Source organism: Martes martes, assembly GCF_963455335.1.
Source record: "Martes martes genome assembly, chromosome: 9".
Lineage (NCBI taxonomy): Eukaryota > Metazoa > Chordata > Mammalia > Carnivora > Mustelidae > Martes > Martes martes.
The window spans coordinates 58,098,843-58,358,150 of record NC_137896.1 but is presented as its reverse complement, the minus strand read 5'-3'; the positions used below and the strand labels follow the sequence as shown (position 1 = coordinate 58,358,150).

The window sequence follows — 259,308 nt, the reverse complement described above, 5'->3', positions numbered from 1 at the left end:
TGGAACATAAACTTTCTTAATCTTTGAATTCCTAAAAATGTCTTTATTTTGACTTCCACTTGAACATTAGTTTGGTTGGTATGAATTTAAAATTTGAAGTAATTTTCATTCAGAGTTTTGAAATTAGTTTTTAGTTTTTTGCCCCACTTTCCCCACTCCCCCCAACTCAGGTTGGCATTGTTTGTAATGCCAACCTGAGTTTCATTCCTTTTTAGATAACCAGCTTTAATTTCTAGAAATTTTAGGCATTTCTCTTTATTCTTGAAGCTTTATAATTTTAAGATGACATTTCTGGATTATTTTGCTTTTTTCCTTGCTCAATAAAAAGTAGACTCTTAAATCTATAAATTCATATTTTTCTATTAGTTCTGGGAAACTTTCTTCAGTAACTTATTTGGAATATTTCTTCCTTTCTTTTGTCTGTGTTACCTTTAGAACTCCCGTAGGAAAATGTGCAATTCTCTTCCATGTCTTGTGCTGTCTCATGATTGATAATTATCATTACCTTATCCTTTAGAACTATATTAAAGGAAAATTTCTTGGTTGATCTTACACTTTCAGCTGAACTCATTCTTCTACTTAGCCCAATTATTTAAGTTTTCCTTTCATAAGTTATTACTAGGTGTTAAAGTCAGGATCCAGAGCCTGTGCTGTTAAGTACTATATTACAAGTAAATGATATTTTTTCTTTAACCTAATTGGAGTCTTTGCTCCAATGTAGCTGTAAAACTACATTTACTATTGGGATAATTGATATGTACAAATGTACTCTTATCATCTCGACTTAAGGACAGGAAAATCTTTAAAATTTCTCTGAGGATATATTTATAAAGTATTTTTCTCCTTTTCTATGTTAAGGCTATTTACTCAGGGCTTCCCCCCCCCACCATGTGATTTTAATACCTTTCTCAGTGTTGTTTTTCCACAAATAACTAGGTTAATCTTGGCTATTTGCATTCATATTTAAGATTCTTCCTTCATGTGTCATTGAATATTTTGCTCTTTTTAAAAAAAGATTTTATTTATTTATTTGAGAGAGAGAGAGATACAGAGACAGAGCATGAGCAGGGGGGAGGAGGCAGAGGGAGAGAGGGAAACAGACTCCCCACTGAAGAGGGAGTTGGACTCAGGGCTTAATCCCAGGACCCTGAGATCATGACCTGAACTGAAGGCAGATGCTTAACTGACTGAGCCATCCAGGCACTCCTGTCATTGAATGTTTTGATTAGAATAGTTTGCCTCCTTCTGATTGTGAAGAAGGATCAGCATTTGGAATTAGATTGGCATGAAAAGTTTGTCTTCTGATCTCTCCCCCTCCTTGTATGAGTTCATTTGTTTCCTGGAGTCCTAGCCCCATTACCTAGTCTGTGGTTCTCCCATGCCAAATTTCCCACTCAGGGGAAACATTCTTGCACTTTGGAAGCAAATATGGAGTCAGCTCTTTCCACCTCTTTCTTCCGTCCTCCAATGTTCATATGAAGGTCTGGGGCCCTTCAGAGTCCACCTGTATCCTTCTTTAACCCCAACATAATATTTCTCTTTTGAAAGCAGTTCTATTAACCTTCGGACATATGCTGTTGTTACCATTGGATGTGCACAGTGAAAGAAAGGGAAGGGAAAAGACTGCTCCAAATATAGTTATTTAACTTATGGCCCTCACAATTATTTGAAATCTTTTATGCTGTTCTTTGTAATCTTTTATGCTGAGTGTTGAGAAATTTTAAAATTGCTCTTGCTGCCCTGAATTTTAAACAGGATTTTCCTTTTCTTGTTTTGCCACCAATGCAGTCCTATTCACCCTTTGTCTTCTAGGAATTCCTACAATTTCTGGAGTATGAAAATTTCTTTCTTGTGTTTTTTTGTGTTGCTAGTGTTCTGTTAAAGTTATTTCTTTAATGGAGGAAGGGATAAATCATATCTTCAGTTCTTCAGTTAATCAATGTGATTCAGCATTTTACTTGAAAAATACATATTTTGGTCTCTTAAACAAAGTAAGTAAGGAAAGTGAAAGAGGATATATTTGTGGGTAAATTGCTTCCTCACAGCCACTTCCAATAGGCTTAAGTGAGGGACCTTTATCATCAGTCTCATAGTCCACAGTGACTGGAAACTATGATGCCTGGTCAAACCAGTTAACTACTTTCTGAATTTCTTGGTATACTCTCCCTTTTAGTTTGATGTTTTTACTTGCTCTTCTCCCTCAACCCACCTATCATCTAATTTGAATATTCAGAGTTGTTAAGTAGTCTATTTTCCCCTATATAGGAAATCGTCTAAGGCATTAGTTTGCATTAAAATGTGAGGAATTTAATATAGTTTCCCTACCAGTAACATGTATATTTTGAAAATGATGAACAAAAGAAAGCAATGCTAGCAGTGCTCACCCTAAGGGGTTGGTATGGGCTGAAAGTCCCCTCTAACATTCACATGTTAAAATCCTAATGCCCAATGTGATGTTATTAGGAGGTGGGGCCTTTGGAAGGCAATTAAGTCATGAGAGTGAAGCTCTCATGAATAGGATTAGTGCCTTTACAAAAAGACATGAGAGAGTTTGCTTCTGCTCTTTGTGCTTTCTGCCTTGAGAATACCATGAGAAATCAGCTCTCTGCAACCAAGTTGAGGTCTTCATCAGAACCTGACCATGCTGGTGCCCTGATCTGACTTCCAGACTCCAGAACTGTGAGAAAAAAGTTTCTGTGGTTTAAAAGCTATGCAGTCTACGATATATAGCCCTGCCGTCTACAAATGGGATCCTTCAGCAGCTCTGTTCAAGTATGCAATGTGAACTGTTGACAGTCATTTATTTTATTTTCTCAGTCCTTCATAGTAAAGATAGTAATAATGCTTATTATTACTATTTTGAACAAAAGTCATTCAAATCCCCTGGATAATTGTTGGGGGTAGCTGTTTGGGTAGTTATAAATGGGCACCTCTGGAAAAATGGAGGGTATGATGGATGAGTGTGCAAGGGAGGGATCTCATTTTTACTTCAATGTCTTCTGACTTTTCTATTGACATGGTATAAAGGCAACAAGAATTTCTGAAAGCCCTCCTCCCTGCTTTATGATCTCTCTTTTAAGGAAGTCTCCCAGAAGGAGATAACTCCATTGTGCACACCTGTGGCTGGCAGGATGAATCCACACTTGAAGTGGCCAGTCTGTAGAGCAGCATCAAGTCACTGGGGTATGCACATGAAACGGGATATTTCTCACAACTGTCCCCCCAAATTGGATCCCCCTGACATTGGGTGGCAAGGACCTTAATGTCTTGTCCAGATTACATGTCTTTCCTGCCATTTTGGGGTTTTTAACAACTCCCTTGATTTTTCATTTAATTGCTTTGGTTTGGTAAGCTTGGACTAGAGTACTCTGATCTATCCTTCCTAATTTGAGGTTCTTTCTACTTCACCATTTTGATTCCTGTCAAACATTGCAGTGTTTGTTCTAAATAGAGGTATAACACACCCTAATCTTAAAGTGTATACTACGATGATTTTTTAAAAAGATTTTACTTATTTATTTGACAGAGAGAGATACAGTAAGAGAAGGAACACAAGCAGTGGAAGTGGGAGAAGGAGAAGCAGGCTTCCTGCTGAGCCTGGAGCCTGATGCAGGGCTCGATCCCAGGACCCCAGGATCATGACCTGAACTGAAGGCAGGTGCTTAATGACTGAGCCATCCAGGCACCCCACTGTGATGAATTTTTACATTTGTATACAACTGAAGAGCCAGATCAAATTATGGAATGCTAGCCATTACCAGCCAACCTAATGATACATGTAATGATACATGTCTGGTTACACATTCTTGACAACTATTTAGAGCTATTTAAACTATTTAAACTTACTATGATTAAGTTCAGAATGAGTGAACATACCACTATAGTGTGCATGATATGAAATGAAAGAAAGTTGTACGGGATGCCTGGGTGTCTCAGTTGGTTAAGCCGCTGCCTTTGGCTCAGGTCATGATCCCAGCGTCCTGGGATGGAGTCTCACATCGGGCTCCTTGCTCAGCGGGGGAGCCTGCTTCTCCCTCTGCCTCTGCCTGCCACTCTGTCTGCCTGTGCTTACTCTGACAAATAAATAAATAAAATCTTAAAAAAAAAAAAAGAAAGAAAGAAAGTTGCACAATTCCATCACAGTTTAGAATTAGAAAAGTCAGGATGACAGATTTGCTATAAAATTGCTATCTTTGCATTCTCTTTCTAGAGCCATCTATGTAGAAACACCATGAAAAAAGTATTTTTAATGTTAAACATGTTTTAATATGCAAATTAAAACAAAATATTAAAGCCTCTGTGTTAGCCACACTTTATCATTCATCTCCCCCCATCAGTCAGTTTCAGTGTTCAACATGCTATTCTCTAAATTCTCCTGGGTGTCCACCACAGTTATTTTATTGTATTGTATTTTATTTTAAGATTTTATTTATTTATTTGACAGGCAGAGATCACAAGTAGACAGAGAGGCAGGCAGAGAGAGAGGAAGGGAAGCAGGCTCCCCACTGAGCAGAGAGCCTGATGCGGGGCTTGATCTCAGGACCCCGGGATCATGACCTGGGCTGAAGGCAGAGGCTTTAACCCACTGAGCCACCCAGGCACCCCAACCATGGTTATTTTAGATCCACAGAGTCACCTAAACCCACATAGTAGCCAAGTCCTTGAAGAGCTACAGCTACAACTTATTTCTTTTACAAATTGTCTCATGCTTCCTATTCCTGCCCCAGTTTATACTGTTAAAGAGAGGTATTTGGTAAAGTTTATATCGTTGTGTGTGTGTAGCATTAAAAACATCCTAAATTATAGGCAAACCTGGGACTACTCTCTAGGTTTTGTTTTTCTTCATTTTTAGGGAATTTAAGTATACATCACACATGATGATCCCTGGCTTTCTGGTTTTGACATTCTAAATGGAGCACAGGCTCACATTTGGGGTTGAGGCTCTTCTTCGTCTTTGTTCAAACCAACAAACTGGGCTTTGTCTTTGCACAGTTATTCAGAGCTCTAAATATTGTCAAGAATGTGTAACCAGACATATAATTGCCCAAAGTGCCCTTTTTCAGACCCCATGTTAACTAAGAGCATTCCCCTCATTTCTCACATTTGCCAGGCTTATTAGTTTCTCGAGCTTGCTAGCCCAAAAGCTCAGTACTATCTGTATTTAGGATAGCATCTATGCAGCTGGAATTCAGCAAATGTAGAAAAATAAAGATAATTACTTGTAGAGCAAGTTCAAGAGTTTCTTAATATAATATCAAATATTTCCACTTGTCAAGTGACAGAATCTTTTACATAGAGGCTTTTCTCTTGAGGAGAGGCAGCCTAACACAGGAGAGTAGAACAAGATAGACATCATCTAGGCTTCTCTGCATAAAGTGGTGTGACCTTGAGTAAGTCAGTACCTTCACCTAAATCTGACATTCTCTGCAAAATGCCAATGGTTGTAAAGCTATATCATTCCAAGGCTGTGATGAGGATCAGAGGAAAGAGTGAGCAGGAACACACTTCGTTAACTAGTAAATGTCCTGCAATCTTTGCAACTGCTTTACTTACTGAGAAGCAATAGTTTCATGCTTCTCAGGGACCAGTGAACTCACAGCCTTGAACAGGCACTGTACGTCCTCTGTTCCAGCCCTTCTCTGGTAGTCTGAGGGTCCTTCTTGGACCCTACTGGGAGACATCAGGAGGTTACCCATAAGGTAAGTCTTGAGCAAATGATAGCAAATGATGTCTTGAGAAGTGATAGATGATCTACATTTCTCCATGATGTCTCCTGTACTAGAGCCTGTTACTGGAACTTGAAATACCCACCTTCAAACCTTCCCATCTCATAATTTGGCAAAGCCTTTTGGGAGAGAGTTTGATAAAATATACCAAGAACTTTACAAATGTTCAGTCTTTGATTTTGCAATTCTACTCCTAGGAATTTATCTTAAGGAAATATTAGCATGTGTGATATTTAAAACAGTGGCTGATTAGAAATAATTTAACTACCCACCACCACAAGATTAAATAAATTATATTTCAGTCAATACAGCTACTAAGAATTAGATTGTAAGAGAATATTTAATGATGTTGAAATGTGCATAACATATGAAGTGAAAAGAAGCAGGTCACCAAAATGCACTATTCTGATTATATTAAACACACCTGCCCACACACCTGCACATCTGGTTTTTAATCCTGGATTTGTTACTTTCTAAAGGTGCAGTCATGACCAAATTACTTAATGTTTTTGCATTTTAGTTTTCTCATCGATGACATGGGGACAACAAAAGTACTTGCTACACAGGGTCACATGAGGCTGAAATAATACAGATAAAGTGCTGCATACAGTGCCTGGCACATGGCGAACACCTAATGAGTAGTGGCCAGTAGCAGTAGCAGCGGGAGAGCCCTGCATTCTGCCGCACTCTCCCCCTGTGACATCAGCACAGGCAGTGGGTCAGTCTGATTTGTGGCTGTCTTCTTGCAGAGTACAGAAGGGAAGTTGGGAGAGGGAAGTTGAGGACCCAGGGGCCAGAGCTGGAGGGTACCCTCTTCCCATCTGGCTGGATCAGCCCTGCCAAGAGTCCTGTGCCCTGAGTGGGGAGAAGCAATATTCTTTTGTATCCTGATAAAATCGTCATGAGAAAAAAAGGTCCCCTCCTTTAAGTTTTCTGACATATGATGTTCAGGGTAGCCCCATGCCAGCTGCTGGAGGAACAACATATTCTAATTTCCTGACTTGTACATAGTAAAGTTGCATTGTATTGACAGAGCCTTGCATTTAATTTCCTTAGCTTTTTAGACACAAACAAAGCATTCCTAACCAGAAATTAGAAATAAAAGGGAATAACTGCACAATGGAATACAAATGCTGATTTGAATATGTCATTGCATCTCATAAATACTCATTAAAATAAATGCATGTAACAAGGGAAATATATTTGCTTCCAAAGACATGCAGCAGCAATATAATCATATTTAGAAAATATAAAGAAAGTCATCCTTTTTTTAATCCATGCCACACTATATTCCCTTATTTATATTATGTCAAGGAATTCTGTCAAACTTAGCAAAAGACAGCATCCTTTCAAAAAATTAAATAAACATGCTTAAATTTCAATTTCAAAAAAAAAGAAGCTATTTCTAGCAACACAGTGGGGGAAAGTCACAAAGAATAGTTCAAAGCCAATAAGACAATACTTAAAAACATTTAGCTTAATTACAAATATCCCAACCAAACTGGGGATTACTCTATCCTGAAAAATATTCCTTCTGGCTTTCCAACACACAAAATTAATTTCTAGTTTCTAATTTCTAATTAGTTTCTAATTAGTTTCCTCTTTAGTTTTTTCCTGTCTTTTTTCACCTATCGTCTGTTATATATTTGTAAAGAGGTCTAAGAAATTTGCTTACAGTCTAACTTAAGGATAATTCTTTTTTTTTTTTTAGGCAGAGAGTCAGGCAGAGAGAAGGGGGGGAAGCAGGCTCTCTGCTCAGCAGGGATGCTGAGGCAGATGCGGGGCTTGATCCCAGGACCCTGAGATCATGACCTGAGCTGAAGGCAGCAGCTTAATCCACTGAGCCACCCAGGTGCCAAGGGTAATTTTTTATGGTGATTTGCAAACTGAAGTCATTCATTATAGAGTCAGTCTATCTGAAAATTACAGTGCAAATAAAAGCAACTTGTAGCTAATGGTTAGAAGAAAGTTTTGTGTGATTTTTAAATTTTATGGGTTTTACACAGTGCTACAAAATCAGCGTGTCCCTAATAAATACATGTTAGATAAGGAATGGGATGGCAAGAGAGAAGGTGAAGAAGTCATAGCAAAAACTATCAAACCACCAATTTTCTAAGCTATCCATGTGCTAAAATGGAAACCACTACATTAGGGTCAGAAAGAATAATGGTCTTTAACTTCTATAAGAAGCATTGAATGGTTAAATTACTGTTACAGGTTGAATTGTGCCCTCCCAAAGATACGCTGAATCCCTAAACCCCAGTACCTCAGAATGTGTCCTTATTTGGAAGCAGGGTTGTTGAAAATATAATTAGTTAAGATATAGTTATATTGGAGTAGGATGGACTCTTAATCCAGTATGACTGGAGTCCTTACAAGAAAATGGTCATGTAAAGACACAGACAAAGAAAATGCTATCTGATTGGAGCCATGCAGCTGTGAGCCAAGGAACACAAAAATTGCCAGCAGACTATCAGAAGTCAGGAAGAGGCAAGGAAGGACTGACTTTCCTACAGGTTTCAGAAGGAACATTGCCTATCAACACCCTGACTTAAGACTTCTGGTCCCCAGATTGTGAGAAAATACATTTCTGTTGTTTTAAGCCACCCAGTTTGCGGTACTCTGTTAGGGCAGCCCTAGGAAACTAATCCAATCACTTTATTTCATTTTCTTTTACAAGGTCAGTTTATATTTTTTAATTCATAAAATCAGGCATGTTTGTAGAGGGAATTTGTAGAGCCACATGTCTTCGAAGAAGGAAAAAATATAATTCAGTTTTGCTGGCCAAAAAGTATCAAAATCTGATGCATTTCTCCCCAATTTTATCTCTGAAAGTTTTTAGCTTTTGTGCAGCTATAACTATAATCTCATACCAACTTATAGTGATATTTTCAATTAGCCCAATAACATACATTTCTATATTTTTACAAACTTTTGGTAAACATTTTTGAAGTTTGTCAATATAAACAGTGTTGCCCAGATTATTTTTGGGCAACTTTATTTTATTATTCTACTATTTTCATTTTTTTTCAGTCATTCTTTTCGATTTGACTCTAAAAATAAAAAATGACCATCTCATCAATTCTCTCTATATTCTGCTGTAAGAGAAATAGGAGGTAGATTATTTGGGATTATTTAGTAAAAAAACCAGGCCATCAAACAGACCCTATTAGGGTATTAAGTATGACCATGGTCATACTTAAGACAGGAATTCTCAGATCTATGTATAAGAGGTAGTATGAGAATGAAGCATTTGATAATTAGTGAACCGGTTAGTGACTACTTAGTCTTATGACACCAGGCTGTGACAGTATAGACTCTGGTAGAACCAGAATCTTATTTCCTGATTCCCACTCTTGCATTATTTCACTCAGTTCATGGCCATGATGTAAAAACGCCCTAAGAGCTGCTTCGTTTCGAGCTCAGAAAAATCTAACAGATATCTGTATCATGTGATCATAGAACTCTTGGTTCTAAGTATACTTTAGCTTATGATTTGCAAACTTTTTGGAAATCTTATCTTCATAAACTGTTACTCATATCCCCCATTCATAAAACAAAGAAAAGCAGAACCTGTGTGATGGCAGGGAGGGCCAGGAAACAAGCTCAGCAAGTCCTATTACCAACTCCCTAGTCCTCCCTTAGGATCCAAGCAGCCCCCTGAACTGCCTCCAGGGAACCCTAGAGCTCACGGGATTACCTTTTCTAAAAGAGAACACATCATCTAGTTTTTCATCCACTCTGTGTGTAAAATGGCTAGGGAGAAAGGGAGTTTCTTAAGGTCTGTTGTGTGTAAAGAATTAAGTTATGGGAAACAGCTTTTCAATTTTTCCTAGGCCTAGTTCTCTCTTCTGAATGACTGTTTTGTTTCAGGTTCCTGGAAATTTCAAAATGGCTGTTGACATTTACAAATTGGCTTATGATTGGGCCGTATCCAGAGCATTCTCTCTTTAATTCATCTTGCCATCTTTGGCTCTCCACTTCCTCTGTATTTTCTCCTCTCTGTATAACTGAAAAGCTAAATTGTGAATTCTAAAGATCATTTTTATGTAGCACTTCTCCACAAGTACTATTATAAATCTGAATACATGAAGGCAGCTAATAATGGTAAGTTCAAATGCAATAAAAGATGTATTCCTGTGAGAATAAGTGGTCTTTCATTTTTGTGACTCTGAGTTGCATTTCTAGGAGTGATAAAGACTTTTTGCTGATCCAGACACATTTACGCTTTCTTGATCAGCTCTTTGTCTTCCCAACACCAGGGTCCCCATTCCCAACTAACCTCATGGAGCTGCCCATAGGCAAGAATTAGGACAATTCCAGGTGATCCATGTTAGTCATGGCTGGCCTCTTGATCTGGTTCTGATGATACTTTCTACATTAGCTCGCCACTAAATATAGAATATACATAGACAAGAAGATAAAGATGACAATTACATTTAGTCAAAAGAATAGAAAAGCCCTCAAATTATGTAATTCATAAATATGACATTTATAGTTCACAGTTTATCATTGGTAGGTCACCACTTAATCTTTTATTATAGAGCATATTTTAGAAGATTTTGAGAGTGGAATCATTATAATCAACTGAGAACTGCAAATCAATAGGACTGGCCAACTTGCATATCACCAATGGAGACTTGTGGTTCATTCATTTTTAAAAGGGATAAACTTGATTATGATTGAACTCCTCTTCGGTGGAGGTTCTGATGCATATTGGCCAGTATCTGATATATCATATTCAAACTCATGATACTATTTCAGTTGTAAGATACTAAATGGCTGAGCATAAGAGAGGTCCATTAGTCTAGTCACTTCCTGAGATTTTGCTGTACAGGCTTATGTAATCAAATATAAATAAAAGTTTGTTATCTCTTCAGCTAGCAGGCCTACCTTGGCCTTCCATTGGTAGAGCCTGATTTTGCTCACCCAACCATCTTTCAAAACCAGACATGTTTGACAACTATTTAACGTCCCTGTCTGGCTTCTCCCAACCACTTCCTATGGCTCACATCTTGATTTCTAAAGCTAGGGCTATCTCTGACCTCATTTTGAGGCCCCTTGAGGATTTTGTAGGTAAAGGACTTTTCACAGTGGAGCTTGATTGAAGCAATTCTTAAATGCAAAATACAAACTTACAAAAAGGGTAAGAGAACAGTAATCCCCTTCATAAAACATTTCAAATACGTTTCTATAAAGAGCAAGTTTCTCTGCGTTTAAAATACTGTTCTGTTTTTCAAAAATACGTTTACTGAAAACTTTTCCATGAACACATAAAGAGGAATCTACATTTTCTTTTTCTAGCTAGCTAGGTACATCTAGCCCAGTTACCCAGAGAGAAAACCTGCTCATAAACAAACTTCTCATTGGCTCATCTCCATGTTTCACTTTTCCTTCTCTTTCACTTGGGCTTCCTGCAATCATCTCTTAAATAAATTACCTGCACCAAATCTTTGTGTCAGGATCTCCTTTTGGGAGGTTTGAGCTAAGATAACTTCCTCATCACAGAAGTGACAACAGCGACAGCCATGATAGCTAGAGTAGGATATCTGTCTTGCCTCTCTGGTCTGCTTCTTCTTTTGTTTCCCGTTTGATCTTCTGCAACCCATGCCTTCCAGCCTGTTTTGCACTAGAGTACTTGCTTCCTTTTAATTCAACTGATCAAAAGAGATTCTTATTCTCTGTACCAGGGCTCAAAGATGGCTTTTAAAGGGCTAAGCCTTGCTGACAAATCTACAGCATCCACATGTTCATGAACTTCCATTGCTCACAACAACCCCTTTCCACTCTGGCTAAGAGGTATGAGCAGTTGTAGGAATGAGGCCTGGGTTATATAAATGAGAGACTCTAAGGTCCTAAGAGGATCTTTCAATCATTTCCATCCAACTCTCTAACTTCACATGTTAGAAAACTGAGAAGCAGAGGGGGTAACTGTTCGCTTAACGCCTTGTCCATCAGAGAAGAGGAACTCAGATCTCTGACTCCTAAACCAGACTTCTCCCTTTCTGAGATTTTCCTAAACACATTCCACCATTGCTTCCTTTGCTTGACTCAATTCCTACTGTTTACCACTACTTCCATCATTTATTTCCAGGTTCTCACTGACCCTGAGCCCTTAAGTTATATTCATGTAGTCCAGTTTCACAGATCTGCTACCCTCCTTGCCCTGCCTCATACTGAGGTTAAAAAATCCTCACCAGTATTTTTGCAACAAAGAAAAGACTAGGAAATAAGTAAAGTGATGTACAGGGGGTTGTCATTGATGACTTCTTGCATAATTGAGCTCCCCTTGGGATTTCTGTCACTGGGTGAGATAACTGGTGACTGGCACACTGTACCCTGGGAAGATGCACACATATCCCACAGCCTGCTGAACACATAAACATCTAAGCTGCCATTGGAGCTCTTGAAAGCCAAGGCTAGGCTGTTCCTTCCTTGATCTGACAGACAATCTGGCTTCTGTTTTTAACTCCACATTACCCATGCCTCAGCTTAGTCTCCGGTCCCACCTACCCTGTCTAGATTTATCTCTCAGGGTTCTCTGAATGAGTTATCTGACCCAGTGGGACAGTTTCCTCATTTCCAACTTCACCGTTGTCTAAGCAAGCTATCTTTTCCTCCAGGCTAAAATGCCAAATTAGCATTTATTTTCCAGATTATTATCTTGATTACCTTTTGGAGTGGGTGTGTTCTCAAATAGATTCTTAAGCTCAAGAGCCAAGACTTAAGTCTACTTCCTGATACGTACTGCACATGACTTGTTATGGACTGAATGTTTGTGTTCCCCATGTGTTGAAACCCTAAGCCTCAGTGTGGCTGAATTTGGAGATGGGGCCTCTAAGGAAATAATTAAGGCTAAAATTGATAAGGTCATAAAGGTGGGGCCCTGATAGAATAGGGTAGGTGTCCTTAGAAGATGAGATACCAGATGGCTTTTTTTCCTTCTCTCTCTATACTAGCACTGAGGAAAACCCATGTGAGGAAAATAGTGAGAAGGTGGCCACCTGCAAGCCAGGGAGACAGCTTTCACCAGAAACCAAATCAGCTGGAACATTGATCTTGGATTTCTAGCCTCCAGAACTGCAAGAAAATAAATCTCTGTTATTTAAGCCACATAGTCTATGGGATTTTATTATGGTAGTCTGAGCTAACATACAGCTGTTGATTGAGAAAATGGTCCTCACCCTTGGATCTCAAGCAGAGTTACAAGCTGGACAGGTGTCACTGGTTCTGCGTGAAAAGTTAACTAACTTCCCAGAGAGTCCAAAACAAAACCCTCCTTTGTCACCACCACTCAACAACTCGTATCCTTTCCTCTGTGCCTGACAGTATCCTCCCAAGTGTGAACAAAGCTCTGGGCCACAAGCAAATCTTTTACCCCCTTGTCTACACTGACTCTGGCATACCATCGGATGCTGAGTCTTAAAAAGAGAGCCTACTGCCCAAAGACCTTGTATCTCCTTTCTCCAGGCCTCCAGGCCTGATTCCTCTGGCCTGTGCTCTTGAGATGGCCTCTTCGTGGCTCTTCTAACCTCTAATCTTCATCTCATAAACAGAAGAGGAAACAGAGGCTCAAAATTTAAACATGTTCAAGGGTGCACAACTGATAGTAGAACTAGGTTCAAACCTAGTTCAGTTTTGCCCCAAATCTAGCCTACTTTCCACTAGGTCTATTTAATGTTCTATACAGCCAGAATTTAAAATGTTCTGCCTTTAACTATAGGTACTTTTGAGACTGTCTTAAACCCATTATCAGATTGTAAATTCTTTGAGAGTAGCTGGCTTCATCTTCCTTATATCTAGGGCAATGCCTAACTCAGTGCCTTGTGCTGGGTAAGGCACTTCAAGAAAATGTCCTAAATTGAAAATGAGAACTGTCACAATGGTGACATGGGCAATAGCAGTTTAGGAGAGATTCAGAGAAATCTTGTAGGAGAAAGAAGAGTTGGTTTCTGAGTTGAGCTTGAGGTAATAGAGAATCTGGCCAGGCAGAGAAGAAGGGAGTGGTGTGAGTTGGGCCTCAATATCATGAGTGAACCTGTGGTGGGAGAATGGCTTGGTGGGGGGAGTGGGGACTGCATTTCTGCATTGGATTCAGTTGTGCACACCAAGCAAATCAATTAACTTCTTTAAACACTGGTTTCTTAATGTGTAAAGTGTGAAAAATAAGAGTACCTATCATTTGGGGTTAATGTGAAGAAAAATGAGATAGGGGCGCCTGGGCAGCTCAGTGGGTTAAGCCTCTGCCTTTGGCTCAGGTCCTTATCCTGGGGTCCTGGAATAAAAGCCCCACCTCGGACTCTCTGCTCAGCAGGGAAACTGCTTCCCACTCTCTCTCTACCTGCCTATCTGCCTACTTGTGATCTCTCTTGAACAAATAAATAAAATCTTAAAAAAAAATAATGAGATAATGTACATAAAGAACTTAGCACATTGTTTGGACCTAGTATGTGTTATCTATTATTAATAATAAATACTACTAAAATACTATTAGTAGTAATATGGTCTGAAATTTCAAATGCTCAACAATCTAGCTCTTTGAGTAAATAATTTACACCACAGAAAATGCCATTGCTGTAACTACATTAAAAAACAAAATTGTTTAAAAGTACTATTAAATTCATAGCAACATGTTGGTTACTATGATTTTCCTAATCAAAGGATTCCAGGATTCCCTTACGAGGGATTCTCATAGTTGAAAATCTTGAAAACCAAACTGTTGAGAGGCAGGAGATTGCTAAACATATTCTGGGTAAAAGACTAACTTGGCTGAATCAGAGTCTTGGATTTTCGGAGTAGGCTGACCTAGTGAGAATCCCTGTTCTACTTCCAGGCTGTGCTTTTAAGGCATTTAGGCACATTCCTTATCTTCCAGTACTTTGGTTTCCTTATCCTTAAAATGTGGGAACTAACACACAAAGGCTACAAGACAGGTTAAACTGGGTACTGTACATAAAGAACTGGTAGATGATAATGACGGTGATGTTTGTGAAGCCTAATTGTGAAGAGCCTTAGATTTTCATCTAAGAGCCTGTAAGGCTCTTGCTCTCCAAGTGTGATCCTTTTAACAGCAACCTTAGCCATCATCTGACAACTTGTTAGAAATGCATATTCTCAGGCCTATCCCAGACCTGATGAACTCTGGAGGTGGGGTCAGCAATTAGTGCTTTTACGATTCCTCCTGGTGATTCTGATGCACTTCGATTTGAGAACCTGCTATGAGGTAATAGGGAGCCATTGAAAGTTTTTTTTACAGTGGAGCCATGTGATAAAAATGACTATTGTGCACAGGCCATATATTCCCATTTAACAGGATCAAATCACCTAACTACCGACAAGCTTCCAAAGTTGCTGGCAGAAGCCTGTTCGTTGATCCTTAATGATCTCTAGGCACAAAACGGAGGGGTTAGTGCTTAGGGCTCCAAACACAGTGCTCACCTACTGAGTGAGGTAAGGAAGGCAGCGCAAGGCAATTAGAGGTGCTGGTTTGGGTACTGTTTCCAAGAAAGCCTTGGGACCTGGCGGCCAGGTGATGCTCAACAAATTCCGCACCTACAAGCCTGTCACAAACGCAATCTGCAAGATAGAAAAACAAAACCGTGTAGGGAAACCGGAAATGAGGGTCTTAGGGGTACAGAATCTGGTAGTGGAGGAAGGGGATGGGATACGCGGGGGTGAGGAGAAAGGGAGGCCCTTCGTCGCTGGGGGTGGCTACACCCCACCCGCGTCCCTTTAGAGCCCGGGCGCGGTCGGCCGGCGGGGCGGGACGCAGCCCCTCCCGGAGACAAGGGTCCCTCCGCCTCCGTGCGTTTGCGGCCAGGGTCCAGGTCACTTCTCCCTTTATTGTTAGTGAGAGATGGGGCGTTTCCTCACCCTCAGCACCTCACCGGGGACGCCCCGGTCCGTCTCATCCCTGCTCTGGTCCTCCCGCGAGCGCCCCGTCGGCCGGCCGCCGCGTCCCGGCCGCGGTTTGCGGTGCCCGCCGGCCGGCCATTGTTCGGGCCCCACCCCTGCTGAATATTCACGCCGCACGGGCTGCTCGCCCCGCGCCCTCCCCAGCTGGGCTCGGTCTGGGAGTGCGTTTCCGCTCGTTTTTCCTGCCGGGGAAGGAGAGGGGGAGCTGTTTTCTCCTCAGAATATATTTTCGGTGTCCCGTTTCTCCTCCTCCCTTGCCGCCGCCGCCGCCGCCCCCTCCCTCCCCGCCTCCCTCTCCGCCTCCGCCCCCGCCTCCCGGGTTATCTTTGTCTCGCTGCCTCGCGCTCACTCGCTCAACTCTCGGCGGCGCCGCGGCCCCACGCTCCGGGCCCGTCCTCCAGGCGCGCGGCGCGGGGCGCGGGCGCCGGGGCCTGAGGCGGCGGGCGACGCCCGGGGGCCTGACGGCCGCCCCGCGCCATGGTGTGAGCGCCGCCGCCGCCGCTCCGCGCACGCTCCGTCCGCTCTCCGCGCGCGGCCCGGGCCGGCCGAGAGCAGCTACCAGCCCGCCGCCGCCGCCCCCGGCCTCGCGAGGCGGAGCCCCGGCCGCCCGCTCCCTTGTGAGGAGACGCCGTCGGCGCCCTGGCCTGTGAAGGAAATAAATAGAGAAACAGATATATTTATTGGTACTATTTTGTTTGGTGGAAAAAGGGAAAATGGCGAACGACTCCCCTGCAAAAAGTCTGGTGGACATCGACCTCTCCTCTCTGCGGGTGAGTGGCCACGACGGGCCCCGCCGCGGGCGCGCCGGGAGCGTGGAGCCGGGGCCGCGCCCTGGCCCGCCGGGCGCTCGGGCGCCGCCGCGGGCAGAGCCTCGGGCGCGGCGGCCTCTTTGTCTGCCTGCGTCGGCATGTGCGGGGCGGCGGGGCGCGACCCTCCGCCGACGCCCCCGCCCCGCCGCGCCCCGCGCCCCCCGAGTCCGGGGCGCGGCCTTTGGGCGCTGGGGGACCGCGCGAGGCGAAGCCCGCCCGGTTTGCGGTCGCCTTTTCTCTCCCAACTGCCCCGCTGTATTTATTCATTGTTGTGCTGCTTTTAAATTCTAACCCCTCCCCTCCTCTTCTCTAGGATCCTGCTGGGATTTTTGAGCTGGTGGAAGTGGTTGGAAATGGCACCTATGGACAAGTCTATAAGGTCGGTGTGAGCCACCGTCTTTGTTTCCCGTGGCACATTGAAACTTCTTGTTGGGGGACGAGGAGAAGGGTGATAAACACGCTGCTGACTGGAGGCCACGCCGCTTGGCCAAAGTTGGGAAAGGGGTTTCGCCTTGTAGTCCCTCTGTTTTTAAACAGGAGTTTATATGCAGGCTGGCCTTAGAAGACCTCACTCATTTCCTGGCCTTGAGATAAGGAAATAAGCTACATTCTTAGGCGTGCACTTTCCTTAAGTAAAATGGGAAAACATTTTTTCATAAGGCAACCTTAATTCTTTCGTTTTCCCCAATTCCGGCCTTCTGAGTTTGTGTGTGTTAATTAAAATTCAGTATAGACAGGCCTGGCCTGTGATTATGCCAAACCACTGCCTTGGTCTTCTTGAAAATGGTCGTCGTGTTGCTTCGTTTTAATGTTTGCCAGGTGCTCAAGGTGAGGAGTTCGGTGTTACCTGGGACTGCTTCCTAACTATCATACATGCTGCTGATGGATACGTACATATTTTGGGGAAGCAGGGAGGGGTGTGTGTTTGGGCACCAGGAGCAGGAAGAATTACAGCATGAGGATTATAAAATCTGAATTCCAGGAATAACCTGTTTGACAGGTGTGTAATTGAAACAGAGATGAGGGAGAGCGAGGAGTCAAGAGGATGCCCAGATTTCACACCCACCCCAGGCCTCTTTTTTAACACCCGCCCCCCAACGGTAAATGAAACTAACAAATCTGGAGACTATGAGTCTGCTCTGAGTAGCTGACACCTGATGTGACTAACAGTGCTTTTCATTCTATTCAGAGCACATTCTAGAGTTTCTGAAAGAGCTGTAGGTCATGGAGGCACAGGCCTTGAAGATTTGAAACAGAATGTTAAATTTCCCCTGTCCTGATTTATTTCTTATTGCTGAACGCTTTCTAAAAGTAATCTGCACTGGGGGTGTTTTCTGGCTGTTCGAATGGGTACAAGGAGCTAGAAAAAAAAATGTTATGAAGCAGGGCTTTGTGGTTCACCATGAAGAATTGTCATTGTCTCGTTAAAAATGGAGGGAGGGGGTTGGAAGCTGACTGTAGACATTTTCTTAGGCCAAATTAAGTGTGGATCCTATTGTCTCTTTTATGCTTAATGAATAGGGTTTATCTATCCCTTGAACGCCTCTCTCCAGCCCCAACTTCCCCTGGCCTGGGCTGTGTACTGGGCTGTGTACCGGCCTGCGGTCGGAACTTGAGTCAGTATTCTTAGGTGATCTCAAGTGAATTAGCATGTGTTTTGTTGGTTAACTGTTGGGGCCGTGGCCAGATTTTTGAATTTGAAAGGAAGCCCTGTTAACTCAGCCTGCTGGGCTCGACAGAATTTGGAAGTCTGGAAAATTTTGGAAAAGATTGTGTTGCAACTCACTGAGTGGCCTGGTAACTGGCTCTAAGGTATTCTCCCCAGCCCCAATGTTTGTTTAAGCCCCAGTCTGTTTTTTTCTAACCCAGTTTTTCTGGCCAGATCTAAGTGGTGAGTGTACTCTTCCAAGTGAGTTAGCCAAAGCTTGTTTTTGACCTGGTTACACAGTAGTTGGATTGTTTTTATCTTCCTCCGTCAGCATGGATGGATGGGAAGGGGAGTGAAGTGAACTAGAATCCAACAGTCCATTTTTAAACTGTAAGAAGAAAGAAAGAATGAAACCTGAATGAGCTTTAAGTGGCTTTAAGAGGTGGGAGTTCTTTATGGTAACAGTTTAGGCAGGATCATTGTTAAATTTTTCCCCCTCTTCATTTCCTTTGGTTCCATCCTCTCCTTCCCCCAAGCTTTTGAAATAGATTTGCTGAGTGGTGCAGTTGGGAATGGGAAGCATTTGGGATACTGGCAGTGACACAGCTCTCTGACTACAAAGTCTGTACAGTTGAGAAGAAATTCTCAAATTATGCAAACCTAACAAATTAAGAAATCTGTGCAAATGTGGCATACACACACAAAATAGTGCCTGAGATTTTGCTCACCAGCAGTTCTATTTTATTCAGAAAGATCGAGCATATACAAGGAGAGAGGGTAGATCACCCAATTTAACAGTTAAAAAGAACATGACTGATCTGGTTTCATCTATAGTCTTTCTCCATTAGTATTTTAAGGTTAAAGTCTAGATACCATTTTACCCATAAATACTTCAGTTTGTATCGTTTTTGTTTTTTAGATAATCACAGTGCCATTCTGACCCCTAAAAAGTTAATTCCATAGCATCAAATATTAAGTCTTAAGGTTTTCCTAATTTTTCATAGATGCGTTCTTACTATCACAGTATTTATGAACTGATACTGGGAAGTTCAGTCTTGGTAGATGGTAGAACTAGGAGAAGCAGTTAATATCTGCATTTGCATCTTCCTTTCAATATCTAATTTCTAAAATGATTTATATTATGCAGAGGAGTTTATTTGGGATTTGTTGGTGTGATTTGCATGTGGTGGTTTTGGGATTAGATTATTAATACTAGTATGTGTTTATTACTAAACATCCGCTAGTGTGAATAGCATCTGAGATGGGAAAATATTTGTGATAACTTGTTTATAAAGAAGCTTTTTTTCTTAATGTAAATTCAGGTAAAATACTTTTAAGCTGAATAACCTGTAGCCCTAATTTGATTCATGCTGTATCTTTTATTTTCTGTTTTTTTCCTATAAACTTTTTATTTTTTAGTGATTGTGGTGGCTTATTTTGAGAATGCTGTATTTCGAGAATGCTGTATTTCTGTGAGGCGAATGAGTAAAAAGAGGGAGTTTTCTGGGTTTTGTTATGTTTTATGAAAGTAGCTTTTTTGGGGGTGGTTTATAATTTTCTCTGTGACGAAATTGGTAAATCATCTGGGTATAGTTGAACAGTATATAACTATCTGAAAAAATAGTTGAAGCACAGAGTATGTCCTGTTTAGAGAAATTTATTTTTGCACTAGGTTTCTGAGCGATCACTGGGAAGGATTCTCATAAATCAAAACTTAAGAAAAATATTGTGAATTTCAGTTTACAGGGTTTCATGCAGAATACCATCTATTTATAAAAAAGTGTTTATAAGATGATCTTGTGCATGTTAAGTACATTTTAATTATTTTCATCAAAGGCGTACAGTGACTATTTAAAAAACAAAACCACAGGGGCGCCTGGGTGGCTCATTGGGTTTAAAGCCTCTGCCTCCGGCTCAGGTTGTGATCTCAGGGTCCTGGGATCAAGCCCCAGAGTTGGGCTCTCTGCTCAGCGGGGAGCCTGCTTCCTCCTCTCTTCCTGCCTGCCTCTCTGCCTACTTGTGATCTCTGTCTGTCAAATGAATAAACAAAATCTTAAAAAAAAAGAAAAAAAACAAACCCACAAAAAACCCCCACAAAAAGTAAGGTTTGTTTTTGTGTTATATTGAGTTTTATTATTTTTGATATTTACTTGACTGTTTTTGTTTTTTCCTTGGAGTTACAGTTACCATGTTATTTTGTATTTTGTGAGCATACAGTGACTGGTGTTCTAAATGTCTTGACTAGGAGAAGGAAAATCCTACATCTGGAAAGGTACTGCAGGTAGTGAGAGGGAAAGTTAGGGAGTTTAGAATCCAGCAGGTACAATGTCTGGGATCAGGGCTTGCTCAGAGGAATGATGGCAGCCTTTTTGGAGGGTTGAGCATCTTGACCTTGTCTGATCTTGCCTTTGGAGGAAAGGTAGGCTGTAAACCTTGGAAGTTGAGGAGGAGATTATTCTGGGCCCAAAGATGGTAAGCAGAAGAAACACTGAGAGTTTGCTGCTGTTTAGCTATTTAGGGCATGGTACTAAGGCTGTCCCCCTCATTTACTGAAGAAAGAGGGGGGTGTGTGTGACAGAAAGGCTGAGGGTGACTTTTTTGGGAATGACAGGAGGTGTAAGGAGTAGGGGGCATCTGGGGAGAGATTATTTGCTCATGAGTTAAGGAGGGCTGTCATTCTATGAGCATTGAGAGGTCATCGAAAATTTTGTTGGGTTTGGAGACCCCTGGGAGTAAGAAACCTGATTAGATGATATTAGGGAAAGGAGCAGGTAAGATGGTTGGCCTAGGACAATGGTCCAGAAGAGAAGATGTAAAGGCTGGGACAGGGTAGTAGCAGTGGCAGTAGAGAGGAAGAGTGTTGGGCTGGATTCTTGGGCGTTCTGCCTTGGCCTAGGTCAACCTGCTGAAATCAGTCATTCTCTGCAGGCTTTGCTGTGGCCCTTTAAATGGGTACGCTGTTTGCCCATTAGATTAGGAGGAGCCTTGGGATCTGTGAAAGTGCTAAAATTACTTTCGATTGCTCAGCAGTAAAGTGCTGTATAAATTATGTGGCTTTTAAATATCATTTGTCTAACATTTTGAATCAAACACTTAAAACTTTTGTGAGGGTCTTCTCTAAATGTTATCCCTTAAGTGTAGGATCTCTTTTTAACTGGAGGTAAAGACATCCAGTGGGGCAAAATGCATTTTAAGGAACTAAATGTTTTCATTAGAAGGAGGATTGAATTGCCACTGAGTGGCATGTACAGACTTGTTCTGAAACATAGGGCTTCTTCTTGCTAGAAGAATTCTGGACTTGGGTAAGGTGGGAGGAAGCCAACCCCCTTGAACACATATTGATGTGTAGCTCTCCTAAAAGTTATCAGCCCCAAATTTCCAAAACTTTTCTATTAAATAAAATCACAAGATAAAAGCTTAACAGAAAATTCAGCCATCAGGTAAAATCCTGCTCATGGTGGTTTTAGAATTTCTTATTGCTTGAAACTTTTTAATAAATGTTCATTTGCATATCTACAAACTTGTAGTTTTGCCTTTTTTTCTTAACCAGTTTTGGACATATGTTTATTTCTACATATTGAGATAATCCAAAAGTATTATCTGTGGGCACTTTTGGTGCAGTGTGTGTGTTTATAGATTTTGTGGGCTGAGACTAGCAGGGCAAAGACTTTGAAATAATGCATCCCTGAACAGGTGTTCTAATAAGTCAAGGAATAATCATCTAAGGAGTTTTATTCCCAGGGAACTAAAAATATTATAAATTGGAGATGGATGCTTTAACATTAATTTCATCCATGGTCTTTTATTTTGTTTCTTTTCTTTATTAGTAAATACTTGGTCATCTGGTTTTGGTCATCTGGTTGTGAACAGCTGCTTAAGCCAAGAGATTACTTACTCTTTAGGGCATCAGATGTTTTCCATCTCTTGAGTTGTTTTTAAGTTTATGATGCCTGTGTTTCTCATCATTAGTATTAGTGCTTTCATTTTTCTGTATTTAATCATTTTTAAAAATTGTTAGACAGCAATAGGATATTTATATTTTACTTTATTTTTCCCCCACCCCTAACAATAGGATATTTAAATAACTGCACAAGTGTACTGCTTTCAGCCCCACTTTGTCCAGACACTGAAGCACAGCTGTTGACCAGAGGGCAGCCTAATGTGTGATAACCTGCAAGGCTCACTCTCCGTTGTATATATGGCTCTATTACAGACATTGTACACAAGTGCAGACCCCATGACTATTCACTGTATTCGAGGCAAGGGCTTATTCCACAGTAAGTTTTTAAAAATCAAACAGTTCTTATTAGAATTTCTGATAATTTGGGGGCACCAGGGTGGCTCAGTGGGTTAAAACCTCTGCCTTCGGCTCAGGTCTTGATCCCAGGGTCCTGGGATCCAGCTCCGCATAGGGCTCTCTGCTCAGCAGGGAGCCTGCTTCCCTTCCTCTCTCTTCTGCCTGCCTCTCTGCCTACTTGTGATCTCTGTCTGTCAGATAAATAAACAAATAATTAAAAAAAAAAACTTTCACAGGTAGTGATTGCAGATCATCTGATTAACTACTTGCAAGTAATTTCTTTGAGTAGTTACTACAGATTTTACATGAATTCAAGTTGGTTTCTTATAATACTAACCTGAATTTCCAGTGTTAAAGTATTAAAATATATTTAATACATAATTTGGGACGAATTTATGATCAGGGGTAGAGATTTCCAAGTGTCTATTTAGCTTTTGGAAGATTTCGTCGGCAGTTACTTGGCTTTCATAACATGATCACACCGGAGTTGAATCAAGATAAATATTTTGGACATACGGAGGGATGGCTAGGAGGAGAACAGAGAAGCCCAGGTGATGTATTGCCAGTGACCAGTGTGGCATCCATATGCTCGCTCTTAGGTTTTATAGTGCTATGTGACTGTTCACTGGACAGAATATGATACTCTGTTAGGAGGCTGGTTCAGTAATAAAAGTCCTCTGGCATTATTCAGAAGAGAAGTGATGTGGGAGGCACTGAGTTGGGAGGCAGTTTTTTCTATAAGAATTTCAAAAGAAAGGACAGATTGATAAGTTTTAGGATTTTTGGAAACCCTGACATCTGTGTGGCATTATGAGGAACTTAGAACTAGGTTGGGGAGACAAGAATGCAAAATGACTAACCATGCAGGGCTGGTTTCATGCCACTTCCAGTTCTCACTGTGCTCTTGTGTAAGCTGGGTCCTGGACAGTGTTCAGCTTGTTGGATATATGTACAGTGGTGAACGAAACAGGCAGTTTGCTTACCCTCAAGGAACTCAGGAAGGGCAGGGGGATGGACACAAAATGCTAAGCATGTAATATCCACTGTAAATCCAGTAGTCTCCGTCTCCCCAGTTCCTCCGCCCAGCATACTTGAATTCAGACGCAATACATGCACTTGCCCGTGAGCTGGCTCAGACTTCAAGTGCCCTATTTCAGCCTCAGAGGGCTTCTTTGTCCTGTAAAATACAGCACAAACAAATGACTAGAAAAGTGAAAGAAAGGAGACACATAGAATACCAGCTTCAGTCTTTTTATTATTAGATTGAAAAGCCTTAATATTACATTGTTAAATTGCTATAAAAGTTTTTACAGTTTTTCTCAGTTTCTGAAATTACCTCCTTGTGTACCGGTAGTCAGCAGACCACACTTTGAGGAGCACTGAACTGGCAGGATTGATTCTGCACTTGGGCTCTTCGTGAGCTATTGGGCTGATCTGTTGCATCAGTAAGCTGGAGAATTGGGGCCATTGTCCAAGCCTAGCAGGTGTTCTCCCACCCTGGAGAAGGAGGGAGCCCAGAGCACAGTGCTGCCCACAGCTTGGTGCTTAATTTGCCTTTCAGCCCTGGGGCGTTGTAACTATCTCAGATAGGGCCTGATGCTGTCAAATAATCTTATTAAATTTAAATAATGGAGAAAAACCCCACACTTTTACATTATGACTTAAAAAATTTACTTTCATTTTATGATAAATAGGGCTTTAAGAACCTATCAAAGTTATGAATGTATGTGGTTGCAGCCGAATGATACTGAAGTTCTATCAGACCTTGGAGTTTTCCTGTTCCCAAGAGGACATCTATTTTCAGTTTTTAGTTGCCATCACTGAAATTTACTTCTGTATTTTTAAATTATTTGCTCATGTGGCTCTTTTTTGATTTATCAGTTTTATGTGTTTCTTGACTTCTTGTAATAGTAGTTTAAGTTGTTGAACTATGGGTTTTGAACTTCTGAGTAGTTGAAGATAAGCTCTTAAACTCACCTCTTCCCTTAAATAAGTATGTATATCATAATTTTGGGTTAAGATGATAATTGTTTATATTATTGTGACTATGTAAATACCATTTATTTCTGAGCCACACAGTCTAATATGATTATATTTTCTTTTTAAAACATCCCTTCCCCTTTACATTGACATACTTTTTCATTTGTTTAGTTTTTTGTATAACTGTGATTACTTTCTTCCCCAAATGCCCTAAGAGATACATCAAATGCCCAGCAAAGTTAAGCCTTTCCAACACTTAAATATGTCAGATGACTTTTTGTTTCAGATAACCTATTGATTCCACTTTTTTTTTTTTCCTCCCAGGAGGTACACCAGAGCTGGCGAGGTATGGTTGCCCCTTAGACCTGGTGCATAACTGTTCCCTTGGATCATTTCTGTTTCCTGGATATGAGAGTCTTCTTTTTGGATTTGCTACCTTATTTTCTTGAAGCACATCCTCTAGTAGCTTAATAAGAAAGGGTGCATGGCATGTAAAAGTTTGAAGGATGGCTGAAAATGTCTTTATTTTTCTTTTGCATTGTATTTTTATGTAATCTGGTAGAAAATATTCTAGGTTAAACACTCATTTTTCCTTGGAATTTTAAGACTTTCCTCTTTTGTTTGAGTGTGATCTGTTTTAAACTTCTTTAGAGAAGCTTTTAGGATTTTCCATTTATTCTTGGTGCTGTTAGATTTATGAGTATCCTTCATTGTCATTCAGTATCCTGAGTACTTAATGAATTCTTTATATTTGAAAATGTCCTTTTTTTCCCTTGGAAATATTTTTGTTCTCTCCTCCAACTTCTCTGTTTTCTCCTTCTGGAAGTTCTCTTAGTTACCTCTTCAATTTATTTTCTTATCTTCTCTACTTTTTTTTTGGAGCGTTGGTTCTTTTTGCTCTATTATTGTGAGATGTCTTTGACTTACACATTTCAATATTTCTCTTGGGCTTTTAACTTTATCATATTTTTAATTTATATGAGCAGCCCTCTTTCATACCTTTTTTTGGTTTTTAACTGCATGTAATCTCTTGTGGATATATGTCATCTATCAGAGGGTATTGAGTATAGGTTTTTTTGTTAGGTTGGTTTTGTTGTTTTCTTGTGCTTCTCAATTTTTTTTCCAGATTTTATTTTTCCTGTTTATTTTGGTCTCTGCTTAATGCTAAAGATTTTCCTTAAGTGCCCGGAGATTCGTGACTCTGTTTATATTTAAGAGTAAGGCACTAGAAGTGAATTGGATACTCAGTGTGTATGGGCAGGTGGCTGTTGATTGGTGGTACTTCAGTGTAGGGAGGGCAGGTGGGGATCAGTATGCTCTCATGGATGGGGAACCCCACTTCTTAATACCAGTAGATCTTTTCTTTGGGGTCAGTTTCTTTAAGAAGAACATTCAGAGGCCTGGCCTTGCCTAGGGTGGCCTATCCATTTGTTTATTGGAGTTCTGGGATTCAGGGTGTAGGAATGAGACTGGAGCTTCTGCAGTCTAATATCTTAACTTTTCAAGCCTGTGTCCAGCACTATGTCTCACATCCTCTCATCTGGAGCATTTGTCCTTCAGTTTCTTCAGAGACTAAACCTCAGGTTTCTTTTTTTTTTTTTTTTTTAAAGATTTTATTTATTTATTTGACAGACAGAGATCACAAGTAGGCAGAGAGGCAGGCAGAGAGAGGAGGGGAAGCAGGCTTCCTGCTGAGCAGAGAGCCCGATGCGGGGCTCGATCCCAGGACCCTGAGATCATGACCTGAGCCGAAGGCAGAGGCTTAACCCACTGAGCCACCCAGGCGCCCTAAACCTCAGGTTTCTTACAGATATGGTGTGACGTGAAATAGTCACCAGACTGTGAGATTGAGAAAGAGGTTCTGGGGCATTCAGTTACTAAATACTAGTGCTGTGGATTTTAGCCATATACTTTATACTTCGTGGTATCATTTGCTTCCAAATGATGATCTTCTCAGGGCTCAGTGGGGGCATATTGTCTCACTTGGTGTCCCGAAGCAGGCACTTAAGTTGTAATGTTTTCCTCTTTGCGAAGTGAATTACCTCTCCTTCCATTTTTAGCTGTCAAAACCTGATAGAAATGATTTCTGCTGTCATCTCTTCCCCTTTATCTCTTTATTCTTCTGTTTACTTTATTGTCATTTTCATGGGAATTAACCCTTATGACTCATGTGGTCAGTCCACCAGGTTAGAAGTTAACTAGTCATTGTGTCTTTGATTTTAAACTTATCTTTGATTTTATTTATTTATTTATTTATGTATTTATTTGATAGAGAGAGACCCAGCAAGAGAGGGAACACAAGCAGGGGGAGTGGGAGAGGGAGGAGCAGGCTTCCCGTGGAGCAGGGAGCCTGATGCGGGTTTTGTTCTTTTTTTTCCCCCATTTATTTATTTATTTTTTTAATTTTTTATTTCTTTTCAGCGTAACAGTATTCATTGTTTTTTCACCACACCCAGTGCTCCATGCAATCTGTGCCCTCCCTAATACCCACCACCTGGTTCCCCCAACCTCTCACCCCCCGCCCCTTTGAAACCCTCAGGTGGTTTTTCAGAGTCCATAGGCTCTCATGGTTCACCTCCCCTTCCAATTTCCCTCAACTCCCTTCTCCTCTCCATCTACCCTTGTCCGGTTCTATCCCAGTACCCTGGGATCATGACGTGAGCCGAAGGTAGATGCCCAACGACTGAGCCACCCAGGTGCCCCACTTACTTTTGATTTTAAACCTACATTTTACTGAGGTATTTGCTACTTTTCCTCCAGAACAACAACAGCAGCAACAATATTGAAAACAGTGTCTTAGTGCATGACCTCTGGACTGATATCTTGATTTGGGAGATGCCAGCCCAGGGAGATGATGATGAGGGAAAGCGAGCAAGGTACAGAGCAGTATACTGTTACATGTATCATGAGGCTTGCTGCTTGCTGCTGCTTGAATAAGCTTTGAAGAGAAATGAAAGTCTGTTCAGTGGGTTTGTTTGGGGTTTTTTTTTTTTTTTTGACAGCTTTTTTGAAGTACATTTTAATGTGTCATGAAATTCACCCATTTCAAGCTTACATTTCAATGGTTTTTAGTAAATTTGTCTGGTGGTGCAACTATCACCATAGGTCAGTATTAGGATGTTTTCATATCCCAGCAGGATTCCTCATACACATTTACAGTTAATCCCTATTCTAGCCCAGAGCCCCAGACAACCACTTACCTATTTTCTGCCTCTATAAATTTGCCTTTTTTGAACATTTCATATAAATGGAATCATACATTGTATGGTCTCTGAAGTCTTTTTACTTTTACTTTGCATAATGCTCTTGAGGTTCATCCATGCTGCTACATATGGTAATTTGTTCCTTTTTATTGCTGAATAGTTTTCCAGTGTGTGGACAATGCTGTGTTTTGTCTATCTGTTCACCAGTTGATGGGTCTTGTTGGGGTTTCTAGTTTCTGGCTGTTGTGAGTATTGCATTCAGCTGGTGTTTTGGCCTGGCACTCTGGACTTGTTCAGAAGAGCTATGCAATGGGATTGCACCTTGGAGCTTTATGTAGAATGGGGTAGGGATATACCTGCCTGGGTCTTCCCATTTCTCAGCAATATAGCCAAACACCTCCTATGACCCTGTGTGTCTGTCTGCTTCCCTGAAGCCTGTACCTTCCCCACTCTCATTATTAGTCATCCTTGGGTTTAAGTCATTTCTTTAAACATGAGTACAGTTTCTTATCTCTGTAAAGACAAGCTGTTCACTATCAGTGAGGTCATTGGTAACAAGAACCAGGCTAAACCAGTTTTTCCTTCTCACTATTTTTTGGGGGGATTCCAATGTGCAATAGCCACCCTGTTTGCCATGTGATACTAAAGACAGAAGTGTTCTTTTATCCTGGGCAGAAGCTATTGACTCACCATGATTTAAAAAACAAAACAAAACAGAATCTATTATCTTTGGCCAGAGGATGTATACCAAGTTAAATATAAGTGATTTGTTATGGGGGAATATGAGTAATCATGTGATTTGTTTCAAGTGTACCTTTTAGAGTAGTTTTCTCATTTTTATTCTGAATACTTTTATGATATCTTCTATTAAAATTAAATTTAATAATGTATACTTTTGGGAAATTTTTGTGCTTAGACCTTTCATTCTTATCTGATTATGATAGTAACAGAATTCTGTTGACTACCAGACCCTTCCCCCCTCTTTCCATCAGGTGTTCTGAGACTCTCTGTACGTAATGGCTGTGTAGTTTTATGATTATTCTGTTTTGAGATCTCAGGTTAAAGACTGAATATTACCTGAGTCAGGGCTGTACATCCCAGGGACATACAGTTTATTATTAGGGATCCTAGGTTAGGCACTGAGTATTATCTCAGGTTGAGGATATGCATTCAAGTGATGCACAGTTCATTCATCTGCTAGGGCATGCCTTAATTCCAGGTTCTTTCCTCTTTGAACTTCGCATATTGGAGCATTTCACTTCTCTCTATATACATACAGTCTTTCATCCATTCTTGTTGCTCCTTCCCTTAATTCGCAGGGAATTAGGAATCCATTCTTGTTGCTCCTTCCCTTAATTACTTTTTACCCTTCAGTGATTTGAGGGCTCAGTATCTGTTTGTGTTTCATTGCCTATAGATAATTTTGAGCCTGCTCTGCTAGTCATGATTCCTTTCAGTCATTCATTACTGAAGTACTTAACGCATAGAAGGTATGTGCCAGGCACCATGTGGGGCTTGCTCACTGGTGACAGTGAGCAAGGAGAGCAGTTAGTCAGCTTATGTTCTTGTAGAGCACATAGCAGGCAAGCAGTTTTAAGAGGATGATATTGCAGATGGGGGAAGAGCAGGGCCTAAGGGAGTATATAGCTAAGCTGGATCTGATAAACTAGATATGGTTATATATACAATGAAACTTTTGATTTAAATTCAGATTCTCTGGGTGAGGCATAGATGGGTGAGGAGCAAAGAACAGTGGGCTTGTTTTGCGATGGAGCTTATGATTCATCATCTTGGTTAATAGAACTTTGAATCAAGATAGGAAGGGGTGTGTTTCATTGATCATGGTAATTGCTGGCCCCTTTTAGTTTGCCTTGAGCCACCTGTCTCTTGGGAGGCCTTGTATCCTATATCTGCTGCTGTTTTTGGTTTTCGTTATTGTTTTGCATCTCCTGTATCAGTTAGGGGTTATTAGCATATCCGTTTAACACCCTCAACATCCCTGTAAGAGAGGTAGGATGGAGAAGGAGCTCTCATTAGACCTCAGGGTGTCCTGTGAGCAGCATCTGGAATAATATCCAGAATATTTGGTGAATGGATGGCCCAGAGTAGGCCACATTGTGCCCTACACCATACACGTAGGAGAGACTACTTTATTCAGCTCCTGGTCCTCCCCTTGATCTTAGGGCTGGAAGCAACCTCTGTAAAATAGGAATGATGGTGTGCAGCTTTGTGATAATTCAAATAGTTTTAAGCAACTTTCTGGAGTTCGGGTTATACAAGGAAACTATTTAAAGGATGAAATTTTGCATTTCTTTTCAAGTGTTACATATTTGCTTTTTGATAATGTAAACAAAAGATAATTTTCTTTTTCAGAGCCTCCTGAGTGAAATGGTTTTGTGGGCTTTTTTGAAAATAATTTAGTATCAAGTGAAATATTTCTAACCTTTCTCTAATGATACTGGAAAAAAGGACTTTTTAATTACTGATGCTAACTGCCAAGGTGTGAAATTCTTTATATTTTATTTAAGCAAGGCCTCGGTCAGTCATCAAACCCAAGATTGAATTAGACATTTTAGTAGTTCCCTATTCAATTAGCTGAAAATATATATTCCTTTTTTATTTATTATATGAAAAAGGTGATTTAAAATCCTAAATTTTATATGTAATTTTTTTTCTTGACCTTTAATTTTAGTCTCTTTCATTTTTTTCTGGCTCTCAGTACTGAGGACTTGGTCTCATTGGTAGCTTGTCTTTTTCCCTTTTTCCTGCTTTCTTTTGGAATAATTGAGTGTTTTTATGATTCCATTTTCTGGTTTATTAGCTGTAACTTCTATTTGTATTGTTTTATAGGTTACTTTAAGGTTTGTAGTACACACTTCTCACCTATCACAGTTTACCTTCAAGTGATAGGTACTTTATGTATAATGTAGGAACATTATAGTAGTATCACTTTCATTCTCCTTTCTGGCCGTGTAGTACTTTTATATATGTTACAAGTCTTAAAATATGTTTGTGTTATTTTTGTTTAAATAGTCAGCTGTCTTTTAAAAATACATAAATAGTAAGAATAAAACCCTTATACTTATACCCAGGTGGTTAGCATTTCTGGTACTCTTTATTCCTTGTGTAGATCCATATTTCTCTCTGGTAACATTTTTCTTCTGAAGGATGATTTGTCTTTTGTAGTACAGGTTTGTTGGTGATGAATTCTTTCAGGTTTGTTTGTCTGAAAACTTTTGGAAGATATTTTTGCTCTATATAGAATTCTAGGTTGCTCTTTTTTTCCCCCTCTTTCAGTATTTGAGAGATGTTACTCCATTGTCTTCTCACTTTCATTGTTTCCGTTGAAAAATCTGCTGTCCCTATTGTGTTCCTTTGTGTATATATTATACTTATCATTTTTTCCTGATTTTTAAGATTTTTCCCTTTACCCCTGGTTTTGAGCGGTTTGATTGTGATGTGTCTTGGTGTACTTCACATTTCTCATGGTTGTGGTTTGTGAATTTCTTAGATCAGTGGGTTTGGAGGTTTCATCAAATTTGGAAAATCTTTGGCTAGTATTTCTTCAGTTTTGTTTTGTTTTGTTTTCCACCTCCCTTCTCTCTTCTTAGGTTTGGGAACTCCCATTACATGTTTACAAGTCCACTTGAAATTGTGTCACAGCTCACTGATGCATTTTCTTTTTTCCTTTTTGGGCTTCATTTTGGCTAGTTTCTTCTGCAGTGCTGTTAAGTTTTCTTCTTCAATGTTGATTGTGCCATTAATTCCATCCAGTGTATTTTTCATCTCAGACTTGATATTTTTCACTTGAGAAGATTGGGTCTTTAAAAAATATTTTCTAGGTCGCTACTTAACTTTTCAAATATATGGAATACAGTTATAATACCTTTTTAAATGTCCTTCTCTGTAATTCTATGTCTATGTAATATCTATGTCAGTATTGAATTAGTTTCAATAGGTTTTTTCTCATTTTCGTTATGTGTTTCTGTCTGATAACCTTTGAGTGGATGCCAGACATTATAAATTTTACCCTGTTGGGTGCTGGTATTTTTGTATTCCTATAAGGTATACTTGAGCTCTTCCCTGGGAGTCCATTTAAATTACATGGAAATAATTTGGTACTTTTGTGTCTTGCTTTTAGGATTTTTGTTAAGGAGTTCTGGAACAGTGGTTGGTCTAGTGCTAATTATGCCCCACTGCTTAGGCAAGACCTTTCTGATACTCTGCTTAATTCCCCATGATATATGAGTTTTTCAATTTATTAGTGGAACAGGTACTTTTCCCATCACTGTGTGAGCACCTGCATTGTTCCTTCTGATCCTTTTGAATAGTTTTTTTTCCTCCCAGCCTTGGGTAGTTTTCTTAAGATCAGATTCAGTTGATCATAACTTGGCTGAATATGTAGGGATCCCTCTGTAGAGCTTGGGAGTTCTCTTTTGTGCAGCTCTTTTCTCTGGTACCCTCACCTGGAACTCTAGGTGCCTTAGTCTACCTAGACTCCATGCTCCTTCTCCTCAACTAAGGCAGCCTGCTGGGCTCTGCTTGGGTTTCCTCTTCTTGTGCCATGCCCTAAACTTTGTAAAGGGAGTAAATCCAGGCAGTCCTGTGGCTCACCTCATTTGTTTTCTGTCTCTCAGGGATCACTGTCCTTCATTGCTTCATGTCTGGTTTCTTGAAAACCAAAATTTTCATGAATTTTGTATGGTGTTTGTTTGTTTTCATAGAAAGGTAATTCTATCCTCTGTTAACTCCATCTTGGCCAGAAGTGGAAGTCCAGTGATAGATCTAGTTTGTCTCGGTATTCACTATTCATTCCTTACGAGACATCAGCAATATGGCCAACTGTGGAAACAACTCTTCTCCCTTTTCTGATAGTTGTAGTGGTGTATAGGAGGGGAACAACATTGAACATTGGAATTTATTTATTTATTTATTTATTTACTTACTTAATTTTAAAGATTTTATTTGTTTATTTGACACAGAGAGAGAGACAACAAAAGAGGGAACACAATCAGGGGGAGTGGGAGAGGGAAAAACAGGCTTCCCGCTGAGCAGGGAGCCTGATGCAGCTTGATCCCAGGATCCTGTGATCATGACCTGAGCGGAAGGCAGACGCTCAATCTACTGAGCCACCCAGGTGTCCCTGAACATTGGATTTTAAAAACATAATTTTTTAAAAAAAAGTTTATTGAGATACAGTTCATATACCATTTAATTCACCCATTTAAAGTGTACAGTTTAGTAGCTTTTAGCATATACACAGGGTTGTGTGATCATAGCCACATTTTAGAATATGTTCATCACTTTAAAAAGAAACCACAGTCCACTTCCCTCACATGCCATAGGTTACCACTACTTATTTTCTGTCTTTATGGATTTAGTTATTTTAGACATTTCATATAAACAGAAAGAAAACAGTGTGTGTTTTGTGATTGGCTTAATTCACTTGGCATGTTTTCAAGGTTCATCCGTGTTATATGCATTGGTACTTCATTTCTTTTTATTGCAGAATAATATTCCATTGTATAAATATACTACATTTTATCTCTTAATCAGTTGATGGGCATGTGGATTATTTTTACTTTTGGACTTTTAGGAATAATGCTGCTATGAACGTTTTTGTACAGATTTTTGTGTAGACTTTTATTTCTCTTGGGTATATATCTGGGAGTGGAATTACTTGGTCCTATGAACTGTTTAAACTTTAGAGGACCTGCTACACTATTTTCCAAAGCAACTGTAATATTTTATATTCCCACCAGCAGTGTTTAAAGGTTTCAGTTTCTTCACTTCCTTTCCAATACTTGTAATTATCTGTGTTTTTGTTTGTAGCCATCGTAGTGATACCTCATTTTGGTGGTTTTATTTTTTTTTATTTTTAATTTATTTTTATTTATTTCTTTTCAGCTTAACAGAATTCATTGTTTATGCACCACACCCAGTGCTCCATGCAATACGTGCCCTCCATAATACCCACCGCCTGGCTCCCCCAACCTCCCGGCTCCCCCAACCTCCCAGCCCCCGCCCCTTCAAAACCCTCAGGTTGTTTTTCAGAGTCCATGTCTCTCATGGGTCATCTCCCCTTCCAATTTCCCTCAACTCCCTTCTCCTCTCCATCTCCCTATGTCCTCCATGTTATTTGTTATGCTCCACAAATAAGTGAAACCATATGATAATTGACTCTCTCTGCTTGACTTATTTGACTCAGCAAAATCTCTTCCAGTCCCGTCCATGTTGATACAAAAGTTGGGTATTCATCCCTTCTGTTGGAGGCAGAATACTCCATGGTGTATATGGACCACATCTTCCTTATCCATTCGTTATTTTGGTGGTTTTAATGTGCATTTCTCTGACGAGTAAGTTTATACAGTATCTTTTCATGTGCTTGTTCACCATGTGAATTTCTTCTTTGGAGAAATGGTTATTCAGATCCTTTGCACATTTTAAAATTGTGTTATTATTATTATTTTAATATTTAAGTTTTAAGAGTTTTTTAAATGTATTCTGGGTAAAAGTCCTTCGACAGATATATGGCTTGCAGAATTTTCCTCCCATTTTTTGGGTTGACTTTTTCCTTTCTTGATGTTCTCCTTTGAAGCACAATAGTTTTTAATTTTTAGTAAGTCCGATTTGTCTATTTTTTTGCTTGTGCTTTTGGTGTCATATCTTAAGAAACCACTGCTTAAGCCAAGGTTATGAAGATTTACTTTTGTGTTTTCTTTTAAGCTTTATAGTTTTAGCTCTTACATTTTAGTTCTTTGATCTGTTTTGAATTGATTTTTGTACATGGTGAGAAGCAGGGATATAATTTCATTCATTTGCATGAATGTCCGGTTATGCCAGCACCATTTGTTGAAAGGACTATTCTTTTCCCATTCGTTTTTTTGGTTGACTTTAATTGGAGTTTCTGAACTCTTTGAAATTTCTGGACTCTATATTTCTATTCTGTTGATCTCTTTGTTTATCCTATACTAGTACTACACTGTCTTGATTACTGTAGCTTTGTAGTAAGTTTTGAAATTGGGAAGTGAATCCTCCAGCTTTGCTCTTCAAACATACCTATTGATTTTGCTAACTTTTTACTAATCACTGACCCGTAGCACATACTTGGAAGGAGGAACCTTTTTTCATGATTGCCAAACATTTTGTGAATTGGAACTTACTCCTGTCATGATTAAAAACTTTAATGTTTTGCAGACTAAGATCTGTTCATACATATGTCTATTATCATACAGATAGTAGGATTCCATACTCCAAAACATATTTGTGAGAGAGCATATAGAGATGCTTCTGAATCGTCTTACTTCTGCAAATGCATTGAGGAATAATTCTTCCAGAATCTTAATAACCCTATAAATTAAATACTATATAGCACAAAAGAGGAAAAAATAAAAAATCTAAGGAACCAAGCCAAGATATCTAGATGTAAAATCTACCTAGATTATCTTATCATTTCTTACAAAAATTTCACTGTAAAAAGTTTATTCCAGAATATATGCACATTATATACCTAAGTAACATACCTATCATTTGTCGGGAAAGTATAGGGAAATACTGTTTCTTAAGGAAGACTCTGGTCCTGAACCACTAAGAAATAGTAGTTTGCCTTGAACTTCAGTGATTGATTAATCAGAAATTTCTGTGAAACCAAAATCTTTATTATGCTTAAAATATTTCACCTAAGAAGAAAAATATATGTTGCTAACCAGATATTCCAGTATGACAATGATAAATGGAAAAGTTCCTTATCTCCCATCACCCTGTCCCACCAAAAGTAACAAGTACTCAAGGAGCTTTCCATTTCAGTTGTAGTCCTGAAACTCAGCTGACCTTGTAGTAAGAGCAAGTTGTTTAATATCTTTAAGAACCTCCCTCATACAGTACAGATAAGTGTCAGGTCCGACCCAGAGCATTCCTTCACGCAACAGTGGTGACTTTAAGGCACTTTGGATATCTGATAGTGCTTATGTATAAATGCTAAATTGTCAGGTCTTGTCAGGTGTAACATTAATTATTATTATACTCTCAAAACATGGTTTCCATTTAACTTTTTCAACTGCTTATTTATAAATATTAGCAAAAGAGGAACTACCCAGAACACAGATTTCATCCGGGCAACCTGTTCAGACTAAATAACAGGGAAGGAAGATTTTGCTAAAATACACTTCCTCTGCTTGTGTAGAAACCTTTGTTGAGAAATGATCTTTAACTCTGAGAAAATTATGCCATCTCTGTGCAACATATTTATAGGTGAGAAAGCAGCAAGAAAACCCCACTCCCCTGAAAAGTATAGGAAATGTGTTCTATAGCTATCTTAAAACGAATCATAAGGGCTCATCTTTGCTTTCATCAGCAAACTATGGGAAAACTATCCTTCTGTGAAGTTCAACACTGGTATCAACCAAGCCCTAATAAAAATGGGAATTAAAACTCCTTTTTAGAACATTTGCAGAATTCATTTGAACATTCTGATAATTATTTCCATGTGTGCTCATTGACTGTGAGGGCTGGAGGGAGGCTTGAAGTTATTTAGTCCAAACTTTGGTAAAAAAAATGGATCTAAGAGGTACCTGGGGGTCTTAGTTTTTAAGTGTCTGCCGTCAGCTCAGGTCACGATCCTGGAGTCCTGGGATCTAGACTTGCTTCGGACTCCTTGCTCTGTGGAAAGCCTGTCCTCCCTCTTCCACTCCTGCTGCTTGTATTCCCTCTCTTGCTGTGTCTTTCTCTGTCAAAAATAATAAATAAATAAATGAAATCCTTTAAAAAAAAAAAAAGAATGGATTTAAGATTTATTCTAAAGAGGCTGTAGAGGTCACAGATCCATTAATCACAGAAATGGGATGGAAACCTAACTTCTTCTTGTTAAAAATAAATTCAGAAAATTGCTTGCCACCTAACATTTCTTCCATGAATTCCTCAATAATTTTTAATTTTTCAGGGAATGTGGTAAAAATATGAGGCCATAAGAACTACAAGAACAGATGTATGTGAACACCATACCTGTATTTGCTTGAGCTGCCATAGCAAAATACCACAGATTGGGTGGCCTAAACAATAGAAATTTATTCTTTCACAGTTTTAGTGTCTAGAAGTCTATGATCAAGGTGTCCATAGGTTTGGTTTCGCCTGAGGCCTCTTGCCTAGGTTTGCAGATGGCTGCCATATTGCTGTGTTCTCATATGGTCTCTCCTCTGCGTGTGTGCATTCCTGGTGTCACTTTGTGTCCAAATTTCCTCGTCTTGTAAGGCTACCAGTTGACTCTTAGTAGCCCCATTTTAACCTCATCACCTCTTGAAAGGTTTGGTCTCTAAATACAGCCACATTCTGAGGTGTGATGGTGTTGAGGGGAAGGGATTAGGGTTTCAACATACAAATTTTGGGGGTGGGGTGGGGGGATGACACAATTCAATTCATAACAATACTATATAATGTTTTTTTTTCACAGTAAAGACAAAAAATAAATGTGATGTGAGGTAGTAATGTTTTATTAACTAGTAAATTAAGACTTTGATTTTTATAAGCTAAAATTCCATGTGGTCTTCTCAGATATACATATAGCATATTTATTAAACACAGAAATACTACAGAGACTCTATTCTAGATGATGGAGGTACAGATTAGCAAAAAAGATAGTCTGTGTTTTCATGGGTTTAAGAAGACAAAAAATATATCAGGTGGTGATAAGTGAATGCCTTTTTCAGTTGGCCTTTGCTGGGTAACAAACCGTCCCCAAAACGTGGTGGCTTAAAACAACCATCATTTTATTTGCTTGTGATTCTGTGGGTCAGCGGTTTGGACTGGGGCCAGGCTCTGCATGGTATTCTTTGGCTGGTCTCCCCTAGGGCCCCTCAGGCACCTGCAGTCACCTGTCAGCTCACCGGGAGCTGCACAGTGAAGATGGGCTGGCAAACATTTTAAGCACCCCGTTTTCTTTGATCACTGTTTTTTCTGTCATGTCTCACTTATGTCTCTTCTTCCATTCTTCAATAGGGAATATTAAAAAGGTTTTGGATATTGTGGAAAATTCCATTTTGGGGACTTGAGATGGAGATATAATGCTGACCTTTTAAAATATAATCAGTTTTATTATTTTTTAAAGATTTTAAGTAATCTCTACACCCATCATGGAGCTCAAACTTACAACCTGAGATCCAGAATTGCATGCTCTACCTACTGAGCGAGCGAAGCACCCCTAAAATATCTTTAGTTTACAAAAAATGCCTCATTGCCTTTAATTGCAGTGTTACCACATGTCCTGTTTTACAGTAGGAGTTAGGATTTTTCATCCATTTACTTGGATAGGCTGACAATAGCAAAATGATAAGTCAAAGTTTGCTTTGGGTTTAGGTGTTCAAATGCCTCAGTTCCTGTATGGCAATGCTAGACCTGCTTTTCTTAGCTCAACAGGAAGTAGAGGAGGGCTTGGACCAGAGGAAGTCATGCATACCCAGCTTGCAGTTTGTGGGCTTCTCATTGTTGGTTAGGAGAGTAAGTTTATTTCCTTCCCAAAAGTAAGTTTATTTCCTTCCCAAAAATGTTGATTATGAAGAGGAAATGAGATCTGTCTACAGGTAAACTGACCAGATTGTCTCTGCTGCTTATGTGTTAGAAGATAGCATTTGAAGATGAGTTCCAGTTCTTAGGACAAATAAAAGAAACAGTGGGATTGAGGTTGAAGTGTCTGAATTATGTTAACTCTTAATTTTTTTGTGTGTGTGTAGAGAAAAGAACAAACTCCTGGTATGAATTACTGGTTACTTCTAAAATTCATAGCTTTCTCTCACTAGAGGAAAAGTTGGCATAGGCTCCATAATGGGGCCATTTTTTAATTTCAGTCAGTTGGACGTATGGGGAACAAATGTCTGGGGTATGCCATAGGCAGTGCACAGGCCTTTTGTTTGAGAGCTGGGGGTGTTTCCACAGTGATTTTGGTGGGTTGAGAAAAGAACCAAGATATGCTAAGCTCAGTGAGGACTCATTTAGCCTTTGGTAATGTTGTTATATAAATTCATGAAAACGGAGAGGTGAAGACTCAGAAAAAATGCTGACATGGGAGGTTGGACTGACCTGTGAGAGATTTGGAACCCACATGCTGTAATTGAGTAAGTGAAGAGAGGGGGACACCTTGACAATGTGTTAAAAAAAAATAGTTATCTTAAGTTCTGACTCAGATCTTTTAAATACATTTCCTCATTTTTATCTTTATTTTATGTCTACATAGGGAGGTTAAGTAATTTGCCTATACTCACATAGCTAGTAAGCAGTGGAGAAACCAGATTTTAAGGCCTTTCAAGTCTTGACTTGAAAGTTTAGCACTGACCCATTTGCCAGACTGTTTCCCAGGATATTGACAAGTTGAGTTGATGGGCAGGATGTTTCCAGGCAGAGAGAAAGTAGGAGGGTTTGGAGCCATGGGTGACTGTGGGCAGAGGGAGGGAGAGTAAGTTAGGGTGGGGTTAAGCAGCAAAGGAGGGCAGATGTTGCCAGCCCTGAACTTTTCCTTTTCTCCCCTTGTTTTTCTGTCCCTGGTTCAGTGCTTCTCAAACTTGAATGCTCACTTGAGTCTGCTGAGGAGTTTGTTAAAGTGCAGGTTGCGATTCACCAGGTCTGGGGTAGAGCCTGAGATTATACATTTCTAATTTACTACCAGATGGTGCTAAAGTAATTTTACACTTTGAATGCTAAGGACTAAGGCAAAAAAAAAAAAAAAAAAAAAAAAAAGGAAAATTAAGAGCAGGAAGTGTTGGTAGTTAGTAGCTGATTTAAGACATTTCATTGGAACACAGCTGTAAGAGTGACTTATTTGGGCTAGGATTATGTCTTATCTGTGTGTTTTATTTGTCTTGTGTAGCTGTATGTTTAAAACTGGTGATTTTGTGAATAGGCCGTAACTTGAAGTTGGGATTGTCGGCTCTCTGGGAATCATGGGATGTTTATGTCGGGGAGGCATAGCGGTTTTGTAGCCTGACCCCTTAGGTTACAGATGAATAATGAGGGACTTTTGGCCTGGTCAGGACTTAGGTTCACAGAGGTCGGGGGGCTCCTCTGCCTTCACGCTCAAGTGCTTTCTTTCTGGGTGGCAGACAGTGCAGTTAAGTGCTACCTCTCCCACTCTGGTGATTTAGTGATATGACAAAAGTCAAAATAAGAAACTGGTTATGATGCTCATATTCCATTTCAGTTTTTAGAGCATTTTCTGGCACAAAATGAGTGTCTCAGAGAGTAAATGAGTGAGTGAATAAAGGAATGAGCCAGGGTTTCTGGGTGAGGTGGTCGCAGAGTAGGTCAGAGGCGGTGGGTGGTATCTGAGCTGTGGCAGTAAGTTTCTAGTGATCTGACACCTCTGTGGTATTGTGGGGAATATTGCAGACCCAAACAGAGGCAGGCCTTTCAGACAACAGCTGTGTTTTGAGTCAAGAGAAGAAAAATGGGCAGGTGTAAATATAATCAGGTGGATAATTTGGGAAGACTTCTAGGCATGCTGTTTGGTTTGTGATTATATGCTCTCTCTTGTGTCTGAGAAAACAGGCAGTAGAAAGTGTCATTGTCACTTTCTCTGTCACATTGTCACTGTCATTCAGAAGACCGATAATGAAAATAAGGAAGTTTTAAAAGGGGGACTGGTGGATGGAAGGGAGGAAGAACTTGAAGATTTAAAGTACTGCTGAACAGCAAGAAAAAAATCTGAGCAGAGATGTGTGTATGTCACAGTGGTGCTTCTGTGTGTGTCTTGGATTGGGTGGGGAATAGTGGGTAAGGTCCCTGATTCTCCTGGGGAAGACTTGGAATCAGACTGAGTTCTGAAAAGAACTTCAGAGAGCCTCAAATTCAACCTCAAGGACCCAGAGAGGTGGAGGGAGCAAATGGCTCAAGATATTTATCAGCTGTATCGTAAATTGCCAAAGGGGCTTTGCATTTTTCCCTGAAATGATTTGATACTGTGCCTTTCTCTCATCTTACTTATTTTTTAAAAATACACTTTTATTGCGTGCCTGTTATGTGTGGGCACTGTAATAAACATTTTTCTTTTTATCATTTTCCTTTGATTTTTAGCTTGTGCTTTCTGAAAATTCAGATATATTCAGGCTGATTAATTTAGTAATTTTTGCTGAATACTTAATACATTTGTTCTGTCCTAGGCTTCAGTTTGGAAAGCAGACAAAGTTTTTTCTGAAACTGGTTTTGGCAGAATTGGTATTTTGCAGTTTGTTGTGTTAGTTGCATCAGGCTGTTTTTTGAAGAATATTTTTAATACTTGATTTTTCTATGTGTCACATTAATAAAAACCACATTTTATAATTTGTCCTTTAAAAGAAGTATACTCGAGCTGAGTTGCCATTAGCACTACTCATAGGAACTTTACCAGCATGAATTCAGATCTCAGTCATTTAAAAAGTACAGAAGTAACATTCCCATTTTACAAATACACCTTTAAAACTTAAAGGTGTAAAATTAAAATTTAAAGGAAAAAAAATTTTCCGCTGTAGAACATGTCAGTAGGCTCTGAGGTTAAAAAAAGAGAGTAAAACCTAGAAATTGTCAATATTTCATGGGAGACATTGACAGAAAGGTAATCCCCTAAAATAGCCTGGAGAATCTGAAATCTACTTCTGAATGGCTTCAAAGAGGTGTATTGTTTTCCTCTAGACCAGGGTAAAAAGGCCATTTTGAGAGAGGAGGTGTCCCAGACTTTGTGAACTTAGGGGGGTAGCTGATGGGTGGGGAAGGAAGGCCCCAAGAGATAATATCTGTGGGAAATGCATTTGAGTAGTGTGTTAAGGATAGGAGTGGTGTATTGCTTTTTGTTTTGTGGTAATTCCTACAGAATATGAGTTTTCCTAAAGCTGTAGTAATGCTTTCCTTCAGTTCCCTAGCAAATGCCTGACAGGCAGAGTTCCTCTCTCATCTTCTCTTCTTCCCTTAACCAGTAAAAGTCAGCAAGACAGTAGGCTCACTTTTGGCCAATTGCAACTTCTCTGGCTAGTTTTATTTCCTAACTCCCACTGTACTGCCTCAACAGAGGTCCTTCTGAGCACCTTCTTGTGGCTTTGAAATCCTGACTCAGGTTTATAGCACAGAAATAGTAATAGTGGGAAATCTGAAGCCATAGGCAGGAGGTTCTCCACCCTTAATGTACCTTGGAATCACTGGGCAGCTTGTAAGCCTCAACTAAATCAGTGAGTCCTAGCCTTGCCTGCATATCTCAGTCATTTAGGAAGCTGAAAAAAATAACTGTGCTGAAACACCAGAGTCTCAGAACTGATTGTATTGAGGGTGTCACCTGCATGGTGGGATTTTAAAAAGCTCTATACCTTGTTCTAATGTGCATTCATACTTATAAACAGCTTGGTCAATACTTGTCTAGAATTGTAAGCTTCTGCCCTGCTCTGGCTCTGCTAGGTGTTGAATTTGAAAGTCCTTTGCCTGTTTTCTTCTTACTTTTGCTCCCTCTACCCTTTTTTTTTTTTTTAAAGATTTATTTATTTGAGAGAGAGAGAGTGAGCATGTGAGCCGGCGGAAGGGCAGTGGGAGAGGGTCTTAAAGCACATTCCCCACTGAGTGTAGAGGCCATTAGATCATGACCTGAGCTGCAACCACGAGTTGGCTGCCCAGCTGATTGAGCCACCCAGAGGCGCCCCCCCCCGACCTTCATTTATTGTTTTGGAAGACACAGATTCAGTTGATGGTGGAAATTTGCTCCTTAGCTTGTTTTGTATTTGAGAGAGATGTAAATAAGCATCTGCTTGCTATGTTTTTTTTTGTTTTTTTTTCCCTTTTCATCTCCATCCCTGAATGAAAAGGTCATGAATTACTGTTGATTTTCTGACTGACTTAAAGTTTTCAACTAGGTATTATGTTAGAAGTTCTTCCTTTGGGAATTTGTTGTTAATTTTCATGGTTTGTAAGGATTTCTTTTCACAGATAAGGACTTCATATGTAACTTCATTAGAGGACATTTTCTAGGGGATTCCTATATTGTTTTTGGAGGAAGAGGCTATTGAGGCTAAGGACTAAAAAGGGTCTGAGAATCATGTTTCTTACCCTTGTTTTCTGTTATGCAAAATGATGCATAAATGAGTTGATTTTGCATATATCAAACATTGATACTAGTAGAAGTATAGTATCTTATCTGAGCATCTTATCTGAGGATATCTCCCCTAACTTTTTTTTGCATATAATACAGACATCTTGTGTAAACTAGTACATTGGTAACATTTTTCTTGTAATTACTTGTAGTAAATATAGGATAGAGTTGCCGAAAATGTTTAGTTTTGTATAGTAAAGGTAAGAAATATAGGCTTTGGATAAGCACTGAACTTGGATGAAGGAGATTATAATTTGCTTTTAGCACAAGCTCTGGAAAACTCATTTTTTTTTTAAGATTTTATTTATTTATTTGATAGAGATGACAAATAGGCAGGGAGGCAGGCAGAGTGAGAGGGAGAAGCAGGCTCCCTGCCGAGCAGAGAGCCTGATGTGGGGCTTAATCCCAGGACCCTGAGATCATGACCCGAGCTGAAGGCAGAGTCTTAACCCATCCAGGTGCTCCTGGAAAACTCTTATCTCAACATTTTTGTGCAGTTAGACTGAAAGTCTCTGCCTTGTGTAGCCAAGACCCTGGGCCAGAAACCTGGTGAATAGAGGCTGTAGGTTTCACATTAAGAAACTTAGATATGATCTTTTGAAGGTTCAAAAAAAACATTAACTACTTATTTTTAAATTCTTTGTTGCCAGCCTTGTTTTGTTCTCTCAACAGAGGGATGGAGAAGAAACCATAAACTGACCTAGCGAAATGAGCTCTTGATTAGGGAAATGGACAAGGAACTTCTAGGTTAACTAGTTTGTGCTTCCTTCTGCCCACATTCAAGAAGCCCCCCTACAACACAGTGTCTCTGTTCAATTCTTTGTCCTGTCCGTTGTGAACTCATAGGGACAGGAGCTCTTTGCCACCATTATTTGCATTGCAGTTAACAAATGTCGGCTGAACTTTTCTTCCCTGTAACTTTTCCCTAGACAGATAATGGAGACCTCGCTCATGTCTCCTGAAGGCTTCTTAGCTTTAGACTGAGCACTTTGGTTCTCTCTGTGTTTTTACGTTTGATGATCTCTTCGTGTTTGGCATAATAACTGTGGATGTGTTCCGGTTTGATAATGACCTGTTTAGAGATGGTGGTGCTTACGAGTGGACCCAGTGTCTGTGGTATCCAGCCAGTGTGCAGGGTAGTGTTACACTTGCTTGCCAGGCTGTGGACCCTGGAATAGTCCTTTGGGACCAGGATAACCGCAAAGCCACGAGGTCAGTGAGCAACAGAGCCTCAAGAGACCAGGAGGGAATCCTTGCGTGAATCAGTTATCTTGAGCTGGTCATTTCATTTCTTTGGGCCTTAGAGTTCTTATCTACAAAAGGAAGGGGTGGGCTAATGTGGGCCCATTTATCGCTAAAATTCTGAGTACTTTCAAAAGGCAGCTCTTTTTGAAACCTCTAATAAAGGGATTCATTAGAAGGAGATTGATTATATAGGGTACCTGGTTCCATTCACAGGCTATATCCCCAGTGTTTTAGGTCTAAATTGGTTTCTTGGCTTGATATTTTTGCTACATTTTCCACATTCAGAAGATTCTCTTTTTTGGGGGAGTGAAACAAAAATCAGACTTGGGTCTAGAACTTAAGGAATAGTTCTTCTATTCCAGTTGTGCGAGATTTATCCTGAAGGATTACAAAACTGATTCTAGTACCTTACCCACACCTACTGCTGAGGCCCAGAAGTTGACTTTTTTTTTTTTTTTTTTTTAAGGCTCTGCAAGTGACTGTACAGCCAGTTTGGGAAATACTAGTTTCCAAAGCATTTGCTTCTTATAAATAGTGAAGTGTTTGCAGATGAAATACATGCCTGGAATTTTACTTCGAAATAGCCCTGCACGAAGAGGAGATGGTTAGGAGTAAAGATGAAACAAAATTGATCATGCACTGATAATTATTAAAGTTGGTGATGGATGGATGGGGGATTGTTTTTATTTCTGTGGTATGTTTCAAGTTTTGCAGACTAAAAAGGTAAACAAAAAAAAGTTTTGCATTTTGGAACCATTTACTCTTGCGGGTTGCATTCATTCTGTAGTCACAAAAGGTAAATGGTGAGATGAGCATGACGCATACCTTATCTGAGACTTACTTGAATTGGATCTCTTGGATAATCAAACCTTTTCCCCAACCTCTGTGTGAGCACACTAGAGCTGCTGGGTGTGTTAACTGATGAAACGATGGATAAAAAAACCCTGCTCAAAACCCTGCTCGTCACCATTTTGGCTTCAAGTCTACAAGATAACATGAAAAGAGACATTCTCTCATCATGTACTGTGCCAAAATCAGCATCTCAACACTGTTGGGTGTGAAAGGAAGACTCTGGTTGGGTGGCATTTGTGGCCGATGATTGGCAAGGAGCCAGGACACCTGTTGTCATGTGGTATTCACATACGGCTTTCAGAAATCTGTAGGACTTAGCAGGGTAGTTTGTATCCTGGATTTCCTCTCTGTCTTCTTGTTCTTACAAGTTGTTTTTCTGTGGCCACCTCATTTCTATTGGTGGAAGTTGGGTCAAAGCTAAGTGTCAGACCCGTCAAGGGAATTCTTGAGCTATAGTTTTTTAGTTTCACAGCTTCCTCAGGTTTGGGTGTGGCTGCTGGAAGGAACTTGGACTCTGGCTGGGGATAATGCATTCAGCCATGCCATCTCTTACATTGTGACTGAGGACAGACCAGATTGATTTATATGCTAGAGAGTTGCAAATTTAAGACTTTTGAAACTGGCTTTCTCACCTTTGAGTAAGGATTCAGAATTACAAAGGGTCTTTGGGTCTTGCTTTTTTTTCTTTTGGTGGTGATTCAAGAACTTTGGAGGAATTGTGAAAACTACTTTTGAACTAGTGTAGCATTTACTGTCCCAGGTTATGTGGCCTCCTTTGGGTATGTAGATAGGTGTGGATGCAATGCCACAGAGAACCAGTAGTTAGCTAATTTATGAGCCTTGCCTCTTTTGTATTTTAGTTTTGATTTTATTGTTGCCTAAACTTCATCATTTGTTGCTGAATACCAGCTAATGTTAGCTAATCATCTTGGAGTTAATCATGGGCTTTTAATGGTTGTTACTAAAAAGTATTTTTTTCAGTTTTCACTTTGCAGTTGGCCTGGCTATTACTGTCACAGGCCATCATGAAGGCTTCATTTTTTTTTTAAAGATTTTATTTATTTATTTGACAGATCACAAGCAGGCAGAGCGGCAGGCAGAGAGAGAGAGAAAAAGGGAAGCAGGCTCCCCCCTGAGCAGAGAGCCAGATGTGGGGCTCGATCCCAGGACCCTGAGACCATGACCTGAGCCGAAGGCAGAGGCCTTAACCCACTGAGCCATCCAGGCACCCCAAAGGCTTCATATTTTACTTAGAACATAAAAAACTTTATTTTGGAATGAAAGGGTCTTAGTGGACAGGATTATAGAACATGTTCCTTAAACTACACAGGAAAGAGCAAATGTGATTTGTTTTGCCTGATTGTTTTACAAATGAGCTAGGACTTCAGTTCTACTCTTTTTTTTTTTTAAGATTTTATTTATTTATTTGTCAGAGAGAGAAAGAGTGAGTGAGCACAAGCAGGGGGAGCAGCAGGCAGAGGGAGAGGCAGGCTCCATGCTGAGCTGGGAACCTGATGCAGGACTTGATCCCAGCACCCTGGAATCATGATCTGAGCTGAAGGCAGACACTTAACCCGACTGAGCCACCCAGGCATCCCCAGTTCTACTCTTTTGTAACTTTGTAATGCTTTATGTTTGAATAGTCTGCAGGTGATCAATAGAACATTTAGGATTTTCTCATGCAGCTACCATTTTAAAAAAGAAAAGGATTTATTTCTTATAAGTCAGCAGAGTGTATTTCCAAGGTCTTGAGAGAGTTTACAAAATACTATTATTTCAAAAAACCCAGAGGTATCAAAGAACCTTGTATAGTCAGTGAGGTGGTCTTTTGACCATATTTGAGGAACTCCTTAAAAACAACATTACTTATTCATTTTATCTGAAATGAAAACTATTTTTCTTAGACGTAGCTTACCAAATAAATGGCCTGTGTTTTAAACTCTCTCCATGTATTTTTGCATGTACAGGGTAGTATAAAATGAAAGAGAAATAGGCACTTAACTGTTGACCTGGCAGTTAGCTCTTCTTTTAAAAGGTGTAAAACAGAAAGACTTTGTGATGAGCACATTTAGGACTCAATGTAGGAAACATGGAACAAGAAAGGTAGAGCATCATCAAGTTCAGCGTTCTCTGATGAAGTAATGAGGTAACACCCAGAATTGGTTAACTTTAAGATTAAAGCCCAAGTAGTCTCCTGATTTCCCAGCCCTGGAGCATTGTTGGGATTTTGATTCAGACGTACAGACAGTCATGGCATATTTCTCTCCTGCACATTAGCAAGGTTATGATCAGTGCTTTTCCTTCCCTGGGGCGCTTGCTGAGCCCCACTTTCACAGTGTAAAGGCCAGTAGACCTAGAGTGGTGCTGAGAATCTGTATTTCTAATAAGTTAGTGGGCACTGTGGAAGTTGCTGGGCTGGGACCACATTTCAAGGTAATGTTTGTACATTATAATTGCCTGAGGAGCTTTCCTCTCAACATTTTATTATGAAAAATTTTAAACCTACAGAAAAGGTAAAAGAACTGTAAAATGAAAAATTATATATATATCTAGATATTATAATTAATATTAGATTTGCTTTCTTACATAATTACTAGTCCGTTCCTATTTTTTTATACTTTAAATTTTTAAATGTTTTTAAAAAGATTTTATTTATTTATTTGACAGAGAGAGAGATCACAACTAGACAGAGAGGCAGGCAGAGAGAGAGGGAGAAGCAGGCTCCCTGCCGAGCAGAGAGCCCGATGTGGGGCTCGATCCCAGGACCCTGAGATCATGACCTGAGCTGAAGGCAGAGGCTTAATCCACTGAGCTACCCAGGCGCCCAATACTTTATTTTCTTAAGGTAGTTTTAGGTTTGCAACAACATATAAAGAAGATACAGAGAATTCCTATGTACCTCTTACCCCTACACATGCACAGTGTCTCATGTTATCAATATCCCCTACCACAGTGGTACACTTGTTACAATTGGCGAAACTACATTGATACTTTGTCATCACCCAGTCATAATTCATATTAGTTCACTCTTGGTGTTGTACATCTATGGATTTGGACATATTTCTGTCATTATAGTATCACACAGAGTATTTTCACTGCCCTGAAAATCCTCTTTTACAAATGAAATGATGTATGGAGGCTAGGAGGAAAGGAAAGGATTTGAGCTTGAACCTGACGCACCCTGTTCCTGTGTTTTTGAAATTCCTTTTAAATGAAATAAGTTTTATTCCTTTTAGTGGATTTCGCCGTTCTTCTCTTTCTCCAGAAATGACTGGGAAAATTATTAAGACTCCCATAATCTTCTGTGGACTTACTGATATAGTGAATCCTCCCCTTAATTTTAAATTATTCTTCAGAATTGGAAAGGGAAGCTGGTTCTGCAAGTTTCTGTGTAACATGTGTAGTAAAAGCAGCATCAAAGGAGTAGGTGTAGGTTTTAATATAATTTATTATTAATTTAAAACTCAGTGGGAGATGAAATGGGCTCAGAAAGCCGGCAGGAGTAGCTGGTGTGTAATTTACTGTGGCCCTGGGGCTGAAGTGACCCACACACCCTTCCTTCATAAACACTCCAGAACTTACTTATTTTATGTTGATTTTATTCCTTTGAGAACTGATTACTCCTCAGGAGTGTAATCAAGATGGGCTTTTGTGGAGTGGAGCTGAAGGGAAAATGGCAGGCACCCATCTCAGAATGAGTGGTTTTACCATCTTGAGATGAGTAATGCTTAAGAGTTTCACTATTCAGGGTGCCTGGGTGGCTCAGCGGGTTAAGCCTCTGCCTTCAGCTCAGGTCATGATCTCAGGGTCCTGGGATGGAGTCCTGTATTGGGCTCTCTGCTCAGCCTGCTTCTCCCCCATCTCTCTCTTTGCCTGCCTCTCTGCCTACTTGTGATCTCTGTCAAATAAATAAATAAAATCTTAAAAAAAAAAGTTTCACTATTCAGAAAATGGGATATTATAAAATCCAGAGGATATTATAAAATCCAGATATTATAATTATAAATTATAATATCCAGAGGATATTATAAAATCCTTTACCTGGCCTCCTGTCCCTTTTCTACCCTGTACAACTACATTTCCCCTCTTCTCTAGCTATTTTTACAGAATGGAAAGCAATCTCTCCTTCGCAGGTCTTGTAGAATGGTTTCAGTTAGTTACTCCTTCCCTTCCCAACCGTGAAGGGTAGGTGGGCTTGGAAAGACAAAAGCATAGTCTCTTAGAGCCTTTCTCCTTTGTGTATTTAGAATCTTGGAGCTGTCATTCCTCCTGGTCTGGAACCCCATGTCAGTTGACCTCTTAGCCAGTATTCCAGCACCCCAGAGAGGCATTTCGGGTGACTTCCAGGATTATGGATTGGAACTGATGGGATACTGGTGTTGTGGGCTCTCCCACTCAGTGAGCCGCAGTGATCTAAAACAAGCCTGCTATTCTTAGGCTTTCGAATGCCCCTGACCCTGGCCTGGAATCTCTATGTCTGCAGGAGGACAAAAGCAGCTAAGCCCAGACCTGGAGCTTATACCTGACCCTATGTGATTGAGGAAGGAAGTGACTGTTGTTGGTGATGGTCAGGAGAGGCCTGACTCTTCAGGGGAAGGATGAAGGGATGTCTGAAACCACTGAATATAAGGCCTGTAGATGACCTTTGTGGTCATCTGGTCTGTTAACCTCTTGGGGCCCAGAGAGGCTAAACTTCTTTCATGAGCAAGTTGGTATCAGGTCAGGTTCTAGAATTAGAACTTGGATCTCTCTGAAAGTTGGCACTAGAGAGATGAACACTGAGTGTTAGGTAGTGCAGTTGATGTAGGAGAAGACATTCCCATGTTGAGGGAAAAGAGTGGAGTCAGGAAGGTGTAGGTGGTTGATGTCCCAGCCTCCTGTGGGTGGCTCTCAGCTTGTCAGGCCAAAAGGCAAAATATACAGTGTTTGGGGAAGTTGAGAACAGAGATTTAGAGCCAGACAGACCAAGATTTAAATATCTTTTCTACCATTTAGTAGCTTGGAAACCTCAGACAAATTACATAATCTTTTAACTTTAATTTTTCTGACCTGAAAGAAAGAAATAATCACCTCCCCCCTCCTCCACCCCCCTCCCCTGTGCTGAGCTTCACCTTGAAGAGGTGTGTGCAGGTGGCCTTGTACAGTGCCAGTTGGGGTAGGTGATGAGCACATAGTTGTCTTCTAAGGGGCAGCTCCGGGAAAGCCATTTTCCTAGACGAATGACACTCTGCCATAGAAAGAGCAAAGCTTTGGAATGATGTTTCTGAGCCAGTGTCACTTCTATTACAAACTGGCTCTGTGACCTTAAAAAAGTCACCTAACTTACCTTCCTGGAGCCTTTGTTCCTGCACTGCAGCTTGGAAATAGTAACACTGGCCTCAGAGGGGTAGAGGACTAAGGGTGAGTCTAGCAGTGTGTGGCGCGTAGTGGCACTTCATAAATTTAACAGAGCTTGCCCCCGAGAGTGTCTGGTAAGAATTTCTTAATCTTTTTTCTTCTGTTATTATTGAGACTGTTGATAGAAAAAAGATCCTATGAGTGAGTTGATTCATTACCCATTATTCAGGGAATCATATTATAGTTTCTTTAATAATAGAGAAGATTGAAGTTTGAAATCTGTATAGAATCAGATATTGTAGAAAATATAAAGAAAGCAATCACCTGGTAAAATCCCTTAGCACCTTATTTTTTCTTTTACATTGTAACACTTGATTGTTACATATACATAGTTTACTGTCGTATTAAGATAAACCCCAAAACTCACAAGATAAATCTGAAGCACCTGATTTATGTGAATGGTAATTTACCACCAATATGAGGTAGTTTACTTAAAAGATTGAAATTGCCCTTATTACGTAGCAAGCCAGCATTTTGTATCTGTAACCATGCACCCATTTGCCAGATGAACAGCTTTTGGTTGTTACCCATTGACTCACGCACACATTGGCAAGCTCAGGGCGCTGCTTATTACTCTCTGAGAACTGGCCTACTTTCCCTGTGCTCCCATGGCCTCACATGCAGAGGGTTGGCTGCTTTGACTATGCAGGCAACCCTTCTTCCCTACCTGCTTTCTGGTCCTGCTTTGTAGGGAGAGAGGTTCTGGGTCTGTGTGCTGGTCCTGTTGTCCACGGAGCAGCATGGTCGTCATGCTGTGGTGTGGCTGGAATTGAAACCGGGGGTGACTGGGGAGAGAAAGAAAGCTCCTGAGAAAATGGGCTCAGAGTTCCTCAGCATTGGTGGACCTGGAGGAAAGGGGATGGGAGTCAGAAGGCGCCAGGCCCAGTAAGCTTATGTTCCCACTTGTGTCTGTGGGCAAGGTGCTGTTCAGAGAGATAGGAGGCATCAGACGAAGATTATACTACCTCCCTTCTCACTGGCCAGAACTTCAAATTCCTCTGTGCAGCACTAATGCCTTTTGTTTTCCCTTTGTGTACAGTAAAGGCTTAACATGCAAATGTACAGTGTAGTGACTGAATTTCAGTTGCTGTATAATTGAGTTACCTGTTAGATGGCAAGGAGATGTTGGGCTGGAAAACAGGAGAGTTCTAAGGTGTAAAGGGAGAGTGGAAGGGATGAGGGGGCAGTCTTGCAGTGACAAATGGGGTTCTCCTTGGCAAACTTCCAGCATTTTTGCTAAGGCTAGCCCTGTTTATCTTCACCTATGTACTAGACAGGTGGAAGTTGTTAGAGGGCAAAGGTCTCTGTTTCTTGGACAGTGTCTGAATTGAAGGCTTCTTGAATAGCCTGGCCAGGGCACCAGCGAGGCACCATCTGTTTTATTTTTGTAGTAGGGTTTCCTGTGGAGATCAAATGAAAAATCTGTAGATTTTGGGCTAAATGCTTCCCATAATACCCTTAAGTCACTCTTCTCAGTCATTGTTGGGGGTGAGGCAGGGCCAAGGCAAAAAGGCAGGCAGGGGCCAGCTGGCCCATAGGAGGCCCTTTGTAGCTAGCCAAAGGAACTCAGGTTTCATCCTGAAGCTGTTGGTTGAAGGCTTTGAAGCAGCAGGGGTAGAGAGAAGGAGAGAGAGTCAGGTTTGGACTTGGAACAAGCTCTTCACCAGTAGTGGAGAAGGTAGCATGGGGCAGAATGTGGCCGAAGACAAGGAGACCCGTTTGGATGCTGTTGGAATAGGAACTAGAAATGGAGGTAGAAAGAAGGATGTAAATTCGAGAGTGGCATGAATAGGATGGCTGACTGGCTAAAGTGTGATTGTGACACTGAAGTCTCAGAACTTGGAATGGTTGCTGACAGATGCTCTTGGGACAAATGGTGCTTTTTCTGAGAGGAAACCCACTTCTCCCACCTTCTATTTTCTAATGCTTTTCCCCTGTTAAATATTTTACAGAAGTCCACTATTTATAGTTGTTTTATTCCACCAAAAGCAAATGAATATTAGATACTTCAGAAGTTTAAAAATTCTAGAGATAGTCCTGCCTCTAAGGCCTGAATTCCTTCCCATTTGTTTTCACACCATCCCTGGCAGTAGCCTTCATCTTAACCTGCCTGGCCTCTCTACATCTGATCTGTTCTCTACAGCTGAGCTGTAAGGATCTGTTCAGAACAAGAGCCATATTAGGTCTCCCTCCTTCGGCGATTACCCATTGCTCATAGGATGAAGGCCAAACTCTTTAATATGACTCTGTGCCCAGCTTGGTCCAGCCTCTTACTCGGTCCAGGCCCCAGCTGGGTGCCATGGTCCCCTTTCTTCCTTGTGCTGCCATCACACTGGCCTTCTGTTAGCCCCTGCTTCTTGTTTGGATCCTGCCTGCCCGGCACCTAAGACTCTGCAGGTGCCTCTGGATGTCCTAAGCTGGGTCCTGGTTACAAATATAGGCACTTTTAGCACTGTCTCTTGCTGGCATAGCTCATGGCACAGTTGTGTTTTTATATTTGTTTGTGTAATATTTGATTAGTGTTAGAGAGGGATCACTATTCTGTGCCCCTTTGTGTATCAGAGTGGCCTGGCACATAACTGCTCCTTATGTGTTTCGAATTCAGCTCTAATGCATTACAATAACTCATTCTGTTGCAGATTCTCCATCATTCAGGGAAGTTGCATCAGTGTTTTTTCTGATTGTCCAGCATAAGATAAACTCCATTGCAGCTTGTCCCTCAGTACTTTAAGTTTTAACATTCCTCATTTGTTACTTCAGTGAAATGGTGCTCCCTCCTGCTGGATGTAAGCTTTATGAGGACCACAGAATTGCTGTTTGTGACACTTAAAATACTTGGCACCTGGTGGGTACTTAATAAAGGTCTGTTGACTGAAAGTACACTTCAGAAAGGTATCCATTAAAATAAAAGTAATGAAAGCTCCAGCATCAAAAAGATGAATCAGTCTTTCCCTCCTTCCTCTTTCTTCCTTTCTCCCTCCTTCCTCATTTCTTTCCTTTCTCTCTTGACAGATTGGTTATACTATCTCAGTATTACTACTTGCTGTGCTATCATGAGCTGTCCACACACGGGAAATTGGGGATATTGGGTAATTTGGAGTTTTGATTATGAGAAGTTAGTCATTATGACAAATCTGTGAAACATGGATGATAAAGCTGCTAATAAAGTTTAATCTTGCGCAATTATTTGTCACCTAGAAAAGCTGCCATTCTGACATTTGGTGCTTTTTCTCTCAGTGGGGTGTGTGGGTTTCTGTTGGTCAGACATTTTGAATGATGGGTGGTTTCTGGGAGACATGAAAATGGGGAGACATGAAATCAGGATAGTAGTTCTGTTTTAAAAATATCACTGAGGGATTCAGATTTCTATGTGGCACCAAATCCTGCTATGCGTGACCTCAGTGGTCCAGCGCCTAGGCTCTTTCCTTGTGGTTCTCAGTACACAAGTGGGAGGTTATTGGTTGGTTGGTTGGTTGGTTCTAGTGGGAGGTTATTTCTTTTGCCTTCAGTTTACAGCATGGATGACCCATAAAGTAGTAAAGAGCTATTGGTTGACTGTAGCAGTAGTAAGCTGCCACCCTGATTTGGGGAATAAGAGGTGTGCCCCCTTTTAATTCTTGGATTAAATTAAGTTGGTTGCATGATTCGGAAGAATTTATGAGTGTACATCATTGCTCTGAATTACTTAGGTTAATTAGGAATTATCTGATGTGAGCTGTTTTTTTGTTTTGTTTTGTTTGGGGTTTTTTCCCCCTATTACTAATTGTTGTCTCTGATAGCTCTGAGATTGGGAAATATCCAGTAGTATTATCTGGAAAAGAAACAGGCCTGGAGTAGTCTGGAGGTAGGGCTGCTTAGTGTTTTATTAAACGTGCTGATGAGTGCACACATTAAAGATGATGGGCGTTCCTTTTCTTTTCTCTGCCACTCCTTTTGAATTGCTCAAGGCCGGGAGTCTATGTCTGGAACAGGTGACTCAGATGAAAGAAAGTTTGAAAAGGAAAAAAGCTGTCATTTTCTGGTTACTCACTATCATTCAGGCCCAAATTATGCTTTTCTTTCTACTATGCCCTCCCTTCTTGCTTCTTCATTTAGATTCCTGCCTCTTCTGGCTTTTTCAAAAGTTTGCCAGGAGTAAATCAAAGTAGAAAGGAAGGCTGTGAATTAATATTTGTTGATCCTCTGCTCTATAGCAGGCTCTGGAAACATGATGAAATTCAGAGAGGTTACCTAACATGTAGATGTACTGTATCTTGTAGGTGGTAGTGAGAGCTGGGCCTGGACCAGGGTTTGACTCAGAGCTCGCTTCTGGACCATGGTGCCGCCCCTGCCTTGTCACCACCACCGAATAGGTCCTTCAAAGTCAGCAGGGACAACTGCCTGCCCTGTCCCTGAAAAAAATTTTTTAAAAATGGAGACTATTCCTTCTTACTTCTCTGAAGTCACTAAAATACATTCCTAAAGACTGGGATACTTCAAACAGCAAAGAGTATCTACATAAACCTTGGATCCCCCCTGCCCCCCAATCCATTGAACAAAAGAAATTAGAAAAACAGCTCCTGACTGGAAACTGACTTGGACTCTTAATGAATGTAGGGGCTAACCTGAGGGATTAAAGCTTTTTAGGCACAATATACTGAGAAAGAAATGCTTGCAGTTAGTACTAAAAGTAATTTATATGCAGACTTTCTCTGTTTTTAAAAGCAGTAGGATGTCTTTTTTTTTATACTGGACAATTAAAGACAGTTTCGGTGGAACAAAATTGATAGTAGTTGCCTCTGGGAGGCGATTTAGTGTTTTGAGACTTTTTTAAAAACATTTTTCATTTTTTAAAAATTAATTAATTAATTAATTTGACAGATCACAAGTAGGCAGAGAGGAAGGCAGAGAGAGAGGAAGGGAAGCAAGCTCCCTGCTGAGCAGAGAGCCAGATGCTGGGCTCCATCCCAGGACACTGGGATCATGACCTGAGCCTAAGGCAGAGGCTTTAACCCACTGAGCCACCCAGGTACCCCAATGCTTTGAGATTTGTAAAGCGAAAGAAATAGGATAATGATCTGCAAAAGATTTTCTTGGTTCAGTGATTTTTTTTTTTTTCCCCCCCTAGACCTCTTGAATCTGTTTTATTTCCCCACCATTCTCTTGTACTTTCAGAATACTCTAGGGACTTAGTCTCTGGTGCTTTTTGCAACATCTAATGACCTCTCTTTCTTTTTCTGGCCTCTGTGGCTTGCCTTGCTTTCTGGGTTCTCTTGTCCTTGTGCCAGTGTAGTTTACAGGAAGTACCAGTGGTGGACAGTTTACTGTCTGCCTGGTGGCCACCAAATAGGAGGGGACCTTGGGAAAGTGACTGAACCTAAAAACCTACTTTTTCATCTGTAAATTATGATGAATCATGATAGTGCCTGTTTCAAAAGGCGGTGGTAAGGATTGTCAAGATGAACAGAGTCAGACACTAAAGTAGTAAAGACAGATTTTAATCTGTGGAAACTGTTCCAATAGGGAAAAAAGAGTCCAGCATGAACTGAACTCAACCTCAATCTATACAGAGATGACTGGCCCTTTTAAAGGGAGAATGAGGGAATAGAGAGGGGGGTGAACAGGACCTCGTAGAGTCAGAGAAGTAAAAGATTCGTCGCTGCGACACCCCTCTGGGTTTGCTAGCTAGCTCTCACTAAAGTTAGGCTCCTCCCCTCCCACAGACACTGGGAGATAGGGGCTGTATCGTCAGGTTAGGGCTGAAACATTTCCTTTTGGCAGCTTGAGTTTTCTCAGGGAAGTATTTTAAGGGAAGGGGGCCTAGTCATCCTAGGGATGTGCCTTGAGCTGTTGGAAACTGAGCTTGTTCCAGTCCTTAGGTTAAAGGCCTAGTTGAGAAGAGAGTTTCAGAGGAGTCTGGCTAGAATTTATTCAAGGAGATAATCTCCCAATTAAATGAAATTGTGTTCATAAAGTGATACATGTAAGCGTGGTTGCTGGCCGTCATATTCCTTAGTACTTCTGGCAGGCCACTTGCCTTGTTTTTTTAGTCATGGTTGTGTCCTGTTATATGGTGGTTCCTGGAAGGCAGAATTCGTGGCTTAGAGATGGTACTGCGTGGTAGACAGAGTAGGCGGTGAAGCCACTCTGACAGTCCCATGATAGCTGACTGCTCAAATAAAGGTGGCATTCAACGCAGTGCTTTCCTTCCCTGCACACAATTGAGGGTCAGTGAATAGACACATTAAATCAGGATAGTAGTTCTGTTTTAAAAATATCACTGAGGGATACAGATTTCTGTGTGGTACCAAATCCTGCTATGCGTGACCTCAGTGGTCCAGCCCCTAGGTTCTTCCCCTGTGGTTCTCAGTACTGTTGGTTTTAGTGGGAGGGTGTTATTTCTTTTGCCTTCAGTTTACAGCATGGATGAGCCAAAAGGAAAAACATTTATGAAAACATATTAATATAGGATATAAATAACATTTGTCTTTTATGTTTTTTTCAGGAATCCTCAAGTGGTTTTTTTTCCCCCTGAAATATTTAGTTTTAAAGATTTTGTTTTTGTTTGTCATGTTTTTTGCTATTTGTATAACTTAAGAAATACAAAGCAGAGGACACTTCTGTAATAGTTGGTGCACTGCTGTGGATTGTTCTTAGTAGTTGTAATTTAAGCTCCCTGGGGGTTGCCAGCTGCTTTTTCAGTGCCTTGTTGGATTAAGGTCTAAGGCTTATTATATAGATTTACTTTGCATAAACCTGTGGACTAAATAAAGGTTTAAAAAAGCATGTAAATAAACCTGACTCTAAAAACTTGTTTTTTCCACAGCATGGCAGATGAGGAAATTTTTAGGGAATCTCTAAATTAAAATCCAGAAATGAATTCAGAATTCACTCTGATAGACTGGGGTTGTTAATCAGTTCTTTGTTTGGCCAGCTTTGAGAAGTCAGCTGTATTTGAGGTATTGAGGGAACCAGCCTTGGGACTGTCAGAATGGCTTCTGCCTCTTACCTATAAATGAAGAGGGGGCCCTGTCAATCTTTTGTTAACAGGGTCCTTATGTCTGAGACTCTGGTCCTTCCTGTACTCTCTATGTGTTATGGGCCCCAGGCAGCAGACGTTGAATATCCTGGGAGGATGGAAAATAACTATTGGACCTTCAGTGGAACATCTGCCTGTGTCTTTGGCTTCAGAGATGATTTATATCGCCTTGATTTATTTTCCTCTATCAGAATCTGAAGTCTGCTTTATGGTCTTGTGCTTCTAACTTATTATATAATTTGGAGTTCCACACAATTAAGGTCATTTACTATCTCTAGCAGAATCAAGATTTGAAATAGTGCTTTTTGACCTTAATACAAGGTCAAAAGCAGTAGCTGTTCTTTTCAAGCTTGCTGTGAAGACAGAAAGGAATGTTGACATTCAGATAGGAAAATAAATATTTGAAGATAGGTTTTAGTCTTCTCAGTTTGTCCTGTCAGCATAAGCAAGCCCCTTCCCTTATTTGCTTATTTTTAGAGTAAGGGAAGGAAACATGTCTGTTCAGAAAACCTTGCTAAGTTTTGTGGAAGTGGAAAATTCTCTCCTTGGTCCTTTTCTTCTTTTCTATAGCTAATAATAATCGTAATGATTATAGTCAGCATTTGAGTGTTTATGAGTTGGACGCTGTACTGCATTTTCTACCCTGAAAGTTCCCCCTTAGTTGTTATACAAATAGCTACAGATGATGAGACCAGGGCCTGTTTTTCTCTCACCTAAGACCAGGAAGATTTTTTTTAAAAAAAGGGACCTGATAATTAAATCCAACTTTGTGATGCTTGAGGACTCTTAAAGACTCTTGAAGACTCAGTATTTTATTATAAACTTTGTAGTTTTGGCTGTCCATCTTATACAGGGTAGTGTAGAAGGTGATAGATCCTTTTCTCCCTTGAACATATCATAGATTCCATGCTAATGAGGGATTCCTTGCCCATTTGCTAAGTTAGATCAGAGGAGTTTTACTCTTTTTCTCTCCCTCCTCCCCTCCTTTAATTACCCAGTTTTAACTTCTAACGTGGTAAGTATGGATATAACCCTCCTAAACAAAAGCTCTTTGGGGTTTTTAATTTTTATGAATGTGAAGAGATCCTGAGACCAAACCATTTGAGAACCACTGGCCTGGTGGTTAAAAATGTAGGCTCTGGGTTCAGCCATCCCTCTTCTAGCATTATTAACTGTGGGGCCATCGTAAAAGTTATTTTTCTGAACCTCAGTGTCTTCAGTTGAAAAAAGGGGCCAATATAATGGTAACTAAGAGGGTTGCAAGGCTTAAATAATGAATGCCAAGTGTTACAGGGTCAGGTGCTCAGTAAGTATTGTTGTTAACTGCTGTACTGGTGGTGGGGATGCAGAAATCAATGCCTGCCAGTCTTGAAGGAGTTCACAGTTGTTTTGAGGGAGATAGATGTGAGAACAGATGAATAAATGTGTGTTTGTAGGTGGTGCGTGAACCTCTAAGAGCATGCTCTTTGTATTGATCTTTGGCTTGAAAGACATTGTTATCAGATACATAGGGGTGTTACATGAAAGGTTTCACATGCTTCAATGGTTCTTGCCACCTGGGCAGTAGGAACATTGTAAAGGACCTTCAAAGTAGTGCACTCCTGGAATGGGCTCATCCTAACTGTGGAGGGCCTGTGCTGCCCAGCTGCAAATCTGAGCCCTTACTTCCGGGCTCCTGGAATTTTGCTTGGAGGCCTCCCAGGCAGGTACCAACAGGTACTGACCTTGATTAGTTTGGGCAGACCGTGGAGGCCACAGCCCAAGGCAGCAGAGCAATGGACCCAAAGCTGATAAGTAATTTAGGGAGTGCCTGTTCTCTTCAGTGACCTCTTTGGAACTGTTTTCCTTAAAGCTTTAAAATAAGTTTCTATCCTAATTTTTGGGTCCTTTGCCAGCCTTCCATCTCCCCACCTTCTCTCCCTTCCCTTCCTTTTTCTCTCACCCCTCCCTCCCCCACTGACCCTGTCTTTTCGTTCCCTCTAGGATGTTGATGATAAATAAATGTGCCAAAGAGATTGAAGCCCCCTTTAATTTAGTGTTAGCTTTGGCCTGAATAAAATGAAAAGTAGAGCTGTTTATTTAGTACTCCTTTCTCAGCCTAACCTTCTTTATATGGAAAAAGTCCCACCCCTGGTTGTTTTTTAGCAGCTGGCAACAGGGAGAGCTCAGAGGCCTTGCTCACTAGCTTTCTTCCTGCAGTGACAGTGAGACATTCAGGGTTCTCCAGGTAAAAGAGAGGGAACACTTACCAAGTACTTAGGACACACAGACATATCACTTGTAACTGTATTTTATGAAATGGGTGAAGGAAGACTTACGAATTACTATCTCGGGATGCGATAGTGCAAACTAGCTTCCACCCTTACCCCCACCGATGTAAGTTATAATTTAGAAGCCTGAAAGAACAAACCCCCTTTTCTCCAGTTTTTAAATCTAAAATGAAATGAGAGGCTTTAATCCAGCCCAACATACCACCCCCCCGCCTTTAAAAGAGGTTTTACTTAAATAGATTCTTAAATATAGAAATCTGTTTACATCCAGTTCTAACTTGGCCTCAGGTTTTGTGCTTGAAGGGACTGTTGGGACTAAAGCAAGGTAAACTCAGGCTTTTCCGAATTTAGAGGAGCCTGAGGGATGTGTGAGAGGGATCTCTGGTAACCTGATGTTAACATATCTTGGGGACAGTTGAAAAGGGGAGGTTGCCTTAATTTTTAGGACTGGAAGGTTAGATGATTCTAAAATGTATATACTGATCTGAGAGGCTGTTTCAGGGTTTTCATTTGGTCAGCAATATTCCTAACGTGGTGAAAGTAGCAAAACAAAGAGTTCTTCATAGGAGAACTGTGGACCTTGTCTCAGTAAATGACTTGTAACAAGGAATAGCGTTGATTGGGTCATTTTTGAATCAAGTGTTATTAAGGCCCCAACTCTCAACAACAGTGATCCTTTTCAGTAAATGTGATGTCTGTTCCCTATCCATGTGACAGGACTGCTCACTGAGCTCTTCGTGGGGACTTGAAATTCCCTGGCAAGATGCTATTACCCTTTATTTCTACTATACCACCCCCACCCTGACATGATAACTGTTTTTACTGGGGATAAAAACACCCCACATTTTACACCAGTCTCAGAAACAAATAATACTTGAAAGAAGAAAACTGAGGTAAGGGAAAGGGATGGTCTGTTTTTCTCAAGGTGTTTCTAGTACCTTTTTTGTTGCCACGCTGCTAATAACTGCGAAGAATCTGGCTGTTAAAGCCAGTGTTAAATTTGTCAGTGGAATTTCTCTTAGCATATTAAAACAAAAGAACGTGGATGTCTAGAGGTGACTCCCGAAATTGGACAGAGAAGATTTAGCAAATTTGGTCTTCTTATCACTTACTGAAACTTGGTTTAGTTTTCTTTTTTTTTCTACTTACTCAGCTGTAGCTTTGGATTTGCTGAGCTTGCTTTTTGACTAGCACCAAAGGGTTCAGATGCCAGAGCTTTCTGTGAGGAGGTAAGGATGCTTGAGCGGGTCTGTGGCCTTTTCCATGGCCTGGGAGTGCAGGAGCAGCAGAGCTAGTGCCCTTGACCAGGTGGCTTCCACCTCCTCTCACAGAGGCTTGCGGCCTCTCGCCTCACTTGGAGACACAGTGGAGCAGACAGCATTTTCTGGCCATCTGCTCTTTGCTGATCCTTCCCAAGAACAGAGTTGGGTGGCTGCTACAGTTAGCATATGGTTCTGAACCTCTGAGACCTGTTATTTGAACGAGGCAGGAAATGAGTTCTTCTGAGTAGTCAGTTTCCCAGAGAGCAGCTCTTGCAGCACCAGAAGTTAATTTAGTAACTTCTTGGTGGGAAGAGTTCTAGTACTTCTGTCATCTCTAATGGGGTAGAAAGTTTTAATTTCATTTTATTGATGGTACAATACTACTGTTTTTAATACTCCGTCTCACCGTATGAATAGCTTGTATGGCAGATGTGAGTAGTGTGAAACTAAGTGTTGGACATAGTTGAAATACAGCATGCACTGCCTGTAAAGATAGCAGTTCTGGATGATGTATCGCAACATTTCTCCTATAATTACATTCCATATTATAAAATCGGTTGAATCAGAGAGATACTAAAAGACAGAAAAAAGTGAAAATATGCCCCCTCCAAACTACTCCCCGCTTTTCTAACAAATAGTACCACTTCAGTTAGTGTGGGCGTTCTGTGGTAGTTTCTCTCACACAGTGGTGAGCAGAGTATCGTTTGCACCCCAGGTGAAAAATGGAAGTAATAGAACCTGCATCTTCTGACTTTGACTCCTGAATCTCTCCCATGTTACATAGCTCCCTTTGGGCCATCAGTTCTGAGCTTTTCCTCACTGTGTGTCTAACTCTCTGATGTGCCTCCTGCTCCCACTTCTTCTCCCACTCACAGGAGCCTTTTAGAGCTTTGGGTCTTAAGTGCGTTCCAGTTATGAACATTGAATGTGTGCACACACGTAGCCACCCATAGCCATTAAGTGCCCAGCTGAACACTTTGTGAAAGTGTGGTTAAAACGACCTTTCTGGTTGTGAGCTGCCAAATTGATATTTGGAGCCATTTGCTTGGGAAACAGAGCTCGCCCTAGACGCTCAAGTTACTTTTGTTTCAATACCTGTTTTTTCCCTTCTAGGAAAAAGAGCTTTCTCAGGCTCTTTCATTGGCCCCTAGTTGGTTTCTCTGCTGTTGTTGCTGTCAGTCATCTACATATACCAAGTTTTTTGAGATCCTGTATTCACCTGCCCTTCTGATTTTTTTTTTTTTAGAGATTTTATTTATTTATTTGACAGACAGAGATCACAAGTAGGCAGAGTAGGCAGAGAGGCAGGCAGAAAGAGAGGAGGAAGCAGGCTCCCTGCTGAGCAGAGAGCCCGGATGTGGGCCTTGATCCTAGGACCCTGGATCATGACCTAAGCCGAAGGCAGAGGCTTTAACCCACTGAGCCACCCAGGCGCCCCTGATTTTTTTTTTTTTTTTAAATAAACATGTGTGCTGGTATCTTTACTGTTGGTATAATAAATGAATACAGTTTTCACCGTTGTAAAGAACTTTTGAGAAATATTTTCTGAGTTTCAGAAGTGACTGAATTTGTGGCTTAATTTGTTGATATACCACAGTAATGTATATTACGTTCAGGAGAATCGACTGAATCACAGGCAGGCACCTGATTTCTACATCCTGTCTTCTGGAATTTTAATTTTGTGGGATTACTTTTCTCATTGCAAGATGAGTGCTTACTATAAAAGTGCTATTTTGTGGATCTTGTGCCTTTTGGACTGTGCTTTTAACTATAAACAGTTATTTAAAGAGATTAAAACTCCTATTAAAACTAAATTACATTTCACTTTTGAGAACATTATAGACCTTTGTGAAAAATTGTTTTACACCAAATGTGGCCCTGTTTCCTGAAGTTCCCCCGTCACTGTACACCCCCCCCCCCCAGCCTTAGGTAGTTCTGAATTTTAGATCCATCCCATTTTGTATGTTTGTTTTTCCTTTCCCCAGTTCTTTATAGAATCCTGAAATTTGTAGCATGGGGTGTGTTGTTGCCAAAACATAGGTAATATCCTCAAAGAGTTATTAGCAACTAACTACCTTAGATAAGCAAAATGTTATGTCTTATGTCTCCATCTTTTTTCCGGCAAACATTTTGAGGTTGGCATCCAGAGATGGAAGTAACTGTGAGAGTTTAGGATGAGACCCTAGGAGAGAAATCTTAAGGTTTGTCCTGGAGCTGCTTTTATGTAAAGACTGGGGTATGGGGGAGCCTGGGTGGCTCAGTGGGTTAAGCCTCTGCCTTTGGCTCAGGTCATGGTCTCGGGGGCCTGGGATCGAGCCCCACGTCAGGCTCTCTGCTCGGCAGGAGCCTGCTTCCCCCTCTTTCTCTGCCTGCCTGTATGCTTACTTGTGATCTCTCTCTGTCTCTGTCAAATAAATAAAATCTTAAAAAAAAAAAAAAAAGACTGGTGTATGTTTCGCTGGTTTTGGTGAGGGGAGAGTGATGAATCTGGTCCCCATGACAGGGGTAGGCATTTCAAGGGTGGAATAATTAAAGACTTCTTTAAAGAACAGATATTCCCACCTTCTAATTAGAGAAAACCTGCACCACAGGTGACCACAAATTAAAACAGCTCAGTTGGGACAGACGATTAGATGCTAAGTTACAACAATCTTAGGTATCTCTTCTCTCTTCCAAGATTTTTTTCCCCCTCTACACCTTCGATAAGGGATTAGGAAAGTTGTCTGAGGAAATGAACAAACTAACCAACAAACAAAAAAGTCCCAGTGTTTCATTTCACTACTAGTTGTGCCTGATTTGGTACAAGAAGTGGGCTTGGTTCATCTTTGCAGCAGGCTTTGAAAATGATTGGAAACAGTAAGAAGGTGAAGTTTTCACTTGAGGCATTTCATTTTGTGATTCTAGTGGAAAACACTTGGGAGGCACTTGAGAAACTGGAGTTGTGACTGATAATAGCACTACCAAAGCAAAGGGGAGAGTTATTTCCTTCAGAGAAGCAGAAGGGCTTTTAATGTCTTAGCACACTGGTATGTTGGGTATATTGTAGTGTGTTTTGTAGATTGTATAGTTCAAAGGAGCAGCTGCAGACTGAGTCTTTGGTGTAAAACAGAGCATCTTAATATTTTATGGGATTTCCAGAGAAAGTTGGTCTAGAGTCTAAAGTCTAGAGTCCTAGAGTTCACAAAGTGAAGCTAGCTGTTCAAAGCAGGGAAGCACCGAAAATGGATTTCCATTTGAATACCTTAAAAAAGTTAAATGCTGGGGTGTGTGTCTGTGTGTGTATATATATGCAAGTAACAAATACTTCTGGTATTTGCCTTTTGAAAGCAACCAAGGATAATGGCAAAAAATAGTTCCTATTATTTTGCTTTGGGATTGAAACTAGAATTGTTTACTATCACATGATGAATTTATTGAAGAGCTTTCATGCGTCCACTTAATTTCTGTTTACCATTTCTTGACTCTCAACTTGAAATGCACAAGACTGCTTTTCGAAATAAGGAATGAAGAGACTTGGCCCGGGTCAGCAGGATGATCTCACAAATCGGGCGGGATCCAGATAATGTTATCTTATGCTGTAAGCCTCTGTCTTTTATCTTTTCATTTGACTTCCTCCCAGCTTGGGAGAAGCTCCCTGCGCTTGCTCTGATTCCTGCTGCTGGGAGGGAGGGAGCCTTTCTTGCTTGGTTTCTGTGGCACTTCCACCTTCCTGTTAGTGTGCTGGGAGAGTGTGACAGGGTTTTAATAAAAGCTTCTCAGTTGTGAATTAGCATTTCTGCAAAGAATTCAATGTTCCACAGTTGAACAAATACGTATTCTTATTAGATAAAGAAGCATGAAGTCAACTAAAAAAGGGAAAGGAGAAAAAAATTCAGAAATTGGTAAACTTTCCGTGAAATATATTAAAAAGGATACCAACTTTGTGGAAATATTCTTTTATCCCCCCCCCCTTTTTTTTATACAAATGAGAAGTGGAATGCTTGGATGAGAGACCAATTCTCTCCATGTTCTCAGTGCTCCTTCCTCATCTTAGCTTGGTGGAACAAATAGTTTAACCCCTAGAGTCCAACATGTCTCATCTACAGAATGGGGCTCAGAGAAGAGATCAGAGTAGGTGATTGCCTAAGGTCTCTTTAGTCATTTAGCAAATATTTATTGGGTACCTACTGAGTGTGAAGTATTCGTCTCCAGGTGTTCAAATCCAAGGAAAGGAATGGAGCAGATAGTGTGGTGCAGAGCCCAGGCATGAAGCAGACTGCTCTTAAATCAATGCTGATGTGACCTGTAGGTTGAGGTACTTTTAGAGATGCTGAAACTAAAACTGGTGCTGGCTTCTACTTAGGTGTGTTACCCTCAGTTAGGGGCCTGACTATAAGCAGGCACAGCCAGCTGACTTAGAAGCACAGTATGGAAGCTTTGATGAGCATCACTACCCTTTGAATGTGTGTGTATTGTTCTGGTTGGGTGCCTGAGGTTTGTGTGCATCTGAAATTTCTGTGCAATCTACTGTTAAAATCAGAGGTGTTGGGATTCTCAAGGTTGGACAGTCCTAGTCAAGTTGATAACTTCTATCTAGGTTAGGTTACTTTTGAAGGTTCCTCCTTTCCTGACTGACAGGCCAATTAGCTTTTAGCTGATGGACTTTTTTAGGTAGACTCTTGCTGCTGTTGTTGATTTGAGGCTTGATCTACAACTTAGGGGAAAAACATTCATAGCTTCAAGGATAGTTCTAGCCAGGGAGGAATTGTCTAGAGGCCATAAAAGTTGAGATACTTGTATTGAGATTTGCTTTGGAGTGAAAATGTTGCAGTCCATGAAACTGTAAATCCACATGGGTAAAAGGGTTTCCTTGTCACAAGTCTGCATTCAGTAAGTGTCTACATGGGTGGTGGGCCCTGCTGGTAGCCTGTGGGAAGTCCTCACCAGTGAGAGAGGACAGGGTTAGGCATCTGCAGGCCAGGTGCTCATGTTAGTAGTCTTCGAGTAAATGACAACCACTTATTAAGTCTCAGTTTCTAAACCAGACACAATGAAGATGAAACCTTTGACCTGTGTGCCTTTCAGAAAATTGACCAGAAGACACAGTGGAGGAGCTTTTATAAGGAGCATCGATGTGTAAGAATGATCATTGCTGTCTGTGGCCAGTCTCTTTACTGTCCTAGGGTCTTTGGTAGTAGTGGTCTCGTAGTTTCCTTCATTGTTACAAAAGGATAGGAATCCCTACTGGTTCTGGGTCTAGCAATATCAGCAGTGATATGTCTGTGTTGTGTTCATGTGCTATTGCTTTTAAGTCTGTACTTTAAATAGCACAGGTTCAGACCATATTTCTGAGGAATAATGCATGGTTTGGTGAGGTTTGGGGGAGGATACCATTTGGGAGGCTTGAGTGGACTGTGGGGAGGACCTCATCAAAAGTGTCTGTTCTTCTGACCAAGAAAAGTGTCTGTTGTAATGACTCTTATCCTTTGAGCAGGGATCCCTGGCCTGGTAATTCCTGGATGAGCAGTTCTTAAAGCACATTCCTTTCTTAATCGTATCCTTACTTGTAAAATGTGGGAGAAATGGTTAATGGAATAGGCAACTCATCTCTCTGCTTTTTTACCCTGCATTAAAAAAAAAAAAAATTGTTCTTTATTACCTAGCTTCCCCAAAATGGATTAAGAGGGAGTAGGGTGAAATTTGTACAATGAGGGAATAGCATAGAGTGTGGGTGGGGGGTCACATTATAACTGACTCAAAAAGTACCCTTTAAATTGCTTTTCATACACTGTACAATTTGAACCTTTAACACCCTCAGATGTATGATTCTTGACTACAGTCTGGACAGTGTGTATCACATTCATTCTTATACTTGGGCCTTTCATTTATACTGTATTCTACTTCAGTTTGGTCCCAAAGGAGCCAGCACTGGGGGATGTGTCAGCTGTTATGCCACTGTTTCCTTATCAGTGCTTTATAGATCAGTTGTCTTCACTGGTCAGGTGACCTCAGGGTCTGGAAAGTGAGCCATGTGAATATTCCCTGAAGATTCTGGAGAATAGCACTTTTCAAACTTTATGGTGCTCAGTACCCTATTTATTTTGGGTTATCTTTTTCTTCTGAACCTCCCTTTCTTCCAGGATTGTAAAGTGGATTAAAATGATTTTATATAGAAATTGGCAATTTTCTCACATGCCCAAGGAGAAATGAAGTTTTACCCCTAAGGTATTGAAAACCTGGTCTGTGAATGAAAGATTACCTGAAAGTCAATGAAAACAAAATAACATAGGGATTACACAGCCACACAGGTATAAATTTCATAGGTTATGTTCACAGTGCATAGTCTTGTCTTTTATTGAACAGGTAGTTTCTCAGTGATTCATGCTCTTATCTGAAAGGTAGCATTATCTTTGAAGTCCAACTGTATGTTGGTTCATTCTTGGCTCTGAGAGAATGCCATTTCCTGTGTCAACCTACATTTTCTCCAGTCCTTATTGGTATAACACCCAGCCCATTTTCTGATTGTCACAGTTGACAAGCTCACGCCTTATGCCCAGAGGCACTTAGATTAGGAAGTTAACAGGATAGAGGAGGGAAAGAAAGGGTGATGTTTATGATGCACTGAGCCAGGCACTGTGCTAGTTTTCACCCGCAAGGATTAATTTAGGTAATGTAATGTTCCCACTTAGCTGAAGAGAAGCCTGGGGGAGGCTAGCAAAGCTAAATTACCTGTCTCTGATCATAGAGCTTGAAGGTGCTGAGTTGGAGTTCAGACTCAACATCACACTGAATTGCACTAAGCAATTTTTCCGCCATGTCCACATCATTCTCACTGCCGGCCACTGCCCCATGTCTGTTTGTGAGACCAGGTCAGTCTCAGGAGACCCAGTCCGGTCTCGACTGGTGCCAGGCTCCAACTGCAGGGAGTCACAGCACTGGAGGCCAGCAGCAGATCATAGGACAATGCCCGTTTTGTCCTTGTTGCAGAGTAAGTGATGATCACAACAATACCCAGCATTTATTGCATGTTTTATGCATGCCAGGAATTACTTAGCTCCAGGAGTAGAGCACGCTTAGACACACGCTATCTCATTTAATCCTTCAAATGAATGCCACGAGGCAAAGCACTGTTATTATCTCCATTTTTCAGATGATGAAATTGAAGTTTAGAGACATTTTTGCAACTTGCCTGAGATTAAATAGAGCTAGTCAGTGGCAGAGCTATGATTTGACTTCCTTGTTAAGCTGAAACGCCTTCCCAAGTTTGCCTTTGATTAAAACAGTTGAATCAGTTTCTTGAGTGCACTCTCCCCAAGCCTACCCTCCCCCCAACATGCTTTTCAAAGAAAATCTTTGTTTGAAATAGAAGTTTTTGAAATGTGCCTTTGGCATTTTGAATATAAACATTCTCATTGTGCTGCTTATAGGAGACTGTACAAGTACATTCCCTGGAGGACTTAGCAAAATAGGGTAGATACCCATGTTTTTTGTTGAGAAATCAAGTCAGTGGCATCCCAAGGTCTTCTCTAGCTCTGATATATGAAACAGTGGTGTGGTTTTTAATAAGTGTGTGTCCCACTTCTAGCATTTTGTTGTATTATCCTTCTAGACATTTTAGTCTACAAGTATCCGCTGAGTTTTGTTTAATTTGAATGTGCGACCGTTGGATACCCGGTGAAAACATTTCCTTGCTGCAATCAGTCTAAAAGGCAATCCAGTTGTTTCAGTCAATACTGATTTCAGAAATTGCCAAGACATTAAAGGGATTTTGATGATTGCTTTGGATTTAATCCCATTATGCACCTCTTAGACAGTTACCGCAGCCTTTTATGGCTTGAAGAGTTAAGGGCCATTCACACCTAGATGGATCAACTCTTTAAACCAGATAGTTGAGGCAGAAGTTTCTTGTGGGCCTCTTAACTCCTGCTGCTTGGAGATGTCTCTCTGGGTCTTTCAGGAGCCTCTGAAGCACAGGCCCTAGAAGGGTGGACAGCCTTTGGAGGGGGGTGTCTTTATTATTAGTTACTATTTGCAGTGAAATGAAGAGGAGGGGATGATTCACCAGCCAAGTGTGTGTGGCACTTACTTCTATTAGTTGAAAGGTTTCAGAAAATGAATTGCTTTTGTTTTTTAGTTTGTTAATCTAAAAATCTGCAGTCTTCAGTTTATGTGAATATGGAATACTTTCAAGGGAGAGTTAATCTGCAGGGCATCTCCTAACACTTAATGTGTTTCCATGTTTCTCACCAGATTCAGGGACTGGTTGCTGCCAGATTCTGTGGGAAATGACTCTCAAGTGCGGCTTATGACATGATTCTATTCACAGTATATTGGAGGCTCTGAGTTGGGGGGAAGCATTGTTGATGTTGAGTTTTCACTAAGCAGAGTGAATTAAACAAAGCCCTAGAAGAGAGTGTAGGTGGCATATCGGCTGGAGCTAAACGCAGCAACAACTTCTCAGTGCTCAACAGTTCCTTGATGGCAAAGGAAAGCCTGTTGACTTTCTTGGTTTTGAATCTTTATGAGGGAAGGAAAGGTATGGAGGTAGGAGGGAAGGTTGTAAGGATGAAGGGGAAGGACCCAGGATATTGTTTGTAATGGCTGCAAAACCCCAGTGACTTGTATGAGGTTCAAAGATTAATGAACTAACATGGTGTGGTCCCATGTTACTTGTTTTTATTTGTTTATGCCTTGCTCCAGAAGAATTTAAGGGGATTATTTACTATCCAGGTGAACCTGTTGAGGTAGTGAAACAATTAGGGATGAGCAGCTACTCCCTTGACATTAAATCAGCTAAGAAATCTTAATGAGAAATTGACCTGATTTGCTAGATTTGGAAATCACTAATGACTAAGAGTGACAAGATTTGTCATGCTTTTTAAAATTTAATTTGTTATGATGTCTTTTTTTGAAAGCAGGGTGAAAAATTCTGCTAGTCTAAAATTCTTAAAGGTTTTCTTGTGAACTTCCTAGTAAAGACCCTTTGTATGTTAATGCACACTCTGAGTTCACATGACCATTGCTGGGGATAAGTAAGTGCTTAGAGGCGGCAGAGGGAAAGGTGGGCCCGTCTTCCTGTTCCTTTCAGCCCTGTTAACTCCACAGCCCTGGGCACATCTTTCAGGGTCCCCATCCCAAGCCCTGCCACACATCTCTCCAATTATCGCTCTCTTCAAGAGAAACTTAAAGAAAAACTTTACTTTGTAGGTGACCTGCCCTAAGACAACTGTTGAAGGAACATAAACTCCATAAAATGATACTTTGAGATATTTTGAGAGAGAGACAGAGAGAAAAAGAGACCACATTCACATAACTTTTAGGAAAAGGATTTGATGCAATACATTCTTAGGCCCATTTTCAATAGTAGAAAGAAGGTGGTAAAATACAAGTTAGCATTTTTTGTTGGAAGGAAAAATATTTGCCCTTACAAACACTCTGGAGCTTTAGACCATAAACACACGCACAAAGTAACAGTTCTTGGCACTTTGCCTTAGTTTTTTGACTGAGGTAGTCATGAAGCAATTTTGGTGGTAGTATTTTTCCCCTTGCTTCCCCCTGAAGTGGATTGAGTAGTGGGCCACCTTGGTTTCAGCACTAGATTTACCACATGATGAAGGAGTGTATGGCTGGAGATCTGTCTTCTTTTTGCTATGCTGAACTGGGTTATGTGCTTAAGCTTTTCTGGGCACATAAAAATAACTTCCTGGGTTTCGCTTGCTTTGGAGAGCTTGTTTTGGTTGGGATGTGATGTGGAGAGGTATTTTCATTTTACTGATGAGGTTTAAAGGAAACTCACAAAAGTGAGTAATTTTGAGTAGAAGCGTATGCTCATTTTCAGCCTAAGTTATAAGCAGAATAATGTATACCACCTCTACCTGTTTCTGGCTCATCTGTGTTTCAGGAAGTTATAAAGACATCTTGATTTTAATGAAACCATGGAATCCTGATGCTCCTTCTCAGACCTCCTATAAGATTTCAGTATAAGCCTTAAAAATCTAATTAAACTAAGAGGGAATTTAGAAGTTGAGTAGACGCCATCTAGTTCAGCCTGTTCCTATTATGCAGCTGGGAGTACCAGCACCTGTCTCCTAGCAGTTGAAAAATACTGTTGAAATATTGTTGAAAGTGAGAGATGAAGAGGTTGTTAGTGGCAGGACTGGACTCCAACCTGTATCTTCTGGATCCCTCTTCACCTTTACTGCTGGTGTGTTTTATTATTAAATGTCCGCTATCACAAGTTCTCTTATTCTGCTATGAAAAAATGTTTACCTAAGTATTTTCTTGGTGGGTTGTGTTTGGGTAAGATCCTCAATGCCAGTGCTATTTATGTTTCCATTTTACTTCGTGCAGAATGCAGGGGTACAGGGCTTGTTGGACTTTTAAGATCTTATTCAACTCTTGAGATCTCAGAAGTATCTGTGTGTCCTTTGGGGTAAGGGATATGCAAGAGGGAAACTTATTTCACAGGGAAAGCTTAGGGCATTAAGAGCCTTGGGACTTTGCTTTATACAATTACAGTGCCATTAGAAACTCTTTGTAATAATTACAGTTTGACAAATGCTTTTCAAGAGATATATTTATTATTTTAGATCATCCTCTCTTTATAACCTCAGAATTAATACTTTGTACAGATTACTATATATTCTATACCATATATAAACTTTTTGTTTTTGCCCGTTTTTCTTTAAAATTTTGTTCTCAAAATTTGAGAACAACTTCCTGGTAAATAATGAGTAAATAATAACTAGTAAACAAATAGATTGGAACTGCAGAAAAGTGATCTGTACCTTGCAAATGGGAAAATCAAGACTTGAAACCAGTGCAAGGTTCCCCCCCCCCCCAGTAAATCAGATATATAGTAGTAGTGATAGGTCCTAAATGTATAGATAGCAGGAAAAACAAAACTTTAAAATAATTTTTATATTAACGAATATAGTCATGGAAACTTTTGTTCTTGGAAGATGATATATCAGGGATATCAGTATATCAAAACTGTGGTAACACTAGCTGTTTCATATCCTTTATTTGAAAAGGGGTGTTATAGTCTACGGCCATACCACCCTGAACATGCCTGATCTCATCTGGAAAGGGATGCTGTAGAGGGATTTTTGAGGACACATCAAACATTGTCGGAAACATCTTATTCCTCATTTGTTTATGCTTCGGATTATTGATCAAGGGCAATAAAGTTCTTTATTTACTGAAATTTTAGCAGGATTTAGGTTTTTCATCCTCTCTCCCTTGATTATCTTAACCCGACTGATCCCATAAGTTTTCTTTAGATGCTTATCCTTTTTAGGAGGAAATGTGCTATGATGACAGGATAGGAATCTGGCAGAGATCAGTAATATAGACATTAGATTTAATCACTCTTACACCTCTGGTGGCGTGTTCTCTTGGGATTAAATTTGATCTCCTGGGAGTTTGACACTATAAAGCAGAATGGCTGTTTTAACTTTAGATATTTTAGGGTTTTTGTTTTAGTTTTTATTAGACTATAAAGGCTCATTAAGTTAGGTCAGACTTCTCTCTGTTTGAATGAAGTTGGTTTCCTTGGGCATTTTTCTCCTAGAAAGAGGTCTTATCTATTTTCCTTTTCTTGAGGGAGTCTTGCATGACACCATCTCTGTGGCATTTCCTCTGAGTTTGTTCTCTCAAATTGTCTAAGAGGAAGGGGTTTGTTTGTGAAGGGGAGCTGTGATATAAGCTAAAATTAACTGACTTTTTCTCTAATTCCTTTTTAAAAAGAAATTCAGACTCTTATTTCACTTAAGCCTTTAAAATATTTGTGGGTTTTCGTACTAACTGGGTTCTTAAGCTGTCTAAAGATGTCTTAAGACATCTAAATAAGAACTAGAGAAGATGTTTTTCTACTGAAAAAAATCAAAGTGGCGGAGAGGCAGAGGTAAAATACTGTTAGATTAATGCAATTTAGGGGGGGCTCAAAACTGATTCTTTTAACTTGTTGGCAGTTAGATAATAAAGACTAGAGTGAATCCAAAGAACCAACTTCTTATCTTTGGAATCCTAAGCCCGCTGGGAACAAACATATTTAAGCAATAATAACTACAGTTTTAAAGTGAAGTATTTGTGTTTTATGAACTTGGCTGTAGAAGTTAAAGGTACTCTTGTAGCAGTGTGGTTTTCTTTTCACTTGGTTTTGGTATAAATAAAGTACTTCCTTTTTAAGGTTATGTAAAATAAGATTTGGAGGGTTTACTATTATTAGACATATTTTCTTCTTATATGATTGTGTAGATTGTGGTGACAGTGTTGCTTGACCTTTTCCCGTGACTTGTCTGAGATTTGGTTTGGGTGCAGTCATCCCTCAGACACTGACCCAGTGTGCTTTGTGTGTCTGGCATTGCGCTGGGTTCTGGAGATGGAGATATGAATGAGAGAGTCAACCCTTACCCTCAAGATCCTCTTCCTTTGTAGACAGGTAATTAAATTACAGTGCGAATGGGAGTTCTGGGGAGAAAGTGACACTTTAATCCTTCAGCTGTAACCGTCCCTCTCTGTCACCGACCTGCATGTCCCACTTGTACAGAACCAGGGCCTCTGCTCCCCACCATCTTGTTAATGATAAGTAACAGGGAGAAAGCATGGTTGGAAAAGAGTGGGCTAGATAAACTGTGAGTTAGGAGTCTTGGGTTGACTTTCAGGTCAGTGGGCTAGTAGGTCTGTAAGCTTGGGCAACTTAATTAACCCCTCTCAATTAGTTTCCTTGCCGGGGGGGGGGGGGAAATAGGGCCAGGAGCCCCCCCTGCCAAGCCAGGTTGTTTTTAGAATTAGAAGGTGTACGGAAAGTGAACTTTCAGTTAGGCATTCAATAAACGGTATTGTTATGATTCAGGTGATGACCTTTGGCACCAGTTGTGTATCCTACATTAAGAGGTACCTCATTTTAAATGTGTGGGAGAAATTCTTTCTGAGAGAATATGGAATCTGGCAGATGGCCATGTCTTGATAAGCCTGCTAGATCTCCCCTCACTTCGCTGTGGTGGTGAATCCACGGGTGACACAGGTAGCACAGTTGGTCATGTGCCCTGCCCCCAGCCCCTCTGGGCAGTGAAGGTTTTCCCTTGCAGTGATTTGGATTTCTGGGATTTAGAATGCCAGAGGAGTTTTCAAAGGAAGTCCTTCTGAATAGGACCTCTGTCCCGCCCAGGCCCTCATACTCCCATTCAGCCCTGAGTACAGAAGTACTTTTGATACCGTCTGCTAAGTTGTCAGCTCTTGTGGAGGTAAAACGGCTAAAGTGGCACAGGGGAAGATTATTAAGCACATGGACGTTCAAATGGGAGCTCTTTAACAAAAGTCTGCAGTAAATGGAATTTCCTCATTCTAAATTACTGGTGAGGAGACCTCCCAAGCATGTGTCACACAAAGCTTTACTCTTGTCTCTCTGGGGCTAGCAGAGGGCTGTGGGGCTCTCCCTGTGACTTGATAAAATCTCCTGCTCCCTAGCTTTGCAGTTCTCCATGTGTGGGTGTTCCTGGAACTGGGAAAAGAAAGCGTTATAGAAAGTGATAGTCTGCTTTCTGCTAGTTTCCAGCAGCTGTTTTGGGCTTGTGGGGGCTGGGTGTTGTGGAGAATTTGAGTGGCTGCCATTTGTGGGAATGTGGTGTCTGATCAACAATTGATAGGTAGTTTGGTGGATTCCTTGAGGCAGCCTATCTGTCCCATCTCCTGGAGTATGAAGCCGGATAGTATCGTGACTAAGAGCCCAGACTACTGTGTTGGCACCCTGAGCTATTGCCACCTACTAGTATGACCTGGGGTGAGCTGCCTGGGCAGTTAGGGAGCAGTGAGGCTACTTTATCAGTTACTGCAGTATTCCAGGAAGAATCTTATGTACTGATTTGGCTTAGGTAGTAGAACTTCCAGAACTGTTCTCACCAGTGGATAAAGGGTCTGTTCTTAGAGATGCTATACAGTTGGATAGGAGTTAGGTCGTGTCAGAACCACTTTGCAGAGTATAAAGCACAACACAGTTCTTGGTATTACCTCTTCATGAGGTAACCCAGCTTGGTGGGCTTATAAAATAAATTGTTAATTTCTTTCTGATGGGAGAATGACTGGAGTTGCTACGAGTATGTGCAAAAATGTGCACAAGTCCTTCCTTGCATCTTCTAGTTAAAGTAACAATTTGCAGAAGATTTTAAGTCCACTGGCAGTTCTGGCAAGGAAGGCATTATGGTTCATGGACTCTGGACAACTTAATCTCAGAATTTCTTTTATTTTTTTCCTCAGAATTTCTATGAGAGGCATAGAATTCTGATATTTCTGTAAAATAAGGTTATTTTCTGATTTTGGAAATACGTTTTACTTAAAAAAGAACTCTCCTGGTGCATTTAAAATGTATTCTGACTTAAGTAAATTAAGTGCCAGTCAGTGTCCAGCCCGAGACTGTGGATGGAGAGAGGCTAGAGAGAACTAGACCCACAAAAGCTAGGCTGCACACAGTATGGCTTTATCTAAATGGTGTTTTGCCTTAGAAATAGGGATTGATTTTCCTCAGAGCCGTCATATCTTTTGTTCTTTGTCACGTGTAGCTGTAGTGAGAACATTATGTGGGAAGTCTGTATAGGATGGAGGTTGCTTAAAGAGGATTTATTTAACATACTTAAAAATTTTTTTACTCAAATATAAGAACAATGAGATTGAAAGAACTATATGTATTATGTGTATATATGCATATGCATGATACTGTACATATATAAATTACGAGTGTATTCAGTATGGCTTTACACTGTGGTATCATACATAATGGTGTTTCTGAAAATTGTACCCAGCTTACTTTATTGGAAAGATCATTGTACTGAGTGTCAGATGACTTGGAATTTAACCTTGGTTTTGACACTAACTGTGATCTTGGCTGAATCATTGCCTTTGAGCTCAAATTCCCATTGGTAAGATGAGGATGTGAACATTCTTGCCCATTATACTCCCCTGGGGTTGTTGGGATGACCCACTGTGTGAGTGTGTATATATATCTGGAAAGTCATGTTTGGAAAGTATCTAATGACTCGGAAGATGGTGTTCCATACACATACTGCATTTTTAAATGTATTTTAATGGAATTAGCTGGGATTTAGATAGTTTTGCAGTATTATTAATCACCAGCTAATTGTGTCTGCCTTAAAGTTCTTAAATTTTTCTAAAGGAGATTGTACACAAATACTACAAACCCCTCATTTTCTGGCTACATTAGTCATTCCTAACTTAGGCCAATTTACTTGAAGCTAAACCAAGACCCCAACTTCCACATTTTGGCCCATCTATTTCCCTTTTTCCCTGTATTCTCTTTTACTCATTTGTAAAAATCCCTAAAGATCCTAAATGCTTTTAAGTGAAATCATTTCAGATTAAAACATTTATCCCACTATATAAGTGATCAAATATAGGATCACTAATAGTTTGACAGCCTGACATAATGTACTCTCTTGCAATGTTATAGAAATATAAAATGTTCTCTATGAAATATTGTTCCAAAAAATGTTAATCAGAAATCTAAGGTAAGAGTGGGGATGGAAGAAGAACAATAAAATATCAGGGAATAATCAGATAAATCCAAAATGTAAGCCCTTCTATAAAGCAGCTGGTTTCATTTCTTCAAAAAGTCAATGGCATGGCTATCAAAGGAGTGTTGGGGAGGGATTGTTGTAGGAACAAGTTAAAAAAAAAGTGGAGGGGGTATTAGAAACCTTTGAATATGGACTAGGTATTGGATGATATGGGGATTGTTGTTTTTCTTAGTTGTAATAATGGTGTGTGATAATGGCCAGAGAATATTCTTATCTGTATTTAGAAATGAGGTTTTATTTTTAATGTCTGTAACTTACTTTGAAATGGTTCAGGAGGGTATCTATCTTATTAAGAGAAATAGATAAATATGATAAATAGATAAATATGTTAACAGATATTTGCTCTAGGTATTAGATATTCATTATATTTAGCACTATCACTTTTTTCTGTATGTCTAGAAATTTCACAGTTAAAAGTAGAAAAGTAGTATTTCCATTTTTGAGGCAATCACTCTGAAGGTTCTATTTGAAAATTGTAGGCACACACGAATTCTAAAGGTGGTTTGTTTGTTTGTTTGTTTGCCACACTGACTTTTGCCTCATTTCAGCTTGCTTATTAAATCTCTAATAATAAGAGACTGCACACCCTATATCCTGGCATCAGTGGTTAGGAGGTGCTTGCAAATGCTCTTGACAGGCTTGGCACTGGTCTTGTGGCTGTCTCACAGGCCCAGCTGTGTCTTGGTCAGAGTAATGGACCCTCCTTGTCCTCTACTGCTTCTGGGGAGACTTTCTTCCTAACCTGTTAATTAAACTACTGTTGAGTACCTGGCCTGTGTGCTCTAAGAGTCTTGAAGTTACAGAGGAATAAAGTTATTGGAGTGATTGTGCTTTCTCCTTTTGAGTGGGTGGGGGGGAGCTGGTGGTGGCAGTCACACAGGCTTAGTGGGAAGGAAGTTATGTGTGGGGTTTAGAAATCAGGTAAATTGATTTTATTTTTGTGTTCTGATAAGCATAATCTTTAATGTCTTGCAGCCAGACTGTGGGAGGGTGCTGGAGGCTTGGGGTAGCCCCTGGCTCAGTCTTTGGGGTGTGACTTAGACCTCTTGCAAGTGACTTCTCTGTATACAGATGCAATTTGAATTGATTGGGTGGTTTTGAAGGAGAGTAACCTTAAGCCTCCAATTTCCAGCCATAATCAGATTTAGAGCCTTTACTGTCTAAGAATTGGTTATTTGTTTGTTTGTTTTAAGTTTTCTTTAAAAAAAGTTAAACATTGCGTATTTTTTTCTAACTTGTTTCTGGCTTCAGGATATCTGAACTCATTTCCCTTAATGTTTCCTGTACTAGGAAATAATTCTTTCAGACTCTGGTCACTTCTTTGTACCAGAGAGGTTTGTTGACAGTAAATGGGATGGCTAAGTGGAACAATGGGTAAGTGGCCCAATCTCGCGAGAAAAGCCACCGAGACATGTTTGGGATATTCCTTTAGGAAGAGTAAACCAACAGCCACACATACTTTGCAAGTATGTTACCTCACTGGAAGTTCGACAGAGAGGTCCTAGAATTTAACCTGGTTTTTACTAGAAATTTTTCAAAATTCAGAATTGCAAAGAGCTTATCTCTCCTCCCACAAGTACAGTTTTTCAGAAGCTCTTCAGTTTGAATTCAGAGAGGTAAGCTGCTCTTTGAACACAAAGGTTCTCCTTGGGGCAGTTTGCTTTGGTATGTCTTTGGCTTTTGATTTTGCTGTATCTGTTATGTCCAGAATGGCTTTGTCCTTTAACTCTCAGGCCTCAGGAAAGTACACCAATACTACGCATTTGGTAAAAACAAATATCTCTCCTTTGGAGATGCTTCTGCCTCTGTTTTTATCCAAACAAGAGTCTTCACTGGGCAGAGTCCTCCTAACTGCTGTCTCCAGACTGGTCTCCCAGACCGAGATGTTCCCCTCTAAGGGGTACTGTTTGTGGGGTGTATGGCAGGTTGACTTAGCCTTTAATTAGACAGGAAATTTGCTTTAATAGTTGCTGCAATAGTTTGGCTTCCTAACAACTGGGTTAGAATGAGCTATAATATTCTGTTGCTTGTACTCAGACATAGTTTTTTGGGGTTTTTTTGTTTCCCCTTTTTCTTACTTTCCCATAAATAAAACTGCCTTTTGGATTTAGGCTTACTTTTGGACTTAGGCTTACTATAAAGCAGTACTGTTCAAATAAAAGATTTGGAGAAACTAATAGAAACACAGATTTTATTTTGTTTCTTAATTGTGCTTCCTTTTTACACGTGGCTTATTATTGCAATTACTTAGGCTGCTTCTCTAAGTATATGATTATCTTACATTATAATAATAGTAATATTTTAATATCATAATGAGTTGGGGCATCAAGGTTTGCATTTCCACATCCAGTTGAGGGTATTTGTGCTCTTCAGAAAGATTTTGATGAAATCTTTTGCATATGTTTGATATATGTCTTCTTGAAAAAATTGTAATTCACTAAATCTTAAGTGGTATTATGTGACTTCGATTTTTTTTTTAATGTGAAATTAACTACTTGATTATCTTAAAGTCTCATTTATTCCTGTCTTACCATTTCAACAAAAAAGTAGAGTGAGTTTCAGGTCCTTCTGACAAATACTGAGTATCAGGTAGGTGCTAGAATTATAGTCGTGAAAAGTCAGCCAGGTAAGGTCCCTGCCCTCCTGGTGCTTACAGATCCATGAGTTCTTAAACAGAGGGAAGGGTGGTCATGGTGGATGGAATTTTGAGAAGACATATGGCTTAGTTAATGGGAGTAGAGTACAGTGGGAAAAATCATTGAAGATTTTTGTGATATGTGCTTCTACATTGTATTACAAATGAATTAAGTTCTCATGTTTGCATATTAATAAGATTGTAGTATTGTGATACTCATCAAGAAGTGTCTTAAGATTTTTGAGTCATGATTTTTGAGCCATTTGTTGGGGGTTGTATATTTAAAGCCACACCTGGAGGGAAATAGGAATGACTGACCACTTTAACAGCTGACTGATACCAGTGAGATAAAGTTTTCTGAGATAAAAGTTTTCTTTTATTAATTTATCAGCAAAATTGTATTTCAGACATATACTAGGAGGATGAACTAGGTGCATTCATAGTTCTTTGTTACTGTTGATTTATTGTATCACTTGTTCAACAAGTAGGTTTTGTATTTTAGAAAGTTTGGTGGTAGTTTATTTCCTATTAATAGCGTGTTAACATTCATGTTGTCTGGAGCCCTCAAAGATGACCATTAAAACTATGTTTCAGGTCTAAATTTCATAAAACATTACATTTTGTTCATTCTAATTTTTGTAGAATAAAAATATTACACTGTTAAACTCTGCGGTCATGCATATTCAGTTTAATGTGATTAGCAGTAGCTTGTCTTTTTATCTGGTTTCATTTCTTAAATAGAGGATGGGTCTTCATGTCCCAGTAGTCTCCTTACATAATCTCCCCGGACTAAGAAGTCTAACCTGGGATTCTTAGAATTGCTGGTGCTATCTTGTATGGCAGCTGGCCAGCCACAGGATGCAGAATTTCCCAGTGGGTATTTAGGTTGGAGTAGACCACTGTTACCAGGTGGTGTCAGATTGTGGCAGGATGCAAGATGAATGTGGATTGCACATATGGCCCCTTCTCTCCTCCCTCCACCCCCACTCTCCCATAGGGAGGAGATGCTGGTACTTAACTGAGTACCAAAAGGTAAGGAGCAAAAGCAAACCTTTTTCCTTCCTGATGGTCATGATGGTCATGATTACCTTGGTGGGGAAAACTTTTTCTAGACCAGCAGCATCTGCTGTGAGATGCGAAGATGGCATGGCCATTTTTAAGTTATATCCCCATTGCTCTATCACTTACACTTTGGCCTAGGTCTTGTTTAAGCATGCCCTCCAGTCCCCTGTTATCCCATCCAGTTACACAAGCCCGTTTCTCCTTTCACATATCCTTCTATGCCAGCTGCTCAAGCTCCACTGAGTTTTAGGAGCCTGCTGGAAAGAACAGGGAGCATTTTCCACCTAATATTATCTCTTGCCCTTCTCTCTGGTTGAATTTCATTACTACTACTATATTTTTAACTGCACAGAAGTTGTGCAGATGGCAGTCAAGTAGTTTAGTTGGACTGTGGCTTCACTTAATGAGGCCAGATTCACCATTGCTGTTTCCTCATTCACATAATTATTTGAGATGCACAGTGCTCCAGAATGGATGTGATTATTTGAAGAATCTGAAACTGTAATAGAAGATGCCCAGTTAACCCCATTCACTGTCATTCTTTAAATAGAAGCAAAATCCCTTCTTAATTTACTAAAATCCTAAGACTGAAACACAATAGCTTGATGCCTTGTGATTGATGGTTTGGAAATTTAATTGCTGGTGGTCCTGAACTATGGTTCATAGCAGGGCTTATTTTTGGGCCTCTCAAGTCTCTCTCGGCATTCTAAAAGCCAGGCTTCAAGCAAGACCTGCTGTCCCTATGCTGTGTGATTGCTCTGCTAGGGTTCAAATTCTGTTGCCTCAGTGTGTTGAAAGAATGTTGCCCAAAATTGTTGCCCTTGGCTTCTACTTGAGTGTACCCCTCTGTGATGGAGAGGTCTGGGGAAGAGTCCCACAGATTTGTACTCAGCGTCTCAGCCACCTGCAGATCATTCAGAAGCAAAGTCTTTGCTTCTTATTCCCTGAAAGGGCATATTGTCTCTCCAGGACTTACAGTCCACTGTCTCCCATTTTAAATAAATCCTGTATTTGAAGTTGTAGTTAACACACATGAAAAAGGACCCCTAATAAAATATCTTCAAACTTGTTGAACTTCAGTGACTTGCAGAAAATTCTTTGATCTAAATACCAGCTTTAGGAACACATCTACTGATTGAGAACACAGCTATAGAATTTATTTGTATGTACCTGAATTTTGTTCCTTTTAAATTGTGGATCGTTGTGACTCCCTTTCCAAAGATCAGATGTAACTATTTTGTGTGTTTCCACCCATGAAAGGATGAGAAAGAAAAGTTGCTACTGAATTTTCTGTTATCCCCCCTAGTCCGGAATAATAGTGTACTTCACTTTCAGAGCTATATGGCAAAAGTCGTGCACAAAGCACACCTTAATTAATGAAGTCCCATCTGGCGCTTTTATCTGGGTTGACCAGATTCATTTTCTTTGCATTGGGTTTTCAGAAAGTGAGTAGTACACCTTTACATTGGTGTAGGATAGTGCTTTGTAACTGCTGCAGAATCAGTGATCTCCTTTCCACTCCTCCTTTGTTCCTTAGTGGGCCTGTGGTGGCCCACCTCTTTCTCCATGATAGTAGCACCTGCAGTAGGAGTTATATCTGTCATGGCTTTGATGGTTTCCCTCATATCTTACTAACTGGAGACCTGAATTGTAGTTTTTTCACATGACAATGTCGTAAGAATAGGAAAAGTAAACACCAGGAGGGGGAGGAAGGAAAGATAGTGCCAACAAAGCAAAATCCCTAAGCGGATATGTCTGTCTGAGGGGCCCCTCACTGAACAAACAGGAAAAGAGGCTGAAGGTCCCAGGAGTCCTGGGTTTTGATCAGTCCTGCTTCCCTTAGTATTTAAATTTTATTTTAAAAATTGTCATAAAATAAAATTGACTTTTGTTTTCTTTCGGTGTACAAGTCTTTGAATTTTAACACATGTGCAGATTTAACCACAGTCAGAATACATAAGAGTTCCATATCTCCCAAAAGCCCCCTTGTGCTGTTCCTTTCAGTTCAAGTTTTGAAGGAATGCCTTGGTGCTGTGGGGACTGGCATTCTTCCTAGGTGGGGCTCTTTGGTAGGATCCAGAAAGGGGCTGTGGACGGGCATGGGTATGGCAGAATATGGGCAGCCCCGGTTCTTCCCAAGAGGCCTGGAGTGTACTCAGGTGGGCTGGAGGCCTCTCCCTAGGATCTGTGATGGTGTGCCTCCATTCTAGGTCTCATTGCTCATTTTATCACACTTCAGTGTTGCTTATCTTTCTAATGAACTGGAGTTTCCTTTTCCTTTTAAAAAAAAAAAAAGTGGATGATGATGGTATTTATGGGCTTTATAGTTGTATTTCAGGACTTCCCCCATCTGTCTTAACCATTCAGACTTCCTGCCTATTGTTGAGTGGCTTTCCAGGGCTATTTGGGGGGTGGGGGGTGGGGTGGTGGTAAGTTCCTTAGGGCACTGGCACACATCCATAAGGAACAGCATGGGGTACCTAGCCCTGGAAAAGGGAGAACCTGCTCTACCCCAGAGGCAGGTAGGGGAGAGTCTGCACCTCAGAAGGAAGTTGGCTCTTGGGTCTTATTTGGCCTCCTCCATTTGATTGTATTTCCTTTGAAGAATTTGTATCTGACTGAGTTTATTCCTGTATGGTCAGTTGAAGTAGGGACTGCTGTGGTAGACTTGGCCAGGAAGCCTCTGGGGAGAAATCCCCTGAGAGATCTGAAGGTTGTATCTCTTTTTTGAGATTGTGTTTACAAATCACAGAGTAGATTCATCATGCCATCTACCACTCATGACTTGGTCTTCATTGACCTCCTGAGTATTCATTGAAAAACCATTTATTGCGGCCCTAACACGTGCAGGTGCTATGTTAGGGATGTTACTTTTCCTGCCTCTAACTTAGAATCTAATAATTAGAGATATTCCACCTGGGTGTTGTTTTGTTGGTAGTGGGCTTTTTTTTTGGGGGGGGGGTGTTTTTTTCCTTTAAAATAAAAATTCTTGAAGCGTGGTGCCCTGAAGGTCGGGGGTGGCCATACCTTCTGTTTGTCCAAGGCAGTTCTGGTTTACACCTGTTGTCCTAGCATACTTACGACTAGTGCCTCATTCATTATCAAGTGTCGTGTTTGGATGATAAATTAATATGGTCACCTCGGTGAAGGGGGATTGTTTGCTCAGCGGCTAGTGGGTGTTTTTGGTGGAGTCCATCTGTTGTTTGGGCTTCTCCCACACTGTCAGGGCCACACCTGTTTGTTTTACATGCCCAAGAGATAACAACCGTGCATTTGTTAGCTATAGCATGGTACTTAACTTACTGTAACAGGGGATCCAGGGTGATGGTGTTCTGGGGGCTTTTTATTTTTTATTGAGAATGTGGGTTTTGTTGGTACATACCAGAGTCTTTCTGACATTATTCTTCATGGGGCCATCATTGCAGTTATTCTGAATTCTGTAGAGGAGATTATAAGATATGGATGCTCAGACCCCAGTCCTGGGATTTTGGCCTGGGTGAGTCCCAAGATGTATATTACAAAACAAAAACACCCAAAAACAACAACAAAAATGGCGACTGATCATCATCTAGGGTTGAAGAACCACTGCTCTGGTCTCTGATTGAGGACAGTTGGCCCATGCTGGTACATACATATGTGAGTATTCTGGGGAATGAGGGCAATGGGGATTGTTGGAGATTTCCTGCTGGCCCCCTGGGTAGCCTCTCAGTTCAGCTCTATACCTTGTTTCCATGAGTCTAAGGGACCCAGTTTTAACAAATCTATTTTTTAAGAGAAATGTAAAACTTAAAAATCTGGGTTTTAGAAATGTGCAGCCTCTTCATTTTTGGAAATTTCAATTTTGAAAAAATGGACAAAAAGCACCCTCTGCCCACTATAGGAAATGTGATGTCCAGATTAGCCAGTGAATTACCAGGGAGAAGAACCTTGCTATATTAGCATCTAGAAAGTGGCTGGCTTCAGGTCTTAGAACTCAGAAGAATTGCCTTTATAAGATGCCAGGATAATCTGAAATTGCAGAAGCACAACCACAACAGACAACACTCTGAATCTCTGAATATGGCTCTGGTAATAGACTTTTGTTATTATTCAGCAATTGACTTGTGACCTCACAGCCTGAGTAGTCTCCTGCAAATGTTAGTATGCAGTGAAGGATGCACCATAAACTTAGGGATTTATTTTTCAATTAAAAATCTGTTATCTGCACCCCCACCCCCACCCCTCCGCATCCTCTGAATGTTGCCCTTACAGTAAGAAGGGAGACTTTGCTTTCAGTGCCCGGTTAGAAACTCATAATCAGGTTCTGCCAACAGAGGCCTTAACACCTCAACCTTGAGGATGGGTTTTGCTGAAAACAAGCTGTGCAGTCAGGTGGAAAATGGAGAAATCTTGCAGCTCTTTTTGGTCCAGAGCCTCTGGTTTTGCCTCTCACAGCCCTCTCTCTCTAACCCAAGCCTGAGCTTTGCAGGAGGGGGAAGTAGGCCATGTTGAGAATGGTTTTTCTTGCCCAGAGGAAATGTTCTGCTCTAGATGTAGATGTATGCTGGGTGGTGCCTGTTTGCACAGAGATATTCTTGGGGCACTGTGTCTGCTGTTGACAGGAAGGAGTGGAACATGTTGCTGTTATTGGAACTTGACTAGAACCACCATGTTGCCTACAAGCCACAGAGAATGCTGCCCTGGCTAAGGTAGTAGGCTAGTGTGGCGTACCCTATGGCGCCTGTGAGTTTTTCTGTGTAAATGAATTCTGGCTTAGAAGGTCCTGCAGGGTAAGTCATTCATCACCTTCTTCGGCTCTCTGCCCAAATGACAGGGTATCAGAGAGGCCTGCCTCCCTGACCACCATAATAAAATAGCAACTGTCCCCATCCTGGCACTCCCTCTCCTCTTACTCTGCTAGATTTTCCCGGTAGGTTGGTTGGTTTGTTTGTTTTGGTGCATCAGTACATATTCATAGCAGCGGCAAAAGTATTCACTTGTTTATTGCTTGTGTCCCCTCTTAGAATAAAGAACACAGACTTTATCTACTTTGTTCACTTTTGTATCCCTGGAGTGTGGACATCAGAGCCATGAAAATTTCATAGTGAGATGACCACACTTCTGAGAAGTTAAGTGGCTCATTCAAGGTCATAAATCTGTCTAGTGGCAGAATGAGCAGTTGACTCAGATGATCAGAATTTTTGTTTACTTCCAGTATCTTGGGTTAATCTTGGGAAAGCAAATTTTGGTGTACCTGTGGCTTGAAGAGTTTCAATTCAGTGTTCTCTTTCTAACTACAGTTCTGTAGAGTAATTTTGGATGCCTGTGTCTGTAGGTTGAAGAGAATGACTTCCCTGGAGCAGCACATCCATTGCTGTCTAGAGTCGATGAGACTTTGTGTCATTAGGGGGTTGTTCAAAGGGAGGGACTGAACCACAGGGAGGAGAGAGTGGCGCTGAGCATTTGTCCCGCCATCTCAAGTTAGGCGTGTCGAAGGACAGAGTTAATTAAGCAATTACATAGATTTGTGAGTGCTCACGTTCACTTATCCTGGATTTGCTTGGCCAGCACACTATGTGAGGCCATGGCTTCTGATCACTTAGACGGTTTGGTTTCAAAGTTAGCTTTTTCTACTTTGCATCATTTTTCTGAGTCCTGCCCATTTATACTGATAGTCACAGGCTTTTTGTAGACCCTAGTAATATTAGAATCCTGCAAGGCAGGCACTGGGTAGGAGATGTCTTGTGCAGGTAGTAGAACTTTGGGGTGGCTCCTTAGCTACCATCAGGTTTCTCAAGGTGCCTTGGACTTGACACCTGAGGCCTTGGAATGAGTAAGGGGTTGATCGAAAAGGATTAAGAAGAGTTGAGAGGAGAGGGCTTTCATAAAACAGCCCACTGGAAGTTTCCCTCTGCCTGAGGGTGCAGGCAGGGAAGTGAAAAAACTCGTATGGAGGCACATACAAGCAGCCTCTGACTGAATGCAGGTGCTTCTCACTCACCACTTTCACATGGCGACTTCTGCTGCCAGTTGTCTGTCAGTTACTGAGATGGGAGCAGGTTCTGGAATGCAGACCTTTAGCTTTAAATTGCTGTGGCCTATGAGGAAATGTGCCGATCCAAATCACTGATTCAGGTACCTAGAGCTTTGAAGCCATTTTGTCCTCTTTCTAACTGAATGACCTTTGGCTAGTTTTCCAATCTCCTGGAACCCCACTTCCTTTCCTTCTGTAAAATAGCAATGGTTTTCTTCTTTGTACGATTGTTGCAAGGACTTCTTGGATTTTGTATTAAAGTACTTGTATATTTTTTAGTGTGCCACATGCAAAAAATACATAATATCGAAAACACTTGTGGAAAGAATGAATACAGCGTGTGTTTCTTTACCATCCTTTCCTTTGTGGGGTGGGAGAGGAGGTTTATTTGTTTTTAGCAAAAAGGAAGAAAGGAGGAGACAGAAAAATAGAGGGAAGCATAAATTTCATCACAATTTCACTTTGCCTTTTCATCGAGTGATGTAAGGTGATCATTGTGTGGCCTTGTCTTACAGAGCAGTCAGGGAAGGTGGTCAGAATACTGCCTTTATCAGCCCTAGTGAGTTTATGTAAGCCCTAGTAAAGTTCCAAAACTGTTCTTTTATTTTATTTACTTACTCACAAAGTCTTTCATTGTGATTCTTTTTTTTTTTTTAATTTTTTATTTATTTATTTATTTTTTTAAAAGATTTTATTTATTTATTTGTCAGAGAGAGTGAACGCAGGCAGACAGAGAGGCAGGCAGAGGCAGAGGGAGAAGCAGGCTCCCTGCTGAGCAAGGAGCCCGACGCGGGACTCGATCCCAGGACGCTGGGATCACGACCTGAGCCGAAGGCAGCCGCCCAACCAACTGAGCCACCCAGGCGTCCCTTTCATTGTGATTCTTATTCTGAGAAAGCTGTAATGGGTGTGCACAACTCAAAAAGCAGTTATATAACTGAGGAAAACTCATCTGTTTTTATAATATGGTTCTTTGTAATAGATCATGATTTTTTAACAAAAGATGCTTTGGGCAGGGAATTTTCTTTTTCAAATGCCAAGGCAATAGTTCTTCCTATTTTCTATGGAAATATCTTATAAGCTATCAGTTATCTTTATTCATTTTGACCAAGTTAAGCTTTAGATGGACATGGTATGAGTTTGCCTGAGCATAATTTGACTTTGAAAACTTGAGGGATCATTTATGGTAAGCATCATTTCTGGTAAGAGATGCTATCATATGGATCTCAAAGGGAAATTCTAATGGTGGGTTTTCTCTCAAACCTCTTTTTTTTTTTTTTAAGGAAGAATAGGGGAATTATGAAGAATGAATGAAATTCATGAATATGCTTATGGATATGCAGCTCAAGCATGTTAAGAGTTGGATACAGACTTTGAAAACCAGGAGAACAAGTATGTCAGAGAACACACGAGGGAAGATTTATGCCCTCTACACTGTGTCAGTGCTGAGGACACAGCAGCAGAAGTAGCTGAGGTTCAGAAACTAGGTTATATTTGTATTTAAAAATTGTTCAGGGTGACACAAAGCTACTTATAGGATGACGTGTATCATAAATATATCTAGGTTCAGGGGCGGTGTTAGTGTCAGCTTCTTGAAGTGCTGAGTAAAGGTAAGGAGCAATTTGAAAACCTTCATTGAAAGTTGGGTTGGTGATAAGTAGGAAGGGACCATGGATGGATCAAGAGCCCAGAATGGAATCTGAATGCCCTGCATTGTTTAATCTCTTGTCTTTTTCTTTCCTCTTCCTTTCCTTTCGTTTTCTTTCTCCTTTCCCTTCCATTTTCCCTTTTCAAGTAATCTTTGCAATCTTTGTAATCTTTGGGACTCGAACTCACGACCCCAAGACCAAGAGTTGCATCCTTTACCAACTGAACCAGCCAGGCGCCCCAGTCTCTTGTCTTTTGATTTGTGTCTGAAACTTTTAAGTTTTTTAACTGTCTAGGCCAATGAGAAGAGTTTGGTTTGAGTGCTTTAGTGATATGTGAAATGATAAACTTCAATATTGAAATTGTGCCATGGGTAAATACTGAAAATCTAGTGTCCTGTGGGTTTTGGGGAGAAACAAAGGAGAGCTTCTTGCTGGGGTAGGGGGTTAGTGATCGGAGGAGAAGGAAGGGAACCCACAAAATTCTGTTTTCATCTTTTATTGTGGGTAAATGATTAAACATTGTAATAAGCAAACTTTTTACTCAAATTCACTGTTCTGTGTATGATGCTCCTGGAGTCCTACAGGAATCGTGGGAATCCTGGAACTCTTTGGGCTTTGGCACTGTGTCTGCTCTGGCTTCAAAGTCTTTGGTGTGGTTTAGCCCTTTTGATTGTTGTGCTGTGGTGTAACACTGGGCTCCCCAACTGTTCAGTCACAAGGCTGCAGCTCCCTACTCTTGGCTCTTTCATATCTCCTCATTTGAGAAACTAAGAAGTTAAAACTATATATCAAAAAAAATAAAGACAGGATTCCCTGCTTTGGAGTTAGGAACTGGTAGTCACCTTACATAATGCCAAGGGAAGGCCAAAGAAAGAGGAGTTCGGATTGAGGATTATGTTAAAGATAAATGTGGATCATTAGTATTGTGATAATTTAAAAAGGAAGTGTGGTATATGATGTGGTTTTAAGTAAGAAGATATTTCAGTGTCTAATAGTAAGTAGTTATAGGTACTGTTAATTTGTATGGGTTCTCAAGAGAAAAATTCTGGTTGTATATTTTCTTTGAAATCGGAATTAATAGACATTAATTATGTTGTGATAGATCTGTATAAGCAGGTTTATGTCTCCCTTTGCCCAAAGATGTACCACATTGGATGGAAACATCTATCCGGACCGTGGTAGTTTTGAAATTTGGAAGGTTTGACCTTTAAGGACTGGCCCCCTGCTTTGTAAGCTCATCTCAGAGATACCATGCTCAAGCGTGTTGATCTCTCTGCCTATGGCACTGGTGTACTGCCAGCGCTCCCAGTCATGATATTGCCCCCTGGGAGGGACCAGGACCTATTGCAGAGGGTTGTGTTTATCACCATTTTACAGAGGAAGCAAATGAAGTCCAGAAGAGGTGAAGTAACTGGCCTCAGGTCACCCTCCTAGTGTGTGGTGAAGTCAGGCTTCCAATCTAGAGCTCCTGGCTTCGGTGTGTGCTTTGGGTGCCATTCTTCTGCAGTATTTAAATATCTTACTATGTGAAAGAAAAGGAACTGATTTTTAAATTTTCTTATGTTTTCCCTTAAAAATATGAATAGAAAATTTTATCATGATAATATCAGTCATATAGAAAAGTAGAGAAAGATGAACTCTCCATTTTTTGTAGCTTGAAGAATCAACAAATATGAAAATAATGTTTATTATGTGCAGTTCTTACTGTGAGAGCACTTTAGTAGGGAATATGTGTTCTAGGAGATATGTATTGTATCTCCGTTGGTCATTTTCTTTTATCCAGTGCTTAGTTAAATTACCGTCAGGAGTACAGTATTTTAATGTATCTTGACAGAGTCATGCAATCAAATTTCAGTTCTAGCATTACCACGTTTACTACTTAGCTGTTGAATGTAGTATACCATATCTCATAGTGGCTAATAACTTTATACATATATTTGCCTACAGTAAAGGATTGGTGTTTGTTATGCTATTAGACATTCTTTTGTTATTTTAAACAAATTGCTGAATCTGAAGTCAGTTGAGTTTTTCAGATAATTAGGGGGCAAGGCAGTTGCATATGTGTATTAAATGTTGGTGATAGCTTGTTTATAGAATCCCAAATCTCTTGTTTTAGATGCTTGGATTTGAAGAGTTTCCAGTGCATTTTCTTTTACAATTAATGTGAAATTGGTATGCTGATTTTTTTTGTCCTTTGTATTTTCTGAATGCTTACTATTGGTGCTTTTTAAATTTTCTAGTTTCCCTCTTTAAATAATGATTCCTCACGCTTGATACTGTAATCTAGCCGCTGGCTCACATGTGTACCATACTACGGGGCTATTGCCTCCTTGGAAAGGGGCACTGTCCTTTTTAAAGCAGCCTTGCTAGGTGTCTTTAAAAAGCAGCTGCCCTTTCTTCCCTTCCTGACCCACTGCCCAGTCAAATCCCTCCCTGTCTTTGAAGGAATTACACATAAACTGTCATGGCAGTATTTCTTTTCTTGCCCCTTTCATGTATGTGTCCGTCCAAATGGTCTCCGCATGAAGGTGCTTTTTGCTACAATGCTGGCTCACCTAACGGGAACTTGCTTGCTTTCTGGCCAGCAAGCTCCCCCACCCCCAACTCCTGCCAAATCTGTTCTAGAACACAGCTGAAAATGACAGAACAAGCATGCAAAACCCATGTGACTGGGCCCTTTCTTTGTAGGAGTCAGAATATTACCACCTTATGTAATGTTCCCTGAGGCTGTCGTGTAATTGCAAGGACAGGTTAGTAATTGATGTTCATCATGATTTCCCTGAGCCGTTAAGAAAAGTAACTTCAATGTACTCAAGATTTCAGGATTTGGAAAGATTTCCATCCATACTGGGCTCTTAAAGAAAAAAGATGTATGCATCAAAACGACTCATTTATTGGGGAGTGGCACTAGATAACAGTTTTTCATGCTGTTTATTTTGATTGTAATTCTTAGTAGAAGTTAAATCTGTACATTCTCTGCTACTGAGGCATACTTGTCCTTAAAGGGAGTGTTGTTCCAGGTAAGATAGCTCCAACCTAAGAAAGGCATAATTCTGTATTGAGGTCTTTAATTTTAAACTCTTGAGGGAATAGAAGCACTCTCTTTTTATTAAATTGCAAGTCTGGACTGATCTAACACTCATATATTCCTCTGCTCTCTCTGTCCTCCTGCTCATCCACAGCCCTGATCATGGAAGGGAGGAAAAGGCAGATAAGCAGTTGTTGACTGTAATGAGAAATATTAGTTACAAGGATGAAATGTGCAAAAATATGAACCTGCTTACTTCATACTTGTTTGGGCTGTGGGAGTGTGATAGGTGTCAGTAGGGTCATGTTGCCATTGTTCCTGCTCTGTTCTAAGGAGGTGTTCAGAAGACTGAGCTATTTCCTGAAGTGCTCTGAGCTCTCTCTCTTAAGTTAATTATGTAGTTCCTTATCTTAAATGGCTTATGGAGTGCTGTCTGGGTAATACGCCTCTTCTCTTTGGTTGAGTTTTGGAATTTTCACATACACTTCCTAGAAAAGAGGCACTCAGGAGTTGGGGGACGGTGGTTTTGGGTTTACAGTGCAGAACGTGTGAAGCTGATCTTTGCCTTTGGGGTGGATGGATGTGGGATCTTAGAGTGGTCAGTAGGTTACCCAGTGCTGAGCTCATGCCATTCACCACACGGTCATGTAGGTTCATATTTGCCCTTTAAAATAAGGAAATATAAGAGGGAGCAGATTGGAATAAAAAAAAAGTTTCATCTTTATTAGGGCAGTTTCAGGTTCATAGCAAAATTGAGAGAAAGATAACCGAGATTTCTAAATACCCCTTGTTTCCACATGTGCATAACCTTCCCCATTATGACATCCCCCACCAGAGTGGCACATTTTGTACCATTGATGAATCTACATTGACATGTTGTAATCAGTTAGAGTCCGTAGTTTACATTAGGGTTGCTCTTGGTGTTGTACATTCTGTGGATTTGGACAGATGTATAATGACCTGTATCCATCAATATGGTAGAGTATAGAGTAGGTTAACTTCCCTAAAAATCCCCTGTGCTGTGCTTGTTCACCCTCCCTTCCCCTGTTGGAATTTTTAAGTTGAACTATGTGTGATGTGATAAGACATCCTTGGGAGAAACTTGGCACACCAGGGGCATAGTCCCCCTGGTGTGTGTCCTTCCTGCTCTCTGGGTATACTTTCTTGGCTATAAAATCAGCTGTTTTGTTAACTAGGCTTGCCTATCCTTTTAGCTCCTGAACATTTCAGGACATAAGTTCATTGTTTTTATTATAAACATATTTGACATTTCTTAGAACTCACGTGTTATATAAATCTAACCTTCAAATAGCAAAACCCCCAGCTAAGACAATGAGTGTATATGTTACAGTAAGTAAATACTGTGTAGTCCAAAAAGGATATGAGAGCTTGAGTTTGGGCTTTTTCATACAAGCTTGGAAAAGTGATTTCCAAACTTCAGAATGCAGAAGAATCACTAGAGACTGGCTTAAAAAGTCCTGGAATCCTATACCCCACTTAATGGAATTTTCTTGTGTGGGTCTGGGATGGAGCCTGGAAATCTATACATCATGGGTGGAAGTGAGTGATTTTTGTAATTGAATTTGATATACTTAATAGAAATATTTAACATCTCTCTCTTCCCATAGTAAATCCCTTATTTCTAAAATATTACATCTGCAAACCAAAAAAAACACCACTAAAAAATCATTAAGATCAAGTAAAGCTCCCAAGTTGGATGGGAATGAGGAGCAGCTGGTTGTTGCCCGTTCTGTGGCAGGCACACACATCACCCCATGATGGAATGCCCTCTTCTGACTAAGTGGGAGACTGGCATCTTCTTGGTTGGGTGCAGAGTAGAAAGAGCTCTTTTTGTCCTTGCATGTTTGGAGAGAAGTGATGAAGTTTTGTGACAGATCTTCTAGTCCTGGGTGAGTTGCTGAGTTCTCCCCCTTCCTCCCCACCAGTTGATACCTGCCTAAACTGTTCCTTTCTGGGATTCGGTAAGGAGTATTTGCAGTTTAGACCTCAAGGGATCCACGTCTTATCCTTTGATGATCTTCGAGAGCGTCAGGGCAACCCTTAAAGGCCCTGCTGTAGCCTCCATGGTGGGTCTACACTGTTAGCCTCACAGTGATGGTCTCTTTAACAACACCTTTTGCACCTTGTGCTAGAGCAGAGCAATTGCTCTCACACTGTCCTGTTTCCTAAGTGTTTCTGCTCCAGAGTACAGTTTTTCTCTGTCACCATGTTAGTGCCCCTACTTGTGGATTTTTTAATGTCCCTCTAAATTATAAACTTCCTGAGGGCTGTTGGGGGTGTTTTAGCTCCCCTGGCAGCATAGGGGTTGTCCTGGGCATTGGTTAAATATAGTCACTCTTCAGTTTACTGAATTTTGGTGTTGGTGGGTTTTTCTGTTAAGCAAATAGAAAACCAGTATCAGGAAGTTAATCTCTGGAGTTATTGTTTCAGGTTAAAGTCAGCAGAAAGGAGAAGCACTCTGATCTCCAGTATTTATTGAAAGAAAATTTATGGTGAGATAATGAAGGAACAGACAAGCCCATTACCAGTTTCAGAAAGCCAGGAATGAGGGGCTTAACTGTGTTCACAAATGCCTTCAGATTTCCTAAAGAATTCCTTCAGGATATTCTTTCATTCACTTTTCTGATTTATCATAGGAGAGGAAAATCCAGGGATAGAGAGTAAGTTTTTATTATTGGTTACTGCATTTCCATGTTTGATTATAACCACTTAAAATATTTATGTTACAGAATAGTATACTCAGCAGCTCCTATATAAGTTGGTTTAATGGGAGGTTTGTGGTCATTTCTGTTTTAAAGTTTATAGCACTTAACTGCATAATCCTCTCAAAGCTTCAGTTTCTCTATCTATGAAATGGGGACATTGGTACATACATTGGGTTATTTCAGGAGTAAATGAAAGTGCACAGAAAGTGCTTTGGTCACTACATGCCCCAAAGGTAGGGACCTCCGGGGGCCTTGTGTCCTGTTCTTATAGTGCTATCTCTAGTACTAGATGCTTCCTGGGTATCACAAGGATCATGCTTGCTAGAGTTCAGGCTGTAAGCATGCACCCTTCTGGGTTGTTGAGAGAAGAAGATATTTGTTGTTCCTGAATTGTTTACTTACCTTGCAAAGTGTCATAAATTTAATAGAGTTTTCTTCTCTAATAGTCTGTCTATTCTCTCAGTCCGAATGAGTACAAAAGCTTTATGATTCTGTGAAGAAAGGTCAGAGTTAAGTAGGAAACTCTGAGTGCAGAAAAGGAGCTGCTAAGTTACAGTACACGTCCTTGTTCAGGTATGAGATGCTGATGCCATACAATGACAAGGAATGATTGTTGTCACACAGGAGCATGACCATCCCCGAGGAGACGAGTCCTGAGTTAAGGACTTGGATTTTCATTTCTTTGATTCATTTGCACCCCCTCTAAGTTTCTTCTTACGAGTGAGACCATCAGATTTTGCCTTCAAGTAAGCATATGTATTCGTCAGATGTATTTTAATGGCGTTTCCTGGGGGTCTAGAATAAAGATTATGTAACATGTCGGGGCGCCTGGGTGGCTCAGTAGGTTAAAGCCTCTGCCTTCGGCTCAGGTCATGATCTCAGGGTCCTGGGATCGAGCCCCACATCCAGATCTCTGCTCAGCAGAGAGCCTGCTTCCCCCTTCTCTCTGCCTGCCTCTCTGCTTACTTGTGATCTCTCTCTGTCAAATAAATAAATAAAATCTTAAAAAAAAAAAAGATTATGTAACATGAGTTAGTTACCTGGTAGTTGGTGATTTGCTGTCTTTTTCCTCTTGGGATTTAAAAGCTTCCCTTGAATGTTGTTTCTTCTGCCACTAGGCTCCTCTGTGGATTATGAACAGGCTCTTAAAGGCAGACAGACAGGCTGCCACAGTGCCCTGCATTTTAAAACCATGGTGTGTGTGTGTGTGTGTGTGTGTGTGTGTGTGTGTGTGTGTGTTTTCTCTTATAACATGTACATAAATGTAATGCATATTTGGAGATGCAAAGTGTCAGTTCTGACTCTATTAGAAACACGAAGGAGAGTTAGAAATTAGGCTTCTCCTTAGCTTGAACATCTTCCAAGAATAGTTTGAGTTTTCTTTTTTAAAAAAGAAACATTCATTTCCCCCATTTAAAAACCAAAAATCAAATGTTGCAAAGGTTCTTTTACTAAAGGGGACGATTCTGGTTAGTGTGGGCCAGTCTGACTTTGTGTCAAATAATATTTATTGCAGCAATGATTTTAATTCCAAATCTTGGTAACCCTTTAAGGGCATTGAGGGGAAATAATTTAAGCTATTTCTTTAAAAACAAAGGACCTCAAAGCAGGAATTTGACAAGTTGATAGAAATGGTAGGAGTCCGTCCCTTGCATTTTATAAATCATTGTGGAAAGACAATCCTGCTGCCATTATACATGGGCAGATAACTTAATAACATTCACCTCAGCATTCTTCATCTGTAGAATAGGATAATGACCTGTTTTGCTGGCCTTCAAAAAAATTTCTAGGTGTCATAGTTATGAATGGTATTTGGGGGTTTTCCTCATTTGATGACTCATAAATGCATTAATGTTCACGTGGTGTCTCATATAAAAAGCCAGGGGCCTTTAGACTCTCCCTTCTGGCATTTTATAACACTGGATGGGACACTGTGTCCAAGAAATGAGGCAGTAGGCCAAGAGAATCAAGTTCATAAATGGATGTTAGCTATGTATATTTAATGCTGACCAAATCATATACTGGCATGTTCTGAAAGTGGATGATACGGTAGAAAGAAAGGTCCTATTAATATTAGTTTGCAAACCTCTCCATGCACAGGGTAGGCATTTCAGTGACACAGCATGCTGGATCCAGACTCAGGCGAAGGAAAGTGGTCATATTGGTCCTCTGTAGGGAGCAAACTGCATGAAGCAGGCTTTAAGAGATGGTGTAGAGGTCAGAGTGGAATGATATAGTCTAGATGTGTAGCCTCAGACTTCAGTGAAATAATGCCTTTGCTTATATCCTTGAGTCCCTAGCACAGTGCAGTTATGATTATGTGTATTTTCTCTTCATGTGCTACTGAGGGCCATTCATTACAGCTCTAAAGTGATGCCGTGGGAGCGGGCAGGGCCTCCCTGATGGGTGGGGACACCTGGCTTTTGTAGACTTAAGCTTATAACCCCCACCCCTAGAGGAACTTTTAATATATACTCTCTGGGGTAGTGTTGAGTAAATTACAGACAGACTTTTATCCTCTCAACCACTCTTCATATGACCTCCTTTGCGCACAATTACACGCATATAGATGTTTGGTGCATTTCAGTCCCAGCTGTAGTTTTTCTCCTCAGTCTGTTTGCTCGCCATTTTGGTTCTTTTTTGCCAAGTTGATGCATCTGAATAGGTAGATTATTATTTCTGTTTCAGATTTGGAGGTTTTCTTTTTGTTTCTTTTTAAAAAAATAATTAGGGAAGTACATTACTTTAGTATCCTACTGCCTTTCCCCCTATTGGCCATGCCCTTTGAAAATGAGAAATGGGCTTAAATTGACTGGGGTTATGGTAGTTGCAAGGGGAATTAAAGAGAAAGGGTTAGCATAGGCCTCTGGTGGGAGTGGATCTCTTATCTTAGAGCCCTTTATATGCCAGATATGATGGCCAGAGCTTAATGTACTTTATGCATTTTATTTCTAGCCTGCCTATTCTAAAAAGAACATTGGAATCCTACAATAATCCTAGGAAGCTTTCTCAAGGAAATTTACAGTAATGAAGTGGTAGCAGAGAAATGAAAGCCTAACTCTGCCAGAATCCCAAATTCATTTCTTTCAGTATGTTGTCTTATTTCTTATAAAGGAGGGAGACAGAATTCTTTGTTTCCTGATTTAAATTTAAATTTAAATTTAAAATGGACCTAATTTTGGAAGATCTGGCATGTGTTAATGAAGGCTAGTGCCTTTGCATGGTCCACCCTCTGGACACAAAAATAATTGATTAGTTGTTAGGTCCTGATTCTCTAATCCCTTAGTAAGGGAAACTCACGTTCTGTGTAAAGCAAGTACTGAATGAATTCACAACTCTAAGCTTTTATGCCACTGTCAAACTGCTAAGTTCTGAGAATATTCCTGTGGTCTTGAGTTCAGGCACAGAGGGAAATACTTCTACATTACATAAATATCTGGAGTGTTTTTTTTTTTTTCCATAGGTCCATGGGTTTTCTTCATCTGTAAGGATCCTAAGTTATCAGCTACTCAGAAGACCTTCCCCTCACCCACACCTCACTTAACACATTCCCAGCACAGTGCTGTTTACCTCTTTAAAGAACAAAAGCTAGGGGGCAATTCTTGTGACATTTTCTCTCATCCTTTGATTCTGTCAGCAAGAAATTTGCTTTAGTAATTTGGAAATAACCCCACTGCAGGAAGAGTAATCATGTATGTGTTTCCAGTTTCGAGGGCTTCCTGGGTGCTAAGGAGATAGATGATCTTTGTGTCCCTTATATAGAAAGCACTGGAAGGTTACTTAATACTTTTGTTCTCTTAAGTTCTCCTCTTTGTTCTTGGATTTAAGGAAATCATAATTTGGCTTCATGATTGTGTTAACCAGTCGGTCATGGGAGTTGTTTTGATACTATGCTAATAAATTAATTTTCTATCTTCAATTTAGGGAAACAAAGTCCAGTTGTATTTTATTACCATATTTATTATTTTATTTACCACTCATGTGTATTACACTGTTCTTTGCATCGTTGTTATTTTTCATGATAAACATTTGAAGTGGGCACCACCGTTCCCCTCTTAGGAGGCTGAGGCACTGTTATGTTACCTTATACAGACAAGGGGACATGAAGTGTGGACACAGTGTTGATGCTGGAGTCCATGCTCTGTGTCACTGTCCTTTAGCTTTAGGATCCTGCCAGTGCCCATGACATGGATAGCTCAGTTTCCAAAAAGGCTGAGGTTACAGATCCAAAACGCACATAGGCAAAAGTTTTAAATAAGTGATTCAGGAATGCATATTATCAAAAGATACTAAGTCTTGGACGGACAGGTAGTAAAAAAAAAAAAATGGCAGTAGAATCAGAAATATGGGAGACCATATAATGTTCATAAATTACCACTTTTGTGACACACAGTTGTGTTCTACTCTGCATCTCTGGGGTGGAGCTTCTGTAGCGGTCGAATGGCTTCTTAGATCATTTTGTGCGCTGTATGGGAACATAGATACAGGGCAGCATTTTCTTGCAGGACTGTGGATTACTCAGCTGTGAATATAGGAAGGGTGCCAGACCGTTCAGCGGGCTGTGTGACGATGTTGGGGAAGGTGTGGTGATGGAGTTCTGAAGCCACAGTTGAGGGGACAGTTCAGATCTGTGGAGACTGACTGATGGAAAAGCATGCGTGTGGAATGGTAGCTGGGAAGTAGCTGACAGGGCGGGAGGCAGTTCCTTGGGCCGTGGACCAATGTGGGACAAGCCTGCTCGCCTCAGAAGCAGAATTTGAGACTGTCTAAACTGCAGGCGTGTGTGTTGTGGGCGGTGGTGCCCGTACTTGCATGGAAGCACTTTTGAAGACCAGGAAGGTAATTCACTGGGAGGGGGGTGGTGGTGTCTGTGGGTTGGGAAGAGTTACAGTGAGATTCCTGGCCTGTGGATTTTATTTGTCCTGGTTACCTGTATGTTACATTGTTGTGTAGTTCCTGCTCCTGAACTCCTGGGCCATTGCAGGACTCCACATCACCGTGACCTCATACAGTTGAGATGTAATTGTAATACAGTGTCATTTTCATGGAGTTGTTTTGTCCTAGATGTAACTTGAGTTCATGGGTAAGCTTTCCAGACTAAATGGAGAGCTTTCCTCAGGTTTCAAGTTCTAAAGTTCATAACTATTCAACATGAGACCACAAGAGAGGCAGGCTCTTGGGAGCTATGGGGATGTTCTTTCTGTTTTACATTTGTTGAGAAAGGACTCTTGTCCACAAAGTCCTGAAGTACATCAAGCTCAGGAGATCTGGGTAACTCTGTGTTACTCACCTGAGAAATGGCCAGCAGAGCACTGCGAAGAGTGGATGGAGGGACACAGAGCTGACAGGAATTAAAACTAGTCCTGTTCATCTGGGTGTGAGATTGACCTGACATTGGTTTGAAATGCCCAGGGGTATAAATAATGAGTTTTAGGTCCTAGGTCAGGAGTTAGACTATCACTGCATTATCCCAATCTCTTTTACACTTCCTTATTCTGGGTAATTATTCTCCCAACTTCCCTATCTTGGGACTGCAGGAAAGCTTCAAAGAAGACTCTCAGGTAACTTTTTTGTAAAACCGAGTAATGAGTCTTGGGAGTACACTAGGGAAAAATGGCTACTATTCTGAAAATAAAGATCAAGAGGGTTTTTTGGGTCATTTCATTCATGTAGAATGTTAAGAAAGAAAACGTGATCAAGTTGATGTGTAGAAGAAAATATTATTTAAGTTGCTTAGGTTGAGAGGTAATAAGTAAATTGAACCTGAGAAAGAAAGGAATTGATACTTTATCAAAACTCATTGGCTCTACCACTTCTTTTGTTTATTAAGTGGAGTTCATTGGCATTACAACCCATATTGTTCTACTGGAGGTCATGGGACTATTTCATCATTACTTTGGGAAAAAAATACAAAATAAATGATACATGTAATGATTTATTGAAACTTCAGCCATTCTTTTCTAATGATCACGGAAAAACAATGGTGCCAATTTTCTTCTTTTCTCTGTTTTTCAGGGTCGACATGTTAAAACAGGTCAGCTGGCGGCCATCAAAGTTATGGATGTCACTGAGGTAAGGTTGGGTCACAAATAATTTTAAAGAAATCATTCTATAAAAGCAAGATCCTCTTGTCCCTCTAACCCCTAGTGTAATGGTATTGTTCTGTTTGTAGCATAGATCTTGAACAAATCCCCCCCACCTCGCCCCCCGGTGACATGGCGGGTTCATAAGGTCCAGCAGACTAGTTGGCTTAAATTGTTGCAGATGGTCCCCAAGTAACTAGGAATCAGTAGCATTTTCTTTAAAGAAAAACAAAACAAAACAAAAAAAACAAAAACAAAAACAAAAAACTGAGTGATGTCATCCTTGGCAGCTTAATGGGCCATAATTGGAAACATCTTCTCTAATGGAAAAGAAAAGATTTGAGAAGGGATCGTGGAGGTCACATGAATAGGGAGGTAGAGGGTTGTGGGGTGGGGAAAAGCTTCTCTAGGGTATTAGGCCACATTTGGGCCATTTCTTTTATTTTTAACATGGGGAAAGAAAACAGACCCAGCCAAGTTCCCAGAGGTTTGAAAACAGAAACATCTGTTAGAATGCTGAGCAGATTGTTGGCAAAATTTAGTAGCAAAAAATAGTTCTTGAAATGGTCACATGAGGATTTACTCTGTAGCTTTAGATCGGAAAGAGGAGAGATTAATTTACACAAAAGTAAGTGTATATGTTCCTGTGAGTGTACATACATGCTCAAGTCCATACTTAGACTTTTTAAAGAGGACCATGGACTGTAATGAACCAAATCCCTTACTTTAAATTATTTTTATCTGAAATCTTACTTTTCATTCTCTTGGTTTCTTCTAACTTGCCTAATTATGAATAAGATTTACCATGATATATCACAGATTCTAGACAGAGTTAGGTAGCAGCCATGGGGATCTAGGATATCTTTTTTAAAATTTATTTTTACTTCTTTTTGAGAGAGAGAGCATGCATGCGAGGACACGTGTGCAGGGACCAGGGAAGGGGGCAGAGGGAGAGGGTGAGAATCTCAAGTAGGGGCTTGATCTCATGACCCTGAGATCATGACCTAAGCCAAAATCAGTAGTTGGACACTTAGCTGCCTGAGCCACCCGGTCACCCTGATTTGGGTTATCTTTGTATCAAGCCATAGTCTCCCCACATCTGGGGTTGGTCTAGGGAAATAATGGCTAAACCATCAGGTGTGCAGTTGAGCATTCTAGAGAGGTTTCTTTCTCTGTCCTTTTCTCTCCTTGGTCTCTAAGAACATGCTCATCTCCAGTGTGCATGTTTGTTAGTAAGAATTAGAAAACGTTACCTGTGGACTATGGGACAAATTATAGAACTTTTTTACAAATATTTGAAGATGGGACATTTTATGAGATGGCTGCTCTCTTTTTTTCTGCCAGAGAGAATACTGGAGACTTTATAATGAAAAGGTACCCATTGCTTTGTTGAGTGGCCTAAAGGTTCTTGTAATCTACTGTGGTAAAGGACTCTTCTTTCGCCTTATAGTGAGCCTATCTTGGTGTACAACTTGGGGAAATTGGATGCTTTCCAATTAAATATTATTTTTAAGAGTATTTTAAAGAGTGGTGAAGGAACAACAATTTTAATTGTGATTTAAATACAATAGTTAAGTTATTTCTGAAGTGCCCTCTGTGAATGGAATGATGGATGGCACCTTCCTCTCAAGCCTCCGTTCTTGCCACTGGGCATGGTTCTGGTGCCACGGTGGGAAAAGGTGTAGCTGGAGCCTGCGTTCTTTGGCATTTATTGACACACTTCCTGACTTGTTCATTAGCAGACTGGGCATCATTCTAAATGTAAGCTTTAGGAATTTTATGAAGCATTTGGAAGTTCTGAGAGTTACATTTTTTTTTCCCCTCTCCTCCTTGACTGATGGATTGAGAGAAAGAGGGAGACTATGAGTGCACAGGTGAGTGGGGTGGGGCGGGGGCAGAGAGGGAGTACAGAGGTTGAGAGAACCTCAAGCAGATTCCCTGCTGAGTGTGGAGCCACTGCAGAGCTTGATCCTATGACCCTGGTACCATGACCTGAGCCCAAATCAAGAGTCAGACGCTTAACCAACTGAGCCACCTAGGTGCCCTGAGAGTTGCATTTCTTTTCTCACTTCAGCCTGTGCTGCCCTGGCTGACAGAGCTTTTGTCACCAGCCAGGCTGTGTTCCCTTCCACATCTCAAATGGAATCTGAATGAGATTTGTCTTCTACAGAGCAACCCTTTTACCCTAAGCCTGGCTCTGATGGTAACTGTGAAGTATATAATCACAGCTTTAAAAAAAGCGTAAAATATAGGAAAATATTTTTAAAAATTAAATCTTCATAATGCCACGTTGCAGTAATCACTGTTGGTGTTTTGGTTTATATACTAGTCATATATGAGCATAGCTACAAAATACATATCTATGCGTGTGATAGATGCTTTTGTATTCCATGTTTGTTGAGTTGTATACAAAAGGTATTTCCTTGTCTGCAAAATCAGGCACTGTTGGACAAATGCATTTTCAGGACTCCTTTAAAAATAATTATGCAAAGCCCATGTGTTCAGGTAAAATGATAACCAGATGATGAGTCTTAAGAACAAACACAAACCCAATCAGCTGTTTACCATTTGGCCTCTCAATAATGCTTCTTGTGTGCTGTTTTCATACAGTGACCTCTCTATAGAATGACCTCTGTGCAACAGCTTGGGGCACAGTCAGGGCTCAGAGCAAGTGTCAGTTATGGAAAGAGGGTATCAGGCAGCTGGCACCCCGGAAAACATTCCCTTGCCACCCCTCACATCAGGGATCTCCCTGCTCTTGTCAAGTTTTAGGCATTGCCCTGAGGGGGATCTGGGAGCAGTCTGGCATGAGGGGAAAATTGTAGGTGATGTTTCTGGTTTCAGCTCCAGCAGAAGAGGCTGTTGGAGTGGTCCTGTTGATGAAAGGAGGATCCTGTATAGTTCCTGAATTCTACTCAGTTTCTTCTCAGGAGCAAAAACTATGAATGCTTATTCTGGGGTGGGGGGGGGGCACGGAATCATGGACATGTCCTGACTCTTGAGCCTCTTCCTCAGGTGAAATTGAGAGGCAGTTACGAGCCTACTAGTTATTTCTCAGGCTCAGAAGGCCAGAAAAGCAGCCGACATGGGGAGGTAAATGGCGTGGCTGCTCTTCTCCTCAGCTGTCAGCTGTTGGCATCCCTGAATGAATGTGCTGTAGGCTGGCTGCACTGAGTCCTCATCACTTCTGTATATGATTTTGTGATCCTGGAAAACAGAGCCAGCTGAAAGTTCGTATTTCACCCTGGGTGAAGTAAAGGTACTATGAAGGGAAGTGGGGAGTCTAGACTGGAGGCGTTTATTTGCAAGAGATGTAGAGATCTCTGTATATCTTCTCCAACTTTCACAATTTTAAGAATTGACTATCTTTAGGATTGTGAAGAGCTCTTTTTAAAGAAAGCTTGTCATTTATCAGATTGGTTGTGGGAAGGGATAAGGAGCAGGTTAAGGATACGTTCAAACTGGAGAAAACCAGGACATGAGATCTATAATGTGCTGCTTTTGTTTTTGAAATAATTATAGATTCAAAGAATTTGTAGAGAATTATTTGGGGGGTGGGGTCTCATGTACCAGCACCCAGTTTTCTGCAGTGGTAACATCTTCATAACTGAGGCCTTTGCCCAAAATCAGGCAAGGCAAACAGTTGCTCTTACAAGTGAAGGATTTGACCTGTACTCCCATGTTCAGTTACAGCAAACGAGCCCACACCATTATGCAACATCTGCCAGCCTGGCTTCAGAACAGGGCAGGCCACCGGCGCTTGGCGCTGATACAGTCCATAGGTCTTGTTCAGATTTCCCCAGTTGGACATGCACTCATGTGTATATATGTTTTTGATGTGTTTTCAGAGAAACTTGAAGTGATTGTTTGAATTCTTGATAAGCTCCTTCCTTTTAGTCCTTGTGTCTTAATGTGAGGGGCTGATAGCTTGTTTCTTACAGTTTTGGGATATCCCATTACTTTGAGTTAATGCTCTAGAAGGTAGGAAGGTCAAGTAGCCAGATGAATAATTCTCAACTTGGGGTCCAAAAGCTCTCAAAGTAAAATTTATCTCTGAGAATTATATTTAATGTTTTCATTTTAATAATTTCCCCCTAATTTTTTACTATGAAAATGTTCATAATTACAGAACTGTTGAAGGAATGAACACGCTCTATCCTTTGCTTAGATTCAACAGTTGCTAACATTTTGTGTATATGTCATATGTGTATTGTTGTAGCACCATCATGACCCTGCACTTGTATGAGTGTGCTTCCCTTAAAATACGGTCTTCCACATAATCATAATACCATCTTAAAAGAATTAATTAATGCTTACAGAATTTCACCTGATGTTCAGTCCATATTCAGATATCCTCAAAAGTGCCAGGGTTTGTGTATTACATTTGGTTATCTTTTGACTCACTTTTTGTCTAGATCAGTTCTTCTGTGTCCTCCTGGCCCCTCCCATTCTTTTCTTTTTCTTCTCTTCTCTTTCATTTTTAAGAAATTGACTTTTGGAAGAATCTACCCAGTTGTTTTGTAAAATATCCCACATACGGGATTTGCCTGTTACCTTGTGCTGTGCTTTAACTGGTCCCTCCTACATTTCCTGGAAACTGGGAATTGAGTTGGGAGCATTGATTAGACTCTTGATTAGACTGTGTGTGTGTGTGTGTGTGTGTGTGTGTGTGTGTGTGTGTGTGTATTGGCAAGAATGCCTCATTCGTGGTATTAGATCCCTCCCATTGCATCACATCAGGAGGCACAGCCCTTCTAGTTGTCTATTAGTGAAGCCAAGTCCAAGTTCAATCTTCTATTAAAGAGGGAGCTGCCAGAGCTCTCCTCTCTCAGGATGCACTGTTAGCTTTGCATTTTGTAAATAATCTCCAGGGCAATACTTTGGCACTGTGTGAATATTCTGTTCACCAACAACTTTTTAACTAACTGTTTTTGGCATTCATTTGGTGATCCTTCCCTGATTTAGTTATTGCAGTGAAATAATGACTTTTCGTTTCTGTCCTTTATATTAGTTAGCATTGGTCTATGAAGAAGAATTTCCTTACCTATATCCACCATTGTTTTCTCTCTTTTTCTGGTTGTTGGTATAGACATGGGCAATTTATTTATTCAATGTGTTCCCATCAATTAAAGCTATTACTACTTATTTAATCAAATTGTGCCTCATCTGGCTATGGGAGCTAATCCATGCTTTTTCACAGGACTCCTTTAGTTTTGAGTACTTATGTGTTTTCTGGTATAAGTAGGTATTTGAAGCTGACTGGCCAGAATTTGGAGTCTCTTCCTCTCAGGAGCCTTATTAATTCCTTTTAGTGGGAAGTATATTTAGAAACCAATACCTGAATGCTTCTCCTCTGAAATTTTTGGTCCTTTAGACTATACCTCTTAAGGGTTTATAGTCAGTGCTATGCTCAGAAGTTATTTGAAATAATTCCTTTCTCTCACAGTTCATAAATTTGTTATGTAGCTCAGTTCAGTTTCTGCTGAGTCATTTATAGGGCTTGCTTCTTCTCCGGATTAAATTTAACTTTCAAATGTGTAAATTATTTACATTGTTCAACGTCAAAACTGTATAAAAAGATATGCATTTTGGTAAACAGTTTTTGAAAAGCTTAGTCTAGATCATCTGGATAACAGACCACCTCACACCCAAGTACTGCCATGCAGTTTCAATGCCCTGATTTGTGTTTGTCATTGCTTTGGGCTACGTAGGGCTAAACATTTCTTGGGGTGTTGCAGAGAGAACAAAGGCAAACTTAGTATGCGGTGTTTCATGTCAAACTGAGATGAAGTGGTGCTCTGTGGAATGATGTTTTACTGCAGTTCATCACCACAGAATAGAGAGTTCCACTCCAGTCTTCTGGCCAGTCCCATAGTCTTTCCTCCACTTTGCCCTTCTGGCATGGGATGGGGTTAAAGTAGTAGATTCTCAAAAGTATAGTTTCTGGACCTGCACCAGTGAGTACTTGGGAACCTGTTAGAAACGCAGTATCTCAGGTTCCACCCAGACTGCTGCATCAGAAATTCTGGGTTGGGTCTAGGGCCCAGCAGTCTGGGTTATAACAAGCCCTCCTGGGGACTCTGCTGTACATTCAAGTTTAAAAACCCCTATTTTAATGGAACCTTAGGGAAAAAAGCCTCATATCTACGAGTGAAGAATTCTAGCTGAGAGACACTGGCACCTCTAGCGCAGGAATACATTGCCAGTTAGATTACAGGGATTAGAATCCAGATCTTTGATTCTCCATTGATGAGCCTTTGAAAGTGTTAACAGTTTCAAACATTAGGTTCTAAGTAGATTTGATCTGGACCTTAAAGATTGGATTAGTCTTGACCAATTTTCTCCTTTCTAAAGTTTGTTTTTAGCAGATCAGCCAGAGCAGACTTTTTTTTTAGTCTTAGGATCAAAATGTTTGTGGTTGGTAATCATGACATATTCCTTGGAGGAGAGGAAGATGCTAGGCCTGATGCTCGTTGGGGTGCAGGAAGCCAGCCAGCACATTTTATTGAATACCCTTTATATTCCTTGCACTATGTTCCTAGGATTGTAAGAATAAAAGTTATGTAAAAACATGTCCTTGCCTGGAACAGTTAGTAAAAACCTAGCCTCTGCCCATTATCATATTGGAGAGGCAGGAGCCACAGAGGGGCCTAATGCTAAGCAATATAGATCACATCTGGTAGAGCAGTGTTTGAGCACCATCTGAGCCATGGAAGAGGAGGGGGACAAATTTCTTGTTCTTAAGGAGTTCATGCTCTGACGGTAGGGAGCAAAACAGACTTACTCTAGTGACAAAGCAAGGCCCTGTCAGGCTTCACAGTTTTATCTCTTTTCAGTTGAAGGGGAGCAAAATGTAATGAATGTGCTGTTCTTGTCTAGACCGAAAGTAAGAACAAAAGGAAATGGGGGAGAGATCTCTGTGGATTGTGTGACCTATTGTTCCATCCTATTATTCTTTGGAGTCCAGCTAAATGCTGCAGGCCTTATAGCTTGGTACTGGCTTCTTCCATTCCAGGCAACTGCTGACACTTTGTCCAGCAAGTGCCTGTCCATGGCTCTGGCCAACTCACTGTAACATCATTGAGGGCTGTCAGGAGAAGCTGGTTGTGTATCCTTGAGACCATGTGCAGCTGTCAGCTTTGATGGCAGTTGTGTGTCCTCCTCCGCCTCCCCCGACCCCTGCAGATAGTCTTTCTTTCTTTGGTTTCTGGGTTTTTTTACCTTTCTTTTCTTTTCTTTTCTTTTCTTTTCTTTCTTTCTTTCTTTTTCTTTTTTTTTTTTAAAGATTTTTTTTTATTTGACAGACAGAGATCACAAGTAGGCAGAGAGGCCGGCAGAGAGAGAGAGAGAGGAGGAAGCAGGCTCCCTGCCAAGCAGAGAGCCCCATGCGAGGCTCGATCCCAGGACCCTGGGATCATGACACCTAGCCAAAGGCAGAGGCCTTAACCCACTGAGCCACCCAGGCACCCTTTAAAAAACAAAAACAACAAACTACCTTCTCTCTCTTTGCTACCAAGAGAGAAACTGGGATGCCAAATTTCCTCTCTGGGATTTTCTTACCTTTGATAACTTCTGACTTGATTTAAGTGATCTTAATCTTAAATTGCAATTCCTAATTAGGAATGTTTCCCTTAGTTTTTTTATAGATAAAGATCACAAGTTGTACAAGTTGTACCTCTTCTTCCTCTTCTTGTTATTATTTTAATATTGGTACAAGTCCTTGAAGAAAAACTCTTAAATTGATTTAATTTTGATTTATTTTAATTAAAAATTATGACTGATTTTGAGAACTGGTAATTCTACCAGAATCCTGGTAATTATACTGTATCCTCAAAAAATATAGCAGTATTTCTCAGCCTTATTTTCATTATCAGCTCCCTAAGAAGCCTTTGAAGATATTTTTTCCTAATCACTCCTTAAGAAATTTTAAAATGTCTGTATATCTGTTCATGTACTGTATGTATATCTTTATGCTCTATACATAAAAAGTGATTTTTTTTCCTCCACGTCCCAAACCCACTTTTCTTCCCTGTTGGGGAGGGGGATGATATCACTCCGATTGAGAATACCTGGTATAGCATAAGATAAATATACGACCTTATACAAATGAGTCAGGGTAAGGATTATGCTATTTCTAATACTTTCTTTTTATAAAAAATTTACTAGATACTAGAATTCATCTAAAGTGATGAAGAAGATCTACTGGCGGGGCAAGTGTAGAGTGCATGAGGTGAACTAAGATATATTTTTAAGGACTTGTGCCAGCCATCACATAGGGTATGGTACAGGCACTTGCTTGAATTGACACAGCAGACTTTGAGACAGATAGCATCATCTCTCTTTTTAGAAAGAAAGAACAAAAGGCTGGGACTCGTTTCCAAGCTTTTCTGGTTGTAAAGCTTGCTTCTCTTTCTTCTGAATCCATCTGTCCTTTCCCCAAGTAATATGAAGGGTGAAGGTTGAACTTCTCAAGAAATAGGTACCTGTTAAAGTGTTTTAAAAATAACTATGCTGCTGGTGATATGATAGTGAATTATTTTAAATGATTAGGGTTTGTTTGTTTGTTTGTTTTGGCAGAGATAGAATATATCTCTATTTTGGATTAGTAGAATAATTCTATTTTTTTTTAAGGTTTTATTTATTTGACAGACAGAGATCACAAGTAGGCAGAGAGGCAGGCAGAGAGAGGAGGAAGCAGGCTCCCTGCTGAACAGAGAGCCCGATGTGGGGCTCGATCCCAGGACCCTGGGATCATGACCTGAGCCGAAGGCAGAGGCTTTAACCCACTGAGCCACCCAGGTGCCCCGAATAATTCTATTTTTGATTAATTCATTTTAACTTATGAATTTTACTGGATTTTGCATAATATAAATATTCTTCTATTCTTACTATTTAATAAGTAAATAAGCAAAGGAAGAGTAGCTATATACTTCAGACATTTTATGTTTTTCATGTTGAAAAGGCTTCATTTTGCTTATGGGTGACAATTGATATTCAGAAAGGCAGTCTGCCCAGAGTTTCATAGCTTGTTGCCAAAGTAGCATCCCAGTCTTCCTTTCATTACACCATGATCCCTCCTAGTTCACATTAGGAGCATAGTATAGTGGTGTTTTGTAGTTGGGTTCTAACATAGTAGCAAATAACAAGTTGCAGTACCTTGTAAGTTGTAGGAACTGAGATCTTTGGTGAATTGTATAGGATGGTTGATTTTTGGTGGACACTTGGCAAAGCTTATAGTAGATACACAGTATTGTTTTCAATGTCCGAGAAAATTATAGTAATATATTGTTACCATAGAGGACTTTGAAAATATGATCCTGTTTTATAGCATTCTCAATCTTTGTAAGAAAAAATAGTAAAAATAATCACGGATTAGTAGGATCTGCTCTTCACACTTATATTTCACTTCCTCTCAGGAAAGAAAATAAGAATCCTTTAAAATTATTAATGGTTAGAAAGAGACAGTACATTTTTGGGTTTTGCTTTTAGAATTGTCACTGAACTAATAAAAATGATCTATCTTTTTTCTCCCTTTCCTTTGAATGCAAATTTGAGGCCTATAAATATTTTTCAAGGTGAATTTATAGTTTATGAACCCTCTAGAAAGTCAGCCTCTTTACTTAATAGTTCTGTCCTGGCTTTTACCCCCAAACAGTAGTAATACTCTTTGTTAGACTAGTGCCTAGAATTACATTTAATGAAGCTTCAGATTCCTCATCTGTGAGATGGAATAATAATTCCTACTTCATAGGTTTTTGTCAGAATTAAAATTATATAATAGATTAAAGTGTCTAGCATATTATTTTTTTACAAAGTAAATGAGGTTTTCTTTGTTTCCTTCTCGTTAAAGATACTAAGATAACTCATCACTTTTGCGGAAGACTTGTTACTCCTCAACTGCTGTTACTCTCCTTCTTAGATACTCATGACCTTTCCCAGGTGGCCTCCTTCTTCCTTTCTGTGTCTTATATCCCTGAAGACTTCTGCATCAGGTGGCTTCTTTGTCCCTTCTGGTTATGGGCATTACTTTCTGGTCCTTGGCAACTACTTTTGCTGGCCTGGCCCTACGAGCAATTTTCTAGTGCTGTTCTATTTTTTTTTTTTTTTTTTTTTTTAGATTTTATTTATTTATTTGCCAGAGAGAGAGAGCACAAACAGAGGAAATGACAGGCAGAGGGAGAGAAAGAAGCAGGCTCCCATTGAGCAGAGAGCCCGATGCGGGACTCGATCCCAGGACCCTGGGACCATGACCTGAGCCGAAGGCAGAGGCTTAACCCTCTGAGCCACCCAGGTGCCCCTCTAGTGCTGTTCTAATGACCACCTAGAGAACAGTTTCTATACATTCATTTCATGCTTCTGTTATTCTGTACTAGATTAGAAACTCTTTTTAGGGAGCTAACTCTTAGGGTTGTCATGGCCCTTCCAGGCTTATGACAGAACCCTTCACATGGGTGATGCTTAGCTTACTTTGCTGTTTCTAAAAACTGTCCTGGCAGCTTAGAGGAGAATATCCCGAAGTGTTTTGGTCATTGACATAAAATATATGTAGATTCCTTTTAATAAATTAGAGGCAGCTCTAATAAAGGTATGTCCTAGTATACTTTTATTGTATTACTGTACTCTGTAATCATACGTTTTTCTCTGTTGCTTTGTGGGATAGTTTTAAATATTAAAAAGAAATAGAGAAGAGTACCATTCATTCTTACCAAAGATATAACAAAGTACTAATCGCTTTGGTCAGGTGTAGTTTTGGTTCATTTGGGACTGGAAATGCCAGATGTCAATTATGGTTTGCAGGGGGGGGGTTTGTTTTGTTTTGTTTTTTAATGCTGTTCATGAAGTTGTATTAATTCATTCATTGAAGCCATAACTGAAAACTTAATCTTTTTAATACCTACAATTCTCAGATCTGGGGTGGAATAGGAAATTAATTATGCTCTAGAAGGAGCTATTCTTGATCTCCTGGTAAAACAAAACTTGCTGTGAACGGATGCTCTTTGTAATCGTTAATGAGCACTCCCTCTCCAGGCAGCTTCTGCACTTTCTTAGTTTAATTCCATTGCTTCATGAATCCAAGGCATTTTTCTAAGTCAATAGTTGAATAAAACAGTCACCCAGCAAATTCTGCATAACCTAAATTGCTAGTTTTAAAATATGGGCCCTGTTCTTTTAAAAATATCTTCTTCCCTCCCACCAGCTTTTTCTCTTTTTTTTTTTTTTAAATAAATTTTAGGGCTGTAAGTGCAAAATTTTGTTTTCCACCTTGATACTTCCCTTCCTGTTTCCATTCCCAGCAAATTTATTGGAAAAGATGTGTATTGGAGGTTCTCAAGACCATTCAGGTTTGATGATTCACTAAGAGTACACAGAATTCAACACACAGTTTTATCCTCAGCTGTGATTTATAGTATAACGGAAGAATACAGAGCAAAATTAGAAAAGGGAAAAGGGACAGGGGATGAAGTCCGAAGGAAACCAGGCACAACCTTCCGAGAGTCCTATCCCATTAGAGTCATAAAGGACATGCTTAATTCTTCCAGCAGTATGTTGTCAAAATACATGTGAAGTGTTGTCTGCCAGAGCAGCTCATTAGAGACTCAGTACCCAGATTTTTTATTTGGAGCTGGTCGCATAAACACATCTACCTGACATGTACCAAAAATTTCAGACTCCCAGCAGGAAAGCGGGTGTTCAGCAATAAACCATGTTGTTTGTTCAAACCATCTAGGTAGGAGCAGTGAGCCACTCTTACCAGTTCTAGGAGTGGTGGAAACCCTCCTGAAATCCAAGGGCCACTCTTGCAAGTGATCTTTCTAGGGACAGTGTTCTCAGGTCCTGGGACCAGACTTTTTTCAACTCTACATTTGTTTATCACTTGCTTTTTTGGCATCTCTAACAGGTTGTCCAATAGCCCAAACTCAGTTGTGTGTCCTGTGAGTTCCTAGTCTTTGGCCCATAAACCTGTTTCTGCAGCCTTTCCCTTTCTCATTTGGTGGCATCCCCAACCTTATATTTGTTCAGGCCAAAAAAGCCTTGGAGTGCTCTTCCTGTCATATAACACTCATCTCATTTGTTGGGAAATCTTGCAGTGTTCCCTTCCTCCAAACAGTAGCCGGTTTATGTCAAAATAATCTTGGCCACTGATGGACAAATATGGAATGTGGATTATAGGTATAGGACAGTCTGTTACACTGTTTTCTCTACTTCTGTATATTTGAAACTCATAACAAACTCTAACAGTCTGTCAGTCTGTAAGGAACTGTCACACGTAGATCACACACATATCACTCAGATCTGACCCTTCCCACTATAGCCTCTACTACTACCACCACCACCCTCTACACCCCTCTTTTCTCAGCATAGCAGCCTAGTGATCCTTTACAAACAAAGTCTGATTGGTATCTTTCATTGATTTCCTTCCTGAGCTCAGAGTGAAAACTCAGACTCTTTCAGTGGCCGACAGTACAGTACTTTACCAGATTGGACTCCTGCCCTGTTCTCTCTCAGACCTCTCCTACTTCCCCCTCGCCCTCCTCCAACTACACAGGTCTGCTCTTTCTTCCTCCACCTGCCAGGGAGCTCCTGTCTGAAGACCTCCCATTTAATGTTGATGCCTCATGCAGAATGACCTTCACGACTGTATGGCCTACTCCCTCACCCTCATGCCCAGTGGCACCTTCTGAACCCTAATGCCCTTACCTTATTGTAGGTTTTCCAGTTTCATAGCACAGTGTATAACTGGTCTATTTATTCTGCTTGGTGTACATCACTTGCCTCTATCATCGCGCCACTCATTCCTTCTCTCCCTGGAATAAAAGCTCCCTCATGGCAAGTATCTTTGCTTTTTTTTTTTCCCCCCTTCAGTGATGCATCATCCCAAGCACCAGTTCAGTGCCTGGTATGTATAGAAGGCATTTCATGAATGTTTGTTGAATGAATGAATAATGTCAGAAATCTACTGGAGTGCCCCTTCTTTTTCTACGTGAAGAGCCCAAAACCTAAAGAAGTTATATATAGTTGGTTAATGGTTTTGTATGGGTGTGTGAGTGAACGTGTATGCTTTTGTTTATGAAACTACTTTAAGATTAAACTTTTAATAATCTTTTAATTATATATCCTGAGATACCCTTTGAGATGTGGTAAAATGGTGAAAGAGTACAATTAGAAAGAACAGATTTCAAATATCCTGTGCCCATTCCGTTTGAAACATTTCATCTTTTAAAATGATAACCTTAAAAGGACCTCCTCAGTGCCTCCAGCCATGTTTTTCTAAATTTAATCCCAATAGCTGCTTTCCAGTTGAAATTGTTTTCATAGGCCCTGAGTATAAATTCATAGCCTAAACTAAAATGCCTGTATAATAAAACTTACTGGAATTGCTTGTTTTCTTACTCTTGTTAATGTCCAGTGAAAACCCACATTAAGAACATATAGTGTCTTAACGTTGCTATGACAACGAAAGAGCTTTTAGAAGAAAAGCTTTAATTGTTTAATTGGTGAAACCTCACTGCCTCCCCTTCCCTCAGCATCATATCCTGAGAGAAGAAAGGTGAGAAATCTCTAGTGACAGAATCCCTGTCTTCTAATTATTCTGACTTTTGTACTTACCCTATAGAGAAGAGTGTTGACTTTAGTGGGAATGATCTAAAGCATCTAAAGCAAGATTAGAGAAATAGCTAGTTGGTTGGCTAAGTTTTTAGCTTCCACATCTGCAATATTGTGGGTACAGTATTAATCCATACATGGCCTTGAAGCAGTGCAGGAAGCTAGGCTCTCTCTGCCCCAAGGTAGGAAAGCTGTCCTCTGGCGCAAGAGCAGACTCTGAGAGAGCAGCCCTTTTCCTGTTATTCCCCGTGACAGCTCAGCTGTGCCACAGATGAGACTGACCCCTAGATTTTTAGCTCTATGTGCTGATGTGGCATGACAAAGCCAGGATTATATTATAACTGTAATCCTGCCTCAAAGCTTGTGTTTGTTTTAATTGTTCACTTTTACAGATTCAAATTTGTCCCTTTAAACTTTGGGCATTATATTTATTCAGTATGTGTTAGAGGTTTTCAGTGATCTTTAGGAGCATTATAATTGTTCAGCTTCTATTGAAAGCCATGGCGAGGTGAAAGAAATTGATCTGCTGGCTCCTCTCCCTCGTACTCATTGCTGCTAATTGGTCTCCCGTTCTGACACGGAGTGCAAGCCCTGGATAGGTAGAAACCTGCCACTGAACCTGGACTGCTGCTGTGATCTGCGATTTGATGGTTGTCACGGTGTCTGCGGGCTCTGAATCCATGCCAGTTTTTCTTTTTCTTGTTTCTTTTATCTGGACATTCTCAGATACCTTTTTTTTTCCTCCTTAATATACTCTGGGCTGTAGCAGTGTGTTTTCAGGTTTGAAAAAGTTTGGAAGTAGCCACTTCTCAAGGGTAACTGTGTCTACTTGTTTGTCTGTTTGTGAAGTATAACATGAATATGGAAAAAGGCATACATTATAAGTTCAGTGCATTTCCAAAAAGTGAACACATCCACTCATGAACCAGCAACTAGATCAAGAAACAGAACATTGCCAGCTTGCCTCTGGTGCCCCCCTTCAGTGAGTAATTCCTTCCCCCAAGAATAACCAGTATCCTGACTTCTAACACAAGAGATTATTTTTGCTTGTGTTTCTACTTGATATAAATGGAACCATACAGTACTGCTATATCTGCCTTCTTTCACTTAACATTATGTTTGTGAGATCATTCATGTTGCTGCATACAGAAATGGTTTATTTATTTTCATTTCTTTTAGTAATCTATTGTGTCTCACTAGCTTCCAAGTGAATACATCTCTCCAGTTGGGCATAGAGCTGGCCATGCAGCCTAGCACCATCTTGCGCATAGTATGTGGTGAATTGACTTGCTGCAGAAATAGAAGGAAATTTACCCAGTGTAAGAACTTCTCCTTTAATAGATAAGAGATGCTGAGTCCATGTTATAGGGACACCTTCACTTCTTTACTTCTCATGTTTGGGCATGATTAAATATTTAATTTCTTTAGTGATATAATATTATTTGCTTAACTGCAAGAGTCATGAGAAAGAGTGGGTAATCATGCTAACTTTTGATGACTGGAAATAAAATATTATTTTAGGAACTTCTTTGAGAACGCCTGTCTTCACTGGAGACAGAACTTTTTCCTCTACACAGGTCTTCAGCAAAGACTTTTTTTTAATACCATGCCTTGGGGATTTTTGTTTGGCTGAGTCTTAGCAGTGATGTCCTTTTTGTGAGGCTGATGGGCTTTTCTGCTGACCTTGCTGCACTTGGAGCATGTCCTCCCCACCTCCCTTAAGCTGGTGGAGGTTTGGGGTGAAATAAAGATAAAGAGATGAAACCAAACAGAATTCCAAGCAAGACTGTGTTCTTGCCCCACCCTGCCCTGCCCAGCTCCTTCCCTACATTGGTCTGTCATCAGATCTTAGGTGAGAAATCTCTCAGGGTCTACTCCTCATTTCTAAAGGACAAGAATGTTTAAAACAACTAAGTGTTTGCTGTGACATTCTCTCATAACTAAGAGTGTAGCAGTAATGGTAGTGACTGTTAGGATGTGGGAATGTGTCATTATGTGGTATTTCCTGGTGGTGAATCACCTTCCCATGAGCCCCCTTGGTGATCACTCTCACAAGTGAGTGAGTGAGAGGAGGTGTTCTTACAAGAGAAGAATGGACAGACACTTTCTTTGTCTCTCCTTCACTTTTAATGTGCCTGGGCTACATCCAGTCTCCTCTCACTTTTGTTCACTTACTGAGGATGCTGGATTCCTCCCCCTCCCAGACTAGAACTAAAGAGGATTCCCTGGTTATTTGTTCTTCCCTAAGTTGTTTAGAAAGAAGAAGAAAATGATTACACAGATGTTTTTGATCAAAAGGGGAAAGGAAGAAAAGGCTGTTATGATAGAAGAGATTAAAATCTGAAACTGCAGGGTGAAGCAGTAGCCTCTCTGGGTCTTTGTGAGAACCGTGGTGTGATTGGACCCGGTTACTCTGTGTGAGTTGCTACTTTGGAGTGATATTCCTCACACAGTTCAAGCAACATTTTCTCATCTCTTCCCTTCACCTTCTATAAACTAACAGGGTACTTCCTTATGATAGTTTGAGTAAGCAGAGTAATATTGCATCCTGCTCTGTTGGTGTAAGCGTTTTATAATGATACAGTGGTTTGTAGGGGTTGTGTGTGTAAGGTAACTGTCCTTATCCTTTAGTCAGTCCAGAGACAAAAGGGATAGGAGGGTGGTACATTTGTGATCAAAGATGCATCTTCAAAGTGAAGTTTATGTTATATTTATTTTAAGTTACGATTTTATAGTAAATTGTATGTGAATTATATACATTTGTGGTATATAAATTATAGCTCAATAAAACAGTAGAAATAAAAAGTTTAGCTGACTTCTGAAGTATTGGTTTTGTTTTTTAGTTTATGAAATGTAGATAATCTAGGGAGAAAATATAGAGAAATAAAAAGATGAAAAAGCATTTCATAATTCTTGTCACCTTGGCTTAATTACTGTTAACATGTTAGTGTATATTTTTCTAGTTTTATATACTAGATATATACATATGTGCCTATATATAAAAAATTATTTTTCAAAATGATAAAATAGCCCTTTCTCTAACATTAAAAGTAATGTACTATCTAGAAAATTGAAAGATGGAAAACCTTTTTTCCTTACACTGCCCTTGCCCTCGTCCCTCTGCCGCTGCCTCCCCCCACAAGATTATTATAGATGACTTTTTGGTGTGTTTCCAGTCTTTGGATTAAAGCTATTTCTTCTTGTTGCTAATCACTCAAGAACTCCCTGCTGAACATGTGTGTTTATTTATATAGCTGCATTTAGTTTAAAAATAAGTTTGTATTTATTCTAAGATGAGTTCTCCTAAACAGTTTAGATCAGTGCTTTACTCTTACGCAGTCTTAAACATAAACTTAAAGTCACTGCCTCACAATACATTTCTACCTTTAAGCTTGTTAATAGTGCGTAAATATTCTCCATATTCATGTAGTGGTTACTTCTTCCCTCCTTATACTTCACTGGGACAGTGTAGCCTTTAGATTGTAAAATACTGCAGAACAAGCTGGTTTAAGTAACTTCATAAAACTGTGCGGCTGGAAGCACTTTTTATTTTTAGTTGTTTTCCTCCTTGGCCTAAAGGTGGGGACTGATTGCCACTGTACAACATGGTTACTTAATCTCAATACATTTTCATTGATAGTTGCTCCATAAGTGACAATGTATTTGTTACTATTCTTATCATTTTAACTTACCTGAATATAAAGAAAATGGGAATTAGGGAAAGGAAGCAGTATATGACTTAGGAAAAGCCTGATAACTATTTGAAACTAAGGTAGTATTTTAAACTTCTTTGATAGATTCTGTGTATTTCTATTGATACTTGATCAAATCTTCCTTCAGTTGCTTAATTGAAGTAGTTAAATCTCAGTATTTGTTTACATAATATCTTCAGCATCTGTTGCTTCATTTGTATGGAGGGAAGATAGCCAGCTGCCAGCCCGTCTCTAAAGTGGACTGTGACCTCATGTCTGTGATCGATGGACACAGCTGTGGGGTTTCCATGTGTGCTTGGCAGTGCCAATGCCAAAAACATCTGGTCTAAGAATGTAATTCTCTTCTCCTGCAACTATATGAAAATTATTTGGTGCATAATGGAATAATACCAATTATCCTTATGCAGTATAGAAGTCACAGGTGACTCAAGAGGAGCCCAGGATGGCATTCTCTGTAGACTTGAAGATACCAGTGAATTCAAAGTATCATTGTTATATTGAGGGTGTACCTATAAACATCTGGTCCAGTGCCACTGGATCCATGCCATTTTTCTTCATTCTAGGTTTAAGAAATGGCTATTTAGTATAATAGGTAGCAAAAACAGCAATGAAGGTTTTGACCAAACAGAGTGAATTTAGTTTGATTCGTGTCTCACAAGGATTGCTGTGTTTGAGATGCATTTCTTCGCAGCTCCTGTACATCTTTAATGAAGGTATTGAGGCAAGATTACGTAGTACTGCTGTGGGGTTTTTCCTTTATATAGATAGTAAATGCATGCATATTAAATTACTTGTATTTATCATATATTATACATTTATACATACTATAGTTTATATACATAATTAATATGTAATTATGTAATGTAACCGGTTAACCTCAATAGCCCTTGCATTGGCACTTGTGGGGAAGTCTTATTCTCTGGATTGGCACTTGTTTTTATAATACCTGAAGAGTTTCAAATACCTTTTAAAAACCCAAAGCTCTTCAGAATTATATATCTTTAAGCTTTTTTTTTTTCCCCCTCTCCCAAGGAATTAAAAATATCATTTGTCTTCAGTTAAAATTAACCACCTAGGGGATCTGAGCTCTGTATAGCAAGCCCCAAATTAACCCCTTATTTACTTTGGACTCTTAAGTGAAGAGACATTTCTTTTTTTCCCCTATTGATTTTGAGGTTTCTCTTTTAAAGATTAGTCTTAGAGAACCTTAAATTTTAAAGTCAGTTAGCCCCCCAGTGTGTCTGTGTTTAGTTAGGCAAACAGATCAACCTAATTAATTCTGCAAACAGAGGCTATAGTACTCTTGTGTGTCAGTTTGTAGCTCCAGGCTTAGGTATTCAGTAGAAAGCCTAGCTATTGAATATACACCAGTGTGTAAACATCTTTGCACAGTGAGTGAGCACTTTTGATGAACTCAGATATGAAGTTGCCAATTTATACTAAGTCTGATACGAAGAGGGAGTTTTCTTGGATTTTTCTTATGGATTTGTTTTGTTTTATTGATAACTTAGTCTGTGCTCAGAGAGTTTAAAAGTAGTTTTGCTGGCCTGTGAGTATTGTTGCTTCATCCTGCATGCTACCTGGATTTCTTTTAAACTGGCTTCCCAGCATTCTTAGCTCTGTAAGATCTGCCCTACCTGCATCGAGGAGATCTTTTCTCCCCCTCCAGGACAGTTAGTTGCCCTTTCCTGACTCTGTCAGTAGCCTTCGATTTCGGCATCCTGTTCTGCTGTCTCTCTCTTTCCAGTGCCTGCACAGTGTCTGTTACAAAGTGGGCCCTCGACATGCTGATTGGATACGTTGGTACCATGGGCATACATAGGAATGTGGTTCTTGCTAAAAGGCTGTCAAGGGGAGTAACTTAGCAACTTCCTAGCCTACGTTTTTTGGGTCTTGGTAGATGGTAAATTTAGCAGTTTATATTGCTGGGTAGGGGTGAATGAGTTGGGCAGATTCCAACATGATAACTTCCTTCTTTGTTCATAGAGGAGTTTGGGTTGATGAATGGCCTTTCGGGATTTTCACTGGAGAAAGTTATTTGAACATGTAACTGATTTGCATTTTGATCTCTGTAAATCAGTGTTTCCTTTCAGAGGAGATGCCATTTGAGGTACTTTGGTACTTTATGTGTTCTGATGGTGATGATTTTACTTTTTTTGTGCAGAAATCTACACCCCCAACCCCACCCCTGGCCTCAGGGGTAGGCATGGGGTAATTAGTGGTCCTTTTTCTTGCCCTCTGTGAGAGTTCTAGTTTTAAACAGTTGCTCTGAATTGGGAGGCTCCACACAAACACTCACTGTGTGTTTTTACTTCCATGTCATTCAGAATACAGGGAGCCAGTGATCCCAAGAAAGGGAGGATTGCCATGTTCTTTAGAGAGTGGCACAGTTTGACCTTTGCCAGACGAAGAGTATCTGTAGTGTCCTCAGGCCTTCCTGTCAGGTCTGTCTTCCAGTGATTCCAGTCTGCAGTTTAATTTTGCGTTGTGTGTGTGGGTATGTGTATGAAAGGAGGAAAATGGATTAAGGAACATGATCTCAAGTTAATGAGCTATTTTTAGACCAGAATGAATTACTACAGTTTTGTGAGATTCATGTAGTAGACTGCTCTAAAGTTCTATATAAACTGATTAATAAGAAAAAATTTGCCAATCACTGATCTTTCTGGTGATATAAAAAAAGAAATCTGTACCTTTCCTTTCTTTGCTTTAAGTAATTGCTGTACAGCAGGCTTGCTGCTGGTTGGAGTGGTGGGGGAACTATATGAGGTAAAAGAAGCAAGGTTAAGATAGAATATGAACTTATGTCTTCAAAATTTGTGGAAACTTTATTTTGGTTGGCCTGTTTAAATTGGATTACTTTAATCCTATATTATGGCCTTCCACTGTAAAAGATTTATTTTATGAAAAACACCTTTTATTCCTATATGCAATAAAATTTACATTTTAAATAATCTATATACCTTTTAAGATCACATTTAAAGAAAGATTTTTTAATAAAATGCAAATAATACTCAACATCAGCAGTAATATGTATTGTGTTCAGAACATGTCTCAGAATGAAAAAACGTGAAGTTGAGGCAGAATGAAGTGGCCATGGTAGTTGTAACATTCCTCAAGGCTTGGGAGTATATTGATTAATACCTATCTCAGAACAAGTCACCTCATTTTTAGTTAAATCGTATATTGAAGCTAATTGGTATTCTGTTCCCTTCAGTCTTTGGAATCTGGATTTTGGTATCTTTTAATGTTTTTCCAAGAGGAGCACCTGCTGTTTATCACTGTGTCCTCGTGTGAACAGAGGTAACTGCATGTAGAGTTAATGATACCTGTTGCTAATCATTCTTAGTACTAGACCTAACGTAACTATAACAGTTAGAAAGAAAATAGGTTACAGTGTGTTGCCTGTTTTGCTTGCTGGCCCTTGGGTTAGTTCATGTGTGGCATCCTTGCCTAGGCCTTCTTAGTCCACCACAGCAGTGAGTCAGTAAGCCTGGCAGAGTGCATGCTGTTGATTGTCTGTTCATCTACTTACTGCCAGAGGCAAGTGATGCCACAGCTGGGCTTCCTCTTTTATAGGCTTTGTGTGAGTACTTACTATGTACTAGCCACCATGAGGGTCTTTTTTCATTCTCCCTCCTGGCTTGTGACTCACTGGCCAGGAATGGATTAGGGTTTCTCATTGTACACATAAGGATGCTGAGACTCAAGGATTTACTCTCTCACTCTCTCTCTCTTTTTTTTAAAGATCACGTATCTTACCACACACTCAGTGTTATAGGCACTGTCAGGGTATAGAGATGAACAAGATAGAGTCCCTGTCTTTGGAGCTTATGTTTTCATAGAGAAGATAGATTTTAAACTAATCATTGTGGGGGCAGTGAGTGCTATGAAAAGCAATAATCTGTCTCCAGAACATGTGATTTTTATGTAACTGAATGTTTTCATTGCCCTTCTGGATGCTTCTGGAGCTTGAGACTTAAAGTTGGCATGGGGCAGAGCTACAGTGAGACTTCTAGAGAGGAGGGGCTTTCTCCAGCTGGGAGGCTTGGGGACACATTTTGATGAATTTCTGTGACTATTATGAAGTACACTGGTATTTAGTTCAGAATAAAATTTCCCTTATGGGTTTTATTAAGTGATGTGGGGTCAGTTTGCATATCAAGTCCAGTGCAGATGGTGGCCCTGGAATCAGATCCTCTCCTGGCTGGTCAAGTATAGTCCTTTTTCTATTGGGATTTCGAAGCTTCTGATTCCATATTCTCATGTTCTCTTTTCAAATGATTTGGTATGTTTCTAAGAAGTAGAGAAAGGTGGGAGAGAGACACATTTTGCATGATTTTCCTAGTTGGAATTGAAAAATAAGGAGGTGAATTTTAATTATTAAAGTCATTATTTCCAGTGCCATTCTGTAACTTTCCTCTGCACCACAGTAGTGGAGAAATGATCACACAGATTTAAGTTTTGAGAAGTGTTGCAGTGGTCTCCACGTTTGTGCTAAGTTCCGTCTTCCCCAGAATGTGAGTGGATGCAGTGTGTTATTGCCAAATGAATGGTCTTAACCTGAATTCTGTCACATAAAAGCTCTTAAATGGGGAAATGTCTGTCAACAGTTAGAATATCTTGATTCTATTTTCTGTTTTGCCTGGAGATATTTGAAACTTAATCATGGTCTTCTTGAATCACTTCTATGGTAAGCATCTTTGAATACTCAAGAGCTAAGGGAATAGTTCTACAGGGATCTTCCAGAGACTTCTACAAGCATGTGAAATGTGTGTCAGAAGTCATTCAGTTATATTTGAATGTAAATTGCCATTTCAGAACAAGGAGGGGGGGAATCCCTTTCCAGATATGTATATTATCCACAATGAAGAGAATTATTTGAAAATAACAAAATGACAGTATACGCCTTTAAACTGAAGCTTATTTGCTTCTTGTGGTAATTGGCACAGTTGGTCTCCAGAGCTTACTGGTGCTCTCTGTGCAGCTAGCTCTCTCTCCTCTCTGGTTTTTGTCCTGCCAACTCCAGCTGTCTAGTCTTCCCAGCCTCTCAACTCAGAATTGCCTGGGCTTCTATTCCTCTGTAAGAGTCCCTCTGTAAGAGTCCCTGAAATCTCTCTTAAGGCAGTAAACTGGAGCAATTATAAAGCTTCTCTGATGTTTCCCATCTCTCAGGGGTCAACTGTCCTCCAATCCTTGACATCCAGTGTCTTAAAACTTTTTCGTATGTTTTGTCTATTGCAGTTGTCTAGTGGGAAAGTAAATCTAGTCCTCGATAATGAATGTTGGCCAGGAGCAGAAGTGCCCATTATTCCTTTTATTTTACTTTATTTTTATTTTTTCAAGATTTTATTTATGAGAGAGAAAGAGAGAGAGAGAGCATGAGAGGGGGGAGGGTCAGAGGGAGAAGCAGGCTCCCCACTCGCTCCCTGATGCGGAACTCGATCCTCGGACTCTAGTGTCATGACCGGAGCTGAAGGCAGTTGCTTAACCAACTGAGCCACCCAGGCACCCCCATCAATCCTTTTAACTGAAGACATTTTTTAGAGACCAGCCTTTTTCTGATTTACCATGTCAGATATGAAGCAGGAGCCTTTGTGCTTGTGCACACAGATGGATCCAGTAGGAAATGCCCAAACAGGTACCATTTAGCATACCCATACCCTCCTCAGAGCTGTGCCCCTTATTGCCATTCATTACTTGGGCCTGATTTTTAGGGTATTAAGGAAGACTGTATTCAGTGAGCACGGTATTCTTTTCTGGCTTGAACTATGGGAAGCTTCATGAAGTTTGCCACTGACTTAGGGAAGAGTATGAATGGACTGAGGCAAGATTCTCTTTAACTGATCCTCTGGCAGGTCAGAAAGGCAAAGATAGCATGACGGTTGCTCCTGGACTCCATTTAGCTTCTCCTTTGCTCTAGGGAAAACGTAAGCTTGGAAGTTTTTGATCTCAAGAAATTACAGGTCTGGATTGGTACCATCGTAGAAAATGATAAGAAATGACTGTGAAGGCCAGAGTTCTGTGCTGCAGCAGACCTAGTAGAAGGCACGTTAATCAGCAGCGTTCTGGTACTTTTCAGGCTCCCAACAGTTTTTCCTCATAACCGACAACAGGTGGAAGGGAGACTGGCAGTGACTCTAGAACAGCATGGATGGGGTCAGGACCCTTATTCCAGCGAGACAGAGGGAGCCAAACCATGTGAATTGCCAGAAACAAACTCATTTTGAATTCCTATGGAGCTGTCTCCTCTAACCTAAACTCTTCTCTTAACTTTTCTTTTTCTAATTAGGAAAATAGTATCTGTCAATTATAGAAAAATAAGTTAGGGGCACCTGGGTGGCTCAGTCATTAAGTGTCTACCTTCAGCTTAGGTCATGATCCTAGAGTCCTGGGATTGAGCCCCACATCGGGCTCCGTGCTTAGCGGGAAGCCTACTTCTCCCTCTACCACTCCCTCTGCTTGTGTTCTCTCTCTCTCACTGTCCCTCTCTGTCAAATAAATAAATAAAAATCTTTAAAAAATAAATCAAAGAAGAAAATATCTATAATCCAGAGATAATCTTTGATAACATTTCTTTTTTCTTTGTGTCTGCTCCTTAAAATATGAATGTAAATATCTAAATATACTTAATTGTGTTGTAAGTGGCAAAATGTTGATGTCAAGGATATATTTGTCTTCTGAGCATTTGGGATTACTGATCTCTTTTTGGTCTCATAATAAAATTGCAAGTTTAATTATATAGAGAAAGAAGAAGTCTTTCCTTCTGTCCTTCTAGGTTCTTGACCAATGTCCCTGTTACAAAAGATAGATTAACAAGAGAAAAACAGAAGTGTATTGGTATGTATCACGTTATATATTAGTGGGAGCTGTTGCAAGAAAAGGAAAGACTCAGAGAAATGGCAAAACCCAAATGCCTTCATACTAGGTTGAATAGAGAGAGGCAGTAGTGGAAAAGTAACTAAAATACATGGGGAAGCTAAAGGAAGATAAGAGATATATTAACAAGGTTTGCTTGTATCAGAATTCTCTTGGCCTCAACTCTCTGTATCTGGTGATGAGAATTTTTTTTTCAGTTGGTATAGGAAGGACTTCTTTCACATGGGAGTTTTCTCTCTTTCAGGAAGAAAAGGGAAGGTTAGCATGTCCTTCTTATACCTGCTCTTTCTCAAGTGCCCTTAGCTCAGAATAACCCTTATGTCAAAGCAGCATATTTTGGGGTGACATATTCTGGTTTCCTTCAATTATAGTCAGGTGTTTGGGTGGGGGATTTTAGTTTGGCCCCACTGAGCCTTATCTGGCAGACCGGCTTTCCATTTCAGTCAAAGTCTAGGATTCAGGTCCTGCTTTAGGTTGCTATATTTTAGGGCCCTCAAGAGCAGGTACTCCTGTTGTGTGTGTAGCTAATTCCCTCATGGAGGGAGAAAATGGATGGATTCTGAAATTAAGTACAGACATGAACTGTTTCAAGTTAACATTACCGAAGGCATTTGTACCTATGGTATTATGTTTTATAGATTGGAGCTTGATGCCAATTGTTAGGGCTTCCTGGTTTTGATGACTGCAAACTTTGGAAAATTGTAATAGTTTCATTTAGATCCTAGAGGAATAGTGATCTGTCTTATTTGACTTTCTTGTTTGAGTAAGAGCATCATGTTTATTTGCCATGTTGAGCTTCTAGGTAGGGGGCTATCGCAGAGATATATTTTGGCCTCCTTGTAGTTCTTGCTGTCAGTCATGGAAGCATCAGTCTCCCAAGGCTGTTCATGAGTGAGTGATGGGGAAGAAAATGGAGTGAGGTGTATTCACCATCCTGCATCATCTTGTCACAGCCTCAGGTTGTCCCCCATCACTCACCCACCATGTCCATCCAGGGAAATGGTACTTTTGTTTCATTCTCTTCCTTGCCATGCACTTTCTAGGTACCAGCTGAGTGATAGTATCTCATCGAAATACAGCTAGTAATGTAGCCTGGCAGACTTTGTAGAAGACAGAAGAGCTAGAGGGCTCTGTGAGTACTTTGCTGTGTCTAGTAAAAGTTCTTTGTGGTGTCTGTAGACACAAAAGAGCAGATTAAGGGCCTTGCGGCCATTGCGCTTAGACCTTGGAGTCCCAGAAGTCATCCACTGATTAAGTAACAAAACTAGAGAGCATGTCTTTTTGTCTGAAATGGGTCCAAAACAGTGTGTGTGTGTGTCTTCCTCCCTCCCTCCCTCCCTTCCTTCCTTTCTTTTTCTTTCTTTCCAGATTTTATTTGTCAGAGAGAGAGAGGAAGCGCGAGCAGGAGCAGGGGGAGTGGTAGGCAGAGCAGGCAGAGGGAGAAGCAGGCTCCCTGCTGAGCAAGGAGCCTGAAGCCTTGACTCCATCCCAGGACCCTGGGATTATGACCTGAACGGAAGGCAGTTGCTTACCCGAATGAGGCACCCAGGTGTCCCAAAACAGTGTTTCTTCTTGAGTAAGATGTCTCAAGTGTCCATTTTGGTTACATTAATTTTGTAATTTTTCTGTTGGATTTTTATTCTGGGACTGACTGATCTTGGGAGAAGTGGGCTGATTAATTTTAAAGAAAGTGCCATTCCTTTCTTTGACCTCCAGAACCAGATCCTGTAACCTTATTTTGTTGCAGAATTTTTGTCTACATCGGTCTGTTCACTTTTGTTTGGTTGAATTGTCAGTGAATTTAAGTTGTATAACTCTTTTTGTGTCTGAGTAAAAATAATAATAATTTTGATTAATTCAGCTGGTGTGGTACTGAATAATAATCTCAGGTGTAATTGGGATTTGCCTGTGAAAGGTAATCTGTTCTCATTTTTCTCCTAGTTCATAGTCACAGAGTGGAGGGTTTGGTAAGAGTTTACTAAAACAAAAAGTAGATTAAACTGATCTTTTAAAATTGGTATTTTCATTCTAAGTGTATATTCATTTTTATATTTTGATGGTGAAATCTGACAGATATTTGTATATCTCATTTTATCAGCCCTCTCTCTACTGGCAAAGATAGAGTGAATAATGAATCACGTTTTCTTTTTTGTTCCAACTATTAATGGGTAGATCTAATTCTGTAAAGAATTATGCTGGGAAAAGAGATGATTATTCAGAATATTTCCCAATCCCCTGGGTTCCTCCTAATTAACTTTTCTGATGTCTGCCTGTCTCTCCTCATATCATTACTGCCATCAGTGGAAGGAAAGAGAATTTGGGTAACAGTTTAAAAAACATTTTAAGGAGTCAATTTAAAAAAAAATATAGTCATAATATGTACTCCTTTGTGTTCAAATGGTGGACTGGGCAGGGTTTGCCCTATGACTTACTTACAAATTCATAGCTGCTTTTGAAAATTACCACTATTCAGATGCTTCCCCCTCCTCCATCCTCTAAGCGGCCTAGGAAGGCAACAGAAAACTCCTTCCCTAGTCCTCTTCCAGTCGAAAACAAAGACCTTTTCTATGAGAGTTGGCTCCCCTGGTTGGAATCCAAAATGCTAATTGGCATCAGCTGCATTAAATCGCCGAGTGGAGCCTAGCAGCTGCCTCATCATTGGAGAAAACCAGGAGGGAGCCTTCCCTTTTTCACCAAAAGGTTCCCTCTCCTTTCTCTAGTTACCTTTAGTTTAGTTTAGTTTTGTTTGAATCTGTATATGATGGTGCCCTTCTAAAGGAGAATGAAGGGCAAGGTCATTTGGACTTGGCCTAGAGAGATGGGATATATAAACTTAGGTCATGTTGTTTTGTCCACTTTCTTTCATATATGGGATTGTTGTTAAATTTCAGTTCTAGCCTGCCCTGACTCTGTTTTCTACTGTATTTTCTCGGGCTGAATGGGGTGTATGGTGGTGGTGGTGGTGGGTACATATTTATGTTTGAATGAGACCACCAAACTTGTCTTTAACTAATGACCAAAAGGAAATTGGAATTCAGAGATTGGTTCATTATCACTCCAGAGATAACATGCATTATATACATTAGTCATAATTAGGATTCCAGTTGTAGTTGGCTCAGAGCCAGTGACAGATTCTGCATTCATTTCTGATGCTTTTCCTCCAAGGCAGGCACTCTTAATTAGAATATGAAAATTAGTGGTGCTATATATCCTTTTATTTTATAAAATGTGTAATAGTCATTTTTAAATCATAGAAGCAAGAGGAGGAGTGTTCAAAGTATGTATAAATAGTTCCTAAAACACTAATTTGAGAGGACAGTATGTTTCTTTTGATATTTTTGGTAGTTCAGTTTCATATGCTTCCAGGATTTGACTACTTAAATCTCAGAAGTACTCTGGCAGGTGGCGTTATTCTGATTACTATATTTCCGGATCATACTTGGATGTTTCAGTCGTATTAAAAAAAGAGTTGCCAAACTTGATTGTATTTAAGTTGTTCTTATATAGTATTGTTTCTAATATGTAGCCCAGTTTCAAAAATGTTACAGTGTATGTCTTATGGTTGATGGTGAATCAGAGTTTCATTACATAAAGTACTTAAGTGTCTCTATCTAGTGGCATCTTGGACTTAAGGAAATAGATTGTGCTGTGATAATCTGCCAAAAGTATCTAGCATTGTGCATATTAAGTTTCTTTCACACCAGTGGATAACACTGAATGTAAGCCTGTGTCAATTTTTAAATGTATGAAATGCTCAAGAATTTCAACTCCGTGGGCTCTGAAAATATTAAGTGCCTCTGGAAGCTCTTAATTCTTACAAAGAATGGTGAACAAATCAGATCCTAGAAGACATAGGTTTGTGTTGCTAAAGGAAGAAAATACCAAAACTAAACAAAATGTGTTGTGATCCTTAATTATTGCTCAGGAAGCTTCTCATGGGAGAATTGTAATTAACATTTGTTTTCTGTCAAGAAGTGGAATGTACCGGCAGAGCATCATGGAATTATGACCCTTGGAATGATTTAGCAATATGAGGAGTGGAGGGAAGTAGTTAGGGATGAATCAGTAAAGTAGAATAGTGTAACCCAATAAGATGCACATACTTCATGGCATGATTGGCTGCAAATACAAAATTAAAATCAATATTTTTATTTTCCCCCGTTTTAGTTCAACATTGTTCTTTTTGCTTGCTTTTCTGTAGTCTTTATACCCCAGATATTTGTACGTTGACTGATTTTGGATAAAAGGAAAAAAAAAATCAAACCTCTACTTGACTTTCTAGTTACCTAGTCGTGGTCCAGTGGAAGGAAAGTGAGGTGTTTAATTTTTCAGGGCCCAACATATTTAACTGTAGGCCTTATGCCAGGAGTGATACCGCATGCCTTTCTACCAGAGCCTGCTTATGGCCATAGTCAGGTGCTAATTTTTGATAGGAATCTGTTGATCTTGACAAGTCCTGTTAGAGTTGTCCTGGGCTGCTCCCAGATATTGCTGGGAGTGAATGGTTAGTTGTGGTGACTCAGGAGGGAACAGGCTCCATGTGCTGTGTGCCAGCAAGTTGTGGTCATTATACACTGCGCCTGATAGGAACGTATGGGAAGAGCACAAGATAAAGCTTTTGGTGAATTGGGCTTTCTAGTCACGTTTGGGGCGTGCTTCCTTGTGCCTTACGTTAAGAAAAGATTGTCACTCTTTTATGATTTAGTATAAAATTCCTTTGAAGAAAGATCCCAAATAGAAGTGTGTTTTCTGTAATACTAGTCAGGCTAAACACTACTTTTGTTTAGGATTAAGATAGTTATCCTAGTTATTCAGTATCTCAGTTTTCATTGCTACTTTAAACCTGGCCATGTTTAAATCAGATTGAAATGATACCCATGTGGTGTCTTTTCATATATACAGGGTTTGAATGATAATTTGTACATACAAACTATTATATAGACTGTATTTGGCTGTGTTACTTTGCTTCATATTTGCAGCCACCATCTGCCAAAGTTACGTGACAACCTATTAATATGCTGTAATATTCTGATACTTATGTCTGGGGACCAAGCTGGAGGCCACCACTTTAAGAATCCCTGTTCTAAGATGATTCCATGTTTTATTACATGTGGTTTCTAAAGTGTAGTGTACAGCTGAAAGTTCTATTTTAAGAAGACCTTTTCTTTTTTCATTTGGTCTCATCACTAATATCTAATTAATGCTGTTGTAGCTTTTATCTCAGCAGTATTTTCAAACCAAACTTACTTAGGTCTGTGAGTCCTTATGAATGGTTTTTGGAGGTGCCAGGCTGCAAGACTAGGTTTCTTCAGCCTGTGTGAGTCCACATGGATGCACTAGCTTTCACATGCATAGTCTTTCTCTTTTTCTTTTATACTTCCACGTACAGGTCCCTTGACTGCTTAGAAACCCCAAGTCTTCCTGGAGAAGGAAGAACGTCAGTTATAAGTGGAATGAGGGTGCCAGTGTGGAAAAGTGGGGACGTTGTAGGGAACCAGTCATTATTTTCTTTTGAAAAGTTATGTAGTAAAGGGAATTCTGGAGATCTGATTATCATCTTTGTCTTTAAGATCTTTATCTTTCCTCAAATGTGGCTTTTCTAGCCAGAGCTGGTTTTCTCTTTTCTTCTACCTTCTCTCCTCTTCATCACTTTAATTCTGTTTTCCCCTGGTTCTCATGCTATCCATAAATCTTACTTATGAACTCTGCAGGTCGTGTGGCAGAGCCCTTGCTGTGTCATGTGTCTGCAGCAACCATGCTGTTGCAGGTTCTGCCCCAGGGGTATATGAGAGAGAAAGGCTGAGACTGGCAGCCCTCCCCATTCACAAGGGCAACTTATTTTTATTTTCCAGACCTGTGTCACCATCTGTTCTTTCATCACCCTTCTGATCTTCTCACACAAACTCTGTATTTCTTCTTCTGCTCATCTTAACTTTAATAAAGCAGGAGGCTGGGGGATGAGCCAAGTCTAAAACAACCTGCTATCACTGAGTGATGTTGTATTACTGTGGGTCGCTGGACTCTCCTGAATCTCTTTTTGGGGTGGAGGGTCTCATTAAGCATGCCATCCATCCTGGGCCTGCGGGGCTGGTCTGTATGCAGTAATCTGACGTGGCCATGCCAGAAGGTAACGTTCTTGTGCAGGGTTGTCACAGGTGAACCTTCTGTGCCATAGCTGTGCCAGATGATTTTTATCCACAAATATTTTTTAGAAGAGAAACAGCCTTTCCTTTTAATTAGTTAAAATAGTATCAGTCAGTTCTCTTTTTCCTCCCATTTTTCCAGACGAGCAAATTGAGTTTCAGGTGTCATATTGTGGAAAGCTGCTACATCTGCTTCTTATATACGTCTATAACTTTCGTACTTCTGTATTTCTTGCATAACTTGTAAAGGCATTTCAAAGAATGAGTCCTGTTAAAGTCCCCAGTTCTTGTTATCAGGATAAAGTGAATGTATCTTCCTCCTTTGCTGGAGGGATTGGGAACTTGTATTATTGCCCATGGGTGGGGAAGTTAAAATCATGCTTGACATTCAAAAGCCACACATTTTATTTTTTATTTTTTCTTAAGGATGAAGAGGAAGAAATCAAACTGGAGATAAATATGTTGAAGAAATATTCTCATCATAGAAATATTGCAACCTATTACGGTGCTTTCATTAAAAAGAGCCCTCCAGGACATGATGACCAACTCTGGGTAGGCAAATGTTTCCCAAGCATTTTGTGGGGTTTTCTCTTTGGTGGTACTCAAAAGACATTAAGGACGACCTTCCAGGGGAGGAGGGGGTGGAGAGAAGAGCAAAGACAAAGGGCATAGTGCCTGTTATCTTCCTTAGCCTTCTTGGTTAAAGGTATACTGTATGTTTATTTTTATGTTGATTTCATATTGCATGGATAAGAGTTAACTTTGTTTCAGGAATAAAATGGCATGTTTTAAAAGGAATATAACCAAATAGCAAGGAAATTAGGAGCTTGAAAAATCAATACAATAAGAACTTTATTTATGGAAATTAATATGGAAGCACAAATAAATGCATCTTCTTTACCACCTGGAAGTAAGGGACAAACATTATCAGTATTAATAATATTAGTGATAACAGTTAATTGAAAACAGTAAATTCCAGGGAAATTTCTAGAATTAATATACATTCAATCTTATCTCTTACTCAGCCACATCTATACTGAAGATGATGACACTGAGATGCTTTTAGAGCTATGGTTATCACATTAGTTATACCAAGGGTACTGGACTTATAAAGCAGGAAGATAAATACTTTTTCTAATTTTTTAAAGCCATTATAGGAAATTTGCAATATTTGCCTTAATTTTAACCTTTATCTTCATTGCCCAAATCCAATCAAAGTTAAAATTTTAGAATAGCTCAATTCAGTTAATTTTCTGGATATTTAAAAAACCTACTTGTGTTGATTTTATATAAACATTTAGGTATTGTAAATAAAGTATTTTTAAAATTATGCACTGCTTAAGATCACATTTCTCTTAATATAAAATAGTTTGAGAATCGTGTATGAAAGAGGATATCTGTGACGCTAGCAAATGGGAAAGATGTTAGAGTATCTCTGTCAGATTTCTCATAATTGGGAACTAATTAAGGACAAAATGGTCTTCCCATGCCCATGTCCTTGGGAGAAAGGAGGAATATTTCACAATCTCTGCACTGGGAGATGTGCTGTAAAATGTCAGAAACTCTTAAATCTCCTGGACCAAACATACACAGTGAATAAATTGGATGGTGAAATGGGCTCTCAGTAATTTGGATGCTTCCAAACTGATCATGTACCCAGATCTTTAGGAAAGACACAAAGAGTTAGACTTTGTGTTTCTGGTGAATGTCCGGTGTGTACAGATTGTGGTGATGCTCTCACTGATTGCTGGGGTGTGCTAGTCACCATGTGTTTTTTCTGCCCTGTAGCTTGTTATGGAGTTCTGTGGGGCTGGGTCCATTACAGACCTTGTGAAGAACACCAAAGGGAACACACTCAAGGAAGACTGGATAGCTTACATCTCCAGAGAAATCCTAAGGGTAAGAAGAAGGGTGTGTCTGTGGTGACCCGTGCACGGTGTTGTGTTTCCATTTTCATTTTCCTAGCCCGAAATATTTCTTTGCATTAGTTATAACTGTGTAGATTGTTCTTTTTGTGACAGCCAAGGGCTCTGTGTAATTTGCCAGCTTTGATTATTGAAGCTACATCATGTTTTGGTTGTGACAAGTATCTAAAGAAAGTAACTTAAACAAAAATAGTTTTTCTGCATTTCCCTATTTACCCTCCAGGTGTTAAAAAGAAAATCAAGTGAAGAGAAATAGTCTCTAACTATTGTTTTTATAGGAATCCTTTGTCTAAGCTTATGAATCAATACTAATGATGTCAAATGCTGGCTTTCAAAATCATCATGTGGACTTTGGCATTAACTGTTAGATTCTGTTGCAGTATTTACAAGGAAAAGTTCTACTATTTAATGTTGTTTATAGCCAGTTGGAAAACTGGTTTATGATGTTAAGGTTTCTGAACTACTGTTTTAGCAGATTCTAAATGATTGCTTTCAGTAATAGAGATAACGCAGACACTATAGGCAAAGGGTCTGTATATTTTGCATTTGAAAAGTGCATGTGAGTTACCATTGGGCCTCTTTTCCTTTGGCCAGCTGTCCCAGTTTTTCTGTCTACTTTCCCCCTTAATTACACATTCAAATTACTTGGTTGGATTTCATTTACCCACCACATTTAAAAAATAAATACTGTGGAATTAAACTGGAATCTAATTCTTATGTTTCTCTCACTAATAAAAAAAACTGGTTATCTTTTTTTTACTTATAGGCAAATTTACCCTACTTTTATATTTAAATTTCATAGAGGACCGCAAGTTTAAAAAAAGAATTCAGAGAGTTGTGTTTTAATTCTTTTTATTTAGATATTTTATGAAGCTCTTGATAAAACAAGCAATTCCCTTAAGAAAATCAGTTGTAGGGGATGCGGTGGGAGAACCCTCTTTTTGTAATCACTCTCTGATTTCATTATTAAAACATGCGGGACTTATCTTTTATGGTTATTATTAGCAGGCAGAGTCTAAAAGTGGAAAACTAAGTATCCTGCCCCGCATTACTGTGAAGGAGTTCAGCAAGTGGGCAGTTGTACTTATTATGTTAACAGCTAAAACTCTTGGCATGGTCGGCAGGAGAGAACAGCGGTTAGAGTGAGTCATACGTGAGTTTGAGTCCTGCCTTTGCTACTTACCTATTGTGTACCCCTGGCAAAGTTATTCCCCTTTCAGGATTTACTTTCTTCTGTAAAATTTAGATACCAGTCCTGTGAAGGTAATAACATTTTAATGAGAATTAAATGAATTGGTATATATGAATCATTTAATGTAACATGTGGGTATATAACTGATTGTCAGTAAATATTAGTTGTTGTCATTATTTTCTGTTATAAACATATACTTACACATACCTTTTCTATATATAATTCCAGCGTGGGATTTCTTTTTCTTTCTTTCTTTCTTTTTTTTTTTTTTTTGAAGATTTTATTTAACTGACAGAGAGAGAGACAATGGGAGAGAGAGAAGCAGGCTTCCCACTGAGCAGAGAGCCTGATGCAGGGCTCAATCCCAGGACCCTGGGATCATGACCTGAGCCAAAGGCAGACACTTAACTGACTGAGCCACCCAGGTGCCCGTAGTGTGGGATTTCTTAAGCAAAGAACTAGATTTTAGTATAAATGTCCTAGGCATCAAATGTATTTCAGCCATCAAAGATAATTTACATGTTTTTGTATATACAGGCAAGCATTGTTTACCTATCTTGTAATAGACATATTTAGTTATTTTACTTTCATTGATCTCAGGCATCATTTCAAAGATGCCCAGGTTGTTTGAAGCCCCTGACCGGCCTGAATATAAGAGCTTAATGGACATCATTTTGAGGTATAGCAAATGTTTTTCACCTTGGTAGCACCCGAAACAAGTGTTTCCTTCATTTACATTTCATCTAGAATGGGATTTTTTCCTACTACAAAAGTCTAAGTGAACTAAAATCAAACAAGGCTCTGGAAGAGTCGGTGTGTCACATGCTAGTGTGTGTTTTTCACCGGAATTGCTGAGAGTCTACTTTGGTAAAGAGAAAGCAGTATGGTAAGAAGGAGGTGAGCTGTTGTGGGAACAGACAGAGCCAGACCAAGTGGATAACCTGGGTTTTCAAAGAGATTGGTGGGTTAGCTCTTTTCTGCAGTGGCAAAACTTGTTCTCATTCTTTTGTAGGTGTTAGATTCACATGCTATTATTATGTTAAGATACTCAGAAGGTTGAGAGTCACAAACTTGTAGGTCTCAGACATAAGTAGGAGAGCTCTCTTGGGCTCGCCCCCTGAAGCCCTTGAGACCAAAGGTTTACCAACAAGCCAGAGTGTCCATCCCAGCCTACTTCCACATTTATAGTCTACACAGCCACTGATGTGTTAGTGGAAACCGATATTCATAGTGAGTATGGGTACTTACAGTGTTTCATAACCAATACTGAAGGACAGCCTTTAACTATTCCTTTACTCCATGTCCTTGAATGAGATAGAGTTACAGGAAAAATGTTTTCTAGCTTTTAAACATTGATGCATTCGCTTTAGAATGGTATTTAGTGTGTATTTTTATCTGGACTATCTCTGCTAAGGAGGCATAATTGTGGCTTAATTTTGGCATGGGAAGAGTTGAGCATACAAGAGTAGTTGAACATACATTTTCTCTGCATACAGGGAAAGATGTACTCGTTTAGAATAATCATAACTCAAATTTACAGTGCCTACAGGGTATTAGACATACCTTGAGTGGTTTTTCACCTGGAGACACAGCACTCCTTCAGCAGTAGGACCAGGTAGTAGATGTTTCTTAACATTTATTACTTACAAGAAACAAGAGTCTGTGCAGGCCACACTGTTTGAGAAGATGTGGATACTTAAGTTTGTTGCTAAGATAATCCTGTGAAAGTATAAAAAGGGAGTTTGGGGAAGTTAGAGAATATAAAATGAAGTAGCAGAAGTAGGAATTATGAAAGAATCAGGGAAGCTACTTTTTTTGTTTGTTTGTTTTTTCTTTGCTGTTCAGAGTTATGCTGTGCTGAAAGAAGAGACTTTCTTCCTAACTATAGCACTAACATACCATATATTTTTAGTGCTTTTTCCCCTAGTCAGTGCTTTGTGGTATAACACTGCACATCCTGTGTGGTGGAAAAATAAACAGAGCCATCAAGTACACTGTATTCTGCTTTATAAGCAGACTAGTAAATTATTGTTTAGAAACCCTTGTGTTAGAAAAATTAGTGTTCTAGAGCAGCTGTTATATTTAATGCGTATCCTAAACAGTAATGGTAACAATAAAACCTCACACAAAAAATCAAACAGGAAAATTAAATAAACCCTTGCTTCTCTGATCTAGCCTTTTTCAATTGAGACATTTCAGAATAAATAGCTTGTTTGTATCTTAAGGAGGCAAGCTGTAGATTTGGCTTGTCTAGCTAAAGACAGAACAAGAACAGGAGTTGTGAGAATGACCCATTTTTGTCTCAGTTTGTAGTTGGATGCAAAATGTGTTTTTGTTCTTCTTCCACCTCTCATAAGAGACATGGCTCTTGGGCTTCATTCCTGATACAAGGTCATCAGAAAGTGCTCTGTGCCCAGTAGGGTTTATTTCCTTGGGAAAGAAAGATATTTTATTTGAACATAAAGCTTTTGATGGCAGAATTGTTTTACACTTGGGGTGGAGGTGGACTTGATCAGTAGTTAGCAATTTGTCACTATGCAGTGGGAAAACTAGGCAGTGTTCAAGAGCCAGACTTGAAACCGCACTCTGGCTCTTTGTGTTTTCCCCTGGGATGGGTCTAGTTCAAATATACCCACGGGGTCACCCACTGAAAGATGGACATGTAGCGTGGGAAAGGAACCACCCTGTACACAAATAGCACAAATTACAGCAGAGAAACTGCAGATGGTAATCTAGAGTGTGTCTTCAAGGAGCAGCTAGAAACTGGTCATGTTGCTCACACAGGGGACCTAACCTGTTGGAACTGGGGGGTGGGTACTTCATTCTCTTTGTGTGGTACTTTTGGTAATGTGTTCCTGGAAATGCACAAAAATTGAATTGCAGTATGTTCTAAATGTGATTCATAAAACTTGTGGCCTGTACATGTGCTTTGTTATAAAAAGTGTGTTCTCGGCTCTTTATTTGCAGCAACAAAGAACTAAAATTCAGATCTGTCTCTCCTCTTCAGGGCCTGGCACATCTTCACATCCATCACGTGATTCACCGGGACATCAAGGGCCAGAATGTATTGCTGACTGAGAATGCAGAGGTGAAACTTGGTATGTGACACACGTGCCACATGATGTAATACTTGGCCCTGGTGCAAACCAGCAGCAACTCCCTACCTCGTTGGCATTTAGCTAAAAGCTCTATTACTCAGATTTTCTCTTTCTGTTCTATTTAAGAAGTGGGAACTGGGCTTACTGCTTTGTCTGTCTCCAGCCTCCCTCCCGGCCATGCTTCTCCCCTGCTCTGCTCTCCATATAGTAGACAGACTAATGTTTAAATCAGATGATGACACTCTCTTCCTTAAATAACTTTAGTGGCTTCCTATTTCACTTGGAATAAAATCTGCATTTCTTACCATGGCCCATAGAAAGCCATGGCCCCTAATACTTTCCAGCCCCATTTTGTGACCATTCTCACTTCTCTCCCTGTCCAGTTCACTCATTTTCTTACTTCGTTGGAATGTCTCACAGTGTCTTTGCACATACTGTTCCCCGTTGGGAACAGTTTTGAGGTTGCAATTTTTTCCTCATCTTCAGAGACCTTCCCTGATGCTCTGATCTCTATGCCCTGACCTTCTGATCTACTGCTTATTTCCTCACTCATCCTGATCACAATTTATAATTATACCAGCTGTTTGTTTACGTATATTTCTGACTTATTTCCTAGAATATAAGTTCTGGAAGTGTAGTGATTAGGATGTTTTATTTACGAGAGTATTCTTATCTGGCACCTAGCATAGTGCTTTAAATGTAGTAGGGGCTCAGTGAATTTATGCATGGATGGATGGAGTCCAAAGTATCTTCCTGGAGATGATTTTCTAATGGTTCTTCTGTATTTCCTGTTTCCTTTACCCGGATTTGAACTTTTTTTTCAATCCCGCTTTTATATAATGGTTCTGTCAAATTTTTAAAGAATTAGCATTAAGTTTTCTTCCAGTAAGGCATCACACAAAAAAATTGTTTATGGTTATAAGAATCTAGTCCATCTTTCAAAAATCTTAGGCACAGTAGTTTAAAAACAGAATCTTCATTATTGCTTTCTCCATTTCTTGGTCATCTGTGGCGGAATAGTGTGCCCATTGGGGAAATACCCTCAAAACTAAGATAGGAGGCACTTAAATTTTTCTCATTCCAGTGACTTAGGAAGCTGTGTGTGTTCCCTGCACTGGCCTGTTGGTGCTAGGACTGTGATAGTCCTTCTGTAATCACTTGGTGATCACTTGTAACTGCAAATGGCATGTACTGCCCAGCGCATGTGTCTCCGTGTCAGGACATGTGAGCCCACCTCCTGGCCAGGTGGTTTCCTGAGCATGTTCTGCCTGCTGAATCTATAACCCAGCCCCTGTGAGTGATCTCCGCCCTCCATGGGCCCTTCTGCAGGAGTTTGTCCACCATCATGCAGTCCTCCTAGAAGTAATGGCAGTGTGCGTAGTGCTGTTGGCAAACATTCCATTAGAGACCCTGGTCTTCCTGCCAGCTCTGCCTCCCATCTTTGAAGTTTCCTCTAGACGACCATCATTGTTCAGCTGAGTGGGATGTGGGGGTCACTCTAAAAATCAGAAGTCCTGGGTACTTTGAGGAGTGTTTCTTAGTATATTTGTGATTTAGCTTGATTCTCTTTATTGAATTCATTACTCTGTACTTTCCAGACAACCTTTGTGGGTTTCTTCTCTTTCTGTGGTTAAGTGCTGCTTAAGAAGCTATTCACGTGGGTGTTAGTCAATTCTCCTGAACTTAGAGCTTTCTATGACTTGATCTTGTTTGCGGCAGGCATGTTTCCTGCAAGCACTGAACATCCTAATTCATCCAAAAGTCCCTCTAGTGGTCACTGTCGTGGAAGCCCAGGGAAGTAGCTGGGTCCAGGCCTCCCAGGAGCTTATAGACTGGTAGAAGATTTTGTCATTTTGGCAGATTTGCTCTGGAGAGAGAGCACTCCTTATTGATGCCGGTGACCTTAAGGAATTTGCATGTCCATGAAACTCTTTGAGCTTATACTGAAGATACTTCCTCCTCACATTTCTTAGTCTTGTGGTTTACTTGTTTGTTAATTATGTTCTACTCCTTCCTTTCTCTTCCTCCCACAGTTGATTTTGGTGTGAGTGCTCAGCTCGACCGGACGGTTGGGAGGAGAAATACCTTCATAGGCACCCCTTACTGGATGGCTCCTGAGGTCATCGCCTGTGATGAGAACCCAGATGCCACCTACGATTACAGAGTAAGAGGCACCTGCTTTCTTGGCCTTCACTGGGTCCCTAGTGTTCCTGAGGGATAGGGGCTCTGCTTATAGATTGCACACCCCTTATCCGTTCCTGCTGTTTCAGTGAGGAACGCTTGGAAACCTTGTTGCAGGTGCACATTTTCTGGGACATTATTGAGATGCTGTCTTGTTGTTCATCGTTCCCTGTCACCTTTGTTCTCCTTACTAAGTAATATACTGCTTTCACAGCAGTGGAAGTCACTGTCTTGTGAATAGAGCTTTTTGTCATGAGTAAATTACTCTGCCCTGTTTGCCATCCTTTTAAACTTGAAGAATCTATTATAATCAGATATTTATTATACTTTAAAAAATGTTGTTAGAATATATAGCAGTAACTTGATCTATGTGAAATTTCAGGGTATTGTTAAAGAGCTTTTCAACTTGATTTGGTATACAAATATATTTAAATTATTAGAGTGACCTCTAGGGATTTCTATCAATAATGCATCTTTTGATCCCATTGTAAAACCCATATTTGATCATCAGATTTGGGTTGAATATGTTTGCAAAAATGATTTTTTTAAAAAATTGTTTTGCTATGATTAAACGAGTCAGAGTGTTTATGTTCCTGTTAATGTTATTCAAACTTGAGTTCATATCTTTACACTCTCTTGTGTATTTTAGTATTTATTACAAATATCCAATTAATGAAACTCATTTTAAGTATATGGTATGGTGAAATTTTTATTTTGTTTTTTCATATGCTGGAGTATTAGATTAATAGATTATAATAATATTGATAGATTATATAGACTATATAACTTTTCAGTCTTGAATATGTCATTTTTGTTATCTCCAAAATTTGAAAACATCTTCCAGTATACCCAAAATATTATCATGCTTAAGTAAATGAAAATAATTTCTTGGGGCACCTTGGTGGCTCAGTTGGTTAAGCATCTGACTTTGGCTCAAGTCATGATCTCAAGAGTCCTGGGATTGATCCCTGTATCAGGCTCCCTGCTCAGTGGGCATTCTGCTTGTCCCTCTCCCTTTGCCCTTTCCCCTGCTTGTGCTCTGTCTCTGTCTCACAAATAAATAAATAAATAAATCTTTAAAAAATAATTTCTTAGTAAGGACCCTATAATTAGACCCAACTGGTTTGTATCTGACTATCCAAACTAGTGTTTAATATAGGGCAAGGCATTGTATTTGGCTGTTTGGCCACAGAATATTTTTTAATCAAGGCTAAGCAACCCTTCTCCCTTTTTTTCATGACACTGACTTCTTGAAGAGGCAGTACTCCACCATCCAGATTTGTCTTGCCATTTTTGAATTTTAACTTTACAATCTTTGTAAGGCATTTACCTTGTTTCTTATAAACTGGAGAAATTCAATTAGTATCAAGAAAAACCTAAAGCAGGATTGCTTCAGAAGATGGGGTATGGTTTGTGTTGCATCATACCAAGAGGCATGGAACATCTGCCTGTCTCACCACTGATGCTGCTAAGATTAGTCACTGGGTCAAGTTGGGTAAAACCCCTCCTTTGCGCCCTGTAGTAGAGAAAACCTCATAAAATTAAGGGAGAAATTTGTGGGCCTATCCTTCTTATAATCAAACATGTCTGAATTGTGTAACATAATTATAGGTTATTTAGAAAATGCTTAAACTGAGCAACTTTAATTCTTTCATTAGAATAGCATATAAACAAGAGAATGCTAATGATAATAACTACCCATTGTCTGCTTTTAAAAATCTTGTTTGGATTTAAGAAATCGGCTGATAAAAGTTCATTCATTCATCAGCCAGTGTTTATTGAGTGCCTACCACATGCAAGTCACAATTCTGGAGATACTAAGGTGAATAAAACAGACAATAGTGCCTGCCCTCATACATACCTCATCAAAGCCATCTATGAAAAACCCACAGCGAATATCATTCTCAATGGGGAAAAACTGAGAGCTTTTCCCCTAAGGTCAGGAATACTGCAGGGATGTCCACTATCACCGCTGCTATTCAGTATATGTGCTGCTAAAGGGAGCACTCACCACTGCTATTCAATATAGTAGTAGAAGTCCTATCCTCAGTAATCAGACAAAAAAAGAAATTAAAGGCATCCGAATTGGCAAAGAAGTCAAACTCTCACTCTTTGAAGATGATATGATACTTTCTATGGAAAACCCAAAAGACTCCACTCCAAAACTGCTAGAACTCATACAGGAATTCAGTAAAGTGTCAGGATATAAAATCAATGCACAGAAATAGGTTGCATTTCTGTATACCAACAGCAAGACAGAAGAAAGAGAAATTAAGGAGTCGATCCCATTTACAACTGCACCCAAAACCATAAGATGCCTAGGAATAAACCTAACCAAAGAGGCAAAGGATCTGTACTCAGAAAACTACAAAGTACTCATGAAAGAAATTGAGGAAGACACAAAGAAATGGAAAAATGTCCCATGCTCATGGATTGAAAGAACAAATATTGTGAAAATGAAAATGTCTATGCTACCTAAAGCAATTAAACACATTTAATGCAATCCCTATCAAAATACCACCGACTTTTTTCAAAGAAATGGAACAAATAATCCTAAAATTTATATGGAACCAGAAAAGACCCTGAATAGCCAGAGGAATGTTGAAAAAGAAAACCAAAGTTGGCAGCATCACAATTCCAGACTTTAAGCTCTATTACAAAGCTGTCATCATCAAGACAGTATGGTACTGGCACAAAAACAGACACAAAAATCAGTGGAACAGAATAGAGAGCCCAGAATTAGACCCTCAACTCTATGGTCAACTAATCTTTGACAAAGCAGGAAAGAATGTCCAATGGAAAAACACAGTCTCTACAACAAATGGTGTTTGAAAAATTGGGCAACCACAAGCAGAAGAATGAAGATGGACCATTTCTTTATATCACACACAAAAATAGCCTCAAAATGGATGAAAGACCTCAATGTGAGAGAGGAATCCACCAAAATCCTTGAGGAGAACACAGGTAGCCACCTCTTTGACCTCAGCCACAGCAACTTCTTCCTAGAAACATTACCAAAGTCAAGGGAAGCAAGGGCAAAAATGAACTATTGGGACTTTATCAAGATCAAAAGCTTTTGCACAGCAAAGGAAACAGTCAACAGAACCAAAAGACAGCTGACGGAATGGGAGAAGATAATTGCAAATGACATAACAGATGAAGGACTAGTATCCAAAATTTATAATGAAGTTCTCAAACTCAAAACCCAAAGAACAAATAATCCAATCAAGAAATGGGCAGAAGACATGAACAGACATTTCAGCAAAGAAGACATCCAGATGGCCAACAGACACATGAAAAAGTGCTCCACATCACTCGGCATCAGGGAAATACAAATCAAAACCACAGTGAGAAACCACCTCACACTAGTCAGAATGGCTAAAATTAACAAGTCAGGAAACGACAGGCATTGGCAAGAATGCCAGAAAAGGGGAACCCTCCTACACTGTTGGTGGGAATGCAAACTGGTGCAGCCACTCTGAAGAATAGTATGGAGGTTCCTCAAAAAGTTGAAAATAAGGCTACCCTTACAATCCAGCAATCGCACTACTGGGTATTTACCCTAAAGATACAAATGTAGTGATCTGAAGGGGCACGTACACCCGGGTGTTTATAGCAGCAATGTCCACAATAGCCAAACTATGGAAAGAACCTAGATGTCCATCAACAGATGAATGGATAAAGAAGATGTGGTACATTTATACAATGGAATACTATGCAGCCATCAAAAAATCGAAATCTTGCCATTTGCAATGATATGGATGGAACTAGAGAATATTATGCTAAGAAATAAGTCAATCAGAGAAAGACAATTGTCATATGATTTCTCTGATACAAGGAATTTGAGAGGCAGGTTGGGGGGGCTTGTGGGGGTTAGGAAAGGATAAAATGAAACAAGATGGGATCAGGAGTGAGACAAACCATAAGAGACTCTTAATCTCAGGAAACAAACTGAGGGTTTCTAGGGGGTGGGGGGTAGGGTCAGGGTGGCTGGGTTATGGACATTGGGGAGGGTATGTGCTATGGTGAGTGCTGTGAAATGTGTAAGCCTGATGATTCATACACATGTACCTTTGGGGAAAATAATACATTATACATTTAAAAAAAAAAAAGTGCCTGCCCTCATGGAACTTGTATTTGAGTGGGGAGTAAAATTAAAACTCAAGTTTTAAAATTAATATTTCAGGGGACTCGGAAGAGATTCCATGCACAGAAAGGCAGCTTATTGATTACCCATTATTAAAGTTTGAGTGGGGAGTGGAGAGGCTCATCAGCAGTGTGAGTCAATTAGTGAACTCTGGTAGATTTTATTAATTCAGCTGTTGGACCTTTTATAGAAGAGTGCTTTCTAGCCTTTACAGTTCAAAAAAATTTTTATTTCAAGTATAATTAACATATAGTGTTATATTAGTTTCAGGTTAGCCTTTAAAATTTTAACATCTTAAATCTGAGATAGTGGCATAAAACTTAAAATTAAACATAAATCTGGTCCAGGAGTCTAAGTTACTGAATGTAAAGAAATGAAACATACTGAGCAACAGAGTACGCAGTGACACAGAGCAGCTTTTCTACAGGACACCTCTACTTCAGTCGTAGATGTGAGTGGTTCTGATTAGCAAACCAATTTCACCTTTGGTTTTTCTTTCATTCATTCATTCATTCATTCATTCATTTGGAAGTTTTTCTTACATACGTGTTTGCTTTTAATTTCTTGGCAGACTTCTTTTCAGAAATGCCTTTGCATCATTTGTGTGAGTAAGCAGCCGTGGTAAGTTAGTGGTTTCATGTCTAATCTGGTACCTGTAACATACTGTTTTATTTTTGCAGAGTGACCTTTGGTCTTGTGGCATTACAGCCATTGAGATGGCAGAAGGTGCTCCCCGTAAGTAACATTCTTTCCTTTTTAGCCCAGTTGTTGTATGTGACTTAAACCTAGTCCCAAGGCTTCAAACAGAATGGTTTCATGGGTAAAGCCATTCCTGGTAGGACATTCAGATGAAGAAAGCATAAAAACAGTGAGGTTTTAGATGTAAAATGATTCTTGGCATCCACTATTCCTTTTGAAGATCCTTGAAGTCTGTAGGTTACATTTTATCTGTTTAAGTTGTATTCAGGTGTATGACATGAAATTATAATGACATTAGATAATAGGCAGTCATTTTCATTTTACAGTTTAAACTTCAGTGAAACTAAATCCTAGCACGTGAAACTGGTCCTAACACATGAAATTTTAGTAATACTTATGTTTGACTTTACAGAGGCATAACTTTTTATCTATAGAATAAGGTCTGGGTTTATTGTGGGTTTTTTGTTTTGTTTTGTTTGGTTTGGTTTGGTTTCTCGTGAAATTTCCTTCTCCTTTGAATTAACTGAATGCCAGCTTCATAAAATTGATTTTTGAGCAGAGACGGTGTAGAACTTCAGAGAACAGAGACAAAACAGCGTTATTTGCTGTCCCCTTAAGAAAAGGGGTATACAAAGAATGTATACTATCTGCTGGATAGTTGCTGCTGAATAAATATTTGTTGAATGAATGAAAAAAATTTCCAATGCCTAAAAATTAGTTTGCAGTACAAGAAATGGATGTCAGTCTTGACCAACATATGTTTCCTCATGTTTCCATCTGAGGAATTGAGGCAGGGGCTCATTGCCAGATCCTTTGTTTCAGTTTTCTTTCACAGTGGGAATAGATTGTCTTCTTTGGCCCCCATTTCCCAGCTGCCTTGTAAGATTCTCATGAAGGTAAATAAACACACAAAAATGCGCATTACCTATTGTGACATGTTAATATGTGCATATGCCCCGAACGTAGCTTTATTGGACAACTGATGGAAGTACAAACGGTACTTGCACAGAATCTAATAGTCTGTTTTATTCTCTCGTCTTTGCTCCTTCCTAGAATGACAGCGAATGAACAGTTAACATTGCGGGAGGTCTTTACTGCCGCTCACCCTATCTAGGCACTGTATGAATGCCTTTACAAGCCTTGCCTGATGTAATCCTCACCACAACTCCATGATGATAAAATTATTTTCATTGCAGTCTTATAGATGATTTAGAAACTTAAGCTGTTTACTCCCTTAAGACTGTGAATCTGTATTTATCTTTGATTTATGAAAACTTCCAATGTCAATTTGAAATTGTATATTCTTCTTGTTGCTCTTGACCTCCCGATATTTTGCTGTGTTAAAATGGGGAACTCAGGATATGCCCTAGGGCTCATAGCTGAATGTCTAGACTGCTTGACATAAAGATTGTCAGACAGGTGATGGGACAGCACATTTGATATTTTGAGTGAGCCCTAGAAATTACAAATGAGTAAAATAAATACCATACTGACGCCACCGTCTCCTCTCCCCAGCTCTCTGTGACATGCATCCAATGAGAGCACTGTTTCTCATTCCCAGAAACCCTCCTCCCAGGCTGAAGTCAAAAAAATGGTAAGCTATGTATGCTTTGTTGTTGTTGTTGCTCTTTCCTTTTTACAAAAAACTGTTCCTTTTCAGTTTCATTCCAAGACAAAATTCTAGGCATTCCAGTTCCCAAAGAACGTAACAAGTGCCGTGAAACGCCAGTTAAAAAGTGTCTTTTTTAAAATGTTCTTTTCTTGATAAATTCTCTTTTAATTACAAAATAGTAACAAGTGACCATAGGAAACACTGTAACATGGTTAAAGAAAAAAGTTTCATTTTAATATTTAAGCCCTCTTGTAAGTATAATACATTTCTAAGCATTTTCACATTCAAAAGCAAAGCTGTACTGACTTTGCCGCTCCTCAGGTGAAATAGGATTTGAATGTTAATGGAGACATTTACTGTAATTGTTGTAAAACAGTGAAATTAGGTGCATCTTTTTTCATTCCAGAAATGAAAGGAATGGTCCTGTCTTTGGGCTGCCACCTTTCTCCCTGCAGCCCTCACATGTTTGCTCAAAAAAAGTCGCTTATCAGTGAAGGGCAATGATGGTGACCCTCCTCGGCAAAAACACCAAGAATTGTGGTGGTGGGGGAAACTGTTGATTTGGTTTAGTTTTAAAAAGTGTTGAGGGAAAGGATAGTGCTTTGTTTTCACCTGAGAATTTTGCTTACTTGTTTCCTCTTGAACTTTTTCCGAGTGCTTTCCTCTCACTTCTGTCTCCACTCCAGCTCCTCAAGCCCGCGGGCCTTGTCCTCTTTCCTTTCTGTTTTCCTGGGCTCATCTATCTTACTAGTGCCACACTCACTACCATGGTGGTTATTTACCCTTCTGAAACTGTTCTCACTGGTTTTCCAGTGAGTGATGTCTTCTCTTGGGTTCTTGACTCTAATTGTGAAGTATGCGCTAGATCTCAGTTTCAAGCCTTCTTCTCTTCTGGAATTGGTCTTTTAGCTCTTCCTATCTGCTCTTCTCTTGGTTGCTCATCTTCTGATGTCCTGTAGTTCTCTTTTCCTGTCTATGGGCATTATATGCACACGCATATTTTTACTCTTATTTCTCTCACACTTCTCCCTATTCCTCACTGTCTCTCCCCACCTTTTGTTTGCTGGCAGGATTTTTCTCATTCTTTTTTATACTGTCTTTAACCACACTCAGCTTCAGATAACTGAGCTTATCTAGTTCCACTTACCAGGTTTTAGAGAGTTCTCTAAGGCAGTACGGTTGCCAATTTAGCCCTAATTGGCCTCTTGTATTGAAACTTGATAACTCTGGACATCTATGATGGCCAACTCTAGGGAAACCAAATGTGTATAGTGGGCATCACCAAGGAGTAAGCTGTGGGGATAGGGTAGCACTATCCAACTAAATGAAGCACTGCTCTTTTTTTTAAAAATGGAGTTTATGCTCTGTCTTCAGAGTACCATGCAATTCACAAGTCTTTCAGCTGACCGCACTCTTGATTATTCTGTCCATTACTTGCAGTTTGAGATTAACCACTGTGTGTATAATACAGTGATGTAAAGAGACTGATGTAGATGACAGATTCTTTCTGTGTTCTTACACAAAACTTTCTCTAAACTTAGATGCATTTTCATCCATTTACGTCATTGCTGTCATTTTACCCAAGTATTCTAAAAGGATGAGATGATTGCACACATAATGTTCTTCCTCCTTTCTGATTGCTGTCTTCCTGTCCACCAATGTACATTGCTGCTGCTGGTTTTGGAGAAGTGTCAACAAACACTCTCCCAGCAGAACTTGACAATTGGTTTTAAAGAATATATTGTAGATCATTGATTCCCAAATGTTAATTTGTAGACATGGTAGGTGAGAATCCCTCTGGAATCTTTTAATTGAGGGTTTCAGCCTCAAAGTGTTTCTGGTTTGTAGGTCCAAGGAATGACTCCGGTATTTATATTTCTGATAAACTCCTCAAGTGGTCTTTGTGAGCAATGGAATTGAGGAATCTCTGTGTTAAAACAGGTCCACTACAAGATTCTCAATAACCACAGGATAAAGTCGCAACTTTGAGTGACTTTGAGGGCCCTTCTCGGAGCTGACCCTGACCTATTTTTCTGTTCTTTTCTACTTTTCATACTAGTATCAGAAAACGATTCATTAATTTCTTGTATTTTTCTACCTTTGTTATGTTTTTTCCTTTTGTTTTGGAATGATGGCTTCTCTCTCCCATCTCTAGAATATCAGCTATCCTACTTTTTCTTGATGTCTAACCTCCTGTAGCAGTAGTTCTTTTCTTTCCTCCTCTGGAAGTTTTATTACACATCTGCTGTTAGGTGTACATATATTTCCTGCATTTTATTTCCTATATGTTTTTCTTATAAAGCCTAGCATAAACATATGTAAATTGTTGATATATAAATATTTGTTGAATTGAAAAAAATGGTAAGTTTGAATGGAAATACAAGACAGTAGAAGTGATTCTTAAAAGCAGTGAAGTAATTGGAAAGAACTGATTTTCTAAATCACATTTTTAAGACTGAACAACTCATTCATTCAACAAAAATTTATTGCATACCTCTTGTGGTCTGCCCATGCTCAGTATTGGGCATTGCTGACAAGTTGAAAAATCAGAACCAGTTCCTGACCTGTACCTCAGCAGAAGAGACAGAAGGATAAACATGATGTGTACAGTCTATTAAATGCAGACACCCTAGGGGAAAGATTCCTAATTTGGGGGGGTATAGAGGTGGAGTGGTGCCAGGAAAGCCCCACTCAAAGAGACGACGCCTAACCCGAGTCTCAGAAAATAGGATGGGTGAGAGTCTCAGCCAAGGGTAGGGATGAGGGTTATCATGAGGCAGGCATGGAGAAACAGTCAAAAGTAGAAGTAGCTGGTAGGGTGAATGTAGATGACAAAGTCCTTACCCTCTTCAGAACTATTATGTATTTCTACATCTGTACATTAAGCATAGAGAATTGATAGATAAATCATTTGGAAACTGATCGAAATGTTATATTTTTTTTTTAAAGATTTTATTTATTTACTTGACAGACAGAGATCACAAGTAGGCAGAGAGGCAGGAAGAGAGAGGGGGAAGCAGGCTCCCTGCTGAGCAGAGAGCCAGATGCGGGGCTCGATCCCAGGACCCTGGGATCATGACCCGAGCCGAAGGCAGCGGCTTTAACCCACTGAGCCACCCAGGTGCCCCTCGAAATGTCATATTAACAGGTTCAAGAGCCCCAGCCTTTGGTCACTTACCTGACTCCTTATCTCTGTGTCTGTCCTTGTCTTTTAGGTTCCGGGCATCTGCTGTCTCTGTCTGCCTTCATTTTCACAAAAGCCTCCCTTTACCCCCTTGCCTTCTCAGTGATTAATAAGCAACAATAAGTGAATAATTCAGTGATTAATAAGCAACCTTACATTTAAACCCAGTTTGTTTAAATCTGACTTCCTTCAAAGCTCTCTGTTGGTGATTTATTGTCGTGATGTGGCATAACTCTTCAACCATGCTTAAATGATGCTTCTTATCCACCATGGTCCCGAGTTCCTAATACTTTCCTGTGCATTTGGAGAATGTTCACAGCGAATTCTGAATCTCTTCTATGTTTTCAGACTAATTATTCACTCATATTATGGAGTCTTGCTCTTTGCAATGGGAATTTGATTATCTTTTTTACTTCCTCTTACAGGTCAAAGAAATTTTTTAGTTTTATAGAAGGGTGCCTGGTGAAGAATTACATGCAGCGACCCTCCACAGAGCAGCTTTTGAAACATCCTTTTATAAGGGATCAGCCAAATGAAAGGCAAGTTAGAATCCAGCTTAAGGACCATATAGACCGGACCAGAAAGAAGAGAGGAGAGAAAGGTACTGACTTGTTTTTTATTTTCATCTTGAAAAAATAGTATTTTAGGTTTTTGCCACTAGAATAGGTTTTTCCTTTTCCACCCAGGAGTGTGTGCTCCCTTTGTCAGTGCTGGAGTAGCTTGTGTCTGCTCTGCAGGTCAGTCATGAGCCTCGGGTCCAGCCTGGCTCAGGTTGAGCTGACCAGAACTGCATGGTGTGTCACCAGGTAGACACCAGACAGACAGTGCTGTGGCTGGTCAGCATGGGAGGGTGTTTCTCTCATTCTCCCTCAGGAGCATGTCTTTGTTCTCTTTTTACTTCCTTAAGGGTGTTTGTGTTCTGAGTGCATCACTAAAGGGTTATTGAGCATCAGCTGTGAATGTCCACATCGGTGTGCTCACTCATTTCTCTCCTGCTCAAGAACCCCCTCGGTTTCTTACTGCTTAACTCTGCAGGTGGCGTGGTCCAGCCTGACTACTTTTTTCTTATTACGGCATAATACAGACACGCCCTTATGTCAATTATTTAACGTCCCTTTCTGTTCCCAGTATCTTGGTTTTGTATCTTTACATGTTCTGTGTCCACCTGCCTGGAGTGCCCTATGTTCCCCTCTGTCCAGCAAGGTACGGTCAGGCTTCATCCCCATCTTTCCAGTCCTCCCTGTTGCCTCGAGTCATGGTGATCTTTGTGTTTTGTGAATTCTTACCATAACTTTCTAGAACAACATTTAAATACCTGACATCTTGATAATGAATATTTCTTGACATTCAAACTTCAAGATCAAAGAAGAAACTAAATAAAGTGCAAGTTCAAGGTGATAAAAGAATTGTTCACAGCCCTCTTTGGAGGACCATACTGAGCTTTTTACATGTTCATTTCAGTCTTCAGAGCTAAATCATCAGTGATGCTCACAACTTTCTGGCCCTCTGATATATTCAGTTATAAAAGTAATTAAGCTTTGTACGTTAAGCTGTGTAGTTACAACAAGTGAACTAAAGTTTGAAAGTAAAGCTTTTTCTTAGGGAAAAGTTATTTTTACATTGGATAATTTTCCCAGTATGTATTTTCTTAATGGTAGTTCATAGTCCGGGAACATTTGCTGTGTGCCAGGTGTTTACCAGGTGCTCAGCCTGGAGACTCGTGCACATTTGCAGGTGGGACCAGTGGAGCACTTTATCTTCATTTTTTAGTTTTCAAGTTACAGTGGCCTTTTTCCCCATTGGCTTTCATTTACCTTTCAAATACCCTCATCCTTGCGTCAAAAAGGAATAGTTTATAGTACAAAATTTTAAACGTAACAGAGTACTATTTGAAGGAGTCCAAAGATTATTTAGGTTGGAATTTCCTTTGGAAGCTAGCCTATTTTAATCTTCTTTAAAATTACATCGTTTTGATTGTCTAGCAATGAAAAGAACTAATGTCATAGATAGCGACTGCTGAAGTTGTAGGTATATTAATCTACAACTATATATGATATAGACTGAACCATATTTTAAGTTCTCAGACTTGTTTTTCTTACCAGGACACTGACTTTCAACTTCGTATCTCTGAAAAAAGTTGGAAATGTGTTTTGTGAATTGATTTATTTTGTAGATCTCTTCAGCCTTTCTAGTTCTGATTGCTCTCTAGAGTGCAATGCTCCCTCAAATTTAGGTACTGACATTAGGTACAGGGTCTAATAAAATGGAGTGTTACTTTGGGGAAAATGGCATAAAACCTGTTGAAGTGAAAACAGGTTACTCATGTTGGAACTTGGACTTAAACTGGTGAAAGGAGAGCAACTCTTCTTTCCTGCTTTTGCTGTATTGTTTCTGCATCTGTTTTTCTCTGGCTTCATCTTTGTAACTTGTGGGAACATTTGATTTTGCATCTTTATGCTTTGAGGGTCTCCTGTGCTTCACCCATGGTCAGTCCTGCAGAACTTTCTCCTGCTTTGTTAGCTCCCTAAGTGCCAACAATAACCAAATGACGTCTTCTAGTTGCCTTAGTTTGGGCCGTTAAGTCTCTTTCTTTCGCATTTTGGCATCAAGGGTCCTTTCCAAATTTGCTGATGCTTTGGGGCTGCTTTTCTTATGTGTCCAGAGCTTGAGAGTCCTTCTCACCGCCCTGTACCCCCTCCTGTGCATCCCATAAGGAGTGGTCTTGAATGCAGTGGAATCTGCTCTTCCATGCAAAGTTAAGGGTACCCCAGGGAATGCCGCCATTTACTGACTGTGGGAATTGGATGTCACGCTCCTCCTACCTCCAGGTTCTCCTGTACATATTATTTTCATAAAGGACATAGTTTGTTTTCTGCTGTTACACTGTTGGAGATGCTTGCCTATACATGCATGTGTCATGATTTGTGAACTGTCCCATTTATCTTGCCCTTTTCTTTGTAGATGAAACCGAGTATGAGTACAGTGGGAGTGAGGAAGAAGAGGAGGAAGTGCCTGAACAGGAAGGAGAGCCAAGGTAATGATTTATCATTTTATCACTTTATCATTTTATTGAACTCACTTTATCATTTTAAATGAACTCACTGTTCAACTTCCTGCTTTATGAAGAAATTGTTTCATGTCGACGCCAGGATTTCAAGAAATCTTCAAGTACCTTAAAAGTGCCTTAACATCTTCATTCTTTCTCATCCTTTGAAAGATACCTATTAAACATTCTCCCCCTCTGGATCCTCTTATCCAGTGGTGCTTTCCTGAGATTGCATTGTTTCCCCTCCCCTATCACGTAGCAGTGCATAGGGCTGTTTGGTTCTGGGAAAGAGGGGCCTGCCACAGGCACTGCTGCTCTGGGAGGCATGGACGGTATGTGCTGTGCAGCGTATAAAACAGTCCTGCTCCAAAGGCTTGTCTTGCCCGGGCAGTCGGGTGTCTGTTGAAAAACATGGCAGGCTTTCCCAAAATGTTGTTTGGTTTTGTTTTGTTCTTCCCACAAGTGTGGTTATCAGCAGTTCATTTCTTCTGCTTATGTATATTCTGTCCTGAATAATCTTATAGTCTGTGGTTTGGATATCTGTGGCTTCCCCCAAGGTACAGTGAAGCAGAAGGTTGAAGGTTTGGTAGTATGAATCTTACAGTAACTAATTATCCAGGGAGGTTTTAAAATTTTAGTAATGGTCTTGCCTGGCAGTCCTTCACGCTTTCAGCTACACGTAACTTGACTCATTGAACAAAAGGGGCCTGGAAGGGTATGTTGAAAGACCTGTGGAGACCTACGTACAGGCAGTGGGAGTTTGGAGAGAGCATATGAAGAGATAAGAAAATGTATTGTTAAAACCCTATATGTTTTTCTGCTTACATAGTAGAATATTTGAATCCATTTGAGACTAAATATTTTGGAGTAATTTGAACTGATTTCTTGAGCAATGTAATTATTTTGGGTGGGAGCATGATACAAGGAAAGAGGCTGTTGAAGGAGATTGATTTGCCATGTTATTCTGGGTAGTGAAAGTGGAGCAGTGGCTCTCAGCGATGAGATCAGCTAGTGATGATGCTGTTTATCTGTGCAATGGCTCATTCTTGGAACCCACTTGGGTTTAGCCGCTTATTTGGGAAGCAGGCAGTGGGAGGGCATACGTGGTAAGACTTGGTGGGAAGTAAAGTGGTCAGAGAGGAAGGTGGTTCCACTTCTACTCATGAAGTTGAAGAAGGGGATTTCCAACTTTTCCTTTTACAGAGTTTGAGTTGATGTGAGAATCTTAAGTAGAGATGTCTTTCAAGTATCCAGGATGGAGTTTGAAGATATTTGTGAAATGGATAAAAGATGTAATACTCTTGAACTTTAGATACAATTATTCCCATGGATTTATTAATTGAGCCTCAGAGTGGGAGGAACTCATTAGGAGGATGACTGGAATAGGACACTGAGGCCCCAGTCTCACTTGGAGGGCAGAGTGATCTGTGTGCACTCCTGAAAGCCCTGCCTCCTCCTCTAGCTCCATCGTCAACGTGCCTGGTGAGTCAACGCTTCGGCGGGATTTCTTGAGACTGCAGCAGGAGAACAAGGAGCGTTCTGAGGCTCTTCGGAGACAGCAGTTACTGCAGGAGCAACAGCTCCGGGAGCAAGAAGAATATAAAAGGCAGCTGCTGGCAGAGAGGCAGAAACGGATTGAGCAACAGAAAGAACAGAGGCGTCGGCTTGAAGAGGTAGGAAAAGGGAAATGTCCAGTTGGTTTTCTTTTTCTTTACTTAGATTGGTAGTCAGACACTCAAAGGAATGTTTTCTGTGGCTGCCTGATAGAATACCTTTCCCCTGCTCAGGTGATTTTGGAGGGAAAGCTTACGCTTTTGGACTGGCAGGCCTTCACATTCCTTGTGGTCTTCAAAATGTTTTCCTTGCTTGTAAAACTCAAGGACCTGCCCCACAGTTACTCATCATCATATTTTGCTTAGATGCACAACAGCAGGGGCCCAGAGATAGCATCATACCAGTTCTGCAAAGGCTGTTTCTGTTTGTGGTTTAAGTTGGCAAGCTCAGGCTTGACCTGATTTCTTTTCTTCCCTTGGCCTCTGGGTCCAAGTTCATGTGTACATATTTTTCTGAAACTTCAGACTTTTTCACAGGAAAAATGTTTTTTCTATGAATGCCTTAGCTTTAGTTTAGTTTAGTTTTGTTTTGTTTTAAATAAATGCCTCAACTGTAGGTACATTTAAGAGTAAAGGATGAAAAGGGTGCCTGGCTGGCTCAGTCAGTGGAGCTTTCAACTCTTAATCTCAGGTTGTGAGTTCCAGCTCCATAGTGGGTGTAGAGATGACTTAAAATCTTTAAGAAAAAGAGTAAAGGATGAGAAAATAATAAAATTGGGTATAATTCACCTGCTCTTCTGTAAACTAGTTGTTAATGTAGTGGAATTAGTTGTATTTTGCAGTAAGGAACTATATTTTGTATATTTGCTCATTTAATTCAGTAATACTACTAACATTGGTGCTGTGGTTACCCAGAGCTTTTTCATTTGTACTTCATAGAAGCATCATTTCTCTCTATTTCACTTGGGGCACACACACACAAAAAAAACCTTTTGGTTTTTTCCCTATTATTATATATTTCACAGCTCCAGTTTTCTCATTCATAATAGTACAGCTTCAAATTTCTCATTCATAGTATTTTCTGTTTCTGCTTAATTAATTCACCTTGATTCATATTTCTTACAGCAGAAAAAGAATGTAAAACAAGAAGGGAGCCCTGTATTGATACTTAACAGTGGAGTTTAATGTAAATAACAACACATGGGATATTACCCAGGTTTTTTAAGAGTATTTCATGATTAGGGGGAATCTTTGTTTTGTGTGTTTTGTAGTCTGAATCTGAAAACTTTATACTTTGTTCCTAGTTTAGAAAACCAGCGCCCTTCTAATAACTAAGGAGACTAGAAATATTTAGCCCGGGCTTATGGAAGAAAACATACGATAAACCTTCCTCTGTAGGAGGGACAACAGTGCTGTTTACCTCTTTTTGCAGTTTATTTGCAGACTCTTTTGTAGTATTTTTAAGACTCTTCTCAGTGCTCTTTGAACATAACAAAAACCCAGAGTGGTCCAGGGTTTGTTGAAGTTGCGTGGTGACCATTCGTATGTGAGAATGCTTGAGTGTTGAGGCTCTGGCTATTTCTAGTTCTTTATGCAATATTTTCTACTGTCCATTTAAACCCTGGACTGTACTTTCCCTAAAGACACGATATAGGGTAGTTTGGTGGTTTGTAACATCAGCTCGAGCTCATTGGCATGCCACGGAAATTGCTTTCAGCCCAAGGGGTAGTGGGACAGGTGTCCATTATCTAGCGTCTGTAGGGAGGAGGATTGCAAAGTGAAGGCCGGCACTGGCTAGAGAAGAGAGACTGAAATTTGACAGCCATTTTGTTTTATTAGTTAAAACAAAGACTAGAGGATTAGGGAAGTGGGCTAAATGAGAACTTCGCACTTTACTTGCTTCAATTAGCCCTTTAATTTCAGCTTCTCAGTAAGAGTTCAAATTCAGAGTCACCTCTTGGCACCTCTTAATCAGGAAAGATGGAGCTGGGTATCAAACAGGGAACATTTGCATGTATAGAATCCACTAATTTGGATTCTTGATGATCTAGCTCCTTTTTACTAGCCTAGGATAATTAAGCGTTATCTACACTCTAGGTCTCAGAAGGTAATTTGGGAATATTTAAACGATTTATGGTTTTTAGTTCTTTATTGACATTAAAGCTTCAGTCAGAACTGTTTGGGGAATAGGGATTCCTTTTGTTATTAACGAAGTAGATAGAGATGGTCAGCCTCAGTCATAAGATAAATGACAATTACGACTGAAAGGAGAGGTGTGCCTGGGTGGCATGGTAACATTAAATTGACACTTAATAGTAAGTGTCCAACTGTTGATCTCAGCGCAGGTCTTGATCTCTCGGGGTCATGAGGTAAATAAAGCCCTGCCTTGGGCTCCACGCTAGCTTAGAGTCTACTTAAACAATCAAACAAGTGACCCCCCCCCCCATGAAAGATAACAAATATTTGTCAGTGATTGACAAAAAGAAATGGACCCAAAGTCGAGGTTGTAGGGAAACTGAGTACAGATTTTCCTTTCTTTGCAACTGCCACAAAATCCGGCTCATCAGCCCTCTTTGCAGATGAGTGCTTGGCCCTTCATAGGACCTTCATCTTTTTTTTTTTTTTTTTTTCTCATTAAACTTTTGTTTTAATGGGTCTCAAAATTCTGTGACAGATTTTTGGTCAAGTTGTTTCCATTAAAAAGTACTGATTTTAAAAACTAATAACTTAAAACTGCCACACACACACACAAAAACAAATGGTCCACAAAACATTCTCCTTTCCTTCTGAAGGTTTTACGATGCATTGTTATCATTAACCAGTCTTTTACTATTAAACTTAAATGGCCAGTTGACCTTCATCTTTAAGAAATCAGTAGGTGTGTATACTCAGCTCTTCTTTTGTTCGTTGAGATGTGCTGCTGCTAGGATCCTTCACCTTTATCTTCCTCTACTTCCCCCACCTTGGCTCCTGTGTGAACTGGAGGTCTTAGAAGTCCTTGCAAATATTTTCGATGCTGTCTCTCATCTTGCTGGAAGTGGGGTTTCTGTTTGTATTTTCCATTTTCCTTTTTTGTTTTCTGATGGTCCTAGGCTGAAAGGGGGAGAATGTGGAGCTCAGGCATCGTTCACACTGGCATCTTCGGTTTAGTCCTTTCCTGGACCTCACAGCTCCTCACGTGGTTGAGTCTGCTTCCCAGTGTTTCTCATCAGGACCTGCTCAGGGTATTCTCCACTTACTGAAGTATTGCATCTAGATTCAGAAGCCCATGTGGTAATGACCCCCTGCATCAAAAATGTTAACATGACTCTATTACCTTTCATATTTAGATGCATCATCACACCTCTGCCTCAAATAGAATGTTGCCTCTAAGGGGCGCCTTAGAGTGGCTCAGTGGGTTAAGCCTCTGCCTTCGGCTCAGGTCATGATCTCAGGGTCCTGGGCTCGAGCCCCACATCGGGCTCTCTGCTCAGCAGGGAACCTGCTTCTCCCTCTCTCTCTGCCTGCCTCTCTGCCTACTTGTGATCTCTCTGTCAAATAAATTAAAAAAAAAAAATCTTAAAAAAAATAATTCGAATGTTGCCATTCGAATGTTGCTCTTTTTTTTTTCCTCCCATAAAAATTGTTCTCAGGCCAGCTTTTCCTCCCATTCCATTCCATTCTTTCCCTTTGAGGGGAAGCACAATGAAGGATATTTAGTTGTAGTGTCATCTTATCCTAATGATTTGTGCTCTTGTTGCATTGAGTCTTGATATCTATTAACTGTTTCTCCCTGCTTCCATGACCAATATCCACATACTTGATTAGCATGTTTTCTCATTCTTTGTCTCTTTTTAATACAAATATTAAGAGCAGAAGATCAGTAGTCTAAGTTAAGATTACCACATTATTAGTTGGTATAGTTTGGATATGTTTTTGAACCTCTTACGTATTTAAATAAGTTCCCTGTCTAGTTTATATATCTTCATTTTGACCCCATGGAAACTTACCAAATTATTAGTAAAAGCAAGATATGTTTGTCTGTGCTTTGGTTTGCTACTTTAGTAAACTTTAGAAAAGATAATTTCTAAGGGAAGATTTGTTTTGAGCTAGCCCTTGGTGCCATGATAACACCAGCACCTTATGGTTGGGGTATTTTAACTGTATATAAATGATATTTTTAGTATATATAGGAGTCAAAATCAAACTTTTCATTTAAGGTTAAAATTTATCCTTTCCTTTAAAAAAAAGAAAAAAAGAGAGGAAGAAAGAAAGTAAGGAAACCCTCTCTCTACCCAGTCTTACCTTTTGGGAAGATGACCATGGTACCTGTGCTCTGTAGACTGTTTTAGCCTTGGAGTTGCAGTTGTCATTTTGTGATTTTGGTTGCTTCAAGTTGGGGGTCAATGTTAGTGGCAGCCCCAGCAGTTTCTTTGCTTTTTATTCCACCAAGAGGACACTTGGTTATAATCACTTCCAGCATTTCTACAAATTCCAAAGTGACTAAAATTTTAGAGAGTGGGTGGAAGTGGAAGAAATTAAAAACAAGGGAAAGCAAGAGAAAAATAAATTTTCTGTGTGAAGTGAGATCTGTACTGAAGTTAAACTGTAACACCAGGAAAACATGAAAGTTTCTAAGAAAAAAATTAGTAAACTGCCCCATGTATTTGTTGGCTCTGAGATCTTGGAAGGAAGACATAGTGGACCCCTTTACCCCAACCGGGTCTCCATGTATCGTAAGAGGAACCATTTCCTCACCCCTCTTTGCCTACACAAAGGCCTTTGTGTGGCAGATCATGACTATCTCAAATCAAGAGTACGTATTAGCACAGTGCTACTTTTTTTTTTTTTTTTTTACAGTTCCACCTGTGATACATGCATCAGGGTGTGCTAGTGCCCCTACAGCCCAGACCTTGCTTTCTATCAAGTTGGCAGCTCCAGATTTTTTTTGCAGAGGGTAGTTTTCTTGTCTTTCAGAACTTCATGTAAGTTCTCCAGTGTTCTTTTGACATCCTAGTCTAGTGTTTGGTTATATTTACAGTAAAATTTTTTAAGAGTTAGCTTAATTCAGCAAATGTTACTTTGTTGCCTGAAGGTGGGAAAGAATTGTCTTTGGGGAGAAGCAAATAGTTTTTCTACTAAGGCTTCATCAGAACTTGTACAAATAAACCTCAACGATTGGTGGTATATCTGTGCAGTAAGTAACACGACCTCAGAAGTGCTTGGAGGTAGCCGAATGTGAAGAACAGACTGGTTTATTAAAGTCAGTTAGTTTCTACTAAGGCCAGCAATTTCAGTGGAGTGTATTTAAATGGACCTCACTGTTACCAGTGTGAAAAGTTTCGAAAAAGTTTTTAGAATGTGAGATGAAAATATTACTTTTAAATACCAGACTAGAAAGGGAACCTAATTAAAGCATAGCTGGAAAAGTACGTACTTAGGCATGCTTGGGGAAATTTTGAGGAATAGGAAAGCTCTATAATTTTAGAGATTTGGAAATCACTTTATAGCATCATGCAGTTTTTCAGCTTGTTTGATTTTGTTTTCAAAGAGTGATTTAAGAAAATAATGATGACATCAGTTTGCAAATGCTTCACAAGATTAAATCATGTTATTCATTCCTAGTGGGGAAAGCCTGAAAAGGCATGTCTGTTAGTATCTCCTAGGTTTTGTTATTTGAGTCTTGATATCTATTAACTGTTTGTTATTTGAGTCTTGATATCTATTAACAGGCATAAGATTAATCCAGTATGAATTCATGGTACTTGGTTGATGGTTGATGGCATATGTGTTTTGTTTTTGGCTACCTTCTTTCAAGGTTCTATTGTAAGAGGCCAGCTTTTTACTTGAACCGTCTAGTAAGATATATTTTCTAAGGGCTTTCTTCTAGTTTTAGTTATCCCTCCTCCCTTAAATTGAGAGCCTGTTCTGAGTGAGGTGGTTTTATGGTTGATAGTTTAGAACCTTGCTCTTGGTCCAGTTTACAGTTTCAAATGTTAAAGCATAATGTGGAAGAGGAGTCAGTAATTGCTTTTTTTTTTTTTTTTTTTTAAACTTTAGCCTCAGTCTTTTCAACCAGTTGGTTTACAAACCGGAACTTGCTTAGTAGGATATTTGTAGGAAACTTAGCACTTTCCACATTGTCTTGTGGATTTTTAAAAAGCGTATGGCTTACGTTTCTATGAGACTTGAAGGAGAGGGACTGTGTCTAGTTTATCTTTGTATTCTGATCATGGTGCTTAATATTTCTCAAATGGATGAATGGATCATTTGTGGTTCTAGATGCATCTCTGGAAAGAAGGGACTTATTCTTAAAATTTATGTCCATTCTTAAATGGAATTCTGGGCTTGAGATCTCTAATTTGAGTTCCAGAGATACCTTAAAGTTCTTTAAAGGACGTTATAGAATGTCCTGAGGCATAAAGGATATGTTGTGTAAAGTATGAGGCACTATCCAAATGTAATCATTATTGTTTAAGTCTTTATGTACTTAACAAGTGATCTCAAAAAGATGGCTTTATCATTTGCGACCACATGGATGGAACTAGAGGATATTATGCTTAGTGAAATAAGTCAATCGGAGAGAGACAACTATCATATGATCTCCCTGATATGAGGAATTGGACATGCAGTGTGGGGGGTTTGGGGGGTAGGAGAAGAATAAATGCAACAAGATGGGATTGGGAGGGAGACAAACCATAAGAGACTCTAAATGTCGCAGAACAAACTGAGGGTTGCTTGGGGGGCGGGGCGGGGAGAGGGGCATGGGGTTATGGACATTGGGAGGGGTGTGTGCTCTGGTGAGTGCTGTGAAGTGTGTAAACCTGACGATTCACAGACCTGTACACCTGGGGCTAAAAATACATTATATGTTTATAAAAAAATGAAAAAAAATAAAAAAAAAGATGGCTTTATGATTTGATTGGATCTTATTAGGACATAGATATATGAATGGATTCTTTAGTCTTTTATTACTCTAAATGCTAAATGGCATCCAAGACAGTCGTTTTTCTCTTGGTTGCCATGTGTTCCGTGTGAGGGTTAGGTTCAGCTCAAAAAAGTATTTATTATGATATCTACGACAGAGTGAAAAAGATGAGCAAAACATGATTCCTGCTCTCAAGGAGTTTATGGGGTTTTTTGTGTGTTGACCTAGTAACCAAGAGTATGGTACTTTCATAGGAAACAGAAGAAAAAGCTGTTCGGAGGTTTTCATTTGACAATTGAGAGCATCAGTTGTAGCCTGTTCTTGTTTGTAAGATGTTTGTTTACTGTTATTTTATGGTGTGCATTTTGAATTAAACTTCTAATAATTTTTAATTGTGATAATTACATTGAATAATTACATAATAACAGTTATATTGACTTTGGAAAACATTTGAACAAAAACAACATGATACTTATCTCACTTCCATTGAGAAATCCTGGTAAAGTGACTGAACAAACAAAAATGGTATAAACAATAAGGACAAGGAGAACAAGAAAGGAAACCAAATTGTGGAAATTAGTGCATGGAAGAGTGAAAACTGTAAGAAGGCTAATACTGCAAATTCTGGAAGAGAGTAAAAAATGAGAGGCAACAGGTGAGGCTGAAAACATGTATATATGGACAGTTAGATTCTCCTACCCCAGGCAGCCAGACTGCTGCGTTCCTTCTCCTCAGCTGGAGCAGATACCGACTTCCTAGAAAAAGTGAACTCAGAGCCTCAGAACATTAGAGAACTCCGGCACAACTGAGTATGTGGAGAGAGAGGTACTACAAGCACTCTCACCTTAGCTCCCATAGTGCTGGCAACCACCTTATCACAGATGCCACCTTCTCTTTTGCACCTCCTACTCAACTCAGGCAGGAGATTGGGAGGATGCTTAGAAGATTACAGAGATTCCTAGCCCAAGGGACATAAGGCCCCAATGAAATGACCGTACTGCCTCACATCACCTTGCATTAAAGCTTAGTAGTTACCAAGTGTTCTCCAGAGCCCTTATAGGTGGCTTTTTACTGTCTTACATGTGAGTGGGCAACCAGGATTGTGGGCACTGAGAAAAATCTTTAACATGAAAGATTCCAGGACAAATGGAAGAAGGACCTTGAAGGACGTAGACAGTGTAGGGAACAGACTAAATATTTCACACGTACACACATGTACAGAATCTTAATATCCTTAGAATGAGAAGAACATACAATATTCATAAGAATGTTCAGAAAATAAGAATTTTTTTTTTAAAGATTGTATTTATTTATTTATTTGACAGACAGATCACAAGCAGGCAGAGAGGCAGGCAGAGAGAGAGAGAGGGAAGCAGGCTCCCTGCTGAGCAGAAAGCCCGATGAGGAGGCTCGATCCCAGGACCCTGGGATCATGACCTGAGCCGAAGGCAGAGGCTTTAACCCACTGAGCCACCCAGGCGCCCCCAGAAAATAAGAATTTTTGAGAAGTTTTTTTATAAGTTAAAACTCCCCAAAGTATGGGGGTGTATGTGTTTGTGTGTGTTGGGGGAGGGGGTTAAGTTTATGGGGAACAGAAGAGAAACAGAATCAAGCCAGGGGCTTTAACTTGGTGGTCTAGGAAATAATTACTATAGGGAGAACCACAAAAGTAATTCAAGGAAAGTTTCTAGAACTAAGAAATAGAAATTCTGGGCTGAAAGATATACTGAGTACCCAGCACAATGAACAAAAAAAGACCCATAGAAACACACATACAGGGGCACCTGGGTGGCTCAGTGGATTAAAGCCTCTGCCTTCGGCTCAGGTCATGATCTCAGGGTCCTGGGATCGAGCCCCGCATCAGGCTCTCAGCTCAGCCTGCTTCCCCCTCTCTTTCTGCCTCCCTCTCTGCCTACTTGTGATCTATCTGTCAAATAAATAAATAAAATCTTAAAAAAACAAAAGAAACACACATACATCGTCTTGACATTAAAAATGTCTGGGATAAAAAGAGGATCCTGAAAGTCATGGTGGTGGGGAGCAGGTATAGAGGGGTGTGCATGGGTCTTATACTAAGTATCAGTCATCTAAATGGTCCAAGATTCTCCAGGAATACCGTTAGAAACTAGAAAGTGACATAGCTGTACTTGTGGAAATCTGAGGGAAAATTACTTGTCTCGGCCAAAATTATATGTACTTTGTGAGGGTAAAAATTCTTTGGCCTGGCCTGCAAAGTCCCTAAAAGCCTTTTGCCTTGTCTTTACTCCTCCTCAAGAAGCTACTAGAGGATATGTTCCCACAAATGAGGAAGAAGGTGACAAGGGCTCTAGGAAATGGAATCCTGCACAGGAGAGAGGTGAGAAGGAGTCAGTTAGTGAACAAGTAAAGGATTCCTAAAGAGCAAGCAGTGTTGGTTGGCAGAGGGGAAGAGAAGCTATGAGAATCAGTCTCTAAGACAAGAAATTTTGACCATATTGGAAGGAGGTCTGTGGTGGTATAAGAGACTTTACAGGGATGCCTGGGTGGTTCAGTCGGTTAAGCTGCTGCCTTCAGCTCAGGTCATGATCCCAGGGTCCTGGGATCGAGTACCACATCAGGCTCCTTGCTCAGCAGGGAACCTGCTTCTCCACCTCTGCCTGCCACTCTGCCTGCTTGTGTATGCGTGCGCGCGTGCACTTGCTCTCTCTCTCTGACAAATAAATAAATAAAATCTTAAAAAATAAAAAAGACATTAGAGATGATTTTGTGATGGACCCATAGAAAGCCAGTGAAACATGGGGCGCCTGGGTGGCTCAGTGGGTTAAATAGAGCCTCTGCCTTGGGCTCGGGTCATGATCTCAGGGTCCTGGGATCGAGCCCCGAATCGGCCTCTCGGCTCAGCGGGGAGCCTGCTTCCTCCCCTCTCTCTGCCTGCCTCTCTGCCTACTTGTGATCTCTGTCTGTCAAATAAATAAGTAAAATCTTAAAAAAAAAAAAAGCGAGTGAAACAGACAACAGCAACAAAAATAAGGCGACTAATAGCTCCCCAGTAAACTCAAGTTTGCTTGAATATGGTTTTCATTTAACAGAAATTGTTACAGGACTGGATTAGGAGCATATGATGGTGCCGTATGAGGGATATTCTTTGGGAGAAATCAATAGATGATGTCTAAAGTGGAAAAAAAAATAGCTCTTATAAACTTAATTTAAAAATCGGGTTGTAAATACTATGGGTAAAGCTAAAAGCATTGAAAGTGGTTCTACCTTGGGAATAAGAATTGAGGGTGAGGAGAAATGGAAAACCTAATTTTTGATATAAGCCTTATATTCTTTTTGACTTTTTAAAGTACTTAGTAGTTTAAAATTTAAAATGTGAGGCAGGCCTAGGTGGCTCAGTCAGTTAAGCATCTGACTCTTGATTTTGGCTCAGGTTGTGATCTCAGGCTCGTCAAACTGAGCCCTGAGTGAGCGTGGAGCCCATTTGAGATTCTCTCCCTCTGCCCACCCCTCCATGCACTCTCTCGCCCTGCCCCCAAGTAAATAAAATCTTTAAAAAATTTTAAAATGTAGATAAAGTGGAAAAAGCTATTTGTAAGATTACTTAAAGTGTGCCTGTTGTTAGCATTTAGTTAGATTTCCTACTGGACTGGGAGCCCTGCCATTTCCTGAGACTTGGGGTGACAACAGCTGAGGAGAGGGGAGATGACAAGTGGGTCCTGGGGGAATGGGTGGCCTAAGATCACACTTTCACTTAGTGGATTGGGCAGGCAGTGGCTCCAGGTGAGAGGGCTGGCACGTGGAAAGCCAGCTCTGATCCAGGTTCTCTGCTTCTCTGCCGCAGCTTCCCCTTGTTTCCTCTGGAGACATGGGAAATTTTGAATCTCGAGGCTGGTTTGAGTTGGATGCTAGACTGTGTCTGGCTGCCAGCTGTGTGGTCATTGAGTGGCAGGCAGCTGGTTGTTTCTCCCAGACCAGGACTCCCATTGAAGTTGTTTCCCCTCCTGGCTCTCTGGAGGAGTCCATGCGCATAACAGCCAAAGTGTCAGCAGAGCTAGGGATGGCTTTGCTTTGAAATTAAAGAAAAAAAGTTTAATAATAAGAGGAAAAAGCAAGTGCAGCCTGTGGCTTTTCTTTCTGTTACATGATACCGTGGGTTTAAATGGGGACCTGCACTTCAACATCATATCTGAAAATAGAATGTTTACTTGTCTGCATGGTATATAAGGAAATGGCAGTAAGCACATCTCTAAGGCTGTTGTGGGTCTGTGTCTCTGTGGTCATGCGGCATTGCTTAGAACATTGCAGTGGCTTGGAAGGGTCTTTAATCATATATCAATCCCATTAGTAAAAGATACCAAAGGCGTAAATCTGATAGAGATACATCTATTTATATACTCTTGCACTGAGTATATATATTATAGAACATGCAAAAAGAGCTATTTTAAAAGGGTGAGCTACAAATAAGAGTAAATAAAAGTTCACTGTTTTCTTTTCCTAGACCTCCATTTATTGTCTTGCTCACTTTTAGAGACTGCTGATGTAGAGACCCATCATCTTAGTTCTTTTTTTTTTCTTTTTTAAGATTTTATTTATTTGACAGACAGGCATCACAGGCAGGCAGAGAGAGAGGAGGAAGCAGGCTCCCCGCCAAGCAGAGAGCCCAATGCGGCGCTCGATCCTAGGACCCTGAGATCATGACCTGAGCTGAAGGCAGAGGCTTTAACCCGCTGAGCCACCCAGGCACCCCATCATCTTAGTTCTTTACTTCTTTTCTTCTCTCTCGTAATCTTGCTATGTCAGGGCACTCTCCCCAGGGTGATGTGGTGGGCAAGGAAGGGTAAAGTCCAGGTCTTCTGAAGAGGAATGATTCTCTTAAAGTTCATTGCTTATGAGACCTCTATAAAATTTTTTCTCACCATAGACACTAACTTTTAACTTAAAAAAATTGCACACTCCACACCATCATGATTGCTGATATAGTCTCTCTCCCTCCTACCCCCACCTCACATACCTCTGTCCTGACAAGTCAGAAAATAGGCTCAGGGAGAGAACTTGGCTTGTACCAGGGAAGCAGAGTCAGGACCACAACGCCTGTTCCTTGAGTCATTTCAGTTCTTTTTCTAGGATTCCATGGAGGACTACAACTTCTCAAAGGACCCCTCTAACCCATTTTGGCTTCTTTGTTGTCTAGAAGTTGTAAAATTCAGTGTCCATGTATAAAGTTTTTTGCTTTTTCTGACCTGTTTGTATTAATTTGATTTACTTGGAACCTGAATTCTCAGAAGCTAAGGTTTTAAGGGTGTAGGCACTGCTTCCCTTTCTTCTTGTTTCCCTTTACTTCATTCTCCTGTTTTCCTTTTGTCTGACCAACTTGGAAGAAAATTGTGTACATACCCTATTAGTTTTCTGTCCAGCTTTGTTGTGATTGTGGGTTCTTTCTTTCATCCAGAGGTGGGTCCCTTCTTGCCTGGCCTGCCAGGTGGTTGGTAAACCAGTGTATTCTAGCAAGTCATTTCTCTTTTGTAAACCTAATTGTTGCCAGTCTTGCCCATGATTGTTCTCAGAACTAAGCAGTGCTGAGTTTCTCCATAAAAATCATAGAGTACATGAAACCATGGTCACTCCTCAGGATGGAGGCTTCCACAGAACTTCCACGTAAACCTCTTCAAGGAAAACATACCATATCAAGCGTTCAAAGTGATTGAATGAGATTCTTAACATTTTAGGTTTATCAGGAGGCTTTTTGTTTTGAATGTCTTTGTATTCAACAGAAAAGTTCAGAAGCCAGGAATACCTGAAGGAATTAAATAATTTCCATTTAAAGCAAAGCAACCTATTTCCCAATTGGCAAAACATAATTATTTTTATTACCAACATTAGAAAAATGGTTGTGTTCTTAGCTACTGTATATTTGTTGTAAGTGATTTACTGGCAAAAAACCACTCACTTCTTTTTGCTCCCATATAGAGAAGGCAAAAGATATAAAATAGAAGAGCTAACTTAATTTGCTTTGAACACTGCTTGGTTGAGATTCTCCTATTTCTTACCTCAAGTTTCTGTGTTTTGTTGCTCATGAAGTCCTGGGGCTGGGGGAAATGGTTTTCTTTGTTTTATTTTCTGGTAGCTAGTTTTGAAAAAGAAAGACCTTTCTCCCAGGGGTGCAGGGCAGTGCATGGGGCCTGGTGCTCTGATTGCAAGCTGCACCATTGCAGTAGAGAAAGGCCTCTGTACAAAAAGCCTTGCTCCCAAGTCCTTTGGCACGTAGGCCATTGCTCTCTGTTGTCCTCCCTAGATTTGATTTTGAATAGGGTCCTCTTTTTCTCTTATTTTAAGATTTAAAAAAAAAGTACAAAGGCATTAAGCCAGCAAATGACAGACAAGTGCACTGTATGGGGCATTGTAGGTGTTTGAATTTCATAAAGATGCCTTGGCCATTTAAGTTGTAATTTCTAAACAGACAGGAACTCGGTTCTTTTTATGACCCCACCCCCACCCATGGGAAATAGGTGCATTTTTGTGCATTGAATTCTAAGTGCAGACAGTGTGGGGAAAAAAATTAAACAAAGAAATGTATGAAATAAGAGGAAGGTGAGCCAAAAGCTGATTCGGGACTGTATTGAGAGTAATGATGATGTAGTACTCAGCTGAGAGAGGCCAGGTACCAAATAATCCTCTCTGTCCAGGGGTTCCCCACATAAGACGTTTCTGTACATTTCTCAGGAAATCATTTTAAGCATCTGCCTTCAGAATGAATGTTTGTGGCAGGAATGGGAGGGAACCCAGGAGGAATACTGAAACTATAATAAATACCTACTTTTATACCCAAACTTTCTTTCTTAATAATCTCAGTATCACATTAAAGTTTGTGGTAATAATATCAGCTTCCTGTGTCGTAAGAAATTTGGTGGCGGTATATTCTTCAGAGCTTTGTGGCCCAACACAGTAGCCACTAGCCACATGTGGCTATTTAAACTTAAATTAAACTTCATTGAAATAAAATTGAAAACTAAGTTCCCCAGTTGTACTAGTCACATTTCAAGTACTCAATAGCAATGTGTGGCCGCTGGGTACTCTATTGAATAGTACTGAGGCAGAGCATTTTCATCATCCCAGAGAATCTGTTGGATGGCCAGCTAGAGGCTAATGTTTTTCATATTTGTGAGAAGAAGTGGTTAATTTTATGCTTTATGCTGTGGAAGTGCTTTATTGGCAGATGTCTGGGGCCAGATGAGACAAGCAGCCAGACAAGTGCCCAGTGTGTCCCAGTGTTCTCTTCTGTGGGGTTCTATAGGATAGCCTGAATTAGAAAAGGCTGTTGGAGTGAGTCTGGTGATTAGTAGCACCATTCTCCCTGTTGGTAGGATGCATGATTGTGTCTTGTTAGTACTATAGGTGTTAGAGGCAGAGTGGCCCTTCCATCTGGGGCCTTGCTTGCTGGGTGACACTGAGCAAGTCACTTAATTCTTCTGAACCTTTTTTCTCATTTGTAAAGTAGGAGTGAAATACCTACTTCCTAGGTTTGTTATGAGAATTACATTAGATAGTGGAAATGGAGTAAAGAATATTAGACACCTGGCACAGTACAAGACACATAGTAAGCATGCATGATGCCATAGCAGTCCTTAGTAATAATTTCTTATCCTTGTTGATGTCCCTTTCTCTTCTTCCTGATATATGCTTTCTTTCTTTTTCTTCTTTTTAATTATTTCTCCTCTTTCTTTGCTCTACTTCTGTTTTCCTTTATTCCCTTGTCATCTTAGGCCCTGTGTAATTCTGTTAGTGGTATGCAAGAATAAAGAATTTCCTGTCCCTTGGTTGCTCTAATACAGTGAAGAACGGGGAATATCAAAATGGAACCAAACTGTGTAAAGATTCACAGAAATAAACGACTTTTGACCAGTATTTATGAGGATGCTAGTACATAGGGGCCAAGGGAAATAACTGGCCAGTTAGCACCTACCTGTAACTGGTCAGCAGACTGTCATATGAGCTGTAGGGGGAAGATCCCTGCTGATTACATATCTTCACTCTCCTAGCAACAAAGGAGAGAGCGGGAAGCTAGAAGGCAGCAAGAACGTGAGCAGCGAAGGAGGGAACAAGAAGAGAAGAGGCGTCTGGAGGAACTGGAGAGAAGACGGAAAGAAGAAGAAGAGAGGAGGCGGGCAGAAGAAGAAAAGAGGAGAGTTGAAAGAGAACAGGTTAGTTCATAAAAGAATGTTACATGCATGAATCTTTGAGGGTTGTTGCGTAGTAGAATTGGGGGATTTGGGGCAAAAAGTACACAGACGTCTGCGCACGCACAACAAACACATTCAGGACTTCAGAGGTTTCAGAATGCTGAAGCACAGGTGGAAGCACAGCAATAAATTAAGTCTCATCTTTAAAAAAAAGATGGATAAATCTTTCCATTTAGAAACCTGGAAAGCAGTTGAGTGGTCTCCAAACAGTGTGATACCCGAAAGTTTTTTGAGTATGTCTTCTTGGGTTTGGCTTAAATGCTTTGAACGCTAAATATCTGGATGATAATTAGCCTTTTCTTCAGTGAAATTAAAAACCAACCACAAGAGATGTTTGAAGTATCCAATAGCTGAGTATTGTAATAAACATTTTTGCATATAATGCAGTGTGTTTCTCTGTAGCATTAGAAAAACTATTAACATTGTGGTTTTGTTTAGCCAAGAAAGATCATTTGTGTTTTGGTAATACTTAGAACATTTTATTGATGCCAGCTATAGTTGTCTTTTTGAATTTCTGTTCCCTGAACACCTGTGCAAATAAAACCGGACTGTGCTTTTGTGTCTCTTTTTGTTATCCGTGTGAGCCCCTCAGAGCCTCCTCATCTCTCACATCTTTTTGAATTGATCATTATTTGTTACAAGGTTTGGGTAAAGGAAAAAAGATATGATTGGGGACTGATTTAAATAATACTTGAAATTCCTAGTTAAAATACTTACAAACAATGGTATTAACTTCCAAAGTTGATTATTCAACCAGTGTCTTTGATACTAATCATATGCTTCAGATTCTCTGCATGTTTACCAGTTCTTCGTAAGAATTTAAGTGATATGTTCTATTTGTTACCTAACTGATATTCTTTGCCAGTTGACCGTGGTATGTTTTGGGGTTTGTTGTTGTTGTTTTGGGTTTTTTCCACATTGTAATTTTTATCTGGGGACTGCAAAGGTGAATAAAAGTGAGCTTTTAAAAATTAAATGTCCTAAAAAAAAATGTAAATGTCCTAGGGATAATTCTTGCAATTTGACGGTATGAGAGTTAAACTTAATCTTAATCTTAATCTTTAATGTTCTAATGGCAGTCATTAGCTTTTGTGTACAGCAATACTCTTCACCTCTTCTTAAAAAAAAATAGCATCAAAGGAGTTTCATTCTACTTTCCTTATTCTTTTGCAAAATAGCCCCCTTATTAACAGTGCTGTGAGAAAGGTGTCAATTCTGCATTACATGTGCATGTTTGTGTACATACATAATTGTATTCTGTGTGCTTGTTATATGTTAGGACTTTTGTGATTTGGATAGATGTGAATTTCCTGGTTGTCCTTGTGTTTTGAAGGCAAAAAACCCCAACTGTGCTAATTTGATCTTCCAAGTTATGGTTCTGTTCTGTCTAGTTCAAAGAAGAGATGGGTTGGAATTCAGATTCCTTTCTCGGCCATTGCAGGGGAAGGCCACATGTCAAGCTAGGGCAGTGTTTGGCATAGCATGTGCCATGGAGGTTTAGACTAATAGGCATGGGGCTTGGAACCCAGGTTGGAATCAGATTGGCTTTTTGGGGCAAAATTTATTTTGTAAGATAAAGGTTTCTAAGGAAATATGTATGTCATGATTTGTGTTATACACCATTCTCTCAACCGGAATTGTTGGTGAAGTAAAACTTCTCTCCAGCCCAGATATATGACTGTTTTTATTTTAAAGTATGTGCCATAGTCAGCATTAGACACTGTAAAGACATAATCTGAATTTCAGAATACAATGTCTCATAGATCCTTTAGTCTCCTCCCCTTTAGGGAGTAGTTGGCTTTTTTCCCTGTTGATAAGGGAGGAAACTTCTCGTTTGTATTTCAAAGTTGTTTTATGACTGAGTCTTATTTAAGCCTCACTAAAATCTTGAGAGTTGCAAGAAATATTCTTGATATTCATTTCTCAAATGAGGAGACTGAGAAAATCAGAGGGCTTTCGAGAGGTCCTAGATAAGGGTCTCTTGATGTCCTAGCCCCTTAAATATGCCTGCAACTTCAAGGTTGGATTTCTCCTCTTTACATATTTTGGGTATGTTTACCTGTTTTCATTGTTGCAGAGACTTGTTCTCTTCCCTTGAAAATAGGCTTCCCCTACCCGTACCCCCTTACCCCCGAGAGAGAGAGAGAGAGAGAGAGAGAGAGACACACACACACACACACACACTCACTCTCTCTCTCTCTCTCTCTCTCTGTCATAGTCCCATCGTGAAGAGCCTGGGCCTGTTCATTTATGAGAAATCACCTGCATCTGTTGTCTACAGACCATGCATGGCTTTTCAAATTAGTCATTCTCTGTACCTTCTGTGTCATCAGAGGAAACACAAATCATGTTTGTTCTCTTTTAATATTAAACAGGTTTCGGTTTGGGGTTTTAAAAATTGGCAGTCCATGCTACTTATAAATAATGACTATAAGAACCATCTGGGGCAATGTGAATCCTCTGGTTTATCTAATTAAACTCTTGATATCTCTGGAGTCTTCTGTCCTTAAGAGGAATATCATGGTCCTTTGAAATCTCACATTTGTGTTTAACAGTGGTGTTCTAACAGAAAAATTTTCAGATACCTTTGTGTATATCAATGGAGTGTATATCATCATTTGTTAGACTCTTTAGATCTTGGCCAATTTGAAGATCTTGGGGAAAATCCTTCGCCATACACTTTGTAATAAACTCATCACTAAGCGAATCACCACTGAAGACCATTGGGGCAAATGGTTCTTGGTGCTCCATTCAGGTGGTTCTGATGCTTTCCTTTTGGATAAATTGATTGCTGGGTAATTTCTGTGTGACAGGAGTATATCAGGCGACAGCTAGAAGAGGAGCAGCGGCACTTGGAAATCCTTCAGCAGCAGCTGCTCCAGGAGCAGGCCATGTTACTGGTAACGCCCTGTATCTGTCTTGTTTTGTAGCATTAGGGCTTATTTATCTATCCCTCCCCTGAGCTTTGGGCAGAGCTGTGGTGATCACCAGACCATTTTGGTTAGTGCTGTGGACTGACAGGCTCAAATGGAGACGTCCTCTGTGGTCATGCTACTTTGGGCAACTTTTCAAGGTGGCTTCTATATATTTACTTATTTCCTGTTAAAGAGTTAACTGTTCTCTTTGGTAGATAGCAAGGTTTTGAATAGAACTTGGCATTCGGTGAACAAACTAGAATGCTAAGGGCTGAAAGTTAAAATCACATGCCATAGGATTTTTGTCTAGTATATTCTTTCTTTTGAAACCACCGAAACCAGCTTTTAATTGAATTCTCTCTCTGTCCAGTGATATTATGGTTAGCAACAAGCTGTCAGATTTTTCCACAGGTAATACGCTATTTAAAATCCCAGTCATTTTGCTCTGTTATCAAACAAGGGGGACAAAGGGCATTCTGTTTGTAAAAAGTTGAGACTGAATCCAGAGAAGAGGCGAGCTCTGCAGTGTCCCATAGATTTAGTGTTCTCCTCTCCCTCTCCAAGGAGTGCCGATGGCGGGAGATGGAGGAGCACCGGCAGGCAGAGAGGCTCCAGAGGCAGTTGCAACAAGAACAAGCATATCTCCTGTCTCTACAGCATGACCACAGGAGGCCGCACCCGCAGCAGCAGCAGCCACCGCAACAGGAAAGGAGCAAGCCAAGCTATCACGCTCCGGAGCCTAAGCCCCACTATGAGCCCGCTGACAGAGCTCGAGAGGTATTTTCTTTCCTTTGTTGCTTAAACATTGATCCGGTGTCGATTATTCCCTAGAAAGTAATAGGATAATGCTTAGGAACTGTGTAATATTAAGACTAGAATGGGACAGAGACTAATTATGAGCCACTGTCTTGGTTTTCTGGCTGAGAAATGGTGGTTCAGAAAAGTGAAAGGACACTTGCCCAAGGTCTCTTATCTGCTTAGTGTTTTTTCTATAGACGACTAGAATGCCTCTGTTAATAAATCACTGATGAATTAGACACCAAAAGGAGAAAAGATTGTATGGCAGAATCATACTTAGAATGTAAACAAAGGGAATGGTGGAAACCACAATGAAAATAAAGTGTAGCCCAGTAGCCCTGTAGCCCAGTTTACTAACTTTTCAAAGACTGTGATTTGTTACTGAATTGACACATTTGGGCACCCAGAGCCTCACGGTAAGGATGTGGCGAAGCAGTAACTGTTCTGGAATACTAGGAATACAGGGAACTGGGCAGCTTCTAGAGTGTGTTTAAACCTGGCCTATAGGTGGCATCCTTCTACCATGTCTCACCCTCACAGAGAGTAGCATCTAGAAACAAGTGTTCTGCCTATTCTGGAATGCCTTTATTTTTGGTAGGATGAAATGTGCTTTGACTTCCTGATGATAATCTTTTAATCTGTTGGTTAAGTTGGTTGTGACATTAGTTTGTTTTTTTTCTTTTTCCTAGTTTGTCATCATGTACAATCTAAGAATTCTTGGCCAGGAGGCTTTAAAAGCTTAATTTTTATTTTCATAAGTATTTCTTTATCTCAAATCAAATTTTAGCCCCATTTTATTTGTCCCCTCTCTTTTTAAGCCACCCCTGTCTTGGAGAAAACAGAAAAATTCTTTCTAGGATCCTTCCACTTTCAGGCTTTCTTTGGATCTCTGCTTTTCCCTACTAACACTGAGTTATGTCTTCTAATTCTCTGATGCAGGTGGAAGATAGATTTAGGAAAACTAACCACAGCTCCCCTGAAGCCCAGTCTAAGCAGACAGGCAGAGTATTGGAGCCACCAGTGCCTTCCAGATCAGAGTCTTTTTCCAATGGCAACTCCGAGTCTGTGCATCCTGCCCTGCAGAGACCAGCTGAGCCACAGGTAGCAACAGCCAGGTGGCTGTGGGCCAAGGAGACTCACACCATAGCTCACTAAGCCATGGGCCTGCTTGTAATGTTTACAGTTTGGTTTGTTACCACATTTAGAAAGAAAAGAGATGAGCAGAAGTGATTTTTGATTAATGTACAGGCAAAATACCCTCAGTTGATAGAGAAAAGAAGGATTTTTTTTGGTTTGTTTTAAGATTTTTGTTGTTCTTACTAAGAGTATCTAGATTCAGTGATTTCTTCTTTTAATCTTTTTGTCTTCCCTAGCTCAGATGTTCATAAACAAGTGCCTCCTTTCTCTAATACAAAAATTTTCCAGTTTAGGTTTTAGAATATTAGTACCATAAGTACATAGAGGGAGAATCATAAGCTTTGGTCCTTGGCTCCTGGCCAGTTCCATGAGTGAGCTTTAGAAAACCAGTGTCTGCCCTGAAATTACATGTAGAATTTCTTGGTTTTATCCAACTGTGCATATTTTTCTGGGAAGAGGGCCTTTTATTAGATTCTCAAAAGGTTCAAGATCCAAAAGAAGATATGCTCTAATAGATTAAGTGTACATTTCCCTGAAGTAGGTCAGGGTAAAGGTCATGACCTCTCATTGGGTTAGCCACAGCATTCTGCGTAGTTTAGGTGAGGGAGAACCCCCTGGGCTGAGTACTGTGTGGTTAAAAGAGAGCATCCTGTACTGTCCAGAGAAGGAAGGCAACAGTGGGGCTGTTGAATCTGAAAGATCCTTAAAACACGGATTGCCATTTTCTTACTGAAAATAAGTGACTTTCAGATATTTTGCTCCTTGAAGCTGTGTGATCCAGAGTATTGGGAACAAGTTCTTAAGCCTGAGTTTACCAGTTACTGATGTTTGCAAATGTTAGGGGATAAAAGTTCATATTCTTGTGATAGAAGTAGCTGTGGTGTTCTGAAAAACTAATCCAAGTGAGGATTTGAACATGCTTTAAGATAAATAATCCCAGTGTGGAGGAGTTGTTAAAAAAGGGGGGGAAAAAGAACCAGACCTAAGAAAAGGGCATGTTTATGGGGGTGGGGGGCTTTGAGGGGCAGGGAGATATTTATATGGGGTCAGCAGTTTCTTGATTTGCAAAAGAGCTAGCCCACAAGCCAGAGAGCGAGGAAAGTGACACAGAGGAGAGGGAAGAGAGACTGGCAGACTAGGTTTGACAGCACTTGTAAGAAGGGTCCAGGACTGAGATCTTTATTCTGCAAGTCAAAGTTACCGCAGATAGAAATTTTTATCTGTTTGGCCATGAACAGGTTGAAAAATAGGAATTCCCAAATTATGTAGGCTACTTTTATATTAATTAACTAATGTAGTGCCTAGAGATAGTCTGTCTCCCTTTTCCTCCTTCTACCGAAAGCTGCTTTGGGCTGAAACCTCTACTTAAAAAAACATTCTTTGAGGAGACTAGGATTCTTATTTTGAAGCCCATTTTTTATTATAGTTACAGATAATACTTTCAGTTTCACATTTTTCCCCCTGAAAATTTTAAGCACTTTAGCGATCCGAGATTATTCCATTCTGAGATTATTCTACCAATAAGTAGAATTTGTGACTCTCCCAGAAGCAATAGAAATCATGACCTGGGACTTACTCTGAATCTTGCATTTGGAAAGGTAGAACCAGTTGTGGTTTGGTATTTTTAGTTTTCATTAAATATGTTGATATAATGGTAACATAGCTAGAATTTTGTAAATTGCAATCTCTAACACTTACTTTAAAATAACAAAATGCAATAAAGAAGATACAGACTATTTCAGAGATTGCTTTATCAATTGAATAAGCAACCAGATTAACTCAGGTGACAAGTAGTTGTCCTGTTTTTTCAGTTGTCAAGTAGAAGGCATATAGTCCAGTAGCAGTAAGGAGAGGGAATGATAGTATTGAATATTCCAGAGAAACCAAAATTTCTTTATTCATAACTACTGTGAACATGTATAGAGATTTCTAAGGTTTGAGTGTTTTATTTAGGACTTGGGAGAAGAAAGCAGCAAAATTGAGGGTGTATTTGAAAAGTTGGCTGTTTTTAAGTTGTATTACTGTAGTCTGCCAACATACAAGGGGTTTGTCTTTGCTCATGAAATGTGTTGTTCTCTGGTTATTTGGTGTGAAACCTTATGCTGCCAGGTGCCATAAGAATGGATAGCTAGGTCTGCATGAATGGCAGTGTCTGTCTTGTGATTTTACTTTCGTCCTTCTCTCTCTCTCTCTCTCTCTGCCTGTCAACTCTGCTTTGACATGGATGTGCATGGAGCACGTTGTCCTCCCTTTTAGGATCAGAGATCTACGAGGGGTTTTTTTGCTTTGTTTTGTTTTGTTTCATTAATCTTCAGGTTTACTGCTATCTGTAATGTTAGTCTGGATATTAAGAGTTTTCTTTATAAATGTACATTTGCTTTTTTCTATATATTGTGTTCCTCAGACTGTTTCTTCACTTAGAAGTATAACTGTTCTACTGCTTGGCTTACCTAGGACTGTATTGCCCCTGTTTGCCTTCCCCCGCTTCTTGGTTTGGATTTGGTATTGACCGGAAAAGCGTTTTATGCGGAACGCATTGAATGTTTTGTGTTTTGTTTTCTTGTAAGGTACAGTGGTCCCACCTGGCATCTCTCAAGAACAATGTTTCCCCTGTCTCGCGATCCCATTCCTTCAGTGACCCTTCTCCTCCCAAATTTGCACACCACCATCTTCGCTCTCAGGACCCATGTCCACCTTCCCGCAGTGAGGTGCTAAGTCAGAGTTCTGACTCTAAGTCGGAGGTACCTGACCCCACCCAAAAGGCTTGGTCTAGATCAGACAGTGACGAGGTGCCTCCAAGGGTAAGAAGCAGAAAGACAGATGTGTGCTGCTTTTTTCCTTTTTGTTATTTTTTTTTAAAAATTATTTATTTTAACTAAGGGTATGGTGACTTCACCAGAATGAAGGGGCAATGAAACTTCAAAGGAACTTTTTACAGTGGGAAAAGTTCCATAGTTATGCAGTTATATTCAGTCAACAGCCAGTTAGCTTTTTTATGGTGGTTGTTAACTCTATACTTAAACACAAAGTAACAGAATAATATATGAGTAAGTCTATAAAGAATATACTCCTAGAATAAAAAGAATCAAAATATATTTTGGCGGTTGTCTTAAGCATTTATACAAAAGCTACAAATTATTTTGCAATATTAATGAATATCAAAATTTTCAGAAAAGGTTCTTTTAAGGAAAATTTTGCATTGAAAATTCCAAAAAAAATTTTTTTTTCTTTTTAAAATTGAGGGATTTTTGGTTTTCTTTAAAATTTTTTGTGTTTTGTTTTGGTAATTATTTAATGTGGTAAAATTAAACAAAAGGCACATTTTCATTTCGTTTATTTTCCCTCCACTTGGAATTTGCTTCCTCTGAATATTTTCTTGCTTCCTACCAGTCTTTGTTTCCTACTGATCCATTTGTAGACCATTGTTTGATTTCTTTGAGCTTATTTTCCTGATTCTCACATTATCTCAGCAAAATGCTTTTGTATGTCCCCTGCCACAAAGCTTCAGTCCAAACATCATTTGAATGTTACAGAAGCATAGAAAGGCTGTTTGTCCTGGCTCCTTTGATGCCTTTGACTAAATTTTCTCTATTGTATTATATCAGTGGAGGGCAGAGAAGAATCAGGGATGGCGGGGATAGTGATAGTAAGGCTCACATAAGTAGGAATGTTCTAAAAATATGTTTTGGTAGGAAAATCTTTTTTCTTCTCATATTTTCAATAATTTAATTGCTGTGTTTTTCTACCCAAAGGTTCCTGTGAGGACAACGTCTCGTTCCCCTGTTCTGTCCCGTCGGGATTCCCCACTGCAAGGCAGTGGACAGCAAAATAGCCAAGCCGGTCAAAGAAACTCCACCAGGTAAGAGAAGAGGGAAGCTTAAGAACAGGTTTACTGCACAGCATATTATATCATGTTCATTTTCATAAAAATGTTCGTAAACATGGAATGTCTGAGGTAAAGAGATGGTCACTTTATAAAAGAAAAACTGCCAGAAAATCCATTATCGTGAATAACAGCAAACTGGTCTCTAGTAAAAAGAGAGTTTGAATCCATTTGTGTATTTTAGCACTTTTAAAATGAAAACTCCCTGGCTCTGTAAGAGCAAGTGGATTAAACGGCAGGAAAGGCAAGGGAGAGATTAAGAGAATTGGAACCTGAGGAAGCTTGTCATCTAAAGGATGTCCCAAGTGCTCGGGACTGGTACAGAAAACACAAACAGGCTACTAAAGGAAAGTCAGTGGTTGACTTACAGTCTCTAATAAACTAGTGAATTAACCAAATAATATTTTTAGGTTGTAGATCTGTGTACTATCCAGTAGCTGTTAGCCACATGAAACTACTTAAATTTGAATTTAACTTAATTAAAATTCAATAAAATTTAAATTTCCTTAGCTATATTAAATTTGAATTTAGCTTAATTAAAATTCAGCAAAATTTAAAAGTTAATTTCCTTAGCTACACTAGTCACATTTCATGTGCTCAGTAGCCAAGCGCAGGCATGGCTACCATGTTATTACCAGTCAGCGATTGAACATTTTCATCCTATCAAGTGATTTCCATTGGCCAGTACCACCCTAGGGGAAAGAAGGAACACTATGTTGACTGTTTTGTACTTAATCATCACCGAACCTCTGAAATTAGCCTTTTGTACATGGAGCCTTGATATAATCGGAACACAAAGATGGATGACAGACCAGAAGCTGCAGAGAGCCTTCTTAGTCCTTAAATGATCAGGGTACACTGTGGGGTTCTCCTATGACTGACTGAGTCTGTGTATTAATTGTGATCTAACAAACTTGTGCTCTGGGTGCATCCACGGTCGGGGAGCATCATAGCCCCTTAATAACTGGGTTCATACAAAGGAGTATGCTGAGTAAGTGTTGGTTCTTAAAGGCATTGATTGACAGTGAGAGCAACAGCCTAGAAACAGCATAATTTATGTGTGATTATATAAGTGGAATTTTTAATATTAAGAAACTGAGTTTATAGCTGTGACAGGAATAGTAACATTTTTAGACTGAACAGTAGCATTTCTTGTCAGGTGTTAAAAAGATTTGGGGTCTGGCTAATGGTAGTCTGTTATTTAACATTTTTGATTTAAGCTTATCTGAGATATTTCATAGACCCAAAACTAATGTAACACTGTGTGTCAACTACAATTTGAAAAAGGATATCTGAGTAAAATCCATGAATGATGTCATTGTAACTTTTGATGAATTTAATGTTGAATGCTGTTTGTAGGCCATTTTTTTTCTCATTATACCTACATTGCAGAGACATTGCTGGACACATCATGCATCTGTTTATAATTTGATTCTACATCTTGGGATAATGCACTAGCTGTTCTCTCTTCTTTTCTAACAGCAGTATTGAGCCCAGGCTGCTGTGGGAGAGAGTGGAGAAGCTGGTGCCTAGGCCTGGCAGTGGCAGCTCCTCGGGGTCCAGCAACTCAGGATCCCAGCCTGGGTCCCATCCGGGGTCTCAGAGCGGCTCTGGGGAGCGCTTCAGAGTGAGATGTAGGATACCTTCGCTTTTCCCTTACCCCATTAATGATATTGGGCTATATGATCAGTATATTGGAGATCCTTTTTAATCCTGTATAAAGGCCTGTGGTTTTTTTCACAGCTGCGTATCACAAAACAGTGTTTCAGTGCAGGTTGCTAATGATAACCATAATTTTAATAATATAGAGTTCACTTGTTCACTTTTGAGAGCTCACACATGCCTAGCACTGTGAGCACATTATATGCATTATCTCATTTAATCCTTAAAAGAACTCCATGAGAGAGACAGAGAGAGAGATGTATTGTGTCTCCATTTTACAAATTAAAGCAACTGCGATTTAGTGAAGTAACTTGTCCAATAAGATTAGCTAAATGTCTGAGCTAGATTTGAACCCACTTCTTTCAGTATAGATTCCCATTAATGCTGTCATCATTATTAGTTATTTTCATCCTCAAAATAATAAGCTAATGAAAATTCCCTCTTTTATATTATTGACATAGTGTAACAAGGTATTGTGAAAACATGTTAAGCAGAGTCAGGTCTGTTTGTGGAGACCTGCCTTGAGCGGGGCTACCAGAAGTGGGCAGAAGAGAACAGGAGAGAAACAAAGGCTAGGTGGGCTAGGTCAGATTTGTGACATACTTCTCTGCGTTTATCTGTTTCTGCCCTTTTTGTCTTTCTTGAATTTCATAGCATCGTCCAAATCTGAAGGCTCTCCATCTCAGCGCCTAGAAAATGCAGTGAAAAAACCTGAAGAAAAGAAAGAAGTTTTCAGACCTCTCAAGCCCGCTGTAAGAATTTTACAAAATCAGTTTACTTATTCTAAGCTTAAGTGAGGTCTTTTTATTAAAAATACATAGTCGAGAGGCCCGCAGTCCTTTCTGTAGGGTTTCCCCCCTCTCCTGCCCCGCTCAGATTTGAGGAATTGGAGGGAATGCCGTGTCCTCGGACACATTTGTGCATACCCTGCCTCACTGCTTTAGTCATTTTTTTTTTTTAAGTACAAAAGAAAAAAAACCATTTTTATCTCTTTGTTCAACATTAACCTTGTATTCTTGATGAGTTGGACATTTACAAAACTGGTTTTTAGAGTAAATTTTTTTTATATCATCTTCTTTTTCAACTCACCTATTATTTAGATTCTGCCTTTTGGTACTGGGCGTGACAGTTGTGACTTCCTCATAGTTGGCCTTTAATCCTTGATGCGTTAACTGACCATGTAACTGTGCCCACTGTGGATTGAAAGCCTTTTGGAATTATGATTTTCTGCTTGAATTGATTCCTGTCCTTCCCCTCACTCCCCTTCTTTCTCCCATGCTTCCTTGTGCTGTGCGTTCTTCATCACTGATGGCTTCTCCGGCTCAATGAAACTGCTCCTGCACTCAAGGGCGAAGTGGTAAGCCCCATCTCTGGAAAATGCCACAGCAGAGCACCATTCCAACTGCCTCTTAAGCTTAGCTTGTAGTCCATCTGTATTTCTTTTCCTCCTTCAACTTGCCTTTTGCTTTTCTAGAACTCAAAAGTTCTAGCCTTCTGCTTTATCTTTTTTAACATAGAATTTGTTGCATATATTTATTATTACTACGTAGAACTTCTAAAAATAACTTCCTAAAAAGCCACAGTTGTAATCATGAAATAGTAACACTTAAGGTCTGATACACTGTTATTTCAGAGGCTCAACCACAAAGAAGAGCAGCGTATTCTTAACTATGGAGAACGAAACTCCTTTGGAACTGCTAAAAAGAAAAAGGAAAAATGACTACATAGCTTGCTTAAAAAAAAAAAAGTCATTACTTTCAAATATGTGATTCCCAGGTAGAAACCTTGGACTTCTGCATGAAAGCATAGAGTATACATAATAATGACAATGGAAAATTATATGTAGGTAAATTGAGTGTTAAAATATCTCATATGGAAGAATCATGGGAAATTAAGCTACTTTCGAATAATGTCTTTTAAAATAGATTTCCTTTCTGTCTCCTGTTTGTATTTGTTGGCAGTGTTGCAGGAAAACATGGGTCAGGTGGTGCCAGGGAGAAGTGCCTTACCTCCTGCCCACAGCAGCATGTGCTGCGTCCACTTTTTCACTTCCTGTGTCATGGACCTTCTTAGGAACGTGGCAAGTTGTTAACACTCCGTGAAGCCAGATATGAATAGTATACTCACTTTTTCACTTTTCGTAGGTTGGAAATTGTTAAAAGGTGGAATTAAAAATAACAAGTTCACCGACGAAAAACTTTCAGTCAGCCCAATTTAACTAGTATCTTGCTTCGTGGATAATCTCTTTGAAAGAAGACTTTGTTAAATAGGCAGACCTCCAAGGATTTTCCTTCACAACAATTCTTGATCTAGAATTTTATGTTAGGGTTTTTAAAAAGCACTATTAGCCTATCATAAGCAGATTATGTTTTTTATTGTTGTGAGATGGTACAACATTTTTTGCTTTTCATTTTTCCCCTTATCTTTTTACATTTTTTAGTCTTTTCTATCAAAAGCTTTAAGAGCTCACCTTCCTGTGATACTAGTAAATACGGAATAGTTTTACAAAATGGATGCCGTGGCTATTTTATCAATAATTAAAATGAAGATTGTCTTATAATTTGCTGTTTTCTTCCCACTGCCCCTGGCACACACCTCTTTGCCTTACTGTCTTTTCTGTCCTATGCGTTAGGATTTGACTGCACTGGCCAAAGAGCTTCGAGCAGTGGAAGATGTGCGACCACCACACAAAGTGACAGACTACTCCTCATCCAGTGAGGAGTCAGGAACGACAGATGAGGAAGACGATGATGTAGAACAAGAAGGGGCGGAGGAAGCCACCTCTGGACCAGAGGACACCAGAGCAGCGTCAGTCCTTGGTGTATTTTAGAGAGGCTGAGAGCGTCTCCACTGAACTTTCTTCCCATTTAGAAGCAGTTCTTTCTAAACCTATCCTGACTGTATGAACACTTAACCGTTGAGTTCTCTGGGCTTCAGCAGCAGGCAGCCTTTGTGTTCTTCCCCCTTCTCTTTGTCTGTGTGCACGTGTGTGTCAGTGCTTCTCCCCAGTACCCCAATGTGTGTTTTATTTTTTTTCCTTTTAATTTGAGGGTATGACAAAAGGGAAGTTTCAGTTTGGTTGGACCACGTTAACCATGAGAATTCACTCTAGATATTTTTGTTCAAAAGCAGACTATACTGACAGAAAGCCTTTGTCGAAGGGGAAGAACTAAGCATTTGTTTTCTTGGAGGAAACTCTCCCTGTAGCCTGATCTCGTCTTAGGCCTTTGGGAAGGTGAAAAATCTAAACAGGATGTTCTCAGCTCCTGGGATGATAGCCCTTCATTTCTGAATTTTGTCTCAATAGGTCGTCTCTGAATTTGAGCAATGGTGAAACAGAGTCGGTGAAAACCATGATTGTCCATGACGATGTAGAAAGTGAGCCAGCCATGACCCCATCCAAGGAGGGCACTCTCATCGTCCGCCAGGTACCTGTGTCTTCTCTCTGTTGTTAGAGGCAGAACTTCTCCTGTAGTCATTAACTCACTTGCTCATTCACTCACTCATGCTGTTTCTACATCATCATCTGTTTTCATGTTAACAAGACCCAGAGGGTAGAGTGTCGGGGGCTAGGGAGGCAGGTATGTGCTGCATGCCCAGAAGGTAGCTAGCAGTCTTCCACCCCACATCGCTGCTCCTCTGCATGTTTTGCGGCAGCCCTCATTTGAGCACCACGCTGATTCTCACAGTCTGTGTCTGAGTAGTAGAAAAGCCACAGGGAGTCCCTTCAGCAGGCTCGCAGAGCGAGGAGGCAGAGCCCAGTCTGGAGCAGAGCAGCCACAGAGGTTCTGCAAAGAGCTCCCAGCTGAGCGTCCACAGTGCTGTCACAGGAGCAGCCCTTAGGCAGGCGCAGTGGAAGAGCGGATGAGCCTCGTCAGTCATAGGAGGGCCTCTGGAGCAGAAGGGCTGGGAGGTCTCTCTTGCGTGTCTAAAACGTTCGTTTCCTCACTTGTTGAATATTAAATGTGTACCACCCCGATGTGCTCGGTTCGGATTGCTCAGCTTCACAACTGTCTGTTCATTTCTTAGCTTAGAAGACAGAGAAGTGGTGCGCTTCCCAGGACATAGAACAGGCGCCTTTCTAGTGTTGGACTTTTCCTGAGTGTGTTTCATGCAATGGCATTGCATTTGGATGGAAAGTGGGAAGAACATGGAAAAGACCAGGATTCAAAGAAGTGATAGGGTACTCTCAAGAGCTTTAGACAGGAACATTTTTAAAGGAAAAGAAAGGCGAGTGGTTTTGTTAACAACAGCTAGAGTGGCAGCTAACCCAGGTTAGGCAGTCACGCTCCAGTCCTGTGGCCACCAGATGAGGCACTTTGAATTGCATTCGGCGACTAAGTGTGAACAATTCCGACCAGTTTCCTATGGTCCTTCCTTGATTATTTAACGGAGTTTGAAAAGTCACACAGCACCTTTAAGGCAGTTATCAGTAGGGTCATAGGGAATTTCAGCAGCGCTTGAGCGAGACGAGTGTGCCTGTTTTTTCTACAGAGTACAGTTGACCAAAAGCGCGCCAGCCATCATGAGAGCAATGGCTTTGCCGGTCGCATTCACCTCTTGCCAGATCTCTTACAGCAAAGCCATTCCTCCTCCACTTCCTCCACCTCTTCCTCCCCATCCTCCAGCCAGCCGACACCCACCATGTCCCCACAGACACCCCAGGACAAGCTCACTACTAATGAGGTATGTCTCGCACCACAGCTGGCTGCTTTCCTAGGGTTCGACCAGCACTGCCTAGTAGCTAGTTTGCAGAGGAGACCTTTCCCACACCCCTCACCCCCTCCCTCCCCACCCGCTTTCTTCTGTCACCTACCCTTCTCCCCAACCCTAAGTAACATCTTTCAGATCTGCATACAAACCCCGTAACCCTAGATCAATGTCCCTTCAACTTGCCAGTTCACTGTTTCCTTTTCTCTAGATAAGTGTAGTTGCATGGCTTTCTTTATTCAGTTTATTTTTTTTAAGTCTAAATAAAATGATTGCTGTGTTCTTGGATCCATTATGTATTTGGCATGAAATTCTTGTAGTCGTTTGTGGAATCTGCCTTTTTCATTCTTTTTAACTGACAAGTAAAATATAGAAAAAATTTGATTAAGCAGACTTGGCCTTACCTGGACACACTTGTTATCCTCTACAGGAATCTCCTTCAAACAGGGCTGGATGGCTTTTTGTTTTTGATAGGGGGAGATTGTTGGTTGGTTAATCATTTGTTTTCACCAACCCTGTTAAAAGGACTTCTTTCCTTGAAATTCACAGAAAAGGCCAAATGGTTTTTAGGGAATTCTAGAAAATTAGGATGCTAAGAAGAGCAAAGGTCTGAGCATGCTTTTAATTTAAAATTTTGAACGGGAAATCCTCTGTGCTCGTTTGAAGGCTTGGCTGTTGGTGCTCAGTCTGGGTGCTAGGTGGGTGATGCTTTGCTCTTTGGAACAAGATTATTTCCCCCATGCAGTGACAGAGTCCACCTTGAGCACCCTGTACTAAATTAAACAAGTGGTTTGATTTCTTGGGAGGTTTGGTTTAAATGCATTTGGCTAACAGTTGAAGGAGGTTGAAAGTGGCACGTAGCTTCAGCCAATCTTGTTAATGTAAACATTTAACTGCCAGGCTGTCTCTACCTACTCTGATTTTGGTTCCCTTTTGAGAAAGAATCAGAATAATCCTCTCCCCCTGAGGAGTAGGGGCAAGTCAACTGCTTCTAAGGTGGGCTTGCATAAGATTGGCCATCGGATGGATTGGCCATTGATCATAGGACAGGGTGGGACGCTTGCCAGCAGACAGCTATGTCAAGTGGAAGGAGAGAGCCTGGGAGCCTAGGCAGGCTCGGGCTCTAGGACATGGCGACTTTTAGCTGCCTGTGGAGGGCGAGAAAGTTTTCAGGACTAAAAAGCACTTGATCGGAAGTGTTCTTTTTTCTCCAGTGATATATCCCACCTACACTCACTTTTCGCCTTATATTTATATTTAAACTTGGCTCCATTTTGCTCTGATGTACAGTATTTACTATAACCCTTAACTCACTAAACTGGCAAGTTTATTTTTCTGTTTGTTTTGTTTTTAATTGTCATTACATTTCCACTTAACAATTTGTTTCACTTTCTTTGTGTTTGCTTTTTATTTTTGTCTTAAATTACACTATTAACCAAAACACTAGTGCTCCTAAAAGAGCAAAAGTATGTGCCATATCTTGTCATTTGCACCTTTCACTGATGAGCCCCTGTTCGATACGGGTTTACTGATGATGCACCTAAATGGTGGTAGCCAAAGCTTCTGTAGCTTTCTGGCAAGAGGCTCATGTTAAAATGAGTAATACAAAGTCAGGATTTGCCAGTATTCCAACAGAGGTTAATTGGCCTTTTTTGGGCTGAAGAGTAAATTCAGAAATTGATGAACTGAGATAGACATTTCAAACCTCCTTTAGGAGTTTTTATTATAATTATTTAAAAAAAAAAAAAAAGCTAGGAGCACGAAGTATAGATTTTGTTGGTAGCTGGCAGCCTCCTGTCTCAGATGAGCAGTATATCTGAAAGGAGATGTAGTTCTTTTGGTGGTTCCAGGTTGAACAGCCTGTTGGTGGGGTGTGTTGTGCACATGCAGAGGCACCCCTGAGAGCATTTGGGGGAAATGATGCAGGAGGGATAGGGCTTTCTAGTGGGAAACCATGCAGTACAGAAGTGGATTGAAATGTTTTATGTTCAACTTTTTAATGTCATTTGTATTAATAAAATTGAAATTTACATTGCAGACTCAGTCCGCTAGTAGCACACTCCAGAAACACAAATCTTCCTCCTCCTTTACACCTTTTATAGACCCCAGATTACTACAGATTTCTCCATCTAGTGGGACAACAGTGACTTCTGTGGGTAAGTAAACTAGCAGCAAGAAAGCAGCTGACAAACAGGACTCGGTCACTTTGTGTCGCTCTTTCTGGTGGCTTAGGCATGGCTTGGTGGTTCTTTGCAGGCACAGACCTCGGATACAGAAACACCCATCCCGCTTGCATTGCCTTACTTGCAATGAGCTGCATAGTCGGTTTCCTTTTTCCATATACATTTCTTACAAATTTCTTTTCTTTGACAAAGAGTTGGTTTATAGCATATGAATATTCACTTGAGGTGTAGCAGGGGAGGGAGGCAGGTGCAGTGTTCGTGTGTGAAGAAAATAATTTTAAATGTACTGTGTTCTAGTGGGATTTTCCTGTGATGGGATGAGACCAGAAGCCATAAGGCAAGATCCTACCCGGAAGGGCTCAGTGGTCAATGTGAACCCCACCAACACTAGGCCACAGAGTGACACCCCGGAGATTCGTAAATATAAGAAGAGATTTAACTCCGAGATTTTGTGCGCTGCCTTATGGGGTAGGTATCTTACTGCTGCTACTGTGATGTCATCTTTTTATTTTCCTGAAGGGTGGACTGGTCTTTTAGAGAAGGTACTATTTTGGACAGTTTGGGGATTTTGTAAAGAGTTGTTGACAGAGAAGTTGGAAGACTTCCACGATGCTCACTCGTGTTACCTCCTGCAGAATCGTGTAGGTGCGTGTGCGGGCTTGCACTTGTTTCAGCCACCGGGTATTGGCATGAAGGACTGAGCTCCCATTCTTTGATGGAAAGCAAAAAGTAAAAAGATGAGAAGGACATTTGATTTGGTCTTTATTTATAGGGAGAATGAAGAAACATGTTGGATTGCTTTTTAAATGTTTCCATTGAACATTTTTTCCTTGCTCTTCATGACTTGGGCCTAACATGGAAATGAAGCTTTTAAAAGCAGTTTGCCATGGGCCAGAATGTGCAGAAGGAGACCGTAGCACGTCCTGTCCCTGTTCCATCTCCATGTTGGTGGTGCCGCCTCTTCACAGCTTACAACAGCATGAGAGACTATGCCTGAGGAGGGTGCCATGTGAGGACTCTGCCCTCTCTCATTCTGAGGCTAGCTTCTCTGTCTCCCCTGGGCCATCACTTTCCTCACTCCCACAGATAGACCGTCCTCTTGGCCTTACCTTGTCTTCCAGTCCCACACTTTGTTCTTGTTCTCCTCCTGCCTAAACTCTGAAATTTTTAGCAGAGATCCTATTTCTAGTTAGTTTCTTCCTCCCTTGAATGCAAGTACAAGTGGACAGAAGACATGCGATCCATTTTGGTTTGAGTGCATAGCAAATCGACCTCAGCGTGTTGTTTGTTGGAGTGTTCCTGATGGCCTCTGTGTCCCCAGTGACCAGATCAGCTCTGTCCAGATCAGCTCTGTCCATGTCCACCTTACCCTCACCCTCAACCCCAAACCTCTCTCAAGACTTGAGGCTGACGTGAGCGCCTCAGTGCTCACCTCCTAAACCTTGAGATGTTCCTCAGTCCTGCTGTTGAAGAGAGGTCTGTTACTTCTTGAAAGTTCCTCCTTGTCCACCTTTTAGACTTTTATCTGTCCGTTAACTTCTCTCCTCTCCCTTCCCCAGCTCCTGCGCAGCCTCCTCCCGAGAGGTCCAGGAGAGGCTTCTTCCCTTTGCAGACACACCTACTTTCTCTTTCACTCTTTGGGTTCTGGATTTCTGTCCTCGTCATCATGGAGTATCTTAAGTCCCACAAATTAACTTCATAGGCAAAGGTAACAGTAGCCACTTGGAGGGGATTACTGAGATCACAAAAGGCAGCTGTCACCGTGTTGTCACCGCACAGCACTGTGAAGTATTGCTCTGGGAATGCAAGTTGTGATCACATCACAGGGTTGAATTCCACTGTGTTTGTTCTTTCTGAAGGCCCTCCGTGGGAGAGTATATATCATCAAAATTTCTATAAAATATATTCTATATTTCATGTAGAAATTATGTTAATTCTTTTGAAATTGCTGAAGTAATTTTTATCTAGAATATTTGCACCTAGTAGCAGTCTTACACTGATATATATTCCTCTACTGTCCTACAAAGTGTTGGACCCTGTTTTGTGCCATTAACTGATTTTTTTTTTCACTAAAATCCTTCTTTTTCCTAATTAACTTCTCTAATACCTCAGGGAAGAGTGTATCTCCAGCTTGTGTTTTTAAAAATGTAATGGAACTTCCATTTTGACAGTATGTGGAAAGGAAAGATAGGCAGATGACATAAAGTTGAAATCTCTTTCTGTAAATTGGTATATTTGAATTGTTCCTTGGCTTGGGGCACATTGATGGTGGGTTTCCTTAAACTGCCTGTAATAGCTAAGCTAAAAAGTAAGTCAGAAAAATAAGCCTTTTAAGTTAAGTTTAAAAATAAGCCTCTCAGAGATTTAGACCTAGAAAAGTTAAAACTTGTACTGTAAGAGTGATAGACCAACAAGGGGAGAAAATTCAGAGGACACTATAGTATTACTTTGAAATGGTGACACATTTGAAGTCTGCTAATCAGTGTTAGATAGGTTAGATGGATTTTTTGTGTGCCTTCTGCAGAACATGCTAGCTTCAAGCATTCTTTTTTAATCATGTTATGTAACTGAATTTTGTTTTATTAGTTGCTATATATTTATTACATTTTTGTAATAAGACCATTTTCCCAATTGTAGTCAGAATTATTTTAACACATATTTCGAACATCATTTTTCCCACTCCTTTTTTTTTTTTTTAAATAAAATCTCTGCACTCAACATCCAGCTCAAACCTACAATCCCGAGATCGAGAGTCACATGCTCTACCAACTGAGCCAGCCAGGTACCCCAGTTCCCACTCTTAATAGTAAACTGTCTGCAGTTTACTACAGAGCTTTGCCTGAAATATCATCATAAAATTTAAAGGAAACTTTAAATCACATGTTATAGAGCTCTTAGCCATTTTCCCTATCTACCTATACCAGATTCATATGAATAGAATTGCAATGTCTAGTACAACTTATCTTTGAGCTATTAGCATTTAAAGTTTAATTATATCTAACAGTTGAAAGGTTTAAAAAGCGTATTTATAAAAGGTTATTGCAGTATGCAACTTAGTTTTTTTCATAGGCCCGTAATTTCCAAGGTGGTTATTCCAGTGACTGTTAATATTCCTTTGACTGCTAACACTTAGTACTTTTACAAAATTACACTGTTCTTGAAAGTATATAATGAAGAATTACAAGGAGTGTAAGTGCCAAAATACATGCATTTTTGTGTGTTTATGAGTAGACTTTTTCAGCTTTGTCTTTTATTCCCTTTTTAATTCATTACTGTAAAATCTTGATTGATGTTTGGATGCTGTTTATTTTTGGAAACCACAAATAATAGATTTCAAGGCTCATACTTTTGGTAGTTATTACCAGATTTTTGACACGGACTTTTTCAGCTACTTGATACTGAAGATTGAGAAAATACTGAAATCTACACAAAATGGAACCTTTAAAATGGACTCTTATGTGTAAACACCTCTGTCAGTTAATGTTTTTCTGCTTCAAATAACTGTGAAGCTAGTTAGAATTATCTCACATTGGTATATGGAGAGAAAACACTAAGAATAATGTCCTGTTGTAGTTCTACATCTGATAGGGAGGTAGTCACAATATGGCCAACCTCAAAAGTAAAATGATATGAAAATGAGTGGAGCATTACATAAACATTAATTTCTCCTACAGTGATGATAAGTGAGTTTTTAAATTGGGCTGTAGTTTTTTACTTAGCATTCAGTCATTATCTGATGTGTGTGATATTTCTATTAAAAAAGAACTTTTTTGTGGAAAACGTGATGACTTGTAAGCCTTGAAGTGTAAGACTGTGAGCCCTAGTTCAAAGCCACAATGTTATCTGGTGAATAAAATATCAGTATCAATCATAGCTGCACTGGCTGTTAGGATGATCACTAGTCTCCTGTGACTATTTACACGTAAATGGATTAAAGTAGAAAATTGAGTTCTTCAGTTGCACTAGCCATGTTTCAAGTGCTCAGGAGCCACATGTGACCATGGGCTAACATGTCAGACATCAAAGTACAATGTTGTGTTGGACAAGGCTGGTCTGAATGGCACGTTCTAAAAATCTTAATTATAGGTGATAGAGGGAGCTATATGCGTTCATAAGTCTTTCTCCTTATCTGTCCAAATGATCATATTTTGAGGGTTTTATTTACTTTTAAGGATCACTCTAGATGGGTAGTGAATACTCAAAATTTTTGTCTTTTCCCGAAAATTCGAGAGGCTTCCCTCAAATTTTCAGAAGCCGTTTCATAGTATGCCAGGCACTAACAAGTTCTCACTACCGTCATACTAGCTGGAAAGCAGCTGTGATTTGGTGGAAGTGTGTGTGGGGAGCACAGACAGGGATACTCTCATAAAACTTAGACTGTTTCCACAAGGGCAGGATGGAAACCTGCATCATATGCCTAATAGATTTTTTTTAATGGGGGTTTTTCAGGTCACATTATTACTGGAAACTGTAGGTGTCTAGAATTTATGAGGACCTCATTACATGTTTTATGTTTTTTGAGGACTCCAGGGATTGTGTTTTGTTAGCTTAGAGCTTACAGTGCTTTGGCATATTGGTAACTGTTGCCCTAGTGAGCCTGGCACTCTGTTAGTTGGTAAAGTTTTTATTTGAGTTTGAATGGTGGTGATAGTAACTGCATATGTAAATTCCAGGTTCCAAAGCTTCCCCAAGATCCCAAAAGTTGCTTCCAGTTTCTTCAGAAGAATTGGCTTGGGTAGATACTGTCCTTCAGGTGTTGGGGTTTCACTTGCTTAATACAGAACCATCACAGAGCTAGCTGAGCAGGGGGGTTGGGAGGGTGTTTCCTTGTTACCTTCACAGTTGCTCATTGGAAGTGTTCTGGAAGTAGGGTGTGTGTGTGTCTGCGTGTGTGTGTCTGTGTAATAAAACTTGGATCTTGTGATTTAGGAAATACATGCTACTCTTTCCTGTCTTTCCATCTACCTGAAACTATTGATTGAGCGGTTCATAAAAGCACAGATACTTTATTCCTGTCTCTGAGTTTATTAGCCAGTTTAGGGAATCAGTGCAAACATGTATGTGCCTGATTGTGTGGAAGTATAAGGTGATCTGTCCTACATGTTACAAATTTGGTTTAGAAAGTGAAGGTTATAGACTAAGGAAACAAGGTATTTAGGGAAATAAGGGAGTAATAAAGAGAGAAAAGTAAGTTGGTTCAGGGTACAGAGAGATCTGAGTGCCAAATTGAGGCTTTTATACCCTCCTATAGAGAGTGTATAGTTTGGAAAATATGGTAGGACCTAATGAGTATTGTAAGAAGATTAGGATCATTTTGATTGCTGCTATGAGAAAGTAGAGGGACTGTGTTAAAGTCTCTGTCCATCGGTTACAAGGTGGCCAGTGCCTCAAGTAGGTGGGAGCAGAGGAAAGGGAAAGGAAAGAGGTCTCTGGTTCTGTTGGTCAGTTTGGTTGGTTGTGTGGAGCAGGTAGTAGTGCTGTTACAGGAAGGGCAAACGTTGAGAAGTTGGTCTCAGTAGAAATTTACAGCAAGTAGAAAAGCAGCTGGGTATGGAATTAGGAGTTGATGGTTCTGAGGTGCTCCTCCAGCAGACAGACAGCAAAAGAGATACCTGTGTTTAAGAAGCAGAGAAGGTGCGTGCAAACCAGGAAGGAGACTCAGAGCAGCTGGAGAGTGGGAAGACCATGGCATCTCAGAGAGAAGCCAGAAGTGCTTCCCATGGGACGGTCACGGTATTTTAATAGTCCCAAGAAGTTTAGGGGCAGAGGACTGAGTCCCATCGTTTCTTTTCTGATGATGACTGAGAATGGTCTTTAAGAAAACCTTAAGGTGAGTAGTGGATCAGTCATAAACTGGTAAGGATTTGAGGTGGCTGTTTATAGCTTGTGCCAGAAGTTTGCCAGTGAAAATAAAGACAGACAGATACAGGAAACACGAAGAGGTCATTGTATCCGACAGAGATTTGTTCAACCGTCTCATGTGGCTAATGAGATGTAGAATCTGTAACACCAAGGAGATGGTGAGCTCAAAACATTCAGGGGAAACTGGTGAATTATGCAGGAGGTTGAGGGGATGTGGTGTGTGTGTTTTCTCTCGCATCCTTTTTTAGACTGTGGTGATTTGTTTTTCTTCTGTGGTGATTTGTTGTCATTTGGTCACTTTAACTGCTGACTATTCCAAGCATTTTTGTGTGTGTGTAATTAAGGAAACTACTCTTTCCCAGATAGGTGGTGTTATCCTTTCCATACAACCAGACTGTTTGCTAAGCACAGCGTAAAATTCGTATCTTTCTGTGTCCTTGAAACAGGAGTGAATTTGTTAGTGGGTACAGAAAGTGGCCTGATGCTGCTGGACAGAAGTGGCCAAGGAAAGGTATATCCTCTGATTAACCGAAGACGATTTCAGCAGATGGATGTCCTTGAAGGCTTGAATGTCTTGGTGACAATATCTGGTAAGTGTTCATTTAGTAAAGCACTAAACTTCCATTAGCTTTTTTTTTTTTTTTTAGATCACAAGTAGGCAGAGAGAGAGGGGGAAGCAGGCTTCCTGCTGAGCAGAGAGCCCGATGCGGGGCTCGATCCCAGGACCCCGAGATCATGACCTGAGCTGAAGGCAGAGGCTTAACCCGCTGAGCCACCCAGGCGCCCCAACTTTTTTTTTTTTTTTTTTAAGATTTTATTTATTTATTTGAGAGAGAGTGTGAGCTAGAGAGGGCATAAGCAGGGGTGGGGGCAGAGGGAGAAGGAGAAGCAGAAGCAGGCTCCCCATTGAGCAGGGAGCCGGATGCAGAGTTTGATCCCAGCACCCTGGGATCCTGACCTGAGCCAAAGGCAGATGCTTAACCAACTGAGCCACCCAGATGCTCCTAGCTTATTTTTTGAAGTAATGGCTAAATGAGGTACAACCATATAGCATGGTTTTACAATAAGGTGATAGAAAAATGTATTCAGATGTGACTGACAAGTACGCAGTGGATCTGTTGCTCCTCTAAAGAGCAGTGTGGAGAAGCACAGAGATATGCACTGTCTAGTAGACCCCTCCCCTGGGAGCGCTCTTGGCCCTGGTGCTTGTGTGGCTCAACACGGCTTCTCCAGCATGTAGGTCTGTACCCACTTTCACCCACAGGACTTTGCTTCATGCAGAAGGCATTGTGCTCTGCCACGATGGTAAAAAGTACCATGTTATGTTTTCTTACATCAGTTAACACTTTTCTTTTTCTTTCTAAAAGAAAGTATTTTTTTTTCATTTATGTAATATAGGTTCATTCTAGAAAATAAGAAACTAGTGCAGAAAAGCAAGTAGGAGAAATGAAATGTAAAGTCATCCAGAGATACTTTTATCTATTGACTCTTCAGTTTCAACTTCTCATCTTTAAGCATATACACCTCAATGTAGACTGAAGGGGGGGAAATCTGGATAGAAATGGTTATGCAACATTTCAAACATTTGAAAATAATAATGAGAGAATAACTACATATAATGACACCCACATACTGATGCGTTACTTCTAACAGGTGTTAAATACTTACTCTTGTACCTGCGTTTAGCATCCCCTGCCCCATCTAGCTGCCATGCTACCCACTGTCCTGAAGTGAGGGTGTATCTTACTCATTCAGGTTTGTCCAGATCATGTGACTTGCTCTTTCCATGTCATTAAACCTTTCCCCAGGATACCTTTTTTACGTGGCTATAGAGTGTTTCTTTGCGTAGATACTCTAAAATTTATTTACTTCTGTTAGAAGCCTTTTAGTTTATCCCTTTTTTCCCCCTCTCATGTTAACATTTTTCACATACATCTTGTAGCTTACTTAACCATTGTGTATATATATCCATGTTGCATAAATAATAATTTGTATTATTGTTGGAGTCAAGAGTATGCAAAATTGAAACACTTTAAATAGGTCTTATAATAACCAGCAGCAACTTTGATTTAATACTTGCTAACTCAGCTTCTTCTATTTGTCTATGTGTAACATTTCTCAGAGTTATTTTAGTTTTCAAATGGGCTTTTGGTTCTAAGTGAAGGAACCTTTGTTAAAATGCAGTTATTTCTCCATCCATCTCACACTTCAATGAGAAAACAACCATTTATAACTTGAGTGTTGATGGGGAGTAGGTTTAAAATTAGAGGAAGAATAAATCTGCTGCTAAAAGTGATTTAAACTTCATTTTGTGATCCAGTGAACAAAATGATTTATGGGGATCACTGATCAGCTGACACCAGTAATAATTTTTTGGTCTACTTTTCTGTATTCTTGTCTCTTTTGTAATGGTTTCTACAATCATGAAAGTAATACATGTTAATTGTAGGAAGCTTCGAAAATAGAAAAAACTTAGGAAGAATAAAACAAAATACTACCCCATCTCAAAGACAACTCTTGTTGACTTTTTTTTTTATATTTCTTCCTCATTTTTAAAAAGATTTTATTTACATAATAGAGAGAAAGAGGAACAGCATGAGAGAAAGAAAGAAAGAGCAGGAGCGTAAGCAGGAGGAAGGGCAGAGGAAGAGGGGAAAGCAGGCTCCCTGCTGAGTGGACCCTGGGATCATGACCTGAGCCCAAAGAGATGCTTAACTGACTGAGCGACCCAGGTGCCCCTCCTCCTTCTCATTTCTATAAATATTTATCACAATATGGGAATGAAACACTATATACATAAAGCTACGTGGTTTTTGTTTCATTTAACATTTTATTGAATATTTTCCCATATTCAAAAAGTCTTCAAAACTTAAAAATATTAAAGTATAAGATGTAATAAAGTATAATTATAAGTACATACAGCTCAATGAATTGTCACAACCATCCTAGGATGGTTAAAATCCATTCACCTGCCCTGGTGGAAATGCAGCAATCCCAAGTAGCCCAGAAGCTCCCCTGCAGTACCACTCTGCTGCCTCCCAGTCCTTGCCCACCCTGGTCCCCACAGGGAAGTACTGTCCTTTAAAATTATACCTTAGATTGGTTTTACCTTTTCTGAAGTGAATTGATATAAAATGGTAAAACAGTAAGCATTCTTTTGTGTCTGGCTGTGTTTTTTTTATAAGAGCATCTTTAGGTTTACAGAAAAGCTGAACAGGAAATACAATTCCCATATTACCCCCCACTTCCAGTTTTTCCTATTATCTGCATTCGTGTAGTACATTTATTGTTAGTTGATGAACCAGCATTGACAGTATTATTAACCAAAGTCTGTAGTTTATACTGAGGTTCATTCATTGTGTTGTACAGTTTAGTAGGTTCTGACAAACACCTAATTATCTACCATTACAGACTAATTTCACTGCCCTAAAAATCCCCCATACTCTACCTATTCATCTCTCCCACAAAGTCCTTGGCAACAACTGATTTTTTTTTTTTTTTTAACTAACTATATAACCTCCAGAATGGCATATTTGGAATCATAGAGTATATAGCCTTTTCAGACTGGCCTCTTTCTTTAGCAATATATATATTTAAAGTTCTTCCGTGTCTTTTCATGACTTGATGGTATATTTCTTTTTATTGCTGAATAATCTGTTGTGTGGATGTGCCACTTTGTTTATCCAGTCACTTATTTAAAGACCTCTTGGTTGCTTCCACATTTTAGCAATTAGGAATAAAGCTGCTATAAATATCTGTGGACAGCTTTTTGCATAGATGTGAGGTTTCAACTCATGTGTTTAGTTAAATACCTAGGAGCGTGATTGCTGGAACGTAAGATAAGATAACATTTAGCTTTGTAAGAAATAGCCAGCCTGTCTTCTGAAGCAGCTGTATCATTTTGAGTTCCTACAGGCCACAGATGAGAGTCCCTTTTGGTCCACAACCACATCAGTGTTTGATGTTAATGGTGCTTTGGATTAGTGTATTAGTGAGTCATTATTGTTTTAATTGTTAATCCCCTGATGACGTGATGTTGAGTATCTTTTCACCTGTTGGTCATCTTTAGTGAGGTATCTGTTAAGGTCATTTGTCTATTTTATAATTGGGTTGTTTTTCTTACTGTTGAGTTTTAAGAGTTCTTTTTATATTTTGGATGCAAGTCCTTTAGTTTTGCAAATATTTTTTCCCCCAGTTTGTGGCTTATCTGTCCATTCTCTTAACAGTGTCTTCTGCAGAACAGAAGTTTTTAATTTTAATGAGATCTAACGTACCAGTTTTGTTCTTTCATGGATCATGCTTTTGGTGTTGTATCTAAAAAGTCATTCCCAAATCCAAGGAGACTGTCCCTAGATTTTCTTCTATATTATCCTCTAGAAGATTTATGGTTTTGCATTTCATATTTAGGTCTATGATCCATTTTGAGTTGATCTTTGTGAAAGATTCAAAGTCTATAAATTCATTATTTTTGTATGTGGATGTTCAATTGGTCTAGCAATGATTGTTGAGAAGACCAATGTTTTTCCATTGAATTGCCTTGTTCCTTTGTCAAAGATTAGCCCATTATATTTGTGTGGATCTATTTCTGGGCTCTCTGTTTTGTTCCATTGATCTGTTTTTCTTTTTGCTAATACCTATTGTCTTGATTATTGTAGCTTTATAGTAAATCTTGAAGTCACATAGTATCAGTCTTCCAAAGTTGTTCTTTTTCAATATTGTATTGACTGCTCTGGCTCTAGCCTTTCCATATAAACTTTGGAGTCAGTTTATCAATACGTATTAAATAACTTGATAGGATTTTGATTGAGATTACACCGATTCCTTAGATGAGTAGAACTGATACTGTAGCAATATTGTGTTTTATCCATGACCACTGAATGTATCTCCAGCTGTTTAGATCTCTTTTAATTTCTTTCTTCAGAATTTTGTTAGTTTTACTCATAGAGATCTTTTGTACGGCTATTTTGTTAGACTTATAATTAAGTATATCCTTTTTTGTCTTTAGTGCTTTTTTTTAAGGATTTATTTATTTTTTTAGAGAGAGAGAGAGAGTGGGGAGGGGTAGGGGAAGAGGGAGGGAATTCCAAGCAAACTCTGTCCAGCGTGGAGCCTGACACAGGTTGACACAGCCTGACAACCTTGAAATCATGACCTGAGCAAAAATCAAGAGTAAGCCACTTAGGCGACTGAGCCACTCAGGCCACCCCTGTTTTTAGTGCTTCTGCATAGATGGTGCTGTGTTTTCAATTTCAGGTTTCCAATTGCTTATTGCAAGTATATAGGAAAGCACTTGACTTAATATATGAACCTTGTAGCTTGCAACTGTACTATAATCATTTTATTAGTTACAGGATTTTTTTTTAAACCAGTTCTTTGGTATTTTCTACTTACATAATCCTGTATTTCTTCCTTCCCATTTTGTATACCTTTTATTTCCTTTGTCCTATTTCATTAACTAAGACATCTGATGTTTAGGAGTGGTAAGTGAAGGCACCCTTCCCTCATTCCTAAAGAGGAAAGTATCTAGTCTCTCACCTTTAAGTATGGTATTCGTCATAAGTTTTTTTGTACTTGTTCTTTAGCAAATTGAAGCAGTTACCCCTCTATTTCTGTTTGCTGTGAGTTTTTGATCAGGAAGTGGATGTTGGGTTTTGTCAGCTGTTTTTTCTACATCTCTTGATATGATCATATGATTTTTCTTAAGCTTGTTAGTATGTTTAGTTTCTTCTATTTAGCATCAGTTTGTTGTTGCTCATAGAGCTATTTTGTTCCATTTTATTTCTGTGTATGACTACCACAATTTATTCATTCTACTCTTGATACATGTTTGTGTTTACTGTCCACAGCTCTTAGGAGCAATGCTGCTATGAACATTCTCATTTGGGGGCTCATACACACACATTTTTATTGGAGAAATTACTGGATCATAAGTAGGGTATGCATATATCCTACTTTACTAGATAATGTCAGACTTTTCAGAATGGTTCTAACAGTTTACAACACTAGTTTCTGAATTTCTAGTTACTCCACACCCTCCCTACTTTCAGTACTGTTGTTGTTGGTTTTTTAGTACTGCTGTTCTTTTTAATTCTAGACACCCTGATAGATGTGTGAAATTATGTATCATTATGGTTTTAATATGCATTCACTAATTGACTATTGAGAGCAAGTACCTTTTTCATGTACTATGAGATAACTTCTTTTGCCTGTTGCAGTCAATTGCCCACTTTTTCTATTGCGTTTTCTCTCTTCTAAATGATTTATAGGTTGTGAGTCCTCTGTCAGTTATGTAAGTCGCACACATCTCCAGGTTATGGTTTGCTTTTTGCTGGATCTGAGTCCCTGCCTAGGGTGATTTATTTAATCTTTCTATGCTGTCTAGTGGGACATAATAGCTACTTCAGAGAGTTTTGAGAATCAAAGGACATTATGCATGTGAAAACACCTTATAAGTTCTATTGGTTGTATTGCTGTGCAGGTGTTTATTACTTTATGGTTTATAGATACTGACTGTTTACGTAAGTGTAAGTTCTTTATTCTCTTAAATTCTTTTCTTTTGGGGTGCCTGAGTGGCTTAGTTGGTTAAGCATCTGACTGTTGATTTCAGCTAAAGTCATGATCTCAGGGTCGTGAGCTCAAGCCCTGCATTAGGCTCCGCACCAGGCATGGAGCATGCTTAGGGTTCTCTCTCCCTCTCTGCCCTCCATGTTGTCCTCTCAGTGTGTCTCTGTCTCTTTCAAATAAATAAATAAAATCTTTCCTTCTAACTCAGGCCTATGCTTGATAATAATTCTATAGGTTAGTCCATCTGAATAGCTTAAATTGAGGTTCTAGTAAAACACATAGAGGTGGTTTCCTTAGAAGGATATTTATTGTTCATTGACATTTCTTTGCCTACTATTGTTATTAATGATGATATCTACTTTGAATATGCATGTAAAATATTTATATTTGTTTTACTAGGCAAAAAGGATAAGTTACGTGTCTACTATTTGTCCTGGTTAAGAAACAAAATACTTCACAATGATCCAGAAGTTGAAAAGAAACAGGGTTGGACAACTGTGGGAGATTTGGAAGGATGTGTACACTATAAAGTTGGTAAGTTCCCGGAGGGTCATGGGGGTTTTGTTTTGCAGGGTTTAGTTAGTGTTGTTTCTGATCCCCCAGCTCATTTCCGCAATTATGTTTTCTAAGGCATCTTCTAAACCTGAAGTGTCATCTAGACTTATAGTGTACCTTTTAGCATAACACCATTCATTCCTGCTGCTCACTCTTTCCTCACAGTTCATCTTGTAAGTGAGGCTTTTCACCCTTCCTCTTTGACAGTCCACATTCTTCTCCACAAGCTGTGACCACAAGAACCTCTCTCAGGAAACCTTGCCAAAGGAAGGCCAGCCAATTTGGATTCTTGCTTTGCGCTCCAGGCCTATTCTCCCATTTAGAGGACTTTGAGTCCTTGGCAGTCACTGATAGAAAGTTTGAGAGTTTGACCAAAGAGCTATGGCTTGTCGTTTTGAGTGAAATGCACTGTGCAGAGCTACTGTGCTCTTAACTACTAAATGAATCAGGCTGGCCAGCCAGTGTTTCATAGCCACTGTCTTGTGTTTTTTTTTTTTTTCCTTGCTGGCTTGCATGCTGTGGTTCTTATAAAATAAGAGCTCACAGGAATAAAACTAAAACAAATTTTTTATGTGTGAAAAAATAAAAATACTGGTACTAATGTTGGAAATAAAGGGGAAATAATGGAGCTTAGCCAAATTAAACTTTTATGGGAGAGATGATACATTATAATAGAATTTGAAATCGGAATTTGAGAAAAACAAGACATGGTCTCTATATACCTATGACTGACTAACCTAAGGGTCTGTTATATACTGATTTCTGCTGGTATGTTTTATTTTTTTCTGTTTATAAAGTATATGCTATAGTCAGTTCCTCTGCTTCCAAGAATTTTACAGTCCTTGACATTTTCTTCTTATTTGTGTACTCTGTCTACAACTCTCATATCATTGATTAATAATGATTATAGGAGCCACCCCAATATGGGAATGATTCTGTGTTACTAGAAAAGTAGTACTATCTCCTTGATTAAATCTTGGGATTGGGATTTTCTGTGTTGTGTTTATGTGAAAGAATTTTTGAGGTGTAATGAGAATCATCTAAGTCTAAATTTAATGAAACAGATCAAAACAGGTGAAATGTACATGAATAGATTATCCTGCAAGGGGAGCTAGAGGCAAATGTTTTAGACAATGCTGGGCTTTTCATTGAAACAAAACAGCAGTCCTCAGGCTGTCATTCTCACAGAATGAATCAGAACATTTTCTGAGAAAAGAGTGTGTAATACCATTCATTCATTGTCTTTGTACTTTCAGGAAATTATATTCCATTTATCAAGACCTGTGCTGTACAGTATAGTTTGCCATCAAGAAGAGGGGCTATTTAAATTAGTTAACATAAAATAAACTTTAAAATATAGTTCCTTAGTGGCACTGGTACATTCCAGGTGGCTATCATATTAACAATACACACATATAAAACCTTTTGATCAAAAAAATAACCTTTTGATCATTGTGGAAAATTTTATTGAACGGCACTGGTTTGGACAACCTCTTGTAATCACTTGTGTCTTAATATTAATGTCAATGATTTATTTGAATAGTGACAATATATGGAATTTAACAAGGAGTGTTATGAAGTTAACAAGTCATCGCTCATGTACAAAGGAATCTGTAGTAGTGTGACTTTGGGTAGCTTATAAAGAAACAGAGAGCTACATGTGTGGTCACAGGCCCTGAGAGCATCTGAGTTTTCTTTGTTTATTTGTTTTCAGTGCTGTGACCACACTTATTTTTTATTTATTTTTTTAATTTAAAAGTTGTTGGTTGATGTATAGTGCACTATTGGTTTCTGGAGTAAAAGTCAGTGGTCCATCACTAATACACAATACCCAGAGAGTGTTTGTTTTCAAGCAGAGTTACTGGGCTGCAGGAGAACCACAACAGCTATGTGAAGAAGGCATTTTCAACTAATTTCCTTTACTACTGCTCCTTTTTTACAGATCTTTTTAGGCAGAATTCAAGTAGTCACTACCTCTGTCAATCAGGAAGTGGTTCAAAGTGATATTTTACTGATAAACCACACTCTTAACCCTTTTGAAGTAATACTGAGCCCTTAAGACTTCAGAGTGGTATGGCTGATATTGTTCTTGATTGTCAAATACGTGCAATCTAAGAAGATTAGGAACATTAATGAAAGTACTCACTGATAGTAACCAGAGTATTGGAGTTGAGTCCCATACATCCCATACATTCAGGAACAGCCTGAATCATACATAAAGTATTGAAAAAGGAAACTCTGAGATTTGATCTGTCAGTATTTTTCTCCTGTTGGCCTTAATGACTCAATAGAAGGCATATTTGTAAAGTTTGCAGAAGACAACAGGATTTGGATTTCCATGTTGATTCTGACTTGTGCTTCTCTTGTTTTATTTTTGTTGTTTTCAGTAAAATATGAAAGAATCAAATTTCTGGTAATTGCTTTGAAGAGTTCTGTGGAGGTCTATGCGTGGGCACCCAAGCCATATCACAAATTTATGGCCTTTAAGGTAACAGCATCATGTGTACTTACAAGTAGCATCAGCCGTGCATGTGTAACCAAGAACCAGGGCATAAAACTCAAGTTTAAAAACTAAACAGTTAAAACTGATCATTTAAAAAAAGTGTGTAATGACATAATGTGTAACTATATTGTAAGAGAGGCCATTTCCAATGTAATAAGCTTCACTGTCAGCTTTCTGAGTCCTCAGAGTATAAGAAGGAGAAAGCTAAATATGTGGTAGGCACTTTGATTGAGATGTCAATATTGTCACAGAAGAAAGGACAAAATAACACCTTCTCTATGTAAAAAGTAGACTTTGACTTGCTACCTGAGGTCATGCATGTGTGTAAAGATTTAGATATGGTTTTTTTCTTTAAAGATTTTATTTATTTGACAGACAGAGATCACAAGTAGGCAGAGAGAGAGGAGGAAGCCAACTCCCCGCTGAGCAGAGAGCCCAACTTGGGACCCTGGGATTATGACCTGAGCCGAAGGCAGAGGCTTTAACCCACTGAGCCACCCAGGCAACCCTAGATATGTTTTTGATAACAAAAAAGTACCCAACAGTAGGCAGCTTGAAGGTATATCTCTTCAATAGAGTACTAAAAATTGCAGAAATTCTTCATAACACAAGGAATATGTACTATGCATTAAATAGAAAAAGTAAGTTTTAGGGGCGCCTGAGTGGCTCAGTGGGTTAAGCCTGTGCCTTCAGCTCAAGTCATGATCTCAGGGTCCTAGGATCGAGCCCTGCATCGGGTTCTCCGCTCAGCAGGGAGCCTGTTCCCCCCTCTCTCTCTGCCTGCCTCTCTGCCTACTTGTGATCTCTCTCTCTCTCTCGCTCTCTCTGTCAAATAAATAAAAAAAATTTTAAAAAAATCTTTAAATAGAAAAAGTAAGTTTTTGTGAATGCTCATTTTTGTTTAAGGGAAAAATCTTAGCAGTTTTCTCTGTGGGTATTTTTAGTATTTTTTTATAATTCTGGAGTATACATTAGATACAAACTTATGAAATTCTTAGTTAAAATTAGTTAAAATGATACTACTGTGACATTAGATATTACAAATAACTTGTATAGTAATATATATTAAATATTACAAATAACTTAATAACCTCATTTCTAATATTAGGCAGAAAACCTTAAGCATCCTGAGGCTGTTTTAGTGCATATCAAGAAATTAAGGATTTTTCATCCAAAATGATTCTATTCACTTATTTTTTTTTAATAGTTTTTGGTACATTTTATTAAGGGTGCACTTCAAGTATTTGGAAAATTGACATATTTAGATTGTTTATTGCTTGATTCCCCAATAAAGCAGGATAAATGGAGTTACCATATTTGCTTTAAAAATAAATCCACGGGGCACCTGGGTGGCTCAGTGGGTTAAAGCCTTTGCCTTCAGCTCAGGTCATGATCTCCGGGTCCTGGGATTGAGCCCCATGTCGGGTTCTCTGCTCAGCGGGGAGCCTGCTTCCCTCTCTCTCTGCCTGCCTCTCTGCCTACTTGTGATCTCTCTCTCTCTGTCAAATAAATAAATAAAATCTTTGAAAAAAAAAATAAAAATAAATCCACATATTACTGACTAAAAGTAATAGGTAGGAAAATTGTAGTTCTCTTCTGCGATCTGGTCTTAATATCCTTTATGTACCAAGTGTACTCTCTGAGTTGCTTTTATAAGTATATTGCTTAAGTCTGTCTTGTAAGCTGTAGGTATTGAGTCTAATGATGAACTGGGGTCACCCAGTCCATTATAGGTCATGCAGGCTCTTCTGGTACAGCGTTTCATTACTGTATCACTCTAGTCAAAAAATGAAAGTAGAAGTCTGTATGGTGACTATGATGACCTTACTAAAAATTCTAAATATGTGACTCCTACAACTCCTCCTCTTTCTCCATTGCCTGCATTTGAATAGTTGAATAGTATACTACAGAAGGTTCTGATTATTTCCCTTTAGATGTATTTGTCAGCAAGGCAAACAACAGAGTGGAATTCTTGGGCCAACTAGGGGGAATTTGCAGCATCACTTCTGGAAGAATTGTCTTCCAGATGCTGATTGACAGACAAAAAAAAATAATAAATTTAAAAAGACTTATTTTCCAGAATATTTTTGCTTATGGTTTTTGCCAGAGTGGTTTAGTAATTGAGTAACTGAGTACCTAGGGTTTGGCTTCTCTTATTTGATCCATCAGATATAAGTTCTACTCTGTCTTACTGCTGCTTCTCTCTTGGTAACTACTTTGTAGTCATTTGGAGAATTGGTACATAAGCCATTGCTGGTGGATCTCACTGTGGAGGAAGGCCAGAGGTTGAAAGTGATCTATGGATCCTGTGCTGGATTCCATGCTGTAGATGTGGATTCAGGATCCGTCTATGACATTTATCTACCAACACACGTAAGAAAGAACCCACACTCTATGGTTGGTTGACTGGCTACATTTTGTTTTGACTTTTGCTTTACTCTGCTTAATGAACTAACACAAGCAGGGATTCCTTGCTTCCCCTTGGTATGGGGGTGAGTATTTAAACAATATGCCATTTTCAATAGCTAGCTGCATGCTCTGAGACAAGTGGAAATCCATTCTCCTGGCTCTGTGAGGCCCTCCTGAAAAACTGTTAGCCCTGGCTTTGACTAACATGGGATGGATTTGGGGCAGTTGCTGGCAGGCCAGAACATCCCTGGGTTGGGAATGGTTTGCGGAACAAGATTTCTTAATGGAGTCCACAGTCCAGATATGTTTCAGGGGCTTCAGAAATGTGAACTCGTAGAGTATATGACCTGTAAAAGGTAGTCTTTGGGATATATGCTACATGGGTTTTCCGAAATTTTATTCAATTGCTATATTTATTCACCAAGAATATAAACCAGTGCATTCACCAGGACAATCTTTGGAGCACTTTTGTGGGGACAGAAATAACCACAAACCTACTTCTCTATACTTTGTTCCTCTTCTGTAGATCCAGTGTAGCATCAAACCCCATGCTATCATCATCCTCCCCAATACGGATGGCATGGAGCTTCTGGTGTGCTATGAAGATGAAGGGGTTTATGTGAATACCTATGGAAGAATTACCAAGGATGTGGTTTTGCAGTGGGGAGAGATGCCAACATCTGTAGGTAGGTATCACTCGGGAAAAGGTAGCATTCGTGAGAGTGGAAGCCTTCTCTAAAACTGCGTATATTTATCACAAGTTTTACCTATTGTTTAGAGTTTCTGGTCATTTGACAGAATGGTTAGCAATAGATGGAGAGTAAAATTGTAGACAGTGGGACTGGTTATCATCTATTTTAAAACAAAATCCAAGTAATTATTGAGCACTTTTTAAAACTCTTGTCATTTAATCCTTAAGACATCCAGGGAATAGAACAGATGTTATTGACTGATTTGTGGAAAGTAAGATGAGACAGAAAAAGGGTAAGGGACTTGTTCTTTCAATTGGCAGAGCCACAGCTTGAAACACAGTCTCTTGATCTTCCAGTGTGCGTTTAAGAAAAAAGGGGCAGAAAGGATGGTATCTGAAATTTTCAGTTTATATGCCCAGCCTCTTCTGGTTCCATTGCAGTTAGTCACTGTCTCTCTTCATCACTTCTTTCCTGCCTTCCTTATGATTGGTTTCATAAAAATATGAGCACAGAACTCTGTGCCCAGTGAGTCTCTGCTCACGATAAGCATGAACCATCTCAGGAATTCAAATTACCACTTTGCAGGATAAAATTTAAAAAGTTACAAAGGCAGAGTTCCTTAAAAACAAAAGTCATTCCTAAAATTTATATGGAACCAGAAAAGACCTCGAATAGCCAAAGGAATATTGAAAAAGAAAGCCAAAGTTGGTGGCATCACAATTCCGGACTTCAAGCTCTATTACAAAGCTGTCATCATCAAGACAGTATGGTACTGGCACAAAAACAGACACATAGATCAGTGGAACAGAATAGAGAGCCCAGAAATAGACCCTCAACTCTATGGTCAACTAATCTTCGACAAAGCAGGAAAGAATGTCCAATGGAAAAAAGACAGCCTCTTCAACAAATGTTGCTGGGAATATTGGACAGCCACATGCAGAAAAATGAAATTGGACTATTTCCTTATACCACACACGAAAATAGACTCAAAATGGATGAAGGACCTCAATGTGAGAAAGGAATCCATCAAAATCCTTGAGGAGAACGCAGGCAGCAACCTCTTTGACCTCAACTGCAGCAACTTCTTCCTAGGAACATCGCCAAAGACAACAGAAGCAAGGGCAAAAATGAACTATTGGGATTTCATCAAGATCAAAAGCTTTTGCACAGCAAAGGAAACAGTTAACAAAACCAAAAGACAACTGACAGAATGGGAGAAGATATTTGCAAACGACATATCAGATAAGGGGCTAGTATCCAAAATCTATAAAGAGCTTAGCAAACTCAACACCCAAAGAACAAATAATCCAATCCAGAAGTGAGCAGAGGACATGAACAGACATTTCTGCAAAGAAGACATGCGGATGGCCAACAGACACATGAAAAAGTGCCCCACATCACTCGGCATCAGGGAAATACAAATCAAAACCACAATGAGATACCACCTCACACCAGTCAGAATGGCTAAAATTAACAAGTCAAGAAATGACAGATGCTGGCGAGGATGCGGAGAGAGGGGAACCCTCCTACACTGCTGGTGGGAATGCAAGCTGGTGCAACCACTCTGGAAAACAGTGTGGAGGTTCCTCAAAAAACTGAAAATACAGCTACCCTATGACCCAGCGATTGCACTACTGGGTATATATCCTAAAGATACAAACGTGGTGCTCCGAAGGGGCACATACACTCGAATGTTTATAGCAGCAATGTCCACAATAGCCAAATTATGGAAAGAACCTAGATGTCCATCAACAGATGAATGGATAAAGAAGATGTGGTATATATACACAATGGAATACTATGCAGCCATCAGAAGAAATGAAATCTTGCCATTTGCGACGACATGGATGGAACTAGAGGGTATTATGCTTAGCGAAATAAGTCAATCGGAGAAAGACAACTATCATATGATCTCTTTGATATGAGGAAGTGGAGATGCAATGTGGGGGGGTTGTGGGGAGGTAGGAAAAGATAAAATGAAAAGATGGTATTGGGAGGGAGACAAACCATAAAAGACTCAATCTCAAAAAACAGACTGAGGTTTGCTGGGGGGAGGGGGGACGGGAGAGGGTGGTGGAGGTATGGACATTGGGAGGGTATGTGCTATGATGAGTGCTGTGAAATGTGTAAACCTGGCGATTCACAGACCTGTACCCCTGGGGATAAAAATACATTATATGTTTATTAAAATAAATAATTAAGAAAACAAAACAAAACAAAAAAAACACAAAAGTCATTAAATGCTAGACATTCAGGTGTGTATGTGTGTGTATTATGTGAGCTGCATCTTTTCATGGCTGTTTCCTTATCTTTAACAATTAAAATATGTTTGTGTCCCCCCCCCCCCGAAAAAAAAGCATATATTCGATCCAATCAGACGATGGGCTGGGGAGAAAAGGCCATAGAGATCCGATCTGTGGAAACTGGTCACTTGGATGGTGTGTTTATGCACAAAAGGGCTCAAAGACTAAAATTCCTATGTGAACGCAACGACAAGGTAATGGTTTCCTTACAACTTCTTTTTAGCTGCTACTAGGTTTAATAATTGTTTATTTTCCATGGAGTTTGTTGAAGCCTTTTCCTGGGGTTTTGATAGATTTTGAAATAAATTCATCAAGCAACATTTTAGTAGTGACTTTTTAGACCTGTTTATGGGGGATGGGGTATATTTTATTTTGTGTTTGCTTATAAGGGTACAAGAGATACTTACCTCCATGGGAGTCATTATGTGTTGGTTTGTTTGTGGTGGTGGTTTTTAACCCCATTAGGTGATCTGTGTGAGCTCTGTTTGGGTTTAGGGACAGGGAAGGTTAAAGCTGCTAATTTAAATGAATGGGATTCTTCTGTGATTGGAAGGAACCCCCTTGGAAATTTGGGTAGGTAAAAGTTTCCTCTCCCCTGATATGCATCAGAAAGATACCACTTGTCACAAGTCAGAAATACCTGAGCAAATCTTTTTATTATTATTATTAACATATAATGTATTATTTGCCCCCAGGGGTATAGGTCTATGAATCATCAGGCTTACGCATTTTACAGCACTCACTGTAGCACATACCCTCCCCAGTGTCCATAACCCAGCCACCCTATCCCTCCCCTCCCCAACTCCCTGCAACCCTCAGTTTGTTTCCTGAGATTAAGAGTCTCCTGTGGTTTGTCTCCCTCCTGATCCCATCTTGTTTCATTTTTTCCCTCCCTACACCCCACGGCCCCCTGCCCTGCCTCTCAAATTCCTCCTATCAGAGAGATCATATGATAATTACTTTTCTGTGATTGACTTATTTTGCTTAGCATAATACCCTCTAGTTCCATCCACGTCGTCCGCAAATGCAAGATTCTTTCCATAGTTTGGCTGTTGTGGACATTGCTGCTATCAACATTTGACGGAGTAAATCTTTATGCAGAAGCATGAGTACCTCTTACAGCTGAGATCCCAAGGCTTTAAAGCCCCACATAAAACCTTTGTTTTTCAAAACTGGCCACATCCTTGTCTTTCCAGGGGCTACTTTGTGCCTGGAAGACCCTCCCTAAGTCAGCCTTGGAGTGAAGCAGCTGGATGGCTTAGGGTGTTGTCCCATCCCACCTGCTTTGAGAAGGACATCCCGGTGGGCCTTGCCTTTACCAAGCCCAACTTTCTTTCTCATCTGTCCACCTGGATGGAAATCCTCTGACCACCTGAGGCAACCTATTGCAACCTTAGGAATTTGCCTCTTAAGAAGTTTCTACCTCTTACTTCACATTAAAATATATTATATGGCGTAGCCACTGGCCCACTGATTGACTGCTCAGATTAAATTTAAAAACTCAGCTTGACAAAAGAGCTGTAGCTCTGTCCTTGGCAGCTGGTCCTCCTGCCTAAGTACGTGCTCACTAAATAAGCTGCATCACCCCAGCCCACTTTCCTGCAATCCTATAGCTCATTTACTCATGGAGTTCACATTTTCCTAATAGCATCTCCCAAATTGTTTACCTTAAAACCCCATACAATCTCCGACTCATTCCAGGATTTTGCCAGCTTTTTAGTTTATATTTTTCTGAGCATATGTAGTATAGCCATAACTATAATATTTTTTGAACTTAGGGCATTTAGATATTTTTATTATTTATAATGTTACATCCCTTAAAGTTCATTAATAAAAGACCCAAAAGCGGGCGCCTGGATGGCTTAGTTGGTTAAGCGACTGCCTTCTGCTCAGGTCATGATCCTGGAGTCCCGGGATCGAGTCCTGCATCAGGCTTCCAGCTCAGCAGGGAGTCTGCTTCTCCCTCTGACCCTCTCCCCTCTCATGCTCTCTCTCTCACTCTCTCTCAAGTAAATAAAGTCTTAAAAAACAAAAATAAATAAAAGGCCTAAAAGTAAATTGTCATAATTTGACTATAGAGTCCTGTGAAATAACTTAATACATTTTAGGTTAGTTTTTTAAAAGAGAAAAAGCAGGTTGCTGAGGAGTTCTCTCCATTGCTCATTGTGTTTTCCAGACATATTTATCTCTAAGATGTTATTAGCAGTGGAGATAAAAAGAAATTGCTCAATTTCAGAAAAAACAATTTTTTTTCTTTTGAACTCTCACAATATGGGAGTGTGAGCCTTCTTAGTTGTAATCAAAATTGCCTCCAGAGATGATGACTACTTATATATGATAAATTGATATCATCTCAGATTTTCTTTTGGAAAGGGCCTTTGGGCTTTTAAGCTTCCTGCATTTAGAGGTGTTGAGGTGTCAGTGGCTCTAGGTTATCTGCCTGGGAACCATTGGAAGCATTGCTGGGTTGTGTTTTCATGGTAAATCTCTCACTCTCTTTTTCTCTTGCTTTTGCAGGTCTTCTTTGCCTCTGTTCGGTCTGGGGGCAGCAGTCAGGTTTATTTCATGACGTTAGGCAGGACTTCTCTTCTGAGCTGGTAGATGCAGTGCGATGAGGCTTGCTGGCCCCCAGAGTCTTCAAGATCCTGAGAACTTGGAATTCCTTGCAACTGGAGCTCAGAGCTGCACCGGTTTGGTCCAGGACAGCTGTGTTTGCAGACACCACGTGTGGGGTTTTTGTTTTGTTTTGTTTTGTTTTTGTTTCCTTTCTGCACCTCTTACCAGTTTATCCCCCTTCTCTTCTATTCCCTACTCAAAAATAAATCAAGGCTGCAATGCAGCTGGTGCTGTTCACATTCTACCATCAGGTGCTATAAGTGTTTGGGATCGAGCATCAGACCAGAAAGCAAACGCCTTTCCTTCAGCTCCAGAATTCCTTGTTTCTGAGTGACTCTGTCTTATGGGTGTCAAAGGTGGAGACTATGAACATGCCATTGGTTTTGTTGGAAACGGGCACATGGAGGTGTAATATGGTGGTCTAACGAGCAGTTTGCTGAAGCAGAGAGCAGATTTAATATAGTAACATTAACAGTGTATTTAATTGACATTTCTTTTTTGTAATGTGACAATATGTGGTCAAAGAAGAAGGTGCAGGTTTAAGAAGTTAATATTTATAAAATGTGAAAGACACAGTTACTAGGATAACTTTTGTGGGTGGGGCTTGGGAGGCAGGGTGGGGTGGGTTAAGGGGGTCCCATTTTGTTTATTTGGATTTTTTTTTTTTTTTTTTTGGCTTGGCCAAAACTGTCATTTTTCTGTGTACCAGGTTTTGCCTAAATCATGTGCAGATGGTTCTTAAAAAAAAAAAAAAGGAAAAAGAAAATGTGTGCATTTGTATAATGGCCAGAACTTTGTTGTGTGACAGTATTAGCACTGCCTCAGTTAAAGGTTTAATTTTTGTTTAAACCTAGAAGTGCGACAACAGTTTTACCACAGTCTGCACTTGCAGAGGAAAAGAAATTTTTCAACCACATGTTTATTTTTTTGCCTACCTCATTGTTTGTAATGCATTAAGAGGTGGTTTAGGTTCTGTTTCTTGGAGGAAAACATTAATGTTTAATTTAATCTTAATACCAAAACTATCAGATTGAAGTTTGACAGTTAATTTGTCACAGGTCTCAGTAGGCACAAGAGAAATTGTCCCTGAAGATGGGAAATAGCCAAATGGCTTCATCATGCTCACAGATACAGTCTGTTTTCTAAGTTCAGAGGGCAGAATGCTTCGTTTTCACCAGATGCACCGTTAGTGGTTGATGGGCAACTATGGCCTACAACATAAGAGGCCTCAATGCTCTCTGTTTGGGGTTTGGTAGCAGACAGGTGGTCATACTAGAATAGTCACACAAACTGTTCAGTGTTGCAGGAACCTTTTCTTGGGGTGGGGGAGGGGTGGTGTTTCCCTTTTCTAAAAATGCAATGCACTAAAACTATTTTAAGAATGTAGTTAATACTGCTTATTCATAAGATGGCATCTTCTTGTGTTTTAGGTGTAATATCAAAGCCCTGGCTTTTCTCCTCTCACTTGCTCTCTTGTTCTCTCTCTGTTTTTTAAACCAGTTTTACTTTATGAATATGTTCATGACATTTGTAATAAATGTCTTGGGTAATAATTTGTTATATGGCTTCATGGTCACTCAGTTCCTCTGAGACTGTTAATATCTTGGTAAAGGAGCAATGCTCTGTGTCCTGGCTCTGCCAGCTTACTCTCCTCTTGTGAAGTTTGAGTGGGAATATTGTGTGATGGTGGCTTTAAACTTTGTTTACCAAACAGAACTTGGTGTTTCCTAGGCTTAATCCTCCTCTGTGGTTAAGTTTCTTTTACAGCATGAAAAAGGAGGATTTTCCTCCCAAAAAGATAACAGTCATTTTTACCTAACTGTCAAGGCTTTGCCCAACATTCTTATCCTATTTGGTGTCCACTTTGACCCGTATCATTCTCTTCCTCTTGGTTCAGCATCTTTGCCAAAGGCTGTCCTGGAATTACAAAAACCTAGCACGAAATAGATATACTCACAGGTACATAAACAACACAGATGTACCTACTACCCACAAAGACAAGATAAGCTGAAAAAGCTTTGCCCTCTTCTGAAAAGGACAAAGCATTGGAAAAGGTTTTTTCCATCTCTAAGACTTTGGAGTGATGCTAATGTCCAAAGCAGGAAGGACTAGTTCTTTTCTACTAATCTGTAGTTAACATAGAGAAGATTGAAGAGTTACTCTCACCTATGGAAGGGACTTTTTTGAGATGGGCCAGATGCCATCACCATAGGACTTCAGTCAAAATCAAATTACTGCTGGTGATTTCCTGCGTGTTTTGGCTTTTTGAGTAAGAGTGAAATGTGCCACAGTGAACATGTGTGCATGCCAAGAGGAGAAAGAACTGGATGGCTGGGTTGATTATAGCCTCTCGCATGACTTCACAGAGAGGTAAAGTTGAACGGGGGTGGGGGGTGGGGACAAAACTAAACTTCTGATATCAATAAGGAAGAAAGAGAAAAGACTTGAGGCATCCGGGTCTCACCTGTCACATGTACACAGACCTGAAGCTCAGTATCTGTAAGGCAAGGGGGGTGCACAGGTAATACAAATGGTTTTTCATTGGAATTACTGAGTAGTTAGAACTTGACAAAAACTGGATTTCCTTTCCAAGGTGATGGGGTCTGAGCTCAAGCCAGAATAGGGCCTGTCCTGCTCATGCAGCAGCAGGCAGCCACCCAGTGGCACTCTTGTGGTATTTGCATGGAATGTGATCACATCCATCTCTGGGCTTAAGTCACTTGAGGTCAGACAGCCATTTGTGGTGGGGGCAGGCAGGGATGGGGCAAGGCAGGTGCCTCGTGTGTGTGCTTTCCTGGCCTCAGCACCTCATAAATCGGATTGTGTTGCTGCAGCTTCATGGAGGTGCCCAGTTAGGTTTCTCCATAAAAGATTATGAGCAGGTGAAATGTCATTCTTCTAGAGAAGGGATGGTTGGTTTTTTTCCTTTAACAGGGTAGTGACTTCACAAAAGTGCCAAAATGGCAAAAACTACAAGAGAAAACAGTATTATGATACTATTACTATTTATATTTAGCACTGCTCTTCAAAACAAAATACAGGTATGTCTGTAGGTGTAGTCATAGCTTCAATAAGTAATACCTTTCTGTATTTAAATCAGAGTAACTGTATTGAGTGCAGTGTTTTTTTCCTCATGCACAGGTTATGTTGAAAATGTTTACAGAAATGGTTTTGTTACACTAATGTGCATCATATATTTATGGTTTATTTTTAAAAGTGATTTTTTATTTTATTTAGGTTTTTGTCTTAGTTATAGTCCAGTTACAGTGATTCATAATCCCTAACTTTGCCAATTATAAATTTGCTAAACAGTAATACAAATGACAGACTGCATTAAATTTTTTAATCCTAGAGCTACAAAGCAGACTGGTGGCAAGAACATGGCCTTCCCCCAACCCCCAGTGCTAACTTGTCTTCTGTGTATTATGAAAATTACTGTTGGCCCCTCCCCCCTTTTCTCTTTAAATAAAATAAAAATGACACCTATGTTATGTGGCATGAGTTTCAAATATATTCTGATCCTTCAGAATGTTACCTTCCCAAAGAATCCGTATTTGATGCATACCTCCATCCCCAGCGCCACCCCTGGCTAGAGAGGGTGCCTCCATATCCTGCCATCTCCTGTAACAGGGATGTTTGTTCAAGGTGAGCTCTTGATCACCGTGTTCTTAAAGCCAAGAATGGGTAAAGCTGATCCTTAAGGAAGATACAGGGTTTTATTTTTGCAAGTCTGAATTCAATAAAAAAGTAGCATGATGTCTCTGTGTCTAACAGGACAATTGAAGTAGTCCTTTCTCAAATTGGCACCATAAGTACTAACGTAAGCCTAGTAATTGGAAGGCCTTTGTGGCCAAGGCCTTGGCGTGTGCCCCATTGATTTCCCCCAGAGATCTGGCAGGCATGATCCCCACTGGATAGATGTGCGGCCATATCACCATGACCAGCGCCTTGGCAAGCCTCCAGGGTTGCAGAGGGTGGCCACACAACATTATTATAAATTAAATGTTAATAACTAGCTCCTTTGTGCTTCATATTAGAAACGTCGTTTCTCTAAGGTGAAAATAAAATTATAAATACCTAGGCCACCAAATGAGTTTGTTTTTTTCTTTTCCTACTTGATATTTGGTGCAGCTGGTGGATGATTAGTAATAAAAATCTGGTGGAGGGCTAGTTGTCTTGGAACCATGATTCAGCCCTCCTGTACCTCTTTCATTTCTACTGATGTGGATCTCACTTAAAGCAAGCAACCAGAATGAAATCAGCCCCTATAATTGACGCCAGCTCAATGTTTTGACATCACATTAAGACTTCAGTGAAATTACTACTTTTTCTGCCATCTCTGACTTCAACAACAACAGATGCCCTTGTTTCACTTGCTCAGTACGGTTTACCCTTGAACAACGTGGGGGTTGGGGTCATTGGTCCCTCGTGCCATCCAAACTCTTGAGTGTAACTTACGACTCCCCCCAAAACTATCAGTGGCCAACTGTTGCTTGATCGGAAGCCTTACCAATAAAATAGTCAATTCACCCTATTTTGTATATTTATACACTATTTTTAAAGTAGGCTAGAAAAAAGAAAATGTTATTAAAGTAATAAGAGAAAAATACATTTGCAATCATGTACTGTAAAAAATCCACATGTAAGTGGATCCAGACAGTTAAACCTGTTTTCAAGGGTCGACTATGTTGTTAGAAAGTAAAACTGAAAAAAAGAGAACAAGGAATTGAAAGTTGGGAAAAGTTACTACGTTTTCTTATGGAAGATATAACAGCTTCAGTTACAGGTTCTCATACTTGGTCTACTTCTTTCATTGTAAGGTTAATCATACTATATCCAGGTTTCAAAATCTTTTGTGAAGCCGTCCTATCTCTGCCAATGCCTTGCTTAACTTCTCTATGCTTATAGTCAGTAACCTGTCCTGGTCACTAATAACTGGACAAGGTGTTGTTTTGCTTACTTTTTTGCTTCTCTCTGAATACAGAGCCTGCATAAGAGCTGAGGTTAGCTCTCAGGGTTGAATCCTAACTTCTCTGCTCCTCCGAAACTACCAAACATGTTGGCAGCCAACAGGCCATTAGAAATTCCTTGTTATTTGCTTAAGTAGCATGAAATTAAAATCCTGATGTTAGTCCAAGGGGAAACCAGCACTCCTATGCCCTGTGGGACTTGTGAGGAAGTGCACTGGTATAGACAGGTCTCAGAAAGGGTGTGGAGTTCTAACTTATTGGGCACAAGGCCACCCAGTGCTTTAACAGGCCATAAAACTCACCAGTCCCTGCTGCTGCATGTTGGCTTGCTATAATAACAGGACCCTTGATTCCTAGGTCCTATCTCCTAGTTTATTTGATTATCGGAAATTTGAATTTGATGGTCCAGCTCAAAATGCCCCCCCTTGGAAGTTTTGTGTAAGGATGTCAACCCTGAGTAAGGCAATTTTGCCCCTTCCTTAAATTTGTTTGGATGTCAGACATAACAAACCTTAGAAACCAATATTAAACAACTTTTTCACAACAAATGATATTATATAATGCCTTGATTAATTTTTAACAGCTTTACTGAGCTATAGTTCACATAACTATAGAGTTCAGTGGCTATTAGCCTTTTCAGACTTCTTCATACATCACTACCACAATCAGTTCTTAAAACGTTTTTATCTTTTGCGATTATCTCCTTGTCACCCCACCTCCTCATCCCCCTAAAGTTTTAGGCAATCACTAATCAGCTTTTCCAATATGGATTTGCCTCTTCCGGGCATCTCATATAAATGAAATCGTACAATGTGTGTCCTTTGTGACTGGCTTCTTTGATTTAGCAGAATGTTTTAGGATTCATCCTTGTAGCATATACCAGTATTTTGTTTCTTTTTATTAGCATCCTTGGTTCTTTACCTTTGTCACTGGTGCCTGCCTTCAGCTTTAAAACCAACCACCTACCTGATAGCCAACCACATTGCAGCCTCAAATGAAAACTGCAGAGTTAACCATCTACCCTGCAGGGGAAGAGCTGACGACAGGTTTCAGAAATGGATTCCTGTTAACATGTGTTTCCAGTTTGAGTTCTTAGAAACGCAGTGATCACCCCACCACCACCACCACCCCAAAGAGATCTTGATGCTAAACATCAGGCTCATCCTGGGACAGAGACAGGGTGGTCAAGGTTTGGAATGGAGGACTGTTTGGGAGCACCCCTACCTGCCCACAGAGAGCAGTCCTCCAACCCCCAGGAAGGTTGGGAGTGCTAGGTGTTCTGCTTGTGTCCAAGGCCTGGATCAGAGTACTCAGCTTGTCCCTCTCATTTTCCTGTGCTCACCCGTAGGAAGGGACATTAAAAACTGATCTTGCTTAGCCAGATCCCTTTTTCATCCTGGGAGAATACTAAAAAGTCAGATTTCAAAAGGGTCTTGTCCTGTCGGCAGCTCTTTTGTATCTTGCCGGCATCAAGGATGTTTCCTCGGTGTTGTCTCCTGGGAGGCTTTCTAATTGCCCTCAACTTTCCATTGCAGCGTACATCATTGAGTAAGCATGGACACTAGCAACTTCTGGGAACTTGGTGGCATTTTGGTCAGTCTAACAAGTTGAGCAACCACTGGGTGCTGAGCAGTCTTAAGGTATGGCACTCTGGGGAAATGGAGGGGAGTTGTCTAAAGAGCCAACTTTGAAAGTGGTGCCTAGTGTATTCTAGATATTGAAGCAGGGCATTTATTAATGGTGCATATGAAAAATTTATACTCTCTAGCTAAGAACGAAAAAAAAGTGTGGCTGCCGAAGGATTTGGTGTGAGTTCAGACTGTATGTCTAAAACTGAAGTGAAAGAAGTTGATGCCCCCATTGTGGTTAGGTCACGTTTGGTTAGATGACACTTGTTGTGGGATCTGGACCAATTGCAGCCTTGGCTCAGGGGAGACCTGGGTGGGAAGGGCTCCATAGAAACAATTAAAGATTGTTCAATTAATCAATCCATTCTAGTTTTTGGCTAACAACAATGGCAGCAAATATTTTGGGTGCATTTGCTGTGCACCAGGCATGTTCTAAGGACTTTTTACATGTATCCTCTTAACCTGTAGAAGAAAAGATTCAGGGTACCCACTTGCTGACTTAAATTTATTTGGAGAGATAACAAATGCAGGAGAGGTGGTTCTGCAAGGTGCCAGCTGGTAGAGCCAGGAAAGGTAGGTTGAACTGTAGAGAGAATTTGTCTCCACTATGAAAGGCGCCATCGCAGTTGTCTAGGAGAATGAAATGGGCACCTTGGATGCCTGGCCAGGCCCATGCCTTTGAGGCTGTTTTTGTTGGGATGTAGAGGAGGCCTCTTGAGGTGTTTTGGGATTAGATACAAGGCTGGTTAACAGCCCATGAGCCATGTACAAAATGGCTTGGGCACCCCTTGTAAACATGAATGCATTTTTTAAGCATATAGATGTTCAGGCAGTAATCCTAAGAGTCTCCTGGTCTGTTGCAGGTGTGGGATAGGTGATGGCATAGATGGGAACTTTCTCCAGGATACATTAATGTGTTCGCTGGCCCACAGAGCCCCCTCTCCAGGGCTTCTCCTGTGGAAGGCACATGATGTTTGATTCCTCTTTCCCAGTCAGTGTCCGCCATGCTAGCGAACTCTACAGCCATCACTTAGGACTCCTGCAGACTTTCCCACCTCAGGAGGTGGACAGGTTCTGCTGGACCTGAGACCAGGCAGTGTTGTTCTGTGGTCCTGGAGGGTTTTCTGCATTTAGTCAACCTGCTCTGGGTCTGTCAGTTTTCAACCTTACCTAAACAGTGGAATGCCAGTATATAAAGCAGAGAAAAGAAGTGTCGATTTTAAGTTCAAATTTATAACATCCTTCAAAGATGAAATAATGAGAACTTACACTGCTTGGGGTTTATGGATCCTAGCCGTCAGTGTCTATATCCGATTTTCAGTTCTCTAATAAGGAGCTAATTCTGATGCTGGCAGGAGTATGGTTGCCATTTTAAACAGGTAGCCCTGCAAAAACACAACCTAAGAAGTGTTAGGAAGTCAACAATTTGGGAACACTTTTTAGTGATTTATGGGTAGCTCCATAAAATGTGCACAAAAATAAGTTAACATGGCAACACCAACTCTTGTTGTGTTGGTCTCTAGTAGAAGATACACACTTGATTGTGCATGTTTATACACTTTTATTATATTTTATTTAACTCAGTATATTCCAAAACACAATTTCAACATGTAATCAATATTTTAAATAAAGGGATGGTTTACATTCTTTTTTTTATACTAAGATGGTGGGTATTTCACACAACACATCTCAGTTCTGATTAGCCGCATTTTATGTTCTCAATAGCTACATGTGGCTAGGGGCTACCATTTTGGATGGTGTAGTGCTAGAGCCTTTATATACCTTATGGTGAGAATCTTTTGAGATAAATATTGTTGCTACATTTTACTGGAGAAGATACTGAAGTTCCTAAAATATAAATAACCCACTGGGGGTCATCCTAGAGGAGCAAGAATTAGGTCTGTTCATCTCTAAACTCTGGTTTTTTAATACAACCATGCACATTATTTTGATTAAAAAAATAGTTTTGAAAGACACTTTAATTTTTTATTTTTTAATTAATGGTTTTATTTTGATTTTGATTTTTTTTTTGATTTTGATTTTAAAAAATTTTTAAAAACACTTTAATTTTTTAAGACGAAGTTCCATTAGAATTCTACCTGGGAGCGGGGGTTCTGGTCTATTTTATTCATTTGTATTTTCATCAGGAAACCTGAATTTTAGGGAAAAAAGATTTTTACTTCATTTACAAAGCTTTTGTTTCTTGGTTTATTTAATTAAAACAAATGTGATACAGTAAAAGATAGGCAGACTACATCATTTGCAAATATCAGGGGACCAATTTGGCAGTGTCTGATGCATAAGAAGATCTCATTCTTCCTGTGAGACTGACTTTTGGCATGTTTTGACTTTCAAAGTCTCCCTGGCTTGGTGTTTCCTTCATTTCCTCAGGTTCATAGCCAACTCATAGCAAGATACCAGTGAGGCGTTTCACATTACCCACATCCCCACACCGAGAAGTTGCATGCAGTAGGATCTGGGCAACTGGCTGGCTGCTTTTCCTGAGGAAAGTGAGTGTTTTACACAGAATACCCTGTCTAGTGCCAGGAAACATGTTCAGTCAGGAACCTCTGAGTCATGTGACAGGAGTGACTAGGGCCTCATCCTGCTGAGAAATGAAGCTGTCAGAGATTTCTTGTAGTTGTGGGAAAAACCAGTTCCACCTTTATGTCCAGACACTGGTTCCTGCTATTGTGTGGTCCATAAACGAATGGGACTGGAGTCGTAGAAATTAAGAAACAATAATAGCTCAGTAACAGTGCACTCATGGCCTAATCATGTACAACCTGGTCATTGACAATATTTTGAGTGTTCCATTCTTGAGTCATATTTAGGATAAGTAGGTATCTCCTGAGTGTCCAGGTCATAATTTCCCTTGTGCTGAACTACAACCCCTTGTTTTAGTTTATACCCTTAATGCTTTGATGCCATTCTGGAGAATTTAGGTGCCAGTGTTTCTACCACGTTGTTTATGTTGGAGCTATGGTTGTTGTGAATTAGATATCACCTAAGAGACTGCTCATCCTGAAGTCTGGCAGAATTAAGGACTTATCATGTAGGACCAAATCCCCAGACAGTATTCCCCAGCATCAGATAATCAAGTTTACCTGAGAGCATATTTCTTACCTACATAAAACTGAAGCATCTGTTTCAAGACAAGTGTTTTATAGTTTTATGCACTAGTTTATCCATCTATTAAGTATTTAAGAAGTACCATACTTCGTACAAATCACTGTGTAACGTGCGGAGACTATTACTGTAAAACGTGAAGGAAGAGGATCTAACTGTAGCTCAGGTTCCCAAAGGAAGTTCATGTTGAGGAAGTAAGAAGACGTGGCAGCCTCCCTGAAGTGCATGGAGACCCTGAGGCACACTGCAGAGAGTGAAACTGGGGCTCCTGGGAGACAGAGGAATGGAACAGCAAGGCTGTGCTGCGCTTCCAGATGTGGACAATTTAGTCATCTACATGAGTGGTTCCAAACCTTGAGCATGCATGCAGCAGGTCATCCAGGAAGCTTGTTAAAACACAGATTGCTGGGCCTTACCCCGGAGGCTCTCATTCAAGAAGACTGAGTGGGGCCAGAGAATTTCATTTCTAACAAAAGTCCAGGCTGATGGCTGCTGATCTAGGACCCCACTTTGAGAACAAACACTGTTCTGTAGAAATTGTTAGTGAAAATATTGAAAACTAAGGACAGTGGGAAAATGCAGAAGATCAGCACAGTAATTGAGCCAAATTCCAAGATCGGAGAGAAGCACAGAGAACTCCCAGAGGGGAAGGTTCAGACCAGGGGGGACAGAGGCTGTCATTTGCCCACACTTATTAAGCTTTATTAGAAAGTTTCTTAGTAAGAAGGAATCAGATTGACACTGGAATCTGTCATCACCCCTGTGTCTTAGCTTGTATATGTGCATGTATTACTATAATACCTGTTTTGCTCTCACAGCTGCGATACTAAAAGGGCTATAGACTGAATTGTGCCTCCGCAAAATTCATATGTTGAACCCCTAACCCCCAATGTGACTGTATTTAGAGATACGTTCTTTCTATAAGTAATTAACATTAATTCCTAAGAATGGGGCCTTAATCCAGTAGGATTGATGTCCTTGTGAGAAAAAGAAGAGACACCAAGCGCCCACACATAGAAGGCCATCTGCAAGCCAAGGAGAGAGGCCTCAAGAGCCATCAAACCTGCTGAGACCTTGATCTTGGACTTCTAACCGCCATAACTATGAGAAAATAAATTTCTGTTGTTTAAGCCGCCCAGTCTGTGGTCTTTTCTTTTGGCAGCCTGAGTAAGATAATACAGGAAGCAACCCAGGTAAGAAGGTGAGCTTCTAGAGCAGGGGCAGGAGAAGCTTGGAAGGGGGCTCTAGAAGTAGAAACTCATCCAGCTCCCAGCATGTGACAAGACCTCTGAAAGGTGAAGTGTCATGGGAAATGAGCACAAAAAGCTGAGATCACAGTAGGCAGAGCCAAAGATCCCTAGGTACCAGACTCCACAGACTTGAACAGTGGATATCTTTATCGGCTGAAGACCCAAGACTTAACTTGTGTTTTCAGATGATGTGAACTCCAGAGGTTCTGGGGAAGAGCGTGCCTGCGTGGCTCACTTCGTTGGGCATCCACCTCTTGCTTTCGGCTCAGGTCATGATCTTAAAAGTTGTGAGATTGAGCCCCTTGTCGGGCTAAGCTCAAAGTCTGCTTGAGATTATCAAGATTCTCATTCTCTGCCTCTGCCCTGCTTGTGCATTCTCTCTCTGAAATAAATAAATCTTAAAAAAAATGTGTCAACTTACTGCTATGAATGTTGTGATTAAATTCGTATCTACTTTGTGATGTATGAATAAATGATAAGCTTATATAATACTTGAAAATTTTTATTATGAAAAAATTTCAGTATATGCAAAAATAATATTAAGATGGAACCCTGTGTATCCATTGTGCTGCTTCAACTATTATCCATTTATAGCCATCTCTTTAAGTTATTCTCTCACTCCACTTTACTCATGGATTATTTTGAAGTGGTCCACAGGTACTATATCATTTCACTCATAAATATTTCAGTATCCATTTCCTAATCCACAAAACCATTATACCTAAAAAGCTAACAGAAGTCCCTTAATGTCTTAAGATATCATTCAGAATTCAAATTTCCCTGATTGTCTCAGGGATTTTTAACCATATGTTTATATCCAGTTCTATGTAAATTTAACATACAGTAATTGGTCGATAACTTTTTTTTTTTTAAGTCACAATTATTGATGCTTAAATGGTTCTAGCTTTGGCCAGTATGAGCCCTTCACGTTGGCCCCTGGTCTGTGATAGTTTTGCATTCTGGTATTAATAAGTTTCAGGCTCATTTTGTTCATTTTCTAGCTTAGACCTGGTATCCCACATCTCTTCAGAAGATATGAACTCCTTTAAGTGTAACATGCTATTTTATGACCAAATATGGTGCTGGTGGTGCACATTGCTTCAAAGTTGGGCATTTTTGTAGGTCTTTTCAATAGAAACTTTTTTTTTTTAAATGAAATAAATCCTGAATTCATACTGAAATTCAGGACAGTAGGTTATTTCTTTAATTTCTTTCATCTCATGGTCTGTATCTCCTTTCTCCCATCCTGAAAGTCTTCACCAACAATATCATTCACGTGCTACAATGTATACACCAAAGGCTCAGAATAATAACACCATCACCAACAATATTAAAACAATTTAAGGTTTGTTCAAAGGTAGGATTTGTTTTTGGTTTTTGTCCTTAGTTGGCAGTCATGCCACCAACCTGATTTTCTATTTTGCTTTGGAATTGGGGGATTGCTTTTAAATTTTAAGTTGTTCGATAGTTATATAGAATATTACCTTGCTCCAAGTGAAATATACAAGGAAAAAATGTATTCAGAGAATTTCCTCCATTCAGCTTCCCTTTTCCTTTAATCATTTTGGTTTGTTTCCTGTTTATCCTTACACTTAAAAATGTATGCCAAATGTGTTTGTATATTTGTATTTATCCCATGCCCACCTTACATTTCTCCACCTTGGCTTTTTTCATTTAATCCCAGAGATCACTCCATAACCATATAATAAAAATATTTTGCACTCTTTTTTAAACCGCTTTTTTGAGGTGTAATTTACATATGAAAACATCCATCTGAAAGTTACAGTTTGATGAGTTTTAGTATATTTATGCAGTAATGCAGCCATCACCACAGTAGTTTTAGAACACGTCCATTATCCCAGAAGGTCCCCTCCTCTGCCCTTACTTGTCAGCCTACTTTGGTTCCTGCAGAGGTGATCTCTCTCACGTTGATATTGACAGCTGTATAATATCCCATTGAGTGCATGTACCATTGTTTATTCAACCAGCCCCTGCAATCCTTCAATGAATAGCTTTAGGCACATGTTTGAATTTTTGTCAGTGTATCTTTGGAATAAATTCCTAGAAGTGTTTCTGAGTCAAATGGTGAGTATTTAATTTCTCTTAAAAAATGCCAAGTTTTCCCTTTGTACCATTTAGTATTACCACCAATAATGTGTGGCAATAACCATTTCCCTCCAACCTCACCAACAGAGTAGATTGTTAAACTTAGAAATTGTATCTTGAGGGACGCCTGGGTGGCTCAGTGGCTTAAGCCTCTGCCTTCGGCTCAGGTCATGATCCCAGGGTCCTGGAATCGAGCCCCACATCGGGCTCTCTGCTCAAAAGGGAGCCAGTTTCCTCCTCTCTCTGCCTGCTTGTGATCTCTCTCTCTGTCAAATAAATAAATAAAATCTTAAAAAAAGATAAAAGATATACACTGTCAACATGACATCATCAATGATCACCCAGCTGAGATACTATTTGGCAGGTTTCTTCACTGTAAAACTACTCTTTAAAAAAAAAAATTGTATCTTGATAAGGTGTTAATATGCATTCCTCTTCCTAAAAGACTGAACATTTTTTCAGGAGATTTAAGGGTGATTTGCATTTTGTGTGTGAGAGAGATGTCTGCTTCTGTTCCTTGTCCATTTCTCTAATTTTTTTAGAATCTTTATATGTTAGAGATATTCTTGATGTGATAAGTTGCAAATATTTTCTCATCCTTTACATTTCTAAATTTTTTTTTTTTGCTCTGAATAAAACATTTTTATGTGGTCAACAATTAATTTTTCCCCTTAGTTCTTCTGGATTTTGAGTCAAGAAAACTTTCCCTTGTCCTGATTATGGCGGAATTTGCTCCTCTTTGCTTCTAGTATTGGTATAGTTTAAAAAAAAATTTTTTTTTTTAAGATTTTATTTGAGAGAGAGAGAGAGTGGGAGGAAGGGCAGAGAAAGGGAAAGAATCTCAAGCAGACTCCCTGCTGAGTGTGGAACCTGGTATGGGGCTTGATCTCATGACCCTAAGATCATGACATGAGCTGAAATGAAGAGCTGGACACCTAACCAACTGAGCTGCACAGGTTGCCCCTCTTTTTTTTTTTTTTTTTTTTTTTAACAAATTTTATGTTTTGATTTGTCTGGATTTATTCTGATGTGCAGTATGAGGAACAAATCTGCTTTATATCTTTTTCTGTATGGTTATATAACTTCATCTCTCATAATACATATTTTAAAACCCAGCTATCCCCATTCATCGGAGATGTGATCTATATCATATATTAAAGTTTTTGGATATTCTGTTTCATTCTATTAGTCTATTCATGCATCAGTGCCACACTATTTTAATGGTAGAGATTTTATAATTTGTTAAGATGGTTTTTTCCTTGATTTATGAACTTTAATTTATCAACTCCCCATTAAGAAAACAAGGCTTTGCCTAATTTACCCCTCATTTCTTATTCCTCCCAGCTTTTCAGAATATATATTTTTATTCTTCTATCAGTTACATTTTAAATTTAATGGTTAATTCTAAAAAAGCAACTTTATTGGGATATAATTTACATACACTAAAAGGTAAACGTTTTAAATGTATGTTTTGAGGAGTTCTGACAAAATTATATACCTGTGTAACTACCAGCATGATCAAAATAATGTAAACATCACATTTTTTGGTTGTAGCAAACTTAGTATGTGTTAATTCCTCAAGGAGTAAGATGAGGGCATTAGTCTCATGCCCTGTCCTTTGCCACTTTTCCCTATCTTCTACTTCTCAAAGGTTATATGTATAACTTTTTTTTACAACTTCACACTTAACACTTGAATTGTTATTATACTTAAATATCCCATACTTTGTCTATAGGTTGATCATAAAATTTGAAAAATAGACCTACAGTATTTACATTATCCCAACTCTAAATCTTATTCTCTGCCTAGTCAAGGGGTTGCTGAAACTACTCCCTCTTCACAATCAAATGTTATGACCTTGATACCACAGAAAACAGGGTATTTCTATTATCTAGATCAAGTGAACTATCTTCTTTGGTCCTCTATTAATTGCTCAAAACATGATTTCATATTTTAACTATGGTTTTTCTAGATAGAATGTTTTTTCTTGAACCCTGAAGTACCTTTTAAAAAAAAGTCTTCATCTTGGGGCGCCTGGGTGGCTCAGTGGGTTAAGCCTCTGCCTTCGTCTCAGGTCATGATCGCTGGGTCCTGGGATCGAGCCCCGCGTTGGGCTCTCTGCTGAGCAGAGAGCCTACTCCTCTCCCTCTGCCCTCCGCCTGCCTCTTTGCCTACTTAATGATCTCTCTCTGTTAAATAAATTTAAAAAGTCTACATCTTAACTTCCAAAACATCCAGGCTTTCATTGATACCACCTTTAGAACACAATCCACTTTTCTTAGAGATATCCCTTGTAGACCATCACAGCTTCCTGCTCTAGCCTGTACTTGTTGCTATCTAGGACTGCCAGCCAATTCTCTGTCTGGGACTTCTCTTGACTGATCACTGCCCCTCCTCCTACCTGGGTTATACTAACTGCTTTCTGGATTTCATTTCCTTCTCTTTCTTGTTTTCCTTCCTTAGTTTCTTGAAGCATATCCTTGAGTAACTTCCTCAGAGAAGAGTACATGGGAAGAAAACTTCAGGTCTTTGTCTTTCTGAAAATGTCGGTATTCATTCCATCTCATATTTAGTTCATAGTTTGCCTGGAAATAAATTCTATACTAACAAATTTCCTTCAGAATTGAGAAGTTATTGTTCCACTGTCTTCTATAATTTGATTGTTGCTGATGTGAGACCCTGTATCAAAATGATTCTCATTCCTTGGTACATAAGCTTTTCCCCCTCTAGAAATATCTAGAATTTTTCTTTTATTTTTGGTGCTCTGCACGCAGTAGATCCCCCACCACCACCCCCAATCTGTGATTTCACCTTTCATGGTCAACTGCAGTCCAGAAGCAGAAGATCTCCTGAGATATCAGCAGAAGGTCAATAGTAGCCTAATACTACATCACAATGCCTTACGTTGTTCACCTCACTTCATTTCATCGTGTGGATATTTTATCTCACATCATCACCAGAAGATGAGTGAGTACAGTACAATAAGATTTTGAGAGACCACATTCATGTAACTCTTATTATAGCATATGATTATAATTGTTCTGTTTTGTTAGTTATTGCTATTGATCTCTATGCCTAGTTATACTTTATGTATAGGAAAAAACACAGTTTATTGGGTTTGGTACTGTGCAGTTTCAGGCATCTACTGACAGTCTTGGAATGCATCCCCTGCAGATAAGGGCTGTGGCTACTGTACTCATGAATCTTCTTTCATTTCAATTATCTATTTAGTAGTCCTTTTCAATCTGAAGTCTGGTGACTTTGTGTAATTCTGGAACATTTTTTTCTATTGTTTTCTACTTTCACGAACTGACACCACAAGAACTATTAATTGGATGTTTTATGGTTGATTCACGATCTCATTTTTTTAAAATTATTTACATTGCCTTGACTTACTAATTTTTCTTGACTTTGACTTTAAGCCTGTGTACTGATTTTTTTTCATTTTAGCAATCATATGTTGTTTTTCTAAGCAAGGCATCAGGTAATGATGGAATAGCATGTTCCAGAACACTGAGAACACCTACAAGTGCTATTGTGGAAAGCATTTCAAAGCTATTAATGCAGACAGTACTTAAGGGGCCATGATGCTATAGAGAAAGAGTTGTGTACAGGTGAGCCCAGTATTCTGTAGGCATTTGCTAATTTGAAAATGGTGTGGATCCAAAAGCAAAAAGTCACTGTTGAAAGGCTGGAAAGTTGAGCCTTTGGCAGCCTCTCAGTAACTAGAGAGAGAAAAAGTATACATCAAAGCTACCAAAGCGGCCAAGACTTGAGGAGTCTAAGGTCCCAGAGAAAGAGAAGCTACATTGATATGAACTCAACATTATTTTGTTCCATGTTTACTTCTGACATTTGCTAATTCATACACAGTATAGGCACAAGAAGCTGGAAAACTAAGGAGACCTTTTGAAAATTTTAGGAATCTGGAGAGGCAGTTAATGGCCCACTTATTAAGAGAGGCCCTGGTAAACATGCCAGGCTTCCACTGGTACCATGGAAAGGCTATACTATAGGATTAAGAGAAAACCAGAAAAGACCAGCCTTCCCAAAAGATTAAAACCTGACTTCGGATTATTCAAATTTCAGACTGGATAAGATGATGTGTTCCTACTCTAACTGCCTTCCAGAAAACAAACTATATTCTCCGTGGAGGAAGATAATATTAGTGGATCTCAAGTTTTGTCTCCAATTTTTCTATATGTTCAGCATGAAAGAAAAAATTATCAGGCAGTTCAAGAAATAACAAAAAATAAACCAAAGTAGAAAAAAATTACAGATGATGCCAAATATTGGAGTTATATTGGACTATTTATCATGTTCAGTAAAATTGGTGAAAAGATTGAGAATTTCTGCAGAGAACTGGAATCAATGAAGTAGAATCAAATGGAAATGTAGTAATAGAAACTACTGCTAAAAATTCCATGATGTGAATAAAACAACCTATGAATATGAGAAAATATTTGCAAATCATTTATCTGATTAGAGGTTAATAACCAGAATATAAAAGAAACTTCAGTAACTCAATAACAATGACAAAACGCCTCAATTAAAAAGTGTGCAAAGGTCCTGAATAGATATTTCTCCAAAGATACATAATGGCCAATAAGCACAAGAAAATTTGCTCAACATCAGTATTAATCAGGGAAAAGCAAATCAAACCACAATGAAATACCACTTCATACTCATTAAGATGGCTACAAAAGCAAAATAACAAATGTTGCCAAGATTTTGAAGAAACTAACTTTAACGCATTGTTGGTGGGAACGTAAAATGATGCACCTGCTGTGGCAAATAGTATGATAGTTCTACCCCCAAATAAAAATTATCATATGGTCCAGCAAGTGCACTTCCGAGCATATACCCAAAAGAATTGGAAGCAAGATCTCAAAGAAATATTTGTACATCCCATGTTCACAGCATTATTCATAACACTTAAAAGGTAGAAGCAACCTAGTATCCATTGATGGATGAATAGATACACAAACATGGTATATGCATAGAATGGAATATTAGCCTTAAAAGGGAAGGAAATTCTGGCACATGCTACAACATAAATGAACCTTTAGGACATTATGCTAAGTGAAATGAGCCAGTCAAAAAAAGACAGACAAATACTCTATGGTTTCACTTATATGAGGTTCCTAAAGTAGGTAAGTCCATAGAGACAGAAAGTTGAATAATGATTGCCAGAATCTGGGAGAATGAGAGAGTGGGAAGTAATTGTTTAGTGGGTACCAAGTCTCAATTTTGCAAGATAAGAGTTCTGGAGATCGGTTGCACAACATTGTGAATGCACTTAACATTATTGAAGTGTACACTTAAAAATGGCTGAGATGTTTAGAGAAAAGGGAAGCCTCATGCATTGTTGGTGGGAATGTAAATTGATGCAACCACTGTGGAAAAATGTATAGCAATTCCTTTAAAAATTAGAAATAGAATTAACACATGATTCAATAATTCCACTACTGGGTACTTACCCCAGGAAAAAAGGCAAATAATTTGAAAAGATATATACAGCTCTGTTTACTGTGGCATTATTTACGATAGCCAAAATATGGAAGCAACCTAAGTGCCCATTGATGAACGAATGGATAAAGAAGAGGTGGTGTGTATATATATATGTGTATATACATGTGTATATATATATACACACACATATATATAGGTATGCATATATATAGGTATATACACACATATACATGTATATGTATGTATGTGCATATATATGTATATATATATACACACATATATATGATGGAATATTACTCAACCATATAAAAAGAATGAGATCTTGCCATTTGTGACAACATGGATGTATCTAGAAGGTATTATGCTAAGTGAAATAAGAAAAAGACAAATATATTTTTTTGCTTTTATGTGGAATTTAAAAAACAAAAACCAAAAAAGCTCCCCAAAACCAGAATTATAAATACAGAGAAGAAACTGGTGGTCACCTGGGGCAGGGGAGGGAGGGTGGATTAAGAGGTACAAACTCCCAGGGGTGCCTGGGTGGCTCAGTCATTAAGTGTCTGTCTTCCGCTGGGGTTGTGATCCTGGGGCCCTGGGATTGAGCCCCACATTGGGCTCCCTATTTGGCGGGAAGCCTGCTTCTCCCTCTCCCACTCCTCATGCTTGTGTTCCCTCTCTTGCTGTCTCTCTGTCAAACAAATAAATAAAATCTTTTAAAAAAATTTAAAAAGAGGTACAAACTTTGAGTTATAAAATAAATGAGTCATGGAGATGAAAAGTACAATGTAGGGAACATAGTAATATTGGATGTATGGCAAAAAATGTTAACTATACATATTGTGGTGAAGATAGCATAATGTTTAGAATTGTTGGATCTCTATGTTGTACACCTAGACATAGGTGTTTTGTTTACATAAGTAAACAAAGTTTGCCATGTGAAAAATAGTTAAGAGGGTAAATTTTGTTTTATAAAAATAAATATTTTAAATACTAAAATACAAAAAGACAGACTAAAAAAAACATAGATGAATAATGGGTTAGATACAGTAAAATAGAGGATTCGTGGTGTGGAAAATAGGTCAATAGAAAATAACCATAATTAGAGAAAAGGCATGGAAAATACAGAAGTGAGCATATGAGATATATGGAACAGGGATAATGTAGAAGTCTAACAATCATGGATACTGAAGTCCCTGAAGGAGAAGCAAGTGAGAATGGGGCCCAAGCAGTATTTGAAGAAATTGTGGGCAATGATATTCCCAAATTGATAAAAAGACATTAAGTGACAAACTAAGGATGCTCTATAATCCCCACACAAGAAGAAAAACATACATAGGTACATCATTATAAACCTGTTGGAAACCAGATGAAGAGAAAATCTTTAAAAGAGTTGAAAAAATTACAGTCCATCTCCATTATTTCTAGTTTCTGTATTTGTGAATTTGCCTACTTATTAAAATTAATTTGTAACCTAAAAGTCCATATTCATGTTGATTTTACAGACATGCATAGAGCAACAAAAAATTTGAGTCATCCCAATGCCCTAAATGTCTTAGAACCACTAATATTTTTTTAAAGCTTTTTAATTTTTTTTTTTAAGATTTTATTTATTTGCCAGAGAGAGAGAGAGAGAGAGAGAGTACACACAAGCAGGCAGAGAGGCAGGCAGAGGCAGCGAGAGAAGTGGGCTCCTTGCTGAGCAAGGAGCCCGATGCGGGACTTGATCCCAGGACCCTGGGATCATGACCTGAGCCGAAGGCAGCGGCTTAACCAACTGAGCCACCCAGGCGTCCCAGAACCACTAATATTTTTACTGTCACCATAGTTTTGCCTTTTCCAGAATCTCTTAGAGTTGGAATTACAGTATATAGCCTTTTAGGCCTGGATTCTTTCACTCAGTAATTTCAGATTAATCTCCATGTCTTTCTGTGGCTTGATAATTCCTTTTTATTGCTGAGTAATACTCCATTATGTAGAGAGATGTACCACAGTTTGTTTAGCAATTCACTTAAAAAAAATTTTTTTTTTAAATTTGTTTGAGGGAGAGAGGAAGAAGGAGACTCCTGCTGCACAGAGAGCCTGACATGGAGCTCAATCCCAGGACCCGAAGATCATGACCAGAGCTGAAGGCAAACACCCAACCAACAGAGCCATCCAAGCACCTCTAGCTATTTCTTTCTGAAGCACATTTGAGTCATTTCCAGTTGTTGGCAGTTATGAATAAAGCTGCTATAAACATTTGCATGCAGGTTTTTGTAAGGAGATAAATTTTTCCACTCATTTAGGTAAACACCAAGGATCATGATAGCTGGATTGCATGCTAAGAGTACTTTTGGCTTTGTAAAAAGTGCTGAACCCTTTTCCAAAGTGATTGTACAATTTTGCATTCCCGCCTGTGATGAATGAGAGTTCCTGTTGCTGCACATCCTCATTAGCACTTGGTCTTGCCAGTATTTTGGATATTAGCCATTCTAATAGGTGCATGATAGTATCTTATGGTTGTTTATAGTATTGTGTTTCTATTTTTTATTTTATTTTATATATATATATTTTTAAAGATTTTATTTATTTATCTGACAGAGATCACAAGTAGGCAGAGAGGCAGGCAAAGAGAGGGGTGGGGGAAGTGGTCTCCCTGCTGAAGCGGAGAGCCTGATGCGGGGCTCGATCCCATTACCCTGGGATCATGACCTGAGCTGAAGGTAGAGGCTGTAACCCACTGAGCCACCCAGGCGCCCCTAGTATTGTGTTTTTAATTTGGGGTTCCACATACTTGCTTTTTGTACATAGAAATGTGATTGATGTTTGTGGTTTGCCTTGTATCCTGCAACCTTTGTTTTTGTTTTAAGATTTTATTTATTTGAGAGAGAGAGAACATGAGAGAGAGCACGAGTAGGGAGGAGAGGGAGAAGCTCCACACAAGCAGGGAGCCCACAAGTAGGGAATCCAATGTGGGGCTCAATTCCAGGACCCCGGGACCACGACCTGAGCCAAAGGCAGACGCTCAACAGACTGAGCCCAGGTGCCCCATCTTGTAACCTTTGTGAAATCACTAGTTCTGAAATTTTCTAGAAGGTTATAGTGTAGATTCTCTGAAGTTTCTATGCAGAACAGTCATATCATCCACAAGTAGGGACCATTTTATTTTTTTCCTTTCAAATCTCTATGCCAGGGGCACCTGGGTGGCTCCTCTGCTTTCAGCTCAGGTCATGGTCTCAGGGTCCTGGGATCAAGCCCTGCACCGGGCTCTCTGCTCAGCAGGGAGCCTGCTTCCCACCCACCTCTCTCTGCCTGCTGCTCTGCCTACTTGTGATCTCTGTCTGTCAAAGAAATAAAAAAATCTTAAAACAAAACAAATCTCTATGCCATTTCTTTTTAAAAAGATTTATTTTTTAGAGTGGGAGTGGGAGGAGAGGCAGAGGTTGAGAGAGAGAGAAGCTCAAGCAGATTCCCCGCAGAGCATAGAGCCCATGATGGGGCTTGATCTCATGACCCTGATATTACAACCTGAGCCGAAATCAAGAGTTGGACACTCAACTGACTGAGCTACTCAGGGACCCATATACCATTTCTTTATAGACTTACTGCAGTGATTAGAATTCCCACTAATATACTGAATAAGTGGTAGAATGAACATCCTTGCCTTGTCCCTAATCTTAGAAGGAAAACATTCAGACTTTTACCAAATATGACATCTGTGGATTTGGTTGTAGATGTTTTTCATCAAGTTGAATTACTTTCCCTTTATTCACAAATGGATGTTGTTAAACCAATGTTTAGAGGAGGGAAAGGTGGTAATACTTACATTTGAAAAGAATAATGTTTCAGGGCACTTGGGGGACTCAGTTGGTTAAGTGTCTGACTCTTGGTTTTGGCTCAGGGTCCTGAGATAGATCCCCACATGGGATCCAAGTTCAGCAGGAAGTCTCTCTTTCTCTCTGGAATAAATAAATGAAATCTTAAAGGGAAAAAAAGAATAAAGTTTCTTCCACTCCGATTCAATGGAAAAATGAGAATGAATTTTAAAACCAAAGATATAAAAGGAGAAAAAGAATGATAGAAGCAGAAATCAGTGAAATTAAAAACAGGAAAAGATTGGAAAAAATTGGGACAAAAGCTGGTTTATTGAAAAAAATCGAAACTGCTAGACCTCTAGCCACACTGACCAAGAAAAATAGAGAAAACACTAATTACCAATACTGAGAATTAGTGTATATCACTAAAGACCTTAACTAACATTAGAAGCTTAATACAGGTGTTCTATAACTATAATTTGACAACTTAGATGAAAAGGACCAATTTTATTTATTTATTTATTTTCACTGACACATGAGTTCACCAGTGTTTCTTTTTTTTTTTTTTTTAAGATTTTATTTTTTTATTTGACAGATCACAAGTAGGCAGAGAGGCAGGCAGAGAGAGAAGGGAGAAAGCAGGCTCCCTGCTGAGCAGACAGCCCCATGCGGGGCTCGATCCCAGGATGCTGGGATCATGACCCGAGCCGAAGGCAGCAGCTTTAACCCACTGAGCCACCCAGATGCCCCCCAATTTTAGAAAGACAAAAAGGACTAATCCTCAGGAAGAAATAGAACAACCTGAATAGTCCTATGCCTACTAAAGAAATTGAATTTGTAGTTAAAAACCTTCCCACAAATCAGAACAACCACTAAGAAAACTATAGAAAGTAATACTCTAAAAGTCACTGTAAATAAGTCAAGATAAAGTCTTTAAAAATATGTAGCCCATTAGGCAAGAAAAAAGAAACAAGATCCAAACAAAAAACAATAAAATTGCCCAAAACACTAATATCAATGATAAGCTTACACTAGGACAGATAATCAAGAGTATCTGACTCTTGATTTCTGCTCAGGTCATGATCTCAGGATCATGTGAGATTGAGCCCTCTCTATCCCTCTCCCTCTGTCCCTTCTCCCCACTGTTCCCTTAGACACTCTCTCTTAAAAATAAAGAAAGAAAGGAAACACATACATATATGAACATTTATATTTATGACAAAAGTCCAGAGTAGTGGGGAAAAAGAGTTCTCTTCAGTAAATACAACTGGATCATATCTATAGCGATATGTAAAAAAATACCCCTTCCTCACATAGTACACAAAATCAATTCCAAATGATTGTTGTTCTGTGGTTGAAAGGTACAGCAATTCTAAAGCATAATTTGGAAGAATTCTGAGTTTAATGCAAGTAAAGACTTCTTCAATAAAATACAGCATTATATATTGTTTTCTTGAACTCCTTACAGATTTTCACAACATCCTCTTTTTGTTTATGGATGTAATATCTTCTCCATAGTGATATAAATTTGAATCTTTTAACTTAGGTTTCTTGATTTTTCCAAGACCAACTTTTTGCTTGTTTACTTTTTCACATTCTTGGTGTCCACATACGTCTGATGATTCTAAGTTTTCCTAGGACTAGATTGCTTACAGGTTCCTTTGCTGTTGTGTAGGTATGTGTGTTTCTTCATTAGGTCTGAATGGGAAAGTTGATGGGAAGCTCCAAGTACATGGCTGGATGGACAGCTGTTTGGCTGGGAATCTCCAAAATGCCAGGATTCCTAAACCATTAGCCTGTCCCCATGCAACCAAGTCCATTTCTCTAGAAGCTCTCTGGCTTCTTTCCCTGGTGATAAACACTGGACTGCCAGGCCTTTGGAACCCTGCCACCTCTGGGTTCGAAGCCCCCTAAGTTTCTCCAAGGAGGTCTCTTCCCTGGCCCCCTGTGGCCCTCTTTTGGATATAGATTTGACTCTGGCTTCCTCCACTGAATTTCTCTTCAGTATCATGCTTTCATCCACTTCTCTTCTCCCAGAAGTGTGTGAAAATCTTTAATCTACTGAGTATTCCTTCCTCATTTCTTTTGTTATTATTATTGTTATTCAATGGTAGCAAGTGGAGAAAAATAGATTTTGTCAGACTACCCTCTTGAAATGTAAACTTCTAACTTTTAACTTGCTTAACTTAGTGTTTGCTAAAATTACTTGGACCTAAGGGCACCTGCGTGGCTCAGTGGGTTAAAGCCTCTGCCTTCAGCTCAGTGGTTTAAAGCTTCTGCCTTCAGGGTCCTGGGGTCAAGCCCCCCATGGGGCTCTCCGCTCAGCAGGAAGCCTGCTTCCTCCTCCCTCTCTCTGCCTGCCTCTCCACCTACTTGAGACCTCTGTCTGTCAAATAAATAAATAAAATCTTTAAAAAATTACTTGGACCTAATATCTTATTAACACCAGATGGAACATATATTTAGAAACAGTGTTATATATGGATTTAAGGGGATTATGGGAATGGTTGATCAATCTGTCTATGGGAATACAATTTCTTATGTCCTTTATGATGAAAACCATGTCAGGATCCCCACATGTAGAATTTTTTTTTATTGTACTACATGTTTCAGTTAATACAGTTTAGTCATCCAGGTGTTCTTAAGCCCTGGGGTGTGAAATCTTATAACTGAGTACTTTTCCAAGTAGCAAAATGAATCTAAAAATGTTTCAAGGAAACCCATGTTCTGTCTGCTGGTTCTCAATTCTCTTCAAGGCAAGAAGCCTGGTTAACCTTCACACTGTTCAGAAAGGATTCCCAGCTCATCTGTTGACTTACCACTTCTCTTCATTTATCTCTCTGCCTTCAGCCTGCCACATGGAAAAGCACAACACTGGGCTCTCTTCAGAGAATATAATCTCAGCCCATCAGCCACACAACTTCTTCTCATAATCCAGGCTGAGTAAAAACAGTCTGAAGGAAGATCATCTAAATTAGTATTTCCTAAACATTGTTCTGTGAAACACTAGCCCTGTGAGATGTCAGCAGGTACTCATGGATCAAAGAAGTTCCATGATTAACCAAATGCACCACTGTATATTATAGGATCTGAAAAAGAAAGCCCCATAGGAAACAATGTGTTTAACTTCTTTTAAACTAGAATTTCCCCAACACCATTTGACACTGGAACCTTTCCTGAAGGGTTTTTACCAGAAGCGCACATAAGAAATCCACTTCTCCATTTGTTACACAATGTTGCTGGAAAAAAATAATCTCTTGTGATACTTGTTGTCCCAAACACTCCACAAAACAAGTGTCTGAGTTCGTGTGAAGTGGGGGGTGGGAAGAGGGGCACTTTACCCTTTCTGATGAGCAGACCCATGTAACTTGTTCCCCTTTTTGCTCAAGGAAACTGTGAGTCAAACTTGATATTCAGTCTTAGTAAAGATATCGGTTTCTGAGATTAGCATATTTACTTCCTTCCTCTTTCCATATTCTTATTGTTTTGATTTTATTTAATCCTGTTACTATATCCTTTGGTAAATCTTCTCGAAAACATTCTAGGAACAGTTAAGACCAAAAAGTGGTTCAAAGGGCTAAGAAGAAAACCTGCCCAAACTATGATATTTAGTGTTGATAGATGATAATGTAATATCTATGATCATATAGATTCAATAATACAATCACAAGCTTAATCACACATTGTGACGAGTTTCCCAGGACTTCAAACAATTTTTATGTGGACTTAAATGGTAAGAAAATATTCGGCTTTAAAAAAGAATTACTATCACGTTCTTGTGCCATGGTAAAGTATTTGATAACGAAAAGAAAAACCTCAGAGAAACTATAGTTTTATTTTTCCTTTTCATGGGGGGATGTGGACTATGTTTAAGAATAGTTTAAACGAGTCTTATTTCAAAATGCAAATTTGTCATCAGAGGAGGTTGGCTGTTTCCCTCCACTTCTCTTGAGCATATTACCACATGTAGTACACATATCATGCTGTTCTTAGGAAATGTCTTAAGTTGGCTTTTTAAGTGACAATGCACAATCCTGCTAAGGGGGAAGGGAAGCAAGGAGGGAAGAAGAGGATTCAGAACTGAGGTCTTCAGTGACACACAGCCCTTAGAATTTATGTTGAGTTATAATTAAACCACTTTCCCCAAAACATTAAATCATGATGTGTGGGTGGGAGGAACCTAAACATCTGGCAGTATGATACTAGTTAAATAAGTTATGGTGGGAAACTACAAAATTATAAAAAATATTAACAGTTTTAATGCATCTTTAAGCACTTATGAATTTGGAATCATAAATATTTAATCTTTTGATTTTTGTGTTAGTCAATATTTGCCATTTTCAGTTAGAGGCACCAAAACAAAAAAGTTAAATTTAGTATTCTGAATTCAAAATGCTTAACAAGTACAAAAGAAAGTTAAATAAGTAATGCTATTTTATAAATTTATAGATGTATACTTCTACATTTATTAAATTTTTCTTTGCCTCCTTTTTTTTTTTAAGTAGGCTTCATGCCCAGCATGAGGACCAGTGTGTGGATTGAACTCATGCCTCTGAAATTAAGACCCAAGCTGAGATCAAGAGTCAGATGCTCAACTGACTGAGCCACCCAGGTGCCCCAAAGCTTAAAAGACTTTTAAGATACCCTGTGTCATTGAATAGTGCAGGCTACTAAGATAATGTACAGGTTGTTTCAAATTTTCTAAAGCCTAACATGTACGTCTATATTTATAGGGAAAAATCTACAGAATTACAATGATGCATATTTACAAAGCTTCTTTCCCTATTGTGGGATGTTTATTTTCTTTTTCATGCTTTTCTATGTTTCCTACATTTTCTACAGTCAACATACATAGAATTTTTAATATGGAAGGGAAAAAAAAACTTTAGAAGTGTCTATGTTCTGGTTACCTGCCCTTCTTCCTTCCAAGCTGAACAGATTTTTTAGGTTTGTGACCCCACACCTCCTACCCACTTTCTGGCTGGGGCTTGATAGGTTGAGGTTGCCCCATCTGCCTGCAGGTGGATGTTCTGGAGTGGGTGGGTATAGGCTCACTCTGACAAGGAGACTAGTGGGCACGTTTCCTGGAAATTTCTGGGGAAAGTGTCTTCACTTTTGAGCAAGAGCTGCAGGAACAGACAACTGCTTTCTGGTTGAGAAGCCTGCTGCCATGTGATGAAACCAACACAGAGGAGAGCAGCAGGAGGATCTCAGGAAACAGGCCAGGGCCTCAGGGTCTGACAGGAGGCCCAGACAGGAGACCTGACCCCTGTCATCAAGTTTAAGCCAATTCAAACTGGGATTCCTACTCCTTTCATCCTAAAGCATCCTGACAGAAGAGGCTCCTTCTGAAATCCTTGCTGCTGTTGGCTGTTGGACAGTGTTTTCCTTCTTTGATCCAACCTGTCATCACTAGCAAAGCTTGGTTGATTTGAGACCAGTAACCAGATGGTGACATCCAGTTTTCCTTCCTGGAAAATATATTCACTACCTGCAGCTAACGATTTTCCATGTGTTTTCTTTTCTGAAGAAGGGTATTTATTTTTAATGCATTGAGTGGAGGAGTAAGGCCCCCAGTCATTTTCTCTGAGTGAAACTTCACTCTCTGAGCATGGATTACATGAAAATCAGGTAATCCAGTTGTGATCCCATCTGTTGGGAGCCCTAAATAAAATTGCCAGGGATCTGAGTGTCAGCTCAGCTGTGGAATAGCACCAACTCACATGACCCCAGAGGCCGGTGTGGGGAACATCATGAGGAGAACGAGCTGGTGTGGATGTGTGGCGGACCGTGGCGCCAGGAGAATGCTCCATCTAGAGAAGGCAGCACCTGTGCTACCATCATTCCAGGCAAGGTTGTGCCTAACCAGGCATTCTGGACTGTCCTGGGCCTGCTGGTACTCAGACACCGCACCCCAGACATGTTCCAGTCAGTGAGAGGCCCTGTGGGTTTCTTCCTCCCCTCCATTTAAACAATATTTTGTTAATAATGCAACCTGTGCTTGCTCTGTGGACTCTCTCTGAAGTTGGGTCAACCAAAATCCCCAAGGTTTTCCCCCTCCAGTTGCATTCAAGATGGCCTTTCCTGAACATAAACAAGTGGAGAAAAAAAATAATTGCCCTTCTCACACCTAACTGTATGTAGGCCTATTTCATAGTAAAATTATTTAATGACTGTACAGATGACAAGTTATGTTCATGCATATGCATTATTTCTTGTTTTGAGCTTGTGTTAGATAAATGAGAGACAGAGACTCTTGGATTAATGGCACTGACAACTTTTAGCCAAGAACATCTGTGCCTACCAGAAACTGACAGAGGTAAACCAAAAACCAAACAATTCTTGGTTTAATTCTGGTAATTTTATATTTTGCAAGGAAACCATCTGTTCCCAAATATGTTGCCATAAGGCTGTAAGTAATATTTTTACAATAGTCTCACCTATCCCTGTGTCTATGATTTTCTGATTTTGTCATTCTATTTGTGCATACTTTTGCTGTTTCTTTTTGCCTATATCAGTCTTGTAAAAGTTTACATTATCAGTCTTTTCAATGAAATGCTTTTGGTTTTGTGTATCCTTCCCATGTTTCCTGTTTCTATTACATAGATTTTAACCTTTACCTTTATTAAGTTCTTCTTCCAACTCTTTGTGCCTTAATTTATTGTTCCCCTACTAATTTCTTAAAATGAAAACTACTATGGGTTGAATTATGTCCATCACCCCCAAAAATATGTTGAAATTACAGCCTCCTATACCTAAGAATCTGACCTTATCTGGAAAGACAGCATTGTAGATGTAATTAGTTAAGATGAGGTCATACTGGAGTAGGATGGGTCCTTAATGCCATATGACTCGTGTCCTTATACAAACATGGCCATGTGAAGACACAGAGGCAAAGAGAGAACAACATTTAAAATGAAAGCAGAGATTGAGTTATATATGCTGCTACAAGCCAAGGAACATTTGTGCCTATCAGAAACTGAAAGAGATAAGGACGAATCTTTCCCTGGAAGTTTTAGAGGGAGCATGACCTGGCTAACATCTGATTTCAGACTTCTAGTCTTCAGAAGTATGAAATAATACACTTCTGTTGTTTTAAGTCACACAATTTGTGATGCTTTGTTATGGCAGCCCTAGGAAACTAACATATATGCTTAATTCCTTATTTATCTATTTTTAGTTTTTCATCAACAAGAAGCATATCTGAGACTTTAAATATGAATTATAATTTCACTTTGATTTTTTTGATTCAAAATTTATCTAGTTCTAGGTTTCATAATTTCTAAGTAAGGAAGTTTAAAAATTTTGCTTTTATTAATGACTTCTAATTTTATTTTATTTTTTAAATTTAATTTTATTTTTTCAGTGTTCCAAGATTCATTCTTTATACGCCACACCCAGTGCTCCATGCAATATGTGCCCTCCATAATACCCACCACCAGGCTCACCCACTCATCCACCCCCCTTCCCTCCATAACCCTCAGTTTGTTTCTCAGAGTCCACAGTCTCTCATGGTAACTCTCCCCCTCCAACTTCCCCCAACTCACTTCTCCTCTCCTTCTCCCAATGTCCTCCATGTTATTCCTTAGGCTCCACAAGTAAGTGAAACCATATGATAATTGACTCTCTCTGCTTGACTTATTTCACTCAGCACAATCTCCTCCAGTCCCATCCATGTTGTTACAAAAATTGGGTATTCATCCTTTCTGATGGAGGCATAATACTCCATTGTATATATGGACCATATCTTCTTTATCCATTTGTCTGTTGAAAGGCATCTTAGCTCTTTCCACAGTTTGGCGATTGTGGCCATTGCTGCTATGAACATTGGGGTACAGATGGCCCTTCTTTTCACTACATGTGTATCTTTGGGGTAAATACCCAGTAGTGCAATTGCAGGGTCATAGGGTAGCTCTATTTTTAATTTCTTAAGGAATCTCCACACTGTTGTCCAAAGTAGCTGCACCAACTTGCATTCCCACTAACAGTGAAAGAGGGTTCCCCTTTATCCACATCCTCTCCAACACTTGTTGTTTCCTGTCTTGTTACTTTTGGCCATTCTAACTAGTGTAAGGTGGTATCTCAATGTGGTTTTGATTTGAATCTCCCTGATGGCTAATGATGATGAACATTTTTTCATGTGTCTGTTAGCCATTTGTATGTCTTCTTTGGAGAAGTGTCTGTTCATTTCTTCTGCCCATTTTTTGGCATGATTATCTGTTTTTTGAGGGTTGAGTTTGAGGAATTCTTTATAGTTCTTGGATATCAGTCCTTTGTACTGTCATTTGCGAATATCTTCTCCCATTCCATGGGCTGCCTCTTTGTTTTGTTGAGTGTTTCCTTTGCTGTGCAGAAGATTTTGATCTTGATGAAGTCCCAAAAGTTCATTTTTGCTTTTGTTTCCTTTGCCTTTGGAGACGTGTCTTGAAAGAAGTTCCTGTGGCCAATGTTGAAGAGGTTACTGCCCATGTTCTTCTCTAGGGTTTTGATAGATTCCTGCCTCATGTTGAGGTCTTTTATCCATTTTGAGTTTATTTTTGTGTATGGTATAAGAAAATGGTCAAATTTCATTTTTCTACACATAGCTGTCCAATTTTCCCAGCACTATTTACTAAAGAGACTGTCTTTTTTTCCACTGGATATTTTTTCCTGCTTTGCTAAAGATTATTTAACCATAGAGCTGTAGGTCCATATCTGGACTCTCTACTCTCTTCCACGGGTCTATGTGTCTGTTTCTGTGCCAGTACCATGCTGTCTTAGTGATCACAGCTTTGTAGGAAAGCTTGAAATCAGGCAATGTGATTGTTTTATTTTTCTTTTTCAACATTTCCTTAGCAATTCGGGGGCTTTTCTGGTTCCATACAAAATCTTAGGATTGTTTGTCCCAGCACCTTGAAAAATGCCTATGGAATTTTGATTGGGATGGCATTGAAAGTATAGATTGCTCTGCGCAGTAAAGTCATTCTAACAATGTTTATTCTTCTGATCCATGAGCATGGAATGCTTTTCCATCTTTTTGTGTCTTCTTCAATTTCTTTCGTGAGTATTCTGTAGTTCCTCGAGTACAGATCCTTCACCCCTTTGGTTAGGTTTATTCCAAGGTATGGTTCTGGGTGTTATAGTAAATGGAATCGATTTCCCTTTCTATATTTTTACTGTTAGTGTATAAGAAAGCAACTGATTTCTGTGCATTAATTTTGTGTCCTGCTACATTACTGAATTGCTCTATGAGTTCTAGTAGTTTGGGGCTGAAGTATTTTGGGTTTTCCATACAAAGTATCATATCATTTGCAAAGAGAGAGAGTTTGACTTTCTCTTTGCCAAATTGAATACCTTTATTTCTTTTTGTTTTCTGATTGCTGTTGCTAGGACTTCTCGTACTCTTTTGAACAGTGGTTAGAGTGGGCATCCTTGTCATGTTCCTGATCTCAAAGGGAAGGTTGTCAGCTTTTCCCCATTGAGAATGATATTCACTGTGGGTTTTTCATAGATAGATTTTATGAAGTTGAGGAATGTCCCCTCTATCCCTATACTTTGAAGAGTTTTAATCAGGAATGGATGTTGTATTTTTGTCAAATGCCTTTTCTGCATCAATTGAGAGGACCATGTAGTTCTTCTCTCTTCTCTTGTTGATTTGTCCTATCACATTGATTGATTTGTGAATGTGGATCCACCTTGTATCCCAGGAATAAATCCCACTTGGTCACGGTGGATAATCTTTTTAATGTACCGTTGGATCCTACTAGCTAGGATCTTGTTGAGAATCTTGGCATCCATATTCAACAGGAATATTGGTCTGAAATTCTCCTTTTTGATGGGATCTTTGCCTCTTTTGGGGATCAGGATAATGCTGGCTTCATAGAAAGAGTCTGGAAGTTTTCCTTCTGTTTCTATTTTTTTTTTAACAGCTTCAGGAGAATAGGTATTATTTATTCTTTGAATGTTTGGTAGAATTCCCCAGGGAATCTATCATGTCCTGGGCTCTTGTTTTTTGGAAGGTTTTTGATCAGTGCTTCAATCTTGTTACTAGATATTGGTCTATTCTGGTTGTCAATTTCTTCCTGTTTCAGTCTTAGAAGTTTATAGGTTTCCAAGAATGCATCTATTTCTTCTAGGTTGGTTAGCTTATTGGCATTTAACTATTGATAATAATTTCTGCTGATTTTTTCTATTTCCTTGGTATTAGTAGTGATCTCTTTCTTTTCATTCATAACTTTATTAATTTGGGTCCTCTCTCTTTTCTTTTGGATTAGTTTGGCCAGTAGTTTATGGATGTTATTGATTCTTTCAAAGAACAAGCTTCTATTTTCATTGATATGTTCTACTGTATCTCTAGTTTCTAACTCATTGATCTCTGCTCTAATCTTGATTATTTCCCTTCTTGTGCATGGGGTTGGCTTAATTTGTTGTTGATTTTCCAGTTCTTGGAGGTATAAAGAGAGTTGATGTATTCAGGATTTTTCAGTTTTTTTGAGTGAGACTTGGATGGCTATGTATTTCCCCCTTAGGACAGCCTTTGCCATATCCCATAGGTTTTAGACCAATGTATTTTCATTCCAATGGTTTCCACTGAATTGTTTAAGTTCTTCTTTGATTTCCTTGTTTCAAACTTTCTTGAGCAGGATGGTCTTTAGCTTCCACGTGTTTGAATTCCTTCCAAGCTTTTACTTGTGGTTGAGTTCCAGTTTCAAAACATTGTGGTCTGAGAATATGCAAGGAATAATCTCAGTCTTTTGGTATCAGTTGAGTCCTGATTTGTGACCCAGTATGTGGTCTATTCAGGAGAAAGTTCCATGTGTGCTTGAGAAGAATGAGTATTCTGTTGTTTTAGGGTGGAATGTTCTGTATATACCTATGAGGTCCATCTGGTCCAATGTGTCATTCAAAGCTCTTGTTTCTTGGGGTGCCTCGGTGGCTCAGTGGATTAAAGTCTCTGCCTTCGGCTCAGGTCATGATCCCAGGGTCCTGGGATTGAGCCCCACATCAGGCTCTCTGCTCAGCAGGGAGCATGCTTCCCTTTCTCTCTCTCTGTCTGCCTCTCTGCCTACTTGTGATCTCTGTCTGTCAAATAAATAAATAATTTTTTTTTAATGGTCAAAGCTCTTGTTTCTTTATTGATTTTCCCCTTGGATGATCTATTACTGAGAGTGGCATGTTAAGATCCCTTACAATTAATGTATTCATATCAATATGACTCTTTATTTTGATTAACATTTGGCCTATGTAGTTGACTGCTCCCATATTGGGGACATAAATATTTATGATTGTTAGATCTTCTTGGTCGATAGACCCTTTAAGAATGATGTAGTATCCTTCTGTATCTTCAACTACAGTTTTTAGCTTAAAACCTAATTTATCTGATATAAAAATCGCTACCCCAGCTTTCTTTGAGGCCTGTTGGCATGAAAGATGGTTCTCCATCCCTTCACTTTCAGTCTGGATACAATAACTCCTAATTTTAATAAATTATTACTATAACCCTAACAAATTACTAATTTTTAAATTTCTAAAAATTTTCTTCCTACCTAAGAAATTAATCAGTTTTTGTCAGTGTTATATGGGCAAATGGAAAAAAAAAAAGTGTGTTTTCTATTTAACAAATGTGACACTCTAGGTGTATCTACCAACTGACTTTCTTTTTTTTTTAATTTTTAAAGATTTTTATTTATTTATTTGACAGAGAGAGATCACAAGTAGGCAGAGAGGCAGGCAGAGAGGGAGGAGGAAGCAAGCTCCCCGCTGAGCAGAGAGCCCAATGTGGGGCTCGATCCCAGGACCCTGGGATCACCACCTGAGCCAAAGGCAGAGGCTTTAACCCACTGAGCCACCCAGGCGCCCCTGACTTTCTTGATCAGTTTATTAAATTTCTCCATGTCCTTATTCATCTTAACTTGGTTCAGTTTTCTAAGAATTATTTTAGAATTTCCCTTTATGATTGTATTTTATTTTTAAAAGCTATAGTTAATTTTTAAAATTTAATTTAATTTTAGATGTATATACAATTGTACGAAAGAACACAGAAGAGTGATATCACTGAAAATGGTATAGAGAATCTCTATAGAAATGATAAGATAAAAGAATGGCCAGATTCAACTTTCAGAGAACTCTGAAATCCAGTCAAAATCTTACAACAATCAAGGAACCCTCAGTTTTTTTTTTGTGAGATTAAGGGTCTCTTATGGTTTGTCTTACCTCTCTGGTTTCATCTTGTTTCATTTTTCCCTCCCTTCCCCTATGATCCTGTCTTGTTCCTCAAATTCTTCATATCAGTGAGATCATATAATAATTGTCTTTCTCTGATTGACTTATTTCACTTAGGATAATACCCTCTAGTTTCATCCACATCATTGCAAATGGCAAGATTTCGGGGTTTTTGATGGTTGCATAATATTCCATTGTATATATATACCACCTCTTCTTTATCCATTCATCTATTGATGGACATCTAGGCTCTTTCCATGGTTTGTCTATTGTGGACATTGCTGCTGTAAACATTGGGGAGTATGTGTCCCTTTGGATCACTACTTTTGTATCTTTGAGATAAATACCCAGTAGTACAATTGCTGGGCTATATGGTAACTCTATTTTCAACTTTTTGAGGGACCTCCATACTGTTTTGGTGCAGAGTGGTGCAGAGTGGCTGCACCAGTTTGCATTCCCACCAACAGTGTAGCATCCTTGCCAATATCTGTCGTTTCCTGACTTGTTAATTTTAGCCATTCTGACTGGTGCGAGGTGGTATCTCACTGTGATTTTGATTTGTATTTCCCTGATGCTAAGTGATGTTGAGCACTTTTTCATGTGTCTGTTGGCCATTTGGATGTCTTTGCAGAAATGTCTGTTCATGTCTTCTGCCCATTTCTTGATTGGATTATTTGTTCTTTGGGTTTTGAGTTTGAGAAGTTCATTATAAATTTTGGATACTAGCCCTTTATCTGTTATGTTATTTGCAAATACCTTCTCCCATTCTGTTGGTTGTCTTTTGGTTCTGTTGACTGTTTCCTTTGCTGTGCAAAAGCTTTTGATCTTGATGAAGTCCCAATAGTTCATTCTTGCCCTTGCTTCCCTTGACTTTGGTAATGTTTCTAGGAAGAAGTTGCTGTGGCTGAGGTCAAAGAGGTGGCTACCTGTGTTCTCCTCAAGGATTTTGGTGGATTCCTGTCTCACATTGAGGTCTTTCATCCATTTTGAATCTATTTTTGTGTGTGATATAAAGAAATGGTCCATCTTCATTCTTCTGCTTGTGGCTGCCCAATTTTTCAAACACCATTTGTTGTAGAGACTGTGTTTTTCCATTGGACATTCTTTCCTGCTTTGTCAAAGATTAGTTGACCATAGAGTTGAGGGTCTATTTTTGGGCTCTCTATTCTGTTCCACTGATTTATGTGTACTGTTTTATGCCAGTACCATACTGTCTTGATGATGACAGCTTTGTAATAGAGCTTGAAGTCTGGAATTTTGATGCCGCCAACTTTGGTTTTCTTTTTCAACATTCCTCTGGCTATTTGGGGTCTTTTCTGGTTCCATATAAATTTTAGGATTACTTGCTCCATTTATTTGAAAAAAATTGATGGTATTTTGATAGGGATTACATTAAATGTGTAGATTGCTCTAGGTAGCATAGATGTTTTCACAATATTTGTTCTTCCAATCCATGAGCATGGGACGTTTTTCTATTTCTTTGTGTCTTCCTCATTTTTTTTCATGAGTATTCTATAGTTTTCTGAGTACAGATTCTTTGCCTCTTTGGTTAGGTTTATTCCTAGGTATCTTATGGTTTTGGGTGCAATTGTAAATGGGATTGACTCCTTAATTTCTCTTTCTTCTGTCTTGCTGTTTGTGTATAGATATGTAACCAATTTCTGTGCATTAATTTTATATCCCAACACTTTACTGAATTCTTGTATGAGTTCTAGCAGTTTTGGAGTGGAGTCTTTTGGGTTTTCCATATAAGGTGTCATATCATCTTCAAAGAGTGAGAGTTTGACTTCTTCTTTGCCAATTCAGGTGCTTTTTATTTCTTTTTGTTGTCTCATTGCTGAGGCTAGGACTTCTAATACTATGTTGAATAACAGTGGTGATAGTGGACAGCCCTGCCTAAGGACAGTTCCTGACTTTAGGGGAAAAGCTCTCAGATTTTCCCCATTGAGAATGATATTCCCTGTGAGTTTTTCATAGAGGGTTTTTATAATATTGAGGTATGTACCCTCAATCTCTACACTGTGAAGACTTTTTTTTTTTAAGAGAGGGGTACTATCCCTCTATTTTTTTTTTAAGATTTTTATTTATTTATTTGACAGATCACAAGTAGTCAGAGAGGCAGGCAGAGAGAGAGAGAGAGAGAGAGAGAGGAGGAAGCAGGCTCCCCACTGAGCAGAGAGCCCGATGCGGGGCTTGATCCCAGGACCCTGAGACCATTACCTGAGCCGAAGGCAGAGGCTTTAACCCACTGAGCCACCTAGGCGCCCCCACTGTGAAGACTTTTGGTCAAGAAAGGATGCTGTACTTTCTCAAACGCTTTTTCAGCATCTACTGAGAGTATCATATGGCTCTTGTTATTTCTTTTATTAGTGTATTGTATCACATTGATTGATTAGTGGATGTTGAACCAACCATGCAGCCCAGGAATAAATCCCTCTTGGTGGTGGTGAGTAATCCTTTTAATGTGCTATTGGATCCTATTGGCTAGTATTTTGGTAAGAATTTTTGCATCCGTGTTCATCAGGTATATTGGTCTGGAATTCCCCTTTTTGATAGAGTTTTTGTCTGGTTTTGGGATCAAGGTAATGTTGACCTCATAAAATATGTTTGGAAGTTTTCCTTCCATTTCTATTTTTTTGGAACAGTTTCAGAGAATAGGTATTAATTCTTTTTTAAATGTTTAGTAGAATTCTCCTGGGAAGCAGTCTGGTGCTGGGCTCTTGTTTGTTGGGAGATTTTTTATTATTGCTTCAATTTCCTTATTGGTTATGGATCTGTTGAGGTTTCCTATTTCTTCCTGGTTCAGTTTTGCTAGTTTATATGTCTCTAGGAATGCATCCATTTCTTCCAGATTGTCTAATTTGCTGGCATATAGTTGCTCAAAATATGTTCTTATAGTTGTTTGTATTTCTTTGGTGTTGATTGTGATCTCTCCTCTTTTATTCATGATTTTATTAATTTGGGTCTTTCTCTTTTCTTTTCAATAAGTCTGGCCAGGGGTTTATCAATCTTATTAATTCTTTTAAAGAACAAGCTCCTAGTTTCATTGATCTGTTCTACCATTCTTTTGGTTTCTATTTCATTGATTTCTGCTCTGATCTCTATTATTTTCTTCTCCTGGTGGGTTTAGGCTTTATTTGCTGTTCCTTCTCTGACTCCTTTAGGTTTAGGGTTAGGTTGTGTATTTGAGACCTTTCTTGTTTCTTGATAAAGGCTTGTATTGCTATATACTTTCCTCTTAGGACCTCTGTTGCTGCACCCCAAAGATTTTGAACAGTTGTGTTTTCATTTTCATTTGTTTCCATGAATTTTTAAAATTCTTCTTTCCTAGTTGACCGATTGATTCTTTAGTATGATGCTAATAGATGTTCTTTAACCTCCATGTATTTTAGTTCTTTCTGACTTTCCTCTTGTGGTTGAGTTGTAGTTCCAAAGCACTGTGGTCTGAGAATATGCAGGAAATGATCCCAATCTTTGGTACCTGTTGAGACCTGATTTGTGACCCAGGATGTGATCTATTCTAGAGAATGTTCCATGTGCACTAGAGAATAATGTGTGTTCTGTTGCTTTGGGATGGAATGTTCTGACTATATCTGTGATGTCCATCTGGTCCAGTGTGTCTTTTGAAGCCTTATTTCCTCATTGATCTTTTGCTTAGGTGATCTGTCCATTTCAGTGAAGGGGGGGAGTGTTAAAGTCTCCTTCAATTATTGTATTATTGTTGATGTGTTTCTTTGATTTTGTTATCAATTGGTTTATATAATTTTAGCTGCTTCCATGTTAGGGGCATAGATATTTAAAATTGTTAGATCTTCTTGTTGTACAGACCTCTAAAGTATGATATAGTATCCTTTCTCATCTCTTATTATAGTCTTTGACTTAAAATCTAATTTGTCTGATACAAGGCTTGCCACCCCAGCTTTCTTTTGATGTCCATTGGCATAGTAAATGGTTTTCCACCCCCTCACTTTAAATATGGGGGTGTCTTTGGGTCTAATATGAGTTTCTTGCAGGCAGCATATTAAAAATAGGTCTTGTTTTTTAATCCATTCTGATATCCTGTGTCTTTTGATTAGGGCATTTAGCACATTTATATTCAGGGTAACTGTTGAAAGATATGAATTTAGTGCCATTGTATTGCCCCATAAGGTGACTGTTCCTGTATGTTGTCTCTGTTCCTTTCTGTTCTATGTTACTTTTAGGCTCTCTCTTTGCTTAGAGGACCCCTTTCAATATTTCCTGTAGTCCTGGTTTGGTGTTTGCAAATTCTTTTAGTTTTGTTTGTCCTGGAAGCTTTTTATCTCTCCTTCTATTCTCAATGATAGCCTAGCTGGATATAGTATTCTTTGGGTGCATGTTTTTCTCATTTATTTCTCTGAATATATCATTACAATCCTTTCTAGCCTGCCAGATCTCTGTGGATAAGTCGGCTGCCAATCTAATATTTCTATGATTGTAGGTTACAGACTTCTTGTCCTGAGCTACTTTTCAGGATTTTCTCTTTGGCTCTGAGACTTGTAAGTTTTACTATTAGATGACGGGGTGTTGACCTATTTTTATTGATTTTGAGGGGGGGTTCTCTGTGCCTCCTGGATTCTGATGCTTGTTCCCTTTGCCATAGTAGGGAAATTCTCTGGAATAACTTGCTCCAGTATACCTTCTGCCCCTCTCTCTCTTTCTTCTTTTTCTGGGATCCCAATTATTCTAATATTGTTTCATCTTATAGCATCGCTTATCTCTCGAATTCTCCCCTCGTGATCCAGTAGTTGTTTATCTGTTTTTCTCAGCTTCTTTATTCTCCATCATTTGGTCTTCTACATCATTAATTCTCTCTTCTGACTCATTTATTCTAGCAGTAAAAGCCTCCATTTTTTTAATTGCACCTTATTAATAGCTTTTTAAATTTCAACGTGATTAGATTTTAGTTCTCTTATTTCTCCAGAAAGGGATTCTCTAGTATCATCTATGGTTTTTTTCAAGCCCAACTAGTATCTTTATATTCATCATTCTGAACTCTAGTTTCGACATCTTACTATGAATGTCCATATTGATTAAGTCCCTAGCAGTCAGTACTGCCTCCCTTTTTGGGGGTGGTGGTGAGTTTTTCCACCTTGTCATTTTGTCCAAAGAAGAATAGATGAATGAGAGAACAAAATGCTAAAAGGATACCAATGACCCCAGTATACATTAAACAAATCACAAATCAGAAGAGACCTGAATCCAGGGGGAAAGAAAAAGGGGGTGGGGAAAGATCAGGCTGGTGAACAGAACAGAGCCACACAGTTGATTTTGGGTGTATTTTGGTCTGTTAGAAGAAGCTGTATCCCAAAATTTTAAAGAAAGAAAAACTTATATGTATACAAAAAATAAGGTTAAATACAATGAAAGGATAGACTATGACTATAACAATGAAAATTTAAAAAAAAGATTAAAAAAAAAGCTATTGATAAGATAAGATGTTGATTAAAATAGGAAAGAGGAGAGCACCTGGGTGGCTCAGTGGGTTAAAGCCTCTGCCTTTGGCTCAGGTCATGATCCCAGGGTCCTGGGATCGAGTCCCGCATCGGGCTCTCTGCTCAGCAGGGAGCCTGCTTCTCCGGCTCTCTCTGCCTGCCTCTCTGCCTACTTGTGATCTCCATCTGTCAAATGAATAAATAAAATCTTTAAAAAAAAAATAGGAAAGAGGAAACAAAAAAAAATAAAGAAAATTAAAAAAAAATTAACTTTGAAAAACCAAAGAATCATGGGGAAAAAACCATGAATTCTATGTTCTGTATTTGCCTAGTGCTGGAGTTTTGTTTGTTTTGTTTTGTTTTAAGAGGAAAGGCTTTTATCTATCTATTTATTTATTTATTTAGGTAACATATTTAGATTCTTTCTTTTTAAATTTAATTTTTTCAGTGTTTCAATTCATTGTTTATGCACCACACCCAGTGCTCCATGCAATACATGCCCTTAGTGCTGGAGTTTTGCAGTTCTCATTGATCAGTAAACTTGGTCTTGGCTGGATGTTCTTGCTGATCTTCTGGGAGAGGAGCCTATTGTAGTGATTCTCAAATGTCTTTTCCAGAGGCAGAATTGCACTGACCTTGCCAGGGGCCAGGCTAAGTAATCTGCTCGGGTTCGCACTTGTAGCTTTTGTTCACTGAACACTTTCCGTAGAGCTCTGGAGGGCGGGAATTAAGATGGCGGCCTGAAGGAGCAGAGAGCTTGGGGCCCCACTCCTTAGTGCACCCTCAGAGAAAAGCAGTCAATCACTGCAGCCTCCCTGGTCTCCAGCCACACTCAGTGCTGACCCAGCCTGTGACTGAGCATTTCTGTCTCTGGTGCTTGGCCCTGTTTAGAGTGCAAACCCAGTAGGTTCCTGCAGCATGCTCCCTTGCCACTCCCATGCCACTCTTCCTGGTGGAGGAAGGGGGAGTCTTCTCAGATCTGCCACTTGTGGGGTCCCTGCTTAAAGGGGCCTGTGCCTTGGATCACAGTTTATGGCAACCCTGAGCTGAGAGCTCAGTCCCCAGTCTGTCTCTACAGTCATCTTCCCTGCTCCAATACTTGGGAGATCTGCCACATGCAGGCACCCCCAGTCTTTCTGTGACCTGGAGGGTCCTGAGACCACACTGTTCCAGTGAGGGTTCCAGACCCCGCTTAGCTACTGGAGTGACATCCCTCACCAGAGCAGACTTCAAAAAGTAAGTTTATTATTATTTGTTTTAGTAATCTGTACATCCAACATAGGGCAGCAACTCACTACCTTGAGATCAAGAGTCATGTGCTTCTCTGACTAAGCCAGCCAGGTGCCCAGGGAATAGTTCTTAATGTATTCTATGAGGTCACCATTACTGTAGTACAAAAGCCACATAAGTACAAGAAAAAAGCCTCCAGACCAATATTCCTTATAAATATAGATGTAAAATTCCTCCACAATACACTAGCAAACCAAATCCAGCAGCAAATTAAAAGCACGATAGGTCATGATCAACTGGGATTTATTTCAGGAATACAAATGGTTCAACATGTGAAAATTAATGTAGTACACTACCTTAGTAGAAAAGGGGGAGGAAAAAACACATGATCATCTCAATTGAGGCTGAAAAATAATTGGACAGATTTCAGGACCCTTTTATGATTAAAAATGCTTAACAAACTAGGAATAGAAGAGAACTTCCTTAACATGATATAGGGCATTTATTAAAAACCCACAGCTAACCTTAACTCAATGGTGAAAGATTAAGTTTTTCTCCTAAACTCAGGAACAAGACAAGGATGCCCACATTTGGCACTTTCATTGTTCTGGAAGTCCTACCATCCATGGTGTTCAGGTGTTTTACCAGGACATGCTTGTTAATGTATCTTTCCTAAGTGGCCCTCCCTGTGACTCACTAAGTCTTCTCATTGCACTTTTTCATGTCTTTTTTTCAGCTCAAGGAAATGATTCTTCACTGCCTGTTCATTATCTCTCTCCCTCCTGCTCCTTTTCTTTCTTCAGGAATTCCTATCTTCAATTTGTCTTCCAGGTGTCTTTTGTTTCCCCTCATGACTACATCCTATGTATTCTGGTCCTATTGTTTGACCTGTTTCTTTCATTTGATTTTCCATGGCACCACTGGTAACTCACATGCCCAGCATCTCAACAGTGGCTATAACAGCAACACCTGCAAATTGTCTACTCAATTTTTGGCTTGAAAATATTTTTTTAAATTCTAAAATATCTTTCTCTACTTTTTCTTTCTTTTCTTCCTTCCTTCCTTCTTTCCTTCCTTTCATCCTTTTGCTTTGTTCCTGAAAACCTTGAATCACTCTTATTTCTTTTTTTGTCTACTAGGTAGCATAGTGTAGTGGTGAAGAATGTGGGTTCTGGAGCCAGAAAATTTGCCTGGTTTCAAATCCTAGCTCAACCTCTTGCCAGCCATGCAACCTTTAGCAGGTTACTTAACCTCTTTAGGCATCCATTTCCCCATCCGTAAAGTAGGTATAATAATAATGGAGTTGTTATGCCAAAAGCTGTAGATTCTTCATAATCTCCATTTTGTGCATCTTACTCTGTGACTGCAAGTTTCATCTTTCCAGCTGACTCCCTTTACTATCACAACCCTGATTATCCTTTGGCCTCACTTTTCTTCATTCCACTTGAAGCTTCTACTTAGCTTCAAAATTACTGTAAGGAGTACATATTTGCATATTCCTTTCATTCTCTTGCTCCCTTTCATTTTTAACTTGCTTTACAAAATCACAACTCTGGTTTTATGAAACTCTCCTCTCTTGCACCTGTGCATTTAACCTTGGATGCAGATTAAACACATATCCAAGCTGATTGGTGTCCCTCTAAATTCTATGCTCAGATCTCTGCAGGCCCTGACTGCTGCCTGGCATAAATTCTACATTTTCCTTCACTCTTTCTCCATCCTCACTTCTGGCACAATCATCCACAGCAGGGAAGCTTCCACTTCAGTTGAAGCTGGTGAATTAAGTACCATGGTTTGTAATTGAGTTAAATTTTGGAGCAATTCCAGCATCCTAGACAATTTGGTTTTTGCCACCAAATCCTGAAAAGACCTGAGATTAACAGAGTGCTTAATCCATCCAGGTGCTTGATTGTTTAATTTGAACAAGAAAATGTGTTTTGAAAATTTCTGTGCTAAACAACATTCCTGACCTGATCACTCTTGGTCATCCTCTGGGCTTCAAACAGTACATGAGATGTACTGAAACAGTGTACTGAAACAGAAACAGTGATGGATCCTAGTGTCAGCCTGTGCTTTGTGTTTGGGCAGTTTTCATAAAAATGTTTCAAGATACTTAATGTGGCAGCAAAACTGACAGATGGTGGGGTGCCCTGCCTTTCTAGGAGGAAAGATGAAGAGTTTAAAGATTTTATTTATTTATTTGACAGAGAGAGAGATCACAAGTAGGCAGAGAAGCAGGCAGAGAGAGAGGGGGAAGCAGACTCCCCACTGAGCAGAGAGCCCAATGTGGGGCTCGATCCCAGGACCCTGAGATCATGACCTGAGTCGAAGGCAGAGGCTTTAACCCACTGAGCCACCCAGGAGCCCCAAGATGAAGAGTTTAAAGTTAAATTAGCTCTGTCATAGAAATGCTCCTGTGAGTGGAATATGTTCTCCAAATCCAGGAAATAGACTTTGGGGGTGGAATATGTCTCCCACTCTCTCTTGGAGAAAGGAGAGTCAAACCTTGAAACGTCTAGACTTCTTAGAAGTATGAGATCATGCTCATTAACAAATGGATTTTTATAATATGATTTTTTCCCCTTTGTATTCCTTAGTGTTTCCCAGAATGCCTCCATCAGCAGGCCACTCCCAGTTGGAAGGGGATTCCCTGTGTATTCACAGCTGTGTCCCAGAAGCAGTGCTGAGGAGGAGGAAACAGCTAGACCACCTTGGGCAAAACTTTCCAGGGATTTATGAAATGCAGGGAGGTTTCCAAGGAGCCTGGGACTTACTGGGCACAGTGACCTGACTAGAAGCTAGTTCTGCTGAATGAGCTCTGTAGAGTGAGAAAAAACTTCTAGTTTCACACCAGCTGCATACAAGGAGAAGCCAGGTTTTTGAACTGAGGCAGGGATAGTGTCTCCTGTTTTGGCTGTTGATACTAGTGGGATAGTTTGCACCTCAAAAAGGATTGTTTACTTGGATGGTTAATGTAGAATTGCATGTATGTCTGGGGCTGCTGTGGATGGGTGCATCCATTGACCCTTGCTAGTATCTCTCAGGCTTCAGTCCAAACTCATGACCAGGAAGCAAATGTAGAGAACATCAGTGAGCCACATGTCTGTCAATGACTCCCAGCAGCCAGATCCTAATATGCCCAGGTGGTAAAGATGAGAACTTAGAGCAGGGCATCAGGAGGGGAATGAAAAGAAATCCTTCTCCTTCTCCAGACATTTGCTAGAAGAGAGTAATTCCATTCTGAGCTGTTTGAGCACTGGACATTGATGAGGCTAGTTGAACCTAGTCTTTATCAACTGGTGGGTGTCTTAAAAATTGTGCTTGCCAGAGTCCAATGCACTTATTATATAATCCCAGGGTGCAGTCAGAGATGAGAGCAACCAGCCTCCAGACATGGCAAGAGAAGATGTCTTTCCAGCCTGGTGGGCACTGTGAGTGGAAAAGCCAGACATAGGTAGGATTTGGATGCTCTAGGTCCTCTTCCTTTCAGTTGTTTATTTTACTTCTCCAACTCTGCATGGACAGAGAAGCTTTAAAAACAGGAACACTATTCCCTCATCCTCCTGCTCTGGATATCCAAAGAGAAGCAAGGATCTGCAGAGCAGAGCAGATGTGAGAACCCAGGAAAACTTTCTGGCACCAAAGGAGAAAAGGTAGGAATATAGATTTCCAGTGCTTATTGTCTTTTGTCATATTATCTCTACTTCCTGAAGGCTGTGCACCAATGGGTATCTCCCTACCCTATGACTTGTTTCCTCCTCTGTGGAGATGGCGGGTGGATGGCAGGGCTGTTTCTGGAACAGAGGTCCTTCTCCTGGAAACATCAGGTCAAAGAAAGGAGATTGCTATGCCTCTCTCCCCCAGCATTACTGTTGTACTTTAATGAATATACTATTTATAAGGCCCATATTTGGTTCATTCCTAAACTGATCTTTTCATAAGACATGACAGTCTCCAAAGACTATTCAAAGGTTTATTACACACAAGAGAGCACATGTGTAGATGGACACTCACTTCATACACACTCATATAGCCTCATTACAGTAGCTACCAAGTTTTAAGTCCTCAGATGACTTACCTGCCTTGCCCATTGCCTCGCCAGTTGGCCTTTGTAACTAGGAAAGAACTGAGGAGACATGGAAGGAAGGGTGCATTTGGAAGATGACTCTAAAACCTTCCCCACAAAGTCCCACCAAACACCTACTTCCTCTCCTAAGCCAAGCAGCAGCAGAGTTGGATTTGGCAAGGTGGAACAGATCTTGGTTCCTCAGGATTTTTCCCCACTGGGGAGGATGAGCATCTGGGGACTAGAGCCAAGATCCTTGGGCAAAGAGAGAACTGGTGGGTGAAGATCCTGGATTTCCCAGGGGGCAGTGATGGTTAAGTCAGAGTCTGGGGAGGATCTGCTAGTCTCCCTGCCTGAGAGTCCTGGCCCTAGGGTGGATTAGGCATTTGAGACCCTGAGGTTTATAGAGTAAAGGGCTTGGCAGCTGAAAAAAAAAAAAAAAAAAAAGAAAAGAAAAGAATACCAGTACTAAATCTCACCTAACCAGGGTCTAGGAACTGTGCTAAGCACTTATATTGCCTCAGTAATAGTCACAACAACCCTATGAAGGAAGCTTAATTATTTCATTTTACAAAGGAGGAGAAGTGAGTTGCAGAGAAGTTCAGTGATTTGCCCAAGGTCACAAAGACAGCACTTGGCAGAGTGGAGATCCCAGTTGGGCTTCTAACCCCTATGCCATGTTGTCCTTCTGGGTTCCTTTGTGATTTAGTTATTACATGCTACTGGTACTACTAGTTACTCATCAAAAGAAAATGAACTCTGTCCTTACTCCATATTCAAAAAGAAACTCCAGATAAATGCTAAATGCAAAAATAATTAAATCAAAAATTATGAAAAAGAATTTAAGCAACTATGTTTTACCCTTAGGTTGTAAGGGTAAACTATGTTTACCCTTAGGTTTGCCCTTATGTTTTACTCCTAAGGTTGGAGGAGAATTTTTAAGCCAAGACAATAAATCTGGAAGGTATATCAGAAATGACAGACATATTTGATTACATAAAATTTCCCAAATGACCAATTATACTGTAAGTGAAGTCAATAGTGTAATGATAAAATGCATGTGCATGTTGTGGTGGTGTGGGGTGTATATTTTCAATGCACACTGAAAGATTGCTGAAAAAGCCTTTACATTTAGCAAAAACACTAATAAACAAGTAGGAAAATGGGCAAGATATGTGAACAGGCTATTCATAAGAAAGCAAATCAAGAGGCTGGTAAGTATATGAAAAGATGTAGAAATTCGTCAGCAGTTAAGGAGATGCAAATTAGGATATGTGATTATCAAAAATTAAGAAGAGTTATATCCATTACTGATAAATACTAGGGAAAAGATCTCATATATTATTGATAGAAAATGAGTTGTAAGCCTCTTGAGAAAAAATCTAGCAATAACTACTAAACTAAAAATATGACATACATTTCTTCCCACCAGTCTTACTCCTGAGACTCTATCTTATGGAAATGAAAGCACCAACATGTAAGGATTTTTGTACAAAAATTGTGCCAAAATCTGGACATAAGACCAGTGCCCTTGGGTGGAGAATGCTTGAATAATTTTGTTCATCCAGATAAAGGAATATCATGAAGCCATTGAAAGCACAAGTTAGACTATACTAGTGGTCAGGAAAGATTATCATGATGTCTTCTTCTTCTCCTCCTCCTCCTCCTCCTCCTCTCCCTCCTCCTCCTCCTCCTTCTTCTTCTTCTTTTGTAATAATTGCAGACCTTCAGGAAAGTTGGTCTTTTCCTGTATTTCCCTTCAAAGAGTTTCTATATTTCCCTTCATTCAGATTCCCCAGTTAACTTTTTACCACTTTTTTCTCTTTCTATTAGATAATTTTTCATGATTCTTCTTTTTGCATAAATATTTCATCATGTGTTTCATAAAAATGAGGACATTCTCTTGCAAGTAGCAATTCAGGAAATGAACATTTATATAATACTATTATTTGTTCTGCCGCCAATTGTATCACTGGTGTCCTTTACAGGAAAAAACAAAAAAGGTCTCTAGGATACAATCCAGAATTAACCCAACTCGGGATCCACATTGCATTTACTTTTTATGTCTCTTTAATCTTCTCCAATCTATGACACTTCCTTAGTCCTTCATTGTCTCTCTCGACCATGACATTTTTGAAGAGTACAGACCAGCTATTTCATAGAGTGTCCCCAATTTGGGTTTTCTGCTGTTTTCTCATGATTAGATGCAGGTCATGCATCTTTGACAGGAATATCACAAACAGGGTGATAACTGTTTTGAGTGATATGATATATTAAATCCATGTTTTTTTTAGTACATTTACAAAGTTTTATAATCGTTATCATTATTTTTAAAATTTTTTTAAAGATTTTATTTATTTGAGAGAGAGAGAACACAAGTGGAGGGAGTGGAGGGAGAGAGAGAAACAGATTCCCTGCTGAGTGGGGAGCCAGACATGGGGCTTGATCCCAGGATCCTAAGATCATGACTTAAGCTGAAGGCAGATGCTCAACAGTCTGAGCCATGCAGGTGCCCCTCCTCATCATTATTGAATTTGAAAACATTTTCATCAACCCAATAATAAGCCCTATACTTATTTAACCACTGCCCCCAAATAACCCCATGCCTCTAGCTCTAGGCAGCTACTAAACTACTTTCTGTCACTATAGATTTGTTTATTCTGGACATTTCATGTAAATGAAATCATCTAACATGTGGTCCTCTGTGTATCTCGTTCCTTTTACTTGGTATAATATTTCCAAGGGTCATCCATGTGGTAGTATGTATCAGTACTTTTGAATACAACTCTAAGAAAGTACTCAACCTCCTTCCAGTTGGTATGCTGGTGAATTTGCTAAGGTAGGGGCATATATATTTCATTGAACTATTTGTTGCTTGAGTCATACCTTTGAATCCTTAGATTTAAAGTATGTAGGCTTCCCTTTGTATCTTGCTCTGAGCCCTCCATTGTTAAGGGTAGGCCAAGATATCTTCTTGGGAATTCTTTTCTTTGAAGCTTTCTTCAGATCAGCTCCCAATTTCCTGGCTCACATGCTTATTCACTAGCTTTCACTGGATAACAAACCACCTGAAAACTAAATGACTCAACCAATCAAGATTTTGATTATTTCTTATGATTTCACATGGTAGCTGCGTGGTTCTTCTGGTCTGGGCTGGCTCGGCTGAGACTTCTGTGTTTGGAGCCTTGGCTGACTAGGATGACTGTGGTGGCTGTTTCTCTAGATGGCTCAACATCCTCTGGCAGGCCAGCCTGGGCTTGTTCACATGGTGGTGGAAGAGTTCCCAGTGTGACAGCAGAAGCTGCAAGGCCTCTTGAGAACTATGTTTGAAAATTATTATTTTTGCCACATTCTCTTGGTCAAACAAGTCACAAGGCCCGCCTGGTTTCAAGAGTGGGGAAACAGATGGAAGGAGCTGCAAACCTGTGGAGTTTTTTTGTTTGTTTTGCTTTTGTCTTGCAATCAGTCGTAACACATCTTCTTTTTTAAGTTATTCCCTAGTTCTGCAAGAGCAAAAATTCTAGTAGTTTCTTCAAAGGGTGAATAGGAAGTAAACATTTTGAGTCCTTTCATATCTAAAACCAACAATGTGATTTATGTTAGGCTGGCATACCCAACAGTCTTTTTTTTTTTTTATTTAAACAAACATATAATGTATTTTTATCCCCAGGGGTACAGGTCTGTGAATCGCCAGGTTTACACATTTCACAGCACTCATCATAGCACATACCCTCCCCAATGTCCATACCCCCACCACCCTCTCCCATCTCCCCTCCCCCCAGCAAACCTCAGTCTGTTTTTTGAGATTGAGTCTTTTATGGTTTGTCTCCCTCCCAATCCCATCTTTTCATTTTTTCTTTTCCTACCTCCCCCCAACCCCCCACATTGCATCTCCACTTCCTCATATCAAAGAGATCATATGATAGTTGTCTTTCTCTGATTGACTTATTTCGCTAAGCATGATACCCTCTAGTTCCATTCACATCGTCGCAAATGGCAAGATTTCATTTCTTTTGATGGCTGCATGGTATTCCATTGTATATATATACCACATCTTCTTTATCCATTCATCTGTTGATGGACATCTAGGTTCTTTCCACAGTTTGGCTACTGTGGACATTGCTGCTATAAACATTCGGGTGCACATGCCCCTTCGGAGCACCATGTTTGTATCTTTACATACCCAACAGTCTTAGTGTGGAGACTGACAACTCCAGAAAGACCAACAGTGGGGTAAGGGGGCTGAGGCTTTCTGTCATGCCTGTAGGGACTGGGGGTAGGGCCCCAAGATCAGCCATGTGAGCTGATATGTCCATGTAATGGAACCCCAGCAAAAACTGGACAGGAGGCTCAGGTGATCCACCCTGGGGAGAATTAATTCATGTGAATCATCATGTATTTTCCCTGGGAGAATACTGTGCCTGTCTCCATGGGGAGATGACAACAGGAGCCCTGTGGTTTGTACTTTCTCTGGACTGTGCCTGATGCACTTTTTTCCTTGGCTATTGTTAAACCATAGCCTTTCTCTGTAACCACCTGTAACAGAGAAGAATAGCTTTCAGTGAGTTCTGAGTCCTTCTAGGGAATCACAGAATCTGAGGATAGTTTTGGGAATCTCTCAAACTTGAAATTGGTCTCAGAAGTGAGGGTGGTCCTGTTCTTATAATATGTACTTGTAGGCTGGGTGCAATATCTTTTCTTATTTCTTCAAGGACATTCTAGGGTCTTTTTTTCCCCTCCTGTTTCCTATTTCTTCTCCTTTCAATTTTGTGTGAATTTGTTTGTCTCTTTTGGTTCCTCTTTTTCATGTTGGGCACTTTCCTGAAATGTCTAATGATTCATCACTCTCCATTCATGTTTAAAAACAAGGCATGAGATAGCAATTAGAAATCTCATATCCTGTGCAGACCTTGTGGTTTGGGACTTTACTAGGGTGATGAGGTGGTTGGGTTTTTCGTAGGAGGCTTCCCAAATACAGACGTATGTTTTCTGGGGATTTGAGATGGGTTGAATTTTTACAAACTCTCTGTTTTCTTGTGGTAGATGTAACATAGGAAACATAGTTTTGCCTGGATCAGATTAAAATTCATTTCTCCTGTCTCTGGCCATGAATTTATACCACTTTCAGTATCCCAGAGTCTGGCACTTCCATGGTTCAGTTTGCTCAGAGAATGTACCTCTTTGTATTGTGAGTGGGGTTGGAAGTGGGCATGGGAGTGTGGAAGAAGAGTAGCCACCTTGCTGCTTGATATGGAGGAAGGGGTCTGACATTCTTTGTAAGATGCACTCAATTCAGCCCTGACAGGTATGGCCATGTGCTACTCCCCAGTGGCTTTGCCATGTCTTGTCTTCTCAAGGAGTATCATTCCATTGTGGGATTTATTGGGATTATTTTAGGAATCAATATTAGTTCAAGTGTTGTCAGAGAGAAAAGACAAAGTCCTGTCCTTGAGAAGGTTAGCATCCTGTGACAAGGGATAACTGCATGAAAATAGCTAAAATACCAAGTGCATGTCCTATCTGCTAGATGAGAAATAAATATGAAGTTGTAGGAGTCAAAGACAACAGAGTACTTCCAGCATGCCAGCAGGGAAGGTTTCCTGGAGGAAGGAAGATTTGGCTGAGTTTTGAAGGGTGAGTTTGAT

At 39.8% G+C, this 259,308-nt stretch overlaps 1 protein-coding gene across 32 annotated transcripts; it reads left to right on the top strand.

Moving 5' to 3' along the window:
* The first annotated feature begins 16,104 nt into the window (after nucleotides 1-16,104).
* On the top strand, nucleotides 16,105-208,608 carry MAP4K4 (mitogen-activated protein kinase kinase kinase kinase 4). 32 transcript variants are annotated; one of them, XM_080814792.1, is made up of 32 exons: nucleotides 16,105-16,411; nucleotides 16,764-16,829; nucleotides 99,405-99,461; nucleotides 130,239-130,364; nucleotides 131,601-131,711; nucleotides 135,937-136,027; nucleotides 138,061-138,191; nucleotides 143,036-143,090; nucleotides 144,570-144,648; nucleotides 148,276-148,451; nucleotides 150,812-150,884; nucleotides 152,359-152,569; nucleotides 167,372-167,533; nucleotides 170,386-170,472; nucleotides 171,145-171,264; nucleotides 172,225-172,386; nucleotides 174,990-175,223; nucleotides 176,175-176,281; nucleotides 177,791-177,939; nucleotides 178,622-178,719; nucleotides 180,600-180,775; nucleotides 181,275-181,395; nucleotides 182,462-182,653; nucleotides 184,716-184,833; nucleotides 185,158-185,328; nucleotides 191,169-191,312; nucleotides 197,686-197,820; nucleotides 200,229-200,329; nucleotides 202,568-202,717; nucleotides 203,280-203,439; nucleotides 205,803-205,942; nucleotides 208,266-208,608. In XM_080814792.1, exons 1-32 carry the CDS (start codon nucleotides 16,355-16,357, stop codon nucleotides 208,347-208,349), a joined length of 4,044 nt encoding a protein of 1,347 aa, XP_080670918.1. In that variant the 5' UTR covers nucleotides 16,105-16,354; the 3' UTR covers nucleotides 208,350-208,608. The 32 variants fall into 32 exon arrangements, with proteins under 32 accessions (XP_080670918.1, XP_080670911.1, XP_080670900.1 ...); XM_080814785.1 differs by having other exon boundaries at nucleotides 171,052-171,264; nucleotides 177,788-177,939; XM_080814774.1 differs by having other exon boundaries at nucleotides 171,052-171,264; nucleotides 177,788-177,939; nucleotides 202,568-202,741.
* Nucleotides 208,609-259,308: the final 50,700 nt, after the last annotated feature.

Coding starts and splice junctions, on each gene's coding strand:
- MAP4K4 (XM_080814774.1), top strand. CDS start 16,355: ATGGCGAACGACTCCCCTGCAAAAAGTCTGGTGGACATCGACCTCTCC. Junction 167,534..170,385: donor GGAGAGTTGAAAGAGAACAG/GTTAGTTCATAA, acceptor TCTGTGTGACAG/GAGTATATCAGGCGACAGCT. Junction 172,387..174,989: donor AGAGACCAGCTGAGCCACAG/GTAGCAACAGCC, acceptor TTTTCTTGTAAG/GTACAGTGGTCCCACCTGGC.